Source organism: Stegodyphus dumicola, chromosome 12, assembly GCF_044657685.1.
Source record: "Stegodyphus dumicola isolate Sdum_Otavi_A_Nest chromosome 12, ASM4465768v1".
NCBI classification, from domain to species: Eukaryota; Metazoa; Arthropoda; class Arachnida; order Araneae; family Eresidae; genus Stegodyphus; species Stegodyphus dumicola.
The window spans coordinates 2,856,020-3,144,377 of NC_140779.1; the positions used below are offsets into that span (position 1 = coordinate 2,856,020).

At 33.9% G+C, this 288,358-nt stretch overlaps 1 non-coding gene across 1 annotated transcript; it reads right to left on the minus strand.

Moving 5' to 3' along the window:
• Window positions 1–133,133: 133,133 nt before the first annotated feature.
• TRNAN-AUU (transfer RNA asparagine (anticodon AUU)) lies at window positions 133,134–133,205 on the minus strand. The gene has a single exon. It is a non-coding gene; the product is annotated as a tRNA-Asn (tRNA).
• Between the last annotated feature and the right edge of the window lie 155,153 nt (window positions 133,206–288,358).

A 288,358-nucleotide genomic window follows, 5' to 3' on the forward strand; every position in this document is an offset into this window, starting at 1 on the left:
AATAGAATTACTGAAATGTATAGATTCAGTGAATAAAATCAACAAAACGGCACGTGCGGAAGATTTTTTTGAAAAACGAAGTTTCACTTTTGAAGAAAATCTATTTTTTATTTTTCTTCTTCCTATTTCTCCTTATTCATTTTTTCCCTTTAAAGTTCGCTTTTTATGATTACCCGACTCAATCGGTTTTGATTGAAAGTCATCAATCCGGCATTAAGCAACGAATATAAGTTGATTTTTTCCTTCACCGCCTTTGTGCTTCACTTAATATCGAACCTTATCTTCGAACTGAGTCAGCATTGGAAGAGAAATTTAGATATCTTCAGAATGCATTGGTTCAAGTCATTTACAACACTTATCTCTACATGTGCTTGGGGATCTCTAATGATGCAGAAAGTGACGTTTTATTAATACATTCGATGAATCAATTTTTTATTGAATAAATTCTGATTTTTTTCTTTAACACTGAAATTTGAAGATAGTTGAGCTATTAAATTAATGCTAAATGGTCTCACGTAAGTAACTAAGTCTGTTAATTAACTAAGTCTGTTATTAAATAAGTTTGTTATATTAAGTTATAAAGTATTTCTCCCCTTTCCCTAGCGTGCCTTCGTCGTGTAACGGTAGCACGCTGGGCCGGTATTCCAGAGGTCCGTGGTTCGATTCCCGGCGAAGGCGTTTGCTCATTTTTCATCTTGCCTGCTTCCAATTAACCTGATGACTCTACAAGTGGCGCCCGAACTAAAAGGGTTGTGGATGATGATTCTCCGCACCCAGGATTTGGCGACTAGGTCCCCTAAAACCCTAGTCGACATTTAAAAAGGAGAGTATGTGAGGTATTTCTACCACTTCTCTAGCGTGCCTTCGTGGTGTAGTGGTTCTGCACACTGATCCGGTATTCCAGCGGTCCGTGGTTCGATTCCAGGCGAAGGCGGTTGCATATGTTTCATCTTTTCTGCTTCCAATCAACTTAATGACTCTACAAAGTAACTAAGTCTGTTAATTATTAAGTCTGTTATATTAATATTATAAGTCTGTTAATTAAAGATGTTATTAGTCTTAACATCTTTTCGATAAGTTATTCTTTCCAAAGGAATTTTATAGTTTGGGTGATGTATGTATTTGTTTTAACACGTGCATCCTTAGCAATAGTAGTTACAATCTGACGCTCAAAATGATTTTGCTAAGATCTATATTTTCATATGAATATGAATGTGTGAAAGTATTGGCAATATTCGACAATTTAACTTCAACAGCCTTGTTTACTTCTTGTTAACATAAGATACAGTGTCGATGACTAAATAATCTGCTACAGTAAAAATTCAAACTCCTTCAACATGAAGCGAATACCAACTATGTATAGCACACAAGACAACAAGAAGCACTGCAAAACGTTTTCGCGATTACAATACTTCCTTTTTACTTCGTACATATATTTTAGGTTCCTTTTTACTTCGTACAAGGAAGTAAAAATAGAACGACATCCAGAAATTAGCTGTTGAAATTTCTCAGTAGATATATAGTGTAATAATAATAAATAATTTACAATCGTGATTACACAATGCAGAGAAGTCGAAAATGAAATCACCGCTAATCGATTCCGCCTTCGTCATAGGCTAGAGAGGAAAAATCTCTTTCTGGATTTACTTCATATATTTTAGGTTCCTCGTTTAATATTTCGTTTAACTCAGCAAAATGATAAAGAACACAACTTTATTACTTCGCAGCAGAGCGAAAAATATCAAAAACAAAACAGAACTGGAGATAAGATTCTTATTGCCGAATAGTTTCAGTCTTTTATAGGATGCAGTTTTCTGTCGGGCTCATTTACGTGTCCCTTTTTTTTCATGTTTTTTATCTTGCATAATTTTGAAAAATGAAGTTACGGTGCTTCATCCTCTGCCTTGGGGCATGGTGAAGTTTAGGGAACTGTTCATGTAGTTTTGATACGGCCGTTGACTTTTGGTAGTAAGTTGTTTTAAAGCTTCAGGGTTGCAATCCTATTTTAGGGTTTCAATTTCACCTCAATGGGAACCAAACTTTTTAGATGTTAAGAATCTTATTGTGCCTTTTAATTAAAACGAAAAACTATCCTTCCTTTTGCATAAGACTACAAAAACATACATTTTTAATCCAAAGGGGCTTTGTTTCTGAGAGACTATTGTTTTCGTTTTGCTATTTTTCGTTTGAAATCTTCAAAAAGCTGCGTCACTTTGAAACTGTTGCCACCAAATATTATCGACCTTTATTATATTTGAAGAAATTAAATAATGAAGAATCTTTCAGCATTGTCATAGAACAACGGTACCTAGAGCCATCCAGTTTTGAATAACGTAATCCTACTGTGAATATGGGCAACTGGAAGTCCAAATTTGTAATTTATTTTATTAGCGATTTTCTATTTTGTAAACCTTTAACGAATTGAAGGATTTAAGCGAGCAATGGCAACATTGTACCGAAGAAACATTTTTAACTCCAGCGCGTGAGACGTGTGTATCGGAAATTCTTCAATTTAAAATTATTTTGCGACATTGCTCTTGAACTTAATTTTGTGGTGTGGTTTAAGTGCGAAGAACATGATATTTAATAAATAAAGGCAACGAACAAAATGTTTAAAAACGTCCTTTAGACGTAATTAAAATCTGAAACTATTCAGATTTTCCTTTTTGTTTTTTTTTTAAAATTAATTTTTTCGTTATTCAACTTTGGTCTCCCCAAACTGTGGACAAAATCATTAATTTGGAAACTACCCCAAAATTAGAATACTGTGAATTCCTTTCCCGAAGTAATTTTACATTTTTGACTTTAATCATATGCTTGTAACTGTAACTGTAAACAATTATTACGATAACCTGTAAATGTTCAGGAAAAACTTAAATATATATTTTACAAGAAACAAAGTGAAAATTGTATTAAAACGGCAGAATTTTAGTAGCTACGGGCAAATAGATGATAAATTAAGCAATTTGGCGTGAAATTTAATAAAAGGGAAATGCAGCAGTATACATAATGTTATTAAGTTTCAGTTAATACGAAACTTTGCGCTCGTTGATTGTACAATCCTTAACTTATACGTGATACCAAATGCTGTGCATAATTTAATATTCACGTAATACATAAAGTATTGTTGCATGCGTACGTTTTCGAAATAGATTGAATGCACAAGTAATAATAGGTTAATAAAATTTATTTTTATCAAAAAATGTTTCATAACTCTGTAATTTTCGAAGCAATACTCATACAAGTGTCCACAGTATCACGCTGTATAACCAGTAGTTACAGTTCAAACTACTAAGAAAGTTAAATACAACGCAATGCAATGCGCCTGTAAAAAAAAGCTAACTCGGTTCACGAGGAACTACAACTCGCAGCAGCAATAATTAAGCAACTGAGAGCAGATGGCCTTAAATAACCCATGGATAGCTTAAATAGCAGATTAGCCTAAATAGCAGATAGCTTAAATAGCAGATTAGCCTTAAATAGCTTAAATAGCAGATGGCCTTAATAAGCCTTAAATAGCCCTTCGGCCTTAATTAGTTTTCAACTGGCCGACGAGATATTTCTAGTAGCTTCTCGAAATTACTGGAAAGCAATACAATGGTAGAATTACGGTGACAGTTAACATAGTGGTTAATTACATTTATTCAGTTACGATACGTCTTACTGTGATACATAGAGCCTGGACCAAAATGTCGCCAAATTTAGAGACGTTTAGCGAAATTTGGCGACAAAATAAGTCGCCAAAACCGTTGTCAGCCTGGCGAGATATCACCAAATTAGCGAGATACCCATTTACTCAATTTTAAATACACTAGCACCTGTATTTTTATTCTTTTAGTATAGCTTTCTCTTAAAATTTGTCTTGCGCTTCATTACACAGAAACATAAAACAACTTTATTTATAGTTCTACTAGAATTACCTAAGTACAAATTTTGTAACAGTATTGCTAACAAAACACATATTTTGAACATCACTAAGATCAACTAAAATTATAATTATGTGCAGTGTATCTGTGATATCTGGCGACTGTTTGGCGATCAACAGAGCGTGCTTGGCGCAGGTAGCTCTTCTCCGAGAAGGGTTAATGTATTTATTAGGAGTTGCATGTTAGCCTCAGCAGAGGAAGGTAGTAGATTGTATTATGCGGTAAGAGCGACGTACTGCTCTGAGTAACTATTATATTATGCTTTGAATCATATATTTAATAAATGTTTGTTTCGTCTTGCTAAATGGTGCCTTGTTAAACCACGAAGTCATCACAGTATCATATCTTTCATATTTACGAAGTACGCTCGCTGTATCTCTGTCTTTCGCGGTTTTTCCTCTGTGAAATACGAGTACTAGCCGTTATGTTCTAAAATATCCTCCACGAAGACCTCCCTTTCCGTAGCCAAATAGCCGTCGTGTGCTTTGTCATATTCAACCAACCTTAACCTGTCTCACTTGTATTACGAAGGTATACACCTCTGACCGTTTAGCCAGCTTTGTTCATAATACTTACTAACAGTTTGATCTGGTATTTCATTCTACAGAAATTATGTACACTCTACGTGGGCGGCCGAGCGGTAAAGTAGGTAGTTCGGTCCGAGGTTCGAATCCCGCGAACGGGCTGGCTGCATGGACGTTTTCGTGGTTTGTATGTGTAACGTGTATACGAGCCAGTTTCCCTTAGAAAGCCCTCCATGAAGGCATCCCTTCCCTTAGGCAGATAGCTCTAGTGTGCTTTGCCATAGTTAAATACACCAACTCCCCCATACGTGATATCACTTTTGCATTGATGATATTGTCTTTTTAAACTTTTATCTGCTTTATTAAATTCTTTTTGAAATCTACCACATCTGCTTTGTTGAATTCGTTTCGAAATCTAACATATCTTAGGTATAGAAATGAACGCAGTTTAGAATATTGCAGAAGCGTTCGGACATGCTTTGGTTGCAATGATACTTGTTTTGACCTCCTGTTGCTTTATTTCTTTTCAGGAATTCTCATTTTAGCAAACCAAAAAAGTATTCGCTTTATTTCTCTATTTAAAAATAAACCCCATTTAGCCTCGCAGGGCGTCCGACATCATTTTGCCATTAAGATTTTTTTCCCTCATATGGATATCCATTAGCGACTGAAATTTCCCACTTTCTCTCCATCATTCGTTTCATCATTTTGCGGTAACTAAGCTAATTTTGCTCTGTCTTGCAGGTTCAGATTTTTTTTCCAAATCTTTTAATGAGGCTTCTGTATGATTACGCGAAACGTTATGATTTAGGTCCTTAATTCTAGCAAAGATTTCTTGTTGCCTCAGAAAAGAAATCACTAAAAGAATGCAGATTCTTTCTCCGTGGTATAACTCGTATTCTTATTGTATCAGGTGTAATTTTATTTTACATATTATGTAAAGTGTAAACAAAATCATAAATATCGCTGATAGTAGTTTCTCAGTCTATTCGTAATTATATGCGGTGAGTAATATTACCTGTTTGATAAACCTTTGACAGTCTGTATAGCATTCACACGTTTCATTGTATAAATTGAGTTACAAATCATGAATTAACACCTTAATCTACAATGACGGGCATAGCCCGCGTATGATGATCGGGCCAAACCTAACTTTTACGGGCATAGCCCGCGTACGGTGATCGGGCCAGAAGTGAATATTACCTGGAATATTTGATGCCCAATTACAGTCTGATGCAATAATTGTGGTAGACGCAAGTATTACAAAATGTTTATTTATACAATACAAAACTCTCTCGTAATCTGTAACGGTAGGATATATTTCAAAGCATTCTGGTACATGTAATGGAACTTTACACCTTTTACACTCGTGTTCTGTGTGGATTTTCTCGTACTAGATCTGCATATTGATTCGTTTCGGTTGCAGTATTGTTCCAAAATATGTCATCAAATATTAAATTAAATACTTTACTTCCTTTTAATTGACATAAGGCTTCATCTCTTATGTCAGGAGACATCGTCCCAGATTTTTGGACTATTTCTTTCCAAAGCCAGGACTCCGGTAGTTGATCGTCATCGGATGTATCATCAATAATTATTCGCCTATACTTTCTTCGAAAATTACATAATTCGTCATGTTTACCATTGCCCGGATTAGCGTGTTGCACAAGTCGTGCAAATGTCCCGAACGCTGCGCGAGCTTGTATACAATTTTGGCCCAACATCTTCGAATCTAAATCTTAGGTTATGGGGTTAATTAGGTAATTGGTAAATCTAAACAGAACTCAGTATAAAACATTTGACGCATATATTAATATAGATATGGTAGCCTTATTTCTACGAAATGCGTCCAAAGTGGCCTAACTTACAAAGCGGACATCAAAATACTTTTCTTCTTTGTTGCTGTCCTTATACAAAAGCATCGCCCACTTGGCAATGGAAAATATATGCAACTGTAGGAAACAGTAGTTACTCGGGTATCATGGAGGTTCCTCCGTAGAAGCAAACACAGAAGCACTTGGTACAAAATCATGGCCCGTTTTAAATTCAATACGATACGCGCACTTGCACTGTGCCAAGATGGCATTGTATTAGCATAATTTCCGCTACATGATCCTCAGATCCTTTGCTACGTTAATGAATGTAAACTGTCATTTAAAAAGCATTTTATGCCGTAAATAATATTGATTTAAAAACGTACAGGGTAAAAACGTTTTTATAGAAATAAACAGAAATTTTCATAATGGCACAAATGAATACTTTATCTCGTATCTAAAAGCATTTGCACGATTTTCATCGCACCAAGTATGCCATGTGATTTCAAGATTTGCAGCTCAAGTATATTTACTTGTGTAATTACAAATATTTCTACTCGGAAAATTTGTTTCGCAGGGTTGGGGTAAAACGGGTGACTAAACCTCTCACTCCAACTAACATTCTCAAAAATTATGTTTTCATAGTAAACGTATTGACAGTAAAGTCAATAAAATTCGGAACATTAACACTTTTTACTTCCTTGTACGAAGTAAAAAGGAAGTATTGTAATCGCGAAAAGTTTCAAGCAGCATATTTCAACGAAAATATCCATTTTGACCGCTATCGAATGCAATTTAACGATGTTTTTGCGTGATATCTCTACGTAAGGACAGAATAAAAGACTCTTTTCCTCCAAAAATATTATAAAACTGCTTTAAAATTAATTCTGAAGAGAATGTTTCGTAGCGTCTGTACGAACGTATCTCGCATAACTCAAAAACGAGTAGCCTCAGAACGTTGAAATTTTGCATATAGGACTCCTACAACATGTAGATGTGCACCTCATATATTGGCTGCAATCGGCAGCACCAAACGTATACAAATATATTTATATATATCACTCTGTTACCCGGCTCAGTGATCTCAGTTTCTTTAGTCTTATATGTTTGTAAATTGTACATTGTTTCCTTTAAAAATTATTGAATTATGTTGTTCGTATTTCCCGGTTAAGGATTTTATGCCTTTAGTAAATCTATACGCAATATTTTTAGAATTATCAAACATTTTAAACTTGCTTAAGTGTCTCTAAACCTAATAATTTTTTTGATGGCGGCCATTGCTTGTTTACATTTGAAACAGCAAGACAGTGAGTTTGTTGCCAATATAGAGAAACTATATAGATAACGCCTTCATTTATTATTGCGAATTAAATCATCCTTAATCCTTTCTGGAATGCAAGAAAAAATGTGTATAATTTAATATTCTGTACAGGAAAGTCATGTGGTGTACACATCAGGTTTTTTAGATTCTAGGAATGTGTTGAATGATTTCTTATATTTTATTAGTTTGTAAGGATTGTGTTAATTTTATTAAGGGGACGGTGGACATTAGGTAAAAATCAACCAAAATATTGAATTTGTTTTTTACTGTCATAATATTCCATATGCATAACTACATCGTATGCAAAAAAACTGGTTTCAAATATTCTAATTTTTCAAGAAATTACAAGCATTTGAAATGTGTAAACAACGTAAACGTTGCCCTTTAAATTTTTAAAATTTCTTATAAAAAAATTTGTTTTAAGGCGGTAACTGAATATTCATGCAGTTACCGCCTAATCTAAGGCGATTCTAATCTAAGGCTTATATAAAGAAATTAAAACCATTCGCTTTATTTTACACATTGAACACTGTCTATAATGTTTCTGCATTCTGACTTCATTCATTAATTCATTTATGGAATAAATTTCTTTCTTCAGTTATAAATATTTTATTCTTAACTTTGTTATGATGGAATACATTTGGGTTAAAGTATATCGTAACTTCGTAAAGACATTAGGTTAATTTGAAGCAGGAAGAAGCGAAAATTACGCACGAAAATATTACAGACTTTTTTAATAAAATACATTATATAAACTCAACTCCAAATAAAATAACAATTTAACATGAAATTCGTAGAATTTTTAGTTCACAGTTGTTTTTAAATGTTATAAAAGCTATATATTAAATATGGAACTAGATTACGCAACAGAATGTTTTAAACTGTGCGCGCAAGGTGGAAACATAGCGAAATATTTTGTCACAAAGCGGATTAAATTATAAAAATATTTTTGGCAGCACAAACATTTTGATTACTATTTCAGAAGGCATTATTATTATGGAGATGGCCTCTCTGTCAAGTGTAAGTCCACATACTGTTTAAACTTAGTGAACTTTTACATGCTGTGATTATGGACAAAACGGATCCGCTCGTGAACTTTATAAACTGCAGTAAACCAATATATCTGAAATAACCCATGGACACCTACCTCTTTAGCATTATTATAACAATTCATTTAACATTGTGTTGCCAGTACTAATTATAATTATCTCATTATGTTTATTTGTTTATTAATTATGTTTATATCCTATTTTTGTTGCACCAAATCAGATGTTCAATTTATCTTGTGAATCTCAAATTGTATTCCTACTATTTTGTAATCTACTTATGCCCTACACGATTATTTTTAATAAATACTGGATGCGGGGCGTACTGTGGAATTTACGATGTACCATAATAGGCAAACTTTAGACCTTTTGAAAAGCTTCAGTTTATGCAAATTCTTATAAAACTTGCAATTACCCCCCCTTTTTTTTTCTCTCAAAGAGTTAGTATGGGAAGGCATTACCAGTTGCCTATGGTACATCGCTGGTGTCCCCCATACTTTTACCTTTACCTTTACCTATTTCAGAAGGCAGCTATATTATGTTGTCAAGTGTAAAAAGCTGGAAGTAATGGTTCTTAAATAATTATGTTATCCTAATTCTTACAACAGTCACATATTAGAAGATCTTATGGGTTTTAAAGTATATGTGTTCCCTTAAAGATGTGAAAAAAGAGAATGCTCTCGCCGGGACTCCAATCTCGACATTTCGAATACGCGCCGAGTGTGCTAACCATTACACCACAAAAGCATGCTCAGAAAGCGGGAGAAATACTTTATATACGCTCACTTTTAAAGCGCGACTTAGGTTTTAGGGTCCCATTCGCCAAATCGTGATGGAGAATCATCCTCCACTACCTTTTAGTTCGGACGCAGGAAGAAGGGAAAAATGTGCACTTCGCTCGCCGGGACTCGAAACACGGACCTCTCGAATACACGTCGAGCGTGCTGACCACTGTACTACGAAGACATGCTAAGATAACGGGAGAAATAACATATAACCTTTAAGAATATCCTGCAAATGGAGAAATATTATTACACACGTTATCGCCTATTTTAAAATTAACGCGAATAAATTCTTGGAAATTGTTTTGTAAGCTACAAGACATTATTTGCAGAACAGGAACGTCCACAATCCATTCAATATGGGAGTCATAAAGTCGGAAGGTTTGCGACCATAGTTTGATAAATAGTTCACAGCTGTGACAGACAAACCCATCTTGAAGCGGGTTGTGACACATATTATAAAGTAATATTCCTGACAGTGCAATAATTTGCGTTCTGAATGGAGAAGAGCAAGCAGTGCTGTGGATCTGAGAGCAAACTGCATTTCAAGCTTGTCATGTTACTATTAAAGGCAAATGATTCAACATATTAGAGGCGAGGTTTAACGGAACCTCAGTGTCTTAATGTCTGGGATATAGCGTGGCTAGCGGATGAAAATAAAATTAACGACTATAAAATTTTCTCCCACGCTTAACGAAGCTCGCAATTATTCTTTATATATATGACGGTGAATAATCTTAAATAGTGTTACCTACTAGGTAATACTAACCTTTCAATGAATTTTTATTTAAAATGTTTTTTTAGTTCAGAGGGGCAATTTGCCCTGAAGGACTGTCAATTTGATTTTGGCATTTTGCGTTGAAACGGCGAATCCCTTTTTCAAATTGTTGCCACCAAATATTTTCGCCCTGTATTATATTTAAAGAAATTAAATAATGAAGAAATCTGCATGAATGTATGTATGTTTCTTGTATTGTGATAAAACGACGGTACGTACAGCCATCAAAATTTGAATAACGTAATCTTCCATAAAATATGGGCATGTGGAAGCTCTAATTTGAATTTGAAATTTGTTTTAATATCAATTTCATATTGTAAGAATTATGTTAATTTTATTAACAGTTAAATTTTAAGTTAAAGTTCCTTTCCTGTCATATTCTTAACTTCAACTTACTACTTCCGGCCAGAACGTAGTTTTGGAATTTGCTGAATATTTAATGAGAAGGAGCGGTATTTAAACCACGAAGTTACTTACCGAGACAGACAGAGAAACAGAGTTTCTGAACTACGCGCGTCTGCCTTTTTGGCCGCTCTCTCTCTCAAAGCTGTTATACGCTTGGCCGTACTCAGGCCCTTGCTAAGTTTCGTAGTAAAATATGTTAAGGGGCCAACTCTCATTGTACCTTGATAGCTTTGGCTATACTTGGTTAGTTAAATCTTAGTTTTAGTTTAATTCTTAGTCTGTTAAGTTCAAGTCCAAAGTGCGGACTTTATTTGTTCACTCCCAGGCGGAGTTTTGTGAAATCTTATAGAAATAATAAAGGGTTATTTACCCTTCTCTCTTGTTGTTTCCTGTCTTCGAACTTTAGCGATTATTCGCTTATCAGTTCCTAGGTTCCTCACTTCCAACTATAACTTAGAATTTCAAGTGAGGGACCTTACAATATTTTGTAACACTTCAACGAGTTTTTTATTGAAAATAACTAAACTATTTCAAAGCGAGCAGTGGCAACACTGTACGAAAAAAAACATTTTTATCTGCAGCGTGCGAGACTGTGTATCGGAAGTCCTAAAGATAGGCTCATTTTAGAATTCTTTTGCGATATTGCTATTGAACCGAATTTTATGGTTTAAGTGCAAAGAACGTGATATTTAATAAATAAAGGTAACACACAAAATCTTATAAAAACGCTTCTTTGGACGTAAATTAAAATCTAAAACCTTTCAGATTTTTCCTTTCTTTTATTTATTGTTACTTTAGGTATTCTTATATATTTCGTTAACAAACGTAAAAGTGTGTTTTTTCTCTCTTCAGACAAACAGCATACCGATTTGGTGTTTTTGAGAAAGTTTTTTTTAACAGTTTACGCCTGAAGCAGTATAAGATACATTATTATTATTTTGCAGCGGTTTTGTGAGTTTAGACAGTAAAAATTCTGTTTTTATTGCTTTAAAGTTGAAGTATATATTTTGAGCAATTTTTTAACATTGCTTTTATAGTGTTTTATATGATTGATGAAAACAAGCGCGATTTCTCTGTTGGAGATTTGCTACTGAAATTTAGTATGTAAAATACACCAATAGTTATTGATCTTAATAAATTATTTTTATAAATAATAATAATAATAAATAATTTTAATTTCCTCTAAGGTGTAATTGGAAGAGAAACACGCTTATGTAAAATGTAGAATTGCGCAAAGTAACCACCTTGTTTTGGCATACTTTCTTAAAAACCTCTGTTAATTTGCACTCCGGAAGAAGGAGCGCTTTCTGACCGCTTTCGGAAACCTTCTTTTTCTTTTTCTTAAACCTGCACTCCAAGAATCTGGCTGTTTTGCATAATTTTATGTTCTTCTAAGGTAATAGATTGCAAAAAATATGAGTTTAGTGTCCTAGGTAATTTCAAATAAAGATAAGATTTAAAAAATTTAGTGCTATTTGTAATGCAGCTAAAACTGCACAACTGTGAAAGAAATATTAAAAATTCTCTGATTTGTAAAATATGAAACGCGTATGAAAAAATCTGATGTGTACACCAAATGACTTCCTTGTACAGAATATTAAATTATACGCATTTTTTCTTGCATTTCGTTCAAACTTATTGGATTTAATTAAATCTACTTCGCCGACAGCGCATAAACCACAATAGAATAAATGCATTCTTTAAAATTCACACTATTTGTTTACCATAGCGACGCTCCGGCGCTAGGTTCATTTAACAGTATTATATTTCGTTCATATTATAACTCAGAATGCACAAAATTTATATCAATTAAAGAATTATTTAATCGTTGCCACATGTTCCATTCAAATACTATAATAAAGGTGGAATTTTACAGACGCCACGAAAATTTCTCTTCAGAATTCCTTTTAAAGCAGTTTTATAATTTTTTTGGAGGAAAAAAGTCTTTTATTCTGTCCTTACGTACAGATATCACGCAAAAACATCGTTAAATTGCATTCGAAAGCGATCAAAATGGATATTTTCGTTGAAATAGGCTGCCTGAAACTTTCCGCGATTACAATGCTTCCTTTTTACTTCACACAAGGAAGAAAAAAAAACTGAAATTTCAGATTATAATGGTCGCCCGAAGGGGTTTGTAAAGGAGTTTTACTCTCTCGCTGAGTTTGCAGTCTACCAAACTGCTGTTTCACTCACTCCTACTATCCAATTTCTTTTCTATTTTTAAATTTATTATTGAGCATCATTTTCTTCACCCTTACGCCATATACAATTCATCATTAAAATTACAAAAAAATTAAAAGCAGCATAGCACTATGCTGTTTAGTATTTCCGATGCAGCATTAAATATTCGCATACATTTTTCTGTTTTTTTCAGTCTTTTCTCAGTTCAACGTATCAATGTTCAGTTTTCGTACTAAGATAGTTTTACAAAACATTTTTTTTTGTCTTTTTAATATTAGTGTTTCGTGTGTTTACTTTATTTATTAAATTTCATATGCTTGGCGCTTACGTTACTTAAAATTCGATTCAACGGTAAATTCACAAAATATTTAAAAGCACTATATCTTTACAACTTCCGAAAGCATTCTGAGCTGGAGGGAAAAATGTTTTATTCCGTACAGTGTTTCCACTGCTCGCTTTGAAACGTTGATTTTGTTAAACAAAAATTCGTTAAGGATTTACAAAATATGAAATAGGTAATAAAACAAATTCAAAATTCAGGCTGTCAGATGCCTATGTTTGGGTGAAGGATAACGTTATTCAAAATTTGATGGTTCTAGGTACCGACGTTTTAACACTATACCTTAACATCTATATATGCAGAATCTTCATTATTTAATTAATTAAAAATGTAATACAGGGCGATAATATTTGGTCGTAACACGTTGAATAGTGATAAACGCAATTCAGTGTTTCGATGCAAAATCTCGTTTCAAGGCTAATACCACATTCGGGCTGATAACCGGACACTATTTTATGTATTTTTAACTATTTTACATACGATGATTTTCACGGTTCTAGAAGATTTGTTTATGTTTTAACCACTAGAGATTTTACATATGCAGTGACGAGATGAGGGTTTTAATACTTAACTAACACATTCTGTAGCAAAAATTGAGCCCAAAATATTTCTGTGAGTTTGTTTTGAATTTTTTGAACAAATTACATGGAACATTGCAGAGAAAATATGAGATTTTTGAACCTCTGTTTCAGTTTTTTTTTATATAATATGAAATTTATAATATGAATAATTAAAATATTATGCTTCAATATTGATACATTACGACGCTCTAAAATCCATCTGACATTTTAGATCTATAACAAGAATGCCAAACCTATTAAACGTTCGAGCATTTAATGATTTTTTATGTTAATTGACTCATATAATTAATATGGAAATGTGTAAATGTTAATTTAAATTTTAGCCTAATCGCAGTTTGGAGTAGTTATATTTTAATATCACCGATCTAACCAAAATAGCGATTCGACTTACTATCAGTCGCATCTATTGTTCTGGAAAACTGTCTTATGTGAAATAAATAGATTTTACATCGTATGGTATAGGGTAAAGTTTTCTTTGCATGACTCAACGTTATTACACATGGGCAATATATTTCTTCTTTTTTGCATCTTCATTTGTGTACAACAAGCATAGCGGTGTCTTGATTTTCCGACTATTGGAAGACTATTCCCAACGTTCAGGAGATTCTAAGTACTTTTCAGCCCAGCAGTAATTTTGAAACTTATATAGGAACATATAAACTTATATAAAATATGTTCCATTAGTAGTCAAAGGGTTAAGGGCTTCAGTCAGCCAGCGGATCGTTAGTTTGAAGCCACTGCTATGGCATCTGCTAGCACACATATATATATTCCTTACACATGCAAAACATTCAGAAAATCCTTTTCTTAAAGTTCATACTCATAGTTCACATTTACCTCATCTACTGTAATCTAAAATTAAGTCCTTATTAAAATACATAAAATAACGCTGGTTTTTCATTTTATAAGGTATTTCTCCCGCTTTCTTAGCATGCCTTCGTAGTGTAGCGGTCAGCACGCTAGGCGCGTATTCTAGAAGTCCGTGGTTCGATTCCCGGTGAAGGCGTTGCTCATTTTGCACTTCTTCTTGCTTTCAAAATACCTAATTACTCTACAATTTAAAATCAGAAATAAAATCAGAATAAAATAAATCCCTTTGCGTTTAACCACGATTTGGATTCTGGTCGATAGTTTATGATATTTTAAATATAATTTTCGGTAGTTTTTACAACACAATTTCATGCAAATGTTTTCGAAGGAGGCATTCGTCTTTGTTAGATCTAATTTTCAAATTTAAAATGATGCTGTATCATGCAATATTATTTAAATGTCGACTGAATTTATTTGAAACAGTGTAAAAGTTTCTATAAAGCAAATAGCGATTTTCAAATAAGAGCTATGAAATCTTTCTTTAGAGTTGCAAACTGTAACTCCAACCGTATCCTCAGTAGTCTTGAAAGAAAATGTTTCCGAATTGTCTACTGAGAGTTTTCCATTAAAATACCTCCCCACATGAAAGAGAATCTAACAAAAAATCTAAAAGCTTCCCTATTCCTTCCTAATTAGGCAAAAAAGGAACTACCGAGCTTTAAACGTTTTCTTTTCTTTCTCTTTCGGAATATAGAAAGCGGTTACAAGAGGGATTTGGTGGATTTAGTAACATCAGCATTGGTTTGTTATGCTAATGAAGGTGGAGTTTGTCAGAAGTCGTTTTCCTTTTAACCAATGGATGTCATTTGAGTTGAGGAGCGTGTTCTGGATAAAAGATTGCTTTTCAGAGTCAAAAGCAAATTCCATATTTTCCCGGAAAAGTTCTTGCTTTTAAAATTTTTATTGTACTTCTGTGTTCACGTGTATTTGTTTATATTAATGCATAAAATGTTGCTATATTTAACCTCAGAGAGCGAACCTTACGACAAAGAAACTAACCATTTGTAAAAAATGCGACTACTAACATTTTACTTCAAAACGTGGCTTAACATGAAATTTACAGAAAATATTTTATATGCAAAAGATAAATGGAAAACCATTGTCGTGATATGCAGAAAAAATAATTTTAACGTTTTTCCTGTGTTCACCGCACACAGCATTTGCACATGTTGCACTGTGGTCATTTCTCGCTTAGTAAGGGCAGAATACACAAATAGCTCTTATATTCCACTTTCCTTTTAACTGACAACTTGGATAATTCAAATTAAGAATTCCGCATACATTGCCTCGTAGAGAGCTGCGCAAGTCTGGAATCATAAGATGCTTATTTAACCAAGGTTTGATTAATTCAAGGCTTATATCTCTCGTAAATTCTCGTCGGGATCGAATGTTTTCTCTTTTCTAATTGGTTGGTCGGTTGGAGGCACGTCCTTTGAGAAGTTAAATTGATCTATCCCTAGAAATCACTGCTTTTGCCAGTTCCACAACCCTTTTGCTATATAGCTTGTAAGAATCCTAAGTTTTACTAACGTTTATTTTATTTTTAAACTGTACTATCACTTCTTATTTTCTACTTCCGGCCAGAATTAAATGCTTTAACTTGTTTATGCAAATTCTCTTGCTAACGCCCAAGTATTTAGGTTGTGGCTTTTTGCCAAGAGTTAGGGAGAGAGAAGGATATTTAGAAAGCGAGCTGCTTGCCACTGCAGTTCTACGAGTTTTCACTCAGTTGCTGGTTGCCTTTAAGGCCAGAGCTTTAGCCCTCTTGATATTTGAAAACGTACTGTAGTTTCAGCAGCTCGGCGTACTACATACGTACCCGTTTTAAATAAAGGCCAGTCTTAGTGCTAGGCATTTGTATACTAATTCAAAGTTAGCTTTTAGTTAGGGTTTTAGTTAGTAGTTTTATATTCTTACGTTCAGATCACAAGTGTTTGGTCTCTGTATCCCGAAGTTCGGGAGTACCTGTAAAGTATTTAAAATTAAAGGTTTCGTATACCCTTCCTGCTTGTGTCGTCTGTTACACACAAATCTTGAACATAGCTTGAGTAAGCTGTCTGTTCCTAGTCAGGACACATCATGTTTCCAAAGCAAATCAAGAGAAACAACAGTCCCGACAAGCTCTCCTTGTAAAGGAAATTCCCCAATCTTTGCAGAACTGCAAGCATTGCCGGATAGGTGAAGATATCTTCATCTGTCCACTTGGGCAGTTTCATCCATTTTGGGGCAAGTTCTACAAATTCTATATGATCTGGTACCATCTTCATTAATTTTTATTCTTCGTGGAATTAAAATGGCGGGTTCGGAAGCTAGTAACGGTCTTTGTGGTCTTTCTTTGTTTGCATCAATCTCACATATCTGATGGTCTTTCTTAATAGATTTATCTTTGAGTCTCTCTCTGGCATTTTCATCAGCATCCTCAAGAGTGACGGACTATGAGTCCTATGGCTTTATCATTATCATTTAATCGATGTAAATTCTCAGGGTCTCCTGGATTGCTTTTAACCACTTGCGTTACGATTAAACTTCACGGTTGCGGTGCCGTGCGCTACAATATAACAAGCGGTAAAATATCTCATTTACGACCCTCCGCGTCTGGGAGTGTAATCCAGAGCTGTAACTGGAGAAATAAACTGTTTGAAATTAATCGTTTCTTGATTATTTAATAACTTCGGACGAAAGGTAATATATTTCGCAGAAAAACCTTTTAAATTAACAACGAACTTATTTATTTAGCATTCTAAACATTACAAAAATAATAACATTCCGTGAATTATTAAGCTCAAAGCAATATATAAAAAACATAACTGTTGCCACAAAAGATCTTCATTATTAGATTATTGTGCATTAACTGAGTTCGTGCACGTTCCTAAACGTAACCTCTCGTTGTTAGGCGACGTCTGCACCACGTTATTTTCATTTTTGCGATAAATGCCAATCGACGTGGTGTTCACGTCGCTCGCGGTTTGAGACAAAAGTGTTTCGACGTGCGTGGCACGTCTTTTTAGCGCAAGTGGTTAATTCACATGTGAAGTTGGAAGCGATCTTGCCTGCTCCATGGCTTTGGAGTTGTTCGGTGTCTGAAAGAGTATTGCTTGGCAGCATTGTTTTACGCCAAGCAGAGTTTGGCTTTAGTGTAACCCTAAAGTTATTTCGTTTTTGCTTTATTAGTATGAATGATTTCTGACTTGATGTAAGAGCATATGGTTGCTCGCTCTTAGCTAAGTTACATAGGTAACTATAAGCACATGCGTGTGCTAGTATTCAATAATGTTGTTTTTGTTAAAATAAAATTGTTATTCTTAATATTACAGTCCACTTACTGAAGTTAAGTATCATTAAATTAGTTCGATCTATCTTCGGCAAGAACAGGAGTATAGACTCTCCATTTGGTAGAGTGTTTTGAATATCTAATGAGAGTTTTGACATTAAATAACACAGGGATTTATTAAATCTGTATTTAAAATTTCATAAAAAGTACAAAGATACCATCTCTTTGTTTTCCGGTTTCGGCTGCAAAACATTTGGTTGCACTTCCGATTCAAATTTTCCATGCTACCTTTGGAAGAATTATAAAAGTTTACAATATAAGGTTTACTACTTTCTAAAACTACTTTATTTGGCTTGGGACAGAAAAACAGGGTAGTTATTTTGTTATCAAAACGAAACAAGAAACGAAACGCAGCCTACGTTTCCATCTTTTGGCATTCAGACATTCCTTTAGAATTTCTCGTTTATTCTTTCGTAAAGTTCCAAACATGGTAAGTTTAAGAGGTGGTTTCGAAAGCTCAGTGGGCGCTGAAACAGAAGTAAACCAATTATCTGTGTCTGTATTACGATTTGATCCTTGTACTGTCTTGATTAATTCTTTTACAAAATATTCAATTAATGGAAAAATTTTAGTGGCAGCAGTATTTTGTAAACTTCCCAACATAAGGAAAAACTTCAATCATATATTCAGCAAACAAAGCAAATTAAAAAGAAAGATATTTGAGATGAATTTCAAAATTATAACTTCCGTGAAGTTTAGGAACACGTCTTGCATTATAACTGAATAACATAAGCGAATCATCCAAGTATCGAGCAATGCAAGTGTTTCAAAGTTATTAAGAAGTGAATTATCTCCGATAAATCCATCGATCATTCACATGATATAGAAATAAAATGGAGGTACAATTTTTTCACTTAATACGCTAGCATTATGTGCTTTTGAAAAACACAGTACGTTTCTGGATAAAAGGAAACGAATGCATGAAAACTGTAGAAACTATGATTGGAACATGAATAATTAGAGACAAGCGAAAAAAACTGGATACTGGTTTGAAAACGTATAGCGAGTAGTAAGCAAACAGAATTCTTTTAGATTTCCCGTTACACGTGGATGATAGCCAAACTTAAAACTTTATTTTTCATGTTTTGAAAGCCCGGCTTAAAGTGCATTAGATTATTGTATAGCATTGCTCTAACATATATATATTTTGACCCAACAACGGAATTTTTTGAAATGACACGACGATATTTTTCCCATCATGCACATTTATGATATGTGGTACTATCTTTCAACCTTGAGTTTTGCATTCCTTCCCCCCCCCAATAAAACGTCGCTTCGCTAACTGCTAATTTAAATTAACTTTGACAATGTTTTTTTAAAATTTCTTCAGCGAATGAAATTTAATTCATTTGCGGATAAAGCTTTATATTTAAAATTAGCTATCTTATCAAAGATAATTAACTGGAATGTAATAAACGATTTTAATCTTTTATTACACATGAACAAAATATCAATTTGCGTCCGTATGTTTTTCTAACTTAAATTTTAAACAAAACAGGAGTGTTTTTGCAGTTTATAAAGTATTTTTTCTTTGCTTTCTGCATGTCTTCGTGGTGTAACGGTTAGCACACACGGCGCGTATTCGAGAGTTCCAGGTTCCAGTCTCCGCAAAGGCAGTGCATATTTTTCATATCTCCAGCATCAAAAAATTCTAATGTCTCTAAAGTGGCGCCCGAACTAAAAGCTGGTGGATGATGATGCTTACCATCAGAATTTGGTGATTAGGTCACCTAATCTTCATTCGCCCTTTAAAAGGGATAAGGTATAAAAAGAAAAGGTTCCTTCTTTCTACATGCCTTCGTGGTGTAACTGTAGTACACTCGGCGCGCATATTCGAGAGGTCCAGGTTCGAGTCCGGGGGGGGGAGGGCATTGCTCATTTTCGCATCTTCTGCTTTGGAGAAACCTAATGTCTCTTACACCTATTATTCTTTGTGAGCTCAATTCTACTATGTAAAGTACTCTTTAAACATCCACAATGAAATGAACATGGTGTCATGTTATGAAAGAAAACGCAAATTTAAGAATTTTAATTTAAAATGTGTTCACTATATTATATTTTTACTTCCTTGTGCGAAGTAAAAAGAAAGTATTGTAATCGCGAAAAGTTTCAGGCAGCATATTTCAACGAAAATATCCCATTTTGACCTCTTTCAAATATAATTTAACAAAGTATTTCCGTGATATCTGTTTGTAAGGATAGAATAAAACACTCTTTTCCTCCAAAAAATTATAAAACTGCTTTAAAATGAATTCTGAAGAGAATTTTTCGTGGCGTCTGTACAAATGTATGTACGTACGTATGTCGCATAACGAAGTTGTTTAATACAAAATCGAGTAGCCTGAGAACGTTGAAATTTTGTATATAGGACTGCTATAACATGTAGATGTGCACCTCGTATTTTGGTTGCAATCGGTCGCACCAAACGTATATAAATATATTTTTATATATATCCACTCTGTTACCCGGCTCAGGGATCTCAGTTTCTTTACTCTTATATGTTTGTAAATTGTACATTTTTTGCTTTAAAAATGATTGAATTATGTTGTTTTTATTTACGGGTAAGGGTTCTATGCCTTTAGTAATTCTGTATGCAATATTTTTAGAATTATCAAGAATTTTAAAATTGTTTAAGTGCCGCTAAGCCTAATAATGTTTTTGATGGCCGCCATTGCTCTTGTTTACATTTGAAACAGCAGGATAGCGGATTTGTTGCCAATCTAGAGAAACTTAGTTTCGCAACAACAAAGATAACGCCTTCATTTATTATTTAAATCATGTTTAATCATTTCTAGAATTTTTTCGAGAAAATATGCGTTTAAGATTTACTTCGTAATTTTTAATACAGATATTTTGAGTTTTTATGTATTTTTGCCTTGTCACGAAGTGAAAACTGAATTAATTGAATGAGAAATACTCAATACTCAAAAACTGTTTCTTTTTTGTTTTGTTTTCTTAATTTCTTTTATACATCGTTCTAGCTTTGTTATAGTATTTGAGTAGAACATGTGGCAACGATTAGATAATTCTTTAAGTGATACAAATTTTGTGCATTCTGAGTTATAATATGAACGAAATATAATACTTTTAAGGGAACCTAGCGCCAGAGTGTCGCTATGGTAAACAAAGTGAATTTTAAAGAATGCATTTATTCTATTGTGGTTTATGCGCTGTCGGCGAAGTAGATTTAATTCAATCTAATAAGTTTAAGTGAAATGCAAGAAAAACTGCTTATAATTTAATATTCCGTGCAAGGAAGTCATGTGGTGTACACATCAGATTTTGTATTAAAGTTATCTGAATTCTTAACTGTATACATTGAGCCTCACATTTCTCCTAGCTGATGCTACAGGTGCTTCAGTTTTACACTTTCGTATGACTGCAGCGGTGGCATACGAAAAGGGTATGAACAGCCCACTGAATGATAATGCCTCAAAATTTATATTTGAGTAAAAACATCTATTTCTATTTGCTTCATGTGTTTCATATTTGCTCCGTTACGGTACATTGTGAAAGAGAATATCACATTTTTTTTTTTTTTTTTCAAATCTTGTACTATCGTTTCATATAAAAAACCACATGTAGATCACCAGCTTGCAAACGGTTTGCATCAGCAATACGATCTGGGGCCTAGGCGAAGCTTTCTTTAAAATACTCCCCATAGAAAATTTTCTTTTTTATGAGGAGCATAAAGTTCAGGAGTAGTTATAAGATCATCCCGGGGCCCATTAAGTTTTGAATCTTCCAGGCTTAGTCAGTTATCAGATACTGCTTGCGAAAACTCTAAAAGGATTTTACTGATTTCAATTTCTCCATCAACATATTCGAAACAGGAGGAAAAAATATCATTTATTAGTCCAAAGGGATTTGAATCCCGAAGGACTATTAGTTTCATTTTGGCATTTTGCGTCGGACTCATAAATGTCGGTTCACTTTTCAAACTGTTGCCACAAAATGTTAGATTCCTGCATTATATTTGAAGAAATTAAATAATGAAAAATCTGCATAAATGTATGTATATTTCTCGTATTGTGATAAAACAACGGTACATAGAGTCATCGAATTTTGAATAACGTAATCCTCCAACGAATATGAGCATGTGGAAGACCAAATTTGAAATTTGTTTTATGATCGATTTCCTATTTTTAAAACTTTGACAAATTTTTGATTAACAAACTCAAGGATTTCAAAGCGAGCAATGGCAACGTTGTGCAGAAAAAACATTTTTATCTCCAGCGCGTGAGTCTCTGTATCGGAAATTCTAAAGATATGCTCGTTTTAAAACTATTTTGCGATATTGCTGTTGCACTGGATCTTATGGTTTAAGTGCGAGGAACATGATATTTAATAAAGAAAGGTAACACACAAAATGTTAAAAAACGGCCCTTTGGACGTAATTTAAAATCTGAAACATTTCAGATTTTTTTTTTGTATTTTTATTAATAACTTAAAATTATTTATTAAACAACAACATGCTCTCATTTGGCTCATGCTCATTCTCATGCTCTCGTGATTGCAACCAAAATAAGTATACAAAATTTCAACGTTCTGAGGCTACTCGGTTTTGCGTTATGCGAGATATATACATACTTGCGTACATACCTACGAACCGAAATTTTCGCTATTACAATACTTCCTTTTATTTCGTACAAGGAAGTAAAAAAATGATCTAAATGCATACGCAGAAAATATGTTAATGCAATTGAATATCTTTAACATATTTTCTGCGTATGCGTTTAGATAATTAATGTAATGCAATATATAGATTAATAATGTAATGCAATATCGTTCACAAATGGATATTTCATGAGTAGGTGCGGGGGAACAACTACTCGTGTAAGTAAAACCTTCTTACGAAATTCGATAGTTCGTTAGTCATTCGATAAGTTCTCCTGAACTCGTTCGCACAGCTAAGTACACGAGTTTGAAATGTGCATCTCCTCGGCGGCTCACTAATTATGGATTCTTCTGCAATGCTAAGTACGTGGAGTGAATCAATATGTGCCAGCCAATATTGCTTGCACGTGACACGTCAGCAGTCGTTTCTTTCAGCTTGGATGGCGGGCTCATTAATCTTCGCATTTTTAATTAATAAACGCCCGCCTGCGGTTTCGAAACACGAGGAAGTTGTGACGGAAAAGAACGACATATTATGCCTCTTTCTCAAAAAAGTCTGCCTAGATCTCGCCGGATAATTATTAATTTTCCCAGAATTCCGTATGCATTTATATGGCGCTCCTATTAATGAGATAACAAAAATTCAGTGACGAATGTATCGATCTGCATACAAAACCGAATATTAAAACTGAAATTACGTCCTTTATTTATGTGTTGACGTTTTCACGTGAAATGTAGTTTGACAGAGGTAAAGAATTGTTTAGTTGTAGTGCACCTAACAGTTGTAGACTTGGGTAGACTTGAGGACACATAAATGACATTACAAAGACTGGAAATTCCATTCCTAGGTTTTCATACAAAACCTGTATACTGTAAATTAGAATCTAATATAAAAACTGCACAATGTAAATTAGAATTTAATCAAAAACTGTGCAATGTAAATTAGAATTTGAATTTAAGAAATGAATTTCATTATCGCAGAAATTGCTTAATTATGATAACTATTATCAAAGTTTATTTATATGGGTTTTATTAACCAAAAACATTATGTTAAATTAAGTGCGGATAGTAATACTTTAAACTAGGAGTACTTGATAACATTGTTAGTCAAATAAATGCACTTATCAATCCTTTTACTTAGATGCTTTCATTACTCTTTTTTAGATTTAAAAGTTTTTGGTGACTCTATCGCTTCGTTTCAACACATTATCTGTCTTCTACAAAGTGTCTTAAATTTGTCCTTCATTTATCGAATTACCAGTAGTTTGAAACAATCGCATTGACTATCTATGTTTTCCTATAGACTACCTAGTACGCAAGGCTTACCTAGATTTTGATTTAACTTCGTACGTGTCTGAAATATATAACTTGACTTCAACAAAGATGATTATTTTTGCTTAGATGTCTAAACTGCCGACGGTTATTTTTGACTCCTGTTACGTACTATCTGTTAGAGTTATATTGAAGTTAACTTATATTTAAGACAATAATTTACGCTACTTTGCTAATACAGCATCTAATTTATGGCAGTTAAACAGGGAGCAAAAACGTACCCAATTTGTTTTAAGAAAAGCTAAAAAGCTATAAAATATGAAAAAACAACCCAAAATAAAGCAAATTAAGAGAATACTCTTTTCCAACATCAGTTTAACAATTTAGTAACATTTGCATTTGCAGTAGGAATGGAAAATCCTTTGTACTTCAGATACGAATTCTTAATCCTAAATGTTTAAAAATGCGAAGCAAGTAAATGTACGAAGAATGCAATCTTAAACATACTTGTACATGGTCATTTCTAGATTAATGCTTTGCAGTTGTTCTTTGAATGTATATTCAGTTTTAATATTTCTTTTTAGTGTTCTGATTTTATACTCATATCGTCAGGTCAGATCATACAGTTGCTAATGCAAAGCAAATAAAAGATTTATTAGTGGATTCCTTATAGAACATTATTTTCTCTCATTTTGTCGAAAATTCTTTAATAAGAGCGACTTCTGTTGCACTACTTGTTAATCTACGAGGTAAGCACGAAAAATAGACTACCAAAATCTATTGGAACTGAAAATGAGATAACATTGACAGTACTAAACAGGTGGATCAAATAAAACAACAATCTGGTCTAATAAAATTTTACAAATTTTATGGCTTATTAATCGCAAATATTATGTTGCAAATTATTAAACATTTGAAATCAAAGCTTCCTTTCAGGGGTTTTTAATGCAGCACATAAATGTTCATATATTTGGAAATATTTGACACAGCCAAACTTGCTTCTAAGTTTGTAATTCTTATGAAATAATTGAGGGAAAGTGAAACGTGTGATCGTATGACACATATATAGTCACTTTCAGGCCTCAATTTATTTTTCTAAAATAAAAGTCACAGAAAATTTGCATGGAAATGTGTATTTGTCGCATTTTCCTGAAAATCGGGAAGTTTAAAATATACTTTTAATTCAAAGTGGTTAGCATTTAGCTACTTTAAGAGATATTCAGAGGATTTAACATCATTTGGTTTTCATTATGGCTCTAAAATTGCATAATAAACTTTGCTTTAAAATTATTTACATTATTTTCTATGTTGTTTTGTTTTTGCAATGAAACATACGTACGTACACTGAAGCAAGTTAAGGTACCAAGAGAAGAATAATGAGTGATGATTGATACAATTTCTCACTGAATTTAAATTTCTTCTCGTAAAACGGCATTTAATGTACACAATAAATTTCGAGATTATATAATTAACTTTTAAGTGTTCAAGAAAATTCAGAGCTAAAACTGTTTTAAAAACCTTTTTTTTTTCCAAAAGGGTTAAATTACTTAAATGTTTTCCCTTCATACAAAGCGGAAGCATTATAATTTTACATCCTTGTGATATTTATTCTTAACTGCGTACTTTCTTAACGCAAAATAATAAATTCCTTAATCCAATATATCATAAAGTTTACGAGACAAGTCAAACTTTAATAAGAAAGCATTCTTAATTATTTTTCCTTTTATAAAATTGCCAATCTATATATCACTAATTCTCAAGAGAACGTGATGTTATTTACTTTTCTTAAACCTATATAAACTGAGTTTTATAGGCTTTTCCAAGGACCAAAAAAAAAAGGTATAGATTTCATAATCGGTTTTACTGATAGTGGGCTATTTACTAAAAACAAAAATTATCTATTAATATTTTATGTCGCAACTAGCTGATCCATTTAAGAAGAAAACAAAGAATTCGAGATTTTAAAAGTCATAAAATGTTAGAAATCTCTATAAAATAAGTGCAAGTTAATAGAATGATCTCTCTTGAAAAAATTATTTTAACAGTTTAACAGCATTTACATTTACTGCAGCAGCGAAACTTCTTTTATACTCTAACTTTTTAACACTAAGTACTTAAATATATTGAGTAAAAACCTGTTGTAATAAATTTTATCTTCTAGGAATAAAAAGCATGAAACATTGTGACACAAGAAATAAAACGGAAATAATAGCATCAAATAATATCTTTCGAAAATTTAAAGAACAAAAAAAAGTGGAAAATAAAACTTAAGGTTTTATGTTCCAAAGCAAATGCGTATGCTATTTCTTGAGGTTTCAAAAGAGAACAAGTTTTTATTTAGCACCATTATTTATGTGTAGATAACATGACTCATAATTTATTATTTATGTGTAGATAACATGACACGTAATTTATTAATTATGTGTTTCCTAGGTCGATTTTAGCGCACCATGATGGTATTTCGAGTGTTCACCGAATTATGAGCTTTGTCGAAATCAGGACTACCAGCGTATTATTAAAATTTTACTCGAAAATCTAAAATTTTATGTCCGGTTTCAAGTCTAGCGGTTAAAAGGCTTTTCTGCCTCTGGTTACGAAATTCTCAAACTAAACTTTTAAGGTACATGCAAATGTTTCGCAAATATAAAATCCTTTTATCGTTTTGTAAACTACACTCATGTCCATAAATTAAGGATAATGCAAAATCAGGCAAAGGAAGAGTTAAAAGCAAAACAAATTTGACTTATTTGTAAAGCTTATTTATTAAACAAAAGGTAAAGAGCAAAAAAAAGGTGCTATATGTTTGATATTATTAAAAAATTAGCGATTTTTTCTCCCTGGAGTAAATTACAAAAACAACCTATTTACAAAAAACAAATATTACATGTTTGGTATGATTGTTAATACATTGTAAGTCTCCAGACGATACAATACAGTCAGTACAACGCCTAGGCATGCTGAGTATCAAATTATCGATCTGGTCTTGGGGAATATTACACCACTCACAAAGCAATGCTCTCCGAAGTTCCGGTAGACATGTAAGAGGAGGTTGACGGGCTGCAACTCGTCATCCAAGCATGTCCCGCACGTGCTCTACTGGATTCAAGTCGGTGAGAATGCTGGCCAGTCCATACGGGTGATATCCTCCGATTGGAGGCATTCGCTTACGATGTTTTCACGGTGAGGACGGACGTTGTCATCCATAAACACAAATTGTGCGCCCAAAAAAGCTAAACCTGGACTCGTCGGAAAACATCACACAAGCCCACTGTTGCGGTGTCCACAATGCATGCTTTCTACTCCAGCCTAACCGCAGGCGACATTGAGTTGCAGTAAGTGGAACGCATCTGACAGGTCTACGAGCATATAGACCAATCTGCCCTAAACGTCTGTACACGGTCCCTTGAAATTGTCGTAAGAGTGGTTGAAGAGAGCTGACGAGACAGGGTGGAGGCTGTGCTCCGCCTGTTTCTTTTGGCAGTAACTGCCAAATACCGGTCCTCATTCGGCGTGGTAAGTCTGGGGCGACCTGTGCTGTCACGTCTACTCACATTACCATCGTCTTGGAATCGTTGCCAAAGCCTGGAGATGACACTCTAGGCAGTTCCGAGTTCGTCTGATACTTCCAGTTGGGTACGCCCACATTCCAGACGGCCAATAATTCTACCACGTAAAAAATCATCCAAATGCGTCCTTTGTGTGATAACTATTCGGTTATTGCGCTGAAATGCTTATAAAGCGCCTGTGAACAGTTTTACTTCTTAGCCTTTATTCCTTATATATCACTCTCTTACACTCTCGTCATTGTGACGTACCATCGGTGTCATCTGGTTACTTCCTGAAGTTTGCATATGATTCTTGAAGATGTGTGTAGTGATTTTACAGGTGATATATTTATTTTAGAGTTCGATTTCCGCGTGACTCCAAATTATCCTTAATTTATGGACATGAGTGTATAATAAACAATAAATTTGTCAGGACTTGTGTTTTTCTTGATTTGCTTTGGAAACATGAATGGTCCTGAATAGGAACAGGGAGCTTACTCAAGCTATGTTCAAGAATGTGTGAAATAGACAATACAAGCAGGAAGGGTGTACGAAACCCTTTATTTTCAATAATTTATAGGTATTCCCGAACTTCGGGATACAGAGACCAACCACTTGTGGTCTGAACGTAAGAGTATAAAACTACTAACTAAAAGCTAACTTTGAATTAGTATACAAATGCCTAGCACTAAGACTGGCCTTTATTTAAAAGGGGTACGTATGCAGTACGCCAAGCTGCTGAAATTACAATACGTTTGTCAAATATCAACAGGGCTAAACCTCTGGCCTTAAAGGCAACCAGCAACTGAGTGAAAACTCGTAGAAGTGCAGTGGCAAGCGGCTGGCTTCCCTAAATCTCCTTCTCTTTCCCTAACTCTTGAGAAAAAGCCACAACTTAAATACTTGGGCGTTAGCAAGACAATTTGCATAAACAAGTTAAAGCATTTAATTCTAGCCGGAAGTAGAAAATAAGAAGTGATAGTACAGTTTTAAAATAAAATAAACGTTAGTAAAACTTAGGATCCTTACAAAGTGATTATACAAGGTGTGACACGAAAAAACGCGAGACTGGTCTAATAAATCATTGCACTTACAGAATCAGTTCTCCGTGCCATTATCATCTTGAAAGTCGTTCCCTTCAGCATTCACACACTTCTGCATTTGGTACTGCCATTGCTAGTAACAGTTCTGGAACGAGGTTTTTGGAAGGCCCTTCAGGAGATTCTCCGTTTTTGCCTGAACCTCTTCAACTGAGGTAAAATGGGTTCCCTTTACGTAAGATTTAACTTTAGGAAACTTAAAAAAAAGTTACATGAAGCCAAATCCGGTGAATAAGGAGGATGCTCAGTAACCATTCACAGTAATGTTTTTGCTCGTCAGAAACTGCTTGACAGATAGGGCCGTGTGAACGGGTGCATTGTCCTGGTGCAACAGCCATCTATCACTCCACAACTGTGGCATATTTTTTACTAATGTTTTCACGAAACCTTTTTAGTATTTCTATGTAGTAGTGTTGATTTACAGTCTGACCACTGGGAACCCATTTAATCTCGGAACGCACGGTGAACGCGCTGGACCAGCACGTTCATCAACTTCCATACTGTCCCTTCTCCCTGAGCGACCAGCGACCACCAGCGACCGAGCGGTAACGTCGCTGAACACTGGCAGTTCGGTCCGAGGTTCGAATCCCGAGAACGGGCTGGCTGCATGGACGTTTTCGTGGTTTTCCTCATGTGTAACGTGTATACGAGCCAGTTTCCCTTAGAAAGCCCTCCACGAAGGCAGATAGCTCTCGAGTGCTTTGCCGTAATCTAATAAAACCAAACCAAATCAAACCCTTCCCCCTGAAAACCGCTTATGCCATTCAAACACAAGTGCATGAGACAAAGTTTCATCTCTATAAGCCACGGTTAACATCTGAGATATTTTCCTCTGTGGCTGATTTCATAATTTTCACAAGTAACCTGATGTTGATTCTCTGTTCGGTTTTTACTTTAAACATTTTTCTGGCAGAATGCAGTTGGACGTGTTCACTTAATGACGCAGTACTCCCCACTGGCCGGGTGGATTAAGTCGAAACTCATATTGATCCACAATATTTCCGACAGCTTTACAATAAAATATTTGGAACATTTTATATTTAACACTTTTTAGAAATAAATGAATTTACTGTACATTTACTGTACAGAAATAAATGAATTTACATTTACTGTACTGTAACATTTTACTGTACAGGGCCTGTACGGAATGTTCATTTACGAAATTTCTCCTTCATCCATGTTGAAACTGCTTTTAAACTGTATACCCAATTAAAATAAGGTTTAAGAAAGAGAAAATCATGATAAAATAACTGAAAACAGTAAATATAATTTTTAGATTTCATTTTAAGAGAAGAATGTTAATTTATATTTCGTACTTTTCAATATTTTTAGTAAGTTATTCTATGTAAAAATTTTTAGGCAGTATTATTTTGGATTTGCTCGCTATTTCAGTTGCCCGCCAGCGGCCGAGCGGTAAAGTTGCTGAACACTGGTAGTTCGGTCCGAGGTTCGAATCCCGCGAACGGGCTGGCTGCTGGGCGTTTTCATGGTTTTCCCCATGTGTAACGTGTATACGAGCCAGTTTACCTTAGAAAGTCCTCCACGAAGGCATCCCATCCCCTACGCAGATAGCCCTCGAGGCTTTGCTGTAATTAAATAACCTAACGCTATTTCAGTTTCCCTTAAAGATCAAAATACTTTGTAATATTTTTATTTATTTCATTTTATCTTCTAAATTATCCTTATTTTGTATCAATTAACTTTCATACTGTCATTATTGAAATGTTAAAATATGCAGAAAATATTTATGAAATATCCAGAACTTCCTTTAATATATATAAATCATCATTTCACGTTATGCAACGATAAGACTCAAAATAACATACTGCGGTTTTCTTTTTTAATTATTCGCTTTTTAGAGAAATTCAAAAGTGTTTTACCCGTATAGATATAAAACAGCAAGTAAAATAGTTAATTTGGCTTGAAACGCGCGAAAATGCAAGTTCATTGGTTGTTGAAAATATCTCTTTTTCTTACAATAGATATAACTCATTAAATGAATTCATCACTTTTATGATACTTTCTGTATTTACGACTGAAACATTAGTTATTCTCTGTTTACTGCAAAGAATAGATTTTAATATAAGATTTTAGAAATTAAAAATATATCTGTACTATTAGATAAATAAAAGGAATCTACAAGGAACATGAGTTATATTTTTTAATAAGTTACATACATAAATAAAGTTTTTTGAACATTATAAAATCATATTTGAGGTTCTCTCTTTATAAGCTTAAAAACAGTATGGAACAAAATCAATAAGCCAAGGGAAATATATCCCAGAACATATCTACGGCACTTGGACACAAAATGTTTCACAAAGTTGTCTCTAAAAATACAGCTTCAGATATATATCTTTGTTGAAGTAGAAAAAAAGAATCGAGATCAGAATTACAATGCGTCAATATTTTCTTAAGCAATGGAATTGAAGAATCAATATTCTTTTTTCTTTCCTCTAAAAGCGCTCAAGTTTCTTTTTATTTGATTTCAGACAAGCGATTCTGTGGAGGTCTCAGCTGGTTTGCTTTGAAATGGGATTTTATAACAGAAGCATTTCATGTCACAGCTAATTAAAATATTTATTTTTACATTTTCAAATGATTTTAAACTTATGCTTCATGAATAAAAGTTTTAGATAATATATTAGTTTGTGAATCTTCGTTTTGCGAATCAAATGATTAACATTAAGGAAAGATATTTCAGTTTTCTTAAGGTATAAATTTCTGTATTTCTACTGCAGACGTAGCGAGGTATCAAAATTAAATTGCACTGCGCAGAAATGTTAATAGAAGAATCCGAACTGAATAAAGCTTCCCTTCATTTACATTTGTTTTTCAATTACTTAAACTAAACTGCATCATCCAAAAATATGCAATAAATTGCATTATGTTTTATATTTAATTTTATATATCAGCGACTTTATGCGTAAGGGTGGTATGAAATTTATGGATATTATTATTTCTTGCCGGAAAAACTTTTGTTTCCACGAATGAAGAGAAAACGTAATTTCTGTTCTGTTAAATTTAGCACATTTTCATGATTAAAAATCGCTCTTAAAACTAACGAAAATAAAATAAAATCGTTGTGTTTGCACCAGTGACTCATGTGTCTAACATTCTTCAATGGAAAATCATGAAAGAACACATCAGGCATCGCTTACGAAAAATGTAGAGATAACATGTGTAGATAATATGACACTTTCCCACATTATTAATATCTATATTAATGTATTTTATTTATATAAAGAAATGCATTTCATTTTTAATTTATTCGTACGGATATATATTCATTATATGAGCATCGTATAAATTGTATTGGGTGAAACATGCAGTACTGTATATAGAAAAAGAACATTTTGCAAATAACCAAAAGGTATTTTGTTTAAATAGAAAAAAAGCGAAAAACAAAATTAAAAGAAAAATATACTGAGCAAAGCTCTTCATATGAGATTTTAATTTCTATTTTTCTTAAACGGTACTTAAAGTGATGCTAAACTTTAAATAATATTTGTAACATTTATTGTTATATTGAAGATTTTATATGCGAGGAATATTCAATCTTAAGTTAGTATATAAGTGAAAAAATCATATTATTGACAAAGTTAATGGAAACTATTTCATTAATTATGTAGTTACCCCTCTCGTTTGCAAAACAATTCAAGCCGTTATCAATATTATTCAGATTGCCGTTAGAAGTATAAAGATGCTTTAGAAACTATATCTCTATAAAAAGATTCAATTCTGTCAAATGATCCATTATATTTTAATTAGAAACAATTACTTGTAATTGTATGAAATCTATTTCTTTATTGTTTATATTTCTGGTGGATATTAGTCCCTATCTTACATCCAAAATTGTTGTCATCAGAATTAGTAAGGATAAGTGTATACAATTTTCAAATGAAGAGAGATTCTACATATTGCGTTTTTTCCCCTTTAAATTTTTACGATCTTTCTTAGTGTCTTAAAGTATTGCTGTTATTAAGCTTTGCATTATGCACCTCATTAAACGTGTGTTCGTAACAGTTAGCTACTAGTGTCTGCTCAGAAAGGTTAACTACTATTACCTGCTACTAAATGCCTATAATACTGTCTGAGCGAGGGTTAGCTTTTAGCTTAATTAAGCTGTTTAATATACATTAATCGAGTAGGATTTACCTAGCTTAAAATCATACTCATTCCAAATCTTTATTACAATATGCCAGAAGATGAAACTTTGTGTAAAATATTACGGGTTGTTCATTAGAAAAATCATTTTTTAACATACTCCTCTACACTTCGTCATTCAGAATATCTCCTTGCCATATCGTATCAACAACGCAGAAAACTTTTATGAGAAATGAGGCTGTAGTACGGTATTTTTAGCAGATATTATTATAAATTCATGAATTAACAATACAAATCACTGTTCTTATGTAATAATAATCGTAAATCACTGCATGTTAAAGTAATGAAGAACATTAGGCTATGATTTCATTAATAAGTTACAGATCTTCGAATCCAAGTTTAATTTCATTTTTATTTGTTTAAAATGCTTATTTTTTTGTGTTGTTTGATAAAGTTAGGAGGTGAAAGTTAAACAAAATAAGAACTATGATATAATATAGCACAGAGAAGAGAAAACAAATTACATTAATATGTAAATAAAAAAAAACATAATAAGAATCTTCCTTAATTCTTTCATCCTCGCAACTACAAGTGGGATTAAGTTGTACAAGAAGAGTATGAAATTAAATATAGTTAAGTTTCTCAAATTAAAGTAAGATTAATTAAAAATTCATATTGAATTTTTTTTTGCTAATTTCTTTTCAAATGATAATTCGTCTCTAATTATGTTTACAAAGAATTGCCGTTCTTCATTGGATAGCTTATACAGACATAATTAATGAGAGTTTTACGTCTGCTCTAATCAAGGCTAAAGAGATTAGTCATGGGCAAATGCCATACTGCAATTAGAATTCATGAAAATGGCGCTTTTTCTTCATCCAGTTATTTAAAGCAGGTTACTGAACTGCAAGAAATTTCATTCTTTTTCCAAAATTGCTTCCGAAACATTAATTATATATTCTGTAGTTCGTGCCTAAATGTATTACATGCAAAATTAATCTTAAAATTAGTCTATTTATGTCGTTAATTGCTTTGCTCGGTCCATTTAGAACTTTAAAGTTTGAAGAAATTTAAAAAAATGAATATGTTTAACTAAATGGTAAATAGTAAGATAAATAATATATAATTTCGGGGTAGCCAAATTAAATCCTATTTTCTATACGCAGTTTTATTTCGTGATTGAACAAAGCACGATATTTTAATTAAAATCAGATTTGCTCGAAATTTAACATCGGCATAGATAATTCCTTCGTTATGAAAATTATGCTTTACTCAGGATATGTGAGCTATAGAAGACTTTTTTTTTTTTTTTGTACTTTAAATGTTGTTGAAAATTTGGAAGAATAACTTCGAATACTTAATGGATTTGGGCATTCCTGCTTATGTTTAATGCATGTCAAAAAAGTAGTTTTACAGGTGACTTTTAAGTTGCAGTGAGAAAATAACTTTATATTATGTAATATGTGCTTAGAAAATAACTTGAAGTATTTAGTTCGATTTACATTCATTTTTTTTATTATTAGTCCAAAGGGATTTGAATCCCGAAGGATTATTAGTTTCGTTTTGGCATTTTGCGTCGGACTCATAAATGTCGGTTCACTTTTCAAACTGTTGCCACAAAATGTTAGAGTCCTGCATTATATTTGAAGAAATTAAATAATGAAAAATCTGCATCAATGTATGTATATTTCTCGTATTGTGATAAAACAACGGTACACAGAGTCATCGAATTTTGAATAACGTAATCCTCCAACGAATATGAGCATGTGGAAGACCAAATTTGAAATTTGAAATTTGTTTTATGATCGATTTCCTATTTTTTAAAACTTTGACGAATTTTTGATTAACAAACTCAAGGATTTCAAAGCGAGCAATGGCAACGTTGTGCAGAAAAAACATTTTTATCTCCAGCGCGTGAGTCTCTGTATCGGAAATTCTAAAGATATGCTCGTTTTAAAACTATTTTGCGATATTGCTGTTGCACTGGATCTTATGGTTTAAGTGCGAGGAACATGATATTTAATAAAGAAAGGTAACACACAAAATGTTAAAAAACGGCCCTTTGGACGTAATTTAAAATCTGAAACATTTCAGATTTTTTTTTTTTTTTTTTTTTTATTATTATTATTTTTTTTACAAAAACATTTGTATTTTTAATGGCAGTTACCTAAATTATTAGCTGCTCGTTGGTGTCGAACGTTCTGTTAATGTACATATTTGGCAAACTTCATAGGGGAATATCAAATCTTATCTACTAACTTGTTCTCAAGGTACCTTAATTAGATTTATATTCTTTGCTTTTTTACAAAAAATTTGTATTTTTAATGTCAGTAGCCTAAATTATTAGCTGATCGTTGGTATCGAAAGTTCTGTTAATGTAGCACATATTTGGCAAACTTCATGCGGCAATATCAAATCTTATCTACTAATTTGTTCTAAAGTTACCTTAAATTTACCGAAAATTAATTGATTTTTCACAATTTATATTTTAGTAAAATAACACAAAAGCTGAAATTTTGCCCGATGTTTGTGTATATATATTTATGTACTTACTCAAAAAGAATGGCGTTTCGAAAAAGTTGGTGCTATCGCATAGAAGACAAATAGTTTTACGTAGTTACGAGTACGATTAATTTGTGCAACTACAGCTCATTCTCGGTAACCTTTTCGATTATGAGGATCTAATTAAAACAGATGCTAAAACAGTTTTTATACCATAATTTCCTCTAAACATACTTTGAATGACTGGCGGTGTTCTGTTTGGCATGTCATGTTGTAGAGACATTAGGATTTTTTGGAAACAGGAGAAATGAAAAATGAACAATGCCCTCGCAGGGACTCGAACCTCGGACCTCTCCAATACGCGCCGAGTGTGCTGTCCATTAAACCATAAAGGCTTGCTAAGAAGGTGGGAGAAATACCTTATAATGTAGACAAAACTGGCGGAAGCTTTGGTTCAGCTTTCAAATCGGAATAGAAAATGCTTAGAGTCTGGACAGTCTGCTGTGTTTGTAGAGAAAAACATAGAGGTAATCTTAAATAGTTTGTTTATTATCTCACATGAAACACAGCATTTTAGCTGCAACAAGTTGCAAAATCAATAGGTTTTTGAAGTAGGAAAGTTGATAATCGTGCAATGCAATCCCCCTAGACTCGAACCTGACCTCTCGAATACGCGCCGAGTGTGCTACCGTTAGACCACGGAGGCTTGGAGAAAGGAGGGAGAAATACCTTGTAAAATAATTAAAAAACAAAGCTAAGTATCTCCTAAAAAGTCCATTATAAAGCAAAGTGTAAATTTAAGAAGTTAATTAATAGTGTGCTCTAATTATAAAAACAAAAAACTATAATGAAAAATCAACGATGTAATATGTAGTTTATGTTAACTGTAAGAAAATAGCTTGAAATATTTAATTATATTTACATTGTATTTTTTTTTTAATACGCGTTAAAAATCTAGAGGATATTAAAACCTTAGGAGGCTAAAATTTTAAATTAGTTTCATTTTAAACAGCGTGTTAAATGAAAGCCTCGATTAAAAAGGAATTAAGTACAGCTTTATTTTCATATTATATCACGCGGATGAAAAGTAAATACTGAAGGAACTTAAGCGAATTCTTATTGTCTTAAACCAACTAAATATTAAATGAAACTCTTAAACATCTCCGTCTTAAAAATGGTTATGGTCTACATTTCTGTCGAAGCATTTATTTCATGAATATATATTTCTGGAAATAAAAGTTAACTGAATTGCTTTTACCAATTAACTGTCATTAACTGTCAACAAAAATGTTCATTTTATAATAACCTCCAACTTTAAAAATATGTCATCATGTTAGTTATAAGGGATGTCTAATACACATGACAAAACTGTGATTAAGTGCTTACATTTCATGGAAATTGCATAATACTCATTAAAATGTATTCGTTTTCATGAATGATTTGCCAAAAGTAAATTTTGAGTTGAATGAACTAAAACATTCAATGATTATCAAATACCTGATTTCTGGAAACTGTAATATCAGAATCTTATGGAAATATCATCAGATATATTTAATTACGAGGATTGCTATTTATATTTCTGGCCTAATGATGAAACATAAATTTTTATGATCGAAATTGGTTTTATTGTTTTTCCAAATATTCCCCATGAAGATCAATACACTTTTGCATGCGTTTGAACCACTTTTTGAAGCACCTTTCCACTCCGATTGAGGTAACTCTAAAACATGCGTTTTAAATGCATCAACCACTTTATAGTTTAGTTTTGTGACGGACGACGTGGGCGGCACCCCTTTAGCAATACCTTTAATTGGTCAACCGCTTAATAGGGTGTCGCAAATTGCTGACCACGTAATTTATTTTTGATGTGCGGGAGTATAAAAAGTCATTGGGTGTCAAATCAGGGCTGTACGGCTGATGACCCATGAATTCGATGTTTGAACTCGTCAAAAATTCCTTTGTTTCAGCCGATGTGTGACCACGTAAGTTATTTTTGATGCTCGGAAGTAAAAGTAGTCATTGGGTGTCAAATCAGGGCTGTACGGTGGATGACCGATGAATTCGATGTTTGAGCTCGTCAAAAATTCCTTAATGCCACTGTCGCTATGTGACCGGTGATGCCAAAGAAACGGGCAGCCATTTTCTTCCATGCGCTTCTTTTTCGAACAACGTTTATTGGATTCGGCTCGTCTTGGAAGAAAGAAGATTTCTTCAAAATTTCGCTTTCGCTTCGCTTGCTCTTTAAGGGATACACCAGTTTGGAAAATGAAATCTGTAGAAATCAGCTGTAGAAAATATAATATTTATAAGTTGATATATTTAAATATATTATAATAACATGAAAACATCAGTATACAGCATTATTTAATATTTTGAACACCCTATTTAAAATGGTGAAATATATACATTATTCAGATTATTTTAAATTTTTAAATCAGTTAATTTTCTAAGAGATCATGTCTTTGTATATATTCGGAAGATCTAAGAACTGTAGTTGATTTTAAATTTTTAAATCAGTTAATTTTCTAAGAGCTCATGTCTTTGTATATATTCGGAAGATCTAAGAACTGTATGTAACACGATTGTAATAACTATATGCAAAGTTTTAATAAGCTAGTGAATGGTCATTTGCTGCATTCAAGTTGTAAATATGCGCAAGTACTTTTAGTAGAAAATCCGAGCTTCTGAATTCCAGTGATTAATAAATCTTAATTTTTATTCAGAAGGAAATGATCAATCAAAACCGAACTAATGTCAGTGCTAAGGATTAGCTTTAGTGTACGGCGAATGGTTTCCTTTTAATATTACTTCTGGCTCACTGAATCGAGATTAAATTGCAAAGCTCATCGAATCAAAATTAAATGACGAAGTCAAAGTCACGAAAAGTTAATAAAAGAAAAAGAGACATTATCTGAATGCAATCATTCCTCCTCAGGTAAATACAACTAAACTCGCTCCTTCTTGAAACTAAATTAGCATTTAATTACGTTGATATAATAAAATACTAGGAAATTTTCTGTAAAATATTTTAAGGCATGATAGCTTGAAATATTTTGCAGAAACAACATTATTTGCACATTCATGAAAAATAAAATATATAAAAACCTTAAAATGGCAACGTTTATTAAGTTTTTATTTTAAAAATAATTGACAGCTATGGAAATTATACATACTTGCTACTTATCTGAAAGAATAAGCTTTTGCTTTTCAATGTTAGAACGAGGAAACAGAATTTTAGTCGCGTTTCAAGTTTGCAGTTTAATTCCGAGTTAATTAAGGAAAAACAAACATCACAAAACGGGGAGAAACAAAAATAGTAGTATACTAATATAACAGTTTAACAGACTTCTTAATTCGTTTAAAGTTTGACTGCACGTTAAGAAACATTTTATTGAAAGCTCTGTTGCAATTCATATGTGAACAGACAAGTCTAGGAATGTTAGAAGTATGAGTTGATACCTAAATTTAAGAAAAAACAACCAAATACATAAATGCAAGTTAAAAAATAGAAAGGTCCTAACGTGTATATGTTACCGTGAAAGACCGAAATTGGAGAATGTCGACTTTCACCGGAGAATGTCAACATTCACCAAATACGTCGGTGAAAGACCGAATATTTCTTTACATTCTTGTACATTCGGACCCTCACCGGTGTATGTCGACAATCACAGATATGCTTTGGTGTAGGTCGAAAGGAGAAGAATATATGTACACGCTGCCATTCCAAAAGGAAGTCTTCCACAAATAAATGCAGTTGTAAAAGCAAGGGCCTCTTTTGCAATTCAAAGTGTCATAATAGTTTAAATTATTGCAATAAATAAGATTTGAATGACATAATTTGGTAAGTTTATAACTTCTATTATTTTCCTTTCTCATTTTGAATGTACTGTGTGTTTTAAGTTCTTATATTCTTAAGTTCTTATTCTGAGTCTCAAGTGCGAATTTTCGCGAATGAATTACGGAGAAGGAAATATAATATTCTTATAGTCAGAAATAAGAGTATTTGGAAAATATTTCGGACATACACCAAGAGACTATGTGAATGTTGGCATTCACCGGTGAAAGTCGACATTCTCCAGATTTCGGTGTTTCACCGTAACATATATACGACATACACGTTAACGTGTGTAACGTGTCGTAATGTATATACAACATAAATGTTGTGATCGACATAAATGTTGTGTATACGACATAGTATATACGACATAAATGTTGTGTATACGACATAGTATATACGACATAAATGTTGTGTATACAACATAGTATATACGACATAAATGTTGTGATCTACGGAAGTAAGTCTTGTTTTGCATAAATGAAAAATATTATATAATTGTAAGGTGTCGATGAGTTAAGCCGAAATATAAACGAATTTACAAAAAAAGTTACGTAAAATGTCTTTATTAACGCTGTAAAATATTTACGAAATTTGAAAACTTACGGGCAAATGAATTTACAATCCCATAAATAAAATTATGGATTTATTCTTAATTAATGGTTGCCAGCGCAATAAATTGCGCTCATTCATTTGTCGCTTGCAGAAATTGTGTCTTCAACTATGATACTACAATCAATTATGTATCAATGCAGTAATAAATCAGGTTTCAAATTATAATGGAAGACCAAATAAAATTGCTGTGTTATTACCATTAGTTCTTAACTTCCTTTGCATTAAGTCGAGTCCTTTTTGTCAATTAATATTTCTGCGAACTATTGGATTTAAGATTTTGTATAAGTTCAGCATATAATTTGGATAAAAAAGATATCATTACAAATGATTAATACAAACAAATTTGTTAATTAGGTTATAACTGTTATTGTATGATGTGAATCTGAAGATATATAAATGCAGCCAGTCTTGATTAAAACCAAAGACGTATCCAAGAATAACAATGAAATAGGTTGTAAAGCTCGAACACTTAGGAAATAGATGTCTAGTGAAACAAAGCAGTACAGATTTATTATGTTTTCTCGAATACTTCACGCTGTATAAAAACTGTAGATTGAGAAACAGTTTTGTAAAATTGCGTGACATAACCCTTATTTCAGTGAGAAAACCCTTTTTTCAGACGAATACGGTATATTCTCTGTATTTTCAAGCTAATATTCTCTCGAAATCTCTAATATTCTAAAATGATCCTACCATAGAATACTGTGTACCATTCGAAAATCTTTGAAACACGTTGATATTTCAGTTAATGATACAGGTAAAGATGAGCATGCTGGCATTAGCTACATAGAAAATAGCAAATTTTGCATGGAAATGGAAATTCTCAAAACATCGCAGCAAACGAAAAACCATGCTAAGATGATATTAAATGTGTTGTTTCATTTTAATTAAATTTTGCATGGATGCGCTGTAACCGAAGTTATACATTAATGCTTCTTTCTACGTAGATTCTGAATTTCATGCTGGAATAAAAATTCCGCTTTTCCTTATCCATGGTATTTTCCTAATCTGATAATATGAGATTTTATTGTGTTTACTTAGCTTGTACATAACTTTATGTCATCTTTTTCAGCAAGGAAAAGCAGAACAATCCCATACTGGATGAAATGGAAGTTCCAAATCCCACTTGCAGAATTTCATCGAAGCTCTGATTGATGTGTACTGTTGAGGAAGGGGCTGACTTTCGATGAAGGCATATTTCAGCTCTAGGATAAATGAGGATTTACGGACCTCATCGTAAGTACTTTCATCTAGTTACGCTAGTTAAGCATGATAAAATTGTTTTATTTTCATAAGTCTAAAAAATTAGAGCCGCAAATTAGGTGAAATATTCAACTGTAAATTTCACTATGCAAATCGCATTCTGATGTGCGTTTCAGTACTGTTATAAATGAGTTGAATGAGTAATATTAAAATTGCTTATTAGTTCTGTAGAGGCATTAGGTATTTCGAAGCAGGAGAAGTGAAAACTTAGCAATGTCTTCGCCTAGAATTGAACCACAGACCTCTGGATACGCGCCCAGCAAGCAAACCACTACACCACGAAGGCAGGCTAAGAAGGCGGGAGAAATACCTTATATATTACCCATTTTGAAGGGCGACTGGGGTTTTAAGGGACCCAGTCGCCAAATCCTGGGTGTGGAGAATCATCATTCACCACCCTTTTAGTTCGAGCGTCACTGTAGAGACATTACGTATTTGCAAGCAGGAGAAGTGAAAAATTAGCAACCCCTTCGCCCTCATATCCAGAGGTCCGTGGTTGGATTCACAACCACGGACCTCTGGACATGAGCCCAGCATGCAGACAACTATACCACGAAGACACGTCAAGAAGGCGGGTGAAGTACCTTATAGTTACAGAAAAATAACCATTTTATAAATATTTCATAATATTTACTTTTCTAAATATCATTCGAAATAAAATAAACCTTCGGCTAAAAATTTAATATTAAAAATACATTTCTCAGACGTATGACAAAATTGCTGCTCGAAGCAATCCATACTTTAAATCAAACATCGCCCGAATTTCACAATATTCAAATCAGGTTCGCTAGAAGACGATCGTCGAAATCAAATAGCATAATGAGGAGCTCAACACGACTTGAAAATTCCGAAACTTTTCTTTCGCTCGATAACATTTCTCCTTCGAATTTGGTTTCATTAAAGTATCGGAAACCCTTCTCACTTTACTGAAGACTGTCTGTATATCCTGAAAAACTCAAAAGATCACTGAAGTCTCCTCTTGCGAAAGACAAATAAGGGAAAAAAGTATGAGACACGTGATAATCAATCATGGTAATTTTTTTCTTTTAACTTGGTAAAAGACTCTTTTGTTTGAACGAAACTACAACTTTTTTCTTCTTCCAACTCAATCTAATTTTTGCTGTGTCAAATACACTTGAACTCCGCGGCAGGAAGTGATCTCTTCTTCAAGAGTGGTATGGTAAGTCTAAACAAAAGTTTTGATTGTATGTCTATTGAATTTTGAGCGCATAGAGTTTGACGCATATGCTACTATCATCTACATCATTGAATATAAATTTATGTTGTCTAGAAAAGGATGTTGTTTACAGATAAAGCGCCTGCAGTTAAACAGTTTTCAAATTTACTGTTGAAATGCGTTATAAAAATATGCATTTTCTTTCTCATAATCCTTCTTTAGTAATTGGAAGCAGACAAGATTTCATTAGGTTAATTGGTAGCAGACAAGATGAAAAATATGCAACCGCCTTCGCCGGGAATCGAACCACGGACCTCTGAAATACCGGCTCAGTGTGCAGAACCACTACACCACGAAGGCTCGCTAGAAAAGTGGGAGAAATACCTTATATACACCCCTTTTTAAAGGGCGACTAGGGTTTTAGGGGATCTAGTCGCCAAATCCTGGGTGCGGAGAATCATCATCCACAACCCTTTTTAGTTCGGGCGCCACTTGTAGTCATTGGGATTTTTTAGAAGCCAGAGAGACGAAAAATTAGCAACCGCCTTCGCCGGGAATCGAACCACGAACCTCTGGAATACCGGCCCAGCGTGCTACCGTTACACCACGAAGGCACGCTAGGGAAGTGGAAGAAATGCTTTATATACTCCCCTTTTTAAAGGGCGGCTAGGGTTTTAGGGGACCTAATCCCCAAATCCTGGGTGCTGAGAATCATAATCCACAACCTTTTTAGTTCGGCCGCCACTTGTAGAGTCATCAGGGTAATTGGAAGCAGACAATATATGAAAAATATGCAACCGCCTTCGCCGAGAATCGAACCACGGACCTCTAAAATACCGGCTCAGTATGCGCAACCACTACAGCACGAAGGCTCACTAGGAAAGTGGGAGAAATACCTTATATCCTTATTTTGAATACATCTGAGTTCTTGAATGTATGCTTCTTTTATGCACGCCACTGCGAATGTTCATGACTTAAACAGCTCCAGACTGAGGATTTAATTTACCTACTCTGAGTGTTAAATTATAATATGTACACTAAATTAAGAAATCTCTATTAAATTTTAATATGATACGTTTCGTTGCTTTAGTGACTTATCTCACTTGTCCCACAGTGACATCAGAACAATCCCACGATATTCATCATGGCAAAGAGTGTAAGATTGCCCCTGTCGTTGGCAAGAACTTTTGGGCACTATACAAGTGATAGTACGACTTTGCTGAGATCCGTCCCAGTTTTAATGGAAAGCACGCAGTGGGCGGGCGGGTCCGAGGATCTCTTTCCCTACCACCAGCCTCTCAAGAATATTTTCGGCTCGCCGCACATTTCATACTGCACAGACACTATACATTTACAAAAATCCATGCCCTATTCGGAATTTGAAGCCGGGCCCTTCGGTACGACAGTCAAAGCTAAAGAACCACTGTCCTGGTTGGGCAGCTGATACGTTTTCAATAAACATATTAAAACGCTAAATACCGAGAATTTATTACGTAAACGAAATGCATGCTTATGCTATTTATTTAACTTTAAAATAGTTTAAAAAAAGTGTTTTGGGGCTCTTGTTCCTACTTGAATGACACTAATCTTCCGCAGAAAAAACAATTTCTTTATGAAAAAAAACTTCATATATAAGGCAATGAAAATTCTGTTAATTGATCCCAGAAAGAGAAAGCCTCTAATAGAAGAAATATCTTAGATCTGTACTACAAAGATAAGCAGAATCACATGTTATCTCTTTAGAGTTTAATAATCACGCAGGATCAGATTTTATCACCATAAGTTTCACGTATTTGTATAACATTTTACATAATTATATATATATATATATATATAATGTTGTATGATCTTAAACTCATTTATTGCGATATTAAGTTATTGTACTACTTGCGCAATTGCTGTAAAGTAAGTTAACAATAATTTATTTACTAAATAAAATTGATTATATTATCTCCTAAGATTAATTATAGTATAACGGTCTGAAAAGAGTGAATCCATACTTAGTAAGTTCTATTTCGAAAGATGTTTTTAAGTAATTTAAATGTAAATTGTTAAAAAGTTTAACGGGGACTGGAATTAAATCATGAATAACAATTTTAAAAGGAATAAATTAAAAGCAAGAATTAAATGCAAGTAATCATTGTCATTGAACGGAAATGAGTTGACTTTTCAACCGTTCCGTTCAATGACAATGATTACTTGCATTTAATTCTTGGTTTTAATTTATTCCTTTTAAAATTGTTATTCATGATTTAATTCCATTCCCCGTTAAACTTTTTAACAATTTGCATTCAAGTTACTTAAAAACATCTTTCGAAATAGAACTTACTAAGTATGTATTCACTCTTTTCAGATCATTCTTCTATAATTAATCTTAGGAGATAATATAATCAATTTTATTTAGTAAATAAATTATATATATATATATATATATATATATATATAATAAGATTCCATAGTCAAGAATGCACTTAAAATTCTAACTGTATGTTCTTTTTATTTTTAATGGCGACCTTCTCTTATTTGAAAGTACGTGGAGTTAAATGCACAGCCCCGTAGTCAAGTTGTTTTTCCCGCTTTTTCTACACGTAAAGTTATAGAATGTTCTGGAAATATTTAAAGCGAACTGGATTGGCTGACGAGGCTGACGTCATTTCTTGGAAGCTCCGCCTTTCCATAAGCTATAAAAGGACTCGCAAAAGGAATATCGAGGCTTTTTCTTTAATGTAACAATGCAAACTTCATACAAAAAATCATTAGTAATTCTTTTTTATTTACTCCTGAGATATGAATTTTGTAACTGCTATTTCTCCTGAATAATAATAAATGGATCCTGATTTTTAAACTTATCGTATGATTATTTAAGCTACGAATAAAGCTGATACATCACAAGGAGTCGGCAGGATGGGTGTACCCAAAAGGAAAATAATTCCAATGGAAGAGAAAGAACTTTTTAAGAGCAAGCTCTTTTTTTTTTTAGTCTAAAGGGATTTGAATCCCGAAGGACTATTAGTTTCGTTTTGGCATTTTGCGTCGGACTCATAAATGTCGGTTCACTTTTCAAACTGTTGCCACAAAATGTTAGAGTCCTGCATTATATTTGAAGAAATTAAATAATGGAAAATCTGCATAAATGTATGTATATTTCTCGTATTGTGATAAAACAACGGTACATAGAGTCATCGAATTTTGAATAACGTAATCCTCCAACGAATATGAGCATGTGGAAGACCAAATTTGAAATTTGAAATTTGTTTTATGATCGATTTCCTATTTTTTAAAACTTTGACGAATTTTTGATTAACAAACTCAAGGATTTCAAAGCGAGCGATGGCAACGTTGTGCAGAAAAAACATTTTTATCTCCAGCGCGTGAGTCTCTGTATCGGAAATTCTAAAGATATGCTCGTTTTAAAACTATTTTGCGATATTGCTGTTGCACTGGATCTTATGGTTTAAGTGCGAGGAACATGATATTTAATAAAGAAAGGTAACACACAAAATGTTAAAAAACGCCCCTTTGGACGTAATTTAAAATCTGAAACATTTCAGATTTTTTTTTTACAACTGAAGAATTGTGAATTGTGATTCAGCTTTGTCTTCGAATTTTGAGTGCGTCTCATAGTTAGAACCGCATGATTTGGATATCGTCTGCTGGAAAGAATGTGAAAAATTTCAATCATTTATGCTGTGTTTTTTTAACAGCACACAAACGAGGAGGATTAAATAGTGTACTCAACAGTCAAGTAAGAACATATTTTAAGAAATTTTTTTTTTCAGTGTGTGAATTAAGTTACTACGACAATAGTTTGTTTTAAATATATTATGTTAAAGTAATAAGTTCTAAGAAAGATTTGATATTATCTTGAAATGTGAGTGATAATCATAAAATTTGAGAATGCAAAATTTTTATTTAAGTCTTATTATTCTATAAAGTGTTGATAATACTCTAAAGAGTTTTTGGTTTAAAAAAATATTTTAACTATTGTAAAAATATTTTGAGAAAAGTGCACATTTTTTGTTCCCAAGAAAATTTTAAAGTTTCAGTTACAATGTCGACAAATCAGGAACCCATTACTCTTGACGATTCACTGAACGTGAATCAAGATACAATAGATTTAAATATTATTCCATTTGAAGATTCTAAGGACAGTGACATAATTTCTTGGTTAGGTTATTTTAACAAAGTCTGCCAAAATAAGGACGAAAATTGGAAACTTCAAAATATTTGTCGTTACATTAAGGGAAAAGACCTCTGGCTCTATATTAAAAATTGCCATGAGGTAAAACCTTACACAGAATTTGAACAAATATTAAAAGAAAACTTTATCGATCCCACCTTAACTACTTTCGGCGACTTCGCTAATTTAAAATATAACGCCAGACATCACGAATTACTTTTGAAAGAAAATGGAAGTGGGTAAGCCACTTAATTTGGATAAATCAATGATTTTAGAAGGTTTGACAGATGGTTTGCCAACGAACTTAAAGTCTTTGATGATTGTTCAAAGTCCCGCTGATCCGATAACGTGGCTAGAACAAGCCCACAAACTTCGACAAATTCATGACTTTAAAGATGAAAATTCGCAAAATTATAACAGAGATAGGAATAGTCAACAATTCAGACAATCTAAATTCCGAAATAATAATCGTCAGTTTGTTGATAATCGACCCAATGCATCTAATTACAAACCGCATAGTTTTGAACAAATTGGAAATAAATCTAACAGCAATATCAAAAACGCAAAGAAAGTTGTAAGTCACCATACTAATAGTAATTTTGACGGTATAGCCCCATCACCTTGTAGAATATGTACCAAAAAAAGGGATACCAATTTCTTACCACTGGGCTCAAATCTGCCCATTCAGAAATGAGAACAACGAAATTGAAACTAATTCTAATGTGAAAAACAAAAATTCGAGGTCTGATTCTTCGAGAATTTGACAACTAAGAATTAAGGGATTTTTATCCCAAGGCAGATCAGTCTACTGTGTCGTGGACTTCGGCGCGACATTGTCTATCATCTCCAAAAAATCTGCAAGCAATTTACAGTTAAAAATTCAAAAGGTAAAAGGTATTAAAATTAGGCAAACCAAAGGAAATTTTTCTATTGATAAAATGTGTAGATTACAAATGAAAATTGGAAATATTATTAAACTAATTAACTTGTTAGTGTTAGATACTAATTTAGATTATGTTCTTTTGGGTTTAAATGAATGTAAATTATTTGAATTAAAAATTGATTGTAGTAATTTAGTGGTAACTAAAAGAAATGAAAACATTTCAAATTCTGTGAATGTAAATAACAGAGTTTATTTGCATGTACAACTTGATCAAGTACTTGAAGAAAACAGTAATGTAATGCCATCAGTTAAGACAAAACCTAGAAGTAATATCTCTGAAGTAATACGTGTTGATGAAAATAATATATCTAATGAAAATAATGTGTCTAAAGGTATAATAGTTAATGAAGGTAATAAGTCTAATATTAAGAAGTTTAATGGTGATAAGATGTCTAAAGTAACAAGAGTTAATGTAAATAATAAAAGTAATATAAAACTGAAAATTCAAAAAAGTGATGTGAAAAAACAAAGTAGTGAAATAACAACAGATTCATAGAGTATGGAGGAAGAAAACCCTGAATTAATTAAATTGTTAAATAAATATAAGAATGTGTTTTCCAAAAATAAATATGATGTAGATAAAATTAACATTGAACCACAACGAATTAACTTGATTTCTAATTTGCCTGTCACTTTAAGACCTTATCGAACTTCCCCTAAGGAAGAAGAAGAAATAAGACGACAAATTGATCAATTATTAAAAAATGGAATTATTAAAGAAAGTAGTAGTCCTTATGCATCCCCAATTACTTTAGTATTAAAACGCGATGAGAACAAAAAGACCAGAATGTGTATTGATTATCGCAAGTTGAATGCTTTAGCAAAAACTGATGCTCATTCCCTGTCCCGGATAGACTTTTATTAGACAAATTAAGTAATGCAAATGTTTTTTCTACAATAGATCTAAGATAAGGATTTTGGCACATTCCTATTCACCCTGATGACACCCAAAAATTGGCTTTTATTACACCTTTTGGACTGTATGAATGGCTAAGACTCCCTTTTGGCTTCAAAAATGCACCGCCTATCTTTAACAGAGTTATTAAACTCATCTTCACTAAAAATAAAATCCAATTTGCTTGTAGTTATTTTGATGACATAATTGTTTACTCTTCTTCCAAAGAACAACATTTAAAGCATTTGAGTGAATTATTTGAAATATTTAGTCAAGAAGGTATTAAATTGAACCAGAGTAAATGTGTCTTTGCCAAAGATAAAATCAATTTTCTAGGTTATGAAATTAGAAAGGGTAAAATTACCCCAGATAACCAAAATATTGAAAGTATTAAAAATTTGAAATATCCAAGTAATGTAAAAGAACTACAAAGAGTGTTAGGCAGTGTAAATGTTTATCGTAGATTCATACCTAATTATGCTAAATTAAGATCTCCTCTAAATAAATTATTGAAAAAAGATATACCATGGCATTGGGATGATCAATGTCAAACTGCTTTTGACGAACTGAAAAATAATCTTATTTCAAAACCAGTCTTACAATTGTATGATCCAAAGAAACCTTGTCATGTTTTTGCATCACAGATTGCTGTGGGAGCTGTTTTGAAGCAGCCAGATGAAAGTAATGTATTACACCCAGTTTCCTACCATTCTAGAGCTTTAAAAGATTTCGAAAAAAATTATGCAATTACAGAACTTGAATGTTTAGCTATTGTTGATGCATTAGATAAATTTTATTACTATCTTCCCGGTCAAAAATTTACAATCCATACAGATCATGCAGCCCTTGTTTGGCTTAAAAATGTTAAGAATTTAAGAGGCAGATTTTTCCGTTGGTCACTCCGACTCAGTATGTTTAATTACGAAGTTAAATATCAAAGATGCTCTACAAACGTTGAAGCTGATATGCTTTCTAGACAACCTGTTTCTCACCAACTCCAACATTCTGTGTATTTACGTAATCGTGATGAAATTATACAACAGCAAAAAAGTGACAATGTGTGTGATAAAAATATGTAGAACTAAATGATTTGATGGTAATTAAGAAGAAAAAAGATTATAAAATTGTGGTACCAAAATCGTTAAGATTAAAACTATTAACTGAAACTCATGAAAACTTCGGACACCCAGGTATTCGTGCTATGTTAAATTTAATCACCCCACGATATTATTGGCCTTACATTAGTAAAGATATTGGAAATTTCGTGAAACATTGCCATGTTTGTCAAATTAATAAAAAGAAAAAAAACCAAAAAATTTGGACTTATGCAAGAAGTACCTCAAACTGATACACCTTTTGAATGTCTTTCTATTGATATAGTCGGCGGTTTTAATTATTATAATTCTACAAAAAATATTTACATTATGTGATCGATCATACCACAAGATATGTCTGGGCTTTTCCATCTAAAAGTGCAACTACAGAAACTTATGCTAATATTTTGAAACGAATTTTCCAAATTCAAGTCCCCGAAAAAATCCTTAGTGACCGCAATGCAGCATTCACCTGCAATAGATTCAAACAATTTCTTAGAAATTATAATGTAAACCAACTTCTAACTACTGCCCATCACCCCCAGACAAATGGTAAAGTAGAGCGGGGGAACCAAACCCTAGTAACTCGTTTAAGATGTAAAGTAAATTCTATATCATCGAAAATTCCATGGACGAAATTTAGGATCAAATTATTAGTGAATATAATAATTCCCCTCATTCGGTAACTAAATTCACGCCTGCATATCTTTTACTAGGAAAACTTCCTTTCGATTCTTCCTTAGATCAAAATACTTACCCTCCGGTTGACATAGCGAGAAAATTAGCTAAAGAGATAACTATTGAAGATCATAAAAGGAATAAAAGTCGTTATGACACAAAATTTGCAGATGTAGAATTTCAACCTGGTGATCTAGTTTTATCTGATGAATTTGAATTTCCGAATACACGTAAATTGACAGCTCCCTGTTCTGGACCATACCAAATTGTCAGAAAATTATCTGAGGTTAATTATGAAATTTATAAAAAGTATTACCATACAAAGAAACCTGTTGATATTGTCCATGTTTCCAGACTACGACACTACCAAGACCCAGAAAATTTTAAACTACATCACCAATAGGTAGACACACCTTTTGGTAAACGCTCAACTGTGGTTGCTATTAAAGGTAATTAGAGCACCTCTAATTATTTAATGTCTAATTTTCTGTGTTGTAAATTTTTGGTGTGTAGTTTTGTATCTATGTATTTATTTTGTATTTATGTGTCAATTTTTTTTGGCAACGACATTAATGGTAATTATAAAATACTATTGAAGTTGAACGACAATGCAGTATATGACATAATTGTCATTGTCGATAGTAAAAGGTAAAATACGAGTAAAATTATTGTGTAAAATGATTATTATAAAAATAAGTGTTTTATATGAATAAGTAGTCAAAATAAAATACTGTAAACAAGCTAAAAGTCAAAAGGAAATGTTAAGAAATCAGTCAAGTATTGCAATTGTCAATGATATGAAGAAAATAATAGAGGAATACCTCACCTCAAATAGAAATTTTTAGTATTAAAGCCACGGCGAACTGGAAATGAAAGATTTGTAAAATACGAACTGCTCTAATGTTTTGCAGTAATCTCTAAAGACCTGGATCCAGAACTGAAACTTGTCTCGAGAAATGTTTTCCCAATACTGCATGCATATTATTATTTTTCTTTATTTTCTATAAATGTCAATATATTAAGATATATTATTTATAATTTATATATTGATATTATTATTGACTGTGTTATAGTGAGAGAGTCTATTTAAGGTTAATATTATTGTAACTCGAATTCTGGATGCGAGTTCTTCAAACAAATTAAGCAATTATTTAAAATATTTTTTTCTATCTGGAATGTCTTGTGGTCGAGGCGCCCGGCTTCAAGCCTTTTCAGATGGGGGGAATATTTCTAATAATAAAATTTCATAGTCAAGAATACACTTAATTCTAACTGTATGTTCTTTTCATTCTTAATGGCGACCTTCTCTTATTTGAAAGTACGTGGAGTTAAATGCACAGCCCCGTAGTCAATTTCTTTTTCCTGCTTTTTCTACACGTACAGTTATAGAATGTTCTGGAAGTATTTAAAGCGAACTGGATTGGCTGACGAAGCTGACGTCATTTCTAGGAAGCTCCGCCTTTCCAGAGGCTATAAAAGGACTCCCAAAAGGAATATCGGGGCTTTTTCTTTAATGTAACAATGCAGGAAACTTCATACAAAAAGTTATTAGTAATTCTTTTTTATTTATTCCGGAGATATGAATTTTGTAACTGCTATTTCTCCTGAATAATAATAAATGGATCCTGTTTTTTAAACTTATCGTCTGATTATTTAAGCTACGACTAAAGCTGATACATCACACACATATATATATGTATATACAGAGGGTATTTACCCATTTTTGTAACGATTTTGTAAAGATTTATTTAATATAAACAAACCTTAGAATTTTATTTTCTAATATGTTCAGTCTGATAGCCCTTTTCTTAAACTATCATATTACATCTTGATTTCAATAGACAGACGCCCAGACGGTCTAGTGGTTAGAGGAGCCCAACTGCGATACCAAAGGGCCCGGGTTCAAATCCCGGAGAAGGCATGGATGTAAAATTGTCTGTCCCTTCATAAGAGGTAACGGTTGCCACCTATTAGGTGACTCCACAATAAAATGGCTACCACTTTTGGCCTTAGTAGTGGCCAATGCCGTTAGAGGAAAATGCCCGTCATTTGTAAAAAAAAAAAAAAAAAAAAAAATCTTGATTTCCAAGTTAAAACTCTTTCTAAAAATATCAAGGTTGATTTTATTCCACTCCTCCTTTACAATCTTCCAGGGGCCATCCAATGTTTGGGGATGACGCTTATAAAGAGCTTGTTTTAAAAGTCCAGATGCACAGTAATCCACAGGAGACAACATCAAGGAACTCGTGTGGAACGCATGTAAAAGGAATAGCTTCAATTCAGACTTCATTTCTAAGTTTTATCAAAAACTAGAGTAGTAGCTTTAGAGTTATGGCTAGGAGCCTTATCTTGATGGAACTTAACACAGTGAAGATTAGTTGGATAAAGAGATGGAATTTCTTCTTTAAAATAGGTATTAAAATATATTTCAGATAGTAATCTAAATTAAGTTTTCCATTTTTTTCTACTTTCTTTACGTTTTCCATTATAAGAGAATCCAGTAATAATCGTAAAACCTTTAGAAAAACTTTCCTTGTTTTCTCTGAACCAACATATTAAGTCTTTTCATCCTCTTTTTTGGTAGCAAATCGATCTTTTCCTATTGCAATCAGATAAGCATATCCAGGTCTCATCAGTTGCAACTATACTCGTATATTTCGATTTTTCACCTGCCAAATAATTTTCATACAACAGTCTTCACATTCTTATGTCGATAAACAAGCTTGGGGGTTAGGCGGTAGCATGTTTTAGTGTTTTGATTAGCTTTAAATCAGATTTTATAAATTTGTTCCCAGTTCCTACAGATATATTTAAAGATTTTGCAGTATCTCTTTGGGGAGGGGTTGGATTTTCCTTTGAAAAATGAGATGCGATTTTAGATTTAATAAGAGATGTACGTATCTTTGTTTGGTATGCATATTTTCCTCTTTCCCAGTCAGATGTGATCTTTGACGTTTCGTTCCTTTCATATTAATTATGTCACTTATTTTACGTGTAGAAATATCAAAAGATGCATTTTCACATCTTTTTACTTCCTTGTACGAAGTACAAAAGAAGTATTGTAATCGCGAAAAGTTTCAAGCAGCATATTTCAACGAAAATAGCCATTTTGACCGTTATCGAATGCAATTTAACGATGTTTCTGAGTGATATCTGTACATAAAGACAGAATAAAAGACTCTTTTCTTCCAAAAAAAAATTATAAAACTGCTTTAAAATGAATTCTGAAGAGAATGTTTCGTGGCGTCTGTACGTACGTATCTCGCATAACTCAAAAACGAGTAGCCTCAGAACGTTGAAATTTTGTGTATAGGACTGCTATAACATGCAGATGTGCACCTCGTATTTTGTTTGCGATTGGCCGTACCAAACATATATAAATATATTTATATATATATATCCACTCTGTTACCCGGCTCAGTGATCTCAGTTTCTTGGCAATCAAAAATTAGGCTTAGTCACACTTAAAAATTTTTTCTATTGTTGATAATTCCAAAATTAATGCATGCAGGTTAACTAAAGACATAAGAATCTTAACCAGAACAACATAATTCAATCATTTTTAAAGCAAAAATTGCACAATTTACAAACATATAAGAAGAAAGAAACTGAGCTTAGCCGAGTAACAGAGTGGATATATACATATATTTTTATACCTTCGGTGCGGCCGATTGCAACCAAAATACGAGGTATTCAACTACATGTTATAGCAATCCTATATACAAAATTTCAATGTTCTGAGGCTACTCGTTTTTGAGGCATGCGAGATACATACATACATACGGACGTACAGACACCACGAAAAATTCTTTTCAGAATTCATTTGAAATCCGTTTTATAATTTTTTTTGGGGGGTGGGAGATTGCTTTCTTCTGTCCTTACGTGCAGATGTCACGCAAAAACATCGTTAAATTGCATTCCATAGGCGTCAAAATGGATATTTTCGTTGAAATATGATACCCGAAAGTTTTCGTGATTACAATACTTCCTTTACTTCCTTTTTACTTCGTACTAGGAAGTAAAAAGGCAAAATCGTAAGGAAGGATATATATATATATAAAGAAATCATTTACAATGCTTAAAGTAAAAATCAACAAAGTCGTCAAAAGCTCGGTAGGCCGACAGTGAAGATACAAAATCATAACATTTCGTCGGCCAATGAATTCCATTTCATTTTAATATGCATTTCAATAGATTTCTTGCATTATCAAGCAATGTGCAATCAAAAAGCAGGTGGAAAACATTTTGCTGAACGCCAAGATTGTAATAACACAAACTGGAAGTCGTCAGCTTAAACCGTTCGTGATACACTTTAAATTTACTATGTCAAGACAAAAACTGCGTAACGTTAAAATTGAGCAATAGGTCCTTAATTTTCAGTCTTTCAAAAATAGGTGGGAAGAATGTTTTTGCAACAGTTTCATTTTTGTAGCATTTAACTGGACTTGGATAACTTCATTACATACTCGTATTTTGCAGATGCGGATATCTTTATTAGAATATTCGTATGCGTCTCTTGAGGTGTTTTATTCTAGTTTCGAAATAAGACACCCCGCATCCAATCCTTCATCAGCACCCAACGTATTTGCGTTTCAGTGAAACTTGCCTCCCTTTCCGTTTGTCTCTCTTTCCTGTCAGTTTGATTATCATCAACTAGATAGAGAAGGAATTTGTTTATAAATGGAATTTATTTAATAATTTGATTGTTTTATGTTCGACACTTTTGTTAAACATGAAATAGCTAAATTGTCAATTAAATTCAACCTAGTTATTATTTTATATACTTATTTAATATATACTTTAATGTTTACTTATTTAATATGAAATGGGTAATGAAACATGTTCCAAATTTCAAATTTCGTCTTCCACATGCCCAAACTCGTAGGAGGATTGCGTCATTCAAAATTCGATGGCTGTATGTACCGTTGTTTTATCACAATGCGAGTAATATACATACATTTATGCATATTTTTCATTATTTAATTTCTTGAAATATAATGCAGAGCACTAACATTTGGTGGCAACGGTTTGAAAAGTGAAACGTACATTTAACGTTATTAACGCAAAATGCCAAAACAAAATTAATAGCCATTCTGGGCTATAAATTAATTTTAAGTTACTCATTCTTTTCTACAGAGAAATTAGTATCTTTTCTTAAATACAATATTGTTGATGTATTTTACGCTTTGGAAAATGAGGCAATTTAACCGATTTTTAGCATTTTCATGTAAAATATGAAAGGATAATATAAAATATTGCTAAGAATATGCGCTCCTCTAAAAGGATTTTACTTAAAGAAAAGATTTACGTATAATCGAAAACAATTTTATCGTTATAGCTTGTAAACCATTTCGAAACATATTGTATATTTAAGCAAGGCTATAAAATCATTTTAATTAGTCAAATAAAACATAATAGGATGTCTATACGAAATATCGTATATAAAACATAATTTAAAACTGAGTACTGAATCTTTTTTTAGTAAACCTATAAATGATAGGTCGGTAAACAGACGCCACGTTTGTTTTTTCTGAATGAACCAGTTACAAAATGTGAATGCGTTTTAATGTGTAACGTATAGGGTAATCTAAAAGCGACATTTGAAAATGTCGAGAAAAAGGTAACCTGGAAAAGGAGAAAAGGGTAATCTGGAAAATGAGCTAGAAAAGGGTAATCTGGAGCGATATTTTAAAATTAAAATGTTGCTTCAGATTACCCATATCTAGCTCATTTTTCTGTTGCTATAATTTAATCGGAGCTGGGAATTATATTATTGTCAATAATTTGTTATTTGAGAGAAAACTGGATTGTTTACTTTATTTCAGTTTACATTGATATTTTGTACTACTTGAATTGAAAATATTCACCGAAATTCCACTTGCTACTATTCAAATTCAGATCTGCAGCGTGAAATAATTTCAAATTAAAATTACCACTATATAGTAACAAATCCGATTGATAAAGCTAATATTCATGTTTAATTTTGAGGTCTACTGAAAAGAGAAAAAGCATGCATTATAATTAAATTCAATACGAAAATACGACATTGTTATCTGAAATATTCTTCTTATATTTCTTCTAAATGAAAAAATCAGGAATTTGTTTCGTGTCTTTATATAAACAAAAGCACCTTCAACCGCCCCTATTCGTTCTTCAAAATAATATGTAAAATTAGCGTCTCGTATACTTATCCAATTAAAAGTAAATTTGTTGTCTTCTTGTGTGTTTCGGGATCATGAACTGCTAAAACCCTACTGACAGACTACGTAGCGAATTCTCGCTGGGTCTTAAAAGAACAGATAACAGCTGAAGAAGGTTATGAAAACCAATTTTTTGACTAAACGGAACAAACGCACACTTACTCGGTGCTCACAATTTAACCACAACTTGTGACTAAGTAATAAGATGTACAATCAACAATAAAGTAAGATTGGCTACACTAATGGCTCCTTCTTCATCTAAACCGCTAATCGGCTGCAAAAAGCAAAGCCGAACCTAGAATATTAGTAGAATCTAAGCAAAGTGGCCAACACCGACTATGCAACTCAAGTGTTGCTAATTTAACCACGCGGCATAAACTCAGAACCACCTCTCCTACCGCGAACTCTTAACATCGCTGCTTCAGTACTGGTTTCAACTCACTTAAATTTGCATACACGTCATTAAATTTACATTCTGGTAGGAAAATGAAATCAGAAGGGAAAGGAAAGTTTCTTTAAGCTAAAAATAATTGGTTAGAATAAAATCGGGTATTTACAAACTGACAGAACACATTCAACATTAAAACTCCTTATTTCACTGAAATCTGAAAAGAAATACATATTTTACTTTTAGTTAGTTCAATAAATGGAATGTAAATGCATTTATTCTGAAGCTTGTGAGCCTATGGAAGTCCAGCAACGACTCTCAGGCAGATAGATTTGGAAGTACTCATGTTTCACCGTTACAAGGATACTGAGAAGATATTTTTGTCGGTTAACTTCAGTTACATAGAAGAAACACATCAATCCATGCAAAATTATTTCTTCTTTTGATGCTTTCTTTCAAGCCTGATCTGTGCAATAAGCAACCTGGTTGGTCACTATACCTTTTTAATATTGTAGCATTCAAAACAGTCACTGAACGACCGAATTATACTGATGAAGATTATGATCCCCGAAATAAATTAATGGTCGCCATGATGCCTTGACAAATGCGAAAATAGTCCATGAAACTTTCGTTTTGATATCAAAAGAATACATGTATTTTATTTATATTAATAGTATAATTTTATTTAGGTTTTTTTCTGCCTCTCTTTTAAAAGCTTAGTAACAAAAATTAAGAACTGCGCACTAATAAATTAAATACGAAAATGAGGAAGTCTATTTAAAAAATAGTAAGAAAGCATAACTTTAAGATTTATCTGGCTCAGATCTTGCCATGTTCGATTACTTTCTAAGCCAGCCTAGAAATACCTGCTGATGTTGCTACCTGAAATTTAGATCGATCTTTAGCCCAAAGTATTGATTTCCGGAAGCTCACTTAATCCCATTGATGACGGACACTTATTTATTTAGTTCTTTAAGATTAGAAAGTGAAAGTTAGTTAATTGTCTTGAAAGCTAACAAAGTAATTGCTGATCCTTCTCCTTGGTTAAAGAATTCGTGATCCAATCCAGTTGTGAGTATTGGCCCTGAATACAAGGCACAATTGTTGTATTTTTTCCGCCATTGGAGAATTCTAAATCATTGAATGTCCTTAAAAGGGCAAATTGTATTATATTTTTAATCATGATCTTCATCAGTATAATTCGGTTCATTCAGTGACTGTTCTGAATGCTACAATATTAAAAATGTATAGTCATCAGAAAGTAGACAAGATAGAGCTGCAAAGCTGTAGCAGATTTAGCGTTATCCAGGGTGCACCACAAGAAGACTTGCAACGTCATTTATTTAAAGAATAGCTCCCCAAAGAATCTTAGACTGTAGGCTTTTGCTTAAGGCAATAGCAAACATAATTTGTTTCTCCCATTGGAGAATTCTAAATCGTTGAATGTCCTTAAAAGGATTTATTTTTTGAAGTCGTCATCAGAAAGTAGACAAGAAAGCTGCAAAGCTGTAGCAGATTTAGCGTTATCCAGGTTGCACCACGGGAAGATCTACTACGTCATTTATTTAAAGAACAGCTCCCTAAAGAATCTTAGACTGTAGGCCTTTGATTTAAGCAATAGCACACATAATTTCTTTCCAGTGGATTTCAGCCCACTGTGGAATTATGGGAAACGAAAAAGCAGATAAATTGGCTAAGAAAGGAATTTTGATAATGCAAAGCATTTATTGAGATGCTTTATTTTCATGCGATTAAATTGTTTGTTAACCTCAGTCTTAAGAAATTTTTAAGCAGGATATGATTCAGCATGCTATTGATAAGAGATTGAGGATTCTGAAGAAAGAGGCAACTTTCATTTATAGTTTTCCAAGAAAGACAGCTGTAGCTCTATTTAGACTTCTGACCAGATACCTCTGTTGCGATATCACCTCTACAGAATTGGAGTGGTGGATTTCTCAAACTATATTTTGTTTGCGAAATCCCCCACTCCAATGGTGGCATGATGTTTGAGCATTTAAATCACTTTATTGCACTTGACTGTATTACTGTATCACGTCATACCGAGTGCACAGTGTATTACACTCGGTATGCGGACATCGCTAAAAGGTACTGGAGAGTCTGTCATGGCTTAAAGGCGCTCATACACCTTAAACCGCTTATGATCTTCGAATCTGGGACTGTTGCAAGAATTGGGATATTTTATTTTTAAAAGCAATTGCTTCCAACGTTTTACAGCTGACTACATAATATAGCTGCTTTGAGAACTAGTAACCAGAAATTTTGTGTTGCCATAAACATTTTTGTAATTTAATCCGCTTTTTGACAAAATTTTTCGTTATATGGCTAATGGTACAGACTTGAAATTGGATGGAATTCTTTATATGGGCAGTATTTTATAACCAAACCAAAAATATGATGAATATTTTTATATTAAAAAGTTTTATGCACGAAAATATTACAGATTTTTTAATAAAATATATTTTATAAACTCAACTTCAAATAAAATAAAAATGTAACATGAAATTCTTAGAATTTTGTTTCACAGTAGTTTCCAAGTGTTATAAAAGTTATATATTAAATATGAAATTAAATTATTCAACAGAGTATTTTAAACTGTGCGCGGAAGGTGAACACATGACGAAAAATATTGTCACAAAGCGGATTAAATTATAAAAATATTTGTGGGAATACAAATTTTCTGATTACTATTTCAGAAAGTAGCTATATTATGTAATGAGCTGTAAAAATATGGAAGGAATTGCTTTTAAAATAAATAAGGTATCCCGATTCTTGCTACAGTCACACATTCGAAGACATTATGGGTTTTAAGGTGTATGAGTTCCCTTAAGCGCCCATGTTTGGTCCATGTTTTGCGTGATTCACACTGATATTGAAAGTTGAGTAACTACTCAGTAAATGCTTAATTTTGAGGAAAATTGTAAAACTTTAGAAGTGGAAAATCAGCAAATGTTTGATGCCTTTCTGCCGAATTATCATTTGCCTGTTACTAAAGTGCACCATATTAAATTTTAATACAAAAGAGTGCCACAGTGTATTTAATATAACTGTTGCTTAAAGTTTTGAAATAATGATTAATTTTTCGTTCTGAAGAACGTCAGGAACTGACTGTAAATACGAACGATTCAAAAGAACATTAAATATTCTAAAAATATTCAAAGAACTTAATAACCGTCTTGTATATCATTTTGAGTTACAATAATATCATGCAATCGAGAAAAAGCTAGAACATTTTAACATTCTTGCCACTGAAATAAAATCGCGAAGTTCGTTTTGTTTGAAAATTTCAATAGTTTGGGGCATTTATTTCAGAAAATAATTCCTGCAAATCTGAAAACGTTTTTGGAAAAAATAAACTATTTTTAACTTTTACTACTACTTCAAAATATAATTCCTTACATTTATGTTATTGTTTAAAATACTTTTTGATATCGTACGTGGATGTGCATTAAAAGATTTTTATAATAAAGATAGGTATGATACCGTAAGACGTTTTGTAATGCAGTGTTGGAAAAATAATTAAAATAAAAAAAAAGACTTATTTGAATTTTTCTAAAAATCATTAATTGCATAATTTCTACATAATTTTCTTTTTGAAGTACGGCACAATGATTATTTAAGAAAAGTCTACATACTTTAAAAAATGCCGTCTAATTCAAGAGAATAAAACAATGTTCATTTCTTTCTGAAAACTCTAATATGAATAAGTTTTATTTCCCTTTGTAATTATATAAGTTTTTCGCTCTTTACCTTCGAGTGAAACTCTGGTTTCATTTTCAAATAAATTACCTAACACCACCACTGAATATTCTACGAGAGTTTACAAAATGAGCTGAAAAAGACGCCAGACGTTTGGAAAGTGAAAATTAGAATAAGCGCATTTAAATGTTTTCCAGCATGCATCGAAAACGAAAGACAAATAATTTCAATTCTTGATTGATGAGGCCTAAATTCATCTGAAAGCTAAAGCATAATGACCAACTAAAAAAATAAAAGGTTAGAGAGAACTGAGCCCCCAATACCACTTCTAGGGTGCTATTAATCATGAGTATGTCATATTTTATTTATGGAACGAGGCAATAAACATCCCTGTAGCCCTAATGAACCCCATCCCACCCTTACCTAAACCCCCTCTTCCCTTTTTAAGAGAGCGGTCCCTCCTCTTACAGCCAGCGCGCAACCTGTTGGCCAAAAGAAAAGAAAAAGAAGAAAAAAGGGATAGATAGAGGAAGAGAGGATGATGCGCTGGTCAGAAGATAAAAGACCGGGGGTGGAGGAAGCGTGCCCTTGTGCGTGCGCAGACGATGGCATCCATCTAGCGCCATCTACAGGACCGTACCGACGCAGAGCAGGGAAGAGCATTCCAGATGTGGCAAGAATCGGAGCTGCACGGCGTCTACTTAAAGGGTGCAGCACGTGCAAAGGGAGGATAGAAACGGCGACTGGCGGCACGGCTGGGAAAAATCTCCAACATCTTCCATTCCTCCGTATGTCTCCATTCCCATTCTTAGCCATACGGTGAGAGAAGCCAGTGGCGATGTGGTTTCCTTTGCTTACTCCGCAACTTTTACCGGCTTCTTTCCCAAAAGGTGTTTCATGCATGTTTTCTAACTTCAACTTATTCTACTTTTGCAGAAGAAACTTTAAATTTATTCGTTAATTGGAAGGATGGATGCACAAATTTTCGACTCTAGAGAAACCATATGCTTTATTAACAAGGAACATTTTGCCTTGCTGTAAGCACCTTTCTTTTCTGATATTACGTGCTTATCCACTTAGGAAAGGTGAATTATGCGTACGAAATTTCGTGATTAAATAATATTTGATAGATTTAGATGTCTGTCATTGCAGTTTTGATCATATTCATTTTTCAACTAACAGTTATGGTACTCAAGGAAAGGTATATTTCAACACGCATTCTAAGACCGTCTTTGAGTAATGAATATTTCAAAAAAATGTCGGTAAGTTCCTATCGAACTCTGAATTTGAAAGAATGAACTTGTAATGGACGAGAACGTTCAACAAGTCCAAGTGCAAAGATTCTCGGATGAACCATTTTCTTAAAACTTCAAGATGAGAAGTTGCCCTAGTTTAAATAATCATCTTTCATTTATAATTGATAAGATAACTAATTCTTGCCTTTTGCCGTGTATTTATCTTTTAAGGTTTATTATTTGGAGCCGGTCGGTGTTTTAAGACTTCTTGTTCTTCAGCACTTTTTATATTGCCGTCGACGTTTCAACTTTAATTCAAACAGGAAACATTTCCATCTGTTGCATTTAAAAGTAATGATACATTTTTAAAGCTTTAGAAACTAAAGCTAATTTGTCAGCAATATTTTTAAACTATTGATCTGCTTTGGGTAACCGAATACTATTAAAGAACAATACCACAGAAACCACTTCGTTGTGTAACAGTGCCGAAATATTGAACAATTTCCAGCAAACCCAGTAAAGACTGCCCGGAACATTTGTAATGCCAGCTTCTTTGGCGAAGATCCCAAAGATGCCCATTTTTAAAGCGAAAGGAAGTAGACAATGATCCTAGACGAATATGTCGCCTCTTGCTGCGATTCGGCCTTCCATCTTGACGCATTTGTCAGGAAAAACAAGCATCGGGTAAGTCCTTTGCTCACATTCAAAAATAAAACAAATTATATAAAAAGTTACTATTTTTTAAATGCAAAGGAAGTTTATCGGAGGTATATAAATGGCTGAAATTTACCCTTTTGAGAGATTTATGTTTCTTCAATTGTAATCAGTCGCGAAGTTTTGATGAAAATAAGTTAACTGAAATATCTATTCCTATATAATTTGAAAATATTTTCTTCGCACATCATTTAAATTAATTCAATTTTAAAGCATCCTCAGCAGTCTGATTTTGAAAATCTGGAGATTATTTTAACTATTATTTGAATCGATTATCTGAAATATTTTGCCATTTTTTATGTTTATGGCTTTGACGCAACTAAGCTCCTTTCTACAAAACAAAGTAAATCAACGTTAAAAAAATTAAGGTAACATTTTTAAATTCTTGGCACCTTTTCTGACTAACACTGGACATTGCATTTATAATACTGTTATCGTTCACTAACTGTTAAATATTCTGCTCTATAATACTTTTTGTTATTAAAATCGTTTTGATTTATGCATCTTGCAGCTAAATGTTTGGTTATTTTAAATACATTAAAAACACTATGTAGTTCCATTTATAATATTTTGAATGTTTTAAAATAAGAAATAAGTTTAGAAAATATAGTCAAGTTAGATAATTTTGTGTTTGATATATTAGATATAGTTTTATTTTACTCAATAAAAATACTAATTAATATTTTTGTATTAGCTTATTATTTTAATTTCTCCGATAAAGTAACGAAGTGTGTGAATTTTGTTTCCTTTGGATGACACATAAATGTGAAATTAAGGATAATAAGGAAATTCTGTTATTAAGAAACTAAACCTAATTCAAAACCATTTTCCAATTGCTTTGCGAAAGAGAGATAACGTTTATTTTACTTGATAATGGTGATTACGAATATGAGTGTAAAGTCATTGTATTTTTATTTTACGATATCACTCAATTTTAAGAATTATTAATATGTAAATGAAATTTCTACTTTAGCGTAAATCTTTCTTTATCCTTTTAACATCCTACTTTGAACTTCATTGTGATGATAATTTGCTTTAATAAAATTAATCAAATCTAATTAATAAAATAATATTTTACATAGGATAAATTATATTTTCTAACAAAATATCTATTAGGTATTATTGCACGTTTGCTGAATTGTTTATTATTAAACCTATGATTAATTGCTTATTATTCGAACATTTTATACATATTTAAAATTAAATGTATTGTTAAAAGGTTTGTAATTCCTAACCACAGAACGCTCTTGCAAACTTAATTGCATTTCCTAAATGTTACGTTCTCTTCAGTTACGAAAGATACAGAATTAACTCGCAATTTTTACATAAATGTGGAATCTTATTAAAATGTAAACTATATAGAGTTAAACTGAGTAAGAATCTAAAGGAGGAATTTATAAATAAAATTAGCTTGATTTGACATTGTCGTTACTGACCGAAAGTCTGATAAATGTTGTATTAAACAGTTACGGCAATGAAAATCAGTAATAATAGATCAAAATATACATATGATATATATATATATATATATAATATACAGGGTGATTCTAAATTGTTTTTAAAAATTAAGAGGGAGATAGTACTCATCCAGATGAGCAATAATTACCACAGAACATAGGGTCACATTCCACTCTGACAGGCAGAAAAGAGGAATATTAAAATTCCAATCTGAGCTTATAACAATTTTGAGAGAGCGAATGAACGATACCAAAAGTTGCACGATCAGTTTAGTGAAAAACTCACAGAAAGTGCACAAAACGGATAAAACCGAAAACTTGCTGTTTGAATTTTAATTCGAGCTCAGACTTTGAGGGCAAACACTCAAATGCCTTGGTTGGCAAGGTCTCAACCTCACAAACGATTGCAACAAGTTAGTTATCTAATCAAGGGCATATTATCAACTAACTCCAACTTCCGCTGTCTGCCGAGATTAGCATGAAAAGTTCATGCTGTGTCCCATAGAAGGGCCCTTCAAGTAGAATGAGCACAGTACAGTTAAGTCCAGGAGGACAGGATAGAAGATGGAGAAGGGAAAAATGACTGTTACCTTGATACTTGATATCAAGGTAGCGGTGTTTTCACCCTGATAGATAATTTTCCCCTAATAATTTAGATAATTAACTTATCGTTTGCGAGTTTGAGACCTTGCCAACCAAAGATGTGCTTTTGAGTCTGAGCTTCCGAGTCTGAGCTCGAATTAACACTCGAAAGCCACGTTTTCGGTTTTATCCGTTTCGTGCACTCTCTGTGAGTTTTCACTCAACTGATTGAGCAACTTTTGGTATCGTTCATTCGCTCTCCCTACACTGTTGTAACTTCAGGTTAGAATTCTAATATTCCTCTTTTCTGCCTCTCAGTGTGGAATGCACCCCTATGTTCAATGGTAATCATATGGATGATTACTATCACCCCTCTTAATTTGTAAGAACAATTTAGAATCACCCTGTGTATATAGATGAGTGTGTGTGTGTGTGTGTGTGTACATATGGTCTTAATAACGTCATCAGTTATTAGAGATTAAAATCTTTGCCGATATCATATGTGTGTATATATATGCGGAAAAGTACATATATATATTTATATATATGGACATATATCTATGTATATGGAGAAAAAAGGCTTTTCTAGGAGAAGAATATTTGGTCCTTCCTTTTTCACTCTGTCTAAGCCAACTAGTGTTAAAATGCTTGACGAAGGTCTTGTAATTTCATCCTAATTTTAAATTCCAGTAGCGAACTGGGATAGTTCGTGGGTATATTTGTAACAAATCCAAACGAGCACGTATTACTTTACTTTAGAAAATTTTCAAAGTTTCGTATTCTTCAATTATATTGTACGTTTTACCTTAACAAAGAATTTTCTAGTGTTTAGTGTTATCAAGTTTTCCCATTATATACATGATCATGGGCTGTGTAAGAGCCCATGGTCTGAAATCAGACCATGGGCTGTTACACAGAGTATTTGTGGTCAGTTTTGGTATTGTGAGTATAACCTGTTAAAGTTAACAAATATTAATATTAGACGAATATCGGCGTTTTATTTATGTTTGTACCTGAGGTTGGATTTCACCCAATCTTAAAATTAATGTTCCCATCTCTCTTGCAAAAGCAGTTGGATGAAAGCAAAGAAAACCTAAAGAAACTCAGTTTAATTTTACCATACAGTGCATTGTTGAAATTCAGTAAACGTATACCGATATGCATATTGATCAAATCGAAAAATTCATGACAATTGTAAGTAAACTGTTTGGAAGCGTGTCTTGTACTCAGTCACTTTTCTATATGTTTTGTTCAACAGCAAACGCAAGTCTACATCACGTTAGAAATTTCTCAAAGATAGTATCTTAAAGGAACACGACAAGAAAAAGTGAATGGTTCTTAGATTAACCCTTTGTGGTGCACTGCACTTTAAAGTCGGTATTTCAACAAGAAATGTTCTATGCAGTCTATCTAGGTTTAAAGGAGTATACAGATAAAATTTTGTTAAAATTGCACTTACCGTTTCAATTCTGCGGGTGTTCCATTAGCTGGAACACTGCGCCACCAGAACTCTTAAAAGTGCGACTAAGCGAGCATTGCAGTGAAGCACGGAAATTAGTAGAAGCTTATGTGTAGTAATTAAAAAATAATGTATTATGGCTGTATACATGGTTTCCTGGATATACACAATATTCTCGAATATATATGGATAAATGAGATAAATATGTGTATATGTTACCGTAAAAGACCGAAATTGGAGAATGTAGGCTTTCACCGGTGAATGTCAACATTCACCAAATACGTCGGTGAAAGATCGAATATTTCATTACATTCTTGTACATTCGGACCCTCACCGGTGTATGTCGACAATCATAGATATGCTGTGGTGCAGGTCGAAAAGAGAGGAGTGTATGTACACGCTGTCATTGCAAAAGGAAGTGTTCCACAAATAAATGCAGTGGTGAAAGCAAGGGCCTCTTGTGCAATTCAAAGCGTCATAATAGTTTAAGTTGTTGCAATAAATAAGATTTGAATCACATAATTTAGGAAGTTTTTAGCTTCTATTATTTTCCTTTCTCATTTTGAATGTACTGTGTTTTAAGTTCTTATATTTTTATTTTCTTATATTTAAGTCTCAAGTGCGTTTTTTCGCGACTGAATTACGAAGAAGAAAATGTAATATTCTTATATGTTCAACATTCACCATTAGTACATGGTGAATGTCGGCATTTACCGGTGTAAGTCAGAAGTAAGAGTATTTGGAAAATGTTTTGGACATACACCAAGCGACTAGGTGAATGTTGACATTCACCGGTGAAAGTCGACATTCTCCAGATTTCGGTGTTTCACCGTAACATATATACACAAGTCCTATATACAAAAATATTTACAAATGTTTCTATTTCATAGCTTCGCGAAGTGTTCAAAGCATGCCACATCATTTTGATAGAAGCACAAAACAGCTCTGCAGATTTTGAATAAAAAACTTGTTTTGTGCGGCTTCTGTTCCGTGCAACAATATGTTTAGAATTCCAAGTAAAAAGAAAGAAAAAAGAGAAAAAGAAACTCTTTCCTCCTCGGAAAGAGTTTTCCTGCCATTTATGAAAATTAATAATAAAAAATTAACTGCAATTAATATTAGCAATAAAGAAAAAAAAGCTATAAGATATACATACACAAAAAATATCTACGCAATTATTGTAAATAAACGGGAATGAGACTAAAAAGCGATAGCAAAATAATTCGCGCAGCTCCCCTAATTAAAGATGACTCAAGCTACTGATAAAATTCCCGCCTGAAAAAAAACTACTCACAAAAATTTCAAGATGCCCATATTAGGGCTTTCATAGCGCAAACCACACCTCACTCCTCAAGACTGCTTTGTTTGAATTCATTCCCCCAAAACATAAATATAAAACATATACAACAGATGTTTTCTCCTAAGACACAGGTTCTAATGCATAATAGCATGAGATCGCGAAAGGCGAAGTGTTCCTGCTAATGGAACACCCCGTTTTATTGAATGATTCTGCGCATGCTTTTTGTATGAAAAATGTAAAAAAAATATAGAGATATATCAAAATTATGCGGAAATTTTTTTTTCCGAACAATTTTTTTTGCGTCCCAAAAAATATAGAAAATTACTAGTAAATAAGTGTATTTTAATAACACATCATAAATGAAAATTCTGGGTCTCCTTGTGATATGCTGCCATCTACTATTTAAAAAGAGAAGTTTGAAGTATATTATAAAGGCATTTTCATCCATTTACGGTTGAATTAAACGGTTTCCGAAGCGATTCAATTTGGATGTTCCATGTAGTGGGACATTGAGCAACAAAGGGTTGGTTAATCTGTGTGTGCTTTTCGTGAGTTGAATGGCTTCTAGAATGATATCCCAGGTCTGTGGAGTCGGTTTTAAATAAAGTTATTCTAGAATAATAAGCTGGCCGTGGTTATAAACTGAACTGTAGGTATCCATTTGGTTGAAATATTGAGCAAACATCTTGAGAGAACTGGCTATGCAGCACCCAGTGTGATGATATTGAAGCTTTTTGCCATAAAGTGCTTGGAAAGCGAAATACAGGAGCCAAATGAACTGGCTATTGTATCTTCGAAATTTGAAGCCTGCTCTAACTTCGAACTTAGATGATTCAGTGTGGATTATTTTAATTGATGTGATTCTTGGTTATTTTTATCATTGATACCTCAACGCACTTTTACACCGATTGTTTGGTTGTCAGAGGCAACATCAAGAAAAACGGCTGCGCTTATCCTATCCTGCAAATTTTAAATGCAGAATCAGTGGGCCAAGCAGAGTTATGCTGATGAAAATCTGTATTCCTACGTTAAGATTTTCAGTGGTTTGTTAGTCCACATTTTGTCGTAATAAGCGATTACGTTTCATATCATCAATTATTCTGGTAGAATAATAGCTGGAAACAAGATTTATCCACATAGATTGACCAGGTGATTGCCATTTTTAGACCCTTTTGAGCACGCCTTTCGATATCGTATAAAATGCCAGTTCAGAAGAGGAAAGAACACCTTCCTCTAAACTTTTAAAATATAGCCTCTTTATTCTATAAACCTGAATTATAAATTTAATGAACTACGCTGTAAAATTTGTCAGATCAAGGTAACCACAAACTGTACTTAACTTACTTGATGATATGTATTTGAGTACCATAACCTGCGGTTTCTGCTGTAATATGGACCTGTATTAACTATTTTAGCTGTTCTGCTGTTGTTACAGCTGCAGTATACTCTCGTCGAAGCTCAAGTTCCGAATTTCACTGCATTTTCTTCCAAACTTTGTTCATAATATACTTTTTGAAAGACTAGAATTTTAAACTGCCTCGCCTATTGGGAATAGGCAGGTTTTATAAGGACTATTTATTTGCTCTTAAAATTACCCTCATAGCCACTGTACTAAAACTCTCTTAAACAATTCGATGACTCGTTAGGGTCGCCAAAAAATATTTAATAATGAACTAAATATGTGCATCTTGTCATGCAATGCATAAATATAATCATACAATATTTAATGTAATTGTACAACTTGTATTACATATGAATCACACAAGTTGTCGCTATGTCTTTATGTTCACTATGTTGAACATAAAGAATAAATTATAACAAATCATCTTATTCGTATAATTTATATAACGAAATTGATTATTTGATCTTTATTTATTTGCACAAAGGAAACCTGCGTTTAACATACGCAATTACTTATTCATACATATGTACATCAAAATAGATTACCTGATCTACTATTTATGCATTCGCAACTTATAATGAATTCATTCTCAAAAGGAGCTGTTAAAGTCTGTATGAATTGTCAATACTGTACATAAATTATCAATAACTCATATAAGTTCTCTTGTATGTTTCTGGCCCACCAGCGGCCGAGCGGTAAAGACGCTGAACACTGGTAGTTCGGTCTGACGTTCGAATCCCACGAACGGGCTGGCTGCATGGGCGTTTTCGTGGTTTTCCCCATGTGTAACGTGTATACGAGCCAGTTTCCCTTAGAAAGTCCTCCACGAAAGGCATCCCTCCCTTTAGGCAGATAGCCCTCGTGAGCTTTGCCATAACTGAATAATCCAATCCAAATCTTGTATGTTTCTCATCCGATCTTAAACTTCTCAGTTTTATAATTATGTAAGTCATCTTTTCCACTTCTCAACCAGTTCAACTTCGAGTTTTTTTATAATCTATGAACCAGAACCAATTCTTCCATTCTTGTCTTTTAAAACAAGAATCGCACTTTTCTTATCAAGAACGAGTTTAAATGCATCTCGATATTAAACATGACTTTCTTCATGTTTAATATCCAAAACTTGTTCTTATAGTCCTACTGATTCAGAGTATCTGTAAATCGCATTCCTTCGTCGCACTTTTGATAAAATGTCCGTGCTCTTGGCATTTAAAACATCATAACACGTTAAGATAGTCTCCCTACGATATTCGTTACCATTTCAAGTTTAATTAACTAATTCAATAAGCCTTCTGAACCTTGCCTATTAAACTTATGCAATGTTTTCTTTTCTTGCATTTACAAGAAACAATGTTATGTCACTATCACTAAATTCTTTATTTTGTTTTTTAACCGCATCCTGTGTCTTATCACGGGTCTTCTCTGCATCAGTACTGTACGTTACTATCTTATGCTTATTTTCAATAGCAGGCTTTGCCTGAATTTCATCTTTTAATAAATGATTTATCTTTATTTCTTCCTCTAAAATATCATTTCACCTTTATTTATTAATTCAACCATTAATCCATTAATGGATTTTCCTAAATTCTAAGTTTTCAGTTTCGTGGGATAAACTGCATCTGCTACTTTTGATTTCATATCTTCTGTACACTCGTCTTATTTGGATATAATAGTAATACGTACTATTCTTTCTTTATTTATTTTATCACTCTTTCGTAATATGTTTTTTCAGCAGCTTTCTTCCCGTTTGCAACTTCCGAAAAACATGGCTCATCTTTCTTCTTCGAATGAACTTCCGCTCTATCATACAGTCTTCCTTTAAATAATTTGCTTCCAATGCTTTTGAAGCAAACATACTAAATAACAAGCCTTGTAATTGAATAATCCTTTTGGTAATTCCACGTATTCCAGTTGATTCTTTAACCATCATCTCAGTGTTATTAATTGTCACTTCAGCCTCATTTACGGGCTCAGTAACTATCACATATTCTGTCTGCACTTCTCTTTGTACTGTTCTGTCTGTATTCTGTACTCGATTCTGTACTCCTTCCTCTGGAGGCGGATCCCCCGGACCAGACAAAGTACCAAACTCCTTGGAAGTATTAAAAATTTCTCTCAACTTTCAATAACCAATATTAACTTTTCAAATAACCCCTTCTTAAAGTGTTCATTTCCTCTGGAACTTTACTTATATCTTCTAGGGGTGAACTGGAAAATTCATGTAGCCTATCTTCCAATTTTGTTTCAGCATTTCATTGTTTCATCCGATTAATGGATTTAAAATTTGTTTGTTTTATTCCCAAATGGACTTCAGTCTAAATTTTACAAAACGATTTCTCAGTTTTCTTACTTGAAAAGCATAACAAAATAAAATTCTAATGAATAACCATCTGAAAATATTTGACAGAATAAACGTCTGTCATAATTATTTAATAATAAAAAATCTGATGTGTACACCACATGACTTCCTTGTACGGAATATTAAATTATACGCATTTTTTCTTGCATTTCATTTAAACTTATTAGGTTGAATTAAACCTACTTCGTCGACACCGCATAAACCACAATAGAATAAATGCATTCTTTAAAATTCACTTTGTTTACCATAGCGACACTCTGGCGCTAGGTTCACTTAACGGTATTATATTTCGTTCATATTATAACTCAGAATGCACAAAATTTATATCATTTAAAGAATTATCTAATCGTTGCCACATGTTCTATTCAAATACTATAATAAAGCTAGAACGATGTATAAAAGTAATTAAGCAAACAAAACAAAAAAGAAACAGTTTTTCACAGACGATTGAGTATTTCTCATTCAATTAATTCAGTTTTCACTTCGCGACAAGGCAAAAATACATAAAAACTCAAAATACCTGTATTAAAAATTACGAAGTAAATTTTAAACGCATATTTCCTCGAAAAAATTCCAGAAAGAATTAAGCATGATTTAATTGGCAATAATAAATGAATGCGTTATCTTTGTAGTTGGAAAGCTAAGTTTCTCTAGATTGGCAACAAATCCACTAGTCTCCTGTTTCAAATGTAAACATCAATGGGCGCCATTAAAAACAGGCTTAGCGGCAATTAAACAACTTTAAAATTGCTGATAATTCTAAAAATATTGCACACAGATTTACTGAAGGCATAAAATCCTTAACCGGAAGATAAAAACAACATAATTCAATCATTTTTAAAGCAAAAAATGTACAATTTACAAACATATACGATTAAAGAAACTGAGATTACTGAGCCGGGTAACAGAGTGGATATATATATAAATATATTTATATACGTTTGGTGCGACCGATTGCAACCAAAATACGAGGTGCACATCTACATGTTACAGCAGGTCCTATATACAAAATTGCAACGTTCTGAGGCTACTCGTTTTTGAGTTATGCGAGATACGTACGTACGCACGTACGTACATACGTTCGTACAGACGCGACGAAACATTCTCTTCAGAATTCCTTTTAACGCAGTTTCATAATATTTTTGGAGGAAAAGAGTGTTTTATTCTGTCATTACGTACATATATCACGGAAATACATCGTTAAATTGCGATTGAAAGAGGTCGAAATGGAATATTTCGTTGAAATATGCTGCCTGAAACTTTTCTCGATTACAATACTTCCTTTTTACTTCGTACAAGGAAGTAAAAATACTCTTTTCACTTTGTTTTTATGATTATTTAAAATATAATATTATATCAATATTTAATAATAAGTGGGGTTTTTTTGCATATTTTGATAAATTATTAAACTTAAAAGTCACAGAATCAACAGCTTTCAGATAATCAATAAATCGAATTTCTCACAGTTTTCAATAGCCAATATTAATTTTTCAAATGACCGCTTTTCAACTACAGTAACGTCCCCTGGAAGATACTTCATGTAAGTTATCTTTCAGTTATGTTCTGCATTTCATTACTTCGGTGAATGTTAAATTTAGTGTGTTGTACTTCGAACTGGACTGCAATTGCACTTAAAGTTCTTAACAATTCATCAAACACGCAATCTTTTGCATCAGTTAAAACAGTACGTTTCAGCTGTATGTGTTTCTGATTATTTCTCTTACAGATGGATATTTATGTTTTGTTTCAAAATTTTAATTATTTGTAGATCCGTTTGGATGCAAAGTTTAACCTAGTACAGGGTTTCTTAAACTGTGAGTCGCGACCTCCAAGGTGGTCGAGGGACCTGCAGCAGGGGGTCACCAAACAGTTTAGCAGTTTTGATATATTTTTAACTTATTATTAGTCCAAAGGGGCTTTGTCCCTGAAGGACTATTGTTTTCGTTTTGCGATTTTGAGTTGAATCAATGTTCGTTTCACTTTTCAAACTGTTGCCACCAAATGTTAGAGTCTTGCATTATATTTGAAGAAATCAAATAATGAAAAATCTGCATAAATGTATGTCTATTTCTCGCATTGTGATAAAACAACGGTACCTAGAGCCATCGAATTTTGAATGACATAATCCTCCTACGAATATGGGAATGTGGAAGACCAAATTTGAAATTTGGAATTTGTTTTATCGTCGACTTCATATTTTGTAAACCTTTAACGAATTTTTGAGTAACAAACTCAACGATTTAAAAGCGAGTAATGGCAACACTCTATGGCGGGGTAAAAAAACATTTTTTATCTCCAGTGGGAATCCTGTGTATCCGAAATTCTAAAGATATGTTCATTTTAAAATTATTTTGCGAAATTGCTACTGAACTGAATATGGTTTAAGTGCAAAGAACATGATATTTAATAAGTAAAGGTAACACATAAAACGTTAAAAAAACCCTGTGGACGTAATTTAAAATCTGACACCTTTCAAAAATTTTTTGGGGGCTCTCGTAACAGTTTTAGAATTACCAAATATTTTTACAGAATGTGTCTGAAAATAGATAAAAATAAGACAATACAGACAAAGAAAAAAAAAGGAAAACCTTTCGACGCATTCTTATTATAATATAAACGTTCACCTTCCTTGGTTTGCATGTGACACTGTCACTTCGTCTGTTACCTTTTTAAAATTTTCACATTGTTCTATGTCTTAAAAGTAGAAATTAAAGTTAACGACCTAAAACTGCAATAGTATATTGAAGTACAAGTGAAAACATTGACAGTTTCACTCACGTGTGTTTCGGATTTGCGCAATACTCAAGGGGTCCCACAAATTTTTTGTAAATTTTATGGTGTCCTGGGGGGTCGCGAAAAGAAAATCTCAGTGATAAAAAGGGGTCGCGACTGAAAAACGTTTAAAAAACCCTGATTTAGTATATCTGTTTAATGTTGTCCTCAAATAATATTTTATTTTGTGTTTACGAAATGCTCGAACAAATAACGATTTTCCGAATAACACAAATATTACTAATTAACAGTTTTGAAATCTAAATGTTACTTTCGGAAATATGACTTTCATACCTTAAAAACTGTTAACTTTCATAAGCATGATAATTTTAGTAAGCCTGAAGGATGATAGAAATTGTTTGCTTGGAATTTTGCCTTCTTTCCACAGTAAAGGAATCAAATATGTTATTCAAAATTGTTTAGTCAAGAATGAAATGTGAGTCTCATATTTAACGTGAGCCTTTCTATTTAGTTTTGCTTGCAAAATCTGCACTACTGTGTGCTACCATTCTTTTATCTAAATTTTCTTAGATAGATACGAAGAGAAAGGCAGAAAACTCGATATAATCCCCAAGCCAATCGTAAACCTAAATCTAACGGAGAAAAAGCATGAAAACGTTCCTGGTGTCAGTTTTTATTTTATTCAAATTTCGGATATTTTATTAAATAAGCATTTCATTCCTCTTTTATTTGAGATAAAAATCTAGTTTTGTTGAATGCAACAAGCATTTCCGCATCAGGCACTTGCCGTGTTTTTAAAACTTAAGGAAGCAAAACACAGAATGTGCATAATATATGTCACACAAGTAAAATTAAACTATTTTTATAATTATAATATAATTTTTATAATTATAATGTAATATAATTATAAACACAAGTAAAATTAAACAAGTAAAATTAAACTAGATGATAGTTTTTGATTATTTTACTTAAATTTTTAATGCCCTTTTATTATCCTCTTATTGTGTAAAATATTTAAATCGGCTGTAATTTTAATTTGTTAAATAAAGTGACTTTTGACCAGCAAAAATTTCCTAAATATATCTGGTTGTTATTCTTGTTATACGCCAAAAAAACACCCATGGTACTGTTATATTGAACCTCAGAGATGTGGATTCAGGATGAATTAGGAAAGTTACTATTAGCCCATTATTTTTACCCTTTCATCTAAAATGGTAGGTATTTCTGAATAAGTCAACGTATTTCGTAAAAAATACGTTTCATACGTTGTTCGTGAAAAATACGCTAGGTTTTTTTTTTGCCTTAATTCCTCCTATAAGTTAACACTTAGCAATTTGCAGTTTTATTTTATCCTGCTATTGCGATGTAATAAATTGAGTAAAATTTAAAAAGAAGTGAATTCTGAAATGCGTTTTTAGATAGGAATCCGTCCAAATGTTGTTTCTATGAGAAAAAACGAACTACTAAATGTTTAAATGATTGGTTAAGCGCTTAAATATTTATTTCAAATCATTAATTAGGTTTCAAATAAGAACAAATTTTAATAACTTATAAATATGTTAGAAAATAAAATAAAAACTTAATCTGTAATTTATTCGTTTTATTTTGAGGATATCATATGCTACGTTATATTACTATGTCATCTATCATTCAAGTCCGCGCTGTCAATCTCTGTTTCTCGATATTTTTTGCCATTCAAATCGGCATAATGTCTTTAATCTATCATTGAAATTAAAATATTTCGTTGCCTAAGTAAACAATTAAAAAATTATATGCTTTATTTCTTAATGCAAGGTTTACATTTCTGCTATTTCTTAATAATGTCTCTGAATAATATGATTTAAAATGCGTCTAAATCTTGTCATTTAAAAATTACTGACACATTTATATATTTATAGCATTATGGTAGTTAATAAAATTAAAAATTAATTAACGCACATTATTGTAATTAATAAAAATATTTTTTAATGACATATCTACGTGCGCGTGTGTACGATGCAAAAACGATTTTGCTGAATAGTAGTAGCATTTAATGGAAAGAGAATAGTTTCATAATTTTCACTCACCCAGTGTAATTTTGAAACTAGTGGTACAGAATGCTGATATAAACGAAAGCTTTCCATGTAATTCGACTTTAGAAATGTCCCTAATGAGGTACAGTTAAGTAAAGAATTTGAGCTTTGGCTATGGAATTGTTAGAATTTTTTATCGATAATAACTTATCAGTATTTTCAAGTAAATCTGCTGCACTTACAGATCAGTTCATACATAATTTAAGCATACAAATCATTCATTCATACATTTCTAAACCTACACTAGACTGATTTTCCAAACGTTGACTTTCTGATTAATTTTCTGATTTATTTGATAACTTTCTGATTTATTTTAATCCTTTGCTGCATACAAATAATGTAGAGACGTTAAACGAAAATGTTTGTATTTTTCCTACTTAAAATAACCTTAGTAATAATAATAATAAAAATTTTATTCAAATTTCGTTTCAAATAATTGTTACAGTTTGTTTACTACAGTGGACAGCATGCATATACGTACATGCATACAAATCTCTTCCCAACGATTTACGGTCATTGCATTTGAAATCATTTCCTGCCTGGTTTAAAATGATCATTACCATCTTCTAAATGGTAAATCTACAACTGACATGTACGTACATATCCCCCAAGATACCTTCATTTCGTCGACTGTGATTTAATTTATTTTGCTGCGATTTTGTAACCTGTACCTATTGGATTCAAATGTCAAATATTCTAGAAATTCCTTGCCAAACATAAACATTTCCAGTGGTGTTTTGGCTTCAGTAGATCTTTATCTACCCACAATTTTCTCAACCTAGCATTTAAAATAAAATGTCTAAAATTCCTGTAGATTGGCGCCAACAAGCGTTATCTCTTTCTCGGGGAGCAGACATATGGGAATCCAGTTATATAGGTGAATTAGACCTCTTAGAAAAAACTTAATCATCTCAACTTAAAACTTAATAAGAAAACTTAATCTGTTTACTGGGCAGCTAGCTAAGAACGACTTGTCTCATTTCCCGAGGTTAAATTCAATACCCTCAGTAAATGAAGATAAGCTTAAGAATTATGTGTGTGTATTTAATTATGGCAAAGCACACTAGGGCTATCTGCCCAAGAGGAGGGATGCCTTTCGTGGAGGACTTTCTAAGGGAAACTGGCTCGTATACACGTTACACATGGGGAAAACACCCATGCAGCCAGCCCGTTCGCGGGATTCGAACCTCGGACCGAACTACCAGTGTTCAGTGACTTTACCGCTCGGCCGCTGGTGGGCCTCTTAAGAATTATGAAGATGGCTTGTAAAAACGGCATTTTGAGTTCGAAAAAATATACCATTCAAATAGAACTGGATATTTTTACCATGCCTTTCAACGTAAATTGTGAAACTGTGAGGTCAGATTTGCAGCTTGAAGTAATTAAGTTGCAATCTAACAATCATCTCAAGGAATATTTTCTAAATGTGCCAAAGTTAGAGTTTTACAAATCATTATCGAAATTAAGTTTCCCAAATTTAATATCTCACGCCCTGAAAAGCAGTGCTATGTTTACTTCATCTTATAGTATATGTGACGAGGTGTTTTCAATTATGAACCTTAGAAAGAATTATTTCAGGAGTAGACCGACAAATGAGCATTTAGCCTCGTTCCTTAGAATCAGTACATCTCACTTCGAACCTCAATATAAGGAACTTATAAAAATTAAATCGCAATTTCATTCATCTCATTAACATATTTAAATTGTAATACTTGTATATTGTTTTTAAAATTTTAGAAAAATTTACCTTGGCCCGGCAAACGTTTTTTTTTTTCGATTTTTGGCCCGCGAACGAAACAGTTTGCCCATCCGTGCCATAGACCTAAGAGGTCGAACATTTGGCTACAACCCATTCATTCGGCTAATTCTGGAGTGGTCTGACGCGCGTCTTCGTGCAGACGTTGATTCAAACACTCTTCATCAAACTTATTGGGTCGTCCGGAACGAGCAGCGTCTTCGAGGTCGAAATTTCCCGTTTTGAATTTGGTAAACCAATTTCTTGTAGTTCGTTCAGGCATTTCACCTTCTCCATACACTTCACAAATCTCTCGGGCAGCATCGGCGCCTCCACTAAACGCAAAACGGAGAAGATGTCGAAAATGCTAATTTTTGTCGACTTGACACTCCATTTTAATGATCTGAAAAATAACAAAAACTAAGGTTCAAGCAAAAAAAATTCCGTAGCATTTAACTTAAATTTAGGTGAGTCTCTACTTGAAAATACAGAAAAAATAAAAATACAGAAAAATTGTCTACTTTTCGACTAACATTAAATTCAGGATGAAAATTCATAGATTAATTTTATTCTTTCACAATTCTAGCTAATTTTTATCAGGCTAAACTTTAAATTATAGCTTACCGTTTTAGGCAAGACATCTCCAGAATCAGATGCACTGAATTAAACAACTATAATGACCAACAACTACCTGCTCGCGGCTCCATCCTCTAGTACTTTCCGTCACATCTACGCCCATACTCAGACTGACGTTCTTCAGACAACACACAGCTTCAGAACTATTCTCCGTTTGTAGTTAACCTACTCATTCGCTCGCTGGTAGTTCGGTCCGAGGTTCGAATCCCGCGAACGGGCTGGCTGCATGGGCGTTTTCGTGGTTTTCCCAGCGTATAACGTGTATATGAGTCAGTTTCCCTTAGAAAGTCCTCCAGGAAGGCATCCCTCCCCTTAGGCAGATAGCCCTCGAGGCTTTGCCATAATCACACACATACCTTCGCTCGTTTAAAAAATGTGCATGATTATTTGGAGAGAACCAGCTGCGATATAAGTCCGAACATAGAAAAGATGTGAATTAAAAACCCCACTTAACTAAAGTGTCACACTATCGCTTATGTTTTACGCGCAATAATGGCATTTTAAATTTTAACTTCTAATTTGATTATTTTATGAGCATTTCGTACCGTTACAAGCATAAAGAGGGTAATAAAAGATCTTGTAGTTCTTTTTATTTTAAATTAGAATGTAGAGACTATTTTGGTATACTTACACGCTACAGGTACTAGATTTTTCTCATTTAAAGTCTTCTATCGTTATTTCTATGTAATAGAAGTAAATAAGATAAAAGCATTCTCAAATATATTTATGTATTGCTTGTGATTTCATAATTCGTTTAGTGATGAATTTCGAAATTCATGCAGAGAATATGAAATGACCGTTTACGATTAAGCTTCCTAATACTTAAAAAATATTTATCCATTAAGATAAACATTTTCACCCTTATGGCGCTTTTCTCATTAAGCTGAGAATGTCAACAAGTATTTTAATTTCATACAAAGTGCATCTACGAAGTCGCGTTACGAAATTGCATTAAATTCCAGCAAACGTGCCAAAAAAAATTCAACTTGTTTTAATAAAATATTGTCTACTTTCGGACTGAACTTTCTACGCAATTAAACGTTTGCTTAGTTCTACACTGACTACCAATAAGTATTTGGACACCTGTGATAGAAAAGAAAAGCTAACTTTATTCAAAATCAATAGTTGGTAGAGCCTCCACGAGAGGTAATTACAGCGTGGACCCTCCGGGGCATACTTTTCACAAGTCTTTGTATGACAGCTAGTAGTATTTTCTTCCACTCGGCTTGGAGAAGACATAGAAGTTCCTTCACCGATTTTGCACGGGTAGTGCACCCCTGAATTTGGCAATGCAACTCGTCCCAGAGGTTCTCGATAGGGTTTAGGTCTGGACTCTGGGCAGGCCAGTCCATTTGATGAACTCCATTGGCACCATACCAAGCCTTGGTTAACGTCGAAACATGACAACTGGAATTGTCGTCCTGAAAGTAACAGGGGTCCAACCCGTAAAACTGCCACAACGTAGGAAGCACATTGTCATCCAACATAGTGCAGTAGGCATTGGATTTGAACTTACCATGAATGGGGACCAAGGGTCCCAGACCATACCAGGAGAAACACCCCCAGACCATAATTCCACCTCCGCCGAACTTGACTGTTGGCACAATGCATTCTGGCAAGAGACGTTCTTCAGGTAGACGTCAGACCCAGACATCCGAACGGTAAAGGCTGAACTTTGATTCGTCACTCCAAAGAACCCGTTTCCACTGATCTACGGTCCAATTTAGATGTGCTTTGCACCAGATTAACCGAGCAGCGCGGTTGGACTTTGTGATCAAAGGCTTATGGGCAGCAGCACGACCATGAAAACCAAACAGAAGTGCTTCCTTACGGATGGTATTCATTGAAACAATACTGCCGGATACCTGTTGAAACTCCTCGCGGATGAGGACCATCGGTTGGGTGTGGTTCTTCCGAATTTTTCTGGACAGCACTCGTCGGTCTCTATCTCCCAGTTTCGTTGATCTGCCGACTCGGGGCACATTCCGACAATCATCGCTCACCTTCCATTTCTTAATCACATAGGCCACTGTCGATTTTGGGTACTTCAGATCGCTAGATATGTGCCTTAAAGATCGGCCACATTTGTGATACCCGATAATTATACCTTTCTCGAAATCAGAGAGCTCCAAACTGCGAGGCATCTTGCATGCGACTAAATCCGATGCTGTTTCCTACACGATATATACCGGCGGAGTCCGTGACGTATCTTAGGACCGCAGATATCGTCATTTGCATGTTTGTCCAAATACTTATTGGTAGTCAGTGTATAATTATTTTTATGCAATTACCGTTTGTTTTTAAACGGTAAAATCTGTTGCTATGCAGTCATTAGAGTATTTTTGATACAGGAGACGTGAAAAATTAGCAATGCCCTCGCCGGGACTTGAAACTGGATCTGTCGAATACGCGCCGGGTGTGCTACCGCTACACCACGAAAGCATTCAGAAAAGAAGGGAAAAATACCTTATATTGTTATAGATTCGACAGTAATGCAAAAAATATCGTAAAAGTTTGCTGTAAAGTGCCAAAGACGGCAAAATGGTTTTGAAACAAATTGCAATTGGAGATGAAACTTAATGCTTTACTTATGATTCTTAGAAAAGAGACATTCTGCTTGGGTTAGAAAAGCTTCAAATGCGCAAAAAAGTTTCACTATCAGCAATCATGATAAAGACTACACTACTGACATTTTTCGATAAGGAAAAGGTAATTCGTAAGACATTTCTTCACGGGTTAGTTAGCTAGTTAGTTCTGAGCACTGGCCTCCAGCCCACCTAGCAGGCGAAACTTACCATATAGCTATGAGGGGACAGGCTAAGCCACAAAGGCATAAGGCATAACAAAAAAACGTTAAGTAGTTACATGCATTCCAAACACTCTCGGTGAAATAATATATAAATGTGTCGTTTCCATTTCTGTGTTTTTTCCTAAGTTTAAAATCTTTATAAGTTTTACTTTCAATTAGTTATTATTATTCATATCTTCTTTATATTATCAAAATTCATCTTAAATTTATAAGTTACCTCCATTATTTCTGTTTTCAGTATGATTTTCTGCTTTGTTATATCTCGATACCTATATTCTTCTTATTCTCATTCACACTTTGCATAATATCTCTTGCAAATTTTATAAACAATTTATAGTTACTAAATATATCCTCAAACTTCGTAAATTTATATTTTTCTTTCACACTTCCAGTCAGGCAACAGTCCTCGACGAAATGCTTTGAATCGCCGAATTTATTAGAAAATTTACATATATCATTTCCCTGGAGGTGGAACCTTTTTAAGTAAACAGGGAACCTTCTATGTGCAGTGAGAATTTGATTGACATCTGCATCTCCTAAAATTCCCATTTTTTTTCGCTAATTTTTAAACATTTTAGATAGTTTTTGTTTCTTTCAGAGAGATCCCATAAATTTTTCCAGTCTGTAATTAGCTTGTCATATATCACTTTGTTCACGGGTGACAGATGTTGAACTTATTTTATAAAGTCCTAATGGACAAACGTTTAAAGAGAATTCTGTAGAATAGGCATTTAAAATTTCATTCGCGTACCAAGTTGCTGCTACATAAAGTGCACTATCACGCGATTCCCGGTTTTGGCAAGTGAAAAAGAAAGTTGTTCTGTTTTAGTCAAGTAAGTCTTCTTTTTGAAGGTGTCAAAGGAAAAAAATGTCGCACAATTCTCAGCCGCTCATTTATTCGTCAGCTTTAGACTACAATCTATATTTACTATCTAAAGTTTCACCTCTAAGGTCGTTATAACATCGAAGAGATTGTAATTTTAAGTAGTAACTGCAGTGGTAGAAATAACCTTAATTGCCTAAAATTAAGCCTTATAGATCTTACATTCCTTTTTTATCCATTTTGTAAATTTTAAAGCCTGAGAAATTTCAATTGGTAATATCATGAGCAACATTGAGGGGACTCATACACCTTAAAACCCATAAGATCTTCGAATATGTGACTGTAGCAAGAATTGGGATACCTTATTTATTTTAAAAGCAATTACTTCCGTATTTTTACAGCTGATTACATAATATAGCTACTTTCTGAAATAGTAATCAGAAAGTTTGTTATTGCCACAAATATTTCTATAATTTAATCCGCTTTGTGACAACATTTTTTGTCATGTTTTCACCTTGCGCGCACAGTTTAAAATATTCTGTTGCATAGTTTAATTTCATATTTAATGTATAAATTTTATAACACTTGGAAGCTACTGTGAACCAAAATTCTAAGAATTTCATGTTACATTTTTATTTTATTTGGAGATTAATTTGTAAAATGTATTTTATTAAAAATATGTAATGTTTTCGCCCATAAAAGGTTTTTAATATTAAAATTTTTATCAAATTTTTGGTTCGGTTAGAAAATAGTGCCCATATAAAACATTTCATCAAATTTCAAGTATGTACCATTAGCCATTTTTAAAATATCATGCGCGCCAGGTGGAACCATGACGAAAAATTTTGTCACAAAGCGGATTAAGTTACAAAAATATTTGTGGCAACACAAAATTTCTGGTTACTAGTTCCCAAAGCAGCTATATTATGTAGTCAGCTGTAAAACGTTGGAAGTAATTGCTTTTAAAAGAAATAAAATATCCCAATTCTTGAAACAGTCACATATTCGAAGATCATAAGGGGTTTATGGTGTATGAGTCCCCTTAAGTAGAAACTTTCTTTTGCATTAATAAAATCTGTAGCCCCATACGATGTATTTATGCGGAAATTCTCTGATAATCTAATGCGCTTTCAACCGAATTTTGGTTTATTAAACTTTTTATGCCCTAAAACGGAAGCTTTAGGGTCTCCGATTTCAACTCAAATGAAAGGTAAATTAAAAAAAAAATAGAAACGTTCCTCTAATTATATGTGAATTAACAGGCCTCGAAGCTCAAGAAATCTTCCATTCCTTTTTTCATCCATTTTGTAAATTTTAAAGCCTGAGAAATTTCAATTTCTATCATCATGAGCAAATTTAAGAAGCTAATTTCCTTTACGGTAATAAGGCTATAGCTCCATGCTATATTTTCTGTATTCATGCGAAATTTCTGTCATAATCTATTGCTCTTTCAACCAAATTTAGTTTATTCAGTTTTTTGAAGCTTTATGGTCCCCGATCTAAAATAAAATGACAGGAAAATATTTAAAAATTAGAACCAATCCTCTCCTTATATGTGAAATAATAGGCCTTAAAAATCAAGCATATTATTTTTGAGAAATTAATATTGGGAAAAGGTTCACTGAATAAATATCAGCAGAGACCGAAAAATGCAAATGTCGCTGATTTGGAAACACAGGATAACATCCCGCTTGCAAAGAGAGGAACAAAGGAAGCAACAAGCAAAATTTAATTCAGATTACTACATCCCATCGTGACGGTTGAAAATATATTCGACCAGCAATATAGAGGGTAATAAATAAAATTATGCTAATAAATTTTATTTAGATTACCTAGCACCTGAAGAACAATTATGAAGTGTAAAACCCTATTAATGATTGATTGACTAAGAAACAGTATTTGATCAGGACGTCTAGAAAATTATGCTAATCAATTTTATCTAGATTACCTAGCACCTGAAGAACAATTATGAAGTTTAAAACCCTATTAATGATTGATTCACTAAGAAACAGAATTTGATCAGGACGTCTAGAAAATTATGCTAATCAATTTTATCTAGACTAACTAGCACCTGAAGGACAACTATTAAGTTTAAAATCCCATTAATGATTGATTGACTACGAAACAGAATTTGATCAGGATGTCTCGAAAGGAATTCATGTTAACGAAAAGAAATATTATTTCACAAAACGTCGAGTATCCTCAAAGTAATGCATTTCTTTTATTCGAATTTGCCACAAGCAAATTTGGACGTTTGGAACTTTAAAGCTTATTAGAGGTTTCTTTACAAAATTTTAGAAACGAGGCTCTTCGTCAGAATAAAAATCTTATCTCTCTGATAGTTTAATTTTGTTTCTTGCACGAGAATTCACATTAGGTCTTGCTAGCTGAGTCATTAGGTTTCATCGAATACAAATGGTAAAAAATAAAATCTGAAAGCTTTCAGATTTTATATTACACGCAAAAGGCCGTTTTTAAAGTTTTGTGTTCCCTCTATTAATTAAATACCATATTCTTCTCACTTAAACCATAAAATTCAATTCAACAGCCATATCGCAAAATATTTAAAAGAGCATATCTTTAGAAATTCCGATACACAGCCCGCGCCCTGGAGATAATTTTTTTTCCATACCATGTTGCATTACGTCTTCCTTCGAAATCATTGAGAGCTCGCTTTGAAATCATTGAATTTCTTAATCAAAACATGAAATAGATAATAAAACAAATTCCAAATTCGGATTTCCAGATGTCCATATTCTTTAAATGCTATTCAAAACTGGATGGCTATAGGTACTGTTGTTATATCACAATGCGAGAAACATACACACATTTATGCAGAATTTTCATCCTTTAATATCTGTAAATATAATGCAAGGCTGTAATATTTGTTTGCAACAATTTAAAAAGTGATTCGACGTTTGTAGTGAATCGACGCAAAATGCCAAAACGAAATTAATAGCCCTTCTGGGCAAACTGCCCCTTTGGGCTAAAATCGAAGGCTATCTCTTTATGAATGGATTGTTTGGTGGAGGATCTAACAGAATTTGCTTGCACTTATGCTGAAATTCGAAAACTCTTCTGTTGTAGTTAATTCTACCGTCAAAATTTGAAGTCTAATTGTAGCCCGAAAACATAGAAAAGGACTCTTTTCGAACTTCAGATAAACTGCGTGAAATCAATTTAAATAAATGCATTTTTTAATTTGCTTTAATAAGACTTTGAAGAACACTAATTTGTGTTCAAAAGAGACATAACAATCTGATTATTAAATTGGAATAAAATTCAGCATTATATTGATGTTGCAGCTATATGAAGTTCAATGGAGAGACCCTCTTCTTCGAGCAGTTAATCATTTTCCAATAAATAGTTGTTTAGCTAAAAAAAGTGAAACCTTCTTTCAAAACGCATTTATGTTTTCTGTAAATCCAATATCAACTTGCACTGTTAGCTAAATTTAAATATTATATTTTATGTTACCCGTTAAAATTCATTTTATATCATTCTCCTGTTAGTTACTTTATTTTCGCTTTTTCCTGTTTATTCTTACTTTTACGCGCTGAATTTCTGGGTAGTCATCAAAATTAATAACCCATGAAACGAAATGATAAACTTATAGGTATATTGTTTCATTCGAAAATTAATTTTACAAGATATTCATTTTTAAAATTTTTATCTCTGCTTTATACTTTAGCGACACAGTTTACATTTGGTTTGCATCCTGTTATATAACATTCTCAATTTAGATTGTAATTAAGCTATAAACTCAATCGTTAATTATTAAAAGTCTGTTAAATTCACGAAATGACAATAATTTGCGAAACCATTATCCGAGTAACTAACTAATCACTATTTTGTCCTGCCGGTGAAATTATTTCTCTAAAAATTAGTGAAGTGTTCCTCGAAAAAATGCAGTGTTCCTATTTCTGAACGTCAAAATTAAAGATGGTTGCTTCATTATTTATATCGTAAATCACCATAGCAACGTAGCATTTCTTCACACATAAAATTCATGCCAGCCTATTTCAAATAAAGGTACTTTACACTGTCCTTTTAAATCTTTTTAATTATTGCTTTCAGATTTATTTCTGAAAGTTCTAAGATTTTTTTCTACCTTTTTTAAATTAATTTTCGTTAATTAGTTTCACCTCACAGTTTACGATTAAATGGAATTATTTGAACATTTGGCTAAAACTTACAATTGTATTGACACTTCATTTACAGTTTAAAAAGGACTGACTCACGAAAGATTTACCCATAGATTTATAATTAAGGAACCAGTGCTTCGTCGAATTCCTATATTAAACATAAATACAAAGGGGTTTACACATTTTTGCAACGACTTTGCAAAGATTTACGTATAAACGAACCTTATAATTTTGTTTTCTAATATGTTCAGTCTGATAGACCTTTTGTTGACCTATCATGTTATATCTTCATATCCAAGACAAAAGTCCTGCGCTTAAAACATCAGTGTTGATTTTATTCCACTTCTCCTTCGCAATCTTCCAGAGTCCATCCAAAGTTTTGGGTTGCCGCTTATAAAGAGCTTGTTTTAAAAATCCAAATGCGCAGTAATCCATAGGCGATACATTAAGGGAATTGGATGGGATGTATTTAAAGGGAAAAGCTTCTGATGGAACGTAACACAGTGAAGATGGTTTGGATAAAAAGGTGAAAGTTCTTCATTAAAATTGGAATTAAAACATATTTCGGATAGTAATCTAAATTAAATTTTACATTTTCTTCTTTCCTTATTTAAAGATTCCCATTATAAGAGAAAACAGGAATAATAATAAAATCTTAAGAAAAACATTCCTTGTTTTCTCTGAACCAATACATTGTCTTTTTCTCTACGTTTTTGGTAAAAAATCGACCTTTTTCTATGGCAATCAGATAAGCATATCTAAGCCTTATCAATGGTAACTGTATATTTCCATTTTTCACCTGACATATAACTTTCATACCGCAATCTTAACATAGTTGTACGCAGAGAAACACGCTTCGGCGTTAGAAGAACCATATTTCTTTATTTCTTAAAAATTTTTTAAAAATTTTGAATAGCTTTAAATCTTTATGGTGCACTACACTTTAAAGTCGGTATTTCAACAAGAAAAGTTGCATGCAGTCTACCTAGGCCTGAAGGAGTATACAGATAAAATTTTGTAAAAATTGCACCTACCGTTTCAATTCTGCGGGTGTTCCATGAGGTGGAACATTGCGACATCATAACTCTTAAAAGTGCGATTAAGCGAGCCTTGCAGTGAAGCACGGAAATAAGTAGAAGCTTATGTATAGTAATGAAAAAAACAATGTATTATGGCTGTATATTCTTGAATATATATGGATTCTGTTTCTGAATATTCTGTTTCTGGATATACACAATATTCTTGAATATATATGGATAAATGAGATAAATTATATGTATATACACAAGTCCTACATACAAAAATATATACAAATTTTTTGATTTCATAGCTTCGTGAAATTTTCAAAGCATGTCACATCTTTGCAGCACAAACCAACTTTGCAGGTTTTGAATAAAAGACTTGTTTTGTGCGGCTTCTGTTCCGTGCAAAAATATGTTTAGAATTCCAAGTAAAAAGAAAGAAAAAAGAGAAAAAGAAACTCTTTCCTCCTCGGAAAGAGTTTTCCTGCCATTTATGAAAATTAATAATAGCAATAAAGAAAAAAAAGCTATAAGATATACATACACAAAAAATATCTACGCAATTATTGTAAATAAACGGGAATGAGACTAAAAAGCGATAGCAAAATAATTCGCGCAGCTCCCCTAATTAAAGATGACTCAAGCTACTGATAAAATTCCCACCTGAAAAACTACTCACAAAAATTTCAAGATGCCCATATTAGGGCTTTCATAGCACAAACCACACCTCAGCCCTCAAGACTGCTTTGTTTGAACTCATTTCCCAAAAACAGCGAAAAAAACATATAAAACAGATGTTTTCTCCTAAGACAGATATTCTGATGCGTAATAGCATGAGATCGCTAAAGGCGCAGTGTTCCCGCTAATGGAACACTCGGTTTTATTTAATGATTCTGCGCATGCTTTTTGTATTAAAAATTTAAAAATATATATAACAAATAATATAGAGTACAGCTATTAAAATTATACGGAATTTGTTTTCAAACAATTTTTTTTTTGCGTCACAAATTTTTATATAGAAAATTACTTGAAAATAAGTGGATTTTAATAACACATTATAAATGAAAATTCTGGGTCTCCTTGTGATATGCTGCCATCTACTATTTTAAAATAGAAGTTTGAAGTATATTATAAAGGCATTTTTATTCATTTACAGTTGAATTTAACGGTTTCAGAAGCGGTTCAATTTGGGTGCTGAGCAACAAAGGGTTAAATCAGATTTTATAATTATGCTCACAGTTACCTACAAATATATTTAAAGATTTTGCAGTAGCTCTTTGGGTGCGGGGGGGGGGCTAGATTTTCCTTTAAAATATGAAATGCGATTTTAGGTCTAATAAGAGCTGTACGTAGGTTGGGTATGCAATTTCTGCCTTTTCCCAGTCAGATGTAATTTTTGACGTTTTTGTTTTTCATATTAATTATGTCCCTTATTGTGAGTGTAGAAACATTAAAAACCATGCTTTTCACATCTTTTTTTAATAATTGAATAAGAGTATTTCTCTTCGGACAGCGCAAAAATATAGACTTATATACATTGTTTATTTTATACATTGTCAGCGACATGTTAAAGAAAAAGCTGCAGACGATAACTAAACCCTATTTCAATTTGATGCCAATCACATTTGTATTTTAAATATAATATTGAAATTCGTGAAGAAAATCAAACTCGTTACAAAAACGTGTAAACACCCTGTTCCGTAATATAATAACAATAGGCCCAAAATTAAGTGAACTAAGAATGAGAGTTTGCATTATTAGCCATATATTATGAATTAGCCCTCATCAAACAGCATCCTTAGCGTGACTATCTCTGCATTTTCAAATTTAGTCATCAATTGTTTATAAATGTATAATCCTTGATTCCGTGTATATATTAGTTTCTGAATTTCATTTACGATCATAATTATTTTCTTTTAAAAAAATAAGAAATAGCATATTTATATACGCTAAAAATGGCCCTAAGATTTAAAGTTGCAGATTTTTCTCCATACGATCTTTTTATTCCTTTCAATTTTCTTACATTTCAGACCGTTACAGAAAGCACATTTGAATGGGTAATTTATAGTTTGATTAGAAGCAGTATATTTTTTAATGTATTTCCTGTATATTAGAAGCAGTATATTTCTTAGTATATACATATACTAAGATTTTTCGTTTTGCAACAGCTTTGATTTTAAGTTACATTAGGGAAGCCTGCAAGTTTTATAACATCATTCTATAACGTAAATCCTATAAATATCTAAAATCTTAATCTTCTAGTCTTCATAAAACAACGCTAATATAAAATGGGATATTATGATTATTGTCCCAAAATTTTCATTTCCTTCCAAAAGTTAACCCTTTGACTACAAATGAAACATACATGTCCCACTAAAAGTTTAATAATTACTGTCGGGTTAAAAAGTACTTAGAAACCCCTGAATCTTGAGGATCATCTTCCAATAGTTTTAAAATCAAGACGCCGCAATGCTCGTTGTACCGAAATGAACATAGAGGAAAGAATAAATAGGAGTTGCCCAATGTGTAATGTTGGGTTATGCAAAAGAATGTTTTATCCTGTACCATGCGATGTAAAACATATTTCATATAATAAAGTTTTCCAGAATAAGGTGTGCTTACAGTAGCTCGATCGCTGCGTGTATGACACACGTGTCCCAGCCTTTGGCTTGAAAACTGTTTGTCCAAACATCTGAAATGTTAAATTGGCCATGAGATATTTTGTTCACTTGGATAGAAAACGGGGTAATTTTTTAATTCGTAGTCAAAAGTGAGTCTCACTGAAATTATGTTTTCTTTCTGAGTAAATCGCTTTCATAGAAATGATTCTTTTGATTATTTTCAGAATAAAGTAAAACCTAGTCTAGAAACTAATTTTTTTTCATATTTTTTGTTTATCACACTTTGCATTTTTGGTGAGATGACAAGAATCGTATGCCTATAGTGATCAAGCAAAACCGCCACAATATATTTCAACTTAAAATGGTTCCTTTTTTAGCCGTAGCTGAGAGACAGTTAAATTGTATCATTATTTTGTGTACATGACACAGTAAACAATAAATCAAAAGTTTTTTTAATTCGTAGTGAAAGGGTTAAAGTAAAGCGAATGTGCAATTTACAAAACCTTTGCTCTTCCGGTCTAATCGTTTGCGAGGAATCATATCAAGCAAATGTTTGGTGGCAAGCTAAAGCAAACAGCATAAAGTCAAGGTAGAGCAAATTCCAGTCCGAATTGTCTGTCAGAAGATTTGAAACTAACTTTGAGAACCAATTTACTTTCTATTGGAAGTAACCAATTTACTTTCTATTGGAAGTAAATTGGTTCAAAATGAATAAGTGCAAAAAGGCCAACATAAAAATGTAACTAGTTAATTTATAAGGTATTTCTCGCGCTTTCCTAGTGTGCCTTCGTGGTGTAGTGGTTCTGCACGCTGGGCTGGTATTATTCCAGAGGTCCGTGGTTCGATTGCCGGCCAAGGCGTTGCTAATTTTTCATCTTCCCTGCTTCCAAAAAAATACCTAATGTCTCTACAAATTATGTGATTAATTTTTAAATATGTTCAGCCGAATTTTAAGCTTTCATACATGCTTCGATTGAGAACCAATGAAATCAACGAATGACAACCAATGAATGATTTATAAAGATGAATGCCCCAACCGGTATAGTGGTTAACGTTGCCGACTACTGTGCAGTTGATAGTTGAGAGCAGAATCTGGAAGCGGCTTACTTATACTATTCGGGGCTAGTCCAGGTTCCGCAACTATCCGGGGCAACACCTCATGGGCCCTATAAGGGCGCATACAATGATCCTGTATACATGCTTACATAGTTCATAATATATGTTTATAGTTACATAGTTCATAATATATGCTTACATAGTTACATAGTTCATAGTACATGCTTATGTACAAGTAGTTCATAATACATACATCTTTCATAATATGTGCTTACATAGTTCATACCTATACACTGGTCATCATAAATTAAGGAAAAATCACCAAAAATAGCGATAACTCCCTCAAAAATAAGCCAAACCATGTAAAATTTGAATATGTTGCCAAGTAAGAGTAGCTGAGTAAAACTCCAATATGGAAATTAGTGGCGCTGCACTCGGAATACATCATCTGCGAGTAGCATAAAAGTCCATGTTTGAGAGCAAGCCCACACTATTTCACTGTGATAGTGACATCAGAAATCTGAGATAGCCAATTGGTAACAGTCATCTCCAGGCATCATTTGCCTGCAGAATTACGACAGAAAGCCATTGGGGGTCTCCCAATGAGACAAATAGAGGAGGACAAAATCAAACAGAAGTGGCCAGATGGCTAAATGTGAGTCCTGTGGTTTGGAGGCAATTTCAAATCACAGATTCTTCACCTAAAGGTTCAGCCAAGCACTGCCATTCGAACCCCGGAGAAAGCATGGATGCTTGTAAATGTATAGTGTTCGTGCAGCATGGGGCACTCTAAATATGGCGGCAAGCCGAAATTCCTCGCGAAAGATTGGTAATAGGAGAAGAGGTTGGAGGGTGGGAGATGCTAAGAGGTGGGAGAGCTAAATCGCACTCTCACCTGTGAGGTGCTCAAGGCTGTTGCCAACGACAGGCATAATCTTGCGCTACTTGACACGAGGAATTTCGTGATCTTGGGCTGACTATAGGTCAGACAAGGTGAGCATTAGCAACAACAACGTAAAAATGAATACGTAGCTGTAACACAGACGTAATCACATGCTTAAGTGACTAAATGTAAGTCGTGCTAATGTTTATAGTCGCTGCAGATCTTAGATATTGACGATCCAGTGTCTACACAAGCAGGAGTATTAGCCAATCTATCCATTTAACTACTTTCAACAATTCATAACGTCTTAAATCTCTGGCTTGCTAACTTTTAACTAGTTTGGTAACTAGTACAATTAGAACACATTTACGATTGCTGTAAGAAGATAACTTAAGAAACGTAAGCTGTTTACGTCCTGGGCTGGACAACACGCTACATGGAGCAATAGCGACAACGAATGTTATTAACCCTCTGACGATTAAACCAATGCTATTAACCCTGTGACTTTATTAAAAAATGTTTACCACTTTTTCTGTTTTAGGTGAACAAAGAATGTTATAAATAAGGTAAACTTAGCATTTCGGATATTTTTTTTTTTTTTGACAAACGCTTTTCGAGCCAAATGCTGGGACACATATTTCGCAGCCGGAGTTAATGGTAGGATATATATGTCCCATACGTAGCGATCAACTTGCTCTAAGCACAACTGTTATGCTGGAAAACTTTTACTATATGAAATTGATTTTACATCGTATGGTACAGGTAAGTAAGATTTTGGCATGCTCTGCTCCACGTGACTACATAGGTCCGTACTACAGATCCAACTCCCCCTCAGGCCCAGGCACGATGGTTCAACCTCCGTTCTGGCCCTTCAGAGGGGCCGGCGCACCACCTGAAATTCACCAGGCAGCACTGGTCGTTAATTTGCTACCTGCCAGTCGCTCAGGCTGCCGTCACAGTGGGACATTACCCAGCGAACCGGGGGACGCTACCCCCCGGCTACTAGAGCGGTACCACTCAGGACCTGCCAGACCCCAAGGCCGGCCAATAAACCAATAAATGGCCTTTCCCAGGGCCTTCCGAACCACCAAGTTCATAAATTTTATACCTTTGTGGCCAAGACTGCCTACGTACAGATCCTAGCCAGTACCTTCGCAGATTTCTCTACGTCGACCCCCTGGGCGGCGTATGATACAGGGTAAAGCATTCGCCCAACATTATACTAAGATTGGACAACTCATATTTGTTCTTTTCTCTGTTGTCACTTGTGAACAACGAACTCAACGGCGTCTGGATTTTCCAACTATTGGAAGACGATCTCCAACATTCAGGAGATTCTGAGTACTTTTTAACATAGCAGTAATATTTATACTTTTAGTATGACAAAGTAAATATTTATACTTTTAGTATGACAAAGTAAATATTTATATTTTTAGTGTGACATATATGTCCCTTTAGGAGTCAAAGTGTTAACAGATAAGTATTAAGACACAATAACACGCCGAACAAATACTAGGTAAGTATTAGTTTTTATAGTCTTCTAATTCGTATCTAGAGAAGCGAAGAAATCAAATTTAATTGCTGAAGCAAGGTGTTTCCAGGTATTGAAGTCTTACTTTTACTTAAAAATGTGCATGCAACTTATTGTAATATGTTTATTAACTAAGAGTATTAAGTATATATTATACTTTCAGTAAAATATTACTTATGGTATCATATTGCGATGTTCCTGAAATATATTCATTATTAGTAACAATAATTTCGTTCTCGTAAGAAACGTAACTCAACTACGATAAATCTATAAGTAAATTTCTCTACTTAAATGGATTTAATTTAAAACATGCATGAGTCTCGTGCGAATTTTTGCAGATTACGTTCTCATTCAGGTTAATCTTTAAAAGCTGTAAATACGGGCAATTTTATTTACGTATTAAAGGCTTTATTTACAGTTTTAATACTCTTATATCGATTATATCTTGAAAATATTTTCTGGTAAATTCGCATCAACAAAGGAAGTACAGTGTCTTATAACTTCTCATTTCCCCCCTTCGCAATGGCTTCTTGAACTCCCTCTTTTCCGCATGCCTTCGTGGTGATTACACCAGAGCATACTGAACGCGTATTCGAGAAGTCCAGTGTTCAAGTCCCGGCGACTGACACGCCTATTTTTCTCATCTTCCGCTTCAAAAAAAACCTAATGACTCTATAGTATTCAAATGCAGTATTTGTAGATCCATGCACTTGTATTGATGTTTCTTATGAATTGCTTGTTCTACAATATTTCCTCATGTGTTTCATCAAATGATAGTTTTAGCAATTATAATGAAAGTACTGTTCTCCGGAAAATACATTTTTTGCTAACGCTATCACTTATTTGCATGTTTAAATGTTCATCAGTTATAGTTGAAACTGTCTGCTATTTTTTTAAGCTAACGTTTTTCAGAACTTTCTTGTCGCCCAGACTGTGCAGTGGTTAGGGAAGCCGACTGTGATACCGAAGAGCACGGGTCCGAATCTTGAAAATGGCATGGATACAAATTGTCTGTCTCTCCATAGGAGGTAACGGTGGCTGCCTATTAGATGCCTCCCTAATAAAATGACAGCCTTAGTAGTGCAAAACCCGAAAAAACTATGCGCGCCGTTAGCAAAAAATATTCCCAAGTTTTGGAGTGATTATGCAACAACATAATTCAAGAAACCGTTTTAATATTTTATTATTTTAAAATGGATATCTTGCAAAAGATCTAGAATTAATCTTATTTACATTTATCTTGGAAAAGATCTAGAAAAAATTTGTTTCAACATTAATCAATTTTTAAATTCAGAGTTCCCACGTGTATATGAAATAATGCTATTTATTTTACTTAGATATTTTTGGTGTTTTAGTGGGAAGCTGATTTTGATACATTTTCACTGCTATTTTATCAAGTGTCGTGTTTCTTAAAAGAAATTGTTCTCTCGCGCAACGTCAATTCAGACTTGGAAGGTAAAAGAGAACCTTTTGTCAATCCACCTTTTACGGTATGTTCAAAATTGGAAAATTTGAATTACCACATCTATACCTATTCAGGCACAGTTAAAAAAATTGATCGTAGATAAATTGAAGATAGCTGAAAATCTCAAACGCAATTTCTAATGTTTCTTTGACTTTCAATCTGTCAGCGAAAGAAATTATTCTTATTTCAGGAATAAATCAAAGTCAGACGTTTCCTTGGAATCAAATATTAAGTCTTCCTTTTAAATTTCAATCCCCGAAGAAAACGGTGCCATTTAAATGCAATTTTCTTGCATTCATTGCAATATTATTACAATGAAATCCAGACTGCTGTTTTATTCGTATCTGTCATGGATGTTCTTGGAATAGTTTACAGTTATAGTTAAGAGTACAATGTTTCAAAATAAGAGAAAATGGTTTTGACATAATTCGGCGTTTTAAAATATCCAATATATGTCAAAAATATATCCTCAGTTTATTATGCATTGATCAATGAGAATCCTAGTTTTTGTATTTATGCCTGTTATTCAACAAAATCATGTATACAATATTTGACTAATTTTTTTATACCCGCCTAAATGGATTCTACTATTCGATATATACAGGGTGGTTATAGTTAAATTGATCCTCTTTAGACCCCTGTAGAACTCATTGTGGGTATAGACATTTGATCAAAATTGGTATATATTGGAAAATTGGTAAATTTTGATGAAAATTATATTAATATATATATTGATATGGACTATGAGTAAAACATGTCTGCAATAAGAACACAGTTCAAATTTTCACCACTAGATGGCAATTTTCAAACATTCCTTATGCAAATTTGTCAAACCTATAAAGAGACTTCCACTCAGAGCCAGAAAATCATTCAGCGTGCCTTTGTCATTGTTAAACATGCCGTTACAGAAGAAAGATCGAGCTCTACTGCTAAAACTGTTTTATCAGAACCGCAGCAATAGCTTAACTACATTGAGTGAATATCGCCGTTTAAAGGAATTGCGAAAAGGGCTCATGTCGAAGTGCGCAAAGGGCTCATGTCGAAGAATGGTTTGAAGAAGATGATTTATGAAATTTGAAGAGACTAGAGACTTGGATGTGTTGCCAGGAAGAGGGCGGAAACTGGTTGCGAATGAAACTCTCGAAGAAATCGCTACTGCTGTCGAAAGAGCCTCCATTTCCCGCTATTCTTCAACAAGTGCTCGATCGGTGTCACTTGAGTTGGCGATTCATTGGTCGACAGTACGAAGAATTCTGCGACCCATTTTTAAAATGGTATCCGTATAAGATCCACTTAGTGCAAATGCTTCAAGCTCAAGACCACCAAATGCGCTCCGAATTTGCTTGCCTATTTTTGAAGAGAATGGATGTTGATGACGCGTGGCCTTGAAAAATTCTATGGTCAGATCAGACGCACTTTTCTTTAATAGGAACTGTAAAGAATCAAAATTGCCGCATATGGGGTGCTGCACCTTATAAGGTATTTCTCCCGCTTTCCTAACGTGCCTTCGTGGTGTAGTGGTCTGCACGCTGGGCCGGTATCCCAGAGGTCCGTGGTTCGATTCCCAGAGGAGGCTTTTGCTCATTTTTCCTCTTGCCTGCTTCCAAAGAATTTTAATGTCTCTACAGTGCCCCCCCAGAACTAAAAGGGTGTTGGATGATGATTCTCCTTACCCAGGATTTGGCGATTGCGTCTCCTAGAAACCTCGGTCGCGCTTTAAAAAGGGGAAGTGTATAAGGTATTTCTCCCACATTCTTGGCTGCCTTCGTGGTGTGGTGATCTTCACACTATGTCGGTATTCCAGAGGTCCGTGGATCAATTTCCGGTGAAGGCTTTGCTAATTTTTCAATCTCTCTCGCTTCCAAAAATCCTAATGTCTCTACAATCTCCTAGTGTTCTACAACTGCTTCGTGGTAATATTGGCAATAATCGTGTAATATCCAGAGCTTTTCGGGATACCTGCTCTCCTCCTTCACCCGAATTAAATCCCTGTTATTTCTGGTTGTGGGGATTCCTAAAAGTCCCTGCCTATGGAGGAGGAATTAGGACTTTACCTGAGTTGAAAGCCAGCATTACACTCCATCTTGCTGAAATCCCTCGAGAGTTACTTCACGCTACCACTGAACACGCTACAATGCGCTTTCAACACGTAATTGATGTCAATGGAGATTCTGTAACTGAGTAAATTTTAATGATTCTTTAGGCGCTACGATTTCCTTTGGTGGTCTAAATGTGAACCAATTTTTATTGCAGAAATAATTTCCTTATGGTCTATATAACATATATACCAAATTTAATCAACATTCAATACGTAGAACAGGTACTAGAGGGCTCTGTCACTTTAATTATAACCACCCTGTATAATAAAAAGAGGCGCCAAACAATACTGCATTTTTATAGACTATTTTGCACTTAATATTCATGAAAATCGTAGTTTAGATTTTAGTCTTGCGTAAACTGTTGTTGCATAAATTTAGTCCTGCATAAATCGATCTTTCCACATTGAGTAATCGAGATGATGATGATCACCAGTAATCGAGATGTTGATGATCAGGTCATGAATTATGATGACATTTAGTAATCGAGTCCTTCGAAATTTTAAACTGCAAATTAATAGAAATTTTAAGCAACTTTTTTAAAGCTTAATTAAATTCAACTTTCGTACCTAACATGAATGCATTTAATAATGCAAGAGAAAAGGGATAATATTATCAAAAACTCATTTTGCGATGATATCCTACTAAATATTTGTTTTTTTTTTTTCATCCTTTCAATAATCATACTGTGAGGTGTCACACGCTATTTTTCTAGAATTTTGAAAATTTATAATATAATCATAAACAAATACACCAAAAATGTCCATATTAATATTCGAATAATATATGTTCTTCGATATTCATATTAGTGATGTAAGAAGCTTCCGTTTTAGTCGACAGGTCAGCTAAAATTAAATTTCATGCAGAATTCCATAGGCTAACCTTAACTGACTCGGTGTTTCCAGTCGGCTTGTTCATTTAATGTGGCACAAGCATCCGTTATAAGGGATTTTCTCCCTCTTTTCTTCATGGTGTAACGGTAGCACACTCAGCGCATATTCGAGCGGTCCAGGTTTGAATCCAGGCGAGGGCTTTGCACATTTTTAACCTCTTCTGCTTCAAACAAAACAGTGGCGCCCGAACTAAAAGGTGGTGCATACCAGCAGGATTTGGTGACTGGATCCCCCTAATCCCAAGTAGCCGTTTAAAAGGGGAATATATAAGGTATTTTCTACCTCCTTTCTGCATGCTTCGTCGCGTAACGGTAGCACAGTAGGCACGTATTCGACAGCTGCAGGTTCGAGTCCTGGCAAGGGATTGCTCATTTTTCAGCTTCCTAACATCGAAAATAAACTAATATATCTGCCGTATATTAGTTTATATCATCCACCACCCCTTTTCGAACTAAAAAGCGGTGGTGGAGGATGATTCTCCACACCCACGATTTGGCGATTCTGTTCCTTAAAAAAACCCAAGTCACCCTTTAAAAGGGGTAGTATATAAAATATTTCTCCCACCTTCTTAGCGTGGCTTCGTGGTGTTGTGGTCTGCACGTTGGGCGCGTATTCGAGAGGTCCGTTTCCGGCGAAGGCTTTGCTTATTTTTCCTCTTCCTGCTTCCGAAATAACCTAATGTCTCTACACCGTTAGAAAGGCCTCCATGAATTCAAACCTGCCTTAGGTAGATAGCCCTAGTGTGCTTTGCCATAATAAACTGAAACTAAAAAAAGTTTCATGTATGAATTCTAATGCTGAGGAATCAATGCTTCGGTAGAAGTTATTTCTTTTTGCTGAGGAAATATATATTATATTCTGAAAGCTGTCTTCCAATCGTACTTGAGATATCGATTTATGTTCAAAAATTCAACTGGAATTCTTAATTTGCAGCAAATAATTTTAGTTAATTTTTTTACATTGTAAGGTTTCTGCAATTGCAATCACTATAATTCTTCCATTCGTATGAAAGCTTCGAATACACAATCACTATTGACCTGGACGCAATAAAAATACACTACATCTCTTATGAAAAGGTAGCATTTACGTGTCTTTAGTCAATGCTCTACAGACATACAGCTATTTGCAGTACTTTATGATTTCACCTAGCGCAAACGGTAAATCTAAATTACACTCATGTCCATAAATTAAGGATAATTCGAAGTCAAGAGGAAATCTAACTCTAAAATAAATATATCACCTGTAAAATCACTACACACATGTTCAAGAATCCTATGCAAATTTCAGGAAGTAACCAGATGACACCGATGCTACGTCACAATGACGAGAGTGTAAGAGAATGATATATAAGGAATACAGGCAAAGAAGTAAAATTGTTCGCAGGCGCTTTATAAGCATTTCAGCGCAATAACCGAATAGTTATGACACAAAGGACGCATTTGGATGATTTTTTATGTGGTAGAATTATCGGCCGTCTGGAATGTGGTCGTACCCAATTGGAAGTATCAGACGAACTTGCAATTTATCAGAGTGTCATCTCCAGGCTGTGGCAACAATTCCAAGATGATGGTAATGTGAGTAGACGTTACAGCACAGGTCGCCCCAGAGTTACCACGCCGAATGAGGACCGGTATTTGTCAGTTACTGCCAAAAGAAACAGGCGGAGCACAGCCTCAGACCTGTCTCGTCAGCCCTCTTCAGCCACTGGTACGACAATTTCAAGGCAGACCGTGTACAGACGCTTAGGGCAGACTGGTCTATATGCTCGTAGACCTGTCAGATGCGTTCCGCTCACTGCGACTCACTGTCGCCTGCGGTTAGCCTGGATTAGAGAGCATGCATTGTGGACACGGCAACAGTGGGCTTGTGTGATGTTTTCCGATGAGTCCAGGTTTAGTTTGCAGTTCCATTTTCGCCGTACTTTCATATGGAGAGCTCCAAGTACCCGTTACCACCAATAAACATCATTCGACGACACCGTTACGGTGGTGCAGGAGTGCTCGTTTGGGGAGGAATTATTCTGGGTTTCAGAACTGACGTGCATGTTCAAATTGGAACCATGACAAGCCAAATCTATCGGGATGTCTTTCTGGAACAACATGTACGTTTTTTTCGGGGCGCCATGAGCGCACAATTTGTGTTTATGGATGATAACGCCCTCCTCACTGTGCAAACATCGTAAGCGAATGCCTTCAATCGGAAGATATCACCCGTATGGACTGGCCGGCATTATCACCGGACTTGAAGCCAGTAGAGCACGTGTGGGACATGCTTGGCCGAGAAGTTGCAGCCCGTCAACCTCATCTTATGTGTCTACCGGAACTTCGGAAAGCATTGCTTTTTGAGTGGTGTAATATGCTTGAAGATGAGATCGATAATTTGATACTCAGCATGCCTAGGCGTTGTACGGACTGTATTGCATCGTCTGGGAGACATACACTGTATTAGCAATCATACCAACCATGTAATATTGTTTTTTTTTTTTTTTTTTTTTTTTTTTTTTTTTTTTGTAAAAAGGTTTTTTTGTAATTTGCTCCAGGGAGAAAAAATCGCTGATATTTTTAATAATATCAAACATATAGCATGTTGTATTGCTCTTTACCTTATGTTTAATAAATAAGCTATAAGTCGAATTTGTTTTGCTTCTAACTCTTTCTTTGCCTGATTTTGCATTATCCTTAATTTATGGACACGAGTGTAAATTTCAAATACAGCACTCAGTTCTCGCATAAGCTTTTCAAAACTGAAAACTGTATCATGCTATTACGTCGAAATCGTCCATTAAATATCATATATTAGTCTCTCGTCTGACTCGATTAAGGGCATATAATGGTTTCTAAATTGCTTCGAAACATTTTTTATCTTATAATGGGGTTAGTGCGAAACACCTTTTACATTAATGAGCTTCGAACATGATACAATTAAGAATGCACATAATATAAGCATAAACATCTACATACCAAATAAATAAATTCAGATTTAAACGCAGATGTTATAAACAAAATCTTAGAGCTTTCAGGTTGCTCTAAGATTTTGTTTATAACATCTGCGTTTTTAATGTTTTGTGTGTTACCTTTATTAATTAAATGTCATGTTCTGCGCACTTAAACCATAACATTCAGTTTAACATCAATATCGTAAATATTTTTTAAATGAGCTTATCTTTAGAATTTCCGATACACCCACTCGCGCCCTGAAGTTAAAAGCGCTTTTTTTTTTTTCGTAGTGTTGCCATTGCTGGAATTGAAATTTTTGAGTTTGTTAATCAAAAATTCGTTAAAGTGTTAAAAAATATGAAATCGATAATAAAACAAATTCCAAATTAGGATTTCCAGATGCCTGTATTCGTTATTCAAAATTGGATCGCTCTAGTTACCGTTGCTTTATCACAATGCGAGAAATATATATACATATATCTATAATAAACGATAAACGTTCTCCGATATTACATTTTTTTTTAAATATAATACAGGGCTGTAATAACTGGCGGCAGCAGTTTGAAACGTGAATTATCGCAGAAAGTGTTATAGACGCAAAATGCCAAAACAAAATTAACAGCCCTTATGGCTAAAATTTATAACTAACTGTTGTAATTTGAATATAACACTTTATTACTATTAATGAAATATTTTAGATTTCTGCAACGGTTTTTGAATTATTTTCGAAAGGTATGAAAAATACCATTCTTTTGAAGGACATCATTGCAAAATGAGGTTTTGTTGATATTAGTTATTTTGTCTTGCATTATTACATTTTAAATGCATTCATAATGGGCACGGAAGCTGAATTTATCTAACACGTTGAGGGCGGCGCCGAATTTGCTGTCCTTCCGTTCAGCCAGCAGCGAGCTAAGCCGTAAAGCTAAGCCGTATTTTTGTTTAGAATGTTTCAGTACATTTCATTAAAACTAAATTTGATCTCGTATCAATGAGACTATATTTATTTTTTATTTTAATACTGTCGGTTCTGCGGACCGACGCCAGCCAAACGAAAATTCCAGTGCCGGTCCCCAGGTACCGACGCCGGACACACGGAAAGTTCACTGCCGGTCCCCAGGGACAGGCGCCGCACTCAACGTGTTAAGCTCTAAACAAGATGCGTACAATGTCTATTAATCTTCAGTTAGAAGGTTCGAAAAACACCTTTGCTCAGTGTCTCATCTTTCAGCGTAAAATCAATTTTTACAGGGCTAAATGAGTATGAAGACTGAAACTTAAACTATGAATTTCATCAGTATTAGGTACAAAATAGTCTGAAAAACGCCGTGTTGTTTTCCATGTCTTTTATCATATACTGCGAGCAGTAAAATCCACTTATGCGGGTATAAAACTTAGTCAACTATTGCATGGATGGATTTTGTTGGATAACAGGCACAAACACCGAAACTAGAATTCTCTTTAATCAGTGCAAAATAAATTGAGGACATATCTCTGATATATTTGTGGTATTTTGAAGCACCGAATTATGGCAAAACCACTTTATCTTATCTTGAAGGATTTCCTGTGACAGGAGAAATGAATTTATCTTTAAAGTAGAGTTTGGGTGAACCAGAAGTTTCAATTAGAACACTGGAAAATTTATTTCTGCATTTTTAGAGATGGATATTTTAAAGGTGATACTTTTGTGAAGCATAGCATGCATTCTTTTGAAAGAAGTACGAGATTCATGGTTAAGATTTTAAAGTAATTTATATATTATCAGAACTGCATGTTGGAGATTACTACAGGCCGAGCAAATGAGATAGTTGAATATTATTAGTTCGAATCAAGTTCAAGTCCCGGCAAAAAGTTTAGCTGCATGGACATGTTCTTAGTTTTCTTCATATATAATGCGACTGCAAACTAATAGTTTCCTTTAGACAGTATTCCATGAATGGAGCCTTCTTATAAGCAGATGTTACTAGTGTGCCTGCTATAATGTGGTAAATTCAAATCCAACAACCCTTTCCGAAATCTTTTTTTTTTTTAGATTTTTTTTTCTTGAAATGCCAGAAGAAAAGTGTATAATTTCAACCTTCATAAACATCTTTCTGTCTTTCACTATTTTGAGAACCATATATATTTAACTATTTGCTAAATTGGCGATGCATCAATCTTAATATCGTCTCAAGAGACCAGTTTCGAGCAGTAAAAATTGCAGTTCTCTATTTTAAAAAAAATGCTTTGACTTTTCTACAGAAATATGCAGCACGAAACGGGCATACAGGGTGTATCTGAAATGCTTTAACAAACTTAAAGGGATGATAGTACTTGTCAAGAAGAACCAAAAATGCAATGGAACATGGGATCGTAAATAACGTTTAAAGAGTGAAAATCATAAAACTAATAAAAACATCGAAATCTCCCATGCCGCTTTTCTGCAGAATTGGCTAGTAGCATGAAGTTGTTTTCCTTTTCACTTTGTGCATTTCCAGTGAACAAGCGATAACAAAAACTGGTAGAAAGCCAAACAAATATGTGAGCAGGAATCCACGTATGCAAATGTTCCATATTTTTAGGAACAGACCAATAAACATGTAGCAAGCATGCGTTGTAAGTACATGAACCGCAAACGACGACAGGTAGTATCATTGCGATGTGCTTACCTAACTTGATGGAGTTATCCGGCAAGATGGATCGAACGTGGTGACCCTATTGCTTGGCCTTCACCCTCGTCGGACCTGACCCTTTGGATTTCTTCTTCTGGGGACAGAATGAAACCCCTCATTTATAAGACGCCAGTAGAAACGCCAGAAGAAATAGTAGCGCGTATTGTGACTACTGCAGCAGAAATCCAGGAAATTCCCGTTATCTTCGAGCATGTCCGCTTTGTCGTTCCTCCATCGATGTACTATGTGTATAATGTTCGCGGTCAACACTTAAACAAAGAAAGTCTATGTAAAGAAGGAAAGGCTCCATAGACGTAATGTAAACCAGTTTGTCTTCTACGCCGCTAGAAAGAAAAGGGACAATTCGCCAAGGCATTTGGCGACGGAACCTGTTGGCGAGAATTTCTCCCTTTGTGATGTACCTGGCCGAGATTTTCCACCTCCGCCACGTGAACAGGAAATTGAGAAACACTGGTTAAGATGAATCGTTCTTTGACTTTTCGCGATAATTTAAACTCGCATTTTCGTGCTTTTTTGCTTTACTAGTTGAGGTTGTATTATCCATATCGCAGTTTGATGTCTGATTTTAAATCTGTCAATATGTAGGAAAAAAAAATGGAGTCGCACAGCTTTAAACTCTTGATAAACGTGACCGTCGAACCTGTTCGAACTTCGACATCAGCTTCGAGCTTTGGCGCTTTTCGGCGACAGATATTTCACGCATGCGCAATTGTGTCCCTTTTCGTTCGGAGGGTGCCAGTCCTGCTGCTGCGAAGCTTTCCTTCTTAACAATAAATATTCTTTGACTTAAAGCTTCGTTCAGACGGGGGCGTAAAGGGCATAAGTGGTTAAGGCCGAGTTCCGTTGCCAAAAAGGCAACCAGTCTGTGCTACGTCACAAAATCTAGTTTAGGGCTCAAAGTTCATAGGTTCGTGGCATAGGGTTCAAAGTTTTCAACTTTACGCCGAGTTTGGAATTAGCGTCGACCAATCAGAGCGAAGCTAAAACGAAGCGGCGTTCTACAGAAGATTTCGCTGTTACAAAACAAGCAGAGCGAACGCGGGAAGTCAATCGAGCAGGAGAACAGCGCGGAAAAGTTGTAGACACATCCACGCCTTTTATGCGTGGATTTAAGCTTCAAAAGCAAATTTAGCTTCTCCTATTGGACACGGCTTACACCCCGTTCTCGCAAGTGTGAACGGAATTCCCGTATTTTATGCCCTTATGACTACGCTTTGCGCCGCCGTCTGAACGTAGCCTTTCAGTTGTTGTAAAAGTTTTGTTTTCTCTGGACATCACGAGCTGTGTTGTACCTGTTCTGTGCAATAACTAATTTTCTGGAGTGTTTCTTTCTTGTGTCAGTTTGTCCATCTCCATACTCATTTTCTCGATTTTCACTCTGTAAACGTCATTTGCGACCCCATGTTCGTTGCATTTTTTGTTCCTCTTGATGAGCTCTAAGTTTAAGTTTATTGAAGCATTTCAGATACACCCTGTATATTATTCTTCCCGGTAAGCTACTTTAAACTGTTTCTGAATCAGTTTAAAGTAGCTTACCGTTCTTAATAAAGTTTATATATTATGTCTTCCACTACCTGGAGAATAAAATAACAAAAAGTTTTATCTAATCTGCTGGTTACAGCCGAAAACATCGCGGACGAAAACGTCGCGGAGGAAACAACGCAAGGAGAAAACGTCGTGGTACAAAATATCGTGTGAGAAAACATCGCAGTTCTAAAATATCGTGGTACAAAAAATCGTTTTCGAATATAAAGCAGTTCAAAAACATAGTCGTCAAAAATATCAGGGAAAAAATAAAATACCTACAAATCCTCGCATGACGACGACATCGCATACATTGTTCAGATCGCATATGTAACTGACTTTTTTCATAACTAACATTGATTGCACGCTATACATGAAAATGTTCACGACACTTTAAGAATAAATTAGTAATTTTCATTAAAACAATATCAGATTAACAAATGTGCAAGAAAATAATTTGATCGTGAACTAAGTAATTTTTATAGAGGTAACCTCATGCAGTTATTTATCTTCCTTTTCCTAAGCATTTCATAATAGATTGTGTTTTTCTTGCGCTCTATTATCTGTGTACTAACATGCATTTACAACTTTCAAAACCTGAAAATGCATTTGTGCGATCTTAATCGTCATGAGATCATTTGTAGGTACTTTATTTTTTATCACAATATTTTTGACGACGATATTTTTAAACTGCAAAGTTTTTGAACCTCTTGATTTTCGACCACGACATTTTGTACCGCGATGTTTTAGAACTGTGATATTTTCTCTTTGCTATATTTTCTCCCACGATGTTTCGTACCACGACGTTTTCTCCTTGCGTTGTTTTCTCCACGATGTTTTCCTCAGCAATGTTTTTGCCGCGTCGTTTTCGGCGGACACAATCTGCTAGATATACTGTGACTCGTCAGCTCGTGCTGTCTGTCTCTCAGCCGTTCACTAAGTTTTTGAAAATTCACTCGTTGAGAGCTGGGCGATGACTCTATCGAAATTTATCTTGACAACATATGAGTAGATATAATCTTTATCTTTTACGAAGGCATCCATCAAGCATTAAAGTGCATTTTTTGCAACTTTGTTTAAGAATTATTTAACTGTAAATATAGCATTTGCAAGAAGAAAGATTAATTGTATAGATATTCGCAAAACAACTGGTAGTCTTCTGCATGTTGAAGTTAGATGTTTCGAGTTTAAGAGTATAGTTTTATGAATATTTTTGTAGAAATTAACTGAGTAATGAGCGAATTGATCTCGCTAGCAGAAGATGTAAATTTCACTTTCATGATATTTTATCGAACTATAATACCTTGGGTGATTCTCTTTCATTTGAAACTGTTGCTTTTAATGAAGCCCACGCAGAGCAACTGAAGCAACTTCATAGAATCATTCAGTGAGTTAACAGTTAATTCACATGCTACATTTCAATATTCTTTGATGTCTTATTCCATTCAATCTATAAAAACCGATAACCAACAATTTATTGTAAGCTTATTAACTTTTAATAACATTTTTGTTATTTAGAAAATTATTTTGACGCCTAAATTAAAAGAAATTTAAAAAAAAAAAAAAAAAAAAAAAAACTAGTTCTTTATTCTGAAGAAATCCTTCGGTGGATATGCCTATGATATTATTATACACAGTAATTTATTACGAAAAAATTACAAATTAGGAGTATCCACTCTTACGTTTTACAAATCTTAAGCTGAAACAAGAATTCTATATGGCTAATAAACTAGCAATATAAAGGTTTCTTAAATATTATCATTGACCATATAATTTGAGCAAAATGTAATACTTTAATGTGAAAGAAAATTTTAAAAAAATCTGAAGGCTTTCAGATTTCATATTATTACGCTCAAAAGGGCGTTGATTCGTGTGTTACCTTTATTTATTAAATACCATGTTCTTCGCACTTAAAATTCAATTCAACAGAAATATCACCAAAACAGCAAATCTTTAAAATTGCCGATACACAGTCTAGCGCGTTGAAGATAATTTTTTTTTTCATTTTGAGACTAATAGCCTTTTGGGTGTAACGCTCATTTTGGCTAATAAACAGGAAATATAATAGCGGGCATCAACTTTGAAGACGAAACTTCCGTTTCTAAAATTTGGTGAAGTTAATGAAATTAAATTTCATTTTCCTTCCATATTTAAATTTTAAAATCGCGAAGTTGTAATTTTTGTTTCAATATTTTTATGCTGTCAGGTAGTATATTTTTTATTCTATTTATGTCTTCAGAACATGTTTTGAAATTGGAAAATAGCTGAAAATCTACCTAATTGTTTATCATTAATTGCATCAAGTTTCATTACGATTAACAACATTTCACGATTAGTTACGTTTTTTCGTCACCTGAATTAACAAATAAGGAAGCATTTGAATATATATATTGTTGCGTGCGTACGGGTTCGTAATCGATTGAATGCACAAGTCCTATAGTAGGTTAATAAAATTTATTTTTATCCAAAGAAATATTACAGAACTCAGACTTTCCACACAAATATTCATATAAGTGTTCACATAGTATAATCAGCAGTTACACTTCAAACTACTAAGTACATTAAACACAATGCAATGCAAAGTACATTTAAAGAGAAACTAACTCTGATTTATCTCAGATCACGCGAAACTACAACTCGCAACAACAATAACTAAGCAAATGAACTCAGATGCTCTCTAACTGGGCATTTATAGTTTTCAACCGGCCGGCCGCCGAGATGTCTCTAGTACTTTCTGCTTCTCGAAATTTCTGGAAATAAATAAGAGTATGGGTATAGCAGTCAATTACTTTCACTTAAATTCAATACTTATTTTTGTCAAAATAAATATCTAAAAACTCTGGAATTTTCCACAGAAATATTCGTACAAGTTTTGACAGTATTAGTATACAGAAACCAGACCAAAATGAAGCCAAACAATCGCCAAATTTAGCGTTTGGCGACAAAATAAGTAGCCAAAACCGTTCTCAGCTTGGCGATATCTCGCCAAATTTGTGAGATACAAATGCGCTTGCCCCGTATTCTAACTTTTCCGGCATCACTTTCTCTTAAAATTTGTCTCGCGCTACATTCATTCCACAGAAAAACACAACAATTTTACTTATGATTCTACTAAAATTACATATCTAAGTATAAAAATTCGTAGCAATATATATATTCCTGCTAGTGTGGGAAAACAGCCCCTTTGGCAACCAGATTTTGAACACACGTATTCCTCCCCATAACTTGTGCATATGAAGGCCCGAATTAACAATGTAGATTTTGTTTTTTTAATCAACTATTTTGCGCAAATTCTTATTACTGTCATGGTATTTTCTGAAAACATTTCTATTAAAATATACTCGCGATTTTCATAAAACGTAAGCATACTCAGGATTATACTTTTTCACCAGGATGCAATTCGTAATTTTTATTATTTTTCTCATACCGAAATACATTGTAGGGCCTTAAATATATAGGAAACGTCTCTCAACATTTACCACCCTATACAGGAATTCTAGAAATAGTCTGCCTTTATTGTCGAATTTTACGTGGCGAGGGAGCGAATAAAGCGATGTTTAATTATAAAGATAAAAATAAAAAAAAGAGGGGAGAAAAGGAAGGAAATGAAAGAAAAAAATCTGGAAAGTTTTACATTTTATCAGCGTCCCCAAAAAAGGGGTTTGCTAAGGTGTTTTTATGCTCTTGCTTTTATGCTTTTAGTCTAACCGATCTGCTCTTGATCTCACTTCTGCTGCTCGTTTTTCTTCATTTTTCGTTTTAGCTTTATTAAGCATTTCTTTCTTCGCATTTATGCCACATACAGTTCAAAACCAAAAATCCCAAAATTTTTGAAATGTATATAGCAGGATATGTTTAGAATTCCCGATGCAGTGTTGGGGAAAAAGTTATATTTATTTCAGTTCTTATCCGAGTTTATCATATCAATATTCAGTTTTCTTAGTAAGGTACTTAACAAAATTGGGTACTCTTCAGTTATCAAGACCGGATTCAGATTTATGCATGCATGCATGTATGTATGTGTGTGTGTGTACATTCACAGATATATGCCTATACATAGATATATGAGCGTACATACATTTCTGAATCCTGTCCCAATAATAGAAGAGATCCACATTTTTTGTCTTTTCGTTAGTAATTTTTTGTCTGTTAAGTTTATTAAATTTTAAAAATAACCGCTGAAATTAGTGATCATAAAAAGAAAATGTATAATTTTAATGAAGCCAGCTAGTGTTTCATAAAAATATTGAATATGACTAACTAAACATTTCGTGATATTAATACGTGTTTATTTAAATGAATCGATTTAAAAAATAGAAAACAATATTTTTGTGAACTGTGCTTATTGCTCTTAGATCGCTTACTCTATTATTATTTGGTAAACTTGTATATTAAATTTGAAGTCATAGGCTTAGTCTAAGTTTTTAATGAATGGTAACAGGTTGGCGTGTAGAAGATAAAATAATTTTACTTTTGGCAGCTGCAACACATTAAGTAGGTAAGTCTTGTTACGGCTAACTGGATAATATTTGAACTGTTTGTAGTTATGCAGGGGCGGAATTAAGGCTATGCAAGGAATGTCATCGCATTAGGTGCAGACTTAGGTGGCCCTTGAACGTCTCTTGAACTGCGTTTGTATGTTTGAAATTAAACGAAGATGGATATAAAAGTCCTTAAGCAGGTGTATGACACTTAAAAGAAGACGGATTCTTATTATGCACGTATATCCAACATTCTTAATTACTAATTTAATTTTGCTACTGCAGAGCTTACTCTATTTCCTGTGTCCTGTGTCCCTCTTTCTTGATTAGTTTTAGTACCTTAATGGCATACTGCCTGTCTTGGTTAGTGCGTTCGCGCGTTTGTCTTGGTTAGTGCGTTCGCGCGTCTGTCTTGGTTAGTGCGTTCGCGCGTCTGTCTTGCTTAGTGCGTTCGCGCGTCTGTCTTGCTTAGTGCGTTCGCGCGTCTGTCCTGCTTAGTGCGTTCGAGCGTCTGTCGTGCTTAGTGCGTCTCTTCTGCTTAGTGCGTTCGCGCGTCTGCCGTGCTTAGTGCGTTCGAGCGTCTGTCGTGCTTAGTGCGTCTCTTCTGCTTAGTGCGTTCGCGCGTCTGCCGTGCTTAGTGCGTTCGAGCGTCTGTCGTGCTTAGTGCGTCTCTTCTGCTTAGTGCGTTCGCGCGTCTGCGTTGCTTAGTGCGTTCGAGCGTCTGCCGTGCTTAGTGCGTTCGAGCGTCTGCCGTGCTTAGTGCGTTCGCGCGTCTGCCGTGCTTAGTGCGTTCGAGCGTTTGTCTTGCTTAGTGCGTCTCAAAATACCTATACTAGAACAATGCTATATATAAATCTGATACATATCCTAAGTCGCGCTTTCGAGACATGAAAAACACAAGTTTCTTCAATCGATTACTTCAAACGGCGCAGCAGAGCAGGAGATATAGAACTTTCCCATTCGTTTTTTCCCCCTCAGTGTGCAAGTGTTAACCGTCTATTATTGAGTATTGCATCATACGTCATTCAGTCAAGAACAGTTTTCTTCGTAATCTAAACAAGCGTTTCTGAGGACTTTTCTTAAAATTTCTTCATTAATCAAATCAGACGCTCCCTGCAACAACCCCACCGGGAACTATAAACTTCCAAGTAATGTAGCCGTCAGTTCCTCTTCCCTTTTCTTTCTTGAAATCTAAGGCAAAAGATCACTACATATGCACCTACAAAACTGGTACCGTTAATCGAATAAATTATGGTGAGTCTACTTCGCAGATAAACAACGCGATGAAGAGCTTGAAGAAAAGTACAGAGATCTTGGACACAGCGCTACCTTTCGGAGTTAAACAAGAAAACCCATGCTTTTTTATCCCTAAGCATTAACGATCTTGCAAAATCAATCATTTGCCGGCAATGTGAAGCACAGAAGCATCTTGAATTCGATCACTGGGCAGTGGTGAGGATGGAGGATTGAATTTTGTTGGAATATCTTTTAAAAGTAATACAATATCTCAAGATGGATGAAACAGTTCTTTGTCTGGATGGTAACTAGAATCATTCTCGTAGAGAATTTAAGATGCAAGAAACTCCGATATGTTCTTTAACCCTTTGAGTACTGAATTATTTCAAGATTTTTATGCCTATGGGACGGATTTAATTTATCGTTATATGGATTATGTAAAAGGAATACATTTTATTTGGAATATACTTATATTAGGTGATATAAATATATTTTTGAAACAGTATTTTAGTTACAAAATGTAAATAAATATATAAATGAAACAAAACAGAAATATTTATATAGAACAAGAACCAACTTAAAGTCTAATACTTTTGTATCATGTGGTGTTTTTCAAAATGCGTCTGTAAATGCAGAGGTACCTGGCGTCCACTGGCTGGAGTGCCGCAAACATGAACGCCAGCTTCTTAAATTCAGTTGACGAGTCAGACTCGTCCATCGTAACTTAGCCCAAAGAAGCAGATGACGAGTCTTACTCGTCAAATGTACCCAAAGGATTAGTTTGATGTTCTTCCATTACTATACCTTTGATAAGAGGATGGTCATTGGGTAAAATGGCAGGAATTCTAAACTCTGACTCATCTGCTGTTTTCGTTCAAATGATTCCTTGATAAATGCTAAATTTGTATTAATAGGCGTAGAAAATTGTATATTTTAATCTGAATAATTTTTGTAATTAAATTAACATTTCGTTTTACAGACGTTTGTCAAGAAAAATGCTTCCTTGCATTGCATTTATACGGGCTGTTTTAGTTGTAGCATTTTCATACTAGTATAATAACAATACATAATATATGTAACATAATACATTTTTATACTAGATATGTTCGATAGTGTGCAATAGTTAAACGAAAATATATTAGAAATAATAACTAGCTGACTAATAATTTAAAAACACACTGAAGGATGTGTAGCTATGGAACTGAGATTTGTAATTAGAAATGCAGTTTTTGCAAAAAGGGACAAATGTCTAATGATACGGTTTGAAATGTAGCAGGCACCTCGTATTATAACAAAACCGTTACCTTAAGAGGAAATATTAAGCATCTCTAAATATAAGAAAAAGAACAAGAAAAAAAATGAGTTAACAGCTTATGATTATTTCTTAGTAAAATAGTTATAGTTTCAAAAATATTTGTTTCGTTGATCCGAAGCCCTTGTTAACATGTGTAAGATCAAGATGTCAAAAGAAAAGGCAGAAGCATTGTAGAATTTTTGAAGAACGTATAACTCGTAAAAACTGGTATTAGTTGCACACATATTTATAGAAGACATTATACTGCATGGAATACTTTGTAAATAAAAACTATATTTAAAGAACCAAACCTTGAGCTTATAATAATAGTGATGAAATAGTGAATGATAGTGAACATGATCATCCGTTAAAGACCAATCAAGTTTTTTGGAGGTAATAATGCAAATGGCGTTATAAAAAACTTGTATATAACCTCTCTATGTTTACCACCGCCGTTACACGAACGATAGATGTAATTTGTTTTCAATTTACGAACTTCTACAGTTACCAATCAGCTATGGATATTCACTACTTTGTTATTAAAACATTGTCTTCGTACTTACGTGTTGTAATTATACGATAAAAGAGCTAATCGGTATAAAGAAAGCACTACGATAAATATTTAATTCCGTTCTTTTCAGAATTACAGAAAAAGGAGAATGGAAAGCATTAATATGTCGTCCTTTTTTTAATTCTATTTTTAGAAATGTTTTATCTGTGAAAAATATCTTTTCACCTCTATTGTTTCCAGCATTTTTAAAGTCAAACACGTTCACGTTATTAAAGCGTCTTTTGCTCGAGATCTTTTTCGCTAATGATTGAAAGTTTTTTTTGATTAACGTTAATGTGTATGGTAACATATTTTTTGCAGATTACGAAATGAAGAGTTTTTCCCTTTCATCATTAATTCTTCTTTCAGTTAAATTTCATTCTGCTATATGTTATTTGGCGGCAGCAAGTTTCGAAGTTTTCGAATGTGCATTGATGGTTTTTGTAAGGAATGGCAGAAGAAAAGATTAAGTTGCGGAACTGGAAGAAAAAACACTATTTCAATGTTTAACTTTGTTCTTTTCTTTGATGAAAAAAATCACAGAAATGTGACACGTATCTTTTCAAATGTTATATTAATATTTATCTTTAATATTAACATTTGTCCTTTTGTTTCTTTATTCTTGCATAAGATTTTTAAATATATTATATTTACTTTAGAAGTAAAGCCAAAACGAATTGCGTGGAACTTTAAATTTGCGAAGTTTATTGCATCATTGATGGGTTGACATACGGGTTGAATCATAAATGTGTCTGGCTCTCTTTTAAATACTATAATAACAATAATAATAAGAATGAAGTGTACTAATTATGTTACAATGGATGTTTTCTGTGGTTCACCATGGAAAATGTCCTCTTTTATGATACGGCAAATAAGTTATATTTCTCACGGATTCTTAAGCAGAAAGTTTTCATCCGTTGGTGTAGTATAAGAAATGTTTGAAGCTCTGCTCCTATGCAATCAGTAACACTGAAAATTTTGTGAAAGAATGAAAATAAAAAATTCACAAACGTCACATTTTTAATCGTTTATAAAAATGTATATTTGAGTTGCCTAATTATTGCTGTATTCCGAAATGCATTTAGGAATTGGTTTGGTTTATGTTATTACGGCAAAGCCTCGAGGGCTACCTGTCGAAGAGGTGTGTTGCCTTCGTGGAAGACTTTCTAACGCTTTTGTTTATTTGATTTTGGCAAAGCCCTCGAGGGCTATCCTTCTAACGGGAACGACCCTTCGTGGAGGACTTTCTAAGGTAAACTGGCTCGTATACACGTTACACATGGGGAAAACATGAAAACGTCTATGCAGCCAGCCCGTTCGCGGGATTCGAACCTCAGACCGAACTACCAGTTTGAAGAGACTTTACCGCTCGTGGACTCTAATATAAACTAAATTATGTTATGTAAAAGTGAGGAGGCCACCTAATATTTACCCTAAGTAAGCAGGTATTAGCCCCACACACTAACTAGAAAACTAACAACATTCTGGCATCATTCCTCGAGTCGTGATGAAAAATGTGACTCCAGTGAGCTCTATAATTATTGACACCGACGGCGGCATCAACGGTACTCCTACCTTTCAGCGTTAAATTAGTTCAAGTAAAAGGGATTAAATTACATGATACACATTGCGAAATACATAGTTTTGCAGGTGCATATTTTGAAGATGTTATCTATTGTAGTGGGTACAGGCAACATGTTTCAGGACATCATGCATTGCATTAGAAACAGGCGGGATGTTCCCACGTTACAAATCATTTTTGTAAACATGATCTGTTTAGTATCACAATTAATTAAGAACTATAAAATTGTTTACAAAGCTTACATTTAAGTACTGTTGTAATGGTGTGCTGATACTTTAACAGCTCAATTTTGACGATTCATTATGCGCTGTAACGTATGTTTTTGTGTTAATTGATTTTCAGAAATTTCATTATTGTCTAGCAGTACATTGTTATTTGCATGTAAAAATTGATCATCACATTATAAATTGAGGTGGCTAGAAGCAACTTATTTCTAGAATATAGATCATGCCTACAAATCATGACTTGTTTACATAATTGTTTTTTACAAACAACTGTCAAAAATAGATGATTTGGTTTGGTTTATTAGATTACCGCAAAGAACTCGAGGGCTATCTGCCTTAAGGGAGGGATGCTTTCGTGGAGGACTTTTTAAGGAAAACTGGCTCGTATACACGTTACACATGGGGAAAACACCCATGCAGCCAGCCCGTTCGCGGGATTCGAACCTCAGACCGAACTACCAGTGTTCAGCGACGTTACCGCTCGGCCGCTGGTGGGCCTGTCAAAAATAGAAAAGAATATAAAATAATAAAAAAGACGTAAATAAATAAGTTTGAAAACAAAAGAAACAAATAGCTTTATCTGCATCCTTATGCGTACTACGTACTTTTAGATATATCTGCATACATTTGCTGATACATTGCCAACTTATTTTTGTCAGTTCATTGTATGCAATTACTTGTGTTTTTACAATAATTAGTTTACATGTATAAACTAAATTAAGAACTATATATCTTTAGTGTATTTGTTATCTATATTTATGTGCTAAAGTTTATTTTATTACTCTGAATTTCATAGATTATAAAATGCGCTCTGAAAGTAAAAGAACTGAATCATATCAAAAGGACCGCACTGGTTATTATATGACATTTATTTTATACAAATTGCAATTAATAACCCAAATAATTTTTCAATAAAACACGTTTCTCACAAGAAATCAGTTGATGCCACAAAATCGATACAATTTAAAAATCTCGTTTTAACCCTTTGCTGTTTATTTTATATCCTAAAAATTAATTCATTTTTGCGTTGCATACATTTTTGTACTATGTAGAAAAAAATGATGAGAAACGTAATAATTATTTTGTTAATGTTTATGAAAGTCGAATTGTAATATCTGAACATAGAATCAATTTCACATGAAAAGCCAAATTTTAGAAACCCTGGTATTTATGAAAATTTTAAGGACATGAATCGATAGAATACCCATAAAAATTATTTATCTGTACACTATCTCCTAATCATTTTATAGGAATCAAAGAATGTGAAGCAAGAGGCACTTTAAAAATTCCATTGTAAATATTGCATTAAAATATAAAGAATGAAAAAACATCCTTTCCTTACAAAGAAAATAAAAAAGACGAAGTATTCCTAAAGAAGAGCAGTTTTGTATTATATTTAGAAATATGTTTAGATATTTTTGAGAAGACAGTACTGAAGAGTATTTTATATTCAGAAAATATGGTGTCTGTTACAGATACACGATTTGCCATTTTGCAATTTTGCATTAAACGTACATTTTAATTAATTAAGACACAATAACACTCCGTATAAATACTAATTCAGAAGTCAAACAACAAAAGTCAGCGTTATATTTTCAAAATTTTCATTTGCGGTTTTGCAGCTGAAGATGGTAGCTCGGTAAAACCATCGAAACTAGTCCTATGAAAATTTTGAAAATATAACACTGATTTTTGTTGTTTGACTTATGAATTAGTACATTTTAATTCTTTAATTTTAATCATATATATTAACAAATGCTTAAATCTGAAGCCTGAATTCAGGGACAAAGAATTGAGATATAATGATGTATTAGAAGAATAAACGCAACATATTTATTTTAATGAACATTACATTCTAACTGAATATTTAAAACTAGACGGGAACATTTAGAATGGGACTAGAGGCCGCTGAATCGCTAGAATGTGATGCTGCCCTTCCAGAAAAAAACAAAGGTATTAAAAAGGTCATTGTTCTGAAACTAACTTGTTTCTGAATTTAATTTCCCCGGTAGACCTTACCTATTCCCAGTCTCAGCCACCTAGAAAATAAAAATTTTTTACGTTGTATCAAGATCATCTCACTATTTTATTTTACATATTTTGAATAACAGTTTTTTAACTGCACAGCTTCATCAGCTTTTACGTCCTCGTACGAAGTAAAAAAGAATTATTGTAATCGCGAAAATTTTCAGGCATCATATTTCAACAAAAATATCCATTTTGACAGCTATCGAATGCAATTTAACGTTGTTTTTGCGTGACATCTGTACGTAAGAACAGAATAAAAGACTCTTTTCCTCCCCAAAATATTATAAAATTGATTTAAAATGAATTCCGAAGATAATATTTCGCGGCGTCTGTACGTACGTATGTATCTCGCATAACTCAAAAACGAGTAGCCTCAGAACGTTGAAATTTTGTATATAGGACTGCTATAAATGTTTAAATATAAATCTAATATTAAATATATTTTTAAATATATTTTTCGTTGCAATCGACCACACTAAACATATATATACATATATATCCACTCTGTTACCCGGCTCAGTGATCTCAGTTTCTTTACTCTTATTATGTTTGTAAGTTGTGCCTTTTTTGCTTTAAAAATGATAGAATTATGTTGTTCTTATCTTCCCATGAAGGTTTTTATGCCTTTAGTAAATCTGCACGCAATATTTCTACAATGATCAACAATTGTTGTTAAAGTGCGCCTAAGCGTAATTAGTTTTACCATGGCGGCCATATTTGTTTACATTTCAAAATTAGCAGAATAGTAGATTTGTTGCCAATCTAGAAAAACTAAGCTTCACAACAACAAAGACAACGCCTTCTTTTATTATTGCGAATTAAATCATGTTTAATCCATTCGGGAATTTTTCCGAGGAAATAAGTGTTTAAGATTTACTTCGTAAATTTTAATATAGATATTTTGAGTTTTTTATGTATTTTTGCCTTGTCGAGACGTGAGAATTGAATTCATTGAATGAGAAATAGTGAATCTTTTAGATTTAATCTTTTAGATCGTTTTAGATTTATTATAGTATTTGAATAGGACATGTGGCAACGATTAGATAATTCTTAAAAATGATATAAATTTTGTGCATTCTAAGTTGAAAAAAATGATTTCAACGTAGCGCTGTTAAGTGAACCTAGGCCCAGAGTGTCGCTATGGTAAACAAATAGAGTGAAATTTAAAGAGTGCATTTATTCTATTCTAATTTATGCGATATCGACGAAGTAGATTATTTTAATCCAATAAGTTTGAATGAAATGCAAGAAAAATGCGTACAATTTAATATTCAACCTTGACATTAAAAATTAAGTTACGCCACTTACTGAGCAAGTTGTTCCCGGTACAGCACATTTATTAGTACGTGCCACAGTAAAGTGACAGATTTAATGAATGTATTTACTACAAATCTGAGTAGAATTCGGGATAATTTACACCTTGTAAGTTTAATAATTGTACAACCATCCCAGAATGTAATTCTAAGCAGAGCACTACTAAAACTTTAATTATGTCGTAACTCATAACAATATACTAGAATATGAAATTCAACTGCAATTATTAAGATCCAAAATGCGGAAATGCCTGTAAAATGGATTGTCGCAAGCAACGAAATACGGGTAATGAAGATCTGTTTCCCACCGTCAGAAATTATTACACATATTTATTTAATTACAGCCTATGTAAAATATTGGTATTTATTTAATGCAGTTCATTTTTTATTACAAAATTGCATAGTATGAGCACACGTTATTTTAGCTTACGCGCTTCGATTGCTAAAAGGGAGGATCCAAAATTCTCTTCAGGTTTGCATGGCCAGATATTCAAATAAAGCTTTCCACTAGTCTCAGTTCAGTTGAAAGAAACTGGCATTCGCATTAAAGCAGCTGCAGCGACAACAACGAACACCATCTATCTGACTGCTGTGTGCAGCTGCGTAAAAACGCATTTTATACACATGTGCGATTGTAATCGATGTTTACAAAAGTTGTTTTCAGAGAGCAAAAACGACTGAATAACTTTCGCAGGCGCAAGATTTAGATTTCTGGGTTTAGCTTTCTGGTCTAAAGGCATTTTAATTTCTGCAACATTATAAGGTATTTTCTCCCTCTTTCAAGCATGCCTTCGTGGTGTAACGGTTAGCACACTCGGCGTGCATTCGAGAGGTTTAGGTTCAAGTACCAGCGAGGGCATTCATCATTCTTCGCGTTTCCTACTTCAAAAATCCTAATGACTCTACAGTGGCGCCCGAACTTAAAAACGTGGTAGATGATGATTATTCACTACCAGGATTTGGCGATTGGGTCTCCTAATTCCCAGTTGCCCTCTGCTTCTCCCTCCTTTCTGCATGCCTTCGTGGTGCAAGGGTAGCACACTCGGCGTGTATTTGAGAGGTCCAGGGTTCAAGTCACGCGAAGGCATTGCTCATTTTTCATGTTTCCTCTTTCAAAATAACCTAACGACGTTACAGTGGTGTCCAAACTAAAGGGAGGTGGATGATGATTCTTCACCACCATGGTTTGGCGATTGAGTCCCCTACCAGTCGCCGTTTAAAAGAGGGAGTATATAAATAACGTATTTTCTCCTTCTTTTTGGCATGTCTTCGGGGTGTAACGATAGCACACTCGGCGCATATTCGGGAGGACCTGGTTCGAGTTCCGGCGAGGGCATTTTTCATTTTTCACGTCTCCCGTATCAACATTAATGCCTATTCAACATGATCTAAAAATGAGATGCAATATAAAATGCCATGCAATAAAATTGATGTTTACCCAGTTTAGTAAGAAATTTAACTTGCGCTCGCAAGAACTCGAAAAGTCTGAAAACAATTCAATCATGCAGTAAAATCCGCTGCAAATAAATAATTAAATATTCACTGCACATTTGTGCTACGTCAGATTCAAAAAGTAATAATGCTGGCATCGATATATGTATCCCATATTTCATGCACTACTCTATGTGAACAAACATATTATTAATGTTACACTTCAATTGAGGTGGGCTCATCCAGGCCATAATATGATTCTGTCACGTAATTGAACGGATATTGTTTAATTACACTGACAAAATTCAGCCGACTAAATGTGTGGTCTTTACGGTAAATAAATATTGTTACGAAATGTACAGGCGCAGTAAGATGGCTTCCGCGCGAAGCAGTTTTAAGGTTGCCATAAAATGGCAAAGGAAGGCAGGGTTGCCACATTTGGCGAAAAATCGCTCATTTGGCAACATTCGGCGAAAAATTGCCCCATTTGGCGACAAAATTGACGATATACCATGGACGGATGGAGAATCTTCTGGAGCGAATTCTTACCGGTTTAGCCCAGAATGTTCTCGAACACAAGCCGAAAGGTATATAAACCCTGCTGACTCGCAGTCAGTGAGTGTGCCTCGTCTAGCGAGCGACTCGAAGCGAGTGTCTCGAGGTCTAGCGCCCAGTTGGTCGTCCAGTGCATCGAAAGAATCTTAAGTGCATCGTCGAGTGTGTTGAGCTCCGGAAACGACTGAACAGAAGAGTCGGGAGCTGTGCTCTGTGTGTCGTCGAGAGCATCGCGAGTTGTAGAGAGTCTCGAGAGTTCCGAGAACAACCGAGAAGAGTCGGGAGCTGTACTGTCATGCTTTGCAGTGAAGCTGTCACCACCGTTATTGCCTGGCAGTGTGAAGGCTGTGTCGCTGATTGTTCCAGCGTGTTTATTGTAGATCTTCGATGACTGTAAAAGCGCTTTGGAGCTGCCCTGATTAATATTCGTAAATAATGTTTATTTCGATACTTAATCAAGTATCGTTGAATTCACTCCAAATTCACACGAACCCCGTACGAACGTGAAGGAAGAAAATAACGTACAACTGGTCTCAGGAAAAAAACGTAACAGTATTAATAATAACAAAGCCTTACATGTTCTGTGAGAGCTCTTAATAACTGAAAGCTACGCATTAACCGAAGCTACGAAAAGCTATATACAATGTGTAGATTATCCATATTAATACTTTTCATTATTTAAATACGCAAGATTAGAATCTAGAGCCATGAACATTTATCTACATCTTTTTATTTTTTTGTATCTCCATAGTAATCGCGCCAGATACCCTGAAACGAAAACATAAATATAATGTTCATCACGTTTTCTTATACAGTTCTCGAAATGATGCTTTCTAAAATGGAACTCCTACATAAGCTTTCAGAAAATAACTGAACTAAAATACAATTTTTCGAGGTTTTGGCTCAAGCAGTGGTTCTGCTGGACATCTGCCAAATAAGGAGAAGTGTAAAAATGCTCGATTGTCGATTTTTCATCGACAGGTTTTCGATACTTTCCTCTTGCTCGTTTGCGCTTCACTTTCGATAATTATATTTCGATGCTACATTTAGCATTCCTCTGCATCTTGTTGTCAGTTATAATACTCCTAAGTTCCTTTTCAATCTGCTTGGTAATATTACCAAGGAGATTCAAAAATAGTCATATATTCGTGTACTCCGTTACAGGTATTTAATTCAAATTCTATAACATAACATACTTGTTCTACAAATAGTAGCATATTTAATTAAGGAAATATATTTGCCATGTTAATAATTGGGAAGAATGTTGTTTCATAAGTTCAAGAGTATTTGTATTTTTATAAGTTTCAGAAAAATTTATTCTCATAGTCGTTCAAAGAAAAGAACTGTTAAGGAGACTCATACACCTTAAAACCTATAAGATCTTGGAATATGTGACTGTTGCAAGAATTGGGTACGTTTAAGGGGACTCATAGACCTTAAAACCCATAAGATCTTCGAATATGTGACTGTTTTAAGAATTGAGATACCTTATTTATTTTAAAAGCAATTACTTCCAACTTTTTATGGCTCAAGACATAATATACCTGCTATCTGAAATAGCAATCAGGAAGTTTGTGTTGCTACAAATATTTTTATAATTTAATCCGCTTTTTGACAAAATTTTTCAGCACGTGTTCACCTAGCGCGCGCAGTTTAAAACATTCTGCCGCATAATTTAATTCCATATTTAATATATAGCTTTTATAACATTTGGAAACTACTGTAAACCAAAAATACTGAGAATTTCATATTAAATTGTTATTTTATTTGGAGTTGAGTTTATAAAATGTACTTTTTTTTAAATCTGTAATGTTTTCGTGCATAAAATTTTTTAATAAAAAATATTCAGCAGATTTTTGGTTCAGTTAGTAAATATTGCCCATATAAAGCATTCCGTTAAATTTCAAGTGTGTACCATTAGCCATTTTTAAAATATCATGCGCGCAAAGTGGAAACATAGCGAAAAATTTTGTCACGAAGCGGATTATATTACAAAAATACATGTGGCAACACAAACTTTCTGGTTACTAGTTTCCAAAGCAACTATATTATGTAGTGAGCTGTAAAAATTTGGAAGTAATTTCTTTTAAAATAAATAAAATATCCCAATTCTTGCACAATTCACATAATTCGAAGATCATAAGGGTTTTAAGGTGTATGAGCCCCCCCCCCTTAAAAGCAATAGCTTCCACTTTTTTACAGCTGACTACATAATATAGCTGCTTTCTGAAATAAGTGACGGCGGACGGGGTCACTGTCCCTTTACCATAGTGGTTAATCAGTACAGCACCACGCCCACCATTATTTAGAGAACAGTATTAACATATGTAACTAGCATTTCTAATAAAGCATGTTTCGATGTACATAGCAGGAGTAATTATATCTAGATGAATAGGATATAAACTATATAATATATGTAATATTTACAAATTTGTTGAGCGTCCACACTACTTTCACAAGAGATGCTATAAAAGAGGTACATACACATACGCATACTAAAAATGCGTGCACACATTATTATGTGACATATAAGATAAAAATAGTACACTAGATCAATATAGAAATGCGGATGTAATACATAGAGCAAAGCGCAGTAATGGAATGTACAGTCATACGTATAAGGCATGCAATACAGTCAACTGCTAATAAATAACTTGCAACTTACTATATGGTGCAACTACTATATGAGAAGAAATTACAATGTTACAGTTAAAAAATTAATACAACATGTACATATTATATAGTGTTACTATTGTGGTATGAAACGATGTACATAACAGGAGTAATTACATCTCTGGGGGGCAGATATAAAGAATATTACATATACAGATTGTTATGCCACCAGATGACATTCGCAATAGTGATGTTATACCAGAGGTACGGATATATGTTGGACGATTTGTACGACCTGCATGACATGTGAGGACTACCAAGCTAAATGATACAATACAGTTACCATAAAAAGTACAGGTTACAATATTACGCACAGACCGATTATAACAACGCTGTTCATGTGAACAACAACATAAAATACAATAAACACATATCTGGATTAACATGTTACTGATATTCTGGAGTAAATACATTCAAGGATATACTGTTTATAATGGCATTCAAAATACTATATACAAGTTATATAACACAATATAATTACCATACAAAATACGAGCTAGACGATTACTGAAAAATTAATTATTACATTTCAATAGTATAAACAGTACGTTTCAGTAATAAGTGTATTTCAGTAGTAAATACACTTACGTAGTAAAGTGCGCGAAATATCTTCTGGAGTGAGTACAAATCAATGCTAAAACTGGCGAAACCTCTTTATACAGACTATGTCATACGAGCTCCTACATATAAAATTGCGAAAGTACTCATCACAAGATTACCGGTAGATAATCTTGTGATGATCTTGTGATAATATGTGATGTGATGTATGTTATTCTAGCAAGGGTGTTACATACAATATGTAGTATGGGTAGACAAAGCGCTAGAATCATTACAGAACATACTACTGTTATTTGAAATGAATATACGTTTGGGACTAAAGATAAGATATTCGTGCCAATACTATGTAGGTCTATGAGAATAAAGATCAGATAAAGTACTATATACAATATATACACAGGGTGTTGCATATACAAATATTATTGCAGTAGTAGTATTGGTATTTTACATAATATGATAAATGTTAGAAATAAATTGATGCATAACAATGTATACATATCTTGCATATAATATCACAAATAGTGTTGTCTTTGATACAATACAGGTGCGTAATATTCAGGCACTGTAAGATGTCATAAATACAATACGAAAATAGTAACCAGAAAGTTTGTGTTGCCACAAATATTTATATAATTTAATCCGCTTTGTGACAAAATGTTTCGTCATGTTTCCACCTTGCGCGCACAGTTTAAAACATTCTTCTGCATAAATTAATTCTATATTTAATATACAGCTTTTATAACATTTAGAAACTACTGTGAAGCAAAAATTTTAAGAATTTCATGTTAAAATTTTATTTTATTTGGAGTTGAGTTTATGAAATGTATTTTATTAAAAAAATCTGTAACTTTTTCGTGCAAAAAAGTTTCTAATATTAAAATATTCATCAGATTTTTGGTTCAGTTAGAGAATAGTGACCATATAAAGAATTCCATCAAATTTCAAGTATGTGCCATTAGCCATTTCTAAAATATAATGCGCGCAATGTGGAAGCAGGACGAAACATTTTTTCGCAAAGCGGATTAAATTACAAAAATATTTGTGGCAACACAAACGTTTTTGGTTACTAGTTCCCAACGCAGCTATGCTATGTAGTCTGTAAAATGTTGAAAGTAATTGCTTTTAAAATAAATAAAATATCAAAATTCTTGCAACAGTCACATATTCGAAGATCATACGGGTTTTAAGCTCCCTTAAATCACCTACAGTTTTTTTTTTTTTTTTTTTTATTTGTAGCGATATTTTCATTTTTTTTCCATTAGGTAAAACTATCATAGGGTATTAAAAAAAGTTTTAAAAAAATCTGAAAAGTATCAGATTTTAAATGAAGGCCAAACGGGCATTTTTTAATGTTTTTTGTGTTACCTTTATTTATTAAATATCACGTTCTTCGCACTTAAACCATAAAATTCAGTTCATCAGCAAAATAATTTTAAAATCAGCATATCTTTAGAATCTCGATACACAGTTCCGTGCGCTGGAGATAAAAAGGTATTTCCCCCCTCCCGTAGAGTATTGCCATTGCTCGCTTTTAAATCGCTGAGTTTGTTAAGCAAAAATTCGTTAAAGGTTTAAAAAATATGAAATAGATAATAAAACAAATTCCAAATTTGGGCTTCCAAATGCCGATATTCGGGTAGAAACGTACGTTATTCAAAATTGGATGGCTCTAGGTACCGTTGTTTTATCACATTGCGAGAAACATACGTACATTTATGCAGATTCTTAATTATTTAATTTTTTAAATATAATACAGGGCGATCATATTTGGTGGCAACAATTTGAAAATGAATCGGATAGAAAACCAACGCAAAATGCCAAAACGAAAATAATAGTCCTTCAGGGCAAATTGCCTCTTTGAACTAGTAAGTCTGGAATATCGCCCCAAATGGCTTTTATATACAGTACACTTTAATACCCAAGACGAAACTTGGCGATGTATTTAAACTTAAGGGGAGTTGGAACTCCAAAATCTTCAAAAAATTGCGATTTCTAAATTTTTGCATTTTCAAATTCTTAACACTTTTATCTTTTTAAAAATATTATTCTTTATTCTCTATGAAAATTAGAACTATAAAAAAATCTATTTTTAATTTGTCATCTACTGCTTTGATCAATGAGGATTTTTACATAAAAACGCGTTTTTCTCCAAACGTGATTTTTTTATACTCGATGTACCTTTTCTCAGGAACTACTGCTCAGAAGTATCTAAACGTTTCATGGCTTATTTATTAGGTTCCCTAATATTTACTGAAGTGAGCTTTTTGTAGTAAACTTAGAAAAAAAAATTTTTAATTCTTTTGTGTAAGAAAAGTGCTAAATTTTACTATGCCTAACAAAATATCTTGTAATTTACTCTAAAATTCAAAATATTTCAAAAGCTCATTTCAGTGTAATCAGATAGGTATACTGTAATTACAGAAAAAATTTCAAGCTTGTATCTACAGCAGATTTTGAGAAAAGGTACATCGAAAAAGTCCAATTTAACATTGTCGGTATAGGGGTTTCTGATACGCCTTAAAGTTTGAAATTTATTCTAAGATAAATTCATGATTCAATTTTCGCCTCCTTCTTATTTCGATAAATACTATCAAGAGAATTAAAAGAAGATTATCGTGCTGCAAATTCAAACAAATTAAAAGAAGATTATCGTGCTGCAAATTCAAACAAATTAAAAGAAGATTATCGTGCTGCAAATTCAAACAAATTAAAAGAAGATTATCGTGCTGCAAATTCAAACAAATATACTGCTTTGCGTGGAGTATAAAGCAAATACATCAAACTGGTGCTAATGCAGAAATATTTCCTTCAGCTTCTATTAAGTAAAATGAATCTGCAGATTTGCAAACGTCGAAAGAGAATAATAATATATCTCGCCCAGCTATCTTTCGATTCTTCTAATCAACCATTTCAATCACTGTAGTGGGTCTAAGGCCCGATAACTGCTAATTCCACTAAGTACTGAGAATAAGGAGCGTTTCGCCATGATTGCCGACGATATTGGATAATGGCTTCATTAAAGATCCGAAGGGCCTAACGCTGTCTTTTGTATTCGTACTTCGCCAGACCGTAGGACAAAGGTGGATTTGCTGGAAGCATACAACCAAAGCGAGGAAAACGACGATGTTAGATGACTTGCTCATCATCTAATCAATGGAACCTCTTCTTTCATTTACAAGAATTTAGAGCAGTCGAGGGGAAGAGTTTCCCGATGGTTAGACGGTTATAAAAGAATGGCTGCTAATTTAAATATTTATTTTCTATTCGAGTTTTCATTTTTGGGTTCTTTTTTAGAGGCGTGTTCAAAAGTGTGTAAATATTTTTTTTTTTTTTTTTTTTAAGTATTTTCTATCTAGTGAATCTCTGTCGTGTGCAGTGACTTCATTAGCATAGGTATCTACGAAATAACAAATTTGTTTTCGAAACATTTTCCTCCATGATTTTTAATAACAATTTTCTCCACGGGACAGAGCTTCTGTTTCAAAAGAAGTAACTCTTTAAAGTTATTTTTCCTTATTATTGTTGAGAACTGCCTAAACATAACCAAAGATTAAGACACAATAACACGCCGAATAAATACCAATTCAGAAGTCAAACCACAAAAATCAGCGTTACATATTCAAAATTTTCGCAGGACTAGTTTCGATGGATTTACCGAACCACCATCCTCAGCTGCAAAACTGCAAATGGATTTGCGGTTTTGCAGCAAAAATTTTGAAAATATAACGCTGATTTTTGTGGATTGACTTCTGAATAACCAAAGATATTACAAAGCAATATTTCTGATAGCAGATCATTGACACGTGGCTAAAGGTTATTTCTCAATATTGCCTGTGCATGTTGGCGGTTTACGTTAGAAATATGACTTCAGTGACTCCAAAACAAAATCTAGATGGTTGTGGGCATTTTACAGCTAAAATCTGAAATATTTCAGATTTTAAATTACGGTCAAAGAGGCTTTTTTTTTTTTTTTTTTTTTAAGTTTTGTGTGTTATCTACATTTATTAAATACCATGTTCTTCGCTCTTAAACCATAAAATTCAGTTTAACAGCAATATCGCAAAATAATTCTAAAATAATCATATCTTTAGAATTTAGAGTCTCGCGCGCTGGAGATAAAAATGTGTTTTTCCCTCGTACAGTGTTGCCATTGCTCGCTTTGAAATCGTTTAGTTTGTTACAAAATATGAAATTGATAATAAAGCAAATTTCAAATTCAAATTAGGGCTTCCAGATACCCATATTCTCAGAAGGATTACGTTATTTAAAATTGGATGGCTCTAGGTACCGTTGTTTTATCGCAATGCGAGAAACATGCATACATTTATGCAGATTCTACATTATTTAATTTCTTGAAACATAATTTACGGCGATAATATTTGGTGGCAACAGTTTGAAAAGTGATTCGCCGTTTAAAGTTTTCCACGCAAAATGCCAAAACGAAATTAATAATCCTTCAGGGCAAATTGCCCCTTTGTACTAATAATTATTCATGCTGAATTTGTCAATATATCATTCCATTGTTTCAGAAACTGAGAATAAGTATTTTTCAAATGGAGCAAATGCGTAATATATAACTATCACAAATTTATATTTGTCTAGAGACTAGAAATAACGATGCTTTGTAATATATGCTATCTCAGTGAAATTATCGGGATATTTAAATTACTACATATAATTTTATGTATCCGATATAACACCAACTACATGCACAGAATGCAAAATTCAAAAAACGTAACTTTATGCATTTCTATGTCAATTGTATTAGCATACATTCATTTCAAATTCAATAAAATACATTTATAAATGTTTGCTTATCTTTAAATACCCTCCCATATACATACGTATATTAAAAAGGGGTGTGCAAAAAATACGCTTTCCTTTTTTCTTCATTTTGCACATTATCGGTGTTAGAGAAACGAAGTTAATGCGCGTTATATGTACAAAAACTAATTAATATACGTTATTAAATATATTCGAATTTACAATTAATTTTTCTTTACGGCTATAAATAGTTCTGTAATTTAGTTCGTTTATGCCCCGCCTCTTCACGTCTTTGGTGGTTGAGAGTAGACAAAAAAGGTTAATACATTTTAAGGATTTATATTTATTTTAAATAACCAATTTTATTTAATTTTACGTTCTCTCCTATAAGCCTTCATTTCGCTAATTGCCAATGCCAGAATATTTAAATCTGGTAGCACGCGTGAAGAAATGCAAATTCTACGTTGATGAGAAAAAGTTTAATGATTTCCTCCTACGCGCAACGGGAATAAGAACCAGTTTCTCTTAAAAGCTCCTTTATGAAAACATTCCTTCTTTAAGGGGGCTCATACACTTAAACCCCTTATGATCTTCGAATATGGGACTGTTGCAAGAATTGGGATATTTTATAAGAGAATAAAATAAAAATGTAACATGAAATTCTTATAATTTTGTTTCACAGTAGTTTCCAAGTGTTATAAATGTCATATAATTAATATGAAATTAAATTATGCAATAGAGTATTTTAAACTGTGCGCGGAAGGTGAAAACATAACGAAAAATGTTGTCACAAAGCGGATTAAATTATAAAAATATTTGTGGCAATACAAACTTTCTGATTACTATTTATGAAAGTAGCTATATTATGTAATGAGCTGTAAAAATATGGAAGGAATTGCCTTTAAAATAAATAAGGTATCCCAATTCTTGCTACAGTCACACATTTTAAGATCTTATGGGTTTTAAGGTGTACGAGTCCCCTTAAGGAGGATAGCGCTTCTGTGCTTTTTCGTACCCAAATAATCTAACCTAATCCAAACTTATCACTTTGCATCTTATACTTCTAATTAACCAAGCGCTTTATTATTAAATTATTCAAAAATGCACTTTTGTAGTTCTGACCATACAGTTTTCTATTGATTCAAAACTATTGTTACGGATTTTGTATTTAATTAGTTACTTTTAATTTAATTGTAATTAAAATTGTTTTATTTCCCCGTGCAATACAGCACGTGACGTGTTTTAAGAGAAAGCTACGGCGAAAATGTAAAATTACAGGAGCACGCGCATTTACCCCTTATGATCTTCGAATATGTGACTGTTGCAAGAATTGGAATATTTTATTTATTTTAAAAGCAATTACTTCCATCGGTTTACAGCTGACTACATAATATAGCTGCTTTGGGAACTAGTGACCAGAAATTTTGTGTTGCCACAAATATTTTTGTAATTTAATCCGCTTTGTGACAAAATGTTTCGTCACGTTTCCACCTGGCGCGCATGATATTTTAAAAATGACTAATGGTACCTTCTTGAAATTCTATGGAATTCTTTATATGGGCACTATTTATTAACTCAATCAAAAATCTGATGAATATTTTAATATTAAAAAATTTTATGCGCGAAAATATTACAGATTTTTTTAATACAATGCATTTTATAAACTCAACTTCAAATAAAATAAACATTTAACATGAAATTCTTAGAATTTTTGGTTCACAGTAGTTTCCAAATGTTTTAAAAGCTATATATTAAATATGGAATTAAATTATGCAACAGAATGTTTCAAATTGTGCGCGCAAGTTGGAAACATGACGAAACATTTTGTCACAAAGCGAAATAAATTATAAAAATATTTGTGGCAACACAATCTTTCTGGTTACAATTTCAGAGAGCAGCTATATTATGTAGTCAGCTGTAAAAACATGGAAGTAATTGCTTTTAAAATAAATGAGTTATCCCAATTCTTGCAACAGTCACATATTTGATGATCTTACGGGTTTTAAGATGTATGAGTCCCCTTAATTAATAGACATCTCGTAATTTATATTTAAATTGATTAAATGTAATTGTGTGTTAGTCGTAACTGTAATTCTACTCTTTCGCTTTCCAGAAACATCCAGAAAACAGAAATTACCAGAATGTTCTCCTGCACGATTAAAAAGGCCGTAGGAAACCATCCGAGTTGAGTTGTTTACTAAGTTGTTGCTGTTTACTTCGCTGCCGTCATTTTGAGATCGCATTAGCTTTCTCTTCGCTTTGAATTGTGTTCTATTTAACGTTTTAGCAGTTTAAAATATAACTACTGTTTGATACTGTACGAATATGTGTGAGGAAAAATTTCAGATTTTTGTTTTATTTCTTGTGATAAGAATAAATTTTATTAACTTTTCATCAGACTTGTGCATTCAATCTATTACGAACCGGTACGCACGCAACACTGTGAAATTACACGAAATATAGTGAAACGAACGGTATTATTTATTTAAAAGTCATGAATTTGTTCGTGATAACCATACAATAGCAACTATCATAATCTGATTCCCCATTTTTTTTTACCGACGATGTATCTGAAGTCGATATATAAATTCGAGGCTTTTGTAATATTTCTTGAATCTAAGCATCTATGTATTTTATATATGAATGAAATTTAAAAAAAGGAAAATATATTCAGGTAAAAGTTCCAAAAAATTAAGAAATTTATCTACGGAGAAAAGTGGTATTTATTTTATGCTTTGTATGTTTTTAGAAATTACTTACTATTCTCCAATTTACCTTTCAAATACGACAAATCTATTATTCAGTTACGAAATTTTTATGGGAGATCTATTTTTTAAATCCTGATAAATGTTGCTTTGTTAAATTATTAAACGTTTATCTGCATGTTTAAAAACATTAAAATTTGAATAATTATTTAATTGTTGTTAATTATAATGCTTTGTTAAGAATAAAAATGAAAGCCGCTTTGTGTTTTATGTGAATTGCAACTAATATCTTATCTCTGATATTAAATTTGCGGCTATCAGCTCAAGAAAACAAGGAATTACCGAAAAAGAAGAGTAAGAACCTAACTATCGAATACGAAAAATATTACACAAAATATCGGCAGTTAAAATACAGTAATACCAGCAGCAAATATTAAAATAATTTTTAATATTAAATTATTCCCAGTTATTTAAATTCAAATTGGTGTGATTTTCAGCATATAAAGGGGTGTTGGAACTCCAAAATCTTCAAAAAATTGCGATTTCGGATTTTTGCATTTTCAAATTCTCTACACTTTTATCTTCCTAAAAATATTATTCTTTAATCTCTACGAAAATTAGAACTGTAAAAAGATCTAGTTTTGATTTGTCATCTACTGCTTTGATCAATGAGGATTTTTACATAAAAACGCGTTTTTCTCCAAACGTGATTTTTTTTATACTCGATGTACCTTTTCTCAGGAACTACTGCTCACAGGTATCTAAACTTTTTATGGCTTATTTATTAGGTTCCCTAATATTTACTAAAATGAGCTTTTTGTAATAAACTTAGAAAAAAAAATTTTAATTTTTTTGTGTGAGAAAAGTACTAAATTTTACTATGCCTAATAAAATATTCTGTAATTTACTCTAAAATTCAAAATGCTTCAAAAGCTCATTTCAGTATAATGAGATAGGTATACTTTAATTACATAAAAACTTTCAAGCTTGTATCTACAGCAGATTTTGAGAAAAGGTACATCGAAAATGGCCAATTTAACATTGTCGGTATAGGGGTTTCTGATACCTCTGAAAGACAAAGTAAACTCTATTAATATACGAAGGTGTAAGATAGTTTTTGCATTGGTTTTCTACCCAATCACACATATACAAATGTCGAACTGACTGACATTTTGCATGTACGTAGCCAATGGTTCAATTAAAATGCAGATTATCACATAAGCACGGGGAAAATAATATATAAATATTAGAAAAGCTCCAATACCCATATGTACAATACCTCTAGAAATAAGATGAATTTTTAATAAGATCAAATACCGCACGGTTTTCGCGTTTATAGTGGCTACAGCCCGATGAAATAATGCCATCTTATATGTGTACACGAAAAATTCATTACTATCGCCATTAAATTTTGCCACAATCCATTGCAATATAGCTGAATCCAAAAATTTAGCTTTAAAATATAGCTGCTTTGGGAACTAGTGACCAGAAATTTTGTGTTGCCACAAATATTTTTGTAATTTAATCCGCTTTGTCACAAAATGTTTCGTCACGTTTCCACCTGGCGCGCATGATATTTTAAAAATGACTAATGGTACCTTCTTGAAATTCTATGGAATTCTTTATGTGGGCACTATTTATTAACTCAATCAAAAATCTGATGAATATTTTAATATTACAAATTTTATGCGTGAAAACATTACAGATTATTTTAATACAATGCATTTTATAAAATAAACTTCAAATAAAATAAACATTTAACATGAAATTCTTAGAAATTTTGGTTCACAGTAGTTTCCAAGTGTTTTAAAAGCTATATATTAAATATGGAATTAAATTATGCAACAGAATGTTTCAAAATGTGCGCGCAAGTTGGAAACATGACGAAACATTTTGTCACAAAGCGAATTAAATTATAAAAATATTTGTGGCAACACAAACTTTCTGGTTACAATTTCAGAGAGCAGCTATATTATGCAGTCAGCTATAAAAAGATGGAAGCAATTGCTTTTAAAATAAATGAGTTATCCCAATTCTTGCAACAATCACATATTTGATGATCGTATGGGTTTTAAGGTGTATGAGTCCCCTTAATTAATAGACATGTCGTAATTTATATTTAAATTAATTAAATGTAATTGTGTGTTAGTCTTAACTGTAATTCTACTCTTTCGATTTCCAGAAACATCCAGAAAACAGAAATTACCAGAATGTTCTCCTGCACGCTTTAAAAGATCAAATACCGCACGGTTTTCGCGTTGATAGTGGCTACAGCCCGATGAAATAATTCCATCTTATATGTGCACACGAAAAAGCCATTACTATCGCAAATAAATTTTGCCACAATGCATTCCAATATAGCTGAATCAAAAAATTTTTCTCCCCACACACGTGTGCGTTTATTAAACATTTAACTCAAGGCAAAATAAATTCAATTTTCTACTTCTGGGAAAATGTAGTAACTACCATTTCAAGTCGTGGTATTTTATATAAACATTTATCTTACATATAAAAACGTAACCAAAATTCTGCATTTGGTCCACTAGCAGTTGTTTAAAGATTATTTCTTTAAAAGCATTTAAATAGTTGTATTTCTTGTCTCTTAACCCTTTCCAGCACGCTACCTTTTAAAGTTGGAGTTTTGATAAAAGAAAAAAGATAGGCAGCCTAATTAGGCCTATAGGAGTACACAAATAAAATTCTGTGAAGATAGCACTTATCGTTTTAATTCTGTGGGTGTGCCCAAAGTGGCACACTGATTGAATAGAGCTTCGAAAAGAGTGCTGAAACGAGCATTGTTGTCAATCAACTGACCGATGAGATGCGGAGAAACAAAGAATATAGACTCTCAGTTGCCGTAGATTATCGATGAGCCCGGTCTGGGCACATCTAGGGTTCGCCGTTTGATTTTAGGCAAGATTTCAAGGTTATAAATCCTTTTTCATTCAATTTTTCGGTGCGTACAGCAGAAAATTTTTACTTGTGTCCAAGTCCGACACACTGTGGGGCAAAGGGTTAAAGAGCATACACTATAAAAGGACTGTTGAAGAATTTCCCTTGTGAAACGAAACAAAAGTCAGAAGAAGTGTGTATAAGACCCTTTTGTTCGAACACAAAATTAACAATTTGCCCAACTTGCGTTTACAAAAGCCAACCACTTTTGGTTGAGCAGAAATACGTAATGTTAAACAATTCATAATGTTGTGGATTAGCCTAACGGCTAAGAAGATAATTAAACGCGCAGGCAAGGCTCTGGTTTCTAGAAAACCCACGAGACAAAGGCGAATGGCTAGAGAAGCACTCAACGCCACTAATGCAAGTCGCTAATAATCACGGCACAACGTGGCCTGCAATAGGCAGACAGGATCTAAAACTAAGTTCCGAAACTTTTGCTTAAATAACACTTCTTTCTACCTCAATCTGATTAAACGATCCTCTCTTATTTACATTCTGGCATGAAAAGAGAATAATAGGAAAGTAGTCAAATGAACTATTATTTTGTAGAGTCATTAGGTTAATTGGAAGCAGAAAAGACGAAAAATATTCAACCGCCTACACCGGGAATCGAACCACGGACCTCTGGAATAATGGCCCAGCGTGCTACCGTTACACCACGAAGGCACGCTAGGAAGTGGGAAAAATACCTTATATAATCCCGGTTTTAGGGGACCTAGTCGCCAAATCCTGGGTGCGGAGAATCATCATCCACAACCCTTTTAGTTCGGGGGCCACTTGTAGAGTCATTAGGTTAATTGAAAGCAGAAAAGATGAAAAATTTGCAACCGCCTTCGCCGGGAATCGAACCACGGACCTCTAAAATACCGGGTCAGTGTGCAGAACCACTACACAACGAAGGATCGTTAGGAAAATGGGAGAAATATCTTATATACTCCCCTTTTTAAAGGGCGACTAGGGTTTTAGGGGACCTAGTCGCCAAATCCTGGGTGCGGAGAATCATCATCCTCAACCCTTTTACTTCGGGCGCCACTCGTAGAGACATTAGGTTAATTGGAAGCAGAACAGATGAAAAATATGCAACCGCCTTCGCCGGGAATCGAACCACGCACCTCTAGAATACCGGCCCAGCGTGCTACCGTTACACCACGAAGGTATGCTAGGGAAGTGGGAGAAATACCTTATAATTTAAAAATAAATAGATAAACCTCACATGCTTATTGAATAAATCCATCTTGTTTTAAATGCAGTAAATATTTAGAAAGAAATTCGGGTTTATAAACTGCATTCGCAGAGTACCTCTAATGATTGCTTCTCTTCTTCTGCTTCTTCTCATTGCATACATGTATAAAAATCTAGTTCTTTCATTTGCTTGAAACTGACATTTGTTCTGTTTGTATTCTGTTCTTGAAAGACTTACCCCTTTTGTTTATTTTTACTTTACTTCAAATAATTTTAAGATTAAGAATTAGAATTTATCATTTTAACTAAACTTCTGTAAAATGTTCTCTCACTCTCTCTGAATTTTAACAACTAAATAATAAATCTTTATATTCCAGGTTAAGAAATATTACTGACAAAACCCCTTTGGTTTGGATTAATGGCCTTAATTACTTTGATTTAGAATCTTTAACCATGGATTAGCATTAAAAAAGAATTCGGATCTTAAAATATCGGAAAACGTTAAAAAGAATGGAAAGCGTAGGTCAAAAATGTGCTTCTGTTAAACAATTGTACGTTTAAAGCTTTGATTTCGTTATTAAATGGAATATAAATTGAGAACGCGTGTCCTAATATTTGTTTACTGGCAAGCACTTTGCAGAAGAATGAATAGAACTGAAATAAAATTTTTCAATAAGAAAATACTACTTCCAAATAACTAAGCATTGCCTTTTCAAGAATTCAATGTCTGTCTAAGAATGTTTACGAAATCATTTGCAAATCAATTGACATTTTGAATACACTCCACTGCAGGCGTCTTGCACGTTCATTTAAAGATGCTATTCATTAGCAAATTTCGCCGTAGTTAGGAAGACGGTTGAATTGACCCGCCACAAAGGAGAATAATTATTACTTGCGGCACAAATGCCGATGCGTTTATTCAGTTCTGTAATAGTTGGCGACATTTGTGCAGCTTCCGAAGATATCGCTTGTGTTTAAGCGTTGTTATTAGTGTTTGTCGTTGCAGAATACCTCTAATAAAAGTGAAGCCCTACGAAAACTGGCCCAATAATCGAGGAACGAAAAGACAATTCTATGGCGTTCATTAGGCACAAACCTAGTAAAAAGGTGATCTGGATGCTTATTGAAAATCTATTATACTCGCCGTCCACGAGAGAGCGCTGTGTGTGCTTCTTCAGAAACCATTCCCTTTTGCTTTTCGCTGAATATGAAAAGGCTTTTCATAAACCTTTCGGGAATTTAGAGGGGGGAGGAATAATTTGCTTTTCATTTCGACAACAAATTACTTTTGTGCCGCGATGCTGTGTTGGCTGCCGCCTCGTTTCTGCTTTTGAAGCCTGCTGATTAAATTTCGCTGTGTAAGAGAGTTTGGGGAGTATGTGTGAGTAGTCAGTAATTCGGCTCGACAAGGAACTCGGTGTTAGCTAACGAAGTTTTGGACACAGTGCGGCAGTTTTATTACTTTTTCCTCATTTTCGACAGCTGTGAAGCCGGTTTCATGTTCGGTGGCATAAAATTCAAATAGCGAAATGTTAACATTTTATGTATTTTGATTTCATTTCTCACTTTATTTAATCGCGCGGATATTGCACCGAAAGTCATTATCTCGCAAATTCGGCGACTAAACATTTTATAAGTTTTGTGTATCGCTCTTAAGTGTATAAATGTCTGCAACTTTCCTTTCTATTTCTTATAGATATCTCTTGTATCGAAGGTTTTCTAAACTCTGACATTAAGCCTTTGGGATCCAACTAGCTGCAGGCTTTTGCTTATAAATAATCTTAAATTCTATAGCTGCACACTGGACGTATAACACAAAGCAGTTGGTTTCAAATTTTTACGAAGCTAAGGAACAATTTTCTCGTTACGTATAAACTGTAGATCAGCGTTTTCAATCCAATGTCTGATTATAACAAAAGCATAATTAATTTTATTTTACATACTAGCAGCTTCGCTGCCAGCCTTCGTCTGACTTTTAAATGTACCAGAAAAATGCCTGAAGGGAACATCAAACATTAAATTTAAACACTGCACAGAATATTATTCTGCAGAGTATTATACTCGTACATAAAAAAATGACAATGAAATATGCCAATCTCTTAAAAACAGTGACATAAGAAATGCGATGAAAAATTGTTGCCAAACCCATATTTCTAAAAGAATGATTCTATTCAAAATGATGCGATTTCATCAAAAATCTATCAACAACAATAAGACAGGAAAATTGTTGCCAAAATCACATTTTTAAAGATGTGAGATGCGAGAAGTGTACTCGGAAGCTTCACTTAAAACATTTTTTAAAAATACAAAATATTATCATTTTTACAAAATTCTTTTTGTAAAAGCAGTCGCAAGGATGAAAGTTTAACGTGTCCAAAAATCAAAGATAAATAAACTGTACATTTTTAAAAATAAACTTTTTTAGAAAAAATCCCGTTGAAAAGGTGTTAAGCTCCCTTTGTGAAATAAATTCGTATTTAATCGAATTATTGAAACACGAAATTTATTTTAAGTTCGTAAAATAGCTAAGTGCCTACGTTTCATGACGATGTGAAAATGGAGTGTGTAGAGTGAAATCTCGCTTTCCTATAGCCCATTATGTCTCAAAATGACGCGATTTCGTCACAAAGCAAAAAATAAAAAAAATTCGAATTCGAATTTCGAAAAACTCGCTTCGAGGTGCACTGGCTCTTGTCTAGATGCACCTATGTAACAAATTTCGTAGCCCTGGGTCTATTAGCTTACGCGCAGCGCAAACGAAAGACACACATACTGACACACAGACATACTCTTTATCATATGTAGAGATAAACATTTCGTATATCTCTACATATAATAAAAGAAAGAGAATGTCTGTGTGTGTCTTTCGTTCATGCTGCGCGTAAGCTAATAGACCCACGGCTACGAAGTCTGGTACACAGGTGCATCTAGACAACAGACATTGCACCTCGAAGCGATTTTTTCCAAATTCGAATCACTTATTTTATTTTATCTTTTTTTGATGAAATCGCATCATTTTGAATATTTTTAGAAATGTGATTTTGTAAGGATCTTAAGTTTTACTAACGTTTATTTTATTTTAAATCTTTACTATCACTTCTTATTTTCTACTTCCGGCCAGAATTAAAAGCGTTAACTTATTTATGCAAAATTTGTCTGGCGAACGCCAAGTACTTAAGTTGTGGCTTTTTGCCAAGCGAGAGAGAGGAAGGAGTTAGTCGAAGCAGGCCGCTTGCCTTAGAAGTTTTACTCGGTTGCTGTTTGCCTTCCAGGCCAGAGGTTTAATCCTCGTGATAATTTTAAACGTATTGTAGTGTTAACAGTTCTCTGCACTACATACGGCTTCCTCTTAATATAAGGCCAATCTTCCACGTTTATTATTCCAAATTTAAGTTAGAGTTTAGTTATATTTTTATATTCTTACGTTCAGACCACAAGTAGTTGGTCTCTGTATTCCGAAGTACGGAAATTATTGTAAAGAGTGAAAAATAAAGGGTTTTGTATACCCTTCCTGTGTATCCTGTCTACTTCCCACATTTATTGAACATAGCTTTAGTAAGCTCCCTGTTCCGAGTCAGGTCCTTGCATGTTCCCAAAGAAAGTAAGACGGAACATTGAACCTGATAATTTTAGCAACAGTTTTTTTACAAAATATGAAATAAAATAACATTGTTAAACACTAAACATATTATTATTATATAAGGTCATATTCTGACGCCGCAGAAAACACGCGTTGCATGTGACGTCCTGTCTATGTAGAAAATTGTTCGTTAACGGTCAGCATTTCAAATGAACAGCTGCTGTTTTTGTTTCAGGGTAGTATAATGGACACGATATATTATTGCTGCGTTAATTAGTTAACTAATATTGAGAAAACATTGTCACATTACATTACATTTAAATCATGACTTCACACGTATTAACCTGAATTGTCGAAAGTTGTTTCCTGGTTCGGCAATAAAAAATTGTTTACGAATTGGTGGTTGCTTGGAAAGAATGAACTAATTTCTTTTATAGTGAAAAGGTTTCATACATTTCTTTTTCAGGGATACATAGAACTTACTAATTTTGCTTTAAAATTTGTTAGCACTCATATCGGAAACAATTATAGAAAGAAGTTCCAATTAACTCCCGTTTAATCAGTGCCATCTAGATTTTTAATTAAACATCTACTTCCAGTCTTTGATATTTGAATGTTGAAATGTCATGATAACATTCTAAAAGTAAATATCATACATTCACTAATAGTAGCAAATACAATAAAAGTGCAACAGCTTTAAAATTGAATAAAATACAGATTTACTTGGTTTAAATTTAAAAGAAATGTATATCGTTTAAAGATTAAAGTTTATATTTTTTCTTAGCAGGCATTTAATTAAGCTCGAGTTAAAAAAAAAGAAATCTCATCCACAACTATTCCATTTAAACTGAACAAAAATATAAAATTAAATTCTGTTTAAGTAAAAAGCAGTTTTACTGTTTATTATTAGAATTCTGATATTTCTCGAATCAAACTAAAATTTATTGATAACTTTTGAAACAATAAATTGAAAATTATTAACATAAAACATTTTCTTACTTAAACATCTAATTATTGATGAGTAATAGTTAGAGTATAATGAGTTTAAGGGGACTCGTACACCTTAAAACCCATAAGATTTTCGAATAGGTGACTGTTGCAAGAATTGGGATAACTTATTTATTTTACAAGCAATTACTTCCAACTTTTTACAGATGACTACATAATATAGCTGTTTTCTGAAATAGTGATCAGAAAGTTTGTGTTGCCACAAATATTTTTATAATTTAATCCGCTTTTTGACAAAATTTTTCGTCATGTTTCCACCTTGCGCGCACAGTTTAAAACATTCTGTTGCATAATTTAATTCCATATTTAGGATATAGCTTTTATAACATTTGGAAACTACTGTGAACCCAAAAATTCTAAGGATTTCATGTCAAATTTTTATTTTGTTTGGAGTCGAGTTTATAAAATGTATTTTATTAAAAAAATCTGTAATGTTTCGTCCATAAAAGTTTTTAATATTAAAATATTCATCAGATTTTAGGTTCAGTTGAAAGATAGGGCTCATATTAAGAATTCCATCCAATTTCAAGTATGTACCATTAGCCATTTTTAAAATATCGTGCACGCAAGGTGGAAAAATGACGAAAACTTTTTTCACAAAGCGGATTAAATTACAAAAATATTTGTGGCAACACAAACTTTCTGAACACTATTTCAGAAAGCAGCTATATTATGTAGTCAGCTGTAAAAAGTTGGAAGTAATTGATTTTAAAATAAATAAAATATCCCAATTCTTGCAACAGTCAGATATTCGAAGGGTGTTAAGAGGTCTAAGGTGTATGAGCCGCCTTAATAGATGAGTATTTAACGACTGATAGTTATAAAGAGTTTAAGATAAAATAGATACTATTTTATTAACTTTGGACATTATCTGCAAGATTTTAATGAAAAATTTAAATCAATATCTACTTGATGCTTCTTTTTCAGTTAAATTAACGCTAGTATATACGAGTTCTTATACTACTTTTCTTCCCTTGCGACGTTTATAAATTATCAGTGTTTTTATTAGCCCAAAGAGGCGTTATATCCAAAGGGCTGTTACTCTCAAAACGGCAATTTTGCGTCGTTTCACTCTCTGCGTTGGTTCACTTTTCAAACTGTTGCCACCAAATATTATCGCTATGTATTATATTTAAAGAAATTAAATAATGAAGAATCTGCATGACTATTTTTCGCATTGTGAAGAAGACAACGGTACCTAGAGCCATGACATTTTTATAACGTAGTCCCTCCCACCGAACATGGGAACTTGGAAGCACAATTATTAACTATTTAAAATTTCGTAAACCTATAACGAATTTTTGTTTAACACACTTTAATATTTCAGTGGGAGCAATGTCAACACTGTACGGAAAAAAGAATATTTTTATCTCCACCGCGCGAGACTGTGTATCGGAAAAGGTATACTGTTTTTAACTATTTGTGATATTGCTGTTGAATTGAATTTTGTGTGGTTTAAGTGCGAAGAACATGATATTTAATAAATAAAAGCAACACACAATATGCAAAAAAATGCCCTTTTGGGCTAATATAAAATCTCAAAAACTTTCAGATTTTTTATTTTTTTTTATTTTTATTTTTTAATTTTAGATGGTTTAATAAATTATCACACGAAATGCTGCAACAAGTTTCAGTAATAAATTTATCTAAGCAAGCTCGGTTAATTTCATTTTTTATAATAAGTCGGTGAATGTTTTTAAGTCTCTTATTGGTATCCTGGAAAATCAATATTTCTGAGGAATATTTTTAATAACCGCTTGCCTAATGAGTTTAACAAAATACAGAATTGTTATTGTAGTAATATTGTAATTTAATCAGACGTACGATACTAGCCAAAAAATACATACTTTCTCTACCTTCAAGAAAATCTCATTTTCGAATGAAAGCAAAAATTGTTCTTGTTTAATTAATTAAATTTTGAATATTAAGAACACTTTAGCTGCAGTCAATTTTTTCTCCTCGACGAAAATTAATTTGATGTGTTGAATAAAGCCCTTTTTATAGTGTATATGACAGTATTTGGTTGCTATAGTAATCAAAAGCATTACTTAATATAACTTTTAAGGATTTATTAAATTTATTTAGTATCTAGTTACCAATTCATCCTGACCAGATTATCTTTTCCATTTGCAAATAGTTTATTTCTTACAGAGCATATGTTGCTAACAGTCAACTGTGTTGTGTATTAACAGTGAATGTATTGCTAACAGTGAATAACATCTCAGAAATGTACACCAAGAGTTTAATACCATATCGCGTCTCTTATTGTTTTGTATATTCTATTATTGTTTATTCTATTTATTTTCGCCTATTCTCCTATTGTTTTGTCTATTCTATATTTAAATACATTTCGATTTTACTTGGTTTCTAAATGATTGTGTATTCTCACATTTACGCAATTTTGCCGAAAAATAGTTCGGTGATTATGCATTCATCAAACTTTGCACTGCATATCTTGCATTACGCTAGGATGCATACCTTGCATTACATAGGAATAACTAATGCAAAATGACTTTCCTGTTTCAGTAATAAACGCACTGTGAAATGTTTCATCTGGCTTGAGAAGTAATTGGAAAAAGTAATTTCACCGAACTTTGCACTGCATATCTTGCATTACGTAGGAATACCTAACGTAGAATGACTTTCCTGTTTGAGTAATAAATGCCCTGTGGAATGTTTCATTTGGCTTGAGAAGTAACTGGAAAAAGTAGTTTAAACAAGTAAAAATATATTAATTAAAATATGAATCATGTAATATTCGTAGGTTTCTGACACAATTTAAAAATTCGTAACAATTCTGCTGTTTAACCGATAACAAATTGAATCACACAGAAATACAGTTTAATGTTTCTTTTTCACTTTCTCACATGATTCACAAATGCTGAATTCGTTTGCTGATACTAAAAACTGTACTCCGTCCCACACGCGTGTCAGTATAGTTGCATGGTCTAACCGAGCCACACCATCGGGGATATGCTTGCGAAGATCCTGAGGATCAGGAGAGAACTAAGGCACAAATACAGAATCCTTCAGAACCTCTGCTCCATAAGATTTAAACAAAAGCTAGCACGGCCAACGCCCACCGTTAACATCATACAGAATCCTTGAGAATCTCTGCTCCATGATATTAAAACAAAAGCTAGCTCAGCGAACGCCCACTAGAATTCTTGAGAGTCCACTAGAATCCATCATATAGAATCCTTGAGAATTTCTGCCACATGAGATTAAATACAGCTAGCACGGCCATCGCCCAGCGTTAACATCATACAGATCCTTAAGAATCTCTGCCAAATGAGATTAAATCCTTGAGAATTTCTGCCACATGAGATTAAAAACAGCTAGCACGGCCATCGCCCAGCGTTAACATCATACAGATCCTTAAGAATCTCTGCCAAATGAGATTAAATCCTTGAGAATTTCTGCCACATGAGATTAAAAACAGCTAGCACGGCCATCGCCCAGCGTTAACATCATACAGATCCTTAAGAATCTCTGCCAAATGAGATTAAATCCTTGAGAATTTCTGCCACATGAGATTAAAAACAGCTACCTCGGCCATCGCCAAGCGTTAACATCATATAGAATCCTTGAGAATCTCTGCCAAATGAGATTAAAACAAAAGCTACTGCAACCAACTCCCACCCTTAACATCACTACACTTTTCATTAAAATAAAAATCTCCATTTATTGATCGGTCTTTGAAGCAAATTTGATTGAAATATTTTCACAAGTGGTCGCGTTCTTTGCGGTGAATTTTGAGTGAAATACTCTCATAAATGTTTTCGATAATGGTTTTTGAGGTAATGAGCCGAACAACTGCTATTTTTGTTTTTTTTTGGTTGGTATATAGATCTCCGAAAATTGACCCATTTTCGGGATATGGTTTTTGGTCAATTATTTTTGGGATATGTTTCAAAGATCTACTTCTGTTCTTCTCCTATTAATTTGGTTAAACCTGAACGTGCTCAATTGAGTGCAGCCCACCTAATTGCTAACTTAAGCAACAGCTGCCCGTGTAACAGATTTAAATAATATTAAAATCTTGTAGTTTAAATAATTTAAATAGATGAACATTAAGGTATTTGTGAATGGCAATATTTGAAACTAGACTCGAGTGCCTCGTGCGACTCTCGCACGAAGAATGTAATTTATTTTTAAATGTTAGAATTTGTTTTCTCTTCTTGTTTGTATGTCGCCATTTTTTTAATGTTAAATAAAAGTTATTGCTGTGTTCCATCATTGGAGTTGCTTCATTTCGCCAAAGAAGTATTACAGTCTTAATTATTTTGGAGGCACCGACGAGATCGAATAATCGTGCGTATTTTTATTTTATTAGTTCATCACTGAACATAATATTAGTGATACCAGGTTATTACTTCCTGTTAACACTGAACTGCCTTATTTTATTAGTTTATCACTTGAACGTAAACTTAGTTATACCATTTTAATGCCGTTTCTACTAGAGCTCAAAGGAAAAGAAAAATAGCTGAAGAGCAGATCTTGGAACCGATGAAGGAAGAAAATAAAGCATCCAGAGATGTATTTGAAGAAAAGTTAAATCACCAGAATTAAAAGAGGAATATGTTCACGAAAATTTAAAAAACGATAAAAAAATTAATATTGAGAATCATTTTGCAATGCAGCGTTATCATCATTTTTCGGCTTTTGATTTAATATCAAAGCCGCTACTAATAGACGAAAAAAACAATTGTCGAAAGCAAATGACAAATGAATATTATCCGAAAGGCACAGATGAACTGAGGAAAGGCTTTGCTCTGAATTATAGCCGAGGAACTGGTCCACCATGGAAGAGATCTAGGCGCCGTCAAGAAAAAGAAAAGAAGACTAATTTGAACACTGTCCATTTTCTTCCTATTTAAATGTGGTGTAAAAAATATTTGTTGAAAACTTAAAATTTTCGGCCTGAAAATTTGGAAACTTATGAGAGAAGTTATCTTTTCTCTTTAAGCAATTGAGCAAGTCGAGCTTATAAACTTTCGAAATTTACAGAACTTTTCCCTTCGGTAAAAGTCTCTCCGTTGGGGGAGAGGTTGTAACAGATTTAAATAATATTAAAATCTTGTAGTTTAAATAATTTAAATAGATGAACATTAAGGTATTTGTGAATGGCAATATTTGAAACCAGACTCGAGTGCCTCGTGCGACTCTCGCACGAAGAATGTAATTTATTTTTAAATGTTAGAATTTGTTTTCTCTTCTTGTTTGTATGTCGCCATTTTTTTTAATGTTAAATAAAAGTTATTGCTGTGTTCCATCATTGGAGTTGCTTCATTTCGCCAAAGAAGTATTACACCCGCCTGAAATAGACTTCTTCCTGTACTCTCTTCTAATATACAACTGCTGAATTTGATATGCAAAGCCAAACTGTCTGAATAGTGTAATAAACTATACAGTTATGGCAATCATTACTGTACCTCCATACTTCTTCATGATTCGATTTTTAGTCAAAGTTTAAAAGGACACAGCCCTTTTCATTTGGTTTGGCTCTCGAGTTTAATAGATACATTTGTTGAGAGATACTCCATGAAATTTACTATCAACTCACTGGAAGGACTTTCTGGAGTCTATTTTCACACAGACTTAACTTCTTATATCAGCAAGGGAAAAAAAACCGGATTTACCAGATTATCTTCGGCAGATTGCACTGGAAACTTTAGATGGCATTCTCTCTAATTACCTTCAGATTTTCACTGATGGCAGTAAAAATGAACATGAGAATTGCGGTAGTAGAATCTTTATTAGAACACCTATTAGTAGCTTTAATAATAAGGATGGAAACCCTGATCACTGTTCTGTTTTTCATTCCGACTTTATAGCAATTGAGGAGGGCCTTAAGGCTACATACACTTCATTGCCTACAAACGATATCTGGATTCCGACTGATAGTCGCAGTTCTATCCAGCACCTGCAGAATTAGTCTCGCATTTGTGATAAGACTTCACTGTTTTGGCTTTACTGCAGAAACTCCCATCCTTTCCTGATGTACATCTGCAATGGGTCCCTTCGTAATTAAATGGCTGTAAGTGGTAATTAAATGGCTGAAGGTAATTAAATGGTGGTAATTAAATGTGGTAATTAAATAGTGGTAATTAACCCCAGTGGTAATTAAATAGCTTATGTCCCAGCTAAGGAAGGTACTTCAAGGATTCTGACGACTAGCACCCTGACCGTTTCGGAGATCTGCTGGAGAGTTAGATCTACTGTTGGGGGGCCTCTTCCTGGCATTCTCCTCCGGCTCACGACTGGTACTCTGACAGGCAACCGGGAGGGACACAGGTAATAGTGCTCACCAGACTACTTTGACGAGGCTCTTAAGTGGACACGTGAAATACCTTGACCGGGGAAATAAGATTAACACTCATCTGCAGGAAATGTAATACCCCTAAATTTTTAAACAAAGAAATTTCCTTTTATTGACTAGAAAAAAGGCGGAGTCATATTGGAGAGGCTATACTCAGTATTATTCAGTACTTTTAGGGTACATAATTCTGGTATATGTGTTTCCAAACGCATACTTTTACTTTTAATACATTATCATAGCTTATGTCTTTAAATTCTGAAACCAATTATATAATTTAAGTAAACCAAGAAAAGTACATTAAGCTTTAGACAAAGATACATTAAGCTTTAGGTTGGTTGGTTGACTTTTAATGGCACAAAATCTTGAAGGTTATTATGCGCCAGACGAATGGTGAATAACATTAAACTTTAGGAGCTTTGGGTTTGATATAAAATTATCCTGCCTCTTCAAACAGATGAAACACGTCATGATGGAGCACATCTGGCAATATTTGTATCTTCTGCACATTGTAACATACTATATCCCGCATAATCCTGTATCATGCATCTTATTTCATTCCTTCTACCATGTGTCCTGGCACTTATATCCCTCTGCACCTCGTATCATGTATCTTGGCATGTACATATATCTGTATCCACAGCATCTTGTATCATATATCTCGCAACATCCTGTAACATGTAACTTATTCTGCACCTATATATCTCATATTGATAAGTATGTGTACGTCACCCAATGTAATGTCACCTTAGATATGTTATTATGAATGTTCCCTTATATATCTCATGCACCCCATGTTCCTACGTAACATGTATTTAGGCATCTGAATATATATGTATCTTCTGCACAGCCTATCTGTAGCTACCGTATGTTCTTATGTATCATGTATCTAGGCAATAGATAAAGGTGGACGTGGCGCTATACCGATTAACCGTATTGGTAGAGGGGTAGTGCCCACGTCCTCCATCGCATGTCATGAAGGAGCAATATACAAGAAGTTATGACCTCAGTGAGACAATAAATAACTTATAAAAAAATAAAATGAACAGTTTAGTGTTCACGGCAGTAAAAGCGGAAGAAAACTTAATGAAAAATGGAAAGGGAACAATATCGAATCGAAAAATTATATAACCAACATTTAGACTTAAATAAGCAAAAAATGGAATCTTGATTATATTAGAAGCTTGCAATGCATTACCTTTTAGTATGAAAAAATAACCAGTGAACCAGAAACTAAAACTTGCGTCATATACTTTGCTTAATCTTTGATTCTAGAAAGCTACTGAAGTTTTCTGCCAAAGTTCCACATATGCATCAGTTAAGATTTTAAGTAAACTTATTTATAGTATAATTTATTAAAACATTTAAAAGATATAAATTAAACGTAAAACATGAAAAACAACTACATAGTTCTCGAAAAATTTCTTCACCAGGGAAGAAATAAATCAATAATGCAAAAGACAATTTATAAATTATTTGAACAATACCCCTTTGTGCAAAATGTACGACAATTATTAGAACAAAAATAGAAGCTTTAATTTTTATTGAATTTAAATGAAGATACTTAAAAGAGTGATTAAATGTAAAAAAACAACTTACGGGATTTTATCGAACAAATGTTCTCTTTCAAATTTTTATCTTCTATTCCAGTTTCCTACTAGTACGGTATTATTTTTCCAATTAAATGATTTCATTTATTTTTTTTCTAGATAAAAACAGTATGATCTCACTCTCCCAGAATAAACAATTCTGCACATACAATGATTTAAATATAGAACTGACTTTAAGAAAATAGAATGCCTTATTTATTGTTAGATATGGTGACTAATATTTCGTTATGATAATAGATTCAAAGATGTTGAACAAGCACGCAATATCCATACATTTATTAAGATATTATGTGGTAGCAAACCTGAATCCTTTATATCCGAAATCGTTAAATATCTTGTCTAATCCGAGTCATTCAATACATCGAAATCCGTAAACATGTCATACGATTTTAGTTAGATGCAGAAAGAAGTTTATTTATTAATAATCTTGGTTAATTTAAACGAATAATTTCGAATATCTAATCGAATCTTCCGAGTAAATTATTTAGTTTATTTACTTTTATTTAATATGGCGCTCAAGGTGAAGCAAATTTATTTTATTTAATATGGCTTATAAAATAATATTTTATTTTATTTATAAATAATAATATAATTTTATTTAATAATTGAATTATAAAATAATATAATTTACTTAATAATTTGCTTATCTCTACATATAATAAAAGAAAGATTCTGTGTGTCTTTCGTTCGTGCTACGCGTAAACTAAGAGACCCAGGACTATGAAATTTGGTATACAGGTGCATCTAGACAAGAGCCAGTGCACCTCGAAGCGATTTTTTAAAAAATTCGAATCAGATTTTTTTTATTTTATCTTTTTGATTTTATTCGATCATTTTGAATAGTTTCATTTTTATAGAAATGTGGTTCTGGCAACAGTTTTTCATTGAGTTGTATACTGGACTGCTGACTGTTGAAAACCAGCTCTGTTGCCACTCAGAAAAATGAGGGCGATCATTCTGTGCAGTTTTTAAATTTAATGTTTCTCTTGGATACTGGACGTTTGTTGAGAGAAGGCAACGGGAAAATGGTTAATTTATTTATTAAGATAATAATTATTTGTATTAGAGAATATTGCTTATTTCATTGTAATTTTAGTATATGTAATCCTTTTTTTTTTTTTTTTTTTTTCAAATCTGTCGGTTTTTAGTCCAAAGGGGATTTCTTCCTGAAGGACTATTGTTTTCGTTTTGCGATTTTGCGTCGATTTACTACAAACGGCGAATCACTTTTCAAACTATTGCCACAAAGTATTATTGCCCTATGTTATATTTAAAAAAATTAAATAATGAAATCTCTGCATAAATGTATATGTATATTTCTCGCATTGTGATAAAACAACGATACATAGAGCCATCGAATTTTGAATGACGTAATCCTCCTAGGAATATAGGCATGTGGAAGACAAAATTTGAAATTTGGAATTTGTTTTATTATATCGATTTCCTATTTTGTAAAACTTAAACGAATTTTTTATTAACAAACTCAAGTATTTTAAAGCGAGCATTGCCAACGTTGTACAGAAAAAAGATTTTTATCTCCAGCACCTGAGTCTCTGTATCGGAAATTCTAAAGATATGCTCAATATATAACTATTTTGCGATATTGCTGTTTAACTGAATTTTATGCTTTAAGTGCGAAGAACGGGATATTTAATAAATAAATGTAACACACAAAATGTTAAACAAACGCCCCGTTGGACGTAATTTAAAATTTGAAACACTTCAGATATATATTTTTTTTTTTTTTAAGTTCTTCTGCAGAGAATTCTACGTAGTTTTTAAATTTAATGTTTGGTGTTGCCGTCAGGCATTTTTCCGGTACATTTAAAAGCCAGACGAAGGCTGGCCACGTAGCTGCTAGTAAAAGAATATATTTATTACATTATAAGGAAATTTATTTATTTTATTTAATAAAGATTTTATTTAATAAAGCGCTCAAGGAAAAGCTCAAGGTATATGGTATATACCTAAGAATCATGCTTTCATGGAGAACTTGTTTGTATTCATTTTACATTTAGAGAAAAATTGGCTCATATTCACGTTAGACTTTTGGATTGGATTGGATTATTCAATTATGGCAAAGCACACGAGGGCTATCTTCCTAAAGAGAGGGATGCATTCGTGGAGGACTTTCTAAGGGAAACTGGCTTGTATACACGTTACACATGGGGAAAAGGGCGAAAGCGCTCATGCAACCAGCCCGCTCACGGGATTCGAAACTCGGACCGAACTAGCAGTGTTCAGCGTCTTTACCGCTCGGCCGCTGATGGGACCCGTTAGACTTTTGGAAAACCACAAAAACAGAATGCAAGTTTTCAGTAATGTTATCCACTCAGACATTGGTAGCAATTAATTTTAACTAACTTCTACATTTTAATGCACTACGAAACAGTTAAATGATTTAGTGCAACAGCTTTTCTAACCTTTGAAGAACGATTCGTCAAAAAAGATCCATATATTAGAGCATTATTATGATCACTTCTGCATTGTTAAACGAAACCCTGAACTAACATATATTCACATTATGCTTTTAAAAAATTCCACCCTGCTTCAACCTTAAAAGCATAAACTAATTTGAAATAAACATCTTCTATTCGTCGTAGAATTTTTTTAATATTTTCAAATATAACCACACTCGTAACACCCAAATATACATATACATACTGTATACGCAGAGTTAGATAGATAAGATGGATATAAATAACGCGACAAAGAAACCTATCCATTTTCTTCGCAGTACATATTTTTCGACTACTTCAGATTCACATATTCCTTTGCAAAATATTTTCATTTTCAAGAAGAACGGACATGCTTTTTGTGCTTGGACTAGAAAAGAAGAACCACCATTAAAAACGAACAACTGCGGAATAGTGTCAAAATAAAAGAAAGAAAAAAATGAACGAAAGAAAAAGGAAAGATGGAGGACTTTAGAGGTGACAGATACAATAAAAAGCAAAGAAAATTCTTTCAATCTTGTTCGAATTTTGGACGAAGCACCGCGAACAAGTTTTCAAGCTTTCATTGAATTTTCTGAAGTTAATGGTCTCTTGTGTGTAAGAAGAGAACGAGATAGTTCTTTTTTTTTTCTCTTGAATAACGCGAAAGAAAACGTCCTCTAGGGTCGAATCTGTGTATATGTTCGCGAATCCCAATTATTTAATCGTGTTAGGGTTCTACGACACGGATGTGAGGTCGACGCAAAAGATTTTCATTCACTTAATAAATTTTAAATTCTGAAAAGGGAATTTTTAACGTTGGAAAAGATTTTAGCGTAGTTTTAAGAAATGCTTTGAATGTCTACTTAATTTAAATGTTTTTTGCCATCACTATCTGTAAGTGATTTGGTATATTTTTGTCGCCTGTTGTGTTTATAAGTATTTGTAAAAGAATATTAAGTATCAAAAGTATTAGACGGTAAAAAATTCTTAATTTTTTTACATAGCAATTTTGGCATTCCATCTCATTACTGTCATGTTTTAGGTACCGTCTGCTATCATACATCATGTAACCAAGGTTCAGATCTGGCACCTTTTCTGAAATTTTGCTCTTATAAAGATTGAAAATCGTAGAAATTGCAAAGCTGTATAACATATTTCGGTCATACTAGGACAAATATTTTCTGCAAATAGTACGCAAATCTGTCTACATATCGGTTATAAATGTTTAAACATACAAGTATAAGAAATCATGCTGTTAATGTAATGAAAATTTCTATTGTCGTATGTTATGCATCTCGATTAGGTGAAACATGAAACAGAACAAGAATAGTTCATATACATAAAATCATTTCAAAAGTATTATAGCCTATAGCATATAAACTCTGAATTAAAATGGCAAGCAGAACCTATATAGTTAGGCAGTAATGTAATCCGCGTAACTGCTTTTAAATGTTTTCCATCTGAATATCACTTGTCGATGCCGTTTCAGAAAATTTCATAGAGTTTCACAAAGTCCACGCAGTGTTCAAAACTACAGGACACATTATCGATAGTTTCGATTTTTTCACCAAGCAGAGAAATGTTCCATTAATGACACAGACAGTAATCTAGAAGTGAACTATGTCTGAACTATAAAGCGGGTGTGGCAGTGTAGAATCATTAGGTTATTTTGATGCTGGAGACGTGAAAAGTGAGCAATGCTCTCCCTGGAACTCGAATCTAGACCTCTCAACGCATGCAGGAAGGAGGTAGAAAATAGCGTGTTAAGAGGGCCAGAGAAATACCTTATATACTCCCCCTTTTAAAGGGCAACTGGGCATTAGGGGTCCAGTCGCCGCATCCGGGTTGGGAAGAATCATTATCCAGCACCGTTTAGTTCAGGTGTTCCGTAGAGTCGTTAGGAATTTTCGAAGCAAAAGACATAAAAATGAGAAATGCCCTCGCTGGGACTCGAACCTCTCGAATGCGCGGCGAGTGTGCTACCTTACACCACGAAGGAATGCAGAAAGGAGGGGGAATATACCATATAACAGGAAATTCCAGTCGCATTACCTAACACTTTTTTTTTATTTTAAAGAAAGAAGTCGTGCGTTATCGTAAAGCATCTGACTTAATTTTCCGGCCTTTTCAGGCAGCCTTACTACATGTGCCTAACCGACAAATCGAACTTAGTAAACTTTAGTGTTTATTGTTTAGCCATGTTTGAGAAACTTATCATAAAGTGACATTCTTTTCTCTAGCAAATAAAAACATGAGTAAAGTATTGTATCAGTATCAGTATTATATCAGTCCTGTTTTCGTAGTGTATCAGTCATATTTGCATCAGTAATACACCAGTAATGTAAGAGTAATGTGTCGATAATGCATATGTGCTGTGTTTATTCGCATTAGCTTGAGTCTTTGTAACGTGTTATTTCGTGGTTTTATTTACCGACTTGTACAAAATCATTCCCATTTACAATTAATCACTATTAGTCAGTATTGTATGAGTATTCACATCAGTATTGTATGGGTATTAATATCAGTATTGTACGAGTATTAATATCAGTAAAGTATTGTATGAGTAGTAATACTAGTCAAGAACTGTATATGCATATTGCTCATGCATATATCGCATGAGCAATAAAAACAGTCTTACATCAGTATTGTATTGTATCAGTATTATATCAGCCCTTTATCTGTAGCGTATCAGTTATATTTAATCAGTAATGTACAAGTAATTTAACAGTAGAACATTGATCTGTTATATTTTAATTCACATTTTTTGAGTCTCTGTAAGGTATTATTTCGTGTATTTATTTACAGACTTTTGCAAAATCATTCCCATTTCATCAGTATTAATAATCAGTGTTATATCAATGTATCAGTACTGTAGTAGTATTAATATCAGTACCAGTATTATATCAGCCTTTTATCAGTTATAAGCACGATTGTGAATTGTGACCGCAAATGTCAATTGAAATAAAGGTGAATATTTAATCTTCCTCGGCTGCCAAGTCAACTTTTTAATGTGGATCAACATACCGCTATCAGTATTGCCAAGTTTTGCGTATCATATATATATATATATATAATACATAAAATATTACATTTCATATTTTTTATATTATATTATAATTCACACTAGCCGCTACATGGCCAGCCTTCGTCTGGAAATGTACCGGAAAAATGCCTAAAGGGAACATCAAACATTAAGTTTAAAAACTGCAAAGAATTTTACTCTTCAGAACAACTTAGCAAAAGAAAAAAAATTCAATAAAAATGTATTACATATAAAAACAAATTACAATGAAATAAACGATATCCTTTAATACAAATATTAATCATCCTCATAAATAAATTAACCAATTTCCCGTTGCCTTCCCTCGACAAACGTCCAGTATCCAAGAGAAACACTAACTTTAAAAACTGCACAGAATTGTCGCCCTCGTTTTTCCGAGTGGCAACAGTGCCGATATCAGCAGCAATGACAACAGTTAACAATAGCTGCATGCCATTGTTTCTGGTATAATGAGAGATAATTATCGATTTGATGCGATTTCATTAAAAACATAATAAAAAAATCTCATTCGAATTTTTGAAAACATGGCTTCGAGGTTCACTGCTCTTGTCTAGACGCACCCTATGTCCCGAATTTCATATCCCTGTATCTATTAAATTACGCGCCGCACGAATGAAAACCAGCCACAAAAAATACAGACAGACTCTTCCTTTTATTATATGTAGAGATATATTTTGCGTCCGTAACCTTCTGGTGTGCTCAATTTTATTTCGTGATGCTATGTAAGCAAAGAAATCTTTTAATTCCTTTACATTTCTTAATAGAGCAAGAGGAGGGGGAAAAGCGTTATTCATTCAGCCAAATAAAATTAGATAAGTAATATTGTCCATGTCTATAGTTCAAGTGCCATTATGTAATTATTAAGATTTATGTAGAAAAAGCATGCGAGAATCATTCAGATACTTAGACAGGAAAAGCGTATTCCACTTAACACCACTCTAGTTTAATATTATTTAGTTTCGAATTACTGAGACAAAAGCATATTTCAAGTCAGTTCTAAGAATTGTTTTAGTATATATATTTTTATGTGTGCTTGTCTGTGTTTTCCTTTTAAGATAAAACACGTTCGAGTACTCTTCAAAAATAAATTCCTTATAAAATGAAGGTACATGATTCATCGTTATATTAGATAATTAGTAATTACATTTCAGTTTTAGAGATCTAAAATATTTTTATTGCCTAGCTTACATAGAAACGTTTTCTGAGATCATGCTTTTAAGTTCAGTTGTTCTATATTAATATGCAATTTTTCTAGATAGGTGATCAACAACTGTAATTTGGGATGGTCCTATTAAAACCTGCGATATAAATAAACTTGCGGTATCAATTAAAACATTGCGATATAAATAAACTTGATGTATCAATTAAAACATTAATAAACAAAGGTTTTCATTTTACGCGTATTAAACATGTTGTTATTATTAAATGTATTACTAATAAATTTTATTTCATGAATTTTAAATATATTACGAATGAAAACTTCTCTACCGGTAGCCAATCTTCAAAAGTGTCTACTTTGGAAAAGATAAGGATAGTAATCAGAGCAATCCCCTCGATGATAAAGTATCAGACAAGGAACTTTAAAACAAATTTAAAAAAAGAATGAAACCCATTTATTTGAAAACTTATAAAATTAAGTTCGAAAAGGTTCTAACATCTCTACACAGAAACGTTGCCTAATAGTTCATCTTTAGAACTTTACCTAAATGGAAATTTTAGTAATTCATCCTATTGAATGATGTCGACAGCAATAATCGGTTTGAAGAAGCAATCACAGCGATTGCTAAAGAAGCAATAATCGGTTTTTAAAGAATGTTATGACAGATAACAGTTTAGGTCTGCCGTTTTTCCCGATATAAGTTGCAACAGCGTAGGTTGTTTATTAATATTTAACTTACCTACGAGTTTGAATGAGCAAAACAAATGGGCGTTACCACGTTTGAGCGAACAATCAAATGCACAACTAAAACAATCGCTTTACGTAACACAGAAACCAAAAATGACTTACAGATTTGCAAAATAAGATTACTAAGTGCTAAAGTTTCCTTTGGGAAAAGTTAAGGAAAATTAAAGCCGATACTTCCAATGAAATCTTAGACTTACATCGAGGGAATTTGAACAAATATGCATATCCTATTTTTATTTATTCTGCTGTAGAATTTAATAAACCTCTGAATTAACATCCTGTCTAGGGTTATAAAAATACTAAATCACGTAATAAATATGTTGGAATAAAATACATTTAAAGAATCCTTAAATACTACAAGATGCACCCCAGAGGAGCCATTTTCTTTTATGGTATTAAAGTCCAGTTAGTCTACTACGAAATGAAAGATTATCTGCTTTTAACTGTCCAGAATTTACTCAGATTAAAAGCACGTTTATCGAGTATATTTTCACAACTACTTCCTTATTTTTTAATCTGTAAAGCACGGCTTCAGTTTCGAAAAAAAATCTGATGTGTACACCACATGAATTCCTTGTACGGAATATTAAATTATACGCATTTTTTCTTGCATTTCGTATAAAGTTATTGGATTGAACTAAATCTACTTCGCGCATAAACCAAAATACAATAAATGCATTCTTTAAAATTCACTCTATTTTTTTAACCATAGCGACACTCTCGCCCTAGGTTCACTTAACAGTATTATATTTCGTTCATATTATAACTCAGAATACACAAAAATTATATCATTTAATGAATTATCTAATCGTTGCCACATGTTCTATTCAAATACTATAATAAAGCTAGAACAATATGTAAAAGAAATTATTCAAACAAAACAAAAAACAAACACTTTTTCACAGTCGATTAAGTATTTCTCATTCAATTAATTCAGTTTTCACTTCGCTACAAGGCAAAAATACATAAAAACTCAAAATACCTGTATTAAAATTTATGAAGTAAATCTTAAACACTTATTTCCTCAAAAAAATTCAAGAAAAGATTAAGCATGATTAAATCGCAATAATAAATGAAGACGTTATCTTTGTTGTTGCGAAGCTAAGTTTCTCTAGATTGGCAACAAGTCCACTATTCTGCTGTTTCAAATGTAAACAAACAATGGCCGTCATCAAAAAAAATTATTAGGCTTAGTGGCACTTAAACACTTTAAAATTGTTCATAATTCTAAAAATATTGCATACAGATTTACTAAAGGCATAAAAACCTTAACCGGAAGATAAGAACCACATAATTCAATCATTTTTAAAGCAAAAAAATGCACAACTTACAAACATATAAGAGTAAAGAAACTGAGATTACTGAGCCAGGTAGCAGAGTGGATATATATATATAAATATATTTATATACGTTTGTGCGGCCGATTGCAACCAAAATACGAGGTGCACATCTACATATACAAATTTTCAACGTTCTGAGGCTACTCGCTTTTGAATTATGCGAGATACGTATGTACGCCACGAAATATTCTCTTCAGAATTCATTTTAAAGCAGTTTTATAATTTTTTTGGAGGAAAAGAGTTCTTTATTCTGTTCTTACGTACAGATATCACACAAAAAAATTACATACGATAATTGCATACGATAGCGGTTAAATTGCATGCGATAGCGGTCAAAATGGATATTTTCGTTGAAATATGCTGCCTGAAACTTTTCGCGATTACAATACTCCCTTTTTACTTCGTTCAAGGAAGTAAAAATGAGTACACCTGAAGATGTGATTCGAAGAATATTTTTGAACTATATGTGTATTTTATGCAGATCGTTAAATCTGTAGTCGTAAAGTTTGGGAATAATGAAGAATTAGGATTTTAACAAAATGCTGTTCAAGATCTAAGAATCTCTTTTATTGCCATTATCTATATAAATAAGAAGAAAATCTGTGGGTCTGTCCTCTAATAACTCAGTCACTATACTATAGTTATCGTCACCAAACTTTCTACAATTCTTTTCTGGATCTTGGAAAAAGTCGACGTCTACTACCCCCCCCCCAAAAAAAAAATAGCTAAAATCAGACTCGGTGTCCATGTATCGCCAAAAATAGTCAATTTTCGCCAAGGGGTACCTGTAAATATACTTTTACCAAATCATATAAATTACAGAAGTTTCGCCTCTTTGTCAAAAGCATGATTCCAGAAACGAATTAGGCAATTTTAATAAAAATTTAGTTGAAACTTAAAATAGCAAATTTTTATACTCTGGGTTCCAGCTGATGTGAGGTATGCGAAAATAAATAAGACAATAAAATCAGAAATATTTCTGCAATGCAGACAGTCACTATGAAGACTTTCATCTCGGGTGTCAGAAACATAATTGGTCGCTACTGCCATATGTCACCATGGCAACGAAGCTCCTAATTTCATTACTTTGTAGCTTCTGAAAGGGAAAAATTTACATCCCAAATCAAATTAGTCTCTCCAAAGCGCGTGGGTGTGGAATTTCCTTCAACTCCCTTCTTCTTTAATTATGCTTCATAAAAAGGGAAAAAATAAATCAGATTAAAAATGGTTTTATTTTGTTTGTAAATATTGACAGTTCTAAGTAGTAAGTGCAGGATAGTTCTAAGTGAGGAGAGTGACGCTTGGCTGAGACGTACTAATATAATTGAATCTTGAGACTTATTTAATCCTAGAGCGCGTGCGTCGTTCCAACTATTAATTTGAATTAAGTGTGTATGTAGTTATAAATTCCTGAAAAGTTGATGATGCATAAGCTTGGCAGCAAAAGCTAAAAAGAGACCTTAGTTTTATGACTTAACCTGTATATAATATGTCTCTAAGTTGTAAATACCACGGTTAAAGCGAATGCAATTAAAAGGAGTATTCCTTAATGAATTACCTATCTATGTATAAAGAAGAATGTATGTTTGTGTGTTTGTTCACAATTAACTCAGCCACTGCTTTAGCTATCTTCACCAAACTTTCTACCATTCTTTTCTTCGTTCTAGAAAAGGTCTACGTCCACATTTTTCCAAAAGAAAATATTTAAAATCAGAGATATTAATTAAAAAACTCTGAAAACGCTCATTTTCGCGCTCATTTTTCCGAGTGGCAACAGTCTTGCGCGATGAAGATAAAAATCTGCTTTATTTCGAAATGTGTTGCCACTGACATTCAAATCGTAGAGTTTGTTAAAAAAAATTTCTAAGTTTTACAATGAAATAAAAATAGCTTTGCCAAACATTAAATCCATTATTCCCGATTTCAAAAATTCATGGGAAGCCATTTTATCTGTTGCCATCGTCGTACGGCTTTAATCAGCCGAGATATTAATTAAAAAGCCGTGAAAACACTCATTTTCGCACTCACTTTCCGAGTAGCAACAGTCTCTCGCGTTGGAGATAAAAATTCTTTATTTTGAAAAGTGTTGCTACTGCTCATTTTCAAACCGTAGAGTCTGTTTATCAGAAATTTGTAAGTTTTACGAAATGTTTGTACATAAAGAAGAATATTTGTTTGCGTTATTCATTGCTGATCAATTTTTTGGCCACATTTAATCGACTAAAATTGAATCTAGTTGAAATATTGGATGGAACTTGAGCTTTTGAAGCCATTTTATTAGAAAGACTAAAATCAATAAAAACTGCGTGCCATTGTTGCTGATAAAATGAGAGAAAATTAGTTTACTTTTGTATGGAAATTTTTTATACGGGTTCCATATCGAATCAGACTGAAAAACGTATGACTATGAATCTTATTTTTTGCATCGTTATTACAGAAGGATTACAGCGGTATTGTTCTCTCTATTGTTAAGCTACGTTACTCTCAATTTAACTCAACTGTCATCGGGTACTTCCACTAGTTGAGAGTAACTTCCACTAGTTACGTATGTGTTCCTGTGAGCATTGTGTGCATCGTATAAAACCTAAGATCCCTTAATTTGTTTATTTGAGTCATGTGACTTGCTGAGTCATGTGTCAGCTCCAACCGAAAGCCGAGAAAAGTGATCTATGTTTTATCGTTGTACAAAATGTGTGTAAGCGTTTCTGCTTCGTACGAGTGCGGACAAAACTAGCGGTTGATACAAGATTATGTTTGAAACAGCTATGTAGAATTGGCTCGCTATTTTGTGTCACTTATTTCGCATTGCTTATTTCATATTTAGAATTACAGCAGTTAAATAAACAGAATACAGAAAAATTGTCGTGTAATTTATTTAATGAAGCAGCTGCAGTGAAACATGTTATGTTTCTGCGAGTGTGTATGCAAGTTTCTTGCGTAATATACACTGAAGTGACAAAAGTCATGGGATAGCAATATGCAAATATACAGATGGTAGTAGTATCGCGTAGAAAATGTATAAATGCGAAGTGCTTTGGCAGGGCTTTCATTTGTGTTCGAGTTGTTCATGTGAAAAGGCTTTGACGTGATTATGGCCGCACGACGAGAATTAACAGACTTTGAACGCGGAATGGTATTTGGAGCTAGACGCATGGGTCATTCCATTTCGGATATCGTTAGGGAATTCAACATTCCGAGATCCACAGTGTCAAGAGTGTGCCGAGAGTATCTAATTTCAGGCATGACAGCGCACTGGCCGACCACCTGCACTTAACGACCGAGACCAGCGACGTCTGCGTAGAGTTGTCAATGTTCACAGACAAGCAACACTGCGTCAAATAAGCGCAGAAATCAATGTGGGACGTACGAGGGACATGTACGATAGGACAGTGCGGCGAAATTTGTCTTCCTTGCGCTATGCCAGCAGAAGACCGACGCGAGTGCCTTTACTGACAGCACGACATCGCCTGCAGCGACTCTCGTGAGCTCGTGATATCGGTTGGTCCCTAAACGAATGGAAAACCGTGGCTTGGTCAGATGAGTCACGATTTCAGTTGGTAAGAGCGATGGTAGGGTTCGAGTGGGGCGCAGACCACTGTTCAAGTTGGTGGTGGTTCCATAATGGTCTGGGCTGTTTTTACATGGCATGGACTTGGTCATCTGGTGCAACTGAACCGATCATTGACTAGAAATGGATACCTTCAGCTACTTGGAGATCACTTACAGCCATTCATGGACTTCACGTACTCAAACAACGATGGGAATTTTATGGATGACAATGCGCCATGTCACCGGGCCACAATTGTTCGCGATTGGTTAGAAGAACATTCTGGACAATTACAGTGAATGATCTGGCCACCTAGATCGCCCGACATGAATGCCATCGAACATTTATGGGGCATCATCGAGAGGTCAGTTCGTGCCCAAAACCCTGCACCGTCAACACTTTCACAATTATGGACGTCTATTGAGGCAGCATGGCTCAATATTCCTACAGGTGAGTTCCAACGACTTGTTGAGTCCATGCCACATCGAATTGCTGCACTTCGCCGGGCAAAGGGAGGACCGACAGTGTCACTTCAGTGCATTTTATTTATGAGAGTTAATTTAGGCGGCTGTCAAATAATAAAATGTAGACTTCAGACAACATTAATAACTGAAAGACACATACTGACATTTCTGTGTCTTTCATTACTGGTTGCACGTATCGTAATAGCTTTGGCTTCCGCCTGGCATTTAACTCTTAAAAACAGCAACAAAAACAACACAGTCAAGGAAAATGATTGCGAAGATCAATATATACAAAGAGAGTTGCATATATGAAGAAAAAATGTATGTGCGGTAGTGTACACAGAGAATACGAAAACTGGAAGGATATCATATAAGTAAATATGCGTTTTAAAAATTAATATGCATTCCAGAAACAACAGAGGTCAGAGGAAAATGTCTGATGTGTCTGCCACGAGCAGTCCTCACATTTCTGTTTCGTGGAATTGTGAATATTCCGAGCATATCTCGGATTTGCTCGGCAGCTACTGCGATGTTCCTCTGGGTTGTCAGTCGATATGTCATACACCCGAATTTCATTATGCCCCTAAATGAAGTAAATTATCTGGTGATCGAGAAATTCAATGTAACGCCCGCTGCGCCCCATCTAAGCGGCTGGGCAGTGTTCAGAAACTTTACCGCTTAGCTACTGGTGGGCCCGAAAAGTAGATATTGTAACGATATGTACAGGCGCGGTGAGATGGCTTCCCCGTAAAGCAGCTTTGGGGTTGCCATAAAATGCAAGGGAAGGCAGGTTGCTACATTTGGCAAGAAATCGCCCATTTGGCGACAAAATTGGCGATATACCATGGACGGATGGAGAACCTTCTGGAAAGAAATCTTACCGGTTTAGCCCAGAATGTGCTAGAACACAAGACGAAAGCTATATAAATCCTGCTGCTCCGCAGTCAGTTAGTATCGAGTGTGTGGCTCGCCTAGAGTGCGAAATAGTTAGTATCCAGTTAGTTAGTCAATCCGGGCGGAGTCGATCGAGTTGTGTGCCGGGCAGCCAGTGTCGAGTGCATTGAAGAGTCCCTTTAGTGTATCGCGGTTAGTGCATCGTCGAGAGAGTGTGTTGAGCTCTGGGAACGACTGAACCGAAAAGTCGGGAGTTGTGCTCTTTGTGTCGTCGAGTGCATCGCGAGTTGTAGCGTGGAGAATCTCGTGAGTACGTGGAGTTCCGAGAACGACCGAGCAGAGTCGGGAGCTGTACTCTGATGCTTTGCAGTGAAGCTGTCTCCAACGTTATTTCCTGACAGTGTGAAGGCTGTGTCGCTGATTGGTTCTAGCGTGTTTATAGTATATCTTCGACGACTGTAAAAGTGTTTTGGAGCTGTCCTGATTGATACTGGTAAATAAAAAACGCAACACTATATACCAGAGAGCTCTCGCATCAGCTCTCAGATTTTCAGTTCAGAGTAGACTTCGAAGAATCGAGGAATCGAAGAAGGTTGCGCGTTGTATTGAGTCTCTTTGGATGAGCTTTGTGTTGCAGCGCGTGTAACGTTCTTAGAAGTTTCCATTGTAACGATTGTGCTCTCCGATACCGAAAGAGCTGTACGAGTATTTTTGTGGAAAGTGCCGAAACTGTTATTATATTCTTTTGGTAAAATAATTTTTACAAAGCTATCATTGGTTCTGTGTGCATTCAATTAGTTACAAATTCATACTCACGGAACGAAAATGATTGAGGAAGCAATAGTTCTGCCATTTTTAATAAATCAACAGAATTTTATAATTAGTTGGAAATACGAATAAATACAAGCTGAAGAAATGTAAAAGTAAATTTAATTTTAAGAAGTTTACATTTAAAAGTACACTTAAAGGTTATACATTTAAAATGATTCTAGAGTACGTTTAAAAATTATGCCAAGATTCAAAAATTTAAAAAGGGTTAAAGGTATAGGTTTATTTTAAGGTTTAGATTTTAAAAGGGTTAAAGGTTTAAAAAGGCTCAAATCTTTAAAGGTTATTTTGTATATAACGCCTTCTGTTCAGTTGTATTTCAGATTTATTTCTAACATTCAGTTTTTGACATTTTTGGAGAAAATAAAGCATTTAGTAAATTTTCATATTAAAGCTCTTAAAATATTGATAATAGTATTTAATGTCTTTTAAATGATCAAACTTCTTATGAGGATGAATATTAATATCCGTTGAAAATCATTTTCATATCTAAAAGGATTCTTAGTTTAAATTTCCAGCGAAATGGAAAAAAAAAAAAAAAAAAAAAAAAAAAATGAATTTAAAATTCGAAAGGTTTCAGATTTAATATTACGTCTAAAGGAGCGTTTTTTTAACGGTTTGTATGTTAACTTTATTTATTAAATACCATGTTGGTAAATTGTGCAATTTTTGCTTAAACAATAGCTGAATTATGTTATTCATATCTTCCGGTTTAGGATTTTATACTTTTAATTAATCTGCATGTAATAGTTGTAGAATTATCAACAATTTAAATGTTATTTAAGTGCGGCTAAAGCTATATGATTTAATATAGAAACCATATTTGTTTAAGTGAATTAAGTCTTTCTCTTTTCGTCTTTTACAAAATGAAGCTTTCATTTCTGTGCACCAAAAAAATCTGCCTTCTATCCTGTTTGCCGAATTTTTTGCTTTTGCGTGGAAACTATAATTTTAATTGCAAAAATTGATTATTGTATTGTTTTAACTGTAATTGGTGTTTTATGTTTTTATATATGATTTAAAGAATTATATTTTATTTTGTTCCATTTTTTGTTTACAGTTAATACACTAATGGTTTACTGATTCCGAAGTTTAAGAATCACTGTTTGCATTAGCTTTTGGAATTTCGACTTTACGTAGCAGAATTCCTAATATTTGTTTCATTCCCTGTTACCTATCATGTAAACATATTTAATGCATTTCACTTCTCTTTTGGATTATTTAATAATCTTAAACTGTTGTAGCGTTTATCTCAAAAATGCATACATGTATAAAATTTCATGATTCTTCACTCCATTACATTTACGAAATTTTTTTTCTGTTGAAGTCTTCTTGCTTTCAGATTGCAAGCATTTCCTCAAATACGTAAGAATTAATAAAGCTCTTTTCAATAAAGAAGAGTATTATTTACTTCTGCTTTAAAGTATGAGAATTCTTTATAAATTTAAGCCCTTAAGCAGATTAATAAAATTCAAAAGTTACGAGTTCTTTGGAAAAAAAATGTATTAGTTCTTTGAATTCTAAAGGATACCGGAAAAAAATTAATTTGAAACAAAAATATGAGCGAATATGATTATTGTGTAATATCTATAAACACACTGCCGAGAATTTGGATGGAATTAAACACACTGCCGAGAAGTTGGATGGAATGTTAAGCTAGAACTTTATTTAATGACCACAGAATATTCTATTCTATTTTATTTTACTCCCTCATTTACTGGATATTACTCAGGCAGATTATTGAATACGAGAATAATGTATATTCATTTTAAATCATTTATCGAAATATTAATAACAATAACATATATTCAAATTCGATTTCTATTTTTAACTTCAGCTTATAATCTCTAACAAATTAAATTTAAAACGCTTCTGAAGAATAGATAATGATAATTAAACAAATAATTATCATTGTATCTCAACACGGTTAAAATATCGTAACTATGGCGTGTATGACTTATTTCTACAATACTGTTATATTTCAAGATAGCTCGATGAGTTAACGTGTTATTAGGTTATTTTGATGCTTGAGATGTGAAAAATGAGCAATGCGCTCACCGGTAGTCGAACCTGGACCTCTCGAATACGCGCCGAGTATGCTACCGTTACTTTACGAAGGCAAGCAAAAAGAATGCAGAAAATACCTTATATACTCCCCCTTTAAAAAGTGACTTTTAGTTCGGGCGGCAGTGTAGATACATTGGGTATTTTTAAAGCAGAAGTACATAGAAAATAAGCAATACCCTCGCCGGGACGCGTAATGGCAAACCGCACATTGAGTTGATCAATGTCATCGAATTTTGCTTACTGCGCATGCTCAATAGTATACCGCTGGCATGGGAGGAAATCCTGGCGAGTAAGCATAAGCAACCCTACACAAGGCTGTTAGTCATGTTGGGGGGGGTTACCTTTTTTTTTTTTTTTTTTTTTTTTACAATTGCGTTACTAAAGAAATTTGTTGTGTGCTTATTGCATGTGCTTCTGTTTCATTTCATTTTGGTTTATTTTGTTGATAAATATTACAATTAATATCAGTTATTTGACTTTAATTCAGAAATTTAAATTATAACAGTAATTTGAACTGAATTTATTCCTTAATTTGATAAAATATATACGAATGGAACGTATGGTAAATACTCAACTGCTTTTATTCCTCAGGGGTATAATCAATAAGCATTCCGTTAATATATCTTGTAATGTTTCCTGTTTTGTTATCCTTCTTAAACGAAAATTTGCGCAGTTTGCAATCGATAGTTACACTCTAAATAATGAAGCAACTTACAGCCTAACAAGTTTTAAAACCCCGAACGGTTTACGCCCACATAATACAATATCAACCATATATCGTATTCATCTTCTTTTAAAATTTCGCCAAAGTTGTAGTTGCGCCAAATTCTATTCTGAGCATGCGCAGTAAGCGAAATTCATTTAACATTGATCAACTCAATGTGCGGTTTGCCAATTACGCCGCCGAGCCTCGAATATGGACTTCTCGAAAACAAGCATTTATTTTGTGCCTGCATAAATACATAATATTTTGACAATAAATCCTCGCTTACATATGAGGCTCAATATCTAGAATCATCGTGTTACTGCAGTATACTAGTGCTTAAAAATTCGATCCGAATGTTTATAATACAGTGATTTCAATGATCATGCCAGATGTGTTGCTTCTTTTCAGTAATACGAAATTGATTAACGTGCTATGAATTTTCAGCTTAGCACGATGTCTTCGATTTAAATTAAAATTTTACAGCTTTGAGTTAGCAATTTCGGAAAAGCGTATTAATTCGTTGTTTTAAAATAAGTAAATTGTAACAAGATTTTCTTTATTTTAAATCAGGGTTTCTTAACTTTTTTTCAGTCGCGACCCACTTTTATCACTGAGATTTTTTCGCGACTGCTCCGGACCCCATAATATTTACAAAAATTTTGGGGGACCCCATAAGTAGGCTTGCCAGATTTTAGAAATGTTCAACCGGGACATCGGAATGCCCCCCGGCGTCGTGGGTATTCAAGGGTATACACCTTTGGCGGGTTCTTTCAGTGTTTAGAGGGTCGTTTATTCTCAATGTTATGAATAAATGGTTACTTAATAGGAACCTAAACCATGGGTAATAAATAATAAATGACACAAGCATATAAATTTCAACATTTTATTTCTTACATGCTAATGTTTTTAAGTTACTGAAGTAAAAAGAAACACTTTAAATGAGGAATAAAAATTTGAACAATATTTACATGTCATTAGCTGGGACTTTATTTTAGAAGGTCGTTTTTGGTTTTAATCTTGTTGTAAAAATCTTCACAAACTAAAATCCGATAATAATTTTACATGTCATCAAGTCTTTAACCGTAGGTTTCTTCATCAAACCCCTACGTCCATGCGTTGTTCATCAAAGAAAATACACTCTCAACTGGTGCTGATGTCCCAGGTAGTTTTCACCTTTCATAGAGTACGGAAATACAGTGGATGGACAAAAATATGGAAACACCTTGTGAAATGCATGTTTGAAAAGAAAGATTGATTTTAATGAAATATGTAGGTGGTGCTGGAGTTTTTGACTACTGACGCCACCTATACAACTTCGTAAATGTGCTAAACAGTTCACTTGTTGTCGGAGTACTGTTATGTGAGGTTGTCATTGTATTATGTCAGAGTTAACAGACTTCGAACGTAGGCAAATTGTTGGAGCACGTATGGTAGGTGCTTCCGTAAGCCAGGTAGCCGAGGTGTTTAGTGTTTCAAGAGGTACTGTATCGAAGATTTATTCCGCATATTTGAAAAGCGATAAAACATCATCTGCTAAATAACAGCGCGGACGAAAGTGTGTCCTGAGTGATCGTGACAGACGATCATTAAGGGCAATTGTGACGAAAAATAAGAAGACCACAGCTGCAAAAGTTACTGCTGAAATGAATGTTGTGTTACCGAACCCTGTGAGTACCAAAACAATTAGAAGGGAGCTTCATAAACAGGGAATTGTTGGCTGGGCTGCGATCGAGAAGCCACTCATCAGTGATGCTAATGCCCGTAACAGGAAAAGGTGGTGTTTAAGTCATAAAGCCTGGACTATAGAGCAGTGGAAGCGAGTAATATGGTTTGACGAGTCTTCTTTCACATTGTTTCCCACTTCTGGCCGAGTTTACGTCTGGAGAACGCCATCTCAAGCCTATCGTTATAATACAGACTGCTTGTTGCCAAGAGTGAAACATGGCGGGGGTTCTGTTATGGTTTGGGCAGCCATATCGTGGTTCTCTGCTAGCCCCATGATAACTGTGTCAGGGCACATGACTGCCAAGACTTATGTGAACATTTTGGCCGATCAAGTTCATCCCACGGTACAAACTTTGTTCCCCGATGGTGATGGTGTCTTCCAAGACGACAAAGCCCCTGTTCACACAGCTCACATTGTCCAGGACTGGTTTTCTGAGCACGAGGATGAGTTGTTCCATCTCCACCACAGTCACCAGACCTGAATATTATGGAACCTTTGTGGTCTACATTGGAACGGAAAGTGCGTTCTCGTTATCCACCGCCAACATCGTTATCTGAACTTGCCACCGTTTTGCAGGAAGAATGGTATAATATTCCCTTGGCAAACATACAGGAACTGTATTTATCCATTCCGAGAAGACTGCAAGCTGTTTTGGATGCCAACGGGTTTCCTACACCATATTAAGCAAAGAAACATGTTTTTTTAAAGGTGTTTCCACATTTTTGTCCAACCCCTGTAACTGACAAAGTAGTTATCCTAAATAATACTTCACAGTTAATTATGTTTAGATTTTTTAGTCATCTATAAAATCAAATTTAATTTTTACCGGGACGAAAAGTAAACCGTCTGGGACGTCTGGCAAGCCTACCCATAAGTATTGCGCAAATCCGACACACGCGTGAGTAAAACTGTCAGTTTTTTTGTAATAAACTATTGCAGTTTTACGTCATTAACTTTAATTTCTAGTTTTAAGACATAGAACAATGTGAAAATTTTAAATAAATAGCAGACGAAATGACAGCGTCACCCCCAAAGCAAGGAAAATGAACGCTTATATTATAAAAAGAATGAGTCGAAATATTTTCGTTTTTGTCTTCGTCTGTATTGTCTTACGTTTTATTTTGTTTTGTTTTGTTAGGACACAGCCCGGTCCACCTTGCAAAACAAAGTTCACCTTTTGACCCTATACGGGCTACGCCAATACAAAAATCACCACTTTTGTTTGTTATTAAATTATGTTACGAAGATCCAATCCTCAAGGGGGATTCTTAAGGGGACTCATACACCTTAAAACCCATAAGATCTTCGAATATGTGACTGTTGCAAAAATTGAGATAGCTTATTTATTTTAAAAGCAATTACTTCCAATTTTTTACAGCTGACTACATACATAGCTGCTTTTTGAAATAGTAATCAGAAAGTTTTGTGTTGCCACAAGTATTTTTATAATTTAATCCTTTCTGTGACAAAATTTTTCGTCATGTTTCCACCTTGCGCGAACAGTTTAAAACATTCTGTTGCGTAATTTAATTCCATATTTAATATATAGCTTTTATAACATTTGGAAACTACTGAGAACCAAAAATTCTAAGAATTTCATGTTAAATTTTTATTTTATTTGGAGCTGAGTTTATAAAATGTATTTTATTAAAAAAATTTGTAATGTTTTCGTGCATAAAATTTTTTATATTAAAATATTCATCATATTTTTAGTTCAGTTAGAAAATATTGCCCATATAAAGAATTCCATCCAATTTCAAGTATGTACCATTAGCCATTTTTAAAATATCATGCGCGGAAGGTGGAAAAACGACGAAAAATTTTGTCACAAAGCTGATTAAATTACAAAAATATTTGTGGCAACACAAACTTTCTGGTTACTAGTTTCCAAAGCAGCTATATTATGTAGTCAGCTGGAAAAGGTTGGAGGTTATTACTTTTTAAATAAATAAAAATTCTTGCAACACTCACATAATTCGAAGCTCATAAGGAGTTTAAGGTGTATGAGCCCCCTTAAAAAATAACGAATTTTAAAGACGAATCTCGGTTTAGATTTGAATGCCATCGCCAGTCAAGATGGGGAATGTAAATTCTACTCTCCTAGCTAAAAACCCAGTATGGAAATCAATTTTATGAAATATCAACTCGAAAACTGAATTCAGCAGTAGCATAGGTGGGTATATCCTGAAATTGCGTTTTGGACAATAATTTTTTTTTTCATCCTCTTACAACTCCCGTCGTATTTTGACCACTAATGTTCCCGATATGTGCTTCTATTACATCGTCCACTATTGCTTCCACGCCATTAAATTGACTGCCGCTACGTCGTCGGCCTCGAATTCCCATCAATGTCGCTACGTTTCGGAAATCCCTGCATTTTATTCCCTCTTTTTTTTTTCCCTCATTCTATCCCTTCTCCTTTTCTCGAAACTGCTCAATTCCGCAGCGATTTAAAAATAACGGGGAAAAGTACTAAAAGGGGGACACACTTTAAACCGGCACCTATAAATCAACGAACGCTTTTGAAAGTAAAATGTTTTAAATTACCTATGCAACAGAAAATGCCTCCAAACAGTTCATCATATTCTCCGCTCGCTCGTCATTCGCGACTATTTTTTTTTCGCCGTGTGCAGGGGGGGGGTCGTTCCGGCATAACATTCGCTGTGGTTAAAGCTTTTATCGCGGTCCTTGGCTCATATGTCACCACGATAAGTCAAACTGTCGCATACCGCTGGTGATTTATTTACTTTGAGGCGGCTATAGAATAGCGAGATAGTAATATATAAATAAAAATATATATATAAACTACATTTTTTTTTATCTCAACTTCCTTTATTTTTTGCTTCAAATGTCTGGCTTTCACGTTATTGATTCTACCTTCTGTCCAGAGAAAGATGTTTCTGTGATACGTTACTGCCAGCTGCGCCTTCATTATTTTGCTCGATGAATGAATATTTCCAGTTTGCGTTTCTGAATTTACGAAATAAAATGAGACACTGTTGGCGAAGACTGTTTTCCCCTTTTTTATTATCATTATTCTTACAGACATCGCCAAACTAGACGGCATTTACTTAGCCTTTAATTCGAAACGTATATTTTGCAATAGGTTATCATTTTGTGCTCTGAATGACTAGTCCTCGTTGATTATACTTAGCGAGATTTCATCGGTGCATAGCAAATTAAATGCTCATTGAGAATGAGGAATGAGAACCAATGCCTATGATTTCAAATTAAGGAGTGCCTATGACTTAAAACCATTTACCTCCTCATCAGAATTAAATCAAGTGAGCAGAAATAAGAAAATTGCATAAGTTAGTTTACTTGATGCAAGCTAGAGGGAGCCACATATGCTCAAGAAAGGTTAGGGATAGAGATAAAAATAAACAATTAATAAAATGAAATTTTAGTTTTTATAATCATTTTACAAAATTTTAAACCTTTTTGTAGTTTTATATTTTAAGATTTTTTTCGCAGTTTTTTATACACAATAAAAACACTAAAGCAAAAAGCGGATAGGAAAGATTTTACGATTTTACGATTAATAGGCTCATTGGCATGTGTCTCATATAGTAGTGCAAATATAGCAAGGTAATCACGAGAAAATATTCAAGGCAGAAGTAAATTCTGCGGGAAGATGCGATTTTTAAAATAACAGATTGATAATTATGTAAAAGGCCACTTTTCAGGTTGGTGTGAGCAAATTATAGCGAAGATGGATAATCCTTTGCCCCACGTATTTTAAAAAAATATTTTTTTACCCAGTTTTTTATCCAACTGTACAAAATATGTCACATATAAGGTAAATTTAGAGATTTTTTGACAAACAGTTTTCGAGCTAAAGTTTGGGACACTTAATGTCCAGGCCGTAGTTAATGATGGGATAAATATATCCCATACGTAGCGATTAAAAATACAATTTAAATAAAAAAAAAGATGTCTAAATTATAACTTTCAATTAAAACAACGAATACAAATTTAAAATATACAAACGATACATTAACCATTACATATAAAATACGTTACATTACTGCTCGGCATAACATACAGACTCGCTTTGCCCATGTGCACAACGATCCGTATTCGCTAGAGAAACATAAATTAAATCCCGAAAACTTTGTGTCCATGTAATTTGCGCACAACAAGCACAGCGGTGTCTTGATTTTCCAACTATTCGAGGATGATCCCCAACATTCAGGAGATTCTAAGTACTTTTTAACCCAGCAGTAATTTTTAAACTTTTTTTTTTTTTTTTTTTTAGTGGGACATATATTAGTAGTTGTTGTTACTAATCTCCATGTTTAGGAATATACTAGACGATGTCCACGAGTCCATTCACCTTCAGAAAATCGAAACCAAGCTTAGGAGACTTAGGTCCTCAAGAGAAAACTCCAGGTACTCAAGGATATGTGCCGGTGATGCCGGCGCATTTTCACATTTAGAACAAATTGGGTGCATCTTGAGACCTCTCTGAAAATTAGGTGTCCACCTTTCAAGTGCCTACTGAGGAATCGGGAAAGTCTTGTCTGAACACATCTATCGCAATCAATAGCAAGAGATCTTCCAGGACGATCAGCTTGATGCCAGGAATGATTCGGGGTAATGAGCTAAATTTGCCTGTCTGCAAATTTTCCTGCCTGACTGCCGTTAGTAGTCAAAGGGTTAATTCTGAAACTCATGTCTAAAATGTCAAATGAATTTGACTTAAATAATTTTGTTACAAAAAAAGAAACATTTGCAAATTTCAGTTTAAGGGGACTCGTACACCTTAAAACCCATAAGATCTTCGAATATGTGATTGTTGCAAGAATTGGGATAACTTATTTATTTTAAAAGCAATTCCTGCCTGACGGCCGTTAGTAGTCAAAGGGTTAATTCTGAAACTCATGTCTAAAATGTCAAATGAATTTGACTTAAATAATTTTGTTACAAAAAAACAAACATTTGCAAATTTCAGTTTAAGGGGACTCGTACACCTTAAAACCCATAAGATCTTCGAATATGTGATTGTTGCAAGAATTGGGATAAGTTATTTATTTTAAAAGCAATTTCTTCCAACTTTTTACAGCTGACTACATAATATAGCTGTTTTCTGAAATAGTAATCAGAAAGTTTGTGTTGCCACAAATATTTTTATAATTTAATCCGCTATGTGACAAAATCTTTCGTTATGTTTCCACCTTGCGCGCACAGTTTAAAACATTGTGTTGCATAATTTAATTCCATATTTAATCTATAGCTTTTATAACATGTGGAAACTACTGTAAACCTAAAATTCTAAAAATTTCATGTTAAATTTTTATTTTATTTTGAGTTGAGTTTATAAAATATATTATATTTAAAAAAAATCTAGAAAATAGAGCCCATATAAAGAATTCCATCCAATTTCAAGTACGTACCATTACCTATTTTTAAAATATCATGCGCGCAATTTGGAAACATGGCGAAATATTTTGTCACAAAGAGTATTAAATTACAAATATATTTGTGGCAACACAAACTTTCTGGTTACTAGTTTCCAAAGCAGCTATATTATGTAGGCAGCTGTTGAAGGTTGGAAGTAATTGCTTTTAAAATAAATAAAATATCTCAATTCTTGCAGCAGTCATGTTCGAAGATCATGTGGTGTTTAAGGTGTATGAGCCACCTTAAAGAGTGTAAAACAAGCATGTCAAATCAAAAGCTAGTACGAGGGAAAATAAACATGGTTTGGGATGCACGCCCTGGGGAAAAAAGTGTTAATTATTATAAAAAATTTATGGAAAATAGAAAAGAAATACGATGATACAGTTAATGTTTATTTCCTGACATTAGACACATCTTCTTCGCTACCAGCTTTCCTACTTCGGAGGATATCCAAACTGACCCAAGGTAAATGTTACCAATTCTCGATTTCTCGACTTATGTTTTTTATCTCGTAAATCATTCCTCGCACCAGTAAGTACCTCCAAAATGTAAATAATGTCATATGCAAATTTTGTGTGTGCTTTTAGCTAGTAAATACTTGTTAAATGCAGGTCCCCCAACTTCATTGAATTTTGCCTTCAAATTTAAGAGGAACTCGATTACCTCTGTTTGCATATGATTAGAAACTGATTCTATATTTATCCAGAACAATTGAAGAAAACAAAGAAAAATGGCTTTTTAAACATTTAAAATCTGCAAACCATGTTTTAGTTCATTTCTAAGGCTTAAAAATTTTCTACGTACTTTTTGATACGATTCAGTTTCGCCTAAACTTGATTTCTTCACGTTGTACGTCGGAAACTGGGTATATTTTTCTTCCCCATTTCCGATAGATTTAACTTGCATCACAATACCTTTTCTTAAAAACACATTTTCGCGATGATCTAATCTTTTCCTTGCAGTTCGAAATTTAAATCGATAAGGTGTTTTGTTGTATCACCCATCTAGAATAAATATTGCAGGCACATGGGATCAGAAAACAAACTTGTGTTTTGGATTTTGTTTATTAAAGACTGCCATTTTTTTTCGGGGAGGAGGGAAGTTCCGATATCGTGTAAGAATTTTGGAGCAGGATAGTGAATGGATAAATGATTCGTCATAAAATTTTAATTCCCTTTTGTCGCAGGTAATGCCACGAAATCGCAGGTTTTTACAGTCATTAATCGACATTAATCAATATTTACTGAACAAATGTTTAAAAAAATTTTAATTTATTTACTAAAAATCATGTTCTTTGCACTTAAACCATAAAATCAGTTCAATAGCAATGTCGCAACTTAATTTTAAAATGCTCATATCTTTAGTATTTCGATACACAGTTCCGCGCGCTGGAGATAAAAAGGTTTTTTCCCCGTAGAGTGTTGCCATTGCTCGCTTTTAAATCGTTGACTTTGTTAATCAAAAATTTGTTAAAGGTTTACAAAATAGGAAATCGGTAATAAAACAAATTTCAAATGTGGGCTTCGCAGTAGGATTACGCCATTCAAAATTAGATGGCTCTAGGTCCTGTTGTTTATCACAATGAGATAAACTTACATACATTTATGCAGATTCTTCATTATTTAATTTCTTCAAATATAATACAGGGCGATAGTATTTAATGGCAACGATTTGAAAAGTGATACGCCGTTTATAGGGCTCCTACGCAAAATCGCAAAACGAAAACAATAGTCCTTCAGGAACAAAGTTCCTTTTTACTAATAAAGGTAGTTTTAAACACGCCCTCATCAGGAGCAAAAAACGTGGAAGTAATTTTAAAATCTGAGACCTTTCGGATTTTTTTAGTCCAAAGGGATTTGAATCCCGAAGGACTATTAGTTTCTTTTTGGCATTTTGCGTCGGACTCATAAATGTCGGTTCACTTTTCAAACTGTTGCCACAAAATGTTAGAGTCCTGCATTATATTTGAAGAAATTAAATAATGAAAAATCTGCATAAATGTATGTATATTTCTCGTATTGTGATAAAACAATGGTACATAGAGTCATCGAATTTTGAATAACGTAATCCTCCAACGAATATGAGCATGTGGAAGACCAAATTTGAAATTTGAAATTTGTTTTATTATACCGATTTCCTATTTTTTAAAACTTTGACGAATTTTTGATTAACAAACTCAAGGATTTCAAAGCGAGCAATGGCAACGTTGTGCAGAAAAAACATTTTTATCTCCAGCGCGTGAGTCTCTGTATCGGAAATTCTAAAGATAGGCTCGTTTTAAAACTATTTTGCGATATTGCTGTTGCACTGGATCTTATGGTTTAAGTGCGAGGAACATGATATTTAATAAAGAAAGGTAACACACAAAATGTTAAAAAACGCCCCTTTGGACGTAATTTAAAATCTGAAACATTTCAGATTTTGTTTTTAATTTTTTTTTTTTTTTTTTTTAGTCCAAAGGGATTTCAGTCCCGAAGGACTATTGCTTTCGTTTTGGCATTTTGCGTCGGACTCATAAACGTCGGTTCACTTTTCAAACTGTTGCCACAAAATGTTAGAGTCCTGCATTATATTTGAAGAAATTAAATAATGAAAAATCTGCATAAATGATTGTCTATTTCAAGCATTGTGATAAAACAATGGTACATAGAGCCATCGAATTTTGAATGACGAAATCCTACTGCGAATATGGGCATCTGAAATCCCAAATTTGGAATTTGTTTTATTATAGATTTTATATTTTGTAAACTCCAGCGCGTGAGTCTCTGTATCGGAAATTCTAAAGATATGCTCGTTTAAAAATTATTTTGCGATATTGCTGTTGCACTGGATCTTATGGTTTAAGTGCGAGGAACATGATATTTAATAAAGAAAGGTAACACACAAAATGTTAAAAAACGCCCCTTTGGACGTAATTTAGAATCTGAAACTTTTCAGATTTTATTTATTTATTTTTTTTATTTTTACTTTTTTTTACTTATTTATTTATTAGTCTAAAATGATTGTCCCTGAAGGACTACTGTTTTTGTTTTGCAATTTTGTGTCGAAACACTGAATGTCCATTTCACTTTTCAAACTGTTGCCACAAAATATTAGTGCCCAGTATTATATTTGAAGAAATTAAATAATGAAGAATCTGAAAAAATGTATGTATATTTCTCGCAATGTAATAAAACAAAGATACCTAAAGCTATCGAATTTTGAATGACGTCATCCTACTGCGAATATGGGCATCTGGAAGCCCACATTTTAAATTTGGTTTTTGTTTTATGATCGATTTCCTATTTTGTAAACCTTTAAGGAATTCTTGATTAACAAACTCAACGATTTGAAAGTGAGCAATGGCAACACTCTACGGGGGTGGAAACCTTTTTATCTCCAGCGCACGGAACTGTGTATCGGAAATTCTAAATATATGTTCATTTTAAAATTATTTTGCGACATTGCTGTTGAACTGAATGTTATGGTTTAAGTGCAAAGAACTGGTATTTAATATAACAAAAGTAAAACACAAAACGTTAAAAAAAACGCCCCTTTGGGCGTAATTTAAAATCTGAAACCTTTTAGAATTTATTTATTTTTAAGTGATTTCTTATTACTTATCGAAGTTTCTTTTACTTGTGAATATTTAAGGTACAATAGAACCAATTTTCCTCAGCAGAAACGTTCTCTTAGATCAAAGCATGAACTAACGCCTCTTTCGCAAACGTATCAACCTGTTCATCCCTTCCTCTAAATGGGCACTCCCTCTTGAGGAATTTAGCTTGCAGAAGCATTAATTGCCGAGGGGTGCTTGGTTCTGTGATGGATAGGAAAACTAGGGAGAATTAAATTCTACCCGGTACACATCGTGGACCAGTATTAATCTGTCCGTCTATTTAATACCAATGACGGTAGCCAACATTCCTGGCGAGATTCACTGTGTCCAGAATGAGTTTTCTCATTTACCAGGAGAGGCCAGTTTAAACAGCCAGCTCTTGCCGTAGCCTCTTAATTTCAAAGGGGGTGCAGTTTGCGCGATGCAAAAGGGTGCTTATTTCTTCCCTCCCCTCCCTCCCCGTTACACGAAGGGAAAGCTGAAATTTGGTGTTTTATTGCCTTGCTAGTTGTGAAGGGGAAAGCTGAAATTGGATATGTACCGTGGTATAAAATTATGAGATGCGGCGCTGTAATTTCGAGAAAAATAGTTGATTCAGCTGCTCTGCTAACAAGATATATATCAGTCAAAAGCGGTTAATTCTTCGGAACTGAATGAAATCAAATATATCAGCATATTGTGAGCTATAACTATAAATCATTAGTTATAGAAGTATTATATCTGTCAGAATTTATAGCTAATAATTATTCCAATTTAAATAATAATTTGAAATGTTTAGATACTCTAAGCTCTTTTTAGTCATAGCTAAAGAATATAAGTAAAACATTGAACGAAATTTTAAATATTTATATTTTTAATAGTTTTTACGCAGGTGAAGCCTATTTTTACTTCCTTGTACGAAGTAAAAAGGAAGTATTGTAATCGCGAAAAGTTTCAGGCAGCATATTTCAACGAAAACATCCACTTTGACCGCTTTCGAATGCAATTTAACGATGTTTTTGCGTGATATCTGTACGTAAGGATACAATAAAAGACTCTTTTCCTTCAAAAAAATTATAAAACTGCTTTAAAATAAATTTTGAAGAGAATTTTTCGTGGCGTCTGTACGAACGTATGTACGTACCTGCGTACGTACGTATCTCGCATAACTCAAAAACGAGTAGTCTCAGAACGTTGAACTTTTGTATATAGGACTGCTATAACATGTAGATGTGCACCTCGTATTTTGGTTGCAGTCGGCCGCACCAAACGTATATAAATATATTTACACTCATGTCCATAAATTAAGGATAATTCGAAGTCCCGCGGAAATCGAACTCTAAAATAAATATATCACCTGTAAAATCACTACACACATCTTCAAGAATCATATGCAAATTTCAGGAAGTAACCAGATGACACCGATGGTACGTCACAATGACGAGAGTGTAAAAGAGAGATATATAAGGGATACTGGCAAAGAAGTAAAATTGTTCGCAAGCGCTTTATAAGCATTTCAAAGCAATAACCGAATAGTTATGACACAAAGGACGCATTTGGATGATTTTTTACGTGGTAGAATTATCGGCCGTCTGGAATGTGGGCGTACCCAACTGGAAGTATCAGACGAACTTGGAATTGCCCAGAGTGTCATCTCCAGGCTTTGGCAACGATTCCAAGATGATGGTAATGTGAGTAGACGTTACAGCACAGGTCGTCCCAGAGTTACAACGCCGAATGAGGACCGGTATTTGGCAGTTACTGCCAAAAGAAACAGGCGTAGCACAGCCTCAGACCTGTCTCGTCAGCTCTCTTCAGCCACTGGTACAACAATTTCAAGGCAGACCGTGTACAGACGCTTAGGGCAGATTGGTCTATATGCTCGTAGACCTGTCAGATGCGTTCCACTTACTGCAACTCACTGTCGCCTGCGGTTAGCCTGGAGTAGAGAGCATGCATTGTGGACAACGCAACAGCGGGCTTGTGTGATGTTTTCCGACAAGTCCAGGTTTAGTTTGCAGTCTGATTCTCGCCGGACTTTTATATGGAGAGCTCCAGGTACCGTATTTTGAATGCCGCAGTAAAAACAAATAATACGTTACGATGAAAAATAAGAAACATTTCTGTTTCCTTAAATAGAAATTGCCTTCGTGTATATTGTATTTCAGAGACATTAGGATTTTTTTTGGAAGCAGAACTCATGAAAAATGTGCAACGCCCTGGCCGGCAATCGAACCACGGACCTGTGGAATATGCGCCTACTGCGCAGACCACCACAGTACGAAGGCCTGCGAAGAAGCCGGGAAAAATACATTATATACTCCCTTTACAAAGGGTGACTGGGGTTTCAGGACACCCAGTCACCAGAATCAGCATCCACCACCCTTTTTTAGTTCGAGCACCAATGTAGAGACATTAGGTATTTTGGAATCAGGAGAGATGACAAATGAGCAACGCCTTCGCCGGGAATCGAACCACGGACGTCTGGAATACGCGCCTAGCGTGCAGACCACCACACCATGAAGGCATGCTAAGACGACGGAAGAAATACCTTATGGTATAATAAGCTACATAATATTTTGTGAAACAAGCTATTAAATATTTGTTTTGAATAAAGCTGCAACCTAAATTTAAGTCTTAAAATCCTGAATAAAAATTGCGGTTTGATTTCGAAATAACAAGGTGTTACAGAAGTTTTATAATAGCTTACTGAATGTTTTTATCTTTTCATGCGCAATTAGGTAAAAATAAAGATAATAATTTAGCATATTTACTCATTATTGTGGTGAAGTATTATTTGAAAATGAACAAAATTCGCTCGAGTGGTCTGCAATGTAGATATACATTTTAACACCATTTCGCTGGCCCACATTAAAAATGTGTTTGTAAGATATTTTTCCTCCAATTCAACTATTATGGAAAACTATACCAAATCATACAGTAGTGCGTGTATCTATTTAGTTTGTTTACATGTTTGTTTTTATAGTTACATCCTAGTATCCTAGTATTTTAAAGATGCTTTGTTAAAATAAGTGTGTCAAATGGAGAACTGAAAAGATATACTAAAACGACATTTATTAAAAAGCTCTGTCAAAATAGGTATTATAATCCTCAGACATTTATGCGTTTTTATTAAATTTCTACTTAAAATGTTTATAAAATTCATCAAAAGTATATTTCATTATCAAAACATTTCATTTCGTATGTTTCAACGAAAATTTAATATACTTACCAAAAAGGAAATAAGCAATACTCTAGATAAAGCATTAGTTGAAGACATTTTTTAAAAGTTTCCAAGGGTAAACGAAATTTTAAAAAAAATGAAAGCTGACATACTCCAGCCTCGTGGAATATTTGACGCCACTTTTAGAAGAATTGCAAGATGACTAGGAAACTGGAGCTCGCCATTATTTGAAACCCTCTCTGTCTCTTTCTCCGCAAAACGTCTTTTAAACTGCCGAAAAATGCAACTTCTTGCTCTAAACTATTTCATACAAATGTCACTCAAAATAGGTCCAGAAAAGTGACATATGATTCTCTGAAATCTGAAACGATATCCAATAGAAACGTCAGTATTCTGTCTCTTTCTTTTTTGTTCGTGTCCAATTGAGATTTTCCAACAAATGTCGGTCATTGTGGACATACGAGCTTTTACCAGAAAATTGAAAGAAAAACTTCTGATCGCATTCTCTTCCTGTCTGACTTCATCTGATAACATTTCGAAAAGATCACGTGATTCGATTTCTGCATTCATACATCTCGATATATCTGTTCTTCCTCTAGTGATTGGCTATAATAGTGGTCTAAGGCCTTTCTAAAATATGTATTTTACTGCTTAATCACGTGAACTTCTGAGCAGAAAACATTCTAGAAATTTATTCCTGCTCTGTATTTCCTAAAAAGGACAGTTTCTTGGCGTTTCATCGTCGAGATGGATGATAATAAAATCGTTGCTAATGATGGCATTTCTTGGACAGACTGTCGTACAATTTTTTTCTCGTGGGGAATAATTTCTCTTTGCTGAGTATATTACTTCATGTCTTCTTTTCCTTTAAACAACCTTTAAATAAATTAACTAAATTCTCAAATTTTGTGAATGACGTTGTTTTAGGAAACGGAACATTTCTATTATACACTAATTACAGTACACGGGTACCTATATTATTGTTTTTCTTTCTAGGCCAAGTAAGTAATTTTAAGCTTTTTATTAGCTTGTTTTAAGTTAAAAATAAAAATTTTAAGTTAAATTTTAAGTTAAAAACGTAAAATAACGTAAAATAGTAATTTTACGTTAAAAATAAAAAAAAGTGTGTTTTTTATTTTTAAGTTAAAATTAAGATTGAATTCTGCTAATAATTAATACTTTATGTCAATACAAATATAATTTCCTATATTCTTTCGGCTTATAAAAATACATTTATTAGTTTTTTAACGTCTGCTTTTCATAATTTTTATAAAATATTATTTGTTTTCATTTTTAAGGGCAATGTATGTTAAAAAATAATTTATCGACATCGATATTATAGTGATAGGAGAATTCCATTAGTGTATATTCGTCAGGCAGTTTTTCCTAACCATTTGTTATATTGAAGTTAAAGTTAGACATTAGTTATTAATAGTATCATTTTTAATATCGTGATGCTCATTATGGTTATCTCCTAACGGTGAAGGACCATCTTCAAGAAAGATTGTGTGAGGGGAATGAAGCTATGTTTACATTGCATGTGACATGAAACCTTAAAAATTGGAAACCATTTCGTTCATTCTCTGAAAACGAAACTAGGTTTGGCTGTTTTATATAGCTGGTCACCATTCGGCACTGTTTTGACATAAGCGAAGATTCTGTATATGTGTTTTATTATGAAGTTTCATAATTTCTTTAAAATTTGTAGACATATTAGGTAACTTTTGAAAGCAGAAGAGATGAAAAATTAGCAACAGGAATCGAACCACGGACGGCTCAGTGTGCTGATCACTACACCACGAAGAACGCTAAGAAGGCGGGAGAAATACCTTACATACTCCCTCTTTTTAAAGGGTGACTTGGGTTTTTAGGGGACCCAATCGCCAAATCCTGGGTGAGGAGAATCATTATCCAACACCCTTTTTAGTTCGGGCGCCACTGTAGAGACATTAGGTAATTTTTGGAAGTCGAAGAAATGAAAAATTAGCAACGCCTTTGCCGTGAATCGAAACACAAACCTCTGAAATACCGGCTCAAAGTGCTGAACACTACACCACGAAGGCACGTTAGGAAGGCGGAAGAAATGCCTTACAAATTATTTATACATGTGTTAAATACATGAATATTAATTTTAAAAACAAGTAATTACTTATGAAGAAACTGCGATTTAATTAATGCTATTTCAAAACTGCCATTTCAAGTTTGGTTTATGTGATTACGGGAAAGGTATCTGCTTAAGGTGAGAGATGCCTTCGTGGAGGACGTTGTAAGGGAAACTGGCTCGTATATACATTCCACATGGAGAAAACCACGAAAACATCCATGCAGGTAGCCCGTTCATTGGATTCGAAACTCGGACCGAACTACCAGTGTTCAGCGGCTTTACCGCTCGGCCAATGGCGGGCTAGTCATTTCACGATGTGGAAACCCTCGAATTTAGGATCGAAGCGTGTGTCATCATCACCACACAAAGGGAACTAGGGGATTTTAACAAATTTGAGGACTGGATATTTTTTAGTAGCAGTCGTTATTATGATCATGAGGAACGTTCTCGCGGGGGGGGGGGGTTAATACGCTTTAAGTTGCTGTTCTAAAAAACGGATTGGAGCTCGTTACGTACAGTTTTTACTTCCTTGTGCGAAGTAAAAAGGAAGTATTGTAATAGCGAAACTTTTCAGGCACCATATTTCAACAAAAATATCCATTTTGACTGCTATCGAATGCAATTTAACGATATTTTTGCGTGACATCTGTACGTAAGAACAGAATAAAAGACTCTTTTTTCCCCAAAAAAATTATAAAACTGATTTAAAATGAATTCTGAAGAGAACATTTCGTGGCGTCTGTACGCACGTACGTATCTCGGATAACTCAAAAATGAGTAGCCTCAGAACGTTGAGATTTTGTATATAGGACTGCTATAACATGTAGATGTGCACCTCGTATTTTAGTTGCAATCGGCCGCACCAAACGTGTATATTATATATATATACACTCTGTTAATCGGCTCAGTGAGCTTAGTTTCTTTACTCTTAGATGTCTGTAAGGTGTGCTTTTTTCGCTTTAAAAATGATTAAATTATTTAAATTATATTGTTCTTATCTTCCGGTTAAGGTTTTTATGCCTTTAGTAAATCTCCATGCAATATTTGTGGAGTTATCAACAATTTAAAAGTTGTTTAAGTGCAGCTAAGCCTAATGAAGTTTGCGACGGCGGATATGTTTGTTTACATTTTAAATTTGGCAAAATAGCGAATTTGTTGCCAATCTAGAGAAACTAAGCTTCCCAACAACTAAGATAACGCCTTCATTTATTATTGCGAATTAAATCATGCTTAATCCATTCTGCAATTTATTCCAGGAAATAAGTATTTAAGATTTACTTCGTAATTTTTAATGTAGACATTTTGAGTTTTTATGTATTTTTGCCTTTTTGGGAAGTGAGAACTGAATTAATCGAATGAGAAATACTGAATCGTTTGTAAAAAAACGTTTTTTCTGCTTAATTTCTTTTATATATCGTTTTAGATTTATTATACAATAGTATTTGAGTGGAACATGCGGCAACGATTAGATAATTCTTCAAATAATATAAATTTATATGCATTCTGATTTATAATATGAACGAAATGTAACGCTTTTAAGTTAAGCTAGCGCCAGAGTGTCACTGTGGTAAACAAATATAGTGAATTTTAAGAGTGCATTTATTCTATTGTGGTTTATGCGCTATCGACGAAGTAGATTTAATTCAATCCAATAAGTTTAAATGAAATGCAAGAAAAAAATGCGTGTAATTTAATATTCCGTGCAAGGAAGTCATGTGGTGTACATATCACATTTTTTAATTTTCTTTTCATTGAGCGAATATTCATTGACGATTGAATTGCTCACTGTTGAAAATAGTAATGCAAGCGAAATATTTCTTATTTACGAAATTCGGGCTAAACAAAGAAACCTACTTATTCGCAATTCCTCTCAATTCTACTTTCTAATAAACATATTTTTTATTAAATATTTTATCAAGTTGAGTCGAGCTAACTCCTGTTGCCAAAAAGAAACGCAAAGGAATAAAAACGTGTGCATGTACTATTTATGAAAGCTTCCAAAGCCAAAGATGCATTCTCTTTGTCCTGTCTGGCCTATGGACCGAGAGCAGTAAGAAATATTTCTCTCCTTATGAATTATTTATCATACGATGATGGCGATGATTAAGACCGTATAATTCGGAGCATAATATGCATCTGTGAAGTATATATCAAAGTCTGATTTTCGGAAAAGAATACTTTTCTTAGACAAGCAACTACATTTATGTTGATAAATTATGCTCTATTTCTCTATTTTCAGTGATGATTCTCAAGGCGTAGTATGCTAAAATATCTGTTAGCTTAACTGATTTATTTATTTTCTATTTATTATACTTTATTAATAGAAATAGAATATAATTAATAACAAATATACTTACAGAAAACAATATAACTTAATAACATGATCGGGATTAAGTGATAAAAGTTGATTTCTTTCTGCGTGTTGTAGTTTAGTTATTAAAAGTTGTATTTTCGTTCGGTTACAACGAAATGCAAGTATTTTTGTACGCTAATCTCTGAAATTAAATTATTATCATACTTGTTCTGAAAGCGATTCAATTACTTGTTCTGAAAGCGATTACATTTTGCATATTAATAGCTCAAAATCATCAAACTCAAAATGGGATGTGATGTGATGTATTTAATTATGGCAAAGCACACTAGGGCTATCTGCCTAAGGAAAGGTATGCCTTCGTGGAGGACTTTCTAAGGGAAACTGGCTCGTATACTTGTTACACATGAGGAAAACACCCATGCAGCCAGCCCGTTCGAGGGATTCGAACCTCTGACCGAACTACCAGTGCTCAGCGACTTTACCGCTCGGCCGCTGATGGGCCCAAACTCAAAATGTTATATTTAACGCGAGTTCAAAATGTGCAAATTATACATCCAATTTGCTAAACGAACGTTCCTCGTTTTAATGATTATCTTTTACGCTATAAGATTTGCAGCTTGAGAAACATATGTGAGATTTTTGAGTGTAAAAGTACGAAACACTTTATCTTCCGAACATAAAAAGCTGTGCTTGAAAAGACACATCATTCAAGCTGTATTAATAACATACAGTAAGATTAAGTGGCCTTGAACTCAGGCTTTCCATGTGAAATATAAAGAAATCATTTATATATGTGAGCAGCATGATTATTGTACTCTCTACTTCCAGTGATTGTCACTGAGGAGAAGATGAATGAAACTGCAAAACCCACTAGAAATTTTAATCTGCATATGTAAAAAAGAATGATATGATTTCCTTGTACGGCTATTAACTTATACGCATTTTTACTGCATTTCGTTTAAACACATTTCTTCGAATTTGGTTAAAGATATATTTTTCATTCAATTAATTCAGTTCACACTTTGCAGAGAGACAAAAATACATAAAGTCTTAAAATATCTTTATTAAAAATTGAAAAAATATAGAAAACATAAGTTTTTACGATTAAAACTAAAGTTTCTACACAAAAACAAGCAATTCGGCCATCGGGCTAGAAGGCAGATTTTTCGGTGTACAAAACTGAAAGTTTACTTTTAGTACCACTCTGCAAAAATACATCGAAGGTGCAAAACTGACTTAATTGACTATTCTGCTAAGTTTCAAATGTAAACAAATATGGCTATTAAGTTAGGCTCAGCCGCACTTGAACATCTATCAAATTATTAATAATTCTAAAACTAATTACATGCAGATTAATTAAAGGCATAAAACTTAACCAGAATATAAGAAGAACGTAATGCAATCATTTTTAAAGCAAAAAAATGCTTTATTTACCAACATTTAAGAATAAAAAAACTGAGAGTGGGTATATATATATATAATAATTTGTTTTATTAATTTTCATAGTAAAACTTAGCATTTTTATTTTTCATGATTTAAATTCAAGTTCCTTTAAATATTATTTTCGGAATTAAATTTCATACTTCTTCTGGGTTACTTCATTTAGATAGTACATTCTACTGACTTTATATTAGGAGATAATAATATAATCATTATTACTTCAGTAAATGGTTTTTGGTTTGGTTTTATAAGATTACGGCAAAGAACCCGAGGGCTATCTTCCTTAAGGAAGGGATGCCTTCGTGGAGGACTTTCTAAGGGAAACTGGCTCGTATACACATTACACATGGGGAAAACCACGAAAACCACATTGCAGCCAGCCCGTTCGCGGGATTCGAACCTCGAACCGAACTACTAGTGTTCAGCGACGTTACCGCTCGACCGCTGGTGAACCACTTCAGTAAATGATATATAAATATAGTATATATTTATATACTTTTGGTATGCTCGATTGCAACCTAAAAGGGAGATGCACAACTACACGTTATAAAAATTCTATATACACAAAACCAACGTTCTGAGGCTTCTCGTTTTTGAGTTATGCTAGATAAATACATAACATAGACGTCACGAAAAAATCTCTTCTAAAGGCAATTTAAATCCATTTTGCAATCGGTTTTGGGAAAACGAGTCCTTTATTCTGTCCTTACGTATAGATGTCACGCAAAAACATCATTAAATTACATTCGATGGCGGTCAAAATGGATATTTGCGTTGAAATATGATACTCGATTACAATATTTCCGCTGCTTCGTACAAGGACGTTAAAACCTCTGGAAAACTCGCTTGCTTAAGTAGTAATTAATAAGCTATAAATTCACATAAGTCTTTATTCAAGATCAAGATTACAATCTTATTAAAACTATTAATCCATGCTTCGTTTACTATAAAATAATTACTAAATTAACCAGATTGAGTTATGCGAGTATGGATGTTCTGCTGACACCACTTCAAGAAACAGCTTGAATCGTAAACAAATTAAAAAATGAAATATAAATATTTGAAGAATTACGATCACAGTGCGTTCTCTTAAGCAGTCTGTAAATGAAGTGTTTAATTTCGCTGCGAAATGAAATGTTAATGCAACAGAACACTCCCGCAGCTCTGCAAAGGACTGTTCGTTTGCAGTGTATCAGATAAGCACATCTTTACCTTGTTTCATATGAATTTCAAATCGAAGCGAAATGATAAATTCCAGTATTGTACTTTTTATTAGTCCAAAGAGGCTTTGTCCCTAAAGGACTTTTGTTTTCGTTTTTTGATTTTGCGTTGGTTCACTATAAATGACCGTTTCACTTTTCAAACTGTTGCCACCAAATGTTACAGTACCGCATTATATTTGAAGAAATTAAATAATGAAAAATCTGCATAAATGTATGTATATTCTCGCATTGTGATAAAACAACGGTACATAGAGCCATCGAATTTTGAATGAAGTAATCCTATTGCGAATACGGGCATGCGGAAGCCCAAATATAGAATTTGCAATTTGTTTTATGATCGATTTGCTATTTTGTAAATCATTAACGAGTTTTTGATAAACAAACTCAAGGATTTCAAAGTGAGAAATGGCAAATTTGTACAGAAAAAAAAACCTTTTTATCTCCAGCGCGCAAGACTGCGTATCGGAAATTCTAAAGATACGCTCAATTTAAAATTATTTTGCGATATTGCTCTTGAATTGAATTTTATGGTTTAAGGAGGCTCATACACCTTAGACCCCTTAACACCCTTCGAATATGTGACTGTTGCAACAATTGGGATATTTTATTTATTTTAAAATCATTTACTTCCAACTTTTTACAGCTGACTACATAATATAGCTACTTTTTGAAATAGTGATCAGAAAATTTGTGTTGCCACAAATATTTTTGTAATTTAATCCGCTTTGTGACAAAATGTTTCGTCACGTTTCCACCTTGCGCGCACGATATTTTAAAAATGGCTAATGGTACATACTTGAAATTTGATGGAATTCTTTATATCAGCCCTATCTTTTAACTGAACCTAAAATCTGATGATTATTTTAATATTAAAAAAATTATGGACGAAAACATTATATGTTTTTTTAATAAAATACATTTTATAAACTCGACTCCAAACAAAATGAAAATTTAACATGCAATTCTTAGAATTTTTTGGTTCACAGTAGTTTCCAAATATTAGAAAAGCTATATATTAAATATGGAATTAAACTATGCAACAGAATGTTCTAAATTGTGCGCGCAAGGCGGAAACATGACGAAAACGTTTGTCAAAAAGCGGATTAAATTATAAAAATATTTTTGGCAACACAAACTTTCTGATCATTATTTCAGAAAACGGCTATATTACGTAGTCATCTGTAAAAAGTTGGAAGTAATTGCTTTTAAAATAAATAAGTTATCCCAGTTCTTGCAACAGTCACATATTCGAAAATCTTATGAGTCTTAAGGTTTACGAGTCCCCTTAAGTGCAAAGAACGGGATATTTAATAAATAAATGCAACAGACAAAACGTTAAAGAAACGCCCCTTTGGACGTAATTTAAAATTTGAAACCTTTCAGGTTTTTATATATTTATATTTTTTTAATTAGCAGAAATTTGACTCAAAGTTCATATTATTCCGATTAATAGGCGCACCAACTTATAAACATTTATACGTCTTTTGGATTCATGAAATTTTTTTCTAAAATTATCCGATTTTATGTGAGTCAGCATTGGTGATTCATAATCGAACATTATTTAATTTTAAAACCGGCTGGAGGAGTCTATAATTAGAAACAAGGAAACAGAATGTAGTTTCCTTGTTCTAATACAGTACAAAATGACGCACACCACTTTCGCCTAAAACAGACATAATATGTATACACGCTATAAAAGAAGAATCCAATTCGACGTCAACAATGGATTTTGGGCTTGTCTTTACGTTTCATCCTCGGAGGAGAGACGAGTTTTATACGGTTTCCGCAAGACATACGCTGGGAAATGGAAAAAAGAGAACACACACATAAAGATTTTCTTTCTTTTCCGTTCTTTTCGTTTCATTTGGGGTTTTGTAGTAGAATATAAAAAGGCTCATAAACTTTTCGAAATGTTTGTCTGTCCTGAAGGTAGTTGAGATTAAACGATTAAAGTATTTTTCTATTTCTGGCTTTATGCGAGTTTTTCCCTCTACCCTGAAGTTATTTTCTTTCAATTTGGTTAGTTTTGCAAACTTAAATGTAATTTCGGAACGAATATCATAACAAAAGGCTGAAAAAATGACGAAGTTAAGCCCTTAAGTAAAAGCGACATTCAGACGTAAATTGAAACATTATTTCCAAGATTATTATTTCCAAGAACCAAATAAATTCCGTACCTCAACAAAAGGAATACAATTATTGGAAACTGAGCTTATATTTAAATTAAGGTTACAATTTAGAAAACTCTTTTTCAAAGACGAATAACTCTGAAATGGGGCGTCTTTCTTCGATAGCGATCTAAGCGAACAAGATTACACTGAAGTGACGCAGAAGATGATGATTTTGCCACCGGCAGGAACAATTAATCTTTTGCTGTCTCGAATCTTTTGCTATAGGTTTTTTATTTACGAATAACCTGAATTCATTTAATCTCTACCGTGAAAGGCGAAACGAGTCTTTCGTTTTCCAATTAAAGTAAAAGCTTAAACTTAAACCAATTCGTGAACTGCAAATATTAAAATATTATGCATAAATTTATGAAATGGAATTATTTTTTATCAAACTGCATCAAGGCATCTACATATTACATTTCAAAATAATTTCTAGGAATACATTTTCTAAAAATTATGGAAAAAAGTAAATAATTTATTCTTATTAAATTGGATGGCTCTAGATATCGTTGTTTTATCACAATGCGAGAAACATACATACATTTAAGCAGATTTTTCATTATTTAATTTCTTCAAATATAATACAGGGCGATAATATTAGGTGGCAACAGATTGAAAAGTGGAACTGACATTCAGAGTGATTCGACGCAAAATCGCAAAACGAAAACAATACTCCGTCAGGGAAAAAGCCCCTTTCGACTAAAAAGTATTAGATGTGGTAAGATCACAACTGAATGAAGATATGAAAAATTAAGGGGGCTCATACACCTTTAACCCCTCATGATCTTCGAATACGTGATTGTTGCAAGAATTGGGATATTTTATTTATTTTTAAAGCAATTACTTCCAACATTTTACAGCTGATTACATAATAGAGCTTCTTTGGAAACTAGAAACCAAAATGTTTGTGTTGCCACAAATAGTTTTGTAATTTAATCCAACAATTACTTCCAACATTTTACAGCTGATTACATAATAGAGCTTCTTTGGAAACTAGAAACCAAAATGTTTGTGTTGCCACAAATAGTTTTGTAATTTAATCCAACAATTACTTCCAACATTTTACAGCTGATTACATAATAGAGCTTCTTTGGAAACTAGAAACCAAAATGTTTGTGTTGCCACAAATAGTTTTGTAATTTAATCCGCTTTGTCACAAACGTTTCCGTCGTGTTTCCACCTTACCCGCATTATATTTTAAAAATGGCTAATGGTACATACTTGAAATTTGATGGAATTCTTTATATGGACACTATTTTCTAACTGAACCAAATATCTGATGAATATTTTAATATTAAAAACTTTTATGCACGTAAATATTAGATATTTTTAATAAAATACATTTTATAAACTCAACTCCAAATAAAATAAAATTTTATCATGAAATTCTTAGAATTTTTGGTTCACGGTAGTCTCCAAATGGCATAAAATCTATGTATTAAATATGGAATTAAATTATGCAACAGAATGTTCTAAATTGTGCGCGCAAGGCGGAAACACGACGAAAACGTTTGTCACAAAGCGGATTAAATTATAAAAATATTTGTGGCAACACAAACGTTCTGATTACTATTTCAGAAAGCAGTTATATTATGTAGTCAGCTGTGAAAGGTTGGACGTAATTGCTTTTAAAATAAATAAGTTATCCCAATTCTTGCAACAGTCACATATTCGAAGATCTCATAGGTTTTAAGGTGTATGAGTCCCCTTAAAGGCACTACATATATAGAATTTAAAGGTAGCAGCTTGTAACAGCTATACAAGTGATAAAAATACCGCAGAAATGTAGTCAGAAATATCCAAGGTTTAAAACAAAGAAAATTCAATAATTTCGGATACTAAAGCAATATTTTTTAAAAGCCTAGACCTTAAATATAATTCAGGATCAGAGTTCAATCATATTCGAATTTGGATGCAGCGTTAAAAATGTTTTCAACGTCGACTTTTACTGTTGTTGTTAAAAGAAGTTTCATCACGCTTAAAATAATAAGAAACAACTGTATATGACTATTATTTTTTCTTAAGATCCCACACATAGCTTACTGTCTTCATAAAATATGAAATCAATGGTCAAGTAAATTTTTTAAAAAATTCCAATAATTTCGCTTCATTAAAAGCAAAAAACTTTACGCAGGTTGTTTACACATTTTTTTTTTTTTTTTGAAGCGAATTTGTCCCATTTAATTAATGTTTAAAAGGTGAATAGTATTTTTAAAAGTTCTCTCTGATAGCCTCTCTCTGAGCTACAAATCTGCGTCATGATTTTTATGATAAAAGAAGCTTTTTATAAAATTTCCAGATTTTGGGCACTAATTTTCATTCTCCTTCCACTGCTGTTCAGGGTGCATTCATCGTGCTGTGTTTTCCCTTAGAAAGAGGGACCATTTGGAGAATTTTAAATACATTTCATTAAACCATTTGGAAAACTTTAAATAGATTACATTTTGAAAACATTATGGCAAATAAATACACGAAAGAGAGCTTAAATTCCTTAAATTCCAAATAAAATTAATTTCACAAATGATAAATATTTCAAACATTGTTGAGCGAGAATTTTCCGTAAACGGATTTCTTTCTTTTTTCCTTCTAAATCTAATACTGAAATCAGAGCACCAAATGGCAGTAACAGCTAGAATACCAAACAGTATGTTGAGCTAGAGTTGAGTTGTATCAAAATACACACGTGCATTTTGGTAATACGTGCAATGAAACCTTTCACGGAATTACCGTCTAAAACCAGACAACATCTTTACGAGCATAAATAACCATTGGTATCAAATACCACCTATAATCAGGTTCTGTAAGATGACCATCTTTGCGGTAGAACAAAATTATTTTAGAAACATCAATTTAAGGTGATCTAATGTAACATGTAAACAACTTGTAGAAACTTTAGGTAATAATTTTAAAAGCAGGAGAAATTAAAAATGAGAAATACCCTCGCCGAGACTCGAAACTGGGACCTCTTGATACGCGCTGAGTGTGCTGGGCATTACACCACGAATGCATGCTAAAAAGGCGGGAGAAGTAATCATATAAATTGAAACCGTTGGTTCAAGTCATGTAACCTTTCTCTCCTACTTGGGGAAACTGACCTGTCCTGCATGTGCTGAAAGAATCTTATATCAACACCAACTTTTACGCTACATAACTTCTGCAGTTGGATATCCGAACTGGCGTTCTATGAAATCTATTTGCTACGTGCTATATTAGAGAAGATACCCAACTCTGAATAAATCTACATTTTTTATTCATAAAATTTCTAAGTAACTTTCTCTCCTACTTGGGGAAACAGACTTGTCCTGCATGTGTTGAAAGAATCTTATATCAACACCAGCTCTTACGCTACATAAACTCTGCAGTTGGATATCCGAACTGGCGTTCGATGAAATCTAATTGCTACGTGCTGTATTAGAGAAGATACCCATCTCTGAATAAATCTACATTTTTTATTCATAAAAATTCGAAGTAACTTTCTCTCCTACTTGGGAAAACTGACTTGTCCTGCATGTGTTGAAAGAATCTTATATCAACACCAACTCTTACGCTACATAAACTCTGCAGTTGGATATCCGAACTGGCGTTCTATGAAATCTAATTGCTACGTGCTGTATTAGAGAAGATACCCATCTCTGAATAAATCTATATTTTTTATTCATAAAAATTCGAAGAAACTTTCTCTCCTACTTGGGAAAACTGACTTGTCCTGCATGTGTTGAAAGAATCTTATATCAACACCAACTCTTACGCTACATAAACTCTGCAGTTGGATATCCGAACTGGCGTTCTATGAAATTTAATTGCTATGTGATATATTAGAGAAGATACCCATCTCTGAATAAATCTACATTTTTTATTCATAAAAATTCGAAGTAATTTTCTCTCCTACTTGGGAAAACTGACTTGTCCTGCATGTGTTGAAAGAATCTTATATCAACACCAACTCTTACGCTACATAAACTCTGCAGTTGCATATCCGAACTGGCGTTCGATGAAATCTAATTGCTACGTGCTATATTAGAGAAGATACAGATCTCTGAATAAATCTACATTTTTTATTCATAAAAATTCGAAATAACTTTCTCTCCTACTTGGGGAAACTGACTTGTCCTGCGTGTGTTGAAAGAATCTTATATCAACACCAACTCTTATGCTAGATAAACTCTGCAGTTGGATATCCGAACTGGCTTTTATTAAATCTAATTGCTACGTGCTATATTAGAGAAGATACCCATTCCTGAATAAATCTACATTTTTTATTCATAAAAATTCGAAGTAACACATTTTTTCCTGTTAATTAAAAAACTTTTATTTCAAACTCTTATTCTATAGAATTTTTATGATTCTAATCGGTCTTGCCAGCATTCAGAACAGTTAAGTACACATCATAATAGTTAATTTTCAGTGCGTAAGTAATGGGTATATTTATAAAATGCATCATTTGGCATATTTAACGGCTATATAGAGCATGCCTATATAAAATTTTGAATATTAACTATTTCGCATTGGTCGAGGCAAAAATCTGTTCCCCTCAAACATCTGAAACTCCCATGTATACGAAATTTGTTGGAATGAATTCTTTCCCCATGCTAAGTGGAATGCTACAGAGTTAACAATACTTAATGAAGTGATTACTTCTCTCTTGGGGATCTTTGTGCGGTTTCATCCACTGTGTGGAGTTTTCCCTTAGGACAGGATTGAAACTGCGAGCAGCGTTAGCTAAATGGTGACGTTAAACAAAAAAGAGGGAAGATGCATTCAGATACAAGAGTTATCGGTTAATCTTTGGATTAGGGTAACTTGGCAATTTTTTGGCGAAAATTCAGCGACCAACCCTGCTACAGCAACCTGCTAGTTTTTGTTTGGACGCAATTTTGTTTTCACGAAGTAAAGGCTTTTTTTTTTTTTTTTTTTTTTTTTTTTTTTAACTCAAAATTTTTTTCCTACAATCTGCTAGCCGAATTACGCTTATGCTAGAACTTTTATGAAACAAAAGTGCTTAATCATGACGAAGATTAGGTGCGAAATTGAGAGAAAGTGCAGAATCGCAAACTGCTTGCCGCGTTTTTAAGAATTGCACATACACGGTATCCATGTACACGTCGACCTATTTTCACTTAAAAAAACATCCCAGAATTGCAGAAAAATGGCATTGCGCACACTCTTGACTTTATCCATGTACACTGCTAAACTCCTAGCTAGTAACCTTTATCGCCTTACCAAAACGTCGCCAAACTACCTGTTACCATATTCCAAAGATTAGTCGAGTTATTTTCAGTCACAACAAAAGAATAATTTGCATGTCATTTACAACTCCTGAAACCAATGAGCCATGCACTAACGTGATAGGATAAAAGCACCAGATAGAAAATAGACACAGGCGTTCGGGAGACCTTCTGATGTTTGAATGCCCCAGTCGTTTCGGCCTGCCTCGTTGTGAAAATGATATGTTATAAATCAATAATGGTTTTAAGCAACATAATAAATATTCACCAGTAATCAATAAAATACCTTTATGGTGTACTACTGCTTTCGGGTTGTGTTGGCGAGATCATGACGTTGCTATGAAGTGGTTTATCTTCTTGCTTGAAGCAGTTTTCTGCAAAATAAATAAAGACTTTTTAATGAAAAGGTTTTCACAGCATTATTTTACGTTTCAATAGAAATAAGTACATTCTAAGAAGAAAATAACTGCCGTGAAGGCTTTCATTGTATTTATTATCAAAATGCACGTGTGCTCAACATACTATTTGGTATTCTAGCTGTTGTTGCTATTTGGTATTCTGATTTTAGTACTAGATTTACATGCCAAAAAATCATTAGCATATGGTTTATAGACATCAAAGTCGCTTTAAGATTTGTTAATATATTTGTGCTGCATATATGCCAGACTTCAAAAATTATTTTTAATTTGCATTCGTACCGTTCAGCACAAAATTTATTAAACTACATTATTGGATTTAATTTCAACACCCTGCGCAGTAAAATTTTAAAGAGAAATATTTAAAATAATCAAAACTGAAGCTACAATTAAAGAGGATACAGAAAAAATTTTATCCACAAATTTTGAATTTGAAATATTCCATTATATCCATGAGGAAGTTTTAAGCTAAATTTCATCGGTTTTCTTTTTACTTCGAAGAAGTTTGTTTTGAGATTTTTTTTTCTGCAAGGACACCGACGGCTGTTATAAAGTCGCTGAACCCTGGTCCGACCAAGTTCGTCTCCAGGCGAACAGGCTGACTGCATGGGTGCTTTCGTGGTTTTCCCGATATATAAGGTTTATACGAGACAGTTTTCCTTAGAACGAACTCCACGAAGGCATCCATATCCTTAGGCAGATAGCCCTTGCGCGCTTTCCCATTTCCTCGCATTTCCAATACCTATTTGCTTTGCAGGAAAGGAATTAAAATTCTTGGAATTAACTCGATAAGATTTTCTTCCTTTTCTGAGTACTCGATGACTCTTCTGTCAGGCAGAAGCATCAAAGACCGGTTCTATTCTTATCTTCCTTCACAATGGGAAAAAACAGTATACCGCAAGGGCTGTTGATATTTCACATTTTCTATAATCATCTCTCTGAGCCAATCACAGAAACAAAACATTTTTATGTTATATATACAATGAATTGGGACTTACGATGTTGCACAACAACATTCATTTTAGTGGCAAATCATAATTATCAAGAAGTGAAAGATGATTTTTTATCCAAGGTATGTGCACAGCATAACGATTGTCTTCCACGTTAACCGTTTCTACCTTAACGTTAGTTTTTATGCATATGGATCAGTAATTTCGAGCGAGTCCAGTGACCAAAAATTCATTATTGACTTATTAACTGATAACACTTGAAGTAAAAATTAAATTTTATCTTTTGAAGAATTTTCGTTGGAAGCCCCATCACAGTCCATCCCGAGATGTGTTTCAATGGCTGTCAAACCACAGGATAGATTTTAAGACCACCAGCCTTTCGGCTACGCAAATCAATATGAGCTTTTGCAGCTGACGATGGTGGTTCGGTAAAACCATCGAAACTAGTCCTGTGAAAATTTAAAAATATAACGCTGATTTCTGTTGTTTGACTTCTGAATTAATATATTAAGATTCTGATCAACCTACATCAGATAATGTGTCTTATTCACTTAATATAATGTTTATGTATTGGGAGTGAAATAAATCTCCGCTGTTTTTTTTTTTTTTTTTTTTTTTTTTTTTTTTTTTTTTTTTTATCAAAAACAATTTCTGGATACAAATCAACTCAAATGATGCCAAAATTTGGGTTGATTGCACTGCTCCGTATGCATATGCATTGCTTATAAAGCACTAATGAAGCATATGCACTGCTATGCTTCATCAGTTGAATGTTTAAGAGTACGCTTTGACCGGCTTTGTCCTTAAAAGGGAAACGCGGTTTCAAAATGTACAATAGGGTAAAAAATAAAAACTATTAATAATTCTTTGCTTAATGCTTCAAATAAAACGTTTCAAGTTATTTATCATAACGTTTCAAGTTATAATAAAATACATTTATGGTATACTACTGTTTTTGGGTTGTTTTGCTGAGATCATGACGTTGCTATGGAGTGGTTTATCTTTTTGCTTGAAACAGTTTTCTGCAAGAATTTTAAGTATTTTAAACATTAAACCTGGATAATTCATGAATGCCTAACACACCTTTCTATCAAAGTTATTATCATAGCTTTAAGTACCAAGCATTAACTTACACATGACAACATTAAGTTATAACCCTACACGCATTTATAAAATAAGTTACAAACATAACTTTGGTGGCGTTTCCGAACAGTGTCGCATACTTTGAATAGTTTTCAGGAAGAAAGGTGCAACGAGAGTTCAAATTCATTTCCACATGTAAAACGCGTTAGATTCCACATGTTTAGAAGAAACACCAGCTAATTTTAAATTCTCCATTTAGTATTTGCGACGGCTGGAGAACTCTGAACTTCCCACTAGCCAGTCGCTGCCAGTCGGAAAATCCAGCAACTAACAAATTTGTAGTGAAAGTTTTAAGGGAACTCATACACCTTAAACCCCTCATGATCTTCGAATATGTGGACTGTTGCAAGAATTGGGATATTTTATTTATTTTAAAAGCAATTACTTCCAACCTTTTACAGCTGATTACATAATATAGTTGCTTTAGAAAATAGTAACCAGAAAGTTTGTGTTGCCACAACTATTTTTGTAATTTAATCCTCTTTGTGAGAAAATATTTCGGCCATGTTTCCACCTTGCGCGCATGATATTTTAAAAATGGCTAATGGTACATACTTGAAATTGGATGGAATTCTTTATATGGGAACTATTTTCGAACTGAACCAACAATCTGATAAATATTTTAATATTGAAAAATTTCATGGACGAAAACATTACAATTTTTGTTAATAAAATACATTTTATAAGCTCAACTCATAAAATAAAATAAAAATTTAACATGAAATTTTTAGAATTTTAGGTTCACAGTAGTTTCCAAATGTTATAAAAGCTGTATATTAAATATGGAATTAAATTATGAAACAGAATGTTTTAAACTGTGCTCGCAAGTTGGAAACATGACGAAAAATGTTGTCACAAAGCGGATTAAATTATAAAAATATTTGTGGCAACACAAACTTTCTGGTTACTATTTCAGAAAGCAGCTATATTATGTAGTCAGCTGTAAAAAGTTGGTAGTAATTGCTTTTAAAATAAGTAAGTTATCCCAATTCTTGCAACAGTCACCTATTCGAACATCTTATGGGTTTTAAGGTGTATGAGTTCCCTTAAATACCGAAGAAGATAATTCTATTATTAAATTAAATTCATTAAAATATTACTTAGAGGAATTTACTGTTTTCACAGAATGAATTTCATTTAATTTACTTTGATCTCTCTTAGAAAAAGGTTATTTAAAATATTAAAGAACGGATCTAGTATATGGAAAATCAAGACGTCGCTGTGGTCGTTGTGCACAAATGAACATAGAGAAAATTTTCCAGAATAACAGGTGTGCTTATAGTAATTCGATCGCTACGTGTGGAACATACGTATCCCACCATTTACTACGCCTGGCACATATGTGACCCAGCCTTTGCCTCGAAAACCTTTTCTCAAAAATTATTTCTAAAGGCTAACTTTACCTTATTTATGACATATTTTGTTCACTTGATTTAGTGATGTGCTCTACGAGGAGGCGTTGTAATGTGACAATCTATCCAAATATCTATCCAGAAATCCTTGATTACTTTACATATGCCCAATAGTTACTGGCCTGAATTCTTAGTGATCGTACATTGCGAATTAAACCCTAGCATCAAGAATAATTAAGCTTTAGAGGCCGGGGCTTTGGTTGCAATAAAAGCTACCAAAGGACGGGGAATCTTGAACCGAATGCTTTCCCACTCTTAAGAAATCACCTCCTATTTGCAACAAAGATTCCTGTCAGTACTTTAATGGATTCTCAAAGGGGTGCATCTATGTCGCAAAAAAAATACCTTTGAAAGAGATAAGTGGTTAAAACCCCAGGGACGTCAAATTTATTTGACATTTCACCCCACTTTTCAGCCTGGAAAATAGGGTAAAAAGACATGGCCACTAAAGTCGACAACTCCGTCTTTTCAAAGAGAGGACTCTATGGCCACTATAATGGCCATCCCGTCTTCAAAAGGTTAAATATTTTACTTACCCAATAACCCACATGCACGAGACTTGCGGAGACACATTTCTGTTTCTAATCTCACATTTATTTTAGCACAAACACATTGTCTGGATTAAATATGGAACACTTATCACACACATATAAAATATCAAAACTTAGAACACAAAACGTGAGAACCTAAAATGGAATAGTAGATGAATGCCGAACGCGTGTCCGTTAGCTAACAAATCAAATCCACTTACATCACATATATATGCAGTCGAAATTTCCTCATATTAATTACATGCTGTGCACACATTATTATTATACACGTGCAACCTCTTTTTTTTTCACTTTCACATTCCTTAACACACATAAAATAATCGCGTGGTCACACATCGCTTGTAATGCACATTCTGGAGTCGAACACCTGTAGATAATCTGTTTGAGATGTTTTAGAACGTTACCGTAGCATATGGATTTTTAAGCTGAGCATTTTCATCTAAATATATTGCGATCGTATAGTTCTGCTTCTTTTCATGCAAAAATAGGACGACACTCCATGTGAGAATATGCAGGAACGATGAAACTCTTCAGCGCGATATGCAGGAACACAAACCCGCACAACGTGCGGCGTCGCTGATTGCCAAGCGACAGCAAGAAAGACACGGGCGAAGAAAGGAAGAAACATGTACGCAACGAGTGATGGTGTAACACCGGGGTGCCTGGGTCAAAGGACCCTACCCCCAATCGAAAATACGCTAGTTCGAACAGAATGCAAACTAAAAATATGCCAAAGATTTCTAATACAGATTTTTTTCTTTTCTTTTCTTTTTTTTTTTTAATTTTTATTTTTAGACCCAGTGTGCAATATTAAAAGAAAACATGAATACATCCAGAGAATGATTTACAAATACAGTACAGATAAAGAAGTAACATTAATGCACAACACAAAACATGCCATACAGAAGTTAGTCAACAGCATCAATAAGAATGTCCATAGGCCTTTTGATGTTGCATTGATCATTGACATCGTAATCATACAGTTTAATCACGGGGTTACCAACGGACTCCAGGTCTTCGTGAAATTTTTTGGCCAGTCGATAGTAAAAAGTTCTAAAATGATCTATTTTCAGTTCAGTGTGTAGGCTGCGATTTCGAACATACCATGGGGCATTGGCAATTTGTCTCAAAACCCCGTTCTGTGCAGTTTGCAGCCTTTTCCTTAAGGATCTACTAGAATAAGCCCACACAAGGCAAGCATAACACAATAATGGGCGTAAAAGGGACTTGTAAATGAGTAACTTGTTGTCTATAGAAAGAACGCTGTTTCGAGCAATTAAGGGGAATAGTGTATGTTTACGTACTCGAAACTTTCTGATAATAGATGTAATGTGTGGGGCCCACGAGAGAGTTTTACTGAGGATCACCCCAAGATAAAGGACTTGCCTGGACCAGGGAATTGACACTCCATAGAACTGCAGGTTTTTGGAGAATTTCTTCTTTTTTGTGAACAGGATAGCCTGAGTTTTTTCCACATTAACCTTAATTTTCCATCTGATGAGCCAAGTCTCTAATGCGTGAAACGTGGTTTTGTAGCCGTTGTATAACTGGACTCAAAAATGCACTTTGTGTGAGGATCGCAGTGTCATGAGCATACATTGCGAGTGTTGTGTTGTTCAGAGTAGGTATGTCGCTCACGTAGATATTAAAAAGTAAGGGTCCTAGAAGACTTCCCTGCGGAACGCACGCAAGGATAGGCCTAGGTGCAGAAAGTGTTCCTGTGACACGAACGACAAAGTGTCTACCTGCCAGGTAGGATTTAATTATGTGTATAATGTACTCTGGAAGCCCCAGAGTGTGTAAACTTGTAAATGAGAGCATCCAGCTAGACACGATCGAAAACCTTAGCTATGTCGAGGAAAAGGCCACCAGTGACCTTTTACGTTGCAAGCTTTCACTAATTAGTTCCACAACTCTATACACTTGATGGGTTGTTGAGCGATGACTTCGAAATCCAAACTGATACGGAATGAGTATATCGTTGCTTTCAATATACTGTTTCAGTCTTGTAAGGATGACAGCCTCCACTATCTTGCTTAGTGCAGACAGCAGACTAATAGGTCTATAGGATTCCGGAACGTTCGCAGGTTTTTGAGGCTTAAGAATTGGTGTGATCACTGCAACCTTCCAGTATTCAGGAAAATGAAGGGAAGGGACCAGTCTGACCGGTGTTTATATACACACGTGCAGTTTCGCCATTTACGATTAAAATTTGCGATGACAAAGTGCGTGGTGTGAGAAGATACTATTGTCACACTTGGATAGATAACGAGGTAAATATTTTTTTTTAAATTCGCAATCAAAGGGTTAATATTATCTTAAGTTACAACCATAACTTTTGATATTCAATATTAAGTCACATTTTCGTTATTAATGTGAAATAAAATAACAAAAGTAAGACGCCGAGCACACATTAATGATGTTAAAACAGGCATTAGATCCAACGATTGTATAACAGCTTATTTGAATTGTCAAACTGTGAAATTATATATTATATCTTGCAAAGAAAACATATGCATCCATTGTTTTATAGTTACAATATATATGTTCTAAATAATGCGCGAAGTCGTTCACGAGTAATAGCATTAAATGTATTACATTTCAATGTCACTATATGCGATCGGCAAAATAGCAATTATCCTTACAAGAGATAATTTAGTCCGATCAAAGGTTACAGAAGATATAAAGTATATATATAACATGAATCATTGATTACATGCAACAGTGTTTATTAAACAGCTGTATGCGAAATAGAGCTTTGAAGTAATAATCGCATGCAGAGTTCAGTACGAAACGCAGCTGTTTAACTGAGATTAAATTTCCCTTACTTGTATTAAATCCGTTAGGGTCTAATTACTAAACTAGTGATTTGCTTCCCCCAGGCGACTGACAGAGTTACTCATTGCAGTAACATGAACATACAGTTGGGCTGCGTAATTACAAGCTAAACAAAAGGAAAGTTTGATTTTTTTGCATGAAATATCTCCTTGATCACTAAAGTTACAACTCTCACTGTCAGTGTGCTAAGTAATAATTATCTTACCTCCTGTTAATTGCTGGCTCTAATTTTTACATTCTCGCTATAATCAACTGCTTATTTTTTCAGATTTTTGTATTTTTTATTAGCATATAACCTTAATACTCGAATACGCTCCAAGCGTGTTGACCGCTACACTACGAAGGCATGCTAAGAAGGCTGGAGAAATACCTTATATAATCCTCCCTTTTAAAGGGCGACTGGGGATTAGGGGACCCAATCGCCAAATCTTGATGGTGGAGAATCATCATTCATAACCTTTTTTTTTTTAGTTCGGGCGCCACTGTAGAGGTATTTTTGGTATTAGGTAGGAAGGATGAAAAATGATCAACTTCTTCGCCGGGAATCGAACCACTAACCTCTGGAACACGCGCCCAACATGCTGACCACTACACTACGAAGGTATGCTAAGAAGGCCGGAAAAATACCTTATATAATAATTGAAGCCCAATTGAAAACATATATATTGTTAAATAAATTTTGTTGTTACTGTAATTTTAAATTATACCTGGCTTAAAATTCGATTTCATGTATGGATACATAACTTCATATAGTCACAATAAAGTAACATGGGCTATGATGCTGATAACAGGCTTTTACTTTTCGCAGATAAAAATAAGTTTATTTTATCTTTCTGATGATCATTTACTTACGAACGCAAAATACCCACAATTAAACGCGTATACTTATTACTTTTCTGATTTATGATTCAGAATTACTTCTAATTTATAATTCAGATTTCTGATTTTATAATTCGCAATTTACTCGTAAGCATAAACTACATAAAGAATACTATATGTATCAAATAAATAAATTTAAGATATAAAATAAAGGATAAATTATGTATTTGAAAAACTTGAATTTTTGTAGTTTTATAAAAAATCGCTAAAAAGTTCTAGAAACATGTTTGCTTAGGAATATTTGAGAGGAACGTAACATAAACTTTAATAAATCATAGAATAAATATTCATTCGCTTTGAATTCTATTTCTTCAAAACGTTTAAGTCTCTGAAATCTTACTCAGCACCAACCCAGTCTTTATGGGTCCTGAAAAAGTTTACAGAAAATAACATAAATGCAGTAATAATAAATTAAAATATGTTTCTTTAGATGTCCGCTCAAAAAGTGTGTTTAAGATAAATACGAGAAAAGAAAGGACATTCTGAACTAGAACGCTTATTACAAAATGCCCTTCATCAAATAAATATATATCAAATAAATTATCAAATATTAATATCAAATAAATAAATTAAGATATAAAATAAAGGATAAATTATGTATCTGAAAAACTTTAATTTTTGTAGTTTTATTAAAATCGCGAGAAAAGTTCTAGAAACATGTTTGCTTAGGAATATCTGCGGGGATCTTAACATAAACTTTAATAAATCATAGAATAAATATTCCTTCCCTTTGAATTCTATTTCTTCAAAACGTTTAAGTCTTTGAAATCTTACTCAGCACCAACCCAGTCTTTATGGGTCCTGAAAAAGTTTACAGAAAATAACATAAATGCAGTAATAATAAATTAAAATATGTTTTAGATGTCCACTCAAAAAGTGTGTTTAAGATAAATACGAGAAAAAGAAAGGACATTCTGAACTAGAACGCTTATTACAAATGCCCTTCATCAGTTAGAACGAAAAATGGAAAATGAGAGGGAATGCCATCATTTCTCAATGATGATATAGTCAAAACTGCAGATTTTTCTATTAGTGGCTCGTTGATGATATTGTTACGAAATGTACAGGCGCGCTAAATGGCTTCCCCGCAAAGCAGGAAAACTCATTCTTTAAAATTCGTTCCGCCAAGAATTTCGATAAAATTTTTCAGTCAGTAAACAATGTTTTCAACCACATAGTTAACCCTTACAAACAAGCAATTAGTAAAGAAGAGTACAAGAACTTTTCCTATAAACTACTGAAGAACTTAATCTGGCACAAAAAATATAAGAAAGATTTTTAACTATTAATGTGACTCTTCAGTTATCGTAATCGTCTTAACAAGAAAATCAAAGAAGGGGTTAAAAGATGTTCTATTGAATCTTGAAATAATAAAAGATCCAATCAAATTTCAGGAGGAGGGAATTTTGAAACTTGATTAGTAGAATTAAATGTGATAAAATAGCAAAACTATAAAGCGGCTGCTTTCGCAAAGTCTTGCTGTTAACACTGCGATTAACATTCCAAAATTCTCTGCTCACAGTGAAGTTAAAGATAAATCGGTTAATCTTCGGATTATGTTAACTTAATTTTTTGGCGATTTGTTTGGCAAAAATTTGGCGACCAACCCTGCTACAGCAACCTGCCAGTTTTTTTTTTTTTTTTTTTTTTTTTGACGCCATTTTGGTTTCACGAAGTAAAGGCAATTTTTTTTTTTTTTAACTCAACATTTTTTTTCCAACAATCTGCTAGCCGAATTACGCTTATGCTAGAACTTTTATGGATCAAAAGTGCTTAATCATGACGAAGATTAGGTGCGAAATTGGGAAAAAGTTTAGAATCGCCCACTGCTTGCCGCGTTTTTAAGAATTGCACATACACGGTATCATCCATGTACACATCGACCTATTTTCACTTAAAAAAACTTCCCAGAATTGCACAAAAATGGCATTGCGCACGCTCTTGTCTTTATCCATGTACACTGCTAAAGTCCTAGCTAGTAACCTTTATCGCCTTACCAAAATGTCGCCAAACTACCTGTTACCATATTCCAAAGATTAGCCGATAAATCTTTGCAAAGACAATCAATGAGAACTTGTTGCAACAATGTTGTCTTTAGAAACTCGAGCATTTTCATTCTTTATGCTTCATATTCTAAAAATACCTTTAGCTGAGAAAAAGCTGCCATCGTCTGTAAATGCATTTCTTTTATTTTTGAATGTTCTTTTTTGCTCAGGCTCTTTTATGTTAGCTTCAAAATAATTTCCATATTATGTTTAAAGAATTTCAATTTATGAAATTAATAATTTTTAATTTAATGCTTCCTTCCTCACTTCCTTCTTCTACCTGGAAATCAAATCAAATTTTTTTAACTTTACATTTAAAAAACGTTTTTCAACATATGGCTTGGCATTTTCGTTTGTATTACAATTTTATGCATTAAATTATTGGATAACATTTTATAATTAATTCTTAATGAGATTCACTAAAGGGTAAGTAATAAGATACACAGAAGGGATGTTTATCTCATTAATTACCGAGAGTCCTTTGCATACATTAAATTCTCTTTAAATCTATATCTAAATTCTAAATTTCTCAGAAAATAGAATTACTTCTTTCATATGCTCTTTTTTAGCAACATTAAGGATATCGTTTCGATAACTCGAAAACTCCAGTTGGAATACATGGGCGGACAATTTTTGTAGCGAGTAATTTCAAATACCTCTCATCCCCGTAAAAGTGGTTGTATGTTTACCATGTTTCGTAACTTATTTAAATACAATGACACTTTTCACACTATAAAAACAAAGTAAATCTTGTGCCAATTTTCCAGTCTTCAACCAATAACTTGATGCAAATGTAAAATTTAATTACATTTTCTAAAATTAGAAATAACTCGAAAATTCCATTAATGCAACTAATTAACATTTTTTTTATCAGAATTAACATTTCAGATTTTTAAAAATACAGTATATATGTATATAAATACATTATAATTCTCGAAATATTGCGTAAATGTTAGATTACGATTGATTAAGCTTCTTATATGCGTGTATTTTGGTTTTCGATGTTTTTCTTTGAAATGCGAAAACAAATTACCAAAGTTTTAACAACAAACAAAACGCCCTGTTTGTTGAATTACGCCAACGATAAAAATGTAATTACTTTGGGATTTCTAACATGGCTGCATTCCGATTTCTCGTGCGAAAAGATGTTGCATTCACCTCTACAGGACAAGCATAGTAGTTTTGCTCTTTCCTTACCGAACGATTATTTCTTCGGAGTGAATAAATTTAAGGAACATCTCGAGGACGATATGTTATAAAGTTTAGGATTATTATTTCTAATGAAAATGTGTTTGTCAAAAGCGTCTAAGAGATCTTTTCTTTTTCAGAATTTTGATCCGTTTTTACTAGTGTGGAACACATCACTATAAAACAATTAAAGTAATTAAATATAATGAAGAAGTTACTATTACTACGCATATGAATCGAGCGATTATTGAAAAACGGCTAGTATAAGCCTCGCTGTACACTTTGTGGAACGGTAAGGGTTGGAATTTTAATTAACAAACTAACTAATAAAAAGTCTATAATGATCTGAGGTGTAATCTAGAACGCAATATGTTATTTAAAGAAAAACATTATACGTACTACACATGTTGAAGTGCAGATCATGAATTTACGTTGAGAAACAAACATGGTATAACTACTGCTTACGTATGTAATTAATTCGAATTTTCAGAGTGTAATTGGAGTTATCGGTTATATTCCATGCGTTATGAAGTAGCTCATTTACTATCGGTTATAATACTGTTTGAATACAGTTAAATATTCCACTCGAATCATGAGTAACTATAATGAAATTATGAAACAGAGAAGATTTAAAGCTATGAGAAAAGGCAAATTGCCATCGAATAATTTTGCGAACTTTACTGTGCCTGAAGTCATGAACAGGATTTATGGAACAGCTTTCGGTGTTATGAATTTTAAATTATGAAAGGTATTTTTAGAGATAATTGTAAAATCCTTTTATCTCTTTAATCCTTTCACACATGACAGTATATGACATGACAATATATGAGTCGTGACAATATAAGAGTCCATTACAATCTATGGGTCAATATTTCTATATCTCTGTAGTGTCATGTGTTTAAAGAAAGGCATTGTGAAATATGAAGTTCTTGTCTTTCACACCAGCTTCTTCTTTCTTCTTCTGTTTGCTCAAACAGATTTATTTGTTGTTATATAATGTGTTAATTATATATATTGTATTACAAAACAAATCTCTCGAATTGAAATAGAAGTGTTTCACGAGACTAGTAACGTACCCTGTATCTTATAAAACAGAGAACTTAGGTCATACATTTTTGGTAAAAATCAATTTTGCTTCTTTGTTCATTGCACTACTTGTAATTGTATTATATTATTAGTTGCGTTTTTTCAACAAAGTCTTTTATATTTTCAGATTTCTGCAAACCAAAATTAAGGACACCATCTGGCTGCTGCATAAATGCTATATATATCTCAAAGTCCATCGTTTTTTGATGCAGATCCTTCCAGATGCTTTAAAGGTTAGTAAGATTATTTTAACTCCATCTTCGAATGCGAGTTTATTGATTTTCAGTTGCCTAAAGCAACCTACACCTTTGAAATTAGTAATTCGCAATGAATCGCAGGAGATTGCTATTTCGTGTGATTTATTGTAAATTACCTTTTCTAAAGTTATTTCATAAACTCAAAGACATATGTCTTCAATAACAACATTGTTGAAATTACAACAGAATTTTATGCATTGATTTATATTACTTGAACTCTTATATTGTAACGCAAACTGACAGTTTAGTAGTTTAGTAACGTTAATGGATTTTCTAAAATAGATAAATTAAATGTTTTTGTGCCATTTGGCTACTACCACTCTGTACCTGAATGTTTGATAACCATTCGATGACTAACTATGATATTTTCGATGATTAATTATGCCGTAAATTCTTAAGTACCACCGATACACTACATTTCTGCTGATATATATTGTTATGAAATGTACAGGCGCGGTAAGATGGCTTCCCCGCAAAGCAGTTTTAGGGTTGCCATAAAATGCAAACGAGAACAGGGTAGCTCGCATTTGGCGAGAAATCGCCCATTGAGCGATAAAATTCGCGATATACCATGGACGGTTGGAGAACCTTCTGGAACGAATTCTTACCTGTTTAGCCCAGAATGTTCCCAAACACAAGCCGAAAGCTATATAAATCTTGATGGTCCCCAGTCAGTTAGTGTGTGTCTCTCGTCTAGCGAGTCAATCCCTGCGGAGTCGATCGAGTTGACAGCCGGGCTGCGAGTGCCGTGTGGGTCGTCGAGTGCACCGAATGAGTCTCGTAGTATATCGCGGTTAGTGCATCGTCGAGAGAGCGTGTTGAGCTCCAGGGATGAGTTGAGAGCTGTGCTCTGTGCCTCGTCGACTGCATCGCGAGTTGTAGCGTGGAGAGTCTCGAGAGTACGTGGAGTTCCAAGAACGACCAAGCAGAGTCGGGAGCTGTACTCCGGAAAGCAGAGTCGGGTGCTTTGCAGGAAGCTGTCTCCACCGTTATTGCCTGACACAGTGTGAAGGCTGTCGCTGATTTTTCCAGCGTGTTTATAGTAGATCTTCGACGACTGTAATAGTGTTTTGGAGCTGTCCTGACAATACTGGCCAGTAAAGTGTGTTTTGATACTTCATCAAGTGTCGTCGTTATTCACTCCAAATCCACAGGAACCCCGTACGAACGTGAATGAAGAAAATAACGAAACAGCTGGTGTCAGAAGAGATAAAATAATGTAACAACTGGTGTCAGGAAGTGAAAAACGCAACATTATTATCTATATCAACTAAAAGAATTTTCCCTTTTGTACCCACATAGCAACATTCCCGGTGCTCCATTCTTAAATTTGAGAGCTCGCGATACATTATAATTAATCCACCTTTCCAACGACCACACTTGGATGAAGACTGTTATCATAATTAGCATCGCAATGGAATGCACCAAGATTCAAATCAATGTGCAGTGTTCGTCTGGAGGGTTCTCAACCGGTGGTACGCAAGAGAAAAATAGGTGGTAAGCAAAGAAGCAAAGTATTTAACTATTAAATTCAAAAATCAAAACCCCAACATCTTGATTGAAAGTTTTCTCTAAACTCGTACATTTATGCGATCTGAGCTTTTGTTGAAGAGTAGTGGTGGTAGTAAAGGTTTTCAATTTTTGTTTAGATGGTACGCCGTTAGTCAAAAGGTCGACAACCGCTGGTCTAGATTGAACAGTGCGCACTCGAATATTTCACTGGAGTCCTGAGCAGGAACAGGGAGTTTATTCAAAACTTGTGTTCGTGCGAGTGGAAAAGATACGAAAAAAACCCTTTCAGGCACGCTACCTTTTAAAGTCGGAGTTTTGATAAAAAAATATAAGGTAGGCAGTCTAATTAGGCCTAGAGGAGTACACAAGTAAAATTTTGTAAAAATAGCACTTATCGTTTTAATTCTGTGGGTGTGCCCAAAGTGCCACTGATTGAATAGAGCTTCGAAAAGAGTGCTGAAACGAGCATTGTTGCTAATGAACTGACCGATGAGATGCGGAGAAACAACGAATACAGACTCTCAGTTGTCCTAGATGATCGGTGAGCCCGATCCGCGCACATCTAGGGTTCGCCGTTTGGTTTTAGGCAATATTTCAAGGTAAAAATTTAAAACTAATATAGAATAAGGAGATTAGCGTACAGCCAAAAAAAATAACACAGAAATTTCTTTTCAAACAATTCCTTTTACACCCTAAAAATATACTGGAAAAATTCTTTAAAAAAAGGAAGGTCTTAAAAAACTAAACATGGCTAAAATATATGGACTGGTTGTGTTGAGCGGCCATCTACTATAAATAAAGAAGGTTACGATTAACCTATAAATCCTTTTTCATTCAATTTTTCTGTGCGTACAGAAGGAAATGTTTAGGTGTGTCCAGACCGGTCACACTGTGCCGCAAAGGTTAACTAACCAGCATCTCAAAGAAATACGGAGAAGTACTGCCACCAATTATTCACCAAATTTTAAAGAATTATCAAGAGAAGTCAAATAAATGTGTTTAATTTTTAATATTTTAATTTAATACACATATTTTTTACTTTTATTTATATGTTTTCAATAAATATCATTTCTGTAAAAAAAAATTTAATACCTTTTTTGCATACCTTTTAAATACGTATTTAATTGCGGCTCGCAAAAAATTTCAAATTGTAAAAAATGGCTCGGACTATCAAAGAGCTTGGCCACCCATGGAATAGAGCTTCGAAAAGAGTGCTGAAACGAGCATTGTTGCCAATGAACTGACCGATGAGATGCGGAGAAACAACGAATACAGACTCTCAGTTGTCCTAGATGATCGGTGAGCCCGGTCTGGGCACATCTAGGGTTCGCCGTTTGATTTTAGGCAAGATTTCAAGGTAAAAATTTAAAACTAATATAGAATAAGAAGATTAGCGTACAGCCAAAAAAATAACACAGAAATTTCTTTTCAAACAATTCCTTTTATACTCTAAAAAGTCTAGTAGATGTCTTTGAAAAATGGTGGTCTTAAAAAACTAAGCATGGCTAAAATATATGGAAACTAAGTATGGCTAAAATATATGGAAACTAAACATGGCTAAAATATATGAAAACTAAGCATGGCTAAAATATATGGAAACTAAACATTGGCAAAATATATGGAAACTAAACATGGTTAAAATATATGGAAACTAAACATGGTTAAAATATGTGGAAACTAAACATGGCTAAAATATATGTGTTGAGCTGCCATCTACTATAAATAAAGAGGGTTAAGAGTAACCTGTAGTAACCTAATAGTTTTTTTTTTTTCATTCAATTTTTCTGTGCATACAGAAAGAAATTTTTAGGTGTGTCCAGACCGGACACACTGTGCCGCAAAGGGTTAAATTACCTTAACTTAAAATAAGAACGCGAAGATTAACCTTTTAAACTCTTAAACGTACGAAGTGAGCAGAAGGCAGGAAACTATAATGCGTCTTCAAGTATCACAGAGAAGTAAGCTCTGGCCTCAAAGACAGACAGGAAGTGACTGAAAAGCACGCGCGTGGTAAGGCAGCGTGAAATCTCTTTCTAAATCTCTCTTTCGGCTAAAAGCCATATCTTAATTACTTAACAATTTGCAAGCTCAATGTGCATAACCAAAATTAACCATGCTTATTCTGGACGGAAGTGGAAGGATGGATTGGATTGGATTGGATTATGGATTATTCATTTATGGCAAAGCACACGAGGGCTATCTGCCTAAAGGGAGGGATGCCTTCGTGGAGGACTTTCTAACGGAAACTGGCTCGTATACACATTACACATGGGGAAAACCACGAAAACGCCCATGCAGCCGGCCCATTTGCGGAATTCGAACCTCGAACCGAACTACCAGTGTTCAGCGTCTTTACCGCTCGGCCGCTGGTGGGCGGCGGAAGTGGGAGATAAGAGAGAACAGTAAAGTTTTAAAATAAAATAAACGTTAGTAAAACTTAAAAGCCTTACAACTTAAAAAGGGAACTGTTTTATAATATAAGCGCAAATTTATATCTCATGCAATTAGATTTGCGTTTTACACAGAGCATTTAACAAAGAATGTCCCCGCATTAGAGCATCTACACTTAATGATATAATGTATTACAGTTCTAAGTCAAATTAAGACTTCAAAAATGTCTTTAAGATTATTCACCCTGATATCGTTATTGTAAAAAAATATAAAAGTAAGCCATAATTGTAAATGCCCGTTGTGTTCTCCAATTTTTCCATGGAGAGAATCAATATAACTCCTGAATTCGCCAGGGTACCTTTTTACTTCCTTGTACGAAGTAAAAAGGAAGTATTGTAATCGCGAAAAGCTTCAGGCATCATATTTCAACGAAAATATCCACTTTGACGGCTTTCGAATGCAATTTAACGATGTTTTTACGTGATATCTGTACGTAAGGATAGAATAAAAGACTCTTTTCCTCGAAAAAAACTGAAAAACTGCTTTAAAATGAATTCTGAAGAGAATTTTTCGTGGCGTCTGTACGAACGTATATACCTAAGTACGTACGTATCTCGCATAACTCAAAAACGAGTAGACTCAGAACGTTGAAATTTTGTATATAGGACGACTATAACATGTAAATGTGCACCTCATATTTTGATTGCAATCGACAGCGCCAAACGTATATAAATATATTTATAAATATATCCACTCTGTTACCCGGCTCAGTGATCTCAGTTTCTTTACTCTTATATGTTTGTAAATTGTACATTTTTTTGCTTTAAAAATGATTGAATTATGTTGTTTTTATCTTCCGGTTAAGGGTTTTATGCCTTTAGTAAATCTGTATGCAATATTTTTAGAATTATCAATAATTTAAAAATTGTTTAAAAACCGCTAAGACTGTTTTGATGGCGGCCATTGCTTGTTTACATTTGAAACAGCTGAGTAGTGAATTTGTTGCCAATCTAGAGAAACGTAGCTTCGCAACAACAAAGATAAACGTCTTCATTTATTATTTTGATTTAAATCATGCTTAATCCTTTCTGGAATTTTTTCGAAGAAATAAGTGTTTAAGATTTCCTTAATTTTTAATAATTTAATTTATAATTAGTAATTTAATTTTAATAATTAGTAATTTTTAGTAGAGATATTTTGAGTTTTTATGTAATTTTGCCTTGTCGCGAAGTGAGAACTGAATGACAAATACTCAATCGTCTGTGAAAAACTGTTTCCTTTTTTGTTTTGTTTGCTTAATTTCTTTTATACATCGTTCTAGCTTTATTACAGTACTTGAATAGATCATGTGGGAACGATTAGATAATTCTTTAAATGATACAAATTTTGTGCATTCTGAGTTATAATATGAACGAAATATAATACTATTAAGTGAACCTAAGGCCAGAGTGTCGCTATGGTAAACAAATAGAGTGAATTTTAAAGAATGCATTTATTCTATTGTGGTTTATGCGGTGTCGGCGAACTAGGTTTAATTCAATGTAATAAGTTTAAATGAAATGCAAGAAAAAATGCATATAATTTAATATTCCGTACAAGGAAGTCATGTGGTGTGCACATCAGATTTTTTCATATTTGGTTCCTAATTTGTAAACGTTAGCTCTTTAAATTAACTCTACTGAAAATTTAAATCAGAGAATTTTATAGTTCCAAAGAAGATATATTAGTCAATACGAAGATAGAAAGCTTATACATTTCTCAATTTCTATAAATAGTCATCAAGTTACAAAAGTGCAAAAGCCAAAAGTGCTATATTACTTTTTCCCCGGAGAGTTGACTACGCTCTTTTTTTAACTGGGAATATCGCTTGTTAACTGCAACTGTACAGGAGCGGGACGGATTTACTCCCAATTTATGGTCGATACGTCATTAGCTTAATGTGGGAAAGCGAAATCCCCCAGATCATGGTCCCGTGCTCTGATTGGGCGTTTACCTGGTATCCCCGATTAATTTTCCGGGAGACCTATTGCTAACGATTAGAGACTAATGATGACGAATTTTTGGATGTAATGTCTGGCAGAAGATCAGCGGAACAGGGAAAGTAGAACGAGATCTTTCCCCGCAGTAACGGGAATGGAGTTATGATGCGTGAAAAGGGAACGGTATTATGATTAAGAAGCAATGAATTACGTCTTTAATATTTAATATTACAATAGAAGGGAAGCTCCAACTTTACGAAATAACAAATATCATATACGCCGCTTAAAGTACGAGAAACTGAAAGAGTGCGAAAATATTTACCAGCTTTCTATTCAAACCCATAATTTTATCAAATCGATTAAATTAAATTTGCAATTTAGAACATTCCTTTTATAATACATATGTTGTTCGAGAATGTGGTTGATTGCACTTTCTCATACAGGAAACCTTATAAGGTATTTCACCCGCTTTCTTGGCCTGCCTTCATGGTGTAGTGGTCTGCACAATCGGCACATATTCCAGAGGCCCGTGGTTCGATTCCCGGCGAAGACGTTGCTCATTCCTCATCTCTCCTTCTTCGAAATAACCTAATGTCTCTACAGTGGCGCCTTAACTAAAAGTGTGATGGATGATGATTCTCCACATCCAGGACTTGGCAACTGGGTTCCTTAAAACCCAAGTCGCGCTTTCAGAGGAGGAGTATATAGGGTATTTCACCCGCTTTCTAAGCATACCTTCGTAGTGTAGGGGTCTGCACGCTAGGCGCATATTCCAGAGGTCCGTTGTTCAATTCCCGGCAAAGGCATTGCTCATTTTTCTTCTTGCCTGCTTTCAAAAAATACACAATGTCTCCACAACGTCACTACAACAATTTCGTACTATATTTACAGATTATTTCATTAAACTTATTTACATGTATATAAAATGTGTAACAATTTGGAACTACGAAACTGAGCTTTGCTACACATTATGTTTAACAGGGCATCCCAAACGGGATAGCGGTTAGGGACTCAGACTTCCGTACCGACAGTCCCGGCTTGAAACCCGGAGATGTAAATGCATGGTGTCTGTGCGAAATGGGGCACCTAAATATATCGCGAGCCGACAGATCTCTCGAGAGGTTGTTGGTAGAGGAAGAGGGTCAGGATTCTAAGCATTCCGATGTTTCTTACCAGCGTATACCCAAAGAAAGAACAACTATGCGAGAATCGATAACAGAATCGTCCATCTCATTATGAGTCTGCTAACATTTATTTAATTTTTGTTAATAAAAGAAAGATTTTCCCAACTCTAATAGCTTTGAGTTATTAAAAACGACTGTAACTGTTTTTATTAACTTTATTAAAGATCAAGATAAATTAAAATGATTTTTTATTAATTGTAATACTGGTTGCAAGTACAAATTGCAAAAGCATACTGGTTACTAATTACGCTAGAAAAATTGTTTTCGAATGGGATAAGTGTAATATGGTCTCCGAGGACATTTTAATTTATAAAAATGTCACTCCTCTTCAAAAACAATCTAAAAACTTGCTCTAGAGTCAAGAAATGGATATGATAGTATTGAGTTTATTAGGGAAGTGTGTACGCGTTCGTCGCGTATACTAATTGACGAGAAAAAAAAATCTTTTACACCTTTGTTTGACATTCCTTTCCCTTTGCCCAACAGCGGCCAACAGTTGCTGAACACTGGTACGTCTGACATGGAATTTAGTAATTCCTGTTAATGTTTTAGTCTTACAGTGAAAAATAATATGCTACGGTGGTGTGAAGCGATGAATTAGTAAAAGCTTTACAATTTTATAAAAATCTGATGTGTACAACACATCACTTCCTTGTAAGGAATATTAAATTATAAGCATTTTTTTTCATTTCATTTAAACTTATTGGATTGAATTAAATCTACTTCGCCGACAGCGCATAAACCACAATAGAATAAATGCATCCTTTAAAATTCACTCTAGTATTTGTTTACCATAGCGGCACTCTGGCGCTAGATTCACTTAACAATATTATATTTCGTTCATATTATAACTCATAATGCACAAAATTTACATCATTCAAAGAATAGAATTATCTAATCGTTGCCACATGTTCTATTCAAAAACTATAATAAAGAAATAATGATGTGTAAAAGAAATTAAGCAAAGAAAACAAAAAAGAAACAGTTTTTCACAGACAATTCAGTATTTCTCATTCAATTAATTTAGTTCTCACTTCTCAACAAGGCAACAATACATAAAAACTCAAAATATCTGTATTAAAAATTACAAAGTAAATCTTAAACACTTATTTCCTCGAAAAAATTCCAGAAAGGATTCAGCATGATTTAATTGGCAATAATAAATGAAGGCGTTATCTTTGTTGTTGCGAAGCTACGCTCTAGATTGGCAAAAAAATCTACTAGTCTGCTGTTTCAAATGCAAACAATCAATGGCCGCCAAAAAAAAAAAAAAAAAAAAAAAAAAAGGCTTAGCGGCACATAAACAACTTTAAAATTGCAGATAATTCTAAAAATAAAAATATTGCACACAGATTTACTAAAGGCATAAAAACCTTAACCGGAAGATAAAAACATAAAAACAACATAATTCAATTATTTTTAAAGCAAAAAATGTACAATTTACAAACATCTAAGAGTAAAGAAACTAAGCTCACTGAGCCGATTAACAGAGTATATATATATATATATATATATATATACATATGTTTGGTGCGGCCGATTGCAACTAAAATATGAGGTGCACATCTACATGTTATAGCAGTCCTATATACAAAATTTCAACGTTCTGAGGCTACTCGTTTTTGAGTTATGCAAGATAGGTACGTACGTACGTACGTACATACGTTCGTACAGACGCCACGAAAAATTCTCTTCAGAATTAATTTTAAAGCAGTTTTATAATTATTTTGGAAGAAAAGAATATTTTATTTTATCCTTACGTACAGATATCATGCGAAAACATCGTTAAATTGTATTCGATAGCGGTCAAAATGGATATTTTCGTTGAAATATGCTGCCTAAAACGTTTCGCGATTACAATACTTCCTTTTTACTTCGTACAAGGAAGTAAAAAAGAATAATAATTTTTTTTCGCATTTTCCTTTCAGAGATTTATAGGAGCAAAGGTAAATTAATTAAAATGCTCATATAGTTTTCTTAACTGGAATAGTAATTAAGTTTTAAACGCAGTTATGATCCCACACGAGCTAAAATGAAATATTTAATTCATATATCATTATGCATTTAACATAAAGCTTTGTTCATAAAACGCGTGTTTCCAAGTTTCGAATGAAAAACGCCTTCACAATTTTCTTCTTACTCTTAAATTTTAAAAAATGGAATATACTTCATTTTTTTTCTTTAATGCCTTTTAGTTCATTAGCTAGACTGCAAAAGCGCAACAGGCTGCTTACATGGTTTTATTATTGCTATTTTTATTTTTTCCAATGTTTCTCTTAAATGCAAAGAGTTTCCCTAGAAATCGTGCAAACGCGTTTCTCTTTAGGCTAATATCCATACAGTACTTTACCATAATTAACGAACTAGCACCTTAAAAATTTATTATTCTCATTTAAAAAGAAAGAGTAAGAATATTTTTTGTTTTTAACACTTATGTTTTGTTATGGAAGGTGCTTTTGTTATGTAAATGCCCTTATAGTGTAGATCATTTATTAACACATACTGTTGGTTACTTGGTCCGTTGTTCGGGTCCCAGGGAAGGTGCCGTTTATTTTCGATATTTCCTAATAAAATCGCACGACTGTTTTCTGTGTGCTCCTCCCGGATTTGGTCGATTCTGCTCTCATAACGTTCCCGATGCACCTTTTACGAGGGAAAGAATACAAAGAATTATTGCATTCATGCTTGCGTATTTTAAGTAGCGAAATGTCCATTTGTAGAGTCATTAGGTTAATTGGAAGCAGAAAATATGCAACCGCGGACCACGGACCACGGACCTCTGGAATACCTACGGTTTTAGGACCCGTAGGTATTCCAGACAGTTTTAGTCGCCAATTCCTGGGTGCAGAATATCATCATCCGCAACCCTTTTAGTTCGGGCGCCACTTGTAGAGTCATTAGGTTAATTGGAAGCAGAAAAGATGAAAAATATGCAACCGCCTTCGCCGGGAATCGAACCACGGACCTCTGGAATACCGGCCCAGTGTGCTACCGTTACACCACGAAGGCACGCTAGGGAAGTGGGAGAAATACCTTATACATTTAGAAAATCGAAAAAAGTTCGAATCGAGGTGGAAGCGCAGATTATTTTTGATGTTTCGTATCATAAAATAACTAATGTTTACTATATTCTTGCTTCAATAAATCTAATATTCTCTACACTGGTGCCCGAACTGAAAACGTTAATGGGAGATAATCCGCAACTGCTTGGATTAAGTTGACTGTATCTTGTGCCTCCTTCGACTTGTCATTTAAATAGCGGAGACTGTAAAAAATGTCGCAACCTTTCACTGTGTGTATTCTCGCGTATAAATGGTTAGGATAAACATGTAGGAAAGTTGGAAGATTCCCGGTTTTAAATCACATTAAAGCAAATTTTTTTTTTCCGTTTTTCGTACCAATAAGTTTAACAAAATTTAAATATTTAACTCTTTTATTGTACTAATTCAGAAGTCAAACAACAAAAAATCAGCGTTATATTTACAAAATTTTCACAGGACTAGTTTCGATGGTTTTACCGAACCACCATCCTCAGCTGCAAAACCGCAAATGAACAAGATAGGAAATAATGATTAGATAAGATAAGAAAGCCTGAACAAGAATAAGCAAGTGGCGCCATCTGTTGGCGAAACCGGAACTAAAACATAATTTCTCTAAAAGCCAAAGGCAAATTTGGATTGGAATTAGGATCGTTAAGTAGAACAGAAAGATTTTTATGAATATGAAATGCCTCTAGAAAATCCAGTTCTCCAATGGAAGATGTTTTTTGAATAATTTTGGCAGCAGAAAAATTGAAAGTGTGATTTTCGGACCAACAATGTTGAGCAACAGAAGACTTCTGTGTTTCCTTTTTTCTAACATATGCCTCATGTTCTTTGACGCGAAATTTTAAGGCTCTCTTAGTTTGGCCAATGTAAATTAAACCGCACTGGCAAGGAATCCTATAAATACCGCAGGAACTCATATCCGGAATGGGGTCCTTGAGTATAGAAGTCGGAATTTTATTGATGGGAGAATAAACAACCCGAAAGTTAAATTTCTGCAAAATATGTGCAACTTTATAGCTAATTGATGGAAAGAAGGGAATGACAACAGAATTTTTAGAATCTCCTAAAACAAGTCTGCCTTTTAGTGTGTTGAGATGAGAATTTTTTAACTGCTTGATTAATAATGTTGGGTGAAAAGCCCCTGTCAATAGCTATTGCTTTTAAATAATTTAGTTCTTCATCAAGGGCTAGTTTGGAGGAGCAAACTTGAAGAGCACGGAATACATAGGAATAAAATGAAGCTAACTTTTGTTTAGTCGGATGACATGATCTTTTATTGTAGTTTGCCATTCCATAATTTTATCTGAGAAGACGCGTAGTGCATCTTCATATTGTATAATTTAATTTAATCAAGAAGTTCATTAAGTTTACTTTTACATTGCATTGCAGTAACTTTGAGAGGTAAAATCGCTGAACACTGGTAGTTCGGGAGCCAGTTCCCCTCAGAATGTCCTCCAAGAAGGCATCCCTCCCCTTAGGCAGATAGCCCTAGTGTGCTTTGCCGTATTCTCAATACACACCAATACACACCATTGTAATAATTTTAGCTTTTGGACTGCTGCCCATCCAGCTCAAACCTAATAGTCTCCTTCGGCTACACTTTTTGAGCCCGCAAATTAGATAGAAAAACGACTTACGTAACAGATTTTAAAAAGCTATAAGTGAAATTTTATATTTCCTCTGTTTGCAGCTGAAGTTCCTTTGAGGAGAACTTGAAACTGCCTTTAGAAGTTCTCACAAAGTAAACGCTGGACGATAAATCAAGAAACAAAATCTGATGCGGAGACAATATGAGTTCCTTGTACCGAATATTAAATTATACGCATTTTTCCTCCATTTTATATTAAACGTATTTCTTCGAAATTCATTAGAGGTAGATTTCTCATTCAAATAATTCAGTCTTCACGGTAAAGGAAAAATCCGTCAAACCTCGAAATACTTTCATTAAAAGTTGAAAAATGTAGAAAAATACAAAACACCAAATAGAGTTAAAACAATTCAAAAACAATTTTTAAAATTAGTTTCTACGCAAAAAGCAAGCAATTCGGCCATCAGGCAAGAAGGCAGATTTTTTTGGTGCACAAAACGGGAAGATTACTTTTGGTCCTACTTGGCAAAAAGATACTGAAGGTGCAGAAACTGGCTTAATTCATTATTCTGCTAAGCTTCAAGTGCTATGGTTAAAAAAATTAGCTATGGTTATTAAAGGTAAAAGTTTAAAAAATATGCTATGGTTAAAAAAAATTAGGCTTAGCCGCACTTAAACAACTTTTATTTTTTTTTGATTCTACATCTATTACATGCAGATACCTATTTCATACAGATTAACATAAATACCCTAACCGAAAGATAAAAACTGTATAACTGATTAATTTTGAAATCAAAGAATGCACAGTTTAGCAAATCAAAAGAATTTAAAATGCTGACCTCACAAAGCCGACTAACGGAGTGGGTACATATATGTGTACGATAAAAATATGAAAGCAAACTTCTAAATTTAATTCGGTATAGCCTCTTATATTTTCTATTTCATTTTGGGAACTTCATCTATCTGTCCTAAAAATTCTGTATAATTCTGTTTACTGCATTTAAAATTCTATGTTTATGCATTATTGATACATAAGAAAACTACTTAAAACATATAAAAAATTTCGTTTCAGCTTGGAAGGAAAAAAAACTGTAAAGCTTAAAACAAAACGCTTATATTCGCTGGGAATGTACCCCGATGTCGAAGTAATTCTTTTATCTGACAGAATAAACGCCATCTGAGATCCCAATTGTGCTTAAATCCTCTTGGATTTTCGTTAAACTTAATTGCGGCCGATCCATGCGGGACCCAGTTGGGAGCTGTTTAATGTTTCCGCTCATTTTCCTTCGGTATTACCTGCTGTGAATTTCTTGATGCTATAGAAACTTCCCTGCAAAGTTTCAAGGAAAATTTCTCGATCGTCGCTTAAATAAACTTCTCTTCCTAAAACTTTTGGGACTCTTCTGCTGAGGAAATTGTGACCTCCTAAATCATTTCTTTTCTTCGTCTAACATTTAAGTCTACACGTTAGAAGTTCTCTTACCTTTTAAAAAAAAATAAAATAACGATATCTTGCTGTTCAAATTTATTAATGGAACCAAAACGCTTATTATTCGTTATTTAAAAGTATTTTGAAAATAATATATAGTGGCTCTATTTTTTATTTCGAAGACCACTTTGTATCCATCACCGATTTAAAAAATCCAGTTGATATATTTCCAAAACAAAATGCGTTCCCACTTTAAAATTAGAATCCGTAGGGAACTGAATTCGAAATTATGATAAACGTATGTGTAGTTTAACTTAATATACTATTCGAAGTTAGCTTAGTGCTAAATTATAGCTCAATTTTCAGACAGGAATAGAAATTCCAATCGTGAGAATAGTTATTTTCCTTTTGCCGTAGAATATTTGACCCATTCTGTCATTATGAGAATATTTTCTACGATATACTCTGATAGCTGATGGATTTAGTTTAAAATAACACGCCGAAATGTTTCATCCAATCAAAACAAACCGTAGAAGAAAAGGTCTGTATACTTTGTGAATATACAGCAGACATATGATTGGAATGCTAAAAACGCTTTGGGGGATGAGAGTAGGCATATGACTGGAACAGTTATAGAGACATTAGGTTATTTCGAAGCAGGAGACATATAAAATGAGCAGTGCCTTCGCCGGAACTCGAACCACGGGCCTCTCGAATACGCATAGAGCGTGCTGACCACTACACTATTAAAGCATGCTAAGAAGGTAAGAGAAATACCTTATATGTTCCCCCTTTTAAAAGGCGATTGGGATTTTTAGGGTACCCAATCGCCAAATCCTGGTGGTGAAGAATCATCATTCACCGCCTTTTAGTTCGGGCCACTATAGACATTAGTTTATTTTGAAGCAGGAGATATGAAAAATGAGTTGAGTTGAGTTGAGAGCAGAATCTGGACACCCGTGCGGCTTACTAAGACTATTCGGGTCTAGTCCAGGTTCCGCAACTATCCGGGGCAACACCTCATGGGGACTATAAGGGCATACGTTGGTCCTGTATACATGCTTACATAGTTCATAATATATATGAAAAATGAGCAATGCCTTCACCGGGACTCGAACTATGGACCTCTGGAATACACGCCCAGCGTGCTGACCACTGAAGGCATGCTAAGAAGACGGGCGAAGTTGGTGGCTGTGAGTAGACAAAGCTGCAAAGGGTTAAACTGGAACTCTCTCAAATAACCCAACACTGAACCAGTCACTCAAGATTACTACTGTTGGAAGCATGAAGACTACAAAATGTGAAGCAAGTAATTGAAAAACCAGTCATCTGGCCATCGTGCCACTCATTCAAATAACTTGGGCCACTACCCTGCAGAACAGCATAGGCTGCCCTTTTGTGTAGTAGGAAATGGATCCGTGTGTTTTATGCCCTCGGAGTTCCGTGGCTGTCAAAGTATAATACTAAACCAGTACCATCATCTAACACCATGATGCACCATGTTAGTATAATACTAAACTACTGTGAACCAAAATTTCTAAGACTTTCATGTTAAATTTGTGTTTTATTTGAAGTTGAGTTTACAAAATATATTTTATTAAAAAAATCTATAATGTTTTCGTGCATAGAATTTTTTAATATTAAAATATTCATCAGATTTTTGGTTCAGTTAGAAAATCGTGTCCATATAAGGAATTCCATCCAATGCACCTCGAAGCGATTTTTCAAAATTCGAATTTATTTTATTTTTAAATTTTATCTTTTTTGATAAAATCGCATTATTTTGAACGGTTTCATTTTTTTTTAGAAATGTGGTTTTTGCAACAGTTTTTCATTCGATGCTTTGTATACTGGACTGCTGACTGTTGAAAATATGAGACAAAATTGTACTTATTTTCTTTTGATTTTTGGACATGCAACACGCACAACAAGCTTCTTATTCTGACGCGCATTTGTATCGCGAGGCACAATCGAAAGAATTTCTTTTTTTCCCCCTCTCTATCTTTATTAGCTAATGGTAAAGAGGTTTGTATATTTTGAATTATGTCATCCACTGAGCACAATTTTGGTTAGTTATTGCTTTCTGATGATAGTTTCATTCTTTTAGAAATGTGGTTTTGGAAACAGTTTTCCATTCATTGCTTTGGCTACTGGACTGCTGACAGTTTTCTCATGAAAATATGTACCATTAGCCATTTTTAAAATATCATGCGCACAAGGTGGAAACATGACGACGAAATATTTTGTCACAAAGCTGATTAAATTGAAAAAATATTTGTGGCAACACAAACCTTCTGATTACTAATTTCCAAAGCAGCTTTATTTTGTAGTCAGCTGTAAAATGTTGGAAGTAATTGCTTTTAAAATAAATAAAATATCATAATTCTTGCAACAGTCAGATATTCGAAGATCACAAGGGGTTCAAGGTGTATGAGTCCCCTTAACTTGGTTCCGGGTCCTGTTTGTCCCTTGTGCGACTCTGGAGAGGATTTTGACATTTCTCACTTTGCCTCATGTTCTGTTCTACCTCCTGTCATCTTATGGGAGTTATACTGGATTACAAGAACTTAAGTTGACGTATTAAACGTCTTTCCAGCTTTACGTTTATTTCTTTCTATGTTCATCTGTTTTTGTTTGAAAGGTATCTGTTGTCCTGAGTACTTGCCATTGGACATAATAAAAATGTTTGGTGATAGGTAACAGTCAGGATCAAAATTTGCATTGTCGAACTTTGCTTTGTTAAATTACTGTATCCTAGAGCGGAAAGTGTCGCGGAAAAGTCAACGAAATGATATAAATAATATTTCAAAGCTTACACAGTCGTAGAAAGAAGATATTTTTAAATATTTTATTACAGTGAATCATCGAAGTTTTTTGTAATGTTTTCATCTCTGAAATGTGACAACGTTTGTACACTAAAATAATTCTGTTGCCTTATAAATAGTTAAAAGTTATAAATAATTGTAAACATAGATTATTAAGAAGAAACAATAAAATGATTATTAATTAGCTCAGTCAGCATTGACTAACAGCTGAATATTGTATATACTAGTGGGCAGACATCGTCTGGCTTTTAAATGTACCAGAAAAATGCCTAAAGGAAACACCAATCATTAAATTTAAAAACTGCACAGAATTTTACTCTGCAGATCACCGCTATTAAAAGAAATTAATAAAAATGTATTATATATAAAAAAATTAAAATGAAATAAGCAATATTTCTTAATACAAATATTATTTATCCTAATAATTATATTAACCAACTTCCCAGTTGCAAAATCTTAAGAATTCAAATGGTATAAAGGAAGTTAAGAACTTTGTTTCCCCCCCCAAAAATCATGCAAAACTTTTTATATAATTAAAACATCATATAAAAAATTACAATGAAATAAGCAATAAATCTCATATTTTCAAGAGAAAACTGTCATCAGTACAATATCCAAAGCAATGAATGAAAAACTGTTGCCCAAACCACATTTCTAAAAGAATGAAACTATCATCAGGAAGTAATAACTAATCAAAATTGAGCTTTGTGGATGACATAATTCAAAATATACGAACATCTTTGCTATTAAAGAGAGAGGGGGGGAAAGGGAAATTCGTTCGGTTGTGCCTCGCGATACACATGCGCGTCAGAATAAGAAGATTGCGATGTGCGTGTTGTGTGTTCAAATATCAAAAGAAAATAAGCAGGATTTTTATCTCATATTTTCAACAGTCAGCAGTCCAGTATACAAAGCATTGAATGAAAAACTATTGCCAAAACCACATTTCTAAAAAAATGAAACTATTCAAAATAATGCGATTTTATCAAAAAAGATAAAATTAAAAAAAAAATCTGATTCGAATTTTGAAAACATCGCTTCTAGGTGCATTGGCTCTTGTCTAGATGCATGTATGTACCAAATTTCGTAGGTCTATTAGCTCACGCGCAAAAAAATGCACGGACGAAAGACACAAACTTTTTTTTTATTATATGTAGAGATAATGGATTATTTTTATGATGAAGTGAGGACATTTTATGCCAATTTATCGAATATATTTTATTTTATTCAATAGGTTAATTTTCTTCTTAGAACGATTTGTCATTGATAAATCTAAATTAAATAATTTAATTTAGATTAGGCTAATTTTAAGCATTAGTGTTATTATCGGTACACTTAATAAAGCGAAAGCTTTCGAAGTCTAAACTGTATATTATGAAAGATAAAAACAAAAGAGTTATAAATATAATTAAAATCCACATTATGGAGCCATATTTAGCATCTTAATGGAGTAATTATGAACACATTCCCCCACGATTCTTCAAAAAAATAATAATTCTACTTCTCAAGCCTAACTTAAATAAATTAAACTAATCATTCTTTCCACAATAATCTCGCTTTTCCAAGTTGCATTTTTATTCAGATGATCTGAAAAATTGCTCACGTTTTGCTTTCGACAGTTAAATCACTATCGTTTCGAACAATCACGTGTCATTAATAAATATGAAAGAAGCTAAATTATATTTTCCCCCTTCTAATCCGTTGCCAGATCCATATCATATACCTCTCCGAGGAACGAAAAGAAGTGAAAAGAGAGAATATCCGCCAAAAAATAAATTAAAATGAAATAAATGACTAAAGCCTGCAAGAAATGAAAAAAAGGCACTTAAAAGCACGCAGTTTTTTACAACGCTCATTTTGAGAATATATTAACTTATTTTGGAATTTTTTGTACACACTCCAATTGCTAAGCCATGTTCAATCTGTAGCATTTGAATTATCGAACTTTTCGCTGGAATGAAAAGGAAAAAAAAGTTAAATAAATAGCTATTTTTTTATTTTGACGCTTTTATGAATTTCAACCTCGGTTTTTTTCTTTTTTAATCTTCCGATAAATTTCTTTGTTTTTTCGACTTCAATTTTTATTGATCATTATTTTTATTTAGAGTGATTAAAATGCCGAGCTGAAAGATCCACGTTGAATTTATTTATTCGTCTTTCTTTCGCCTTTTATAAGTTCTTTTATTATCTCGAAATCAGCTTAACAAAGCACAGTAAAGTAAGAGAAAACGTGAAAGTGCAGCTATAAATTATCGGAATGATAATTCCAAATCGTTGCAACAAAAAACATCTTCCGCAATAGATCTAATTTACATGCATACATTTTTAATGCGAAGAGCGATGTTCTGCAAATAATGGTATACCACAACGTTGAAAAACGAAATAAGGTAAACTGCTTTAGAAACAAAACATTACTTTCGACTCTCTGGAGGATCATAAAACACGAAGAGAAGCGTTGAATTCGACGTTAAAAGAAAACAAATTTCACCTCCGAGAGGCAAGAAAGAAAAATAAAAAGAGTTTAAGAAAACATTTCGATATGGCTGAATGTTGAAAAAAGTTTTATGGCCGTCTTCTGGGTATAGGAAAGGTTAACTGTTCAGCCAGAGTGTGTTTGTAGATTAAATTCTTGCGTAGTTAAAAACTGGGTAATAACTGGCGAGATATGAGAATTTCTGTCGCAAAGGACTCGTCTAAATATTGAAAAGGAGAAAAAATGGATCACAAAATGGTATAAATGCCTCACGAATCCCGGTAAGATATACCCTTTGAATATTTTCTAGATTTAAATGTCATCTAAGCCGTCCACGGATAAAGATAGGTGCAATTCTTTTAAGCTAGACTGTTTAAAGTACTTGCAAAAACTGTTTATCTAAACATCTAACCAGAGCTGAATAAGATACAATAGCACGTCTTAACAAGAATTAATTTAGAAGTCAATCAACAAAAATCAGCGTTATGTTTAAAATCCTGTGAAAATATGAAAACAGAACGCTGATTTTTGTTGTTTGACTTCTAAATTAAAACAGAGATGAATAGTTTAAGGTCTTGGGAAACGTGGCTGAGATAAAACTCGATTTACTTCGCTGCTATAGAGAAGAGAATATTAGTCTTGATGGATTTGAGGAAATAAAAACATCAACACAACGTAATTGGTTGGGAGGCAAAGAGTTCTATTTATTTTTTTTAAACACATACAATCTCCAGGTGTATCGCAGATGTACAACACGGGGTTTACAGAAGTAAGTTAAACATTAAATGTTGCATGTATAAATAAAACGAGCAAAAGCAGAGAAGAGCAATCTGAACTTGACGAAAACAGATAAGTTCACTGGCGAAGTCACGCCGAACATTTTGAACTCGTTCTGCACGCATAATCTAGCGCCATCTAAAGCTAGGGCATGAGAAAAATCATATGTTCCACATCCTGAGGTACCGTTTTGAACTTTCACATAACTTGTTTGATCTCAGATTTAAACGAGACATGTAACTTGGAAATTTACCGTGACCAGATAAAAACGGAGGAACTTTAAAATTAATACTAGGAAATCCGAGGAAAGAATCGGAATGCAGTCTATGATAAACATAAGGAAAGAATTTTATGATAAACAGAAGGAAAGAATTTTTGGGTAACCTCAGCATGACAAGATGAATTATATTCCTCATTCCACTTAGCTAAAAGGTTCTTATAATAAAAGGTCTTCTCTCTTCTTATTAAAAGGTTCTTATAATAAAAGGTCTTCTCTCTTCTTATTAAAAGGTTCTTATAATAAAAGGTCTTCTCTCTTCTTATTAAAAGGTTCTTATAATAAAAGGTCTTCTCTCTTCTTATTAAAAGGTTCTTATAATAAAAGGTCTTTTCTCTTCTTATTAAAAGGTTCTTATAATAAAAGGTCTTCTCTCTTCTTATTAAAAGGTTCTTATAATAAAAGGTCTTTTCTCTTCTTATTAAAAGGTTCTTATAATAAAAGGTCTTCTCTCTTCTTATTAAAAGGCTCTTATAATAAAAGGCTCTCTGGAATGCTAATATTGATATCTATGGGTAAATTTAAGGCATCTTCAACTAAGAAATCAGCTCCTCCATAGAACCCGTGATGAGCAAGCACATCAGCAAAACGGATATCAAGTCCCCTATTTCTAATAGAAATGACAGTTAATAGGGTTTCGATTACTAATTTGTCGCTGCTGGTAATACAGTTCAAGAGGTGAAGAGAAGAAAGAGAATCGGAACAAATGAAGTACCTTGAGGATGCTGCCCCGTTATCCTTGATGCATATAACGAAAAGATAAATATACAGAAAGTTCTGCTTGGAAAAACTGTGCATTCATTCCGCATACGGCGTTTAAAATAACAAACCTCGGAATGGCCTTCATAAAAAACAAATGCAAGGCCAATCTTTTTGTTCAGCTTGCTGCCATCAGGAAAAGAGACCATATGAAAACTCATTTTAGTAGTCTCTTTATAATCGCAGAAATGTATGAGCTCTAAAGTAGCTGGAAGAAGAAGATCAGGGAAGGTAAAATTTCCATTTATGCAGTCTTCCAAAGTAATAGTTGCCAATGCCTCGAAAATGCTATTCTTATATTTAATTTTGATGTCAATACGCGGAACTATTGCAAAAACATAAGTAGCCTCATAACTTAGGGTTGGAGCTCTTTGTTTAAGAGTTCAATTATATTTGTGAGAGGTTTACTAAGGAATGTGAACTCATGTTGCTCATGATAAAGCTTTCGTTGATGAAAGCGACAATGCTAAGCAGTAATAGTAAGTGACTGAATCTGAATCGGCGTACTGTAAATGTTAGCCCTTATGTTGAGCTAAGTAAGAAAAATTCGCCTACTGGGAAGAATGAAGGAAAACATTTGAATATTCTTTATTATTTTTAAAACGATTTCACATATTATTATAATATGTTATTTATGAAGGAATTTTTATTATTTTTAACGTTTTTAATAAATAAACAGAGATATTATTCCGCTTTTATATCGGTCACACAAATGGTACGTGTGCCCTTTTCACATGATGATAGCAAAACGGCTGCCATAGCCTTGAGCTTGATCATAAAAACTTGTGAGTGTACATCCTTGCGGCACAGAGGCACTCAGAATACTGCCGAGACGAAAGCTCTTGCAAGGGGCAATTGGAAGGATGAAACAGGTGGGAGACTTCGGTTCTCTGGAGCACGCATAGGGTTTGAATAGCTCGAACTTTCCACAGAGGCTGTTCGCACATTTTTTAGACGATTTTGGTAAGCGGTAATAAAACCTCGTTTGCTGCAAAAGAAGTAATTGCAATTCTGCTATATTTTTAAAAGTCAAAATTATCGTCTGTGGCTTGAAAGGTTTGTTTTTATTCAAAATGGCGAATTCAACAAAGCTGTGGTTCGAAGGCTACATTGACGCTCTTTCCGAAGAGAAATATGCATACTCCGTTATCCGAAAACGATGCGAGAGTCATGGTTTTGTGATATCTAAAGCGTCGATAGGTAATATCATCAACAAGAAAGGAAACAAACGTCAAGTTGGAGCCTCAAGTGGGACAAAAATTCCAAACAAGTATCCAAGGAAAAAACGGACATCTTCGACTATTGCAAAGGTACGTTGTTCAATGTTAAAAAAAAATCCCCCTAGTCAAAGGACAGTTGCAAAATCATTAAAATGCTCGGTGTCCACTGTAAACAAAATGATAAACGTTGATTTAAATCTTAAGAAAGCGAAAAAACGCAATGTGCATCGTCTTCTTCCAAAGCATATCGCTCAACGCAGGACGCGCTGCAGAATTCTATATGAGAAACACTTATCCAAAGAAAAATGGAAAACAATTGTCACAATAGATGAAGCATGGGTATATTTAAATGATTGTAACAAAACAAGAGCCATTTACTATCATAAAAGGGGAGAAAAAATTTAAGTACATGGTTTAAAGAATCGAAAGAAAGTTTTTCTAAGGGATTCATGATGGTTGATGGTTTTTCTTATAATGGCAAGTTAAAAATAAAGAGAGTGCAAAACATTTTAAGATTAACTCCAAATACTATCAGGAACATATTTTATCGCAAATGTTTCTGAATGAAATAACATCGCTTTACCCACAGTGCCATCCATCTGCGAGACTCCACCAGGACAAAGCCAGCAGTCACACATCAAAATCCACTGTAAATTTCCTAAAGGAAATGGAACAAAAAACTGGTATCAAGGCCATACCCTTCCCTAATATCCCTACTAAATCTCCCGATGTGTCACCTATGGATTTTTGTGCTTTAGGACTTTTAAAAACTGCATTATCCAAACGTTGTCCCAAAACCCTAGCAGGACTCTGGAAAGCTGTTCGGGAAGAATGGGATAGAATATCTCTTCTGCCACTTGAAAAGGCATTATTATCCTGGAAATTGCGGTGTAGAAAGATAGTTCCGAGAACATTTAAAACACAAGAATTTTATGTAATTTAGTTTTGTGAATACAGTATACATCGTCTAAAAAATGTGTGAACAGCCTTAAATTGGCCAAGGCCTAAGCTAGCGACAGGCCTCTTGACTAAGATAAAATTCATAGGTCTAATCTGGCTGGACTTTCAGATCATTAAGATTGGTAACAATAACAGCAGCTGACAAGAGAACTAAAGCAGCTTGATGTCGAAATACAGCTTAAATGAGTAATATATAAATAGATTGAAAAAAGTGAATTTGGTCTACTAGGCAGTGACAAAGATGCAGTCTTTTATTTTTTGTTTAGAGAAGTATGTTCATATATATATATGTATAGTAATATGCAACATTGGAAATAAAAAGTATTAATAATTATGCGGCGTCGGAATTGATTGAGATACTATGCAACTAATTTATGCATATTTTGTTCCTCTTATTTTTATGTAAAAATATTCATTTCACTTTGCTTTTCAAAGCAATAAGAGAAAAGTCAGTTTCCAAATTTTAATGAAATGAAGTCTACCTAAAAGAAAAGTTCTTGATAAATACATTTTGTTAAATTTTATTTCAGCCATTATTATTTCCTCCCGTCAGACGATATTTTCATCCACGATAACTCTTATATAAAGCAACGTTTCTGTATTTACGTTTTTTACATTCATATAAACGTTATTTAGATTTTGAGTAAAATTAATCGCATGGAAATGGTACTTTACTTGAAGCCCATAAAAGTCTTTAATGGGTAGCCGGAGACGGTACATTATTCAAATCCCGTAACACGTTTTAATGAAAACTATATTAAAATATAATCCGAAACTTTCTCATTCAAACATTTTTTTTTTCAAAACTTTGTAAATCAGTGAGAATAGCATCAGTAGGAATGAGGACGAACTCTTTGTATGAAGCAATTAAATGTATCCATCCTCAATTTTGTATTCGTTTCACTTTTATGTCGAATCACTTGTCGAATAAAAAGATGCTGCCACCAAATGTTATCGCAATATATTAGCGAATCAAACATAAATAAAAGACAACACTTACCACTCTATCGGGAACTCTAAAGATATGCCGCTTTTAAGTATTTTGTAATTGTTTGATATACATCCGAAATACTACATGACCAGAGGATATATTAGGATTGATGCGATATCAAATCTAGGCATGAGAACTGGTATGCACATGAGCAAGCCCAATTAAATTATAATCGTGATCTAAAATGCTGTTTTTGAATATATTTTCAAACTTTTATTGGTTTATAAGTGTGAATTTCAATCAAAATGTAGAAAACAACACTCATTTTGTTACACATTAATTATTGCTGTATTACTACGTTGTTTCTATAACCGATTCTTTTCCTAAACATTAATATAAATTATTCTGGAAATTACTAAGGTAAATTCCAAGTCGAGAAACTTTACAGACCCATGACCGTACCACAAATTTTGCCTTTTCCCCGGCTATGAAATAACCGACTTATTGACAACTTGGTGATCATGGATGAACGTTCGTTTCAAATAATTTACAGCGCTAATAAAATCTTACCTTATCGTGTTTTTCTTGCCAAGGTTATTATTAACTCGAATACACTGGTGTGCAAAAATTAAGGACGAGACGGTGTTTTCAATATAACTTTGTACAAAAGCTTTCCAAATCAACACATTTAATACCGTAAGATCCCCAATACGTAAGGACATGAGTAATGTAAGCAACACTTACTAAAAGAGAAATCAGAGGGATAAAAAGAAGCTTTATTGAAACAGTAGCATGGAGCGCAATGCGACTGCAGGCCGAAACATCCCTGTGATGGGTTTCCAGAAAAAACATCCGGTCTTTAATAGGGGATATGATCTCCCCTGACTGCTAGGCAGGTTTCACAGCGTCTGCCCATGCTGAGAATGAGGGTGTCAATGAGTTGTTGAGGCATTGCTGCCCATTCGTCTTGCAGCGCCAATCGAAGCTCCGGAATCGTTACTGGTGGTAAGGTAGGAGCTGCCAAGCGTCTGCCTAGACAATCCCATACATGCTCGATGGGATTGAGATCCGGAGATCGTGCAGGCCAATCCATACGTTCAATATCCTCACTCTCTAAGAGCTGTTCGGCAGCTACTGTGCGATGACATGGTGCATTGTCGTCCATGAAAAGGAACTGCGGACCCATAGCGCCTCTAAAAAGACGCACATGTGGAAGAAGAATCTCGTTACAATAACGTTGACTGAACCTGCGTCGAAGATGTGAAGGTCTGTACGACTACCAACCATGATGCCTCCCCAAACGAGAACACCGCCACCTCCATACCTGTCCCTTTCAATGATGTTCGAGGGGTGATTGCGGCTTCCCCGCTCTCTCCAGATGAGTAAGCGATGAGAATCGCTACTCAGACTGAATCTGCTCTCATCTGTAAAGAGTACTCGTCCCCATTCATTGTCTCTCCAATTCCGGTGTTCCCGGCACCACAGAGAACGCCTTCTCCAATGGGCAGGCGTTAGAGGTATACACCGTACAGGGCGTCGTACACACACGTAAACAGACCACCACCGTGCAGTCTTCTGGCCACGGTAAAACGCGATATCGGTCGGCCAGTCGCCTGTGTCGTGTGTCTAGCGATTTCTTGCGCTGTCTGCCGCCTGTTTCTTCTGGCCTGTAAGGCAATATACCGTCATCTGCGGGTGTGGTTCCTCGTGGACGACCACTACTAAACCCCCGGATAGCTGTTCCTGTAGTTTGAAATTGTCTCCAAAGTCGTGAAACGATGCTGTGAGCAATTCCGAATTCTGCAGCCACACTTGTCACCCTGCGGCCTTCCTCCATCTTCCCAATGATTCGACCTCGGGTAAAAGCATCCAGATGTCGTCTAACAGATTGATTATTCGCCATTTCTCGCTGAGGCAGCAACTCGGTGTGATTTTAACTGCTATACGGCGTGCAATCTCTTTGCCAGAAATACTGATCTTACACCGACAACATGCTTTATACTACTGAGACACTCCCCCATTACGTCTACCTGCATATCTGCGCATGTGCTACCGAACATACCTTACTTAATCTCCTGATTGGTCTTTCTGTCCGCTCTGCCTCTTCGTTCAGCTGATATGCTAATTTTTTGACTTCGTCCTTAATTTTTGCACATCAGTGTATATGATCGTAATGATAGAACTTATTTTTCAGAATATATTTATTAGAGTCACAGAACGCATTAAAAATGAATAATCAAACTTGTTTCAAGCTTCTTCATTCAAAATTTTATGATCTATTATGTTCTACAAACGAAATATACATTTCATAATAATGCATCGGTAATAGAAGTGCAAATGATTAAATGAATTGTAATTAAAATCACTAGGGAAGAAAACTGATTTTCAGACAATTATTCCTTTTATTATTCCTTTTATTCTTTATTTTCTAGTACTGTTCAGTCCGCTACGTTAAATGAACATTCAACAGTTTATTCAAATGTTTGAATGAATGGCATTTACAGAGAAGTTTTAAACTTTAAAGTGCATTTTAACAAAATTATCTAGAGAAAATGAGAACAATCTCGCTTTAGGCTGCTATTTAGCAGATTGTTTGGAAACCGACAGTCGGCAAGTCGCCAACAGTCGATTTGCTCCAGACGTATAAATGGCTGAATATTGTAGTTTTCCTTCAAATGGAAATATTTAATCAAATACAAATCTTGTCTCATAACCAACATTAAAAAGCATGATGCGGACGCCACGTGACTTCCTCGTCCGGAATATTAAATTATACGCATTTTTTCCTACATTTCATTTAAACTTATTTCCTGGAATTTCATTTCATGTATTTCTTCACTTCGCGGCCAGCTAAAAATACATAAAATCTCAAAATATCTTCATTAAAAACTGAAAAATATGGTAAAAGATAAAACACCAAATACATTTAAAACAATTAAAAATTGTTTTTCACAAATAAAATTATAGTTTCTGCGCAAAAACCAGCCACTTGGCCAACGGGCAATACGGCATATTTTTCGGTGCACAAAACTGAAAGTTTCCTTTTGGTCCTACTTGGCAAAAACACATCTAAGGTGCAGAAACTAACTTAATTCCCTATTATGCCAAGGTTCAAATGTAAACAAATATGGCTGCTATGGAAAAAAAATTAGGCTTAGCCGCACTTAAACAAATTATTAAATTGTTGATAATTCTACAGCCTTTGCATGCAGATTAACTAAAGGCATAAAAACCTTAACCGGACGATAAGAAAAACACAATTTAATCGTTTTTAAAGCACAAAATGCACAATTTACCGACATATAAGTATAAAAAAACTGAACTCATGGAGTAACAGAATGGGTAAATAGATATGTAGACTTGTGTCTCCCACTTCTGATGCTTTGTAGAGTCCATTTGAGCGGCAGAAGGTAAATCTATGAGGCCTTTTTGATTTAGAAAACCATTTTAATGGACCTGAACGCCGTATGTGTATCTATTTCATTAAATAGATACACATACGGCGCACAAAATACAAAATGCGATATACTAATAGAAAATTGCTGACGTCTTCTATCTAGTTTCTGAATTTTAATTCTTGTTGCCAACTCTAAGAAAGCATTCCTATTAACTTTAATATGATCAAATTATGTATTACTCTGATTTATATGCTAAGCCAATTATTTAATTCTTTGTCAGTTCCTACATATATATATATATATATATTCCCTTTTAGGTCCTCCTGCGTAGTTGGTTGGCTACTTTCTTGCTCGAAGCTTTCGTCCCCTTTTGAGTTAGCATGGGTCCAACAAGAAGACATCGACGTTCCAGGTCTGTTTTAATTCTTTTTTTCTTTCCCTTGTATTGATTCTTGGTCATAGCAAGACCCTTTCAATATTTTTATAGTCTTCTTCGCTTTTTATTTTAATTTGAATTTTTTTAATTAAATTTTTAGCTATGTTCACAGTTTTTAAACTCTATAAGCTAGTATGTACTCCCTAAAAATCCTGTATTTTTGACTAATAGCAAATCGCTATTTATTTTATTTTGTACATTGGCATAACCGGGCCATTATGTATATATTTTTCTCACACCTTAATGTGTTTTTTCAAGCGGGCGCGTCGGGAAATGGAAAAGAGAATTGAGAATAAAGTTTATGACTAAGTTTTCTCAGTTAATATTCAAAAATAGTTTCGTATAAAGTTTCAATAGTCTGTTTCGACGAAACGCTATATGGAATCAGCTGGAATAGAAAATCGTTATAAATTTCCCCTGAAGAGTCAGTAATGAGATTCGAATTGGGCTAATCTACCATTTACCGCTTTTTTTTTTTTTTTTTTTTTTTTTTGTATTTTTGCTAGTCTTATGTCACACTTTTATTATATTGTTTAAAGTTTGCCTTACCTTGATCAGCATATTACTTGCAATAAATTTTGAATTTTATTTGTAAATATTCATTGCACTTCCTTTTGCTTATGTTAAAATTTTCACCGGAACCACAGTATCTAAGCTACTTTTTAGCGTAAGCACTAAGAATTTTCTTTTAACTTATATATATATATATATATGTGTGTGTGTGTGATGTACCGGCTTTAGTCGTAGCTTAAATTATCAGACGATAAGTTTTAAAAAAAAAACAGGATCCATTTATTATTATTCAGGAGAAATAGCAGTTACAAAATCAGATATCCGGAGTAAATAAAAAGAATTACTAATAACTTTTTGTATGAAGTTTACTGCATCGTGACATTTAAGAAAAAGCCCCCGATATTCTTTTGCGAGTTCTTTTATAGCCTCTGGAAAGGCGGAGCTTCCAAGAATGACGTCAGCCAATCCAGTTCGCTTTAAATATTTCCAGAACATTCTATAACTGTACGTGTAGAAAAGGCAGGAAAAAACAACTTGACTACGGGACTGTGGATTTAATTCCACGTATTTTCAAATAAGAGAACGTCGCCATTAAAAATGAAAAGAACATACAGTTAGAATTTTAAGTGTATTCTTGACAATGGAATTTTATTATTACAAATATATATACTTTTGGTGCGGCCGGTTGCAGCCAAAAAGGAGTGTGCACAACTACATGTTATAGCAGCCCTATATACGAAAGTGCAATGTCCCTACTCGTTTTCTAGTTATGCGAGATACACACGTACGTACAGATGTCACGAAAGAAAAAAATCTTCTGAATCCCTTTTAAATCCTTTTTGCAACACGTTTTGGGAAAAAGCTTCCTTTATTCTGTCCTTACATGCAGATGTCATGCAAAAATATCGTTAAATTGCATTCCATAGCGGTCAAAATGGAAATATTCGTTGAAATATGATCCCCGAAAATTTTCGCGATTACAATGCTTCCTTCGCTTTGTACAAGGAAGTAAAAATATTCAAGGAAAAACGATGCTTACTTCAGCATACTTAATATCACATTGCATGGACTTTTCACACAAATAACATGGTATACAGAGCTCAGATGTTAAAGCTTACATTCAATTGCTTTAAATTTTTCTACTGTAAATGCAAAACTTCTGACTATACGTTTTGATGGAGTTTATGAAACTGATTTAATGTTGCATAAAACTGACGGTTTAAAGAGCTCTTAATAAATTTCTGGCATCTATGTTTGGGCAGCGTGATGTAATTCTTTCTACGTGCACTGTATGCATGGCATAATTTTATAACTCTTAATTATGAGCATAATGATTTCTATGTTCTAAATTAGTTGTTGAATACTTTACTTAAACCTAAAATTTATAAAAATAAAGTGAATTGTAAACAGCTCTATTACGTGCATGTTGTTAAGAAATACGGTTTCCCGCGTATTATGAGACATCCAAAATGCATGTAAATTTAGATAAAAATTTATGTGTTTAGGCAGTTGTATAAAAATTCGACTGCTTAAACACATAAATTCAACATTACAAACAATTAAAATTCCAAATTTTTTGGACTATTTTCTTAAATTATTATAAGCCCATATTTATTCCACAGAATTTCTCCATTTTGATTTTTTTTTAAATCTGATGTGTGCACCACATGACTTCCTTGTACGGAATATTAAATTATACGCATTTTTTCTTGCATTTCGTTTAAACTTATTGGATTGCATTAAACCTACTTCGCCGGCAGCGCATAAACCACAATAAAATAAATGCATTCTTTAAAATTCACTCTATTTGTTTAACACAGCGACACTCTGGCGCTAGGTTCACTTAACAGTATTATATTTCGTTCATATTATATTATAACTCAGAATGCACAAAATTTATATCATTTAAAGAATTATCTAATCGTTGTCACATGCTCTATTCAAATACTATAATAAAGCTAGGACGATAAGAGAAATTAAACAAAAAAAAAAAAAAAAAAAAAAAAAAAGAGTTTTGTATAGATGATTCAGTATTTCTTATACAATTAATTCTGTTCTCACTTCGCGGCAAGGCAAAAATACATAAAAACTCAAAATATCTGTATTAAAAATTACGAAGTAAATCTTAAACACTTATTTCCTCGAAAAAATCCCAGAAAGGATTAAGCATGATTTAATCCGCAATACTAAATGAAGGCGTTATCTTTGTTGTTGCGAAGCTACGTTTCTCTAGATTGGCAACAAATTCACTACTCTGCTGTTTCAAATGTAAACAAGCAATGGCCGCCATCAAAAAAATTATTAGGCTTAGCGGCACTTAAACAACTTTAAAATTGTTGATAATTCTAAAATTATTGCATACAGATTTACTAAAGGCATAAAAACCTCAACCGGAAGATAAAAACAACATAATTCAATCATTTTTAAGGCAAAAAATGTACAATTTACAAACATATAAGAGTAAAGAAACTGAGATCACTGAACCGGGTAACAGAGTGGATATATAGATAAATATATTTATATACGTTTGGTGCGGCCGATTGCAACTAAAATACGAGGTGCACATTTGCATGTTATAGCAGTCCTATATACAAAATTTCAACGTTCTCAGGCTACTAGGTTTTGAGTTATGCGAGATACGTACGTACATACGTTCGTACAGACGCCACGAAAAATTCTCTTCAGAATTTATTTCAAAGCATTTTTTTAATTTTTTTGGAATAAAAGAGTCTTTTATTCTGTCCTTACGTACAGATATCACGCAAAAACATCGTTAAATTGCATTCGAAAGCGGTCAATATGGATATTTTCGTTGAAATATGCTGCCTGAAACTTTTCGCGATTGCAATACTTCTTTCTTACTTCGTACGAGGAAGTAAAAATGCAAATCATTTAGGGGTATTATTATTAATATTGCTGTAAGAACTTATTATTACTACAAGAGCATTTAAATATAAAACTGATTTTCACTGAAATCCAATTAAAATTTGTTTAGTTTGAAATTACAAAAGTCAACAGTATTTGAAAAGTGCCATTGAAAATGTTTTACTTCCAGAATAAACATAAAACGCTAAACTAGTACTTATATTAAATTTTAGTTTTCTTTGAAAGCTGCTTTCAAAACAGAGCGAATCTCCGTGATTTACTTAAAATTTTCTACTAGCTAAATATGGAATAATTTTCGTTATTTTTGTTAGCGACCAGATTTTGAAAAATCTACTAATTTTAATTCTTTATGTATATACACTCAATTACATCTACACTTGTGTATATAAAAGCATGCGTATACGTATACCGGTGAAGGCAATGGAAGAAATAAAATTTGTCCTCGTGGGTTTTATTTATTTTTGGGGTTCGATGATGTTGGTTACCTACACTAGAGCAAAGTCAAACATAAAACTCTCGAGATACCATGTTTAACTTTAGAATTTTGACAGCAATTTTATCTGAAGTAAAACTAACTTGGAACGCCTCAGGTGCTTCCTGCAAAATCGAAGGAGGATTTCCTTGTTACGATTATGTTTGAAAATATATATTTTCAAATATCTAAAGTGGAGATGTTTTTTACGGAGTAAGAATTCTTATGTTTAATAAATAATTTCATTAAGCGACGAGCCAATGAAGTGGAGCTATAAAAACAAGAAATAAAAGAACAACTTCATTATAAATCTACATTTACAACAAGTAACATTTAAAATGTCCTATACAGCATTTTAGATTTTTTATAACTTTAATTTTTAAACAAAATTAGAAATCGAAGTAGCTGGTTAAGCCTTTTAAATAATTTCACAAGATTCCAACGTTACTGTGCAATACTGTGAGTTACTGTGCAATACTGTGAGTACTATTCCAACGTTACTGTGCAATACTGTGAGTCGATCAATATACACCAGTAATATTTCCATCAGTACATAAGTTTCCATGAACTATACTCTTATGCTGGATCAGCCTGCACCACATTTTAAACATCCTAAATATTTGGGCTATAATAAAATAGAAAACTAATCTAATAGACTTCTAAAATAAGAAACTAATCTAAATAGAGTTCTGCAATACTGCCGAGAGCAGTAGGTTCAAGAACGAAGTAGCTAGAAGACAAACACGCGTTACTAAGGACTTCTAAGCACTCTTTCTCGAAGTAAGTTGAACTATCCTTAAATACTCCTTCTAACTCTATAAGGTATTTCTCCCTCTTTCTTGGCATGCCTTCGTGGTGTGGTGGTCTGCACACTGGGCCGGTATTCCAGAGGTCCGTGGTTCGATTCCCGGCGAAGGCGATTGCTAATTTTTCATCTCTCTGGCTTTTCCAATTAAACTAATGTCTCTACATTGGCGCTCGAAGTAAAAGGGCTGTGTATGATGACTCTCCACACCCAAGATTTGGCGACTAGATCCTCTAAAAAAAAACCCTAGTTTCCCTTTAAAAAGGGCAGTATATAAGGTATTTCTCCTGCTTTCCTAGCGTGCCTTCGTAGTGTAGTGGTTCTGCACGCTGGGCCGGTATTCCAGAGGTCCGTGGTTCGATTCCCGGGAAAGGCGGTTGCTAATTTTTCATCTTGCCTGCTTCCAAAAATCCTAATGTCCCTACAACTCATTTGCATAAAACGCGATACTAAAAACTAATTCTGGTAGGGAATAGTAGATGGGAAACGAGAATAGACAGTAAAGCATGTTTAAACTTAACCATTAAAAACTTAAAATAAGTAATCTCAACAAGCTCACGATCATGGGTTATATTTAAACATTTGTTCTTGAGAAGGTTTTGAAACTAAAAATATTTGGAATCAATGTTAACGTGACTAACGTAAATTTCAGCGTATTAACGGTATACGCTTGAAATTTACGTATACCGTTAATACGCTGCATAATAAATTTTTAAATAAACCAAGAACGAAATTGGCTGCTCTGAGTCTAAACGATACATTATGAATTTGTAACACAGGATGGTTATAAAATAATGTGAGGTGCACAGAACCCCTCTATCAGTAAAGTACTGAACAAAACCTTACCAGATTTGACAGGTGTACATAGTGGATCATGGGATTTCGATTTCTTAAAAATAAATAACTAAATAAAAAATACCATGGAAAATGTTAGAGCTGCAAAAGTGTATTAGTGCGAATAAGGAATAATTAAATCCAAAACGACAAAGCACTTAAACACCATTTTCCATATCGCCGTTTTCCATGGCGGCTCCCGTGTGGTAACTATAGAAAAGTAGTTAACCTCAGAATGATGAGAATTCTCCCAGTCTTTCATTTTATAATCATAATCGCTACACAGAAAACGATTATACAAATTAATGCATTTTATTCGGTACACAGAGCCAACATTTTTTTAAAGAAATCAAAATCTCATGGTCCACTATGTGCGGCTCACCTGTATTTGGCTGTAAAAATTTAGTTATACATTACTAAGTTCTTAGCGCTATATTACACTCTGTGAAAAATATTTAATTATATTTGCTCTGAAATATTCTGTTAGCTAATATAATCCACAAATGCGAACACTGCTTTATCATCCATTAAAATACATATTATAGATAAAGAAAGCATCTTGAATCTAAAATATCTCCGAAGAATTTTCTAAAAGTATTTTTATCTCATAGATAGACCAAATGTGATAGCCGATTTTAAAAATAGCATTCCCACTGATTAAATCAGAAATATTCTTGTATGAAATGAAGATTTTTATGGAAATGTCTCCTGAAAGCCTGTTGGTATGGGATGATTAAATAATCCTAAAAATTATCCGCTTATTGTGATATCAGAAGTCAGTCAAATACCACAATTAAATGTAATTTTCTTTATTTAAAAACCATGTAAATACCATGAATTCTTCGACTACAGCGGTAGTTAATTACTCCTTCTAATATGTGTATACGTGCATAATTATTTTATGTATTTGATAAAAGCTCCCGTAATTTAATTTATTTCTGAAGAAAAAAATAATCAAATAAATTGTTTTTAATGTTTAAGTGCTAACGAAATATCTTTGCGTTTTAATCAACTGGTATGCATATATTAATTTTCCAATTTAGATGATTAATTCTAAAGGTAGGTATCGCATTTCGTAGTCGTTTCAGACTGATATTCAAGACATTCAACAATTAATACTAAATAAAAAAAACGAGCGTCGCATCCAATTTGCTTCCCGTGCAGTGCTTAATTAATTATTAGTTCTGACCACGTCATTCCAGTATGGACTCGAGTTTTTGTCAAATTGTCATTGAGAAACAAAATGGCCCATGTCGCGTAACTTTTGTTTATTTACTAATGTAGAAACAGAAATTTCGCTCATATCTTCCGGAATGTATTTCAGATTCATTGCGTGCGTCGTTAAAATCTCTACATATAATAAAACAAAGAGTCTGTCTACGTGTGTGTGTGTGTGTGTCTTTCGTTCGCGCTGCGCGTAAGCTAATAGACCCACGACTACGAAATTTGGTACATACAGGGGTTGGACAAAAATATGGAAACACTTTTAAAAAAACATGTTTCTTTGCTTAATATGGTGTAGGAAACCCTTTGGCATCCAAAACGGCTTGCAGTCTTCTCGGAATGGATAAATACAGTTCCTGTATGTTTGCCAAGGGAATATTATACCATTCTTAATGCAAAACGGTGGCAAGTTCAGATAACGATGTTGGCGGTGGATAACGAGAACGCAATTTCCGTTCCAATGTAGACCACAAAGGTTCGATAATATTCAGGTCTGGTGACTGTGGTGGCCAGGGGAGATGGGACAACTCATCCTCGTGCTCAGAAAACCAGTCCTGGAAAATGTGAGCTGTGTGAACAGGGGCTTTGTCCTCTTGGAAGACACCATCACCATCGGGAAACAAAGTTTGTACCATGGGATGAACTTGATCGGCCAAAATGTTCACATAAGTCTTGGCAGTCATGTGCCCTGACACAGTTATCATGGGGTTAGCAGAGAACCACGATATGGCTGCCCAAACCATAACAGAACCCCCGCCATGTTTCACTCTTGGCAACAAGCAGTCTGTATTATAACGATAGGCTTGAGATGGCGTTCTCCAGACGTAAACTCGGCCAGAAGTGGGAACCAATGTTAAAAGAAGACTCGTCAGACCATATTACTCGCTTCCACTGCTTTATGACTTAAACACCACCTTTCCCTGTTACGGGCATTAGCATCACTGATTTGTGGCTTCTCAATTGCAGCACGGCCAGCAATTCCCTGTTTATGAAGCTCCCTTCTAATTGTTTTGGTACTCACAGGGGTTCGGTAACTCAACATTCATTTCAGCAGTAACTTTTGCAGCTGTGGTCTTCTTATTTTTCGTCACAATTGCCCTTAATGATCGTCTGTCACGATCACTCGGGACACACTTTCGTCCGCGCTGTGATTTAGCAGATGATGTGTTTCAGCTTTTCAAATATGCGGAATAAATCTTCGATACAGTACCTCTTGAAACACTAAACACCTCGGCTACCTTGCTTACGGAAGCACCTACCATACGTGCTCCAACAATTTGCCCACGTTCGAAGTCTGTTAACTTTGACATAATGCAATGACAACCTCACATAACAGTACTCCGACAACAACTGAACTGTTTAGCACATTTACGAAGTTGTATAGGTGGCGTCAGTCGTCAAAAACGCCAGCGCCACTTACATATTTCATTAAAATCAATCTTTTTTTTCAAACATGCATTTCACAAGGTGTTTCCATATTTTTGTCCATCCTCTGTAGGTGAATCTAGACAAGTGCCAGTGCGCCTCGAAGCGATTTTTTTCGAAATTCAATTCGAATTTTTTTAATTTTATGTTTTGTGACGAAATCGTGTCATTTTGAGACATAATGGGCTATAGGAAAGCGAGATTTTACTCTACACACTCCATTTTCACATCGTCATGAAACGTAGGCACTTAGCTATTTTAAGAACTTAAAATAAATTTGGTGTTTTAATAAATCGAGTAAATACGAATTTATTTAACAAAGGGAGCTTAACATCTTTTCAACGTGATTTTTTCTAAAATAGTTTAATTTTAAAAATTGCACAGTTTATTTTTCTTTGATTTTTGGATACGTTAAACTTTTATCCTTGCGACTGCTTTTTCAAAACGAATTTTGGAAAAATGATAATATTTTGTATTTTTAAAGAATGTTTTAAATGAAGCTTCCGAGTACACTTCTCCCATCTCACATCTTTACAAATATGATTTTGGCAACAATTTTCCTGTCTAATTGTCGTTGATAGATTTTTGATGAAATCGCATCAATTTGAATAGTTTCATTCTTTTAGAAATATGGGTTTGGCAACAATTTTTAAATTTAACGTTTGGTGTTCCCTTCAGCCATTTTTCCGATACATTTAAAAGCGAGACGAAGGCTGGCAGCGCAGCTGCTAGTATGTCATAAAACTCCTCAGCAAACCGAGTTGCAGAAGTGAACGAAGAAATATGAAAGCCATTTTCGCTCTTTCGAATTCTGACAAAGACGTTTACGTTAAGAGTAATATTAATTGATTGTCATTTATAAAAAAAGTGCTTTTTTTATTCTTGCTCAATTTATATACCTTTATTTGCTTTACAGTTTTCTTAAATTATTTGTACTTAATTATTACGTTAAGTAATTGAACAAGACTTTCAGAATATTCTTCAAAACGAGTTCAGAGCTTTTCAGAAAATAAGATTGTATTGTTGGAAATTTGTGTATTATTGTTTAGACAATTATGAAGATCTTTTTTACTCTTAAAATTATTTTGTTTTTTTTAACTAATGTTAGAGTGAGGTACCTGTTATTTTTTTTTAATGCTGAGATTTGCATGTTGAGGTTTTACTCATTTCAAACTTTATCATTATGCAATTAATTGAGATGAATTTTTACTGTAACGCTGTTTAAATGTTAGAGTCATTAATTTATTTTTGGAGCAATAATAAATGAGATAATAATACAAATAGTTATCAACAAATAATTATCATTATATCTCAAAATGGTTAAAATATCAAACCTATGCCATGTATGACTTATTTCTAGAATACTGTTATATTTCAAGATAGCTAGATGAGTTAACGTGTAGAGATATTAGGTTTTTTTGACGCTTGAGACGTGAAAAATGAGCAATGCCCTCGATGGACTCGAACTTCTCGAATAGACGCCGAGTGTACTTACCGTTACACTACAAAGGTATGCAGAAAGGAGGGAGAAAATACCTTGGGACTCAGTCACCAAATCCCGCTGGTGAAGAATCATTATCCGCCACCTTTTTAGTTCGGGAGCCACTGTAGATGTCATTAGTTTATTTTAAAACAGGAGTACGTGAAAAATGAGCAATGCCCTCGCCGAGAGTAGAACCTGGACAGCTCGAATAGGCATCGAGTGTGCTACCATCACACCACGAAGGCGTGCAGAAAGAAAATAGAATGTACGTTATATACTCTCCCTTTTAAAGGGCGACTCGGAATTAGGAGACCCAATCACCAAATCCTGGTGGTGAAGAGTCATCCACCACCTTTCAGTTCGGGCGCCACTGCAGAGTCATTAGGTTATTTTTAACAAATAGTTTTCATAATATGTAGTTTCGGTTCTTCGAAACAAATCTGAAATATTAGGGGGATCGGAAAGTAATGTCGTTCCTGCGCCTGTGGACAACAACATGCTAAGGGCGGGGCGGAAGTGGAAGCAAATCCATGTCAGACACTCTTAACCAACTTTGGTCGACCATCCAAGAATGGAAAAATAAGCAAAGCAGGTGTTTGAGACCCCCGTAATCTGTCCGAAGAGAACAAAGCCAACCGATCCATCACATGCAACGTATTGCTTCAGCGGCACCATACAGAACCGTTTTTTGATCATTCGATTAATGGAGACGACAAATGGGTCCTATATGATAATCCAAAACTCAAAAAGCAGTTTTAATAGGGGTTACAAAGGGTTTACATCCCAAAAAGGCGCTTCTGTGTGTTTGGCGGATTATTCGCGGAATTGTTCAATTTGAATTGCTGAAACCTGGACAAACTGTTAATGCAGATCTTTATTGTGAACAATTGGATCGAGTGAACCAATCGTTAATCGAAAAATATCAGGCGATTGTCAATAGATAAGGCTTCATTCTGCAATACGACAATGCAAAACCGCACTTTGCAAGACGAACACTGGAAAAAATGAATAAATTAGGATGGGAGGTGCTGCGTCACCCACCATATTCGCCCGATAATCGTACGCTCGGATTTCCATTTATTCTGATCCCTTCAACATTTTAGTGGCAAAAAATTTGAAACTTTGAATGATGTCCAAAATGCCATCTTGAGATATTTTACTCAAAACCAGTTGATCAGTCCGGGGATTGAAAATATGCACACTAGATGGCAAAAGGTTGTTGATAACGAGAATGATTACATTATTGATTAAAAATAGAAACGTTTTAAATATTTTTTCGTGTGAATTTAATGTAATAAAGCGACATTACTTTCCGGTCCCCCTGTTATATTTCATAATTTGCCGGTTTGACAATTGGCATTCTATAGAATGCCTAGGAAATGTGTGAAATATGAATCATTATATTACATTGTCGGCTAGTCTAAAGCACTATAGAATGCCGCATTTCAAACTTTGCAAGTAACATATACATTCTTCTTTATCCACAGAAAAATATTACGTGTCGTTCTCAACTCGCTTTTAACGACAAAGCTGAATCGCGGATGCCAGAAAATGCGTTAAAAGATAATCAAGGGAAGAAATTCGATATCACCAGACCACTTTTTCCCTAACTGAGATCTCATCCGTTATCGACAGAGAGGTGCCGACCGCTGGCTTTTAATTAAGCTTGTCTCGTTATTTGCCTGTTTATTTGATTGGTATTTTATTTTACTTTCCTAACGATGCCTGGAATTATAACCATTTTCGCTTTTTTTGCGATACAGTCTCTAACTCCTAGGGAAAAGACACATTAGTCGAATTAACACAAAGTTCGAGGATAGCTTTTTCTTTCTCATGTGCTTTGTGGTTGTAATTAAGAAATTAGAAACAAAGGAAACATTAATTTCGTGACTAGACAGTTTGATGTAACCTTATACTACCATAATTAGAAAATCTAAATATTAATAATAAAAGGAATGACTAACTATCACCAGCCCGTTTTTTTACTAATTGCTTTTATATATCATACACATTGTTTATTAGCCTGTTTAACGTTATATTATGCCGTTATAAGAATAAAAAATGACGAGAACTTCAAAGAAAAAAGATAGGTATTTTATAAAAGCAATTAAGGTGCTAAGCAATAGAAGTTATTTATGTGGAAATAATTTCTGAAATAATAAGTGGCATTTCAAATTAATGTGTTAACTTGTAAGTGAAACTTGAGTAAAGTAAATTATGCCAGCGAGTAATATTTAATGTGAACTGAATGAAGATAATTCCAACCAATTTATGCGAAGAACTAAATGATTCATGAAGTAAAAACAATTAATTAAAAACAAGTAATATAAAAAAAATTAAAGTCAATACCTACTTAGGTCAACAAAGAAAAATTTTTAGTTACTTTTTATTAACATTATTAACATTTTTTCGTTTCTCATTGGTAGATATGGAATAAGTAGTATATATAAATATATAAATAAGTAGTAGTTGATTTTAATATGTGAAAAAACTGTATTAACGTCAAGTGTCATCCACTACAAGTTCAAAAAAATGTATTTGAACTTGAGTGTATGAATAAAAAGTATTTTATTAACGATTGAATATTAATTAATTAATAATTAATTTAATTTAATCCAAAATAGGAAAGTTTAAAGTCAATTCTTACTTAGGTCAAGAAAGAAAAATTTTAAAAATAGACACAAAAAATAAATAAATACAAAAAAAATGTTTTCAATTAAAAATTTTAAAGATTTTTAATATGTGCAAAAAACTGTAATAACATCAAGTGTCAACACCTACAAGTTAAAAAAAAGTAGTTGAACTTGAATGGATGAATAAAAAGTATTTTATTAACGATTGAAAAATAATAATTAATTAAATAAAAATATAAAAGTCAATCGTTAATTAGGTCAACAAAGAACATTTAAAAAATTAAATACGAAAAAACAATTTTAATATTTTAAACATTAAAAATTTTAAACATTTTTAATATGTTAAAAAACTGTATTAACATCAAGTGTCATCCACTACAAGTTTAAAAGTAATGTATTTGAACTTGAGTGGATGAATAAAAAACATTTTATTAACGATTGAAAATTTGAACAAGATATAGGGAGAGTATAAGCTAACAGTAGGAATTTAAAAGAGTAGAATTCATATAAGATTTATAAATACTGTACGAAAACTATTTAGTTCAGTGCTAAATTCTGGCTTCGTGTCGATAGTCAGACGATTTTCGCCCGTCTTACTGTAAATAACACTGAAATCAGATAAAAGATTTAAAATAAAACATTTTTATCAGAACTTCAACTTGAATGGATTGTGTAAGTAACTGATGATATTATCTCCTTTTGCGGAACTTAACACAGCACAAAAGTAAAGCTCAACTTACACAGATAAAATACAAGTTTTAGCTCAAGCCTTTCGAATAATACAGAAAGCTTAAAGCTACTTTAGGAAAACCCAAGAGCTGGGCGAAAGCAATTCGTATACTGTCAGCGGATGCTGTCAGATTATTTTCAAGAACTCTATTCTTATATACATTAACTAATTTGCAATCTGTCGAGAGCCGACAAAAAAAAGAAGCAACAGTGAATATAAAAATAGTAAGTTGTAAGATCCTACGTAATTCAAACGTATTACGTAAAAGTATTACGTAAACATACTATGTACGTATTACGTAAGAGGAGGTATGCCTTCGTGAAGGATTTTCTGAAAGAAACTGGCTCGCATTCACGTTACACATAGGAAAAACCACGAAACCCAACCATGAAGACAGCCTGGATCGAACCCAAGCCAGATCGAACTACCAGTATTTAGCGGTTTTAATCACTGGTGTGGCAGTTTCGAAATTGCATCTATTAGAAGAAGAAATGTGAAAGGATGCAAAATTTTAGCCCAAATGAAAACAATCGTGTAAACAAAGATTGAAAAAAAACCTGTATATAATATCAGAATCACCATTTTACGGTGTTATAATGGTGGCAACCAAAATATGGCGAAACGTTGTACCTTTGTTTTGAGCTTTGGTTGAAATATTTATCTGGCAGTATATTGACACTCCTCATAACAGTTGTGCCGTAGACGATTATCTGTAAAAGTGCTGCTATTATTAAGAACATAAATAAACATTACTGTTAATAAATATAACAACAGTTTTAAGACCACCGCTCCCTGTCCCACTCGGAGCCATAAAGGTAAACAATCGTCTGGTCCCTGCTTTTAAGAATTTTCCGAATTCTTTTATGAAAGCAAAACTACTTTTTGTGATGAAAATCCGTTAGTAATTTTTGAATTATTAACTTTTTCTCTTCCATTACGATACAAATTATCAAACACATTATTTTGAGGAAATGATGCAAAACTCTATAAATTATTCACCACATTAGTAAATTATTCATACGAACTCTCCGTTTTCTATCTATGCGGCTCGTAATAGTGTTCAAGTCATGGTAAGTTAGTTCATGTTTATTTTGTAAGTAACTGTAAACTTTATTCGACGTTATTATATACGCTTGCGTAAGCTGAGAGTTCAGTGCTGTAAGTAATGTTAAGACCTCAAGGTTGCGATGCTTTAATAATTCTCAGCTAAAATGCTTGCAAAACATAAACTAATTTAGTTTAGAAACACGATTAAAAGTTGTTCAAAACATCATTGGCTGCCTGTGGCGCAAAGATACTTAATGTACTTCATTAAGTTTAAAGTAAGCTAGATTAAGCAATAAATTATTATTTTAGTAAACAGTTTTTTTTTTTTAGAAATTACTAAGCGGAATGTAAAAAGTACGATTTTTATAATAAAAACCATATACATTACACATTTTGTTGTTATATACATAATTTTGTCGCTGCCTCGACATAAATTTGCGTTCCGTAAATTCATTTTTAACTTTAATAAAATTTTCCTTTATTGTCACGTCATTTACTACTTAACTTTATTTTTATTTTTAAATCTAATTCATTCACTCATACCATACTTCTACTTCTGCATTTTTAAACGATGTTCAAGAGCCGTCAATAAGGTCATAGGCAAATTATGCAAATTTACATCATACATATTGATACTTGGCTCAAGGTTGTTCGTAAGAGCCCGTACGTTTGATATATGGTGATGGCTATTATCAATCTCCACGATGCAAATTTATTATCATCATCACTATAAATCATCATCTCTCTCGGATACTTCATGATAGACATGACAGACCGCTTGGAACTGTGGGTAATGTTATTTAAGTTTCGCTATACAGACATGTGGTAGTTCTAGAGAAATTGGGCGGCAGTTTGAGTATAGTGGCCGGTATTTGTGTAGTTCATTGCGATCCATAATCCCTTTGAGAAAGCACTGCTTACATTTATTATCAAGGCGTAAAGAATTTTTTATAATTTATCATAATAAAACATTTTAATAAATTTCAAAGAGGTTAACGTAAAATTTGATCGCCTTTAGTTGTACACACTTGAATAAATGTTAAACAAAATCTGGATCTGAACCTGTCTGCTCTATATTTTCGGGCGCTACATTTCATTTAACTAAGCCTAAGCGATCAGTAAATGGCAAGAAGCAATCAGTAAGTGGCAAGAAGAATGGGATTATAGTACCACTGGTCGTCGTACTTATTACCATCTTTCTTACGTTACACAAGATAGATGCTGTGGAAATCCCCATCTGACACGTTATATTTCAGGGCATGGCCCTTTCCCTCTTTATTTTGAGAGATTTAAAATAAGCGATTCAAGTTTTTGCAGCTGCGGAAAGTTAGGCTCTCCTTGAAAGCAGTTAGGCTCTCCTTGAGCATTACCTTGAAAAATGCCCTCTTACAGAAGGCTTACATATTAGATTTCCTTCGCAAAATCGTCAAGCCTTTTGCCAATTTCTAATCAAGCAGAGGCACTTGATTAATAAAATTAACAAGGTTATGGAAAAGGTTAAAGGTCTTGGAATAGACCTGTGCCAGGTTTAGCATTCATAGGCATAATGTATTGATGCAAAGTACATAATCTTCGTGATAAACTCTGTTTTAATGCTACATTTATAGATTTTAGTGATATTCTTATAACAGACTGATCTAATGAAATGATCATTGTACTGTATCTTATGCACCCCCCATGAAAAACAATATGTTTACTTTGCTTATTAGTTACCACAGTCTTAATGTACCCTTTCAAATAGTCACTCAGTACAAATTCTATCAAATTTTGCGTTTCTGAAATGTAAAATATTTCATAAGAAATTACTGTACCAGTGTAGTGTATTGTAGCAAATATGAGGGTACACCATTATTGGTTTTTGTTGTTCCAGAATGCTTACGTTTGTATGAATGATACTTATGGCACATAATGTCTGAATTTGTAAAGCACATTAAGTATGTACTTTTCAATGATTTTCACGATTTGATCCTGTATTTGTATGATCCTATATTTCACATTCTGCTCTTAATACGCAAAATATTATATGCAAAATAATTACTTGTAAAATATTGACTGGTATACGTGTATGTGTATTATTTTGTATGGCATATTCTCTCTCTCTCTCTATATATATATAGTGCATTATTTTTGAAGGTTTTTATGTATGAATAATTTAATATTATTTAATCATATAACTTAATTGATACTTAGTAGTTTGCATTTTAACTGTATATGCACCAGCATTATGTTTTAATAATCCTGTTTGATTATATACTGTATCATGCATATGTAGGATATTGTATGGTTTATTTATATAGTACGATATCGTAAGTACTGTAATGTATGACCTGTAGTAACAATAGTCTCTGGATAAGGGTGGACGTGGTGCTATTACCAATTAACCATAACGGGAAAGGGATGGTGCCCACGTCCTCCATCACTAAACTAAACTAAAATAACTAAGCCGAAGAACTATTCCAAGGTATATCTCAGGTGTTCTAAGAGAGGTTTCAACTTTCTCCGGTTTATGTTAACTAACTTAAGCTACTATTCAAAGCATAACAATAAAACAAATGCTTATTTAACACTACTAGCTTATATTTCGAAAACCAAGAACTATAAATCTTAATTACCGCAATTTTTAAGTGGCAGACTTAAAATAAAAATAAAACAAATGTTTACGTTCCATACATATCAAGTGGAAAGTTGCCGAAGACTCAAATAACACTCGTCGAATTTTACGGCATTTTACGTTCGAATTACTAAAAAGAGTGGGAAACATTTATAAAAAAAAATTCTAAAATGCTTCTGCAGCAAATTTTGAAACAGAAAGTTGTGGAATATTATTTTATCACCGGAAATATTACACATATGGACAAAATTACAATACACTTATACGAAGATATTTTCGACTAAACATTTAAGAAAGCCATGAATTATTTCCGCGAAGGCATATTTAAAGCACAAAATAAACATAAAGGGTATTCATAGCCAATCACAAACCACTTGAATTAAATTCCAGGAAGTTTGGTAAAAGAGTTAATTTGAAAATTATCCTTATATGAATATTATTTATGCGCATTTGCTCCAGAGAGTTAATTAAATACTAACTACGTTTTCCTCTAACAAAGACAGCAAACCCTAGTTCGGAACCCCTGCATTATTCAGATTTCTCTTCTTATTCTTCGAGGCTTTAATCCTCAAACAAGAATTTCAAGAGTTTAAAATGTATTAATATGCATGAACCTCAAGTGCATTTTTCAGACGAAAGAAGAATTGGATCAGATCCCAAGAGTTGGAATACTTAAAGCTGAATAATGATTGCTCATTGATGAGCTATAAACATTAACTTAAATGCCGAAGCAACAATCGTCTATCCCTTTAAACACGATTATTTTTTAAATTTCTATATGCCATTTTCATAAATAAAATGTTTAAAAACCGTTTAGAGATAAGCGCATTTCAGATTAGCAAAGTAATGCAAATTATGCCGTTCGCGATTGAGGAGGAAAACTAATTTATTTGATGGGAGTAAGTAATTTTGGAAATTAGATTTGGAAATTAGAAGTTTTCAAGTTGCAATAACGGAATAGCGAGATGTTATAATTTTGGTAGTATTTATTACAATAGCTCTTATGTATATTTAGCGTTTTAGCGAGTATGTATTTTTCAATAACAAACAATCAGATTTTCATGAATTAATAACTTCTTTTACGCTATCCTAATCTTTAACTGAAATATAGATGAGTTTCATATATTTAATTTACGCATTTAAATTTCTTATAAATCATGTACATCTGTGTCTAAAGTTTAAAAAAACAATATATATATATCTAATATATCTATATATCTATATATATATAGATATATATAATAGATTTGAATTTAACAAATATTCTCTATTTGTATAAAGCAAATACAAAATTAAAATTTAATTAAGAAATTTTAAATGGAAAGAAATAAAAATAGTTATTATTGCTGCAAACTTATTTGCAATATCAGCTAACTCTTCAATTACTCAATTCGGATTTCGTCATCCATATAGGTAAGGGTAAAAGTGAAATTCAAAACCAAATTTTGTGAATTACTAAAGAAAAGAAATTTTAAAAAAGGAAATTAAAATAGCAAGTAAAAGAATAGAGTTAAAATTAATTTAAAGTCAATTAAGTGTAGAAAACCGAAGTAATTTAGAAATTCTTGCCTACTGGAAACTTCCCCAACACTAATTATGCATGTAAACCTAAATTAAGGGGACTCATACACCTCAAACTCCTTATGATCTTCGAATATGTGACTGTTGCAAGAATTGGGATAATTTATTTACTTTAAAAGCAATTACTTCCACCTTTTTACATCTGACTACATAATATAGCTGCTTTGGAAAATAGTAACCAGAAAGTTTGTGTTGCCACAAATATTTTTGTAATTTAATTCTCTTTGAGGCAAAATATTTCGCCATGTTTCCACGTTGCGCGCAAGATATTTTAAAAATGGCTGATGGGTCATACTTGAAATTTGATGGAATTCTTTATATGGGCACTACTTTCTAACTGAACCAACAACCTGATGAATATTTTAATACTGAAAAGTTTTATGGACGAAAACATTAATTTTTTTTTAATAAAATACATTTTATAAACTTAACTCAAAATAAAATAAATATTTAACATGAAATTTTTAGAATTTTAGGTTCACAGTAGTTTCTAAATGTTATAAAAGCTATATATTAAATGTGGAATTAAATTATGAAACAATGTTTTAAACTGTGCGCGCAAGTTGGAAACATGACGAAAAATGTTGTCACAAAGGGAATTAAATTATAAAAATATTTGTGGCAACACAAACTTTATGATTACTCTTTCAGAAAGCAGTTATATTATGTAGTCAGCTGTAAAATGTTGGTAGTAATTGCTTTTAAAATAAATAAGTTATCCCAATTCTTGCAACAGCCACTTATTTAAACATCTTATGGGTTTTAAGGTGTATAAGTCCCCTTAAACTATATACAACTTTCAAAATATAATAATAATAATAATAATAATAAAAAGGCTGGTAAAAAGCAAGTTTCAATTTAACATAGGTCAGACAATCGGCATCCTATTTTGAAGACGGGAAATATTAGCCATCAAGCAGTATGCCGAAAATTTAAATCTAGTCGGTTTTTACTTCCTCCCCCCTGGCTGTCGTTTATTGCACAGGCTCGGATCTGTACGTTGGCAGTCTCAGCATCGGGGGATAAAAACGTTCAGCCTGGTGGTTCCCCGTTCTCTGAGGGTATAAGCAAGTAGTCCTGATTTCGATAATCTACTGGCCGACAAAATTTAAATATTCCAACTCTTGGGATCTAATCCAATTCTTTTTTCTAAAAAAAGGAAATAAGGTTCATACATTTTAAACTCTTGAAATTCTTGTTTGAGGATCAAGGTGGTGTAAGCCCTGTGTTAGTCCCAAGGTAGGCATCAGGCAACCCTTCGCAAGGCACTGGCAGGCAGCATTTAAGCGACAAGTCAGATTTTCAGGCGACTAGAGCTACACCCCACTAACAGCACCAAGATCAGGAGTGTGTGCCCTCGGGCCCGGTTCAATGGTGGGGTAAAGGAGGACTTCGTTACCCCAGACGTTAAGTTACCGTTAAAGTTCGTTAAGATCCGGTGTGGCACCCGGATACTGGGCGAATGGAATTTCTACCATCTCCGATGTGGCTTTTTGGCTGGACTACCATCCCTTGCCTGATATGACAGTTTTCAGCTTGGAATCCAGTCCGTTTAGTTCCCCCCTCGGGGGTTGACTCAGGCAAACGCCTGGGAAGTACTGGTTAGGATCTGTACCTAGACAGTCCCAACCACGGGGATATATAATTTGGCATCACAGGACTAGAATCCGAGTATTGTACTCAGGTTGTTTTAGGCTTGGTAGGGACTGTACTGGTACTGTCGTGTCTGTTCTTTCCGCAGGGGTGGAGCTAGATCAGAGATCGTCGACCAAATCCCCGGGGGGTTTGACCCCATTTAGTTCTCGTGGCGGGGACTGACAGAGTAGACAGAGCACCCACAACAACGTACGTTTTGCCAATGGAGTGGTGCCCGGAGGCAAGGTGACAAAGTTCTTTTACATATAAACGATTCGTTCTGCTCACTGCTATGTGTAAAGCCTGCGGGGGTTGCGCCCGCGAGGATGAGGTTCCTTGGACCATAGATATCTAAACTCAGTATGGGTCCGCTAGAACATGGAACTGGGCCGGAGATCTATGCCGTCTAATGTGTCAGTCCGTGTAGTTACGTTCTCTTTATAATTAATCTTACACTGACTACACTTAAATGCTTTTCACCAGCGAGCCCTCTTTTTTTAATTCCCCGAGTTGTTTCAGTTGTTCAGTGCATTGATAGGCATGTCGTCTACCATTTTTCATAGCAGTCTGCAGTTTGGATACAATTTATGAAATAAGCAGGCTTTATGCTTTTAATAATTAAATATGACTATTTACTCATATTTACTTGCATACCTTTTTTCCTAGCATATCTTCCCTAGCTACTAGCGGAAGGTTTTGAAAATGTTTTAAATAGTCACGTAACTTTCTCTTTCCTGAAGACGTTTAAATAGCGAGCTTTCCTAAATTAAAAAATAGTTTAATCCGTGTGGCGATTGTTTTTCGCCTTACTAATTGATTTGCCCGTGCATGGGCTCCGATGGATGGAGCAATTGTAATGAAAATCTTCAAAAAACGAGATATCTAATGTTCGATGGCAACGGTGACGATAGCGATGGCTCGGAAGCCGTAGCAGACGATACACACAGCAGTTTCAGCAGTATTCAAAGATTACTTACTTACTTATCCCAAAACCTCTTACCGAGAAAATCTGGATTTGTTGGATGGAATTGTTTATACATCGAAACATTTATCTATGTGAAATTTAAGAACGCATTGAAAGAAGAATATTTGAATCTGATACAATTATTAGCGAGGTTTAAATTTAAAAGTAAATCTTTTCTTTACTTCAACTGTAACTATAATACTTTTAGTAATGTGACTTAATTCTTTTACCATTTCTAAGCAGTACGTTCCCAACTGATAACATTATTTTGCATTTTAAACTTTGCTATTGCAAGATCAGATATAAAAACTGATCTAGATTTGATAGCAAAATATTTTGAATTGCCAATGAAACTTTGATATTTGCGTTTCGTCTTGAACGCATTGATCGTTTCAGAAAACTAAGCAACTTTAGTCGATGCAAAATTCTCAAAGGAAGGAACGTTCTCATGAGATGCAATTAGTATATTTGTTTCCGACTTATGTAAATGATTGTACCATCATTAAGGAACTTATTAGGCAAAAAACTTCACCAAATCTCTTAATTTAATGACGTTGAAAAACGCAAACAGAGAAAAAGAGATAAAATAATGCTTCTGAAGGAGTATTGCTTACACGTGTATCATTAAACACACGTTGGTTGTTAATGATAACTCTGTACCAAGACTGAAGAAACTTTTTTTGGTATTTTCTATCTATTTCTCAAACTGTCTCTCGAGATCGACTGTAAACTTATCGCATTTTAATCAGTTCATTTTATGCATCTGTTTCGGTTAATGTACACAGAGCCCCCCCGAAAAAAAAAGTGTGTTTTTTACGTCTCGAAAGCACGACTTAGGATATGTATTACATTTATTTATAGCATTGTTCTAATATAGGTATTTTGACATAAAAATCGGACATTTTCTGAAATGACATGCCAATGTTTTTCCATATTTCGATTCTACGACTCAAATTACGCCAAACTACCAGGTTTTGTAAACGTCGCACGAGTAGGTTTTTAACAATTAGCTCTCAAAATTTTAGCTCCTCAATATTAATTGAGTTTGGTATATATATTTATTAATCTCTTTTTTTTTATTAAACTTATTCGATTCTTCCTTTAACATTTACGCTTAACACCTATGTTGGAACAATGCTATATATAAAACTAATATATATCCTAAGTCGCGCTTTCGAGACATGATAAACGCAATTTGAATTTTGTCAATCGGCCCAGTAGAACGGGAGATATAGAAACAAATTCCAAGTATCTACCTACAATCGTAGTTTGCTACCATTAATATAGCATTATAAATATACAGCTTAATACTAATTATTATGTTTACAACATAATTATAAAGTTCGTTGATAGCGTACTTTCAAATGAAATACAATAAACCCTTGCCGAGTTCAGTTTTGTGGAACACAGTTTCGCGCATAAGCGTTATCTTAATTGGGGTACGCTTAATTTGCTCAACGGTACCATTTCATTCATAAGCTTTGAACACTTGCTGGCATCACCTCTGCTCAAAAGTTATAAAAATTATCGATAATTTTAAAGGGTTTCCATCGATTAAAATGAATCCAAAAACGTCCTTCAAAATGTTATAAAAAGTTATAAAAATTATCGACAATTCTAAAGGGTTTCCATCGATTAAAATGAAGCCAAAAACGTCCTTCAAAATGCGAAAGAAAATTGCGATGAAGAATTTTCAAATATGGCACTTGAAACGAATTAAAAAATTAATAGAGAAATTTTGAAACGAAAGCAGTCAAAGAATGAATCGAGAAATAAGGGTGAAGAATTAAATGACCTTAATAATCAATAGTGGAAGCAATGAAAACGAACGAGAAGGTGAAGCGCTTGCAAGAAGTTGAACAAATTGTTAAAAAATCCAAAGTAACTGTCTAATTTTGCAATGAATATTAACTCAAATGAAGAAATTTCAACAGATGCACTCTTCGCTTCTTGCCACGAAGCAGCAGTCGTTGTCCCAAACAAAAGTCAACTGCGTTTGAACCCTTAGAAAACCGAAGTATTCAATAACCTGTTATGCTTAAAAATACCGAAACGCCTGTTCCATTTGTTTCCTTCCCTTCCTGTTCATTAACGCACGGAGAGGTATGAAAATTTCATATGGCATTCTTTCTCCTTCCTAACAAAGAAGCTTCCATTATCTTTTTACGACAAGATGTCTGCATTAAACTGATACAATGCATTTGGGGAAACCGCGCCCGCTACTACATCTGTAAGGGGGGATGGAAGAAAACATCATCGGAATCGGCTATTTTGTGCGGTTGTGCTTGTTTGAATGAAAGACTGTCTCTTGCGTTTTGGTCTTCAAAGGATTGAAAAATAATTGCATCGCATGCTTATTAAGTAGAAATTGACATCCTCTCTATATTTAATTCGTCTTTTTTTCATTTTAATTACAACAGCATTTGGGTTTGTTTAAATCGCACATATTTTATCTATCTGAATTACGCTTAACACGATTATTCAGTAAAAAGTTAACTTCAGGAAACGTGATTTTGCCGCACGCGCAATGTATCAATGACGTAGCGTCCACCTTTGACAAAGATTATGCCATACGAACAAATGCATAAAAATGGGGCTATAAGAAACTTTCACAACGAAATGTCGTGAAAGTACTCATTTTTGCTCTTAGTTTCGCTTCTGAATTTTTGAGACTGTAGGTCATTAATTATCGTAATTATGACGATATTCTTTTTTTTTTTCAGGCATAGAAAACATATTTTTTTCCATGGAGGATATTTAGAAAAATTTTGTACGGGAAAATTCCGTTCTGGCAGCTAACATAAATCATGTAGGAGTGATTTATGCATTCATTTCCAATTTTATTGATTTAATTACGGCCTGTTTTAAATCAGTAACAATGAAATCACGTGAATACACTTGTATTGTTATTATACGACACCTTAAGGCTAAAAAATTGTAATTTTCTGCATTTTACTTTCAAATACGTAATGAGATTGAACAAAAACTACTGACTATATTAGAAATGACTCTCAGAGTAAAATGAGTTTTAATTTTGCTGAAAGTATTGATTGTACCAAGCATCGATTAAAAAACTAAATTGCAACTTAAGTAGGGGAAAAATACAAACAAAAATATATTATCTTCAGGAATAAAATGTTTCGTAACCCGACAGTAACAAGGCTGTACTTTTCTCTCGACAGTAGTTTAGCACTTTTTCTCCTCATCAAAATTAACACATTTTTTATTAGATATTTTCAATTAAAGTAATATATAGGTCGTAATGAACAAAATTGCGTAATAGAATTTTTGAATAAATATCATCTGAAGTTTCTGCCGGGATAGGACTGGATCTCAGATATCTTGCAAAGGACTTAGAACTTTGCGAAATGGAAAATTGTGAATACTAAAAGTCATTTAAATCCACACTGCACAGGTTGCTGATTTGGAAGCCACCCGGCACAACGTTGTCTCAGGCACGAATCCTGGAGAAGACATGGGATATATGAAACTAAATCTTCACATGATGGGTTTTCAAAAATATTCAATTATATAACGTCAATCGACAAATTCCCTGGATTGTCTTAATTTATCCTTCTTATCCATCCAATCTCAGTTATCTGTATCAAAATATTGCATAACTAGACTTAGGACTCATCGAATTTTAGCTAAGTGCTGGAATCCTATTCGAAATTCATTTAATACCTACTGTAAATTTAATACAAATGGGATCTATTTCTCTGTAGTCTTGAAATAGCAATGCACAAGAATATCCAATTATTCATCAAAATTAATCTGTAAATTATTTCAAAAATCTTCCGCACATATCTGCTGAAGCGCATATATATTGTTGCGTTCTACAGGTTCATGGATTTGGAGTGAATGATGAGAATACTTGATGAAGAATCTAAACACTATTTATTCTTGAGCATTACGCATAAAGACGCGTTACAATCTTCGAAAAACTACTATAAACTCACTGAAACAATGAGCAACACAGCCTTCAGTCTATAACTGTGACGAAAGCTTCACGGCAAAGCTCTACAGTACAGCTCCCGACTCGGTCGATCGCTTTCGGAGCTCAATGTACTCTTCACGATAAAACTAACGATACACTGCTACTCCGCGCACAGGTAAGGTTTATATATCTTTTGACCTGCCTTCGAGAACATTCTGGGCAAGAGTTCTGTTCCAAAATGTTCTCGCGCCGTCTATGGCATGTCGCCAATTTTATCGCCAAAAGGGCGATTTCTCGCTAAATTTGGCAACCCGGTCTTCTTTTGTCACTTTCTGGAAACCTTAAACCCGCTTTGCGAGTAGCTATCTTACCGTAGCTGGACATTTCGAAATGTCCAAAATATTTGCAAGAGATTCATTGAACGATGACAAAAGTTTTATATTTATCATCTAAGGATTGTATTGCACACAAATGTCACAAATTCTGAATAGACTTTTATGATGTCATGAAGTTTTATGTCAGGCACCCTTAAAATCCAACTTTTTTATATAAAATAAACGTTTTAAAAAAATTAAATTTGACATTTAAATGCTTTCTTTTCCGCATTATGAAAATAATTAATAATTAGTTGCTTACCTATATTCATTCTTTTGATTTTTTCGCATTTTTTTTTATTCCTTTTTCTTACCAGTGAAGAAGGCATTACAAATGGGGACCCACAATACAAATGGGGAATAAACATGGGACAATACAAATGGGCAATATGGCAAATGGGCAAAATGGACACAATACAAATGGGGAATAAAATTACAAATGGGGAATAAATTAAGACAATCAGTGGCGTCTTAAAATAGCAGCTATTTCCAAATTACAATATATTTTTAGATAAGAATTCTTTTCAATATTACTAATCAATCAAAACTGATTATTTAAATATTTTGCTAGCTATATTTGCCTGTTTTATTTCGTTTTTAAAATTTTATCAAGCTTCTCTGTTGATGGTATAAATTTTTAGGAATATATCTTAGAACGAAAAAGATAATCGCTTATTTCTGAAAAAGAATGAAATTTCTTTCATTGGACGAATACAATTGCGGCAGAAAGTAATAAATAACTTCACACCTATCAATCAATCTGTTAGAAAATCAATTATTTTTCTGCATGGTTTCTCTTGTGACTTGCCAACTACGATAGCTGGAAAAGGTATTTTTTGCGATTTCCTTTTTCCTATTACAACCTTATTATTTTTTCAGTTATAGGGATTGTATTATTATTCACGGTCTCTTTAACAGTAATGAATAAATTATTTAATATCGACAATAAGAGACTTAAATCCAAAAACCTATACCAGCTTTCGAGTAGACGTAATAGGCAATTACTTTCCTACGCCCGTGGATCATCATTTTTTCCTGCCGGGCTTACGATAAATCAGAGTGTTTACTCTACTAACTGTCTGGCAGTTGGCGGCCTTTTTAGAAACCGTACATCAAATAACTCACGCCAGCTGCGGTCAACTATATTAAGAAAAATCCTCCAAAGACATTGGTAGCTTTATGAGAACATCAATCAATCATAGTAATGACCGGGGAATTAAATACTGATCTTGATTCGCTGTTTAAAAGTTGACTGGAAGGATTTCTAATAAAACAGTGGATTTATTTTCTTTCAGAAGATTTATATTGTCGCAAATGATTTGGCAGCATTAAATGACTCGACGAGATTCACGGCTCCAGTTGAGAAAATGTTGTTTATTCTGTATGTAAAGAAGTTAGAAAATTATGAATTAAATATTCACTGAATGAAATACTGTAGAACATACGAATGTAATTCGATCCTGACGGACATTCTTCATTCGAAATGTTCGCAAAACAAAATCCTGTATGGCATGCCACTACTAAGGCCAGAAATGGTGGTCACTTTATTATGAAGGCCCTTAATAGGTGGAACCATCTTTGTTTCTATGAAGGGACGGAAACTCTGTATTATATTGCTCGTATATAAATTGTAAGGTTGTTTCGTTTTCTGTGACTAACCGTGTTAACCACGTTTCATAATAACCTATGTAACTGTGCATCACCTCCGGATTTTTACTTCCTTGTACGAAGTAAAAAGGAAGTATTGTATTCGCGAAAAGTTTCAGGCAGCATATTTCTACGAAAATATCCATTTTGACCGCTATCGAATGCAATTTAACGATGCTTTTGCGTGATATCTGTACGTAACGAGAGAATAAAATACTCTTTTCCTCCAAAAAAATTATAAAACTGCTTTAAAATTAATTCTGAAGAGAATTTTTCGTGGCGTCTGTACGAACGTATGTACGTACGTGCGTATCTCGCATAACTCAAAAACGAGTAGCCTCAGAACGTTGAAATTTTGTATATAGGACTGCTATAACATGTAGATGTGCACCTCGTATTTTGGTTGCAATCGGCCGAACCAAACGTATATAAATAAATATATATATATATATCTAATCTGTTACCCGGCTCAATGATCTCAGTTTCTTTACTCGTATATGTTTGTAAATTGTACATTTCTTGTTTTAAAAATGATTGAATTATGTTGATCTTATCTTCTCGTTAAGGTTTTTAGGCTTTTAGTAAATCTGTATGCAATATTTTTAGAATTATCAACAATTTTAAAGTTGTTTAAGTGCCTCTAAGCCTAATAATTTTTTTGATGGCGGCCATTGCTTGTTTACATTTGAAACAGCAGACTAGTGGATTTGTTACCAATATACGGAAATTTACCTTCGCAACAACAAAAATAACGCCTTCATTTATGATTACCAATTAAATCATGCTTAATCCTTTCTGGAATTTTTTGAGGAAATAAGTGTTTAAGATTTACTTCGTAAATTTTAATATAGATATTTTGAGTTTTTATGTATTTATGCCTTCTCGCGAAGTGAGAACAGAATTAATTGAATGAGAAATACTCAATCGTCTGTGAAAAACTGTTTCTTTTTTGTTTTGTTTGCTTAATTTCTTTTGTACATCGTTCTAGCTTTATTATAGTATTTGAATAAAACATGTGGCATCCATTCGATAATTCTATTCTTTAAATGTTACAAATTTTGTGCATTATGAGTTATAATATGAACGAAATATAATACTGTTAAGTGAATCTAGCCCCAGAGTGTCGCTATGGTAAACAAATACTAGAGTGAATTTTAAAGAATGCATTTATTCTATTGTGGTTTATGCGCTGTTGCCGAATTCAATCCAATAAGTTTAAATGAAATGCAAGAAAAAATGCATATAATTTAATATTCCGTACAAGGAAGTCATGTGGTGTACACATCATATTTTTTATATCCGTCCAGTAATAACTATTGTACGTACTTATTGTTACTCATGCCTATGGTCACACATGATAGACAACTACAACAACAAGGACACGCATCATAGACAAGAACAACAAACAATATTAAGTGTCAAAGCTCCCAATGCCTGTTCATGCAACGCAATTTGCCCCAATCGGCCTGGAGGAAATGGAATTATCAAAGGCTGGCTCCAACTCACTTCCTTCGAGGCTTAAACAGTATTAAGTGTCAAAGTTCTCAACGAATATCTGTTTAGAATAATATTTAAATCGCTATGATTATAATGATGCGAGAAATAATAATGCCTGCCACTTATTTCAAAAAATGATTCTGATAGGTTTACTGACATATTCAATGTAAATTCAGTAAATAGAGTATAAACTAATTTTAATTTAGTATTATCCTTATCCATAATACCTGTATTATATGTATAATACATTTTTATGATTTTACACAACTTACAACCCATGTTCCCCAACGCACGTATTTGTGACAGATGTGATGCATTAAATAGAATTATTTTAACATACTCACATCTGATTAACGTGCTGAATATTCCAATGAAAAAGTAATGAAGCAGTTTCGAGGGCATGGCTTTATTTCTCTGGAAATTATACTCACGATTTATAAAAACAATTTAATGCTAAATAATACACTCATCTGTTTAGTAGTCTAAACTACTCGGACATTAAAAAAAAACTACGTGAAACGTCCACGATGTTAAACCTATTTACGTGATATTTCTCATACATATCATATAATACAAGCTAATTTTTTGCAGAAATTTTTTCAGAAATTTTCTTTTTTTTAAAAAAAAAAAGTTCTTCATTGTCTGCTTTATCATAAAAAGACACCAAATTAAGACAAACTATAAGAAATTATATCTATTGTAGAGTTCTTAGGTTTTTTTTAATGCTGGATACGTGAAAAATGAGCAATGCCGTCGCCAGGACTCAAAACCGGACCTCTCCAATGAGCGCCAAGTGTGCTACCGGTACAACACGAAGGCATGCTGGAAGAAGGGAAAAATACCCCGCGCCTTTTAAAGAGTGACTGGAATTAGGGGACCCAATCGCCAAATCTTGGTGGTGACGTAGTTTTGTCCACCACCTTTTAGTTCGGGGGGCCACAGTAGAATTTTTCAATGTCAGGAAGCTGAAAAAATCCGCATTACCTTCGCTGGGAAACGAGCTCTGGACTCTCGAAACGCGTCGAATATGCTTCCAATTACACCACGAAAACATGTGCAAACAAAGGAGAAAATATCTATATACTAATCCCGGCCTTCTTAAACTTTTTTCAGTCGTGACCCCTTTTATCACTGAGACTTTTGGGCGACCCCCAGGACCCCTTAATAGTGACAAAAATTTCGCGGGACTTCATGAGCATTGCGCAAATCCGACACACGTGTGATTGAACTCATTTTTTTCACTTGTACTGTAATATGCTATTGCAGATTTAGGTCATTATATTCTAATTTTAAGACATAGAACGATGTGAAAGTTTTATGTAAGTAACAGACGAAAAGATAGCGTCACGTGCAAAGCAAGGAAAATGTGTGTGTGTGTGTGTGTGATTATGGCAAAGCCTCGAGGGTTATCTGCCTAAGAGGACGAATGCCTTCGTGAAGGACTTTCTAAGGGAAACTGGCTCGTATACACGTTACACTTGGGGAAAATTACGTAAAGGCCCATGCAGCCAGCCCGCTTGCGGGATTTGAACCTCCGACCGAACTACCAGTGTTCAGCGACTTTACCGCTCGGCCGCTGGTGGGCAAGCAAGGAAAATGAACGTTTATATTATAAAAAAAACGCGTCGAAACGTTTTCGTTTTTTTTTTTTTTTTTTTTTTTTTTTTTTTTTGTCTGTATTGTCTTTGAAAACAGATAAGGATAAGGCAATATAGACTTATCTATTGTCTATCTTTATCTATTTGTCTTATCTTCATCTTATTTTACATCTAACGATGCATTATGTAAAAATATTTGGTAATTGTAAAATTATTATAATAACTTAAAGAAATATCAAAACTGCTAAAATTTTTGGTGACCCCTGTTTTTGGTGACCTGTGGTTTTCTTTCTTTCTTTCTTTTTCCTTTTTTTTTTTTTTTTTTTTTTTTGAAGCAGGCAAGATGAAAAATGAGCAATCGCCTTCACCAGTAATCGAACCACGGACCTCTGGAATACCGGCCCAGCGTGCAGAACGAATACACCACGAAAACCCGCTAGGAAGGCGGGGAGAAATACCTTATATACTCCCTCTTTTCTTTTAAAGGGCGACTGGGATTTTTAGAGGATCCAATCGCTAAATTCTGGGTGAAGAGAATCATCATCCAACACCCTTTAGTTCGGGCGCCATTGTAGAGACATTCGGTATTTTTATTTTGGAAGCAGGCAAGGTGAGAAATGACCAATCGCCTTCGCCGGGAATCGAACCACGGACCTCTGGAATACCAGCCTAGCGTGCAGAACCACTACACCACGAAGGCACTCTAGGAAGGCGGGATAAATACCTTATACCCCCTGCTGCAGAACCGCAACCCACAGTTTAAAAAACCCTGGTCTAATCAAAGAAATGGCTTACATCTTGGCGATGAAAATCTTCGGAACTGAAAAATGATTCTTTTGGATATCTTTATCAACATTTTATGTTCATAAATACCTGTTTTGAAATTCTTCATTACGTACCTACTTACCAGAGATGACAACTTACTTATGCACGAGGAAACGAGTTCCAAACAATTCGGTGTCAGAAAATGGGTTAAGACATTTACATATATTTTTACTCCATTAGTTCTTATTCAGAAGGTGTTAAATATTTCATGTATACGTATTATTTCGTTAAAATATCTAATGAATATTTTAAAAGCAACTAAAGAGGAGGAAAACTTTCTTTCATAACTAAAACAGTTGCTTTATACGGGTGAGGCAGACATTCTGCAGAGTAAAATTGAAATAACTAAACGTTATCTCAAATCTTTAATATGCATAAGGCCAGTCTGGGAATACAGATTTGAAAAGTACGTTTTATGAATAATTCATATTTACATCTCATTTGCGCTATCCAATATTAGATAGAAAAACATCACGCGCTTCTTTTTTTTTTTTTTTTCATTCGCATTTGCTTTTATTTTGTTTTAACCGAGACTGAATATCAACACTAAATTTCATTACGCCGATGGAGGGGAAAAAATAACGATATAAAAACAAAGGTAGAAGAGAAACAACTGAACTATATTTGCGAGAAAGTCACCTCGGGCGAGAATCAATGCCTCGCCTTACACTGAGAAAAAGAAAGCAAACAAAAAGTAATCCCCACCCCCCAAAAAAATCTTCTCAAATTTAAATATTTTGAATAAAATATCATCAGAGTGACGTGGTGAGGAGGTGCAGTAACGGGGGGGAAGGGGCAGAGAGAGAAAGAGGAAGACGGCATAGGAATTTTTACAATACAAGAAAAACCGCACTTGAATTAAAAGGCAACGAAGAACAAAGTTTTGCTTGAGAAACTCAGGGTGAAAATATCGAAGTTTAAAAACATAAAAGAATAGCCGACAAGCCTAGCAATGAAGGAAGGGGGAGCGGAGAGGTCACTTCCTCTTCCGGAAGTGTAAACGGGAAGCAGTAATGGCATTTAAAAAGATAATACATTATGCAGAACTTTAGACCGCATGTATAAAACATTTTATGCAAAGGAAGAATGATCGAGAACGAAGCAGACATGCAACGCGTTTCATACTTTCTTCTTCACAATAGGAGTTATCTTTTTCTAGGTTTAGTATGAAAAATTTTCTTTCTCCTTCCCTCGGTCCCGTCCCGGGGGTGGTACAAGGGACTGGGAAAAGCAGAGGAAGCTAAGAAATGAATCAATGCGCGTTGAAAAAGTTACAGATATTCGGATGTATTGCGTTCTGCGCTGTTTGCTTCAAGAAATCCTCGAATCCCTTACTTCGTGATACAATCATAGGGGTGTTCTACGAAGTTACGTCGGATATATAGCGGACAAACTTCGAATAGTGGTTTACTAGTAACTTATTTAAGAATAAAAATAGATCTTGACTGTAAAAGAGTATTTTGCATAGAATTAAACTACAGATCACTGTAAAGCTATCTACCTTTCATGAATGAATTATTATCTTAAACATTAGTTAAGCAATTTTCTATTTTAAGCACTCTTCTTCGAAGAGTGTTAAGAAAATTTCTATTTTTTCAGGGTAATGAAAACTCATTTTAATTTGTACAGTATTTTCAAGGTGTTAATGAATAGCCAATAGAATGTCACTATAACGCCTACAAAACTTTGTAAACGACACACTTTATTAAAAGGCTGTAGTTCACCGATTTAACAGTATAAAAGATACCTTCGTGCAGGCTTTTTGTCTTCTTTATTACAAAGATTAAGCAGCTTTGAATAAGTTAGTAAAAATAGTCTTTAAATTAACTAAGCGAATGAGAAGGCAAAGTGTTTTCTAGGTCAAAATCGTTCAAGGTGTTAATGAATAGCCGGTAGAATTTGACTATAACACCTACTAAACTGAGTAAAAGACAAACGTTATTAAAAGGCTGTAGAGGAGTGATTTAAGTATAGAAAACAATTAACTAAGCAAATGAGAAGGCAAAGTGTTTTCAAGGTGTTAATGAATAGCCAGTAAAATATGACTGTAACACCTACTTAACTGAGTAAAAGACACACTTTGTTAAAAGGCTGTAGAGCACCGATTTACCTACAGAAATGATACCTCCGTGCAGGCTTTTGTCTTCTTAATTACAAAGATTAAGCAGCTTTGAATAAGTTAGTAAAAATAGTCTTTAAATTAATTAAGCGAATGAGAAGGCAAAGTGTTTTCTAGGTGTTAATGAATAGCCGGTAGAATTTGACTATAACACCTACTAAACTGAGTAAAAGACAGACATTATTAAAGGGCTGTAGAGAACTGATTTAAGTATAGAAAACAATTAACTAAGCAAATGAGAAGGCAAAGTGTTTTCAAGGTGTTAATGAATAGTCAGTAAAATATGACTGTAACACCTACTAAACTAAGTAAAAGAGACACTTTGCTAAAAGGCTGTAAAGCACCGATTTAACTACAGAAACGATACCTCCGTGCAGGCTTTTGTATTCTTTGTTACAAAGATTAAGCAGCTTTGAATAAGTTAGTAAAAATAGTCTTTAAATTAACTAAGCGAATGAGAAGGCAAAGTGTTTTCAAAGTATTAATGAATAGCCAGTAGAACGTGACTATAACGCCTACTAAGCTGAGTAAAAGACAGACATTATTAAAAGGCTGTAGAGGAGTGATTTAAGTATAGAAAACAATTAACTAAGCAAATGAGAAGGCAAAGTGTTTTCAAGGTGTTAATGAATAGTCAGTAAAATATGACTGTAACACCTACTAAACTAAGTAAAAGAGACACTTGGCTAAAAGGCTGTAAAGCACCGATTTAACTACAGAAACGATACCTCCGTGCAGGCTTTTGTCTTCTTTGTTACAAAGATTAAGCAGCTTTGAATAAGTTAGTAAAAATAGTCTTTAAATTAACTAAGCGAATGAGAAGGCAAAGTGTTTTCAAAGTATTAATGAATAGCCAGTAGAACGTGACTATAACGCCTACTAAGCTGAGTAAAAGACAGACATTATTAAAAGGCTGTAGAGGAGTGATTTAAGTATAGAAAACAATTAACTAAGTAAATGAGAAGGCAAAGTGTTTTCAAGGTGTTAATGAATAGTCAGTAAAATATGACTGTAACACCTACTATACTAAGTAAAAGAGACACTTTGCTAAAAGGCTGTAAAGCACCGATTTAACTACAGAAACGATACCTCCGTGCAGGCTTTTGTCTCTTTGTTACAAAGATTAAACAGCTTTGAATAAGTTAGTAAAAATAGTCTTTAAATTAACTAAGCGAATGAGAAGGCAAAGTGTTTTCAAAGTATTAATGAATAGCCAGTAGAACGTGACTATAACGCCTACTAAGCTGAGTAAAAGACAGACATTATTAAAAGGCTGTACAGAACTGATTTAAGCTTAGAAAACTTAAAAATAGAAGGAATTCGAAAACGTTATTGTTCGGTATACAAAATATATATGCATAATATAATATTCGCCTTCTCGTTCGCTTAGTTTATTGAAATACTGTTTTTACTAACTGATTCAGAACTAAATAAAAGGCACACTGTAACGCACTAACTAAGCGAATGAGAAGGCAAAGTGATTTCAAGGTGTTAATGAATAGCCGGTAGAATGTGGCTCTAACACCTATTAAACTGAGTAAATAACACTTTATTAAAAGGCTGTACAGCACTGATTTAACTGTAGAAAATATATACCTCCGTGTAGGACTTTTGCCTTACAAAGATTAAGCTGTTCTGAAACAGTTAGTAAAAACAGTATTTCAATAAACTAAGCAAACGAGAAGGCGAATATTATATTATGCATATATGTATTTTCTATACAGGGCAATAATGCTTTAGAATTCCTTCTATTTTTAAGTTATGAATGCTTTGAATATCTAAAATCATGAATATGTCATCATCAGTGATAGTAAAAATGCAGAAATGAAATCAGAATCCATTTTAAATACTTTATGAGTTTGGGAATTCTTTCGTTGAATAAGAAAGGTAATTCCATTCGTGGATCAAGAAAAACAGTCAGATGTATTTTGTTTTTCTTTGCCATTAAATGATAGCTTTAAACGCGAAATATTTTCTCTCTCACTTTAAACGAATGCCATATTTTGTTCAAATTCTATAAAATGAAAATCTAAATCACAGAACCGTTTTAAGATTCATACTTCGTATATTATTGTTGACTAGTGCTTAAATAATCTGTATTATTAAAATCTGTGTTCGTCTGTCTTTTAGTAGTAGTACCTTCTTCGCGAACGGCGAGGATTTGAGCTTGGGGGAGAGGTAACCCCGGATTCCGAAAATTCGTGGGAAGCCCTTTTGACCATTCTCATCTTCGTACGACTTCAATTAACTGAGATATTAATTAAAAACTTTGAAAACGCTAATTTTCGCACCAATTTTTCCGAGTGGCATCAGTTTCGCACGCTAAAGGTAAAAATCTGCTTTACTTCGAAGGGTGTTGCCACTGCTCGCTTTCAAATCGTAGAGTTTCTTAATAAAAAATTTCCAAGTTATACCAAATATGAAATAAAATTAGCAGTAACAAACATTAAATATATCGTTTACGATTCCAAAAATTCGTGTAAAGTAATTTCGACCATAATCATCTTCGAACGACTTAGCCGAGATATTAATTAAAAACTTTGAAAATGCTAATGTGTGCACTCATTTTCCCGAGTGGCAGGACGCTGGAGATAAAAATCTGCATTATTTTGCAAAATGTTGCAACTGTTCGCTTTCTAATCGTAGAGCTTGTTATTAAAAAAATCTGATGCGTACACCACATGACTTCCTTGTACAGAATATTAAATTATACGCATTTTTTCTTGCATTTCGTTTAAACTTATTGGATTTAATTAAATCTACTTCGCCGACAGCGCCTAAACCACAATAGAATAAATGCATTCTTTAAAATTCACTCTGTTTACCATAGAGACACTCTGCCGCTAGGTTCACTTAACAATATTATATTTCGTTTATATTATAACTCAGAATGCACAAAAATTGCATCATTTAAAGAATTATCTAATCGTTGTCACATGTTATATTCAAATGCTATAATAAAGCTAGAACGATGTATAAAAGAAATTAAGCAAACAAAACAAAAAAGCAACAGTTTTTCACAGACGATTGAGTATTTCTAATTCAATTAATTCAGTTCTCACTTCGCGACAAGGCAAAAATGCATAAAAACTCAAAATATCAGTATTAAAAACTACTAATTATTAAAAATAAAATTACTAATTATTAAAAATTAAGTAAATCTTAAACACTTATTTTCTCGAAAAAATTCCAGAAAGGATTAAGCATGATTTAATTCGCAATAATAAATGAAGGCGTTATTTTTGTGTTGCAAAGCTTAGTCTCTCTAGATTGGCAACAAATCTACAATTCTGCTGTTTCAAATGTAAATAAATATGTCCGCCATGTTATTTAAAATTTAACCGCACGTAAACAGCTTTTAAATTGTTGATAATTGTACAAATATTGCTTCCAGAAATACGAAAGGCATAAAAACCTTAACCGCAAGATAAAAGCAACATAATTCAATCATTTGTAAAGCAAAAAATGTACAATTTACAAACATATAAGATTAAAGAAACTGAGATCACTGAGCCGGGTAACAGAGTACATATATTTATAAATATATTTATATACGTTTGGCGCGGCCGATTTCAACCAAAATACGAGGTGCATATCTACATGTTATAGTAGTCCTATATACAAAATTTCAACGTTCTGAGGCTACTAGGTTTTGAATTATGCGAGATACGTACGTACATACGTTCGTACAGACGCCACGAAACATTCTCTTCAGCATTTATTTCAAAGCAGTTTATTATTTTTTTTGGAGGAAAAGAGTCTTTTATTCTCTCCTTATGTACAGATATCACGCAAAAACCTCGTTAAATTGCATTCGATAGCGGTCAAAATGGATATTTTCGTTGAAATATGCTGCCTGAAGCTTTTCGCCATTACAATACTTCCTTTTCACTTCATACAAGGAAGTAAAAAAGAATAATAATTTTTTTTCGCATTTTAAAAGTAAAAATTAAAGTTTTACAAAATAGGAAACAAAAAAAGTATTGCCAAACTTTAAACATATTATTCTTATATTAGGTTACATCCTGACTTTTAAGAAAGGATGCGATTGTATGAGACATCATTCTATGTCGAAAATTTTTATTAATGTCAACTTTTAAATTAATAGCTGCTGTTGGCAACTTTTTTGTTTCATATTAGTATAACTAACACGATATATGTTACTTCTTTTATTGATTTTGAGAAAATGTTATATTACAGTAAATTTAAATCTCGACGTCAAGTTCGGTTTGTTTGACTTGAGCAGCACGCTAGGGCTATGGGTCAAATAACTGCGACCGAAATGTACTTCTACAACCAAAAAAAATGCGGGAAATCATACCTAGATATTTTTCAAAGGCAGTTTATTTTAATATACATGTAACAGGGAATTTGATGCTAAAATCGAAAGAACTGTGTACTTGAGCAGAATCTGCATAAACTGCTTGGAGTTGAATGATGACTAAAATGCATATTTTTTGGAATAATTTTGTCTAGACAACATCCGGGATTCGGAGTCGGATACAGCTTAAAGGATTTTCTTGAAACTAAAAGTGAACATAAGCCTATCATTAATTTCGCGTCCTCCTAGACTAACTCTGACTCTAGTAGACAAACTCTAGTAGTAAAAACCACCATGAATTATGAAAGACAGAACACGGAAAGGGAAGATACAATTTCCAAACTAGTTAAGTTCTGGAACAATTTCCTCCACCCCCTCAACTAGGCTGCTCACCCCTTTCGATGCTTTTGTCAAATGAGGAAGTGAGGCACAACAGAGTTCCTCCGGAAGTCTTGTTCCCAGTGCGGTCGCAGTTTATTTTTGACATTTAAATTGAGGACTCATTTAGTTCTCGGAGCAAACGCATTTAATTAACAATTTAAGAGTAAAACTAAAGTTGCAACACGGGTGTGGGGTTATGTTACAGTACAAAAATAGATTGGATTCTGTACAGTGTGAGAGAGTTCATTAAGAACAATTGTTGAAGTTCCCAATTTCTCTCACATTTGCATAATGAAACTAATCAGAGTTTCTAAATTTCTTATTTAAGTTGTAGATGAGTGATGAAAAAAAATTATTTACTCTTAAATGCATTTCAATGTCTTTTTTGTCTTCCTTTTTTATAGGTTCGTTGGAATATTATGGCCTATTGAAGCAGCTGGAAGAATGGAGACACCAATTAGTTTCCTTCAGGAAGCAGAATTCTAGGAAAACTTTCGAATAATTGGCAATGAAGGCTCTTCAAAGGTTAGTTGAAATTCGTAAAGGCAAATTTCCTTTCATTATTGTCGATTGTATGAGATTATTTTAGTACACAATGTTTTCAAATTGGATGTTTTAAAAACAGATAAAACTGTTTTCGCGGCGTTTTCTGGAACTACGAATGAATAGAACAATTCTAGCATAAAAGATTACTAATCGCTGGTTGTACGTCAGTGCAACTAACATTTTGGTATAGAGTCGATTTAAAAAATATTCATTTGATTGAATCTCTAAACTGAGCGTGCTTAAACTCTCTTTATTTGAAGCCTTAATTTCGGTCGTTGGTCTTTCTTTATGTAAAGTTAGTTTTATTTGCACAACTAGCCATTAACGATGCCAAAAGAAAGTTTACCAAAACTGAAAGAAAATTTACCAAAAAATCGTATCTTTATAAAAAGGAATGCTATGTGATTGCATATATATTAAAAATATTCATTGCGAAACTGTTCTTCCGATAAAATTGCGGCAAAAATTTAATTAAATTCATATATCTTTATACCTCTCTTGAGTTTTTATAAACTGAGTAATTTATGTGATAGGAATTAATAATTTATAAGGTATTCTTAGCATGCCTTCTCCCGCCGTTCTTAGCATGCCTTCGTAGTGTGGTGGTCTGCAAGCTAGGCGCGTATTCCCGAGTTCTGCTGTTTGATTCTCGAAGAAGGCTTTGCTCATTTTTCATCTTGCGTGCTTCCAAAAATACCTACTGTACAAATTTGGCTAATTAATTTCCAAATATGCGATGTCATTACACTCAAAAAATTTAAAGGAATTATTTTATCGCACATGATTGGCAATCTGCTGTAATGTTACATTTACACCAAAACATACAATCAAGTCATTATTGACTTTCCTGTTATGTTCAGACAATACGAACGTGTTTCTAACATATAATGTTGAAATTATAGGATCTAGCAGCTAAAACGGGACAACACAGCCAAGAAGATTGCATGGCTCGTGCAAATAACCTCAACATAAGGCAGCTCGAAAGTTAAAATCATTTTTCTCAACTGCTGCGTGATTGAATGTAATGATGAATTTATTTTGCCTATGCTTGAAGAGAAGTTTTATTTAAACAATGACATATGCAGACCTCCATATTAAACTCACGAAACACTTTTAGGAGTGATTATGCCACATATTACCTCACCAAAACGAGGAGATTTAATTTAGATTCATTCATTTTCTCACAATTTATTGGTTTATATGATTACGGCAAAGCCTCGAGGGATGTCTGGCGGAGGGATGTCTTCGTCGAGGACTTTCTGTGGGAAACAGGCTCGTATACACGTTACACATAGGTAAAACCACGAAACCCCCCATGCAGCCAGTCCGTTTGCAGGATTCGAACCTCGAACCGAACTACCAGTGTTCAGCGATTTTACCGTTCGTTCGCTGGTAGAAGCTCTTTCGCAGTTGGAAAGTCCTGCTTATAAGCCAAGAACAAGTGGGCTTCTTTTGCTAATGATTTCTGCTATTTAAAAAATCCAGAATTTGATCTTGTACTGCTACAAGCGCTTTAAGCGATTTATACTCTCGCTTTAAGCGAGAGTGTGTTTGCTGTGCAGTATTTCCGCGATGGAATTAAATCAACTATTTCAGGCAGTGTTTTTATAGTGCGTTTCGTTACTGGAGTCAAAGTGAATTTTTCCTTATTCTTTTTCTTTCCTCGCATCTAGAACCAAATTTCCTACTTATTTCGTTTTACTATTTTTAGATCAACTGTTAATAACACAATTCGTTAAAATGGTATTATATAGGTATTATAAAGGTATTTCAGAAATTATCAGTAATTCGGTTGATTTTCAGCAGTAAGAGCTCAAATCAACTTCCAAAACATTTTGTCTTTCAGAAGATATCTCTTGAGAGATTTAACATTGGTGTATGCCTAAAATATATGACTGGCTTTTTGTATATCGCATCAAATATACATCAATTCGCACGTTGCTTATTCTTAAAATATTTTACAGAGTCGAAAACTATGATTTCATTGTAGATCAGCGAGTTGATGAAAATGTTGAATATTAGCAGATTTTTCATAGTAATAAAGCATAGCAACCTTTCGAAAATTAACCAAATGCACTGCAAACTAATCAAACAAAATCTTTTAAATAACATAAAAGATGATAAAAATCCATTTCAGAGGTGTAGTACCAATATTTAAGTATTCATAATGTGCTTATAAGGTACCAGAATGGGGGCGCAGCCCGACCCACCTAACTAAGCAAGTTGGTCTCGTGATCACAGCAGGCCACTCCCGTGGGCTTATAAGGCATTTTCTCCCTCCTTTCATATGCCTTCGTGGTGTAACGCTAAGCACACTCGACGCGTATTCGAAAAATCCAAGCCCGAGCCGTGGCGAGAGCATTGCTCATCTTTCACCTCTCCTGCTAAAAAAAACTTAATGACTCTACAAATGGTGCTCGAATTGGCAATTTGGCCGTTGGTACCCTAATCTCCAGTCGCCTCGTAAAAGGGGGAGTATATATAAGGTACTTTCTCCCTCCTTGCAGCATGCCTTCGTCATATAATTGGAAGTACACACGACGCGTATTCGAGAGGTTCAGGGTTCGAGTCCCGGTGAGGGCACTTCACATTTTTTCGCGTCTCCTGCTCCCCCCCCCAAAAAAAACCTTAATGACTACAATTATTAAGCGAAACTGATTGAGTCCGTCAAGGGCATTGCTCATTTTCCCCCTTTACTGATTCAGTAACGCTAATGACTTCACAAGCTTAATGCTTATTGTTTACAATTAATTACTCTGTTAAAGTGGATGTTTAATGTTTTATTTTCAGTATAAAAATGGCATACTGGTCTTTTCTGACCTGTTTCTATGATTTCCAATTCCAAGCTAGTGTTTTCAAACTGAAAAAAAAAAATTACAAGAAAGTAAGAAGTTAACATGTTGAGCGCCACGTCAGCCATCTGTGGCTGACACTAGATTTTCCGTTTAGGCCGCGTCAGCCATCTGTGGCTGATACTAGATTTTCCGTTTAGCCCGCGTGATCCATCTGTGGCTGACACTAGAATTTCGGTTTAGGCCGCGTCAGACATCTGTGGCTGACACTAGGTTTTCCGTTTAGGCCGCGTCAGCCATCTGTGGCTGACACTAAATTTTCCGTTTAAGCCGCGTCAGCCATCTGTGGCTGACACTAGGTTTTTCGTTTAGGCCTCGTGAGCCATCTGTGGCTGACACTAGATTTTCCGTTTAGTCCGCGTGAGCCATTTGTGGCTGACACTAGAATTTCCGTTTAGGCCGCGTCAGACATCTGTGGCTGACACTAGATTTTCCGTTTAGGCCGCGTCAGCTATCCTTGGCTGAGACTAGATTTTCCGTTTAGGCCGCGTCAACCATCTGTGGCAGCACGAAACTTTCCGTTAAGATCGCGTCAGCCATTTGTGGCTGACTCTAGACGTTTTCGTTTAGGCCGCGTCGACCGCCGATGGCTGACAGCGAGTAACATGATATATAACTATAAAATTTACACTGTTTTATGAAATTACACAAAATTTATTTAAAATTTACTTAATTTTGATTCATGATTTCATTTTGATTCATTGGATTTCATTGAAACACGGTAAACATAAAAACGGTTCTCCAACTACAGCTATTACAAAATGCGACAACACTCTTTTAGTCTTTTTTTCTGGGCACTACTCTACCAGTTTCTGTTGCATTTTTTTCTCATAACATAATTTACAATATTTTCGTACTTCAGAGGCTTTTCCCGGTTTTCTTCGGAGTTTATGTTGTCGTTTTCTGGATATTCTTGCATTTTTTGTTCGACGGAATGTCTTCTTTTTCACAACTTGTTGCTATCTTTTACCGCGATACGAATCACTGGCCCTACAATACCAGCGCTTTTAAGCGAAGCGCGTGGCCTGAACGGGATTGCCTAAAACATACGCGTGGCGCTCAACGTGTTAAATTCTTCAACTTGCCTGAAATTACGTGCCTGAAAGACTAATATGTATAATTTTGGGAATATCACATCAAATGTACTTCATAATGGATGAAAGCTAACCTATTTCTAAATTAAGAGAAGGTTATTATAGCTCCGCCCCACTTATTAATTCAGTTTTCGCCTTCCAGGCACGAATTAAACATACATGCTTGTCCGACATATTTGGAGCATAGTCATCGCTTCCGGGCGTACGTTTTTTGGCACTGCGTTTCAAAATTATCGGAGAAAGAGGGAACAACTATTAAGTACATGTTAAATATTTATTTTAATTGTCAAATGCTTAATTCCTGTCGCCATGTAATTAAAGATGCACAATATTAACCGAACGAGGTTTCCACTATATAAACAATTCAGTAAAGGAAATGTACACGCAGACATTAAATACTTAATTAGATTGCAGAAACAAAAAGTCTTCTTCGGTTAGTTACAAAGAGACGTATTCACCGCTATTTACTTTGGAATGCGGTTGGGTGGAAAACAGTTTTAATGGGACTGGCATGTCGAAACCGAGAGCGAAGTCTTACAAACTTAATTACTCACTACATTTGGGAGACACCGAGCAGGCTTATAAAGGTATTTCAGAAATTATCAGTAATTCGATTGATTTTCAGCACTAAGAGCTCGAATCAACTTCCAAAACATTTTGTCTTTCAGAAGATGTTTCTTGAGAGATTTAACATTGGTTTATGCCTAAAATATATGACTATTAGAAAATCAGTTGCATTTTAAAGAGCAGAAAGTATATATGTAAGAACAATAAAACCAAATATATAAAAGATGAATTATAATTTTAAATAGCAACGTAAATTAAGTTTCCCCTTTGTATTTTAAAATAGAAATATCTCTTTACACTGCGCCATTTCGAGAAGAATTCAAGTCATATTATAAGGTATTTCTCCCGTCTTCTTCGCACGCCTTCGTGGTGTGGTGGTCTGCATGCTGGGCGCGTATTCCAGAGGTCCGTGGGGCGAAGGCGTTGCTAATTTTGCATCTCTCTGCCCTCCAAATTACATAATGTCTCTCCAATATGCCCTTTATATAATTCTGATGGTGCACAAGGAACTTAAACAACCAATAATAATTTTACAGCAGTACTAATTATCCAATCAAAATGCACTGAGAAGCAAAACTAATTTAGTCTAAATTGAGATTTCACTCTGAACATGATACACACGCTCGCTATTCTTCGGCCTAGCTGCTTCCTTCTTGCTGCACGGGTATCAAACACGTAAATATTTCGAAATAGGCATAAATAATATGCCAAGTTGTTTGTGGCGGCAACAAGTTTACTGAAATAAAAGACTTTACTTGCCTCGTCTGCCAGTTTCCTATTCATTATGGATCAACATCTCTAAGCCATCAAAATTCCTGTTGTTTATTACTTCTAAGATTGTTTTTATTAGGTACATATATATGTAATGAATTCAGGAGCAGGAATAATGAACGGAAAATTAGAGGCGAATGCAGATTATATCTTCAGTTTTATTTTCAGCAACATGTCGCGGCTACACACAAGTCGGCACATTAAATGTGCCTGTTCCAGAAAGCTTACATTTTTAATAATTTTGTAGCAAGAAAACAGAGTAGACAGTGTAGCTAGGCCAAAGCGTGGAAAGCAAGTGCGTAATGTTCAGGATGAAATCTGAAGTCAAACTGAGTTAGTTTTGGTTCTCAAAGCATTTTGATTGGATATTTAATATTGTTGCTATTGGCTGGTTGAGTTCCATTTACATCATCATAATTACGTAAGAATCATATGATAAAGAATAGTCTCGAAATGATGCAGTGCAAAGAGGAGTTACTATTTTTAGAATAGAGAAGGGAAATTTACGTTGCTAATTTAACAAGATTCTTTACTTTTCTTACATGTATTATATATTAGAGATATTTATTGCGTAGATAGAATAACGAAACTTGGCGACAAACGTGACTCTAGATTCAATGCATTTTATTACAGAATGACACAATTTTTAAGACGCATCATCTGATTCGCAGAGCAACATAGACGCAACTTTCACCACCATTTTTGGAAGCACATCGTAAGATAATGAATGGACAATATAGAGAAGTGTTACTTGGAAGCAAGCAAGCGAGAAAGTCCGATACATTCAGAAGGAGATTGCCAAGAGGATTTGGGTTTCAACTGAAATATTATTCGCCAATTCCTTACTTTTTGCCTCTCTCTCAGGCTTTCTTCTGAATACCAACTATAACTACCAACTGCTGGCCACCGTAAATGCAACACCCTGAAGGAAGCATGCAAATAACATGAAATTTACAACATGCATTAGCGGAGGTGAGATATGCAAATGATTAGAATATCAGCGCAGACGCACATCACGCGCGCCTGTGGCGCCACTTCAAAGCGCTATTTAAGGCTTGGAGTTTTCGTCGATTTCAAGTTCGGCAGTTGTGTTTTTCTTGTGGTTTTTACAAAAAAAAAAAAAAAAAAAAAAGATCAATTATGCCTCGTAGTAAACAGCGATCATCGTTTGATCAAGTATCCGAGTTCGACAGAGGAAGGGTAGTGGCCTACCGAGAGTGTGGATTATCTTTCAGGGAAATCTGTAGTCGTGTTGGACGAAACCAAACAACTGTAATGCGGATATGTGACCGTTGGATGCAGGAGGGTACGACGGACCGACGTGTTCGGTCGCATCCACCTCAGTGCACCACTTCACGTGATGACAGGAACATTGTCATTGCGCATGGCAGTGACGGATCCCTCAGTCACATCACGAACAATAGCACATTCAGTCTGTAACACATCATCGTGTGACTGCGCGTACCATTCGACGCCGTTTACAGCAGAGTGGTCTGTCCGCAAGACGTCCATTGTTTCGTCTACCCTTGACGCAGAACCACAGACGTCTCCGCCGCCAATGGTGCGATGAGAGAAGGATGTGGAGGGCAGAATGGAATGAAATTATCTCTACTGACGAGTCACGCTTCTGTCTGCAACACCACGATGTCGGATTCGAGTACGGAGACACCGTGGAGAGAGGATGCTGAACAGCTGCGTTATGCACCGCCACACTGGTAATGCACCGGGTATTATGGTATGGGGCGGTATTGGATATCACTCTCGCACTCCTCTAATGCGCATTGCCGGTACTTTAAGCAGCCAGCGCTACATCTCCGAGGTGTTGGAGCCAGTTGTCCTTCCTTACCTTCAGGCTTGCCAACAGCCATATTTCAACAGGATAATGCGCGACCACACGTGACACGCATTGTCCAAGGGTTCTTTGTCAATCGCCAGATTGAAGTGCTTCGCTGGCCGGCTCTCTCTCCGGATCTTTCGTCGATAGAAAACATGTGGTCCATAGATGCTGAACGATTGACCCAGATTACATCCCAAGCTGCCACACCAGTTCAACTTTGGCAACGTGTGGAAGCTGCTTGGTCTGCTGTACCCCAAGAACACATCCAAAGTATCTTTGAGTCATTGCCGAGGCGTGTGGCAGCGGTGATCTCCAACAATGGCAGCTACTCTTGCTACTGATTCTGGAAGGAACCACACTTCACAGAAGTCTATAAATTTAATCATTTGATAGTTGGTCGACATGCTATCTACTAAATAAATTTTGTTGTGATATCTCTTGTCTTTCTTGGTGTTGCAATTTGGGTGGCCAGCAGTGTATGTGGGGGGAGCCTAAAAACGCTTCCCCTGTATATGACCCCTAGCGGCCTATCCGCTGAACCAATCAAAATGAAACTTCAGATATTCTTACTTGAAGGTATGTGCTCGAGATTTTGATGATTAAAATGGATAGAAATATCGCGGTTACATCTACAGTGAAATAATTTCGTAATTTTGGAATGGCAACACGCACTTGTTTTCTGCGCAAATTGATTAGCAGCATTTTAGGATGTGGAGGTCATCTCTCGTAACTTTGCAATTTCGTGGACATAGCATTTCCCAACCTCACTCTGACAGATTTCTGATTCTTTGGCTATTTGGAATATAAGGTGTACATATAAAATTGACGAGATTTGTAAGATTTGAAAGATGCCATAAACCAGCGATTCTCAACCATTTGACAAACGCGTACCATCTAAACAAAAATTGAAAGCCTTTAGTACCACCACTACAGAGTACTAATACCACCACGAGTTTTGAACAAAGCTTTTTCAGATCGCATAAATTTACGAGCGTTAGAGAAAGCACACAATTAGGATGTTGGGGTTTTAATTTTTGAATTTAATTGTTAAAAACACTTTGCTTCTTTGCTTACCACCTATTTTTCTCTTGCGCACCACCGGTGGAGAAACCCAGCCATTTTATTCGTTGTTAGAAATGTTGATTTAATGTACCTCAAAAAGCTTTATAGTTAATTACACATTTCTTTATTCTAATTTTGAATATTTATAACTTTATTATTCTCTAATCACGTTAATTAAAATGTTACGTTTAAAATACTTTTTGTCGGGTCAAACGTATACAGATCTGATGCGTATTACTTCATTTTTTTAAATATTTCTCAGATTTTTGAAATAAATTCGCTGTCATACACTATCTCCCGAGTCACTACAAAAGCTGACAAAAAAAAATTCTATCGAAACTTTAGTTTCAAGCCTCAGGACTTCCCATGAAACGTCTTATGCTAACTGATTGTGCAAATACATGCGCAGGCTCAGTGGTAGAATGTTCTGCGTTTTCAAATATGCTTAGGAGCTATTCTGAAAATTAATTTCGAGATTTACATATAATGGATATTACGTTCGATTAATTTTTAGCATATTGAATTGCAAGATAAAATTATTTCACAATATTTTCACAATATTCACGTTGTAGAAGTACCTCACTTTGTAATTCTAAGGGAATGTTGGAAGTGAAGAATCTAAGAACTGATAAGGGAATAATCGCTGAAGTTCGGTGACAAGAAACAACAAGATAGAACGGTAACTAACCCTTTATTATTCCAATAAGATTTAACAAAACTCCGCCTGGGAGTGTACAAGCAAAGCCCGCACTTGGACTTGAACTAAAAAGACTAAGAGACTAAAACTAAGATTAACTAAAGAAGTATAGCCGAAGCTATTAAGGTTCAATCTGAGTTGGCCCCTTAACTTATTTTACTACGAAGCTTAGCAAGGGCCTGAGTACGGCCGAGCGAAATAACAGCTCTGAGAGAGAGAGTGGCCAAACAGGCAGACGCGCGTAAATCAGAAACTCTGATTCTCTCTGACTCTGTAAGTAACTTCGTGGTTTAAATGCCTCTCCTTCTCATTAAATATTCAGCAAATTCCAAAACTTGTTCTGGCCGGAAGTAGTAAGTTGAAATTAAGAATTTGACAGGAAAGGAACTTTAACTTAAAATTTAATTGTTAATAAAATTAACGTAATCCTTACAACGTACTTTAACTTGCCTCGTGTTTCCTTTTATCTGACTTTCAGGCTAAACATTTTAGTAATCTTTACCCTCTTTATTATTCATCGATTAAAGTCAATATAGTTGCTTTAGTTTATGAATAGCACAGCATGCGCTTCTAAAATCAATTTGTCGTCTAAATCTGAAGTCAAGTAATTCAACTTTATCCACTTCGTGAGTTGTACGGGTAATACTTAATGAAGAGCATTATTTATTCGCATGCGATAATGACAATGATGAGCAGTCATTTTCAGCTTTATATTTTTACAATCAATTTTTGTTTTTTTCTAGCTTAATTAATTCATATATGACATTAATTAATCACAGAAAGAAAGTTTTTTTTTTTTTCTTTTTTTTCTTTTTTTTTCTTTTTTTTTTTTTTTTTTCGTGCGTATATTTTGCGCGGATAATTTGTATTTAAAGGCATGATATCCTTTGGATATTGTGTCAAACATTCTTGTGCGTTTTAATTAGATACGTTTAAATGCGTGTTATATTAGTTTATTGTTAGAGAAAATACTAATTACTAGATTTAAATTCTACTTAATGTAAATTACAAATTTTGTTTTTTATATGCTAGAAAGGATTGTAGAGACATTAGGTTGTTTCAAAGCGGGAGATGTGAAAAATGAGTAATGCCGTCGCCGTGACTCGAACCCTGGACCTCTCGAATACGCGTCGAGCGTGCTGACCACTACACTACGAATGCATGCTAAGAAGGCGGAAGAAATACCTTATAGGGCAGGGATGGACAAACATTTTAGGTCGCGGGCCAAAAATTGAAAAAAAAAAGGTTTGGCGGGTCAAGATAAATTTTTCTAAAATTTAAAAACAATATACAAGTATTGCAATTTCATTTATCTCATTAACATAGTTAAATTGTGATTCCATTTTTAAAAGTTCCTTATATTGAGGTTCGAAGTGAGATGTACTGATTCTAAGGAACGAGGCTAAATGCTCATCTATCAGTCTACTTCTGAAAAAATCTTTCTAAGGTTGATCATTGAAAAGATTTGTTCACATATCTAAGATGAAGCAAATATAGCTGTGATTTTCTGGGCGTGAGATATTAAATATGGAAAACTTGCATTCGATAATGATTCGTAAAACTCTAACGTTGACATGTTCAGAAACAGCTGCTTGAGATGACTGTTAGATTGCAACTCAATTAATTCAAGCTGCAAATCTGACCTCACTGCTTCATAATTTATGTTGAAAGACATGGTAAAAGAATCCAATTCTGTTTGAATGGCACTGAAATCTTGAAATCTTCTTTCGAACTCAAAATGCAGTTTTTTCAAGCCATCTTCATAATCCTTAAGCTTCTCTTCATTTACTTAAAGGTATTGAATTTAATCTCGGGAAATGAGACTAGCTAGCTATCCAGCAAACAGATTAAGTTTTATTAAGTTTTAAGTTAAGATAATTAAATTAAGAGTAAGTTTTTTTCTAAGACGTCTAATTCATCTATATAACTGGATTCCCATATGTCTGCTCCCCGAGAAAGAGATAACGCTTGTTGGCGCCAATCTACAGCTATAACTAAAAAAAAGAGCTGTCTGTGCTTGCTATATCCGTCGATTAATGTTTTGTAGAACAAAAATAGAGAAAGTAAAAAGTTCATGAGTCTATTTAAAGTTTATTTAAAATTTTGGTAAAAAGGAAGAAAAAATAATATTTAAACAAAGTAGAGAAATAAAGTAAGTAGAAAAGAAGATGAATATATATTTCTATTAATTTGCCTTGGACAGGCAATTTAAAATTCTCGGCGGGCAGGGATTGGCCCGCGGGCCGTAGTTTGCCCATCCCATCCCTGTTAAAGAGTGACTCTTATAAAGACAACAGTGATTTTCAAAATAGTGACTTAAGTCTATGTGAAAGTTTGCTGAGTAAAACATGATGCTTTTGCATTTATAATCAGATAGAAAATGAAGGTAAATATGTGAAACAGCTTATGCGAAACTAATTCAGAAAAAATTGTCATCTCCTTTATTACGTTTTCCATGAGTCACCCCATTCTTTCGCAAGAATATCGGTTAAAATATGGGAAGTTTGTGACTCTTGTGGTAATTCTTGGTAATGATAATATAAATATAGAAATATCGGAAACTAATCGTCGAACTGAGCGATTCCATTTCCCACAGAATAGCGAGCATCCATTTTCTTTCAGAAGATAGCAGAAATTCATGGCATTAAATCTGTGTCGTTTTCCTTTAGCTCATGTTACAAGGAACTGGGGGAAAAATGTAGCTCTGTTATGCATGGTTTCCTATGTATCATAGTGAATTAAACTATTTCAAAATCCCTAGATAAAATTAAATGTCAGACTACGTAAAATTAGTTTACTAATAACCGTCATATATGAAAAAAGCCCTCATTAAAGTGAAAATGGCAATTTACGTAATTGTTCCTAATTTTCGTTTTCAGCTAAGTTATTTTCTACGCATATGTTTTGAAAAATGTAATCTCTCTTTTTTTTTTTTTTTATTTTATTTTTTAAATGAAAAATAAGGTCTTTTGAAATTTATGCAGATCAGAAATAGTCAAATTCAAGTATATAACGCTGCTTGACAATAATTTAATAACAACAATTTCAAAAATTTCAAAGCGAGCCATGGCAACGTTGTACAGAAACATTTTCATCTTCAGCGCGCGAGGCTCTGTATCGGAAATTCTAAAGCTATACTCAATTTAAAACTATTTGGCAATATTTGCTCTTGAACTGAATTTTATGGTTTAAAGTGGCTCATACACTTTAGAATTATGTGACTATTGGAAGAATTGGGATATTTTATTTATTTGAAAAGTAATTACCTCCAACCTTTTACAGCTGACTACATAATGTAGTTGCTTTGGAAACTAGTAACCAGAAAATTTATGTTGCCACAAATATTTTTGTAATTTAATCAGCTTTGTGACAAACTTTTCCGTCATTTTTCCACCTTGCGCGCATATTTTAAAAATGGCTAATGGTACATACTTGAAATTAGACGGAATTCTTTATATGGGCACTATTTTCTATCTGAACCAACAATCTGATGAATATTTTAATATTAAAAAAATTTGTGCACGAAAACATTATAGATTTTTCTTAATAAAATACATTTTATAAACTCAACTCCAAATAAAATAAAAATTTAACACGAAATTCTCAGTTTTTTTGGTTTACACTAGTTTTGAAATGTTATAAAAGCTATATATAAACTATGGAATTAAATAATGCAACAGATAATTTTAAACTGTGCGCGCAAGGTGAAAACATGACGAACTTTTTTGTCACAAAGCGGATTTAATTATAAAATTATTTTGGCAACACAAATGATTACTATTTCAGAAAGTAGCTATATTATATAGTCAGCTGTAAAAAGTTGGAAGCTGTAAAAAGGAAAAGCTTTTAAAATAAATAAGTTATCCCAATTCTTGCAACAGTCACATATTCGAAGATCATAAGGGGTTTAAGGTGTATGAGCCCCCTTAAGTGCGAGGAACGGATATTTAATAAATAAAGGTAACAGCACCTTTGGACGTAATTTAAAATCTGAAACCTTTCAGATTTTCTTTTCTTTTTTTTTAAGTTTATTATCTCACATCATTAATAAATGTGCTGCAAATTGATGGAACGAATTTACATATTCATAAAGACAGACACAATTACATACTTTACAATCTTCAAAGTGTGTAAATAGATTTACGATAAGATTGCGTCTATTGAATGTGCTTTATAAACTAAGTAATTACCGAATTTCCCCTCTTGTAAAAGAAAAAATACTCTTAACATCCTCATTGTAGTTCAATTTGAAGCGCACTTTTCTACAGTCGGCCACTAGCTTTTATTCTACCGAGATGACATATTTATAACATTAAAGAGATTATTTCATTACGAAAAAAATCTTTTTAGGAGATTAGCACACATTACTGTGTAATATTTTCTAGAAATTAATAAAGATAAATTAATAAGACAGTTTTTGAAGCTGTTTTTTTAATTCCTTTCCGCTCAAGGCTTATAAACTTGATATTTAACGTTTCGTGGAGATTAATGGCACTGATGAAGTTATTCTAAAAGCAATATAGCTCTTAGCTGATGATAAATATAGGCAAAAAGTTAAAAAAAAAATCTATCCCTTTTTTTCCCTCTTAATGGATACTTAAGATCACAGATGAGTTTTAAGATGCCCTCTAGTGAACAGCTGCTGTGAATGATTTTCTACTGGGGGGAAAAAGAAAATCAATATTTTGTATACACTTCTACATGAGACCTTGCTTAATGTCCATAAACTTATTAATCGTATTTATATGCAAAAACACAGCTAATTTTTTTAAAAAAAAGGCTGAAGTAAAATTACGCAAACAAATAATGCTTAGCTTTCAGATGCAAATAAATCCGATGAAACGTGCTAAGATAAAACAAGATATTTCAGAAATAAAAACAATTTTTCAGTAGCATTTTAAAAGAAACATTGCGCATAATTCTGTTGCGAAAGTTAAGCTGTTCTGATTGAATTTCGATGCATACAAGTTTTTGTATATATTTTATTTTGGAATTTCGGTACATACCAATTATTGTATGTATTTTATTTTTATAAGAAATATTTACCTTTTACGGATACATTTAATGAACTCTTCTGTCGTTTGTAAAATTTAAGGGGTATCAGAAAATCCCTATACCGACAATGTTAAATTGGCCATTTTCGATGTATCTTTCTTCAAAATCTGCTGTAGATACAAGCTTGAAATTTTTTCTGCAATTAAAGTATACCTATCTGATTATACTGAAATGAGCTTTTGAAACATTTTGAATTTTAGAGTAAATTATATAATATTTTGTTAGGCATAATATAATTTAGCACTTTTCTTGCACAAAAAAAATTAAAAAAAATTTTTGTTCTACGTTTATGACAAAAAGCTCATTTCAGTAAATATTAGGGAACCTAATAAATAAGCCATAAAAAGTTTAGATACCTGTGAGCAGTAGTTCCTGAGAAAAGGTACATCGAGTATAAAAAAATCACGTTTGGAGAAAAACGCGTTTTTATGTAAAAATCGTCATTGATTAAAGCAGTAGATGACAAATTAAAACTAGATTTTTTTACAGTTCTAATTTTCATAGAGATTAAAGAATGGTATTTTTAGAAAGATAAATGTGTAGAGAATTTGAAAATGCAAAAATTCGAAATCACAATTTTTTGAAGATTTTGGGGTTCTAACACCCCTTAAATCGTTTTCTAAATTTTCTTTTTATTTACTTTATTATTTTATACACTATAAACAACGCACAATTCTTCGTCTGTTTTCACCATCTGCATTATGTTTCTTTTCTTCCGCATTCTGCGATTTACATTAACGTTATGGAATTCTTTCTTTTCACACAAGCAGAATGAAAAACGCTGAATCTATTTGATAGTAGTATGATTATTGTAATCTATGTGTTCTTCGGTTAACATTTCAAACTGATTTCAGTGTAACGAATGCATTACATGAAAAAAGTATATAATGATACGTTCTGAGCCTGTTCGCTCAAAGAACACTTCCATCGGAATCGGGAAAGTGTGAAGCATACAGCCACGCGAAATAGCCAGATAGCATTAGGAAACTGTCGCGGATGTTACAGTTTGCTAATGCTATCTGGGATAATTAGAAAAGGGATGTCTCAAAACTCCACATGCAAATCTTGACGGAACGTAGGGGACAATGATATGAATCATACTTACAATAGGAAAGTACAGGTAAGTAAGAAACCTTATTTTATAACTGCCTACAAGCAAAACCAGTGATCAGAAAATTGTGAAATTTTGTTGCAGACTTAATAAAGGGATGATAATGTCTTTCAGGGGAAGAAATATAGTTGCAAATAGCGTCACCAGACCCCATTATATTAAATTAATCAATTATACATTCAGCCACACCTTTACAATAGTTTTACAACAGCACAAAGTTTACAAAAAAAAACATGTTCCACATGATGGCCATTATTTTCAACTACCATCTGAAATTACAAGATGACATGTTCCACAGTTGACCGATGTTTGCGCTGGAAAATGTTCCGCAAATACTGCCTTTAAGATCAGATAATGTTCTTGGATTGTCACGACTCACCAGATGTTTCTAATGTCCCCAAAGCCAAAACTCTCCAAAGCCTGGGGATAGAGGAGACCCAACACATTACTGTTTTGGTAAACGAGTCTAAACTAACAAAGCGGGATTTCTGAAACTTATCGTCATTTTGAGCAACAGGTACATTGAAAACGAAGTCTCTCCGAATATTCCTAGGTTTTATAACAGCTGCTGCAGGACGTCAACAAAGATTTACATTTTTACTAGGTGTTTCAAAGTAAGAGGCTCTCTAGTGACGCTATTTGTTACTAATTTTTTTTCGTTGAAAGACATTCTCATTACCTCATTAAGTCAGCCACAATGTTTTGCAATTTTCTATTCACCGTTTTCGCTTGTAGGCAGGTTTAAAATAGAGCTGTTTAATTATAGACACCCTGTATGACCGGATATGTCTCCCATAGGAGATAAAGGAGCCACAAACTCACAGCAAGAAGACAATAAAGAAAGCAAAGTAACTAGTAGATATTATAGAATACCGTTTTACAAGTACCTGACATTTAAAGTCAGTATTCAAGTATGTGACAGTTTGCGGTGTCGTTGTTGTTGTTACTTATGCTCACTTGTGTGACGTATTCGGCCCGAGCCCACGAAATTCCTCGTGGTAAGGAGCGCAAGATTACGCCTGTCGTTGGAACAGCCTTGAGCACCTAACAGGTGACAATACGATTTAGCTCAACTACTGCCCCCCAGTTTTGATGCAGAGCATCCCGGAGGGGGTCTGAAAGATTCCCTCCCCTCTCCCTTTCCACCAAACCACACGAGAGGACTTTCGGCGCGCCGCATATTTAGAGTTCCGCCATGCCTCGCACCGACACTATACATTTACCATTTACAAACATCCATGCCTTCTCCGCGATTCGAAGCCGGGCCCTTCGGCACGGCAGTCAGCGACGCTAACCACTATACCGTGGTTATGCGGTATAGTGGTACAGATAGAGGCGCAGCCCCCATCCACCTAATCGATTTGATTTTATGACTTTTCCAGGGGGACGCCAAGTTAAAAAACACAAAGGAAAGTGAGAAGAAAAATAATTAAAATAAATAAAATATGCGGTATAGTGATATGCGGTATTGTGGTACCACTATTATTTTGCACTTCACGAAATATTCACGAAATATTTGCATTTGTAATTATATCTTACTTTTTACATTGATATTGTACTATTGGACTTGTATTATGCAGTATATTTATAATTGCAATTTCATTATGTACCAATTGCACATTGTATTATAATCGTCAGAGAATCTCAGTATTTGCTATCATATGTACTAATGCCTGGACGGTTGGGTGAGCGTTGTGTGGAGGCGCTTTTGGTCAGTTTGACTGCCCTCTGGATGGTCCGAGCGTTGGGCCTCGGCTTTTGGTGCTGGGCGCAAATGTGGCTCCTACACATTGGCTCTAGACAGTGGTGGGCACGGTGCAATACCGATTAACCATTATGGTAAAGGGACAGTGCCCGTGCCCCCCGTTACCTATACCACTATACCGTGGTTATTAACCACTATACCTCTAATCCTTATGTTGTTTGGGGCTGGCTGGGTTACTGACTGCTCTCGTTTGTGGAGATACGGGCCCCCTTCTTTCGAGCTATGGGGACACTCCTGTCCAGGTGGGCTGAAGGGAGCCTCCAATTATTACAATTCTTACCACTATACCGGTTGGGCAGTTAGCGGTAATGGTTGCCTAACATTCACACTACGTAATTTGCCAAATATTTTCAGAGATACCTGAAGTTTCGCGAATAACAGCAACGGCGATTCTTGCCACGAGGTCCATGTCAGAAGCAACTAGAGAGGAAGAAAAGGAGCGAGAGTTTCATGCATAATTAGCCTTGAGAGTCTCTTGCAGAAAAAAGTCGATGCAGGATAACGGGTGAATATGAGGGACCATGCGGCAAGTACACCACATCCAATCCGGCAATTTCCAAAGCTCCAAACACTCACGCATACGAATCGTATAATAATCTGAGGATGGCTGCGTTGGAATACAACCAAAACACGCATAAATTGAAAATGCTGCTCAGTGAACCATGGAAAGCCTGCTCTAAAAAGGTCCGATATATTTCTAAGCATCCAGTCGGGACAAGCAACGGGTATTGGGCTCCAATTAAAAATACAAACTTGTTCAGTACCTACATATTAATCGCGAAGCGATATTCTGCTGTGCATGATCACGGAGTGTGTGAATACCACGAACCCAACATACGTGCACAATTAGGATGAAATATCCGCTTCACGGAAAAAAAATGGCGTTTCATTAGTGAACATGCAACGTTGCAAATATTCGTGAACAGGCCATAAGACGTTGCAAATACTTTTGTTAATCCCTGATCCGTAAATATTTTGAATCAAATAGTATTTTAAATCTATCGTTGAAGCAGACTACTTCTAAGAATTAAACTGAAGTGGCAGATTAACTTCTAAGCCTGTCAGCTATTGCACAGAAGCTGCCGCTTCGTCACATACGCTGTTGCTCAGAGAAGCTAATATAATAGATTTCCGGTTAGCTACCATCAAATAAAATGAATGATTGGCGGATATCCAGGAATGTCGATTAGCATGGAGTTACCGAGAATGGTTATTAACCCTTTGTGACTCAGTGTTCCACTACATGGAACACGCAAATTGAATCCCTTCTGAAACCTTTAAATTCAACCGTAAATAGATAAAAATGCCTTTATAATGTACTTTGAATTTTTCTTTTTAAACAGTAGATAGCAGCATATCACAAGGAGACACAGAATTTTCATTTATTATGTGTTATTAAAATACACTTTTTTCAAGTAATTTTCTCTATTTTTTAATGATATAAAAAATTTTATTTGGAAACAAAATTAGGCATAATTTTGCTGGCTGTACTCCAAATTATTTGTTCTATATTTTTTTTTTAATCTTTCATACAAAAACCATACGCAGAATCATTGAATAAAACCGGGTGTTCCATTAGCGGGAACACTGCGCCTTTAGCCATCTCATGCTGTTACGAATCAGAACATCTGTGCTTAGGAGAGAAAATCCGT